Consider the following 220,385-nt stretch of genomic DNA (forward strand, 5'->3'; position numbering starts at 1 on the left):
CTTCCTGCCTACCCACTGCCCCTGTGCCTCACTCTGACCTGGTGAAGGAGGACTGGGTAGAGATTAGCACTTTTTTTTTTTTATTTGCTTGTTTTTTTTTTTTTTTTTTTTTTTTTTTTTTTTCTGTGGTGCTGAGAATTTAATATAAGACCTGGCACATGCAAGCATGCTATCACTGAACTGTACCCCCTACCAGCGTTTATATTTTATAGCTAAGGAAACTGAGACCAAGAAGGACAAAGCACATCAAGCACATTCTGCCCAGCTGGGATGGGATTGGTCTCTCCCAGCCATCTCCAGTTCAGCTGCCTATGGGGAGGGAAGCATGTGGTGTCAGGCAGGGGCTTCGGGAATAGAAGGAGGGGATGGGAGGAAGCCCTGGCTCTCTAGCCTTCCTCCAACCACCCCATCTCCTCCTCCCCTTCCCTCTGGTGCTCAGGACAAAGTCCGGCCCCCTTGCCTGGTCAAGACTCCCTGCCTCCTCTCTCACTGAACCCTGTGCTCTAAACCTCAGCCTCACCCAAATGCTCATAGATCCCTAAAGCGCTTACTATTTCAGGACTCTGAGCAGCTGAACAAGCTGTTCCCCGCTGCCTGGAATGACCCCTTCTGTAGCTGCCAAGGAAACTCCTATGCATCCTTCAAACTTCTGCTCTGAGCCATCACTGTTCCATCAGAGCGAGATGTGGTTGTGAATGTTATGTTCACCGCCTGTCTCTCTTCCTGTACCAACAAAGTTTTTAGGGTAGGAACTGTATTTTATTCATCCCTTCATGCCCAATGTCTAGCCAGTGACTGGATAAAGAAATTGAGTCTTGATTTTGTGCCTTCCTTACCATGGATTTTATCCAAGTCACATATCCTCTTCTGAATGGGGACAAGGGCCAGGCAATGTGGTGCACTCCTGTAATCCCAGTGGCTTGGGAGGCTGAGGCAGGAGAGAGTTCAAAGCCAGCCTCAACAATTTAGTGAGGGCCTAAGCAACTCAGCAAGAACCTGTCTTTAAATAAATTATTAACAAGGACTGGAGGAGTGGCTCAGTGGTTAAGCACCTGGGTTGTTCAATCCCAATACTAAATAAAAAAAAAAAAAATCAAAGAGAAAAAAATGCAAACAAATGGGACAAGGCCCACTTTGCAGGGCTGCTGGAGGAGGCTGCATATCCCTTAGTAGGCATTAAAGGGCTTTGCTGGTGGGGGAGGTGCTGTGAGGCCAAGATTGGGACATTCTCTGGCCAAGTCCCCTCATCTGTCCTCCTCTGCTCTGCTCTCACTCCTCCCTTCTACCCTAACTTTCCATCCTGCCCATGAAATCCAAAGCAGCCCTAGCCTCCCTCTAAGGGCCTCTATGCTCCCAAAACTTAAAATTTGAGGTTTTTTTTTTTGGCCCAGGTCAGCCTCCAACTTGAGAACTTTTTGCCTCAGCCTCCCAAGTAGCTGGAATTACAGGTGTAGGTCACCACTCGCATATCTGCACTCCCAAACATTAGAAACCACATGGAGCCAGTCCCTGCTGTGCACACCTGTAATCCCAGGGGCTCTGGAGGTTGAGGCAGGAGAATGGAGTTCAAAGCCAGTCTGGGCAATTTAGAGACCTTAAGCAACTCAGACCCTGTCTAAATAAAATTTTTAAAAAGAGCTGGGGAGGGCTGGGACTGTAGCTCAGTGGCAGAGCACCCGCCTCGCACGTGTGAGGCACTGGGTTCGATCCTCAGCACCACAGAATAATAAAGATATTGTCCACCTACAACTAAAAAATAATTTTAAAAAGAGCTGGGGGGTGTGGCTCAGTGGTTAAACACCCCTGGGCTCAATCCCCGGTACTACTGGTGGAGGAGCCTGGTGCGGAACTCTGGAACCGGTATTGTTAGGCAGCCTCCTTCCTTGTGGCCCGAGAGGCCGAGGACGATCCCTGCCCAGCGGCCCTGCCCAGCGGAAAGGGGAGGGTGGGCAGCGGTGGGTGTGCGGGGGACGGCTCGGTGGCAGCGGCTCCCCGCTCCTCTCCCGCCCCTCCTTTCCACCGGTGAGGCGCGCCAGGACACCCAGCTCCTACCCGGCCACTCGCCGGGGGAGCGGGCGCCTTCCAGCAGGACCTGTAGCTGCCGCCCAGCCCGGGGCGCAGGGCATCCGCTGCCTCCCTCCAGGGCCGTAGGCCGCGAGAGCAGCTATAAATAACGCGGAGGCGGGCGATGAAGTCAGCGCGCCCCGGGAGCCGAGACCGCCAAGGGGCAGCGGGGGCAGCGGGGGCAGCGGGGACGGCCTAGGTGCGCTCCGGGCGGGCAGGGCTCGCGGCCGGGTCCGGGCGTCGCTGCTGAGCTGGGGAGGGGGGGAAGGGGGAGGGGAGGGGGAGGGGGGAGGGGAGAAGGGGGAGGGGAGGGGAGGGAGAAGGGGGAGGGGAGGGGGAGGGGAGGGGAGGGGGAAGGGAGGGGGAAGGGAGGGGGAAGGGGAGGAAGGGGGAAATGTGGAGGGGAGGGGGAAGGGAGGGGGAAGGGGAGGGGAAGGGGAGGGGGAAGGGGAGGGGGAAGGGGAGGGGAAGGGAGGGGAAGGGAGGGGAAGGGAGGGGGAAGGGGGGGAAGGGGAGGGGGAAGGGGAGGGGAGGGGGAAGGGGAGGGGAGGGGGAAGGGGAGGGGGAAGGGGAGGGAGGGGGAAGGGCGGGGAGGGGGGGAGGGGGAGGGGGGGAGGGGGAAGGGCGGGGCGGGGGGCGGGCGGCGGGGGGCGGGGCGGGGGGCGGGCGGCGGGGGGCGGGCGGCGGGGGGCGGGGAGGGGGGCGGGGAGGGGGGCGGGCGAGAGGTGTGACAGCGCCTGGCCCTAGGGAAGAGCGAAAGGCGCCTCACAGCGGCCCCTGGAGCGATTGGGGGCCGGGAGATAGGGACTGACCCCTTATTTCGTAAGCCGTAGGCTGCAGCGAAACGGTCCCCAGCCCAGCTCCCCTCCTGGCCCCTCCTGGCCTTGGGGAGTGTGCAGAGCTGGCCAGGCGACCCCTGTCAGGCCGCGGACCCAGTCTGCGCCTCCGTCTCCCGGCGTCCTCCCCTCCCCCGCTCCGCGGCGGGCGCGCTGGCGGGGGTGGGGGGACGCTGTTCCGGTGTCACGTGGGCGGAAAACAGTGCTCTTCACAGGAGGGGCGCCCGCCGGCTCCCCCTCCCCTCCGCATCCGTGCGCCGACGCCCCACCCCCGCCCCGTGCGTTAAGTAACCGTCCCCTCCCTCTTCCCCCTCCCCACTGCACGCGCTTCCCAGGCTGCCTGCCTGCAGGCCCGAGAGGCCAGGCCCTTTTCCGCTGGAGTGGCCACGCCTGCCCCAACTTTCTCCCCTTCCTCTTAGCTCCCATAGGGACAATGAGGCCCCCTCCAGTGGGACACACTGGGGGTAAGGGGTAGCTCGCAGGCATAGGGATGACTATCCTTGCTAGGAATTTTGAGCCCCCAGAGAAGCCCAGACTGTGATGGGGGGGGGTACCCCTGCTAATGCACCACTGTGCCTGGCCCTTGTCCCCATTCGGAAGAGGGTATATGACCTGGTTCAAAGGGCTGTTTCCAGTGCACAATAGTTTACCCCTGACCCGGACTTTGGGGACTCTGTATGTCCCTGACCCCTCAGGAAGCCTTCCACAGCCTGGGCCACTATGTGTCTTAAATTGTAAAGCTGTGAAGCCCAATGGTAACTGATTCTTTGCCTACCTCTGGGTGACCTTGGGCAGACTTTGTCTCTCTGAGCCTCAGTATTCACATCTATAATGTCTCCTTGTAGTGTCATAGGGAAGAACAGAGCCATGTCAACACGGGTGAATAGCCCAGTAACTAGGAATTCTCCTTATCCTTCCCTAACTCCCTCCCAGGGACCTGGCCAGGTCCTGGGCTGGTAGGTGGTGTCTGCTGGACCAATCAGTTCCCTGTGGACCTTGGTCTTTGCCCCAGGGAGCTGGGCGTCCAGCCTGCCTTGTGGCATGGCTATAGCTGCAGGTGGAGCTAGTGCCCTGTGGGCTGGTGCAGTGGGGAAGTTTTCCTAGCCATCCCCTTCAAGACTCATAGAAGGCCTGATAGTCCCCTCCAGGTCTCACTTGCTGAGATAAGCCCATCATTACCTGTTTTGAGCACCTACTAAGAGGAGGTGCTGGGATGAGGGAGACATTTAATCAGTCCCTCTCTGACTTTGGGAGGTCCTTCTCATTTGCAAAGGGGGATAACCACACTAATCCTAACCATCCCCTCTTGCTTGGCTTTACTAGCAGGACATGAATGACACTATCCCTGCCTCCACTTGCTGGCCTGGACTATGAACCTAGGATTTTATGCTCCTGTTACCATCAAACAATGTGAAGGGAGAATTAGTGTCCTTTTACAATTGAGGAAATCAAGGGGTGGAGCAAACTACTCCAGCTAGGGTAACCAAGTGTCCTGGTTTGCAGGAGGTTCAGGTCTCAGTGTTAGAGCACTTGCCTGTGCCTAGGAGGTTCTGAGTTCCATCCCCAGCACTGATGGAAAAAAATAAGTCAGTGGGAAAAACTGGAAGTCACCCTACCTTCCAAACCATTACCTCCAACCCCTTTGATACTAGTGCCAGGGGCACTCTACCACTGAGCTATACCCTAGCCCTTTTAAAAATTTTATTTTGAGACAGGTCACTAAGTTGCCCAGGCTGGACTCAAATTTGTGATCCTTTTGCCTTAGCCTCTTGAGTTGCAGGGATTACAGGTGTGCACCAATGAGCCTAGCCTGAGCCAGACTTTGAATGTGAATACTGTCACTTGCAAAGTATGTGGTTTGAGTTGGATGTGATGGTGCATGCCTGTAATCCAGCAATTCGGGAGGCAGAGAAAGGAGGATCCTAAGTTTGAGGCCAGCAAACAAGTCTGACTTTAGGTCCACATAGAGTAGTACCCAACTCTAATGCCCTCAATAAATATTTGCCACATGAGCAAAGGAATGATTGCACATACACCTCTTGGGCCTTCTTGGGTGCTTAACTTTCATGCCTGGATCTGAGTTTGGATTCTGCCAGGAGTGTCCTATCTGAGGTTAGGAGACTGGATTCAGCTGATGTCCCAAGGAATCCTTCAGCCTCTTCATTCAGCTTCAGCCTTTGGGAACCTCCCAGGGTCACCCAACTGATCCTTACCCTTTTGCCCACAAGGGAAGCTGGGTTCCCATGTGGGAAGCCACTCAGCCCCCTAATATCAACTGTATGGCTTTAAGCTTGTCACTTTGATTCTTGGAGCTCAGTTTCCTCACCTATAAATGAGTGATGAGACCTACCTATAAGATTGCTGCCAGCATTTGGGACAATGCAGGTAAAGCTCTTGGCACACAAAAGCCTTTAAAAAATAAATGTTGTTATTAGTGTTTATTCATGTGGTGATAGCAAACTTTTTTTAAAAAATTATTTATTTTTGTTAATTTTTATGTGGTACCAAGGATCGAACCCAGAGCCTCACACATGCTAGGCAAGTGCTCTGCCACTGAGCTACAGCCCCAGCCCGGTGATAGCAAACTTTACTGCATTAAGCTAACTTTCTCTGTGATGGTCACTTTCTTAACTGATTTCCATGCATTCACACCCAAAGAGGTGGTAGATGCCTTTTTTTTTTTTTTGCATCAGGAATTGAACCCAGGGGCATTTAACCACTAAGCCACATCCCCAGCCCTTTTAAAATTTCCATATAAAGACAGAGTTTCACTGAGTTGCTCAGGGCCTCTCTAAATTGCCAAGGCTAACTTTGAACTCACCATCCTCCTGCCTCAGCCTCTCAAGCAGCTGGGATTATAGGCTTGTGCCTATGAAGAGCTGAGTTTTAGAAAGGTGGTGACCTACCCAAGGTCACACAGCTAGTAAGGGGACAGGCCAGCATTTTCAGAGTTCTGCAATGTTGTAGAACTCAGCTCATATCATGGCAGTAATTGATATTCTGGGGAAATACAGCCATGAGCTAGAGAAGAACTGTTGAGGTCCCTCCTGGGGCCAGGCCCCTGCCTCCAGAGAGCTGTCCCTCTCCTTGCCCAAGGTGGCAGGTGGCAGGACAGGTTGTAAGAACAAGCCCTTTGCTCAGGCTGACTGCCCCTCCACCCAGTCGGCCAGCTGCCCATACCCTCTGCCAGCCACTGTTCCTTGTTGGCCAGCCAAGCTATGGAGCAGTCCAGGACATTGTGTCCAGAGAGAGGTCCTGGCATTCCCCCCTCCCATGACACTAACCTGCCCCTCCCCTCCAGGCCTTGGGCCAACCTGGCCTGTCCCCAGCCCTAGCATGAACAGGAGACTAGAACTGCCTTCACAGAGGCCAGGACAGTGTCTGGCTAGGTCAGCCTTCCCTGCTTCCAGCCTAGCTTGAGAGGAATGCCCTGCACCAAAGCATGTGCTCTGTCTGGAAGACAACCCCAAGTCCTATGGGACAGGTTCCCAGGGTGCCCTTGCAGGACAAACTAGCTAGGCTCCTGAGAGGCCTCTTGCTGCTCTTGGCACATTTTCTCTGCCAGTTTAGTATGCAAGCTGATCCAAGGTGAGAGGCCTCCTTGAGCCAAGAACAGAAAGGGCTGGATTCATGCAAAGCAGTAAGTTAAGACTCCATGGTGTCAAGCAGAAAGGGGGCTGAGGAACAAGGACAGTTGAAGGGTGACAGTATAAAGGGAGGGAGCCAACAGGAAACAAGGTGAGCCCTTCTGGGCTCTTTTGTGTCTTTCTGCCTGGGCTTAACTGCCACCTATTCAGAGGTGCCTCTGACCCCCTCTTGGAGAGGAGGGCTCCCTGACTCAGCCCTCTGTCTTGTCACCCTGAGAATGAATCTCTACTTGGATTTCCTTGTTTCTTTATCATGTTTGTCATTTCTTTTGCCACTAGAATTTGTGAGTCTGGTAAGGGAGGAACTTTGCCTTGTTTTTTGCTGAGAACAGGTTCCGCACATAGCAGGGCTGGTAAGTATTTGTCGAATGAATGAGTATTTGAATGCTGCTGGGCCTTTAAATCCGTTGGCCCTCTGAGCTTCTGCTAGCTTATTCTTTTTTTTGTGGGGGAGGGTGTGCTGGAGACCAAACCTAGTGCCTTGCTCATGCTAACTAAGCATTTGCTGTATCACTGAGTGACACCCCCAGTCCTTCTTTGTTTTTTAACAGTGTTATTGAGGAATAACTGACATACAATGTACTTACTACACACAACTTTAAAATGATAATTTGATAAATTTGGCATATGCTTTTGAAGCTATCTCCACAAGCAAGATAATGAACCTGTACATTACTCCTCAAAGTTTCCTGATTCCTCTGAATCCCTCCCTCCTTGTCCCTCCCCCTTTTCTGTCCCCAGGCAACCACTAGTGTACTTTTTGTAAGCTTAGTTGACATTTTCTGTAATTTTCTTCCTTTTCTTTTTTTTTTTTAAGAGAGAGAGAGAGAGGGAGGGAGGGAGGGAGGGAGGGGAGAGAGAGAGAGAATTTTAATATTTATTTTTTGTTTTCTGCGGACACAACATCTTTGTTTGTATGTGGTGCTGAGGAAGGAACCTGGGCCGCATGCATGCCAGGCGAGCGAGCGCTCTACCGCTTGAGCCACATCCCCAGCCCCATGTAATTTTCTATAAATGTGTTCAAACAGTGTGTATTCTTTTCTTTCTCATCTGGCTTTCATTCAGCAGTATTATTTTTCTATAATAATACTCCATGTTGTGGCCTGTTATCGTTAGTTCTTTCCTTTTTTTAATATATATACTTTTTAGTTGTTGATGGACTTTATTGTCTTTATTTTTATGTGGTGCTGAGGATCGAACCCAGTGCCTCATGCATGCTAGGGAGCGCTCTACCACTGAGCCACAACCCCAGCCCCTCTTAGTTCTTTCATTTGAATTGCTGAGTAGTATCCCATGTGGGGTTCTTCAAAGTTTGTTCAACTACTCAAGGGCATTGGATGTTTCCACTTGAAGGCTATTAAAAATAACAATGTTATGAACATTTATGTGTAAGTATTTATATGGACATATATTTTCTTTTCATATGGGAAAAACTTAGGAATGGAATGGCTGGATCACAGGGTAGGTATATATTAGATTGAATCCAGGGCCTCACACATTATAGGCAAGAGTTCTACTTTTGAGCTACATCCCCAGCCTTTTCTTATATTTTATTAGAGACAGGGTTTCCCTGAGTTGCTTAAGGTCTTACTAAGTTGTTGAAGCTGGCTTTGAACTCACAAACCTCCTGCCTCAGCCTCCTGAGTTGCTGGGATATGTCGCCATGTCCAACTTGTAATTAATTTTTATATTTTTGATTAACATGTATTAATTGTACACAATGGGGTACAGCATGATATTTCAATGCATATATATAGCATGCACTGATCAAAGCCTTTCCATCTCATTATGTAATTGAGTTGTTTTTTTTTTTTTTTTTTTTTTTGCGTTGGGGGATTGAACCCATGGACACTTTACCACTAGTTATATTCCTAGCAGTTTTTAAGTGTTTTTATTTTGAGACAGGATGTCACTTAATTGCTGAGGACCTAAGTTTCCCAGACTGGCCGTGAACTTGTGATGCTCCTGATTCAGCCTCCCAGTCACTGGGATTACAGTCATGCACCACTGTGCCCACCCATACAATTGAGTTTTTTTTTTTTTTTTTTTTTTTTTGTGCTGAGGATGGAACCCAAGAGCACTTAACCACCCAGCCACATCCCTAGCCCTTTAAATTTTATTTTAATTTTTTTGGGGGTAAGGGGAGTGAACCCACTCAACCACTGAGCCACATCCCCAGCCTTATTTTGTAATTTATTTAGAGACAGGTTCTCACTGAGTTGCTTAGCATGTGGCTTTTGCTGAGGCTGGCTTTAAACTTGTGATCCTACTGCCTCAGCCTCCAGAGCTGCTGTACCACCACGCCTGGCTGTAATTGAGTTTTGAAAGTTCTTTTTATATTCTGGATACTAGCCCTTTATCAAATATATGATTTGCAAATATTTTTTTCAGTCTGTGGCTTATCTTTTTATTGTCTTAACAGTGTATTTTTGGAAGTTTTTTTTTTAAAATATTCATTTTTAGTTTTAGGTGGACACAATATCTTTTTTTTTTTTTTTTTAAATTTTTACATGGTGCTGAGAATCGAACCCAGTGCTTCACACATGCTAGGCAAGCACACTACCACTTGAGCCATATCCCCAGCCCAGAATTTCTTGATTTTGATAAAGTCAATGTGTTATCTCATGGATCTTGCCTTTGAAGGGTATCTTAGAAATCTGCCTAATTCAAGGTCACAAAGATTTCCTCTATTTTCTTTTAGAGGATTTATAGTTTTGGGTTTTTGCATTTCTGCCCTCTGAACAGTTCTTGTGGCTTCTTGAAGAAGCTCTCTACACTCCTCCAGCCCAGTCATGTTTCTCCTCCACATCCCTGGGGCTCCCTCAATATTGGGGTACCCTCAGTACCAAGTCTGGGTGACCTCCACTCGGTCAGCAGCACCTGGCATCTGTGTCTATGGGCTATTCCCTGATTCTTCAAACCCTTCTCTCATCTGCTTCTCTCAACCCTCTGAAAAGCCTTCTAGCATCAGATCAGAACCTGCTCTGGGTACTCCTAGCTCCTGGGCTTCCTTCTGGTATGGGCTCATTGGAGTGTTGAAGTCAGAATGACCTGGGTTTGTTTCCACCATTGGAACTCACCTGAGAGAAAGGCCTGGGTCTGCTCCTCCAGCCAGTGCATGTGCAGGGACCCAGCTCATGGCCTGGCACAAAGGAGGGATTCTAGAAAGGTTTGTGAGAGAAAGCTCCCCTGCTTCTTTTGTTGTTGTTTGGTACTGGGAATTGAATCACTGAGCTACATCCCCAACCCTTTTTATTATTTTGAGACAGGGTCTTGCTAAATTGCTGAGGCTGGCCTCAAACTCGAGATTGTCCCTCAGTTTCTGGAGTCACTGGGATTACATGTGTGCACCTTGCTATGATTTTTTTTTTTTTTTTTCGTGGCAGTGCTGAGAATCAGAGTCAGGACTTCAGGCACAGTGGCACACACCTATAATCTCATTGTTTGGTAGGCTGAGGCAGCCTCAGCAACTTGGCGAGGCTCTGAGCAACTCAGCAAGACCCTGTTTCTAAATAAAATACTAAAGAAAAGGGCTGAGGATGTGGCTCAGTGGTTAAGCACCCCTGGGTTCAATCCCAAACTTAAAAAAAAAAAAAAAATCCAGCCTTAATCACACTAGGTAAGTGCTCTACCATTGAAGTACATCCCCACCCTGCTATCCCACTACTTGGGGCAACTTGGGGGGCAGATAAAATCCCAACTTCCCATCCAGTTCACAAGGCCCTCCATGTTGCATGCATGACATGCTGTTGGCCTGTGCTAAGGTACACCAGTCTTGTTCTTGTCCCTCAAGTCTTGTGAAGCTTCTTATCCTTCTGCTGATCTTGGTTAAGCATGTGATGAGATTTTTTTTTTTTTTTTTTTTTTTTTTTTTTGGTGGTGCTGGGAATTGAACCCAGGGACTTGTGCATGCTAGGTAAGCACTCTACCAACTGAGCCATATTCCCAGCAGCCCAAAGAGATCTTTTAATTCAGATCACATGATGAAAGCCTTGCCTTGACCACCCAGTATAAGGATTCATTAGGTTATTAGTTACCATTATTGTGGTAATTACTTTTCCAGTACTGGGAATTGGACCCAGGGATGCATTACCACTGAGCTACATTCCCAGTCTTTTCCATTTTTTTTACTTTGAAACACAGTCTTGCTAAGTTGCCCAGTCTGGCCTTGAACTTGCAGTCCTCTTGTCTCAGTCTCCTAAGTAGCTGGAAGTACAGAAGTGTGCCATCATGCCTGGCTGTTGTGATTATCTTAATAGCACATCCTTACCCTGTGCCACTTTTCTCATTTGTGGTCAATCGAACCTTGCTTTAGGAGAGCAGGGACTTTGCTCTTCTCCCATGTTTTCCTTCTGCCTAGGACAATGTCAGCACTTATAGGGACTCCATGTGGCTTTATTTATTTTATTTACTTTTTAGTTCTGGGTATGGAACCCTGGACCTCATGCACATTAGGCAAGTACTCTAGCAACCCCAGGGGGTCATGTTGAATGCTGACTATTGAATACAGTAGATCAGGGTAGAGAAATAAGAATGCAGATATCCAGGTCACTAGGGCAGGCCTTTTCCCCTGCCCAGACTTACCTAGCTTTGCCACAGCTTAGCAGTAGTCAGATTAGGTTCTTATACTTTGGGGATATCCCAGCCATACCATGTGGCTGCCCAAGGCCTCGCTGGTCATTTTCTTCCCCTCTCCCTGGGAAATATACCACAGCACAGGGCCCTGAGAAGAGGTACAAGCCCAAGGAATATCCTGAATGGCCTAACTAGACAGGGGCCTGACTCCACTGTCCCTCATTGTGCAGTTGGGCCAGATGTCAAGAGACATTCAAGGTCACACTGAATTGGCAGCTTCAAGAACCTAGAACCCAATTCTTTCTGGCAGTGAAATTTTCCAAATCAAAGCCAGAGAATGAACAAGCTCATGTTGCCCAAGGCCTTGGAGACTTCCCCGGTGGGCCCAGCCTGTCCACAGGCTACTCAAGCAGGACTTGGCTGGCCAGGCCCCTGGAAAGGAGGAAGTGTGTCCTTTCCCTCACCCCACTCACAGGGAGGTGGCAGTGGTAGGGACCAGACAGTGGCATTCACTTGGCCTACAGGTGCTGACTGAGGCAGGCATCAAGGAGGGAGCAGAATTTGCTGTGTGAATCACTTCTACCCACCCACGTGACTCTTCAAGGAGAAACTCCCGGAAGGCTTTGGACATACAAGTCAGGGACCCTTCCTGTGCTGAGGAGCGAGACAGGCCCCTGGAGGAGAGGGGAGTAGAATGGGACATCCTCTTACTGGAGGGAGCTTGCCACCTACGAGCAGCCAGACTCTAAAATGAAACTTTTATTTTCCGTCCTAGCCTGGTCCTGTTGCTGGCAGGCCTGGGTTTCGGCCTGTTTGCCAGTGCAGAGCAATAGACTGGATGGGGCTGGCTGGTGGCCTTTGAGGATGGACAGTAATGGCCAAGTTGATGAAAATGATACTTATTTACTCCAGATCAGCCAGTGCCTCAACATTCTCTACCCATTATTCTGTTGTTCACAAGGAAGTACTAGTCACTGTTCTCATTGTAGAGGTTGGGCAACTGAGGTGAAGTAGGTGGGGTGGGGGCGCTGAGGTTGTGGCTCAGCGGTACAGCGCACACCTAGCACATGTGAGTCCCTGGGTTCGATCCTCAGCACCACATAAAAAATAAATAAATAAAAACAAAGGTATTGTATCCAACTACAACTAAAAAAAATAAACAAACAAAAAAGGAGGTGGGTGGGTAGCTGGCGGTCCCCCAGCTAGCGAGCAGCAGGGCTGGAATTGGTACCTGTGCTTCTTTTTTTAGTCCTGGGGATTGAACTCAGGGACACTCGACCACTGTGAGCCATATCCCCAGCCCTATTTTGTATTTTATTTAGAGACAGGGTCTCACTGAGCTGCTTAGTGCCTTGCTTTTGCTGAGACTGTCTTTGAACTTGTGATCCTCCTGCCTCAGCCTCCCTACCCACTGGGATTACAGGCATGTGCCACCGTATCTGGTGGTACCTGTGCTTCTAAGGAGCAGGGTCCAGGCTTTTCCCCTACCCCTGATGGGTGTGTTCCTGATGGGGCTCCCCTGGGAGGGCTGTAGCCTTGCCTTTTCTTTTGTGGCTGACTTCTACACTCTTCGCACCTCCAAGAAGCCTTCTTGGATCTGTGGGCTCCTAGGCCCCTTGTGTATAGTGTCCTGAAGGTGCCCCCCCCCACAACTGTTTCCAGAACAGAGTGGATGGATACTCAGGGATGGTTTTTAAAGTGCACAAATGATGCCCTTTTTTTGAGGAACTCTGAGTCTGCCAGAATGTTTTCTTCCCCTGCTGCAGGGCAGGGGTCCCAGGCAGCCCTTTACCTCTCCAGGTCTCCAGCTCACTTTTCATCAGAGCCAATGAACAATTGGTGAATAAAACACGGCATGAATGGAGTGAGTTACTTCTGTGTCCATTCCATGGAGGAGTTGGGGATTTGTTCAAATATGGTAGTGTCCACACTATGAGCTGGAGGGACTGGCTGTCCCAGAAGTTAGTCTTGGCATGTGGGTGGGAGCTTGCCCTGGCCCTTCAGATCTGAGTGTGACAGAGTGGGAACAGGTGATTCTGGCACCTGCTGAGTCAGGACCTATGTTTATAAATAGAAATGAGGTGAGGGGCCATCCCACCTCTGCTCTGGGGCCCATGACTGGTGGACAGCTTGTAAACAGGACAGGTTGGCTTTCTCTCTGTTGGGATAGAAGTATGAGACCCCTATTAAGTGGCTTTGTGTCTTGACCAGGGGCTTCCTCTGCTTGACACTCTGTGGGAAGCAGCCAGTGGAAGGAGGTAGACACCAGGGCTCCTGGGACGCTGTCTAGAGGCTGGACGTTTGGCCCCAGAGCTTCTAGGTACATGAAGTGCACATGCTTGTAGGGTCTGAGGGGAGGGCTGTATTGGCTTATTTGTAAAGTGAAGAGCCTGGGGACACCCCATCCTCCTGATGCACCATAATATCTGCTTGCCCTCTGTCCCAGTTTGAAAGTGTTAATGTTCCCCATCTCCATCATCATACCCCCAAAACAGTATTACAGCTTATCAAATATTTGTGAGATCAGCTCTGGAAAGACAGGCACTGGTTTGTTCTCTGACAAGGGCCTAACACTGCTCAAGACCACCGGATTGAATACGACACATCAAGTCAAAAAGCCTTACCACTTACTAGTTTTGTGAATGTAAGCAGGCAATCTAACTTGGCCTTCACCACTGGCTGCTATGAGGGCGAGATAAGATTCAACAAAAATAAGCCCCGCACGGTGGAACAGAGGAATACGCGGCTAGGGAGGATGAGGCAGGAGAATCATGAGTTTAAAGCTAGCCTCAGCAATAGCGAGGCTGTCTCTAAATAAAATGTGAAAAAAAGGGCTGGGTATGTATCAGTGGCTAAGTGCCCCTGAGTTCAAAACCTGGGATCCCTCCCTCCTCCCGCAAAAGGTTCAACAAGTACCTTCACAAATACTCTGGGCCCAGTTGGGCCCAAAGACCTTGGGCAGCATTAATGAGCCCTGACCTTGTGAAGAAAAACATGGCCCTGGGGTCCTGGGAGAAGGAGGAGGTGGCTGAGGTCTCAAAGAAATCAGTGGCAGAAAAGTGGGCTGCTTTCCAATCCTGGGCTCAGACAGGTTGTCACCTCTAAAGCAGCTAGGGAGGTGTCTGGCCCAAGAAAAGGATAGAGAACCCGAGTATCAGGTGTTTGGACAAAACCTGGCTTAGGTGGGCTCTCCTCATTCTGGCCATATCCAAAGAGCAAGTGGCTTGGATAGGCAAATACTATATCTAGAGTAGGCTGGAGGTGGACCTCTCCCCCTTTCTCCAAGGAACAGGCAGTTCCTAGCATAGCCACAAAGAGGAACCCCAATCTTAAAGCTCTGCTTCCAGTCCTGGCCCCAGCAACTACCAAACAAGAAAATGTCTATTAGCCTCAAGGAACCTGTCTGCAACATGGAAAAGGACAGTGGTAGTGGGCATACTAAGAAGTCAGTTATGTCCACCCAGGGGTAGGGGTTGGGCTACTGCCATTCTCTCCATCCCAAGAGACCCCATAAAACAGAACAAGTTAGGAGCAAGGAAAGGGCTATTATATATCATGCTTTTAATACAAACTTAAAAAAATCTGGAACAATATAAACTGTACAGATTTGATCAATCTTGTTTTTAAACTAAATCTCTAACACACCAATGTCCCATTCCAAAATATTGCACAACATTCTGAATACAAAACACTTGATTGTATTCCTCCTTCACTAAAGAAAAAAAAAGTCATTACCCTGCTCCCCTGGCTCCTCTCCACAGTTGCTTCAATGCCCCCTCCTACTCTTAGGGAGAATTAGAGAATCTATAGCTCCCTGCATTGAGAAAAAGACATCATTCTGGATTGACAGTTTACATTCTTCACAAGATAATCCATCTTTAGATTTGTTCCTGGGAAAGAGGGATAGACAGAGGATGGGGAAAGGGGAGAAAAAGGTTTATTCTCCTCTTTTTTTATTTTAAAGTTTGTTTTTCCTGAAAAAATATCAATTTCTCTCCTCTTTTTAAGAAAAAACCTTGAAAAGAAAAAATTACGTTTCTTACGTTAGAAATATACATATATTATATATACCTCTTACATTTTACAAATGTAGCAAATTATTCAATACAAACGGACACCAAAAAATGTAAAAAATAAAAAAAAATTTCCTACGAAACCAGGTAAATTAGTGCAGATTTTTGTTTGTTTTCTTAAAAAAAATAAAATTGAAGCAAAAATGCCTAGATTTGAGACGAGACAGACTAAACCAGGCCCAAAAGCCCAGTGTAGGAGCCATGCTCCTGAACACACATTATTCTTCGTATTTCAAGAGACAGGAAGGGATTGGTTTCCCCCTCTCCCTGCATGTGGTAAAAAATGAGCTGGCCTGGGTGCGGGTGGTACCAGTGTGTGTGCACAGGAGGGGCCAGAAGGGGGGATAAGGCAGCATCCAACCTTTCCCAGAGAGGAGCTATCTGCCTGGGCCTGTCACCTGCATGGGAGCTGAGGATGAGGGACAGGGTGACCCAGACTGGGCTGGCCCAAGAGGTCTAGAGGAACAGATGGTGCTGGGCTGAAAAGCCAGGGCCTTGCCCTGATGGGGAGGTAGAGCTGGTGCCCATTATAGGGAGGGGAGGCCAGCAGTATTTGTCTGGGCCAGACTCACTGCCACAGCAGTACCCACTTGGGGTCCCGGGAAGAATGGAATGGGGTGGGGTACCAGGACTTTGGTGCTTTCTGGTGATGGAGCCCTGATGCCAAGTGCCCCATTACCAAAGCACTGTGGCTCAGAAGCTATGCCATGGATTGGAAAAAACCCTTTCTTCTGCAGAGGAAGGGGAACCAGTGCCCTTCTGTATCACAAGTACAATGGCTGGGAGGACCACATGCCTGTCCAGCCTGGCCTACCCAGAAGACCATGCCTCACAGCATCAAGGTCCAGGGTAGGCAGGGTAAGGGCAGTGAGGGGGATGACAAGAGTGAAGCTATCAGGTAGGGACACAGATGGAGTGAAATAACACAACCAGAAGACCAAAAAGTCATAATGCAAGGCTCAGGACTGCCTGCAATAGGCACTGACTGACTCCAAATGAGGGTCCTATCTCCCCACCCCCAACTCCCCACCAATGGAACTCAGGTAAGCAGCTCCTATCCTGGGTAAGGTTGCACAACAGGGTCACTGAAGTCTAGGGACTTCTCTTAGGCAACAGAGGTTTGAATATTCCTTCTACCCTTCAGAGCTTATGTGTGTGTGTATATATATATATATATACACACATATATATATACACACACACACACATATGTATATTGTATGTGTATATATATATTTTTTTCCCTATATATATATATGTGTATGTATGTGTGTGTGTGTGTATAATTCTTTTTTTTTTTTTCCTTTCTTTTTTTTCTTTTTGGTCAAAAACAAACAAAAGTGCAGATCCCTCTGCAGTCTGGAAACCAGTTCCTTCTGCAGTGCTTTCCCCTGGGAGTGCCTTAGGCTCAGCCAATGTCACCCCCTCCATACTGCCTTACAAAAAACTGACAACCCACCCCCAGCCCATTCCCCAACCTCATACATAAATAAGCACTTGCTGCAACCCAGAATCACATCCAGAGGGAAGTTTCACATGGCTTGGAATCCTTTAGAACAGGACAACAAACCACATATACTCACAGGGGTGTACATGTACACACACGTATACATGTACACACACACACACACACACACACACACACACACACACACCTTATTCCCACCTCCTAGCCCGCAGCCTCAGGCCCAGGGAAGAAGGGCTGCATTACAGAAAGAGGCCATGCTCATGAAGGATGCTGGGTGTCCAGAGCCATGATAATCATCTAGGCCTGGTGGGGTCGGTGGGTGGATGGGGCCAAACATAGAGATGAAAGGATTTCAACAAGACAAAGTGCAAACCTCCCTGTAGTCACAGACATTAGCTCTTGGGGGAGGGTGTCAAGTGGCTAGCCAGAAACTCCCTGTGGCCCAGCCTGAGAGGGAGTGTGGGCTGGGGTCAGACCTATTTGGGTGGCAGGGCCCAAGAAGTCCTGCTGAGGTTGGATGGCTTTGAGTGAGAGGATAGCTGGAGGGCAGGCAGTGAAATGGACCAGCCTCTCCCTACTTGGGGGGGTTTGGCCCCAGCTGCAGCTCTTCCTTCCCTGTGAGCTTGGACACACCAATCATAAAGGAGTGTGAAGGAGGGAGGAGGGAACAGGGAGCAGCAATTCACATCTGGACCATTCTTAGCACAGGAAGCCACTAATTAAAGATGTTATATAGAAAACTACATGTAAAAAAAAAAAAAAAAAAAGAAAGAATAAAAGAAATACAAAACCCAAACCAACCAAATAAATCAGAAGCAGGCAGGAAAACGGTCGGGTGGGGGGGTTGAGTTAACCACCATTTGGTGCTTCAGGAGCCCCCTCCCACTCCATGCCTGGGCTGGATCTTTTTTCTAGAAGCGAGAGTGAGAAGATTGGAAATATTTTTGTACAGTTTTCTTTTCCTCTTTTTTTTGGCCTTTCCTCTCCTTTCCTTTTTCTTATCTGTGGTTGTGGGTGCTCTTGGCCCTCTGGGTGGAGGAGTGGTCAGTTGGCCAACACAACAGGCTGGAACGGCTGGCTGGGGTATTGCATGGTGTTCAGGTTGTAGCTCAGGCCTTCCACAAAGGGTGTCTTCTCCAGGAAAAGGCTGTTGGTGCCACCTCCAAATACCTGGGCCATATCGAAGCTGCTGCTGTTACAGGTGCTGGCCCCACCACCCGCAAAGGGTGCTGAGGTGCCACTGCCCTGGCCATCAGCCGCATCAAAAAAGAGGCTGGGCGAGCCACCACCATTGTACACGAACTCCTTGGCATTGGGTGAGAGCTGGGACTGAGGGGCCGAGGTGGCTGTGATGAAGTTCAGTGAATGCATAGACAAAGAGAGGCTCTTGTGCTTCAGCAGGTTGTTGGTGGGAGAGCGGACCATGCGAGGCTGTTGCTGTGGTGGCTGCTGGCCACTTGCCCCACTGCTGGCCACGCCCCCACCACTAGATGCCCCACCACCCTTCTTCATCTTGGTAGAGCCAAATTTGGTGGCAGCGAAAGAGGCGGTGGTGAAAGTGATGGGCTGGGCAGAGCGAGGGATGAAGGTGGGGCTGGGTGACTGGCCGAAGGACGGCGAGGGGGAATTGGACAGAGAGCTGTCCTGGCTGCCAATGGGCACAAATACCTGAGCATCAGGGTTGAAGCTGCTCTTGATCTCCTTGTCCAGCTCTGGGGCACCACTGCCCTCACTGTCATCCAGGTACAGCACTTTCACAGCCCCCTTCTCACCAATCTGGTAAGATACCTCAAAAGGGTCAATCCAGACACTCAGTTCCTCAGGCACGTTAGCCCGCACATCTTCCACTGCCAGCCCACTCCGCTTGGCAGCCAGCTCTACCACAGGGTCCACCATCTCCCCAATGTGGACGCAGCGGAAGCCAGAGCCCTTGAGTGGCTTATCAGGGTACCAGTGGCCTTCATATTTCTTTTTCAAAAGTCGCTCGAGCTCCTCTCCAAACAGGTCTGCCCGGCGCCGGGGCAGCTTGTTGTATAAATAGGAGATGATGAAGTTCAGGGCCACTTTAATCTCTAACTGCATGGTCCTTTCCTAGGCAGAGAATCAGTGCAAGGCACGTGCACAGACCAAGGGAAGTGGTTGCAGATGTAAGATGGGCAGACTTGGGCTCCAGATGGTTCTGGGAAATGAGAAAGAAGGAGAGGAGTACCATGAATATATATGCAGACAGGTGGAAGTGGCCAAAGATAGACAAAAAAACACCAACTCTGGATCAACTACCATTCTACCAGTGGCTGGGTTCAACTATACAATTGTAGACAAGTTACTTCCTTCTGAGCCTTAGATTTCTCACTGGGAAAATGTGTCTGACATGGAGTTGGAGGATATAAATTGCCTTATGCTACACTTGGCATTAGTAGACACTTGATAAAGTTAGCTATTTTTTTTTTTTAATAATAAACACAGATGGAATGCTGTTTTCCACCATTATGAGAATTTGGGTCCCTGTACGAATGATACACACTCCCCCCCCCCACACACAACCCAAGCAAAAATAAATAAATGAATAAACCCAGGCTCCTAATTCATCAGAAGAAGGGAAGGACTTTGCTGTCTCTGTAATATCTTGGTGAAGTCATGTCCCCAAACTATCACAGGCTAAGATGTAAGTTTAAAATTTTTAGTTGTCTTCCTTACATGGAAAGGGATACGGGTCACTGAACATGAAGGAACACTGCCAACTTTTCTCTGGGGCTTGGGCTTCAGTCATATCCATCTGTTACCTTGGGCCCCATGGGTGTGAGGCTTTCAGGCTCAGTCTGGGTTTGCAGAACTGATTTAAGAACTACAGTGTAGGGCTGGGGCTGTAGCTCAGTGGCAGAGCACTTGCCTAGCATGCGTTAGGCACTGGGTTCAATCCTTAGCACCACATAAAAATAAACAAGTAAAATAAAGGCACTGTGCCCACCTACAACAACAACAACAAAAAAAGGTTGGGAATGTACCCCTGGGTTCAATCCTAGTACACTGCTGCATGCGCGCTGGCGCGCGTGCGCACACACACACACACACACACAAGCAGCACTGGTGTGGCCTGAGGGAATCTCTGTAGTTTCTGTAGAAGGTGTAAGTGATGAGGATGATGGCAGAGGGAAGAAAATTTCCATCACCCTGTAGTCTCCAGCTGGGGACCCATCATCACTCTGTTTCCCAGGGACTGTCTGACCACCTGTTCTCTGCACTGGATCAGATTTATCAAGTGTTTGGAGATGCTGGAGGAGAAGGCAGCCCAAGATAAACACTCAGATTGTTATTTTGGGACTCTCTCACAGCCAATCCCACTGAGGTCAAAAAAGTTTTACCCCATAGGTCTGGGCCAGCCTCATGTTTCAGGAACATGATCCTTAAGTCCTAAGAGCTAGTGATTCTACTCTCACTTTCTCCAGAAGGGTGGCTCCTGAACTCATGCTCAGGGAGAAAATGAACTAAAAAAGGGCAATCTTTAAGGGAAGGCAGGGCCAAAACATCTCCCTAACCAGACCTCTGGGCAAGTCTAGGCTGCTGAGCTCAGCACAGAGATGAGACTGATCCATGACCTGTCAAGGTCCTGTGAAAGATTCAGTGTTGGATTGTGATTAAAGTTCCTTCTGGTTTCAGCATGAAGTTCCAGGTACCAGCTGTAGGCTTGGGGGGTCTTGAGTTTTCTGAACACCTGTCCCAACACACTTCCCTGTTCATTCTTAGACTTGGGCCCTTGGCTCCTAGGAACACTTTTAGGACTAAATCCTCAAGAAAAATATTCTGGGATGAAGGTAACTGAGAAGATGCACTGGATCAATCTAGAGCCCCATAGCTCAGTAGTTCCATCTGGACTCTCATTTCAGGTCTGAGGAAACAGAGAGGGTCACATGGGGAGTCAGTGACTGGTCCCTCTCCCAAGCCTGTCCACAGAATGCTCAGTACTCAGGAAACCCTGGTTTCCTCTTCATCCCAGCCTCCAAAAGACTTTGATCTTTGATCTGTAAGTTTCTTCAAATGTCTATTCATGATTTTTTTTTTTTAATTTTTTTTAAGAGAGTGAGAGAGGAGGAGGAGAGGGGGAGAGAGAGAGAGAGAGAGAGAGAGAGAGAGAGAGAGAGAGAGAATTTTTTAATATTTATTTTTTAGTTATCGGCGGACACAACATCTTTGTTTGTACATGGTGCTGAGAATCGAACCCAGGCCGCACCCATGCCAGGCGAGCGCGCTACCACTTGAGCCACATCCCCAGCCCCGTCTATTCATGATTAAGACAGATCATTTCCAGGGTTTTTCTTTTTTTTTTTTTTTTTTAAATGGTGCTGGGGATTGAACCCAGGACCTTGTGCATGTGAGGTAAGCACTCTACCAACTAAATGATATCCCCAGCCCCTTTAGATTTAAAGAGAAGAATGGTAAAAAGGGACTTTCTGTTTCTGAAGATTGGTTCATCACCAGATACAAAGCTAGCTATATGACCATGGGACTCCTCCCAAGAATGGTGGCTTAAAAAAAAAAATAGTGTCTTGCTATTTTGCCTAGGCTGACCTTTAACCTCCAGGGCTCAAGTGATCCTGAGTAGCTGGGACTATAGGTGTACAACATCATACCAGGCTTAAGAATGGAGGTTTGAGTCAGTAATGGTGGCACCCACCTCTATTCCCAGCAACTCGTGAGGCTGAGGCAGGAGGATCACAAGTTCAAGACCAGCTTTGGCAATTTGGCAAGACCATGTTCTCATAATAAAATGAAAAGGGGACTGGGATTATGGTTCAGCGGTAGAGTGCTTACCTAGCACACACGAGGCCCTGGGTTCAATCCTCGGCACCACATAAAAATAAATAAAAAATAAAGATATTGTGTCTAACTAAAAAATAAATATTTAAATAAAAATAAAAATAAATTAAAAATTAATAAAATAAAATGGAAAGGGCGAGATGTGGTGGTGTTCCACTGTAGTCCCAGTGACTGAGGATGCTTAAGGCAGGAGGAGTACAAGTTTAAGGTTAGCCTTAGCAACTTAAGTAAGATCCTGTCTCAAAATAAAAAATAAAATGGGCTTAGGGATGTGTGGTTCAGTGGTTAAGCACCTCTGGGTTCAATCCCTGGGACCAAAAATAAATGAAGGTAGAACAGCCCTGGGTTCAACCTCCAAGCATAACAAAACAAAACAAACAAAAAGGTCACCATGGTGAACTAGAGGTATTCAACATGGAGGAAACTAAAAAAAATGTGAAGAAAGTTGGCATCAGATCCCAAGAATGGGCTTGGAGTTAAAGCTAGTATTTTCAAAAAGTAAAACAGATTTGAAGTCAACATATGACACTTCTCCTAAGGCATACCATGGCCTTTTAAAATGTGCCTCTTGGTATTCCACCCAGACCAAAGAAAGGACTTCTATGCCTTTTTAGGCCTACTCAAACTTGACTGTATAATTGCCTTCCAAATAAACAGCCCCAAACAGTTCAGCCTCAAAATGGGAGCATTTTAAATGCAGGCCAAAGTCATTGGGAAATAAGCCTCCCACCTAATATACAATAGAACCACTGTCATCAGCCCTGCCTAGTGAACCATTTTCTGCAGCATAAGCAACTAAAGCTGCACACCAATTTATACCTCAGTGATGTTTCTGCACAAATAAGGAAGTGTATAATGCTACCTTTGCCTCTTTAATTGGAGAACAGGCCAGGCCAGATGGTTGTGGGGTGGAACCTTACAAAAATGCCGGATGACCAGAATGAGATTTCATGCTCTATCAGCTCAGGCTCTAATTTTGACTTCAAGAAGCTTATGGGACAGGATTAAAGCACTGGTGCTGTCTTGTCTTCAGCTAAAGATAAGTGTGATCACTGGATGAGTTCTTTAATTATTTTTACAAAGCTATGGACAATTTCTAGAGCTTCTATATAAAATATTTATGAAAGTGTGGTAAGATTAGAGTGCTTAGAAATACCTATCCTTCAATAAAAGGAACAGGTAGATTTGTTAAGCTGCAGAAAATTCTTGAAATCTTTTTCAACTAAAAGGCCAGAAAAGTGGCAAAAAAGCATATGTGTTTGTGTGTGTGGGAGGATAAATTTTTAATAGCAAAATCTCCACTTCTGTCAGTGTATTAAAGTTACAAATGCAATTTCTGTCTAGTTTCACCAAGAATTTTATCCTCCTTGTGGTGGAGCAAGCCTGTAATCCCAGGGACTCTGAAGGCTGAGGCAGGACTGCAAGTTGAAAGTCAGCCTCAGCAACTCAGTGAGACACTGTCTCAAAATAAAAATAAAACATTAAAAAGGGGTGGGGTATAGGGCTTAGTGGTTAAGGGTCCCTGTGTTCAATTGCTCCTACAAAACACACACACACACACACACACACACACAAAAAAAAAAAAAAAAAAAAAAAAAAAAGACAAAAACCCCCCAATCTCATCCTCCTGAATTTGCTTACCTTCAGCCACAAGGTTAAACCTGGATTCAGATCCTTTGTGCTGACTTGTGTTTTAAACAGTAAGTTTATAGGCAAAGATGTGGGGAGACGCTGAAGGAGGCCTTGGTCTATACAGACTCCAAAGAGGACTAGTGAACAGAAACCCCGATCCCCTTATTGTGGATGGAACCCAGGGCCTCGCACATGCTAGGCAAGCACTCTACCATTGAGATACACCCTAGGCCTTTTTAATTTTACTCTGCAACAGGGTCTTGCTAAATTGCCCAGGCTGGACTCGAATTTGCAGACCTTCCGGCTTCAGCAAGGATTACAGGCATCACCGAGCACTGCGAAGGCAAGCTCTTTTTGTTGTTGTTGTTCTTAGTTATACATGACAGTAGAATATTTTGAAATATCTATACAAACATGGATAATATCTTATTCTAATAAGAAAGAGAAGCAAGTTTTTAACAAAAAAGCAGTTGTGTTTTTAAAAAGGGTTGAAGGACAATGGTGAAAGAATCTACTGGGCCCCAAATCTATAAAAATATTCACACACCTGAAACCCTTAACACTGACATCACCCCACAATCAAGCACTATAGAATGCTCTGGATTTGAGTAAGGCCGGGAGAGGCGGCAGCCAGCCCTGGGGTCCCCGTCTGCAGAGCGCAGGTCACCGCGAGGCCCCGCCCCACCGGCGGTCCCTAAGCAGTGGCCCGACAGGCGGCGTGGGCTGAATGTTTCCAGGGCTGGTGCTGACCACGCCCTGCTGGGTCTCACTCCCACCCACCCCAAACGTGGCTCGGGCATCACTGGGCGCGACCCGCAGGGTTCTTCCAAGGAAGGGCGCGCCGGCCTCCCTGGCCTCCCTGACCGGCGCGCTCGGCACTCTGGGAGCCGCAGCGCCCAGGCTGCTCGGGCGCGCGCGGACGCGTGACCTACTTCTGCGCACACTACGGTTCCCTGCGCGCTCCGCGGAGGACGGTCGGCCGGCCCAACCACGCATGCCCGGCAGGGGACCTGGCCAAGGGTCGGAGCCGAGGAAAAGTTTCCGACGCACATGCGCACTGCGCGGCGGGCGCCCCCTCCCATCGCAAGACAGTTCTTCCAAATCTAACCACTAGGCCAGCTCGCGGTTCGTACCACCCACCGCGTCCGTACGAGGGGCAGAACTTTCCCCGCTCTCTCCAGTTCCTCCGACGACTGCTGAATTAGGGACCTGCTTCCAATGAGTTTTTCTGGGAGAAAGGGGTGGGCTGGGATAGACAAGGCCTCGCCCTCCCACCCCCACCCCTACCGCTGAATCTCAATTCCAAGGGTGGACAGCCACTGTCTGGGCTTGCTGTAGGGGCTGACGGTGGATTCAAAGAGAAAGGAGACTTTTCCACTCAATGCCCAGTAGGCTCGGCTCCAGCACCCCACAGTCAGGAAAGGAAAAGCAGGAACTGGACCCAGTTCTGTCGGCAATCAGAAGGCCCAACGTCATGGGGGCTCAAACCTTACCCAAGGTAATCCAAGTCTGAAAAAGGATTTCAGGGAAATGGGGAAGGCTCTCAGCTGGGAAGGAAAAACTGCACATCTGAAATCTGAACACCTTCTAATATTTAAAATTCTGTGTGAGTCTCCTCCCACTGCAAGGCCTACTCTACGACCAGACTTACCAGATCCTCTGCAAAGCTTCCCTACAGGGTGTTAAACCTCCCTAATCCGACCTCCCACACAAACTGCTTTTCTCAATGCTTAAGAGAGGGAAGGGGGCAAGAAAGAAAGAGGGATGGTTTTCTACTGAGAAACAAATGAGGGACCTACTCCCAGGTGGGGTGGGTAGGAAGGTAAAAAACAATAGGTTGGACAATGAGAAGGCACCCAAGACCCTGTCTGCTGGTCCTCAAGTTGAAGCCCCGCATGTGGGGTTCTCTTGCTCCAAGGGGAGGAGAGGGTCAGCCGGCTGTGCCTTTCATTTGCTCCCTCCCTCCTCCCCAGATACCTGGTCAAGGGCACAATCCATTCTCTGGACTGGAAAAGGAGTTTAGGAGTAGGGCCCTTCTTCCCAGGAACCCTATGTAGATCAAGTAGAATCCACTAGCTGGCATAGTCCTACTGGTACTTTTTTACGCGCAGTTTTCCCTTTAAGCCAAGAAGATAAAGATTTTAAGCTGAAATAAATTCTGGCTGAGTGGTTCAAGGACAGTTCCCTCTAATCGTTCTCATCCCCAAGAAGGGGTGTTCAACCTTCATCTTTCAGGATCCACAGAACCAGAAATAAACCATATTAATTAGCAACCCCATTCCATGCACACGGGAAAAGCAGAAAAAGGCCTGGATCCCCTTCCTTCCTCTCATTTATTTAACGGTGGCAGTGGGAGGTATGTTTCTTTGGGGAACAAGGAAAATCTAGCGAGTATCTGGGATATAAGAACTGGGGGAGGAGGAAGGGAAGAAATGCACTCCATCCAGGAGAGGCCACTCTTGCACCTGGGAGAGAAGGGGGCTCTTGGGTACCGCAGGATGAGAGACAGGGTAGAAGAGCTAGGGGAAAATATGGGCGGTTCTAAAAGGAAGATAGAAGGGGCGAGGAAAATGCTGGCCGGGCGGGGGAGGGGGTGACAGCGACGTGGAGTGTCCAGCAAAGCCAAGAGCCGGAGCAAGGGCGGGGTGGGGCAGGCTGTCCAGCCGGTGGGTGTCAAGGTGCCCCCCCCCCAACCTTCCGCATGCCCCTGCACTCACTCGGGTCTCCGCGGCGGCGGGATGGGCTGCCGGTCGCCGGGTGTCTTCTCCTGCCAGGGTGGTCCTGGGCCCGGGGCAGAGGTCGCTCTCCCTGCTTTCTCCGGCGCTGCGAGGCCGGGCGCCGATGTGTCCTTTTCGTCGTTGAGGGCTGGGAGCAAGGAGGAGGTTACGGGCTATAACTCCTAATATAATTCTTTCGGCTTTTTTTGGAGGTCGGACTCGGCGGCAGGGGACGGACGGACCGCGGGCAGGCCGGCCGGCGGCGACAACACTAGGATGGCGGCCCAGAGGGTGGCTCGCGTCGCGGGGCGGAGGACGGACTGCTGTAGTCGGCGGACGACCTGGCCCTCCTGGCCCCGCGTCGCCCGAGCCACTAGCTTTTCTCCGCCCACGACCCGCACCCTCCCGCGCCCCGGCCAGAAGTGAGCAAAGTCAATGAAAAGTTTCACCCTTAGCAACCCGGCGCACGGATCCGACTTCCCCACCCCTGCGTGATGCGTCCCTCCGCCGGCGGGGCGGGGCTGGGCGTCCGGCCGGGACTACTTCCCTGCCGGCCCGCGGCTTAACCCTTCCGGCCCCGTAGCCGGCTGGGCTTGGGACCAGGCAAAGGCTGCGGGAGTCTATCTTCTAGACCCTCTCGCGTCGCCACCTCCTTGGCCTGGCTGTCTGTCTTCCCTTCCCCATCACAACACTGCCGTGCCGTATTTTCTTGCGGCCCCAGGCCACTCTCTGAGTTCGTGCTTAGCGTGTAAGGAGCATCCCCAGGTAGACGGGGAGCTCCGTGAGGGCAGGCACCGGGTTGAGACACGCTGGGCGCTCACTCCGGCTGCTGGACGGTGGCTGTCGGGGGTGGGGCGGGCACAGCTTGCCCCAGGAAGCTCTCCCCTAACCTCCGACCCTGCACCTATCGGGGCGCCGGCGGTACGCAAGTTTACGTTTGTCCGGACTATTTCCCACCGAAGCTACTTTGGCGCGCCCCTCCAGCTCTAGGCGCCTGTCCCCCCACGCTCGCCCAGTTGCGACCTCTTTGGGTGAGAGATCTAGGGGCACCTCTTGAGCTCTGGAAAGGTTTCGGACCTGAACTCGCATTGGCCTGAGTTTTCCGAGCGCGGCTCGCCTCGTCGTCGGACGCGAAAAGTCGAGAGGAGGGCGAGGGGGAATGGGGCCTGGGGCACGCTGTGCGGAATGAAGAGGCCGATGGCCAGTAGCTGCGTGACCTCTTGACACCAGGTTCCCCGTGCAGGGAGAGGGCCTGCTCCACGCAGACGCGCAAGCGCCGCCCCCCAGCCGACGCTCCAGTTGGCTCTCCCCAGCCAGCGACCCCTACGAGGGCTAGGAGAGCCACGCTAATTCTAGGAATAGCCCCTTGGAGTGGTGTGGCGCCTGCCCACGATAGGCGCGACGGGCGCGCACACCCGACGGTCCCTCAGGCGGCGGAGCAAGAGTTTCCGAACCCGGGATGGGGGGCGTCCGGGCCCTCTGCCGGGATCTCGGCGGTGCAGACCACTCTGCGTCTTTGTGACAGTTTGAGGCAGAGTAGGGGGTAGGGAGGTCTGTGCCCGGTGAGGTCAGGCGGACAGGACTGGCGGACGGCGAGGTCCGGAGCCCTGGGTGGGGATGTTTGCGCAGGAGTCTACTCCCTCCTCTGCCCACTACCCAATCCTCCCCACCCCCGCGCCTTTATTCTCATTCCTGACCGTTCTGGACCAACGGCAGCCTCCTAACCCACGTGGGGTGGTGAGATCGGAAAGTTTCCAGTTACGGTTTGCATTTTATTTTCCTTGATCACTTTTTTTGGCAAGGACAGAACGCCAGCGTGGGGGTTTAAATGTAAACTCCTTGACAGCAGCAGAGAAACGTCGGGCTGGAGGGCAAACTCCACTGAGACGGGGAAGCGGGAGGGAGCCCGAGAGCGACAGCCACCATCCCCCACATTCAGAGCGCTCCACCCCGGGGCACCTCCAGGGACTACTTGCCTCGTGCGTCAGCGAGTGGCAGCGCGTCATACACACGACCCTCCGCCTTTCCACGCTTCACCCGCCCCTTCTTTCTCCTCCCCTCCCCAGTTCGCGCGTTCCACCTCCGCAGCGAGACTCAGCCCACCACTGGTACCCAAGCACTGAAAGCTAAAAATATAGCAGGCATGTTAGCAACAGCCTTTTCATTGGCTGGCGGGTGGGCAGAGGCGGCTTCGGGTTGGATTTTGGATATAACCGCTAGGACTGCGCTCTGGGGAGGGTGCCTTTTGAGCAGTGGGGCACGGCAAAGCTTGCTGGTATTTGTAGTCAGTAATTACTGCCTTGGAAATAGTTGGGTTTACGTCCCATTTCTGCTACCGTGAGATCTTGATTTAATGCAACAAGTTTTACTTCATCAAACCTTAAGTTTCCTCGGGTATAAAAGTGGAGATCATGTGGAGTATTATCCTGTATGTAAAGCCTGGATCAAATAGGGTTTTTCCCCCCATTTCTTTCCTATACAAGGGATTGAACCCAGGGGCACTAACTCCGAGCTACATCCTTTTTTTTTTTTTTTTGAGCGGCACGAGGCGGGGAGGGTCTCGTTAAATTGTTGAGACTGGCTTGAACTTGTGATCCTCCAGAGCCGCTGGGATTGCAGGCCTTCGCCACCGCACCCGACTCGAATAGTTTAACTTCAAACATTTTGACCAACTTGCATCCTTCCTGCCCTGCACTTACTTGGTGTGCATGCCCCAAGGGAAAACTTTTGAGGGCCTAAGGATGAAAAAGGTGAGGGTGAGTTGGAAAGAGTTGCCCCAGGGTATCTTAGGAAGCAGAACCGAGTCCTTAAAAATAGGAGATGCTGTGGCACACGCCTGTATCCCAGCAGCTCCGGAAGCTGAGGCAGGAGGATCCGGAATTCAAAGTCAGCCTCAGCAAAAGCGAGTTGCTGAGCAACTCAGTGAGACCCTGTCTCTAAAAAAAAAAAAAAAAAAAAAAAAAAAAAAAAATTACAAAATAGGGCTGGGGATGTGGCTCAGTGGTCCAGTGCCCCCGAGTTCAATCTCCAGTACTCAAAATAAATAAATAAACAGGAGACCTCATGCTGAGGGAGGGCAAACTAAGAGGGAAGGCCTTACAGTTTCTGCGTGTTAGTGCTTTTATATGAACCTGTCCTAATGTACTGGAACGCCAGCACTGAGCAACATCACTAAGACAAAACGGAGAAGAACTGGAACTCTGGGTAAAGTGTTAGCATATAAAGGAAAAGATAAAATAGAGAGGGAAAAAAGTTAATCACCCTTCTTAAGTGCTGATGTCTCCATCTAGCATGTGGTGAGGTGGAAGTTTTTCTCTTCCCATCATGTGACTTCACCTTGCTTACTTGTGAGCTGAATTCCTCAAGCATTCCAGATTCCCCTCCCATTTTGAATAATTATATATCTAAAGGTAAACACCATGCTTTCAAAAATGGTGAATTTTAGAAGCAAGTGTGTAGAGGGTGGGGATAACCCTCTTGAGAATAAAGCAAGTTATGCCAGATGTTTTGGTGTCAGTGACAAGTCAGGTTGGTCATAATTGGCCCCAATTAACTCTCAGGATGATTCACTCTCTCATCCACACATGCCAGGATGTGAAATTTTGCATTGTTTCTTTGAAGTTGTCCAAGAAACTCCATGTCTCTGTTTGATTCTTTGGATCCACTGCTGCAGCTGGGCAGGAGCACACAGCCACAACAGAAACTGACTTTGGGAAGAGTGATTGGCTGGTGAGGAAAATGGTTTGCCAGTTATCCACCAAGACTGTGAATTCTAGTAAACAAGGTGAGGGAACAAACTTGCCTTTGCTAAGACACTAAAATTCAGTGTTCAAATAAAGTAATATTTTAGCCTTGATGGAAGCTACTTGGGGATAGAGTTGATAAGGAACTGAACATCTAAGAAAAGATGGAAATAATTTCAGTTTTCAAGGCAGGAAATTTCCAACCAAGGCAAAGAGTTTTTCACTTTCAGTTTTGGCTTCAAACTATGTTTACAAAGGTGTAGGTTGGGCCAGGTGCAGTGGTACGCAGCTGGAATCCCAGAAGCTTGGGAGGCTGAGGCAGGAGGATCACAAATTCAAAGCTTCCCCAATAATTTAGCTAAGGCTCTAAGCATTTATGGAAACCCTGTCTCAAAATAAAAAAGAGCTGGTGATATGGCTCAGTGTTAAGTGCCCCTGGTTCAATCCTGTGGCTGAAAGGTTAAATGCCCCTGAGTTCAATCCCTGGTATATAAGAAAAATAAATAAAAAAGAAGGAAAAAATACAAAGATACATGTCTGGGCCATGTATAGAGGCACATGCTTGTAATCCTAGAGACTCTGGAGGTTGAGGCAGAATGATCCCAAGTTTGAAGCCAACCTGAGCAATTTAGGAAGAACCTATCTCAAAAGGATTGGAAATATGACTGAGTAGTTATATACCCCTGGGTTTAATCTCCAGCTAAATTTAGTCCCTGGGAAGTTAATTTCAGTAATTTAGAGGCTGCTAATTGGCAAACCAAGATACACATCTGGTGGATGCATTTCCTTGGCATATACTGATATCTGAGGGTTTACTTTTTTTATTTTTATTTTTTTAAAAAGAGAGAGAGAGAGAGAGAGAATTTTAATATTTATTTTTTAGTTCTCAGCGGACACACCATCTCTGTTTGTATGTGGTGCTGAGGATCAAACCCAGGCCGAACGCATGCCAGGCAAGCGCACTACCGCTTGAGCCACATCCCCAGCCCAATATCTGAGGGTTTAAAAGTGAGTTGCCGGGCTGGGGTTGTAGCTCAGTGGCACAGCGCTTGCCGTGAACTGGGTTTGATCCTCAGCACCATATAAAAATAAATAAAATAAAGATATTGTGTCTATCTACAACTGAGAAAAATTTTTAAAAAGTGAATTGCCAAAATTTTAAAATTGGGATATTGCACAAAAATACCTTGGTTGCCTCTTGTCCAAAATTCAAAGTGTCTGCCAATACTAGGCATTCAAGCTGGCAGCAATTATCTGCTGCTGAATAGCAGCTGTCTCCTTTAGTCTTGGTCAACTAATTCTCTGGCTCCCTAAGGTCCTCACCACTCCCTATTGTCTTCCAGAAGCTGAGGCTGAGAGTAATATACCATTTAAAAACACAGTTGGAGCTGGGTGTGATGGTGTGCACCTGTAATCCCAGCGACTCAGGAGGTTGAGGCAGAAGGATGACAAGTTCAAAGCCAGCCACAGCAATTTATCAAGGCCCTAAGCAACTTAGTGAGACACTGTCTCAAAAAATAAAAAACAAAAAGGGCTGGAGATGTGGCTCAGTGGTTAAGAATCACTGGGTTCAATCCCTGGTACCAGAAAACAAACAAAAACTAAAGATCGGGGCTGGGGATGTGGCTCAAGCAGTAGCAAACTCGCCTGGCATGCGTGCGGCCCGGGTTCGATCCTCAGCACCACATACCAACAAAGATGTTGTGTCCGCCGAGAACTAAAAAAGTAAATATTAAAAAAATTCTCTCTCTCTCTCTCTCTCTCTCTCTCTTTAAAAAATAAATAAATAAATAAATAAAATAAATTACTGAGGCTGGCCTTAACCTGCAATCCTCCTGCTTTCAGTCTCCTAAATTCCTGGGATTACATTTAAAAAAAAAAAAAAAAAAAGATCACAGTTGGATTATTTTCTTTCTTTTTTTGGAGTACTGGGGGTCAAACCTTTTGACCACCCTTTTTAAAATTTTGAGACAAGGTCTTACTAAATTGCTGAGTCTCACATAGAATTTGTGGATTTGCAGTCCTCCAGTTAGGGGGGTGGCACACTCCTATAATCCCAGCCTGTAACTCGAGCCACGTAGGAGACTGAGACAGAAGGATCACAAGTTCAAGGCCAGCCTCAGGAATTAGCAAAGCCCTACGGAACCTGGTGAGACCCTGTTTCAAAAATAAAAAAGGCTGAGCACCTCTGGGTTCAATCCCTGGTACCAAAAACAAACAAACAAAAAAATACGTGATTCCCCTGCCTCAGCCTCTCAAGTTGTTAAAATTAGAATTACTGGCATGTTTCACTGCTCTTGGTTTTAGGCTATTTTTCCAACATCCTTCCCTTTTTTGTGGTAATGGAGATTGAACCCAGGGTGTTGCACATGCTAGGCAAAGCACTCTACCACTAAGCTACATCTCCAGCTCCATGCCTTCTTTTTTAGTCAGTTCTATTATTCCCTTAAATTCTCAAGTTTGTGAGGTCTTCCCCCCCACCCTATGAGGGATTGACCCCACACATTCCTTACCACTGAGCTATAGTCCTATTCCTTTTTATTTTGAGAAGGAGTCCTGATAAATTGCTGAGGTTCTCACTAAATTGCCAGGCTAGCCTCAAACTGTGTTCCTCCTATCTCAGCCTCCTGAATCATAGGATTTTAGATGCTTTGTGTGTGTGTGTGTGTGTGTGTATATATATATATATATATATATATATATATATATATATATATATATATAAAACATATATTATTTTCTTGGTCTCTGATGATCAGAAAGAAAACCAAGAATGACATTATGAATTGGATGACAGAAGAGCAAGTTTCTGTGGAATTAACTGGGCTAGGATAAATGGCCCAGTGCCCATCAATCGGTACAGAAGGGGCATGCCCTTTGAGGTCCTCTTTGGTATTAAGCTTAAAACTCTCTTTAAGACATTGTAGAAGCATACTCACTGAATTACCATGCTAAAAGAGTACTTACACAGCATGTGCCTAGGCCCTGGGTTTGATTCCTGGTACAAGCAGGGGAAAAAAACAACAAAAAAAAACTGGTTTAGCATGGTGGTGCACACCTGTAATTCCAGCGACTCAAGAAGTTGAAGCATGGGGTTTAAAATTAGAGGCCAGCCTTTGAAATTTAGGAAGACCCTGTCTCAAAATTTAAAAATATAAAGGCCTGGAGGATGTGGCTTAGAGGTAAAGAGACCCTGGTTTCAACCTCCAGTACAAAATTAAAAAAACAAAAACAAGACTTTTGATTTATTATTACATACTAAAAACTATAGTTATTATAGAATCAATTACAAATTTTAATTATAATCTAAAGATGATCTGATCTTTGCCCCCCTTTTCACATACCGTAAGTCTGATACTTTGTTTTTTTGGTACTAGGGATTGAATCCAGGGATGCTTAACCCCTGAGCTACATCCCCAGCCATTTTTTTGAGATAGTCTTTGCTAAACTGCTGAGGCTGGCCTTGAACTTCCAGTCCTCTTGCCTTAGCCCCCAGAGGCACTGGGATTACAGGTGTGTCACTGCACCTGATATTTTAGGTGCAGGAACTGGATGGAGTTCCTGGAATACATAACCCTTTCAGGACTGCCTTTCCTGAAATTATTTTCCCCACACAAGTGCCCTCATTTGCCCACGCACCACCTTTGCTTGCAAGTTCCCATACTTCAAAGCTCAGTTAATTTTCTTGCCTCCGGAACTTCAGTTATTCATTCAACACTGTACACCCATCTGCTGGGCAGAACACAACCTAGTAGGTGACAGTCAATAATCATTAAATGCTTCCAAGAAACACACAGGGTACTATGGGGGAGAAGGGCAAGTTAAACTGGGGATTAGGCGATAACTGGGGAAATCTTTGGTCAGGTCTGAAGGATGAGGCAGTAGCTGAGCAAAACAAATGTGGGGGCAGAGGTGGGAGAGCATCACAGAAAAAACAACAGATTAAAAAAAGGAAAGGCGGGGGGAGGGGTGCCCGGGTTGTGTCTCAGAGGTAGAGTGCTCAACTGGCATGTGCGTGGTCTTGGGTTCCATCCTCAGCACCACATAAAAATGAATAAAAATAAAGGTATTGTGTCCAACTACAACTAAAAAATAAATATTAAAAAAAAAAAGTTAAATGGGGGCAGAGCTGGGCTCCGTGGCATAGGCCTGTAATCCTAGTGGCTCAGGAGGCTGAGGCAGGAGGATCCTGAGATCAAAGCCAGCCTCAGCAAAAGTAAGGTACTAAGCAACTCAGTGAGACCCTGTCTCTAAATAAAATACAAAATTGGGCTGGGGATGGGGGTCAGTGGTCAAGTGCCTGCCTCCGAGTTCAATCCTGGGTACCCCATGCCCCCTGTAAAAGAAAAAGAAAAGTAGGGACAGAAAGGAAAGCAGAAGCTGAAGAACTGAAAGGAGTCCCAGTGGCTGGAGTGTAAAGCATGGGAGTGGTAGAGAACACCTGGAAAAACCTTCAGAATTACTAACCACCCCCGCCCCCCAATGCCCCCAGTACTGGGGATGGAGCCCAGGGCCTTATGCATGTTAGGCAAAGACTACCACTAAGCTCTTCCCTAGGAGGATCTTCAGCCTTCCTGAGGTGCCTCAAGAAGCTGAAGCAGGCAGTTTGTAAATTAGAGGCCAGCCTTGGGAATTTGGGAAGAACTTGTCTCAAAATTTAAAAAAATATAAATTCCTGAGGTGCCCCCCAAGCTAGGCCAACCCTTCTTTAGTGCATCCTCTGGGTTGTACTGGTACTGTTTCTGTCACATTGTTCAACTCCCAAGGTAGAGACTAAATTTTGGACACTCAATACATCACAAATAATCAGTTTGGTTGACACAGACAAAAACCCGGGATCAGAAGTTTTTTTGGCTCTATTACTAAGTGGCACTGTAAACCTGGGCCAAGTTCCTGATGCCCTTTTCAAATCTATGATGTAAGAGACCTACTTGACTGCACATATCAAACTATCTCCTCAAATAACACACTCATCAACCTCGGCAGGCAACTCAGTGAGACCCCGTCTCTAAATAAAAATAAAAGGAAGGCCTGAAGATGTAGCTCAGTGGTTGAGTGCCCCCTAGTTCAATCCCTGGCACCAAAAACAAACAAACAAATAAATAAAGTAGGATAGGAAGGAAAAAATAATTTCTAAATATGACTTAGATGAAAGGCATGGGTGGTTCTGAATTCATCCCAGTAATAAAAAGAGGACAAAATGCATTATAAACCCCATTACCACTAGTTTGAGTCACCAGTTCATGGGGGACTACAATAAATTCCTAGAGTTAGGCAAAAGGGGGATAGTGACTGACTACCAGAAAATAAACACCGACTTTATTAACAACATCGACAGAAAGGGTCCAGTTACTCAGATGAAAACTAACATGAAACCAGCACCACCTGGTAAGCGTTACAAGATTAAATGCTCACATCACATTTATTGTTCTGATAGCTCACTGCCACACATTGAAGGGTCATCAGGACAACTGCCATCAGAGCTGCTGCAAGAACAAGCTTTTTACTGGGGGGTAGATTCATAGTCAGCTCCTCTGACAGCTGACTGCAAGGATATTCCTGTTCAGCACTTGGTGTAGAGAAGACAAATCAATTTAGAGAACAGAGTTTTGTTTCTCAAATTCAAGAAAAACCATTAAATAACCGATTAGTTTTTCTTGGACTGTATGTCAGTGCACTATGAAGAATCCTTTTCCACCCCTACCCTTGTCTGGGTGAGGGGAGGAAAGGGTGGCAAGGGGCCAACACACTAGCAGGTGGTTTTGGTGACATGCTGGGCTCTGCTCCCTTTCTGCTGGTGATAGTAGGCGTCTTTCTTGGCAGCTGCAGCAGCTTGATGGGGGAGGCAGGGGCCACCCACTGATCACCTCTTTTTAAAGCCATATTTCTTGCGTTCATAGAAGAGATCTGTCTTAGAGCTCCCCAAATTGACAATCTTTGGGCAACCATCTCTCTGGAAAACAGAATAGAGAAACTGATAAGTCAGAATTTGAATCAAGAGGAATTGAAGATATAATTCAGTACAGAGGAATAAAATTTAATCTTTTGCCCTAGTATTTGAAGACCATAACAGGTCTGGGGGTGTGCTCAGTAGTTAGAATGCTTGCTTAGCATCTGCAAGGCCCTGGGTTTGATTCTCATATCTCAGCCCCCCAAAAGAAGAAACAACAATGAAAGGATTTGCAAATGTGTACAAGCAAACCTAGCTCCTTAAATGGGAGGTTCAGATTAATTAGCACCAAAGGGAAGTGTTTCTTGTTTTCAATGATCATTTTATAACTTTTGGGTTAGTGGTTTAGTTATTCATCTTCCCAATTATCCTATTTAATTTTTTTTTTTTTAGTTGTTGATGGATCGAACCCAGCGCCTCACACATACTAGGCAAGTGCTCTACCAGGGAGCCACAATCCCAGCCCCCCCATCCATTACCCTATTTGATCTATTAAGAATTTAAAAGTTGATGCACCTATAATCCTTGTGACTTGGGAGGCTAAGGCTGAAGGATCCAAGCCAGCCTTAGCAATTTAGCGAGACCTTAAATAACTCAGTGAAACCCTGTCTCAGGGGGCTGGGGTTGTGGCTCAGTGGTAGAGCGTTCACCTCGCATGTGAGAGACCCTGGGTTCGATCCTCAGCACCACATAAAACATACAAATAAACAAAATAAAGATATTGTGTCCATGTATAACTGAAAAAAAAAAAAAAAAAAAAGAAAAAGAAAAAAGAAACTCTGTCACTAGGGATATAGTTCAGTGCCAGTTATATTTACTGAATATCTAGACATCCAGAAAGTCCCCTGGAGCCTGCCCACTCTCTATTCAGTGACTGCAATTATATTTAAGAATATTTGATTCAACAGGGTGTGGCAGCACATTCCAGTGACTCATAAGGCTGAGGCAGGAGGATCAAAACTTTTGAGGCCAACCTTGACAACTCATCTAGAACCTATCTCAAGGGATGTAGTTCAGTAGTACAGCATCCCTGGGTTCAACAGCTCAATTCTGTTGCTGGTATGACACAGGTAGAACCTGAAACTTTTTTTGGCGGGGGGGGGGGGGTGGGGGGTGGGGGGGGTGGGCGGGATGGGTGGGTGACTGGGGATTAAATGTAACAGTGCTTTACTACTACATCCGCAGCCCATTTTATTTTTATATTGAGACATGGTCTTGCTAAATTGCTTAGAACCTCGCTAAGTTGCTGAGACTTGTTCTTGACTTGCAATCCTCCTGAATTGCTGGGATTGCAGGCATATGCCACTGCTTCTGGCCTGAAAACATATTTTTGGCAATAGGAAACTGAACCCAGGGCCTTACACAAACTAAGCAAGTGCTTTATCACTGAGCTACGTTCCCAGTCCTTTTTTTTTTTCTTAATCTTTATTTGCCTCGTACATGCCAGGCGAGTGCTCTACCGCTGAGCCAAAGCACTGCAGTCCTTTCTTGTTATTAGTTTTTTGGGGTACTAAGGACTGAACTCAGGGGCACTAGACCACTGAGCTACGTTCCCAGCCCTATTTTGTATTTAGAGACAGAGTCTGAATGAATTGCTTAGAGCCTCACTTTTGCTGAGGCTGGCTTTGATCTTGTGACTGAGCCTCCTAGGCTACTGGGATTACAGGCATGTGCTACCACATCCAGTCCCCCCTTCTATTTTGTGCTCAGGTTGATCTCAAATTTGGAATCTTCCAGCCTCAGGCTATTGAGTAGCAAGGATTACGTGTATACCATGTGCCTAACCAGAATCTGAACTCATATGTCCAAAGAATTTTGTTCAACTGAGGGATTAAAAACAATCAGGGCTAGGGTTGTAGCTCAGAGGTATAGTGCTTGCCTAGCATGTGTGAGGCACTGGGTTTGATCTTTAACACCACATAAAAATATAAAGAAAGAAAGGCATAGTGTCCATCTACAACTTAAAAACAAAATTAACTTCAGGTCAAGTGCTCTAATTCTCCTGGATTATCCCAGAATGGAGAGGATACCACCAAAGGGAAAAACCTAAAGGCTTTAGGAGGATTTCACAAAGTGTCTTGTTAATTCACTTCATTTAATCCAAACACCGCTTCCCCGACCCCCAGCACATGCTCTACCACTGAGCTGCACTCAAAGCTAATGCACTTCATCTGAACAAATACACGGTTTTGCAGAGGGCCTGTGCTAAAGGTGGTGTTGAGTTTGTTCTGATTTGTAATGACATGCTGCCCCCTTGGCCATTCTGAGAGCTGAAGTGGTTTCAGTGAAGCTCCCAGGAAGCCCCGTGGGGCAGGAATGAGTCCATCACTTGATCTGGGATGCAGGGAAGACAGCTGGAGAAGCTGTAACTGGAAAAAACCTTAGAGGTCTGTTGATTTAAAATCAACACCCACATCAAAGGAGTTGGATTCCTGTCATATTAGACTATAGAGTGAATTAATCAGATCCTTAGTCCTCCAATTTCTAACTCAGTTTCTTTCTTCTGAGGGGCCTAATGTCAACACAGAAATTTTTGTCTGAGAACATTCAAAGCCAACATTGCATGATTTTCCAGAAAACATGTACTCTGTATTACATGGAGTGCTCCCACCTGTGGTGCCTGGTGTATGAGAGAACTAGCCCCACCAATGGCTCACCAGTTGAGCTATGTATTTAATCTGTTTTTTTTTTGTGTGTGTGTGGTGGGGGGGCGGTGGGGGGGAGGTACTGGGGATTGAACCCAGGGGATTTTAACCACCAAGCCATATCCCCAACTTTTTAAATTTTTATTTTTTGGTACCAGGGATTGCACTCAGAGGCACTCAACCCCTGAGCCAGAACTCCAGCCCTTTTATTAATCTTATTTAGAGACAGGGTCTGAGTTGTTTAGTGCCTCACTTTTGCTGAGGCTGGCTTTGAACTCGAAATCTTCCTGATTCAGCCTCCTGAGTTGCTGGGATTACAGGCATGTACCACCTTGCTTGGCGCCTTATGGAGTCTCACTAAGTTGCTTAGGCCCTTGTTAAATTACAAAGGCTGGCTCTGAACTTTCGATCCTCCCGCCTCTGCCTCCTGGGATTACAGGTGTGTGATATCGCACCTGGCTTTAATCTGTGTTTAAAATCCTTTTTTAACAAAGGATGAATCAAAACAGATGTTGTCCCAGGGCACTTGGGAGGCTGAGGCAGGAGGATTGTAAGTTCAAAGCCAGGATCACCATTTAGTGAGACCCTAAGCAACTCAGTGATGGAGCACTTGCCACCCATGTATGAGGCACTGGGTTGATCCTCAGCACCACATAAAAATAAATTAATAAAATAAAGGTATTATGTCCATCTAAGGAAAACAAAAATAGATGGCTGGGTCACATGCCTGTAATCCTAGCAGCATAAGAGTCTGAGGCAGGAAGATCACAAGTTCAAAGCCAGCTTCATCATCAACTTAGGTCCTAAGGAAATTAATAAGACCCCGTCTCAAAATAAAAAATAAAAAGGGTGAATGTTTGATATCAAATGGGGCAGTGCTCTACTTTCTTTTAAAGGTGCTGTGAAATTTTGTGGTATGAGGATAACCTAGATTTGTGCACTGTGGTAGTCCTTTCTTTTAGATTCACATTCCTCAAGTATAGAACTAGGACTAGACCAGGTCAATGTTAAGAAAATGAAGAGAGCCTTAGAGATTCCTGGGAGGGACCAGATGATGAGAGGATATATCCTCCAGTCTGCACAGCTGCATCCCACTTGGTGAAGGCAGCAGGCCCTGGAGCTAGAACACCTGACTTTTGAGTTTCAGTTTAGTCACACACGAGTATAATGGTAGAACCTACCTCAGAGAATTAAATGGATTCGATGGTTCAAAAAATGTTTACAACAATACCTGGCATACTTCATTCCTTAATAAGTTATAAGAAATTGCCAAAACAAAAATCAGCAATTTCATAATGGTTCAATCTAACCCTACTCTCCGACTAGTTTTGTATAAAAATCTTTTTTTGTTGTTGGTACTGTGATGGTACTGATTCTGAACCCAGGGATGCTTTACCACTGAGCTGAGTATCCAGCCATTTTTATTTTATTTTTGTAGTTTTGAGACAAGGTCTCACTAAATTGCTTAGGACCTCACTAAGTTGCTGGCATTATAGGTGTGTGTCTGCACCCTAGCAAAAATAACCCTGAAATAGCAATAAAAAACCCAGGACTTGACTGGGAACAGAGCTCAAGAGTACAGTGCTTCTGGGTTCAATCCAGAGCATCACCAAAATAAATAAATAAAAGCAAAAGTTAAGGGGATTAATTTGCTGAAATGTAATAAACTACAAATTAGTCCTTGGGTGACAACGTCCACAGATATCATCCCTGGACTCCTGGTTATTTTTGGGCATTGAAAAATTATAATGAGGACACCCAGCTTATCTTACCAGCCTTTATAAATTATGAAAGCTACAGGAAGCGGGTAACAATAGTGATGGTGGCTTTGGTTGTAGGAAGATTTCTGCATAGGAAAAAGTCTTGGGTACTTAATCTACATGATGATCTGTAAGAATGAGAGACTAGATCCTGTCACCGGGCTGCTTTGTGTTCCTTGGAAACTAGTGCTGAGTAAATGTGAGCTAAATGCCATCTCAAATATCCTCAGGTCATACCTGTATAATTGAAGTAGAGGAAGTGATGTCTAGAATAATTCTTAGAGACCAATGAGGCATAAGGATCCAAAGGTATCAGGTCACACATCACATGCAGAAGAGTCAGACAGCAATTAACATTTATTAAACATTCTCTGGTTGCAAACTTAAGCCAGATAAAAACTCTATCTATAACCACACAAGTTCAAGAAAGTGTCACTAATTGGAGTTTATGCTGGGTGTGGGAGCACACACCTGTATTCCCAGCAGCTCAGAAGGCTGAGGTGGAAGATGCCAAGAGGAAAGCCAGACTCAGCAACTTAGCAAGGACCTAAAGCAACTTAGTGAGACCCTGTTTCAAATTAAAAAAATAAAGCAAAATGGGCTGGGGATGTGGTTCAGTAGTTTTGTACCTTCTCTTCACCACTTATTGACTGTAAGTAATTACATCCGCTGTGTACCAAACAACCTGTAGGGGGACTAGGGGTAATTTATAGGGACAGCACCAAAAATGTGCACCATTTTTGCATTACAAGTCAGACCTGTACCAAGACCTGAAAAAAGGAGGCACACACAAGATCCAAGGTACTGCCCATAATGGAGTATAATCTAGTTGGTGGAACTGATCCACCATTGTTGGAAGCCAAGTATAATATGATAGTCAAAGGTAAATGTAAACCAATTTAGGAGAGGAAAATATTCAAATCACCAACTGAAATTACATTTTTGTTACTTAATCTATGACATTTTATATTTCCTAAATAATAGATTAAATGGTGTAAGAAATAGTTCTTTCTAGCCCAGTATCTTGCACTTCACAGCAGTAGGCAGGATTCAAACACATATACAACTAAGGTTGTTGGGTTGTTTCTCCTCAACATGGGCACAATACCTGAGTGGACAACATGGTATGATGGGAACACAAGGTTTTGTCACAGCCTAATTTTGTCATTTATTAGTAGGAGAGAGACGTAAAGATGGGATAATACTAACCATCCTTATTTAACAAAGTTATTTTGAGGAATATGGAGATAAAAGGTATAAACTACCTAATCTTTGCTCACAGAAATATGAAGAGTTAACATATTTTATCTTATCCTAGATTTAGTAGGTCCTAGATCAGTAACAGTGTACTATTAGCCTAGTAAGATTATATCATACTTCCTTACATTTTCTTATAAAAAGAAAGCAAGCTGGGGGCCTGCAACTGTGGCTCAGTGGTAGAGTGCTTCCTAGCATGTGTGAGGCACCGAGGATCAAAATCTGCAGCACCACATAAAAATAAATAAAGAAATAAAGACAGATTGTGTCTGTCTACAAATCACACACACACACACACACACGAAGAAGAAGGAAAAAGCAAGCTGATCTGTGGTTCCACCACTCCTCACCTAGAACCTGGCTGCCAGTACTAAAGAATAAGGGTAAAACTTGACTTTGGGCAGTGATCTACAGGTGCTGTTTTTTGGTCTCTGTCTCAGGGAGCTGAATGACAATAATTAAGAATTAGGCACTGGCACCATATAATATTAAGAGACAAAAATTTGCAAGACCAACAATCACTTCTGCAGTATTAAATAAAGGTGTTCTAGATTGGTGTGGTGGTACAGCAATACTCCCAGAGACTCAGGAGGCTCTCAAACACAAATTTGAGTCCAGCCTGGGCAACTTAATGAGACCCTGCCTCAAAAAAAAAGTAAAAAGGATTAGGGACGTAGCTCAGTGTTAGAATGTCCCTGGTGGATTCAAACCCCAGTACCACTTAAAAAAAAAAAAAAAATAAAAATAAAATAAAACAACAACAACAACAAAAAACCATGCACTACGTGTTAGAACTTAAAAATTCAGGATGTTGTTTCTGAATAAGAACAATCATAGAGAGACATCAAAGCAATAGAGAGGGCGCTCCAAACAGCTGGTGTTGACAAAGATTTACTTGTCTCGCATTTATGCCCTTGATACAAAATAACAGCCTTTTATCGACTGCACCCAGCTTGGTCCAAAGAACTTGAAGAAATTATAACTTAAGTGATTTGCTGAACACAGTAATTTCTACAGACAGGAGGAAATTGCCATGGATGGCAAAGTGTTACAAAATAATGGGAGGAAAGGTCAGATGGAAAGCTTTGTATTCACTCACATCCTTCTCCTGGATGGTGCATTCTTTACAATAATAGGCATCAGAGACTCCCGGGCCTCCACAGATCACACAGCGCCCCTGGTAAGAACCATAGTTACATTCATCACATATTCGCACCAGAGTGCAGGGTCGCACATAGGAGTCACAGATCACACATTTGCCGTCACCTGTAAGGAAAAAAGAATGTGTCATGTTCTTTAGTAAATATGGGTTGTGAACTCAGGGGCACTCTACCACTTAGGTACATCCCCAGTCCTAATTTTTTTTTTTTTTTTTTTTTTTTAGGGGGGGAACTGGGGATTGAACCTAGGGATATTTTACCACTAAACTATTATCTCTAGTCCTTTTTGAGACAAGGTTTCTCTAAGTCCAGGCTGGACTCAAACTTGCCATTCTCCTGCCTCAGCTTCCCAAGTAATTGAGATAACTGGTGTGTGCCACCACTGCCCAGGATACAGTCTCCTTTACAGTGACTTTAGGGCCTTCCTCTACTTCTGCATGGCAAAACTTGGCTTATCCAAGTTTTTTTCTATATCCCCTGGACACAAAGGAAAAAAATAACCAGTTAACATATATAAAGGTCTTGGAATTGCACTAAGGGGATTGTAAGCACTGATAATTGCTGGTAAAAACCTGTGTGTGCACATAGGCATGTGGGCTGGAAAGGATAATGGTAGTCTGCCCATTCTTCCTGATCAAACGCGAGACTTCCTTAAAGCTTAAATACAGTGTTTAAAATGTGCACGTCAGAGTGGGGCGATAGAAGGCGGCTTTAGTGCAACCCCACACACGTGTTTCCATCCTCCTCCCAGGCACATCTACTCCAAGCTTTCTTTGTGGCACCTCTGGAAATGCCCATATGTTGGCTCCACAGAAACTGAGTGGGAGGAATGGGGTGTTGAGGGTGTGTTCCACTCACATTTTTCACACAGTCTCCCGATGGCTGTAAGACCAAAAAATGGACAGGGTACAATTAGTATTTAAGTTTTGACAAAGCGGGGAAGCACATCCTAGGTCACGATAGGCGCAAAGGCGGCAGTGAGACTCATGGGAAGGGCATCTTATTCTCCTGAATCTCAATCTGAGCCAAACCCACGGCCAAAGCAACCTCCCGAAGCCCCTCCCAGGCCCCGGGCAATCTGCGGCAGTTTCTTCAGACTTGAGGCGGAGGCCCTGGCCGTCAGCCCCTTTTACCACAAACCCGCGCGCTCCTACAATACCCAGCGACCGAGAGGCGCGAAACGTGGCGACTCCAAGAAAAGACCCTAAAGAGGAATCAAGAATCCCTAGACTCGAAGCGCCTAATATCACCCCACCCACACAAGCAGTGGGCAAGGCCCGCCTCACCAACACCAGCTTGTTTGCGACAGAAGATCAAATCCGGATGATGTTTAGCCATAACTCCTTCCAAGCAAACTACCGGAAGCCTCGGGAACTTCCGTCCAACCTCTAACCCCCAGGGTTCCTGCCTCCACGTCGCGGTGATTGGTCTTCGAGGCTTCTATCAGCGTTTACGCTCTGAACCCAATCGCGCTAGCTGTCGCGCGGTTTTCCTTCATCTGAGGGTAGCTAGGTCTCCGCAGATGCGTAGAACTCTTAAAAAACAACAACAAAACACTCTCCCGGATTTGGAAGGTACAGATAACCGAAATTTACTTTCGGATAAGACATCTTTGCAGCATTGACATCTTTGCTTCTGTGTTTTTTTTTAAACCGGGCACTGAACCCAGGCCTTGGCGCATGCTTGGGCTAGTGTTTTTATTCAGCTTTTTTTTCCCCTCTCGCGCGTTGGTTCCTAACACGTGAGCTCCTCCTACTGCCTTCTCAGGGCAATGGAGCCGGTATGCAGGCCTCGCCTTCCCCGTGACGTAGCGCTCTCGAAGCCACGCCCCCACGACGGCTTTAAATAAGCTGTGTGGCACGTCACTTTTACGCGACCTCATCTTTGTCAGTGCACAAAATGGCGCCTTACAGCCTACTGGTGACCCGGCTGCAGGTGAGCGAGCTCGGGCTCTCTGGGTTCACGGGGGCGGGGTGCCTCCTCCTGTGCCTGTGGCGATGGGCGAGGCAAGGCAAGGCAGGCCGGACCTGGGGCCGACTTCCCGTGTACCCGTCGCTGTTGTGGGCCCAGAGCCGTGCCCGCTTCTCGTTGCCCTAGGTCAAGGCGTCCCCGGCACCGTCAGCTCCCTGACCATGTCCCCGCCCCGGGGAAAATGTTGCTATAAGCTGTGATGGCCTGATGAAGAGTGGAGGCACCTCTTTTTCCTTTCTGAGGACCTCACTTCCCTCTCCCTTAGGGTGTCTTTCTGTTCCTCAAGGTGAGGACAAGGTGACTGGGGGGCGCGGTGGTTGTTGAGCCCTGTAGGCCAAGTGCCTGAGGCCTTCATCTCTCAGCAACAGATGCTTGCAAGCCAGGGGCATCCACAATTGCCATCTGGCCTGGAGGCAGGAGAAGCTAGTTTTTTATACTGTCTTTTGAGGACCTTGCGGAACACGGAGTCAGGAATTGGAGAGTGTTCTTCAGGGACCTTGACGTAGTAAATAGTAATGTTTCTCACCGTTGTACCAGATTCCAAAACCGATTTTAATACCTACTAATATCAATTGATTCACATAATCGTCTGGTGAGATAGATGTGAGATGATTTTTCCCATTGATAGATGATGAAACTACCAGAAAGTAGGTGAAAGTTCTGGCTCTCAAAGACTGTCACCCTTATGTTGTGGCCTGAGCATTGACCCTCCTGCCCTTCTGTTCTCCTTCTTTGTGTCAGCCTGCCCTCTGAATTTTATGAGCCAGGGTGGGGTCATTTATATTTGTAAGAGTACAGAATGGACTATTTTGAGCTCACAATTAGTTGCTTTTCAGGTACTAGGTGGGAGAGTAAGGAGATTTAGCAGTTTGACCTTGACTCTCCTGTTATGAGCCAAATAGAAAGTTGACTGTAACTGTCAGATGGGTTTTTACTCCTAACTTGACAACTCCCGGAAGGTGTTATATTCAAAACTTCAATGTCAAATGTGTGTTTTCTTAATAAAAATAAAAAGTTACCTGTAGACATTCCTTGTCAACCTCTTAAGATTAATTTTGAATTTTCTTTGGATCAAGTGGCATAACTTTGATTATAGAATTAATAGTTATGTGCTATACCCTCAGAAAACATTGTTATTTGAAGTGATTTTTCATATTATTTAAATTTAAGCCAAAAAGTAAAATAATTTATCTGAAAATATTTCTGGTCCCAATTCTGAGCAAAGGTAAAAGATTTGCACTTAATTATCTCTTTAGGTTTTTTGATTCTGTAAGTTAATGATGAGAAAATATTTGTTTTTTCCTGATTCTGCTGTCATGTGATTTAATGAAATTAGGCAAAATTATGTGACAGGTAAATAACTTATTGAGCTTGAAAGAAAGACATAATGTCAACATTTTGAACTGAAAAGGATATTGGAAAGTATGAATATTAGGGTGGTACAGAAAGAGATCTGGACTGTACTTCATGCTTTTGATCCTTGACCTTCAGCATGTAACTTCCTGAGTCCATTATCAGCTGAGGATAATATTTATTTATTTATTTATTTATTTATTTATTTTAAAGAAAGAGAGAGAGAGAGAGAGAGAGGTTTTTTTTTTTTTAATATTTATTTTTTAGTTTTCGGTGGACACAACATCTTTGTTTGTATGTGATGTGAACCCGGGCCGCACACCTGCCAGGCGAGCGCACTACCGCTTGAGCCACATCCCCAGCCCCGGGGATAATATTTAAACAGATGATAACTGTGTACTTGCATTGCCACAAAATGATGAGTAAGTGGAATGTATTTACAATCATGTAGTTCATCCTGTTTTACAGATGGAGAATCCAAGACTTTGAGAGCCTGGGTGATTTCCAGTATCAGAGTCAGGATTAAAATCCAGGTCTCGGGCTTTGGTTGTGGCTCAGAGGTAGAGCACTTGTCTAGCATGTGTGAGGCACTGGGTTCGATTCGATCCTCAGCACCACATGAAAATAAAATATATTGTGTCCACCTACAACTGAAAAATAAATATTAAAAAAAATCCAGGTCTCCTTGTATGTTCATTCAGTGGAGATGGATGAACAGCATTATGCTCTTTGCATTATACCACACTGCGTCCCAGTAGAAACATAATGACAGCTAGCACTTGTCTATTGAGAACCTCTTACATTTACCTCTTTGCTTAGATACTCAGAAATATTTCAGATATTTGAGAAGTGGTAATTATCACCTTAGTAGTCTTTTCTGCAGAACTCAATGATGGAGTCATTTTATTCCCATTTTTCCACATATTTCCTGAGCACCCACTGCCTGCCCTGGAAACATTGGTAAGCAAAGACAATCCCTGATCTCATGCAAGTGTCTACTATATTCTAATGTATCATACTGCAGAGGGTTTCTGAAATCTTTCTTAGTCAAAATATTTTTCTTTTGCTTTTGACTGGACCAAAGGTGATGATAGATGATAGAATGATGGCTCTTACTACTACCACTATGAGTAGCTAACATCTACATTACTGAGTGCCAGTAATAGCGCATGACTCTGAGATAATGCATACTATTAGCTCTGCTTTATGGATGAAAAAGGATTAGTGAAGAAACAATAGAATGGTTAATGGCATGGATTCTGGCATCAGACCCGCCAAAGTTTGAATCCTGGCTTTAATACTGAGTAACTGTGACTTAGAGCCAGGTACTTAACCTCTCTGAGCCTGTTTGCTCATCTGTAAGATATCATAATAATAGTACCTCTGTTTTAGTCACGTAATAGTTGCAGAGTATTTAGAACCTTGCCTAGCACCTTTTAAGTGTGATATACTTATTAAATTAGATAAATTTTGCATAGGACCATATCACTGGTATTGGCAGATGTGATTTGGATCTGCCATTGCTGATTTGAAAGCCTGAGGGCCAGCAGCTGGAACTTCCTTTGGCATCAAGACTCAGCCTTGGACCAAGGCATTATTGATTATTATTATCATAAACTTGAGAACAGTGCTAAATTGTACATACACTGTTGTTTGACAGTACCTGTTACCAGGTAAAACGATTAGAAACTGGGGAAAATGCAAAGTGTGATTCTTTGAAAAGTCATGTTTATTCTCTGGTTTTCAGTATTTATTTTTTAATGCATATCGTATGGATAAGAGGGGTTGGGCACTTCAACTTTTTTTTTTTTTTTTTTTTGGTACCAGGGATTAAACCCAGGGGTGCTTCACCACTGAGCCACATTTCCAGACCTTTTTTATATTTTATGTAGAGGCAGGATCTTGCTGAGTTGCTGAGGCTTGCTTTGAATTCTAAGTCCTCTTGCTTCAGCCTCCCCAGCCACTGGGATTGCAGGTTTGGGCCACTGCTTGGTTGGGTTGGGTACTTCAGATAATTTCTCAGGTCTTTGGTTTTGCCTTGAGGTACTGGAGTTTGGGTTCTCATGACCTTGGGAAGGTCATGTAGCTTCTTGGATAAATAATTCATGACAAAGAAGTCTGACTTCTTTGGTAGAAGTTTTCTATGAAGAGCTGCGCTTCTTTTTTAGTGATCTTGCTTTGAATTTTAAACAGGTTATTCTGGTTGTATGTTCACTTGGATGCCTTCCTGGGACCAAATATTGATTTGAATTGAGTAAATGAATGAATGAATTAGTAAACAAACCTATAGTCTCAAACCTGGGTAAAAGGAATGACTACTTCCTGGGACTAGGGCAGCACACCATTGCCTTGGAACAAATTGCTCCTAAATGCCTAGAACTGCCCTATACCATTGGAGTGCAGGGACCAAAGAGGGGGAATAATTTGGGCAAGGTGACACATGCCTATAGCCCAAATTACTCCAGAGGTTGAGGGGAGACAGAAAATAACCAAGTAGAAAACAAGAAAATTGTAGCTACAGAGTGCTATAGGGAAGATAAAATAGAGCCTGGTGCTATGATGCACGCCTGAAATCCCAGTGACTCATGAGGCTCAGGCAGGAGGATTACAAGTTCCAGGCCAACCTGAACAACTTTGTGAGACTCTGTTTCAAATAGTAAGGACTGGGTTTACACCTCAGTACCAAATGGGGTGGGGGTTGGGGCATTAAGGAAGAGCCAGGCTCAGTGGTGCATTCCTATAATCCAGCTATTAGGGAGGCTGAGGCAGGAGAATTGCAAGTTTGTGGCCATCATGGAAAACTTAGTCTCTGTCTTGAAAATAAAAAGGTCAGGGATGTGGCCCAGTGGTAGAGCGTTAGCCTGGCATGCACTGAGACTGGGTTCAATCCCCAGTACTATATAAAAAGGAAAACAACAACTAGCCAGTTGGCCAGTTGTTAGAGTAGATGCCAGAGGAAACAAGGCAGTGCCAGTAAAGGTGACATTTGAACTGAGGTTTACATGGTAAGAAGGCAGCCATTCAGCATTTTGGGAGAAGAAGTTTCAATTAGAAGGAGCAGCATATACAAAGTACCTGAGATAGGTGAACACACAACCAGAATAACTCGGTGTGTTAAGAATAAGGCAAATCAGTGTGGTTGAGGTGTCTTTAGGAATGGAAGGATCTGAACAGGAAGTTAGGCTCATGCAGGTTTCCATATGGAAATTGGGTTTTGCTTCAAATGTAGTGAAAATCCACAGGAAAGTTTTAAGGTAGGGAGTAACATGATCTGATTTATGCTTGAGAAAAATCATTCAGGCTGCTATATGGATGATGGACCATAGAGGGTTAAGAGAGGAAGCAGACAAAGTGACATGCCTATAATCCCAGCAATTTGGAAGGTTGAGACAGGAGGATTACAAGTTTGAGGCCAACCTCAGTAATTTAGGGAGGACCTTTGCAACTTAATGAGACCCAGTCTCAAAAAGGACTACAGATAAGCTCAGTTGTAAAGCACCCCTGGGTTAAAATCAGTACCAAAAAAAAGGGCAGGGCTGTTGCACAACTGTATTCCTAGTGACTTGGGGGACTGAGGAAGGAGGATCATAAGTTAGTTCAAGGCTAGCCTGGGGAATTTAAGGAGACCCTGTCTCAAAAGAAAAAGTGTTGGGCGCGGTGGAGCATACCTTTAATCCCAGCAGCTCGGGAACCTGAAGCAGGAAGATATCAAGTTTGAGGCCAGCCTCAGCAGTTTAGCAAGGCCCTAAACAACTTAGTAAGATTCTGTCTCAAAATAAAAATAAATATAAAAGGCCTATGGATGTGGCTTAGCGATAAAGTGCCCCTGGGTTCAATCTCCAGTGTTCCCTCTCCTCCCCCAAAAAGGGCTAGGGATATAACTCAGTGGTAAAGTATTTCTTGGTTCAACAAACAAGTTGTTTAGGAAAAGCTTTTTGGTACTGTTCTAAGATAGAGTTGGGAAACAAAGTAGAAATGAATCTGCTGGGGTTTTTTGGGGTGGGGGTCGGGGGGGGGCATTCTGGAAATTTAACCCAGAGGCACTTTACCACTGAGCTGCATTCCCAGCCTTTTTTCACTTTTTTTTTTTTTTTTTTTCCTTAAATTTTGAGACAGGGCCTTGCTAAATTGCTGAGGCTGGCCTCAAACTTGCCATACTCCTGACAGCCTCCTAAGTCCCTGGGATTATAGGCGTGCACTTATTACCATTATTTACAAGCATTCATTGTTTTGTGACTACATTGACTGAGGGAGCTACAGAGCTGGCTTAGTCTCTCCCTGCATGTGAGACTCCTATGCCAGTGAAGGAGAATCATTTAAATAACTGAAGCCAGGAGGAGGTGGGTACATGTGCTGGGGGTGCCTGAATACAGACTCAGCTCTGTCTGGCACATGGATGGTGGTGGTTGATGTTTAGTCTGCCTGCTGCTGTGGTTGGTGTATGAATTGCTGTTCCAGGCCCTGGGAAAATGGGAACCACATTAGCTGCCCCATATTGAGTTCAGGCCCTTTTACTAGTCACAGAACTAGGTCTTGTTTTACAAATGTTGCATCCTTTATCCTTCACAACAACCTTATGAAAACAGACTTGTTTTCATAATGATGAAACCAAGGCCATAGAGGTTAAAGAGCTTATCTGAGGTCACAGTGTACAGCAGAGCCAGATTTTGAATGCAGATGTGCTGGGCTGCAAAGTCCAGACTTTTTACCACTCAGCCAAACTGTTTCCCCAGAGCATTCCCTTTGGGGGAAGGAGTAAAAGCCAGATCTCTGTAGAGCAGGCTCAGTATAAGGGACACAGTTCAGTTGGCCCTGGATCCATTTGGGTGTATATCTTTGGGGATGTGGTTGCCTTCTGCCCCAAATACCAGTGAGGCAGAGTTCAGGTCCCACAGAGGCAGCTTTATTCCTTGAGCAAACTCACAGAGGATGCCCTTCTCAAGGGTATTGGTACTGAGCTGCTGCCTGCCCTTTGTAGCATAGCATGGTTCAGGATTTGTATGCAGTTCACTCTGTGCTGGCTGTAGTCTCCGCTGCTGAAGCCAGCAGCAAAAGAGAATTAGGCAGATGAGTGAATCTATCATCCTGTTCCTTTAAGGAACCCCCTACCATCTTTGGCACCCATTTAGAGGGTATGACTTGGGGGGAGACATGGCTCTTTGTCCCCTTGCCAAACCTCTGAAGAGGACGGTACCACTTTTGTTCCTGCCAGTTACATAGCAACCAAGCTGGCTGATTGCCTGCTGGTAGGAGGGAATTGTTTAGCTTGGAATTCTTAGAAGAGGTGCCAGGCATTGCCTACTGGGGATGGGAGGAAATTGTGAGAAGCTTGCAGCCATGTGGGAAGATGCCACTCCTCAGAAGGGTGTTGATTGACATGCATTCTTGTGGAGCCCATCTGAGGCTACCCTGCCAAGAAAGACTGGGCAGTTAGGCTGCTGAGAGTCATAGTTAGAAGAATCAGGGGTCTGACATCTTTTGAGTCCCTGAAGTCATCTTGGTGAAGTGGGCTGCCTCATAGGGTAGAAAGTTCCCCACCATTAAAGATGGTGCAGAGGTTGGTACAGAAGGTTGGTATTAAATGGTGGACAGTTCCTTTTCAATTCCAAGATGTGCCATGTTGGCACTTGGTATCTGTTCTGGGGCTGTGATTTGGGGTGGGAAGGGAGAAGTGAAGGCATAGTGGGAAAAAAGCTTGTAAGCCTTTCTCCAATGCACAGGCAGGCAGTATGTTCATAAGCAGCAGCTCATTCTCCCAGGAGGACGGGTGGGTAACAGCAGCTCACATTTAGCCATGCCTGTCAGGAGCCCAGCTACCAAGCTCTATGCTTTTTGCATGTTTTTTCCTTACATACACAATGCAGTGTGTTCATAAATGTCCTCTTCCTTCTCTTCATCCCAGTTCCCAGAGGCAACCACTGATCATCCTAGACTTTTTTCTCTGCAGTTACAAGCCATATGTTTCTTTCTTTCTTTTCTTTTTTTTTTTTGAGAATTTTAATATTTATTTTTTAGTTTTCGGTGGACACAACATCTTTGTATGTGGTGCTGAGGATCGAACCCAGTGCTTCACCGTGTGAGGCAAGTGTGCTTTCAATGAATTACAGCTACAGCCCTCCTTTTTACTAAATGAGAAACTTAGTTAAAACCTGCTGGAGGTCACATAACTAGTTGTAGGTTTTGAAGCTAGATGGAAGCTCTGTCCTCTACGCTACATTGCCTCTTGTAAAGCCCAGGTTATAGTTGAGGATTTAGGATAGTAAGCTGCACCCTCCTGGGCCCTGTTGGGTTTCAGGCCTGACCTCCCACCATTTCCTACTTTTGTCTCTTACTTCCTACTATTTTGAATGGTTTGTAGCTTCTGCATCTAACTTGAAGATTCTGTGTCTTTTTTTTTTTTTTTTTTTTTGTGGTGCTGGGGATGGAACCCAGGGCCTTGCTCATGCTAGGCAAGGGCTCTACCCTGAGCTACATCCCTAGCCCTGTGTCTTTTAAGATACTGCCTGTCATCTTTGACTGCCTTGTAAATACCTGTTTATCCTCTGCACCCTGTGTGGGCAATCCCTACTCTGTGAAGGCATTGCCCCAGCATTGGGGCAGGGTTCCTTATTCCCTGTGCTTCACTCTTTCCTTGTGTGTATGTTTCCTTTGCAAAGGTTTCTGTGGGGTTTTGCATTTTACATGCTGCTCTTGGCCAGATTAAGGTAAGTTAAGATAGGCACTGTATCATTCTTATTATCTGTGTCACATTGCTTGGTAAATAATAGGGCTCTAATGTTAAAATACAGATGTTCTGCTAGGAAAAAGGTTACATGAGAGGCCACAATCAACCTCTTCTAATATTTTTGCTGTTCTGGAATGCATTATCTATAGAGCAGCAATAATGATTTTTTTTAAATGTTTAAAACATTTTTTAAAAATGTTTTCCTGAAGATGGATATAACATCTTTATTTTATTTATTTGTGTGGTGCTGAAGATCGAACCCAGTGCCCCATGTGTGCCAGGCAAGAGATCTACCACTGAGCCACAACCCCAGCCCCGTTTGTTTCTTTTTGCACTGCGGATTGCTTTATTATAGAGTTAATATTTCGATCTTTTTTTTTTTTTTTTGTACTAGAGATTGAACCCAAGGATGCTTAACCACTGAGTCATATTTCAGCTGTTTTTTGAGACAGGGTCTCCCTAAGGGACCTTAATTGCTAAGGCTGGCCTTGACCTTGTAATCCTCCTGCCTCAGCCTCCCGAGCTGCTGGGATTATAGATATGCACCATCACATTCAGCTGTTTGTGTTGGTATTGGGGATTGAACTTTACTACTAAGATGTACTCCCAGCCATTTTTTGTGTTTTTTATTTTGAGGCAGAGTACCTCTAAATTGCTGAGTCTGGCCTTTAACTTGTGATTCTCCTGTCTTCTGAGTAGCTGGGATTATAGGTGTGTGCCACCATACCTGGCTGATGATTTTTAAAATATTATTTCTTTCCTTTTTTTTTTTTAAAGAGAGAGAGAATTTTTTTTTTTTTAATATTTATTTGTTAGTTTTCGGTGGACACAATACCTCTATTTTATCTCTATGTGGTGCTGAGAATCGAACCCAGTGCCCCGCACATGCCAGGCCAGCGCGCTACGGCTTGAGCCACATCCTCAACCCTTTAAATATTCTTTCTAAGAATCCTTTTTAAAAAAATATTTTTTAGGGGGCTGGGGATGTGGCTCAAGCGGTAGCGCGCTCGCCTGGCATGTGTGCGGCCCAAGTTCGATCCTCAGCACCATGTACAAACAAAGATATTGTGTCCACCGAAAACTAAAAAATAAATATTAAAAAAATTCTCTCTCTCTCTCTGAAAAAAAATATACATATATATATATTTTTTTTTAGGGCTGGGGATGTGGCTCAAGCGGTAGCACGCTCGCCTGGCATGCGCAGGGTGCTGGCTTCGATCCTCAGCACCACATAAAATAAAATAAAGATGTTGTGTCCACCGAAAATGAAAAATAAATATTAAAAAATTATCTCTCTCTCCCCTCTCTCTCTCTTTAATAAAAAAAAAATATTTTTAGTTGTAGATGGACATAATACCTTTATTTTATTTATTTTTATGCGATGCTGAGAATCAAACCCAGTGCCTCCACACATGCTAGGCAAGCACTATACCACTGAGCTACACCACCAGCCCCTGATGATTTGTTTTAAAAACAAGTCTGGGGGCTGGGGATGTGGCTCAAGCGGTAGCGCACTCACCTGGCATGTGTGCGGCCCCGGGTTCGATCCTCAGCACCACATACAAACAAAGCTGTTGTGTCCGCTGAAAACTAAAAAATAAATATTAAAAAAAAATTCTCTCTCTCTCTCTCTCTCTCTTTAAAAAAAAAAAAAAAAAAAAAAAACAAGTCTGATCTTGCATGAGCCTGCTTAAACCTTTAGTCTTGCCATTGCTTTTATTTTTTTTTTTTAATTTTTATTTTTTTGGTACTGGGGATTGAACCCAAAGGCACTTAACCACTGAACCACATCCCTAGCCCTCTATATTTTATTTTATTTTAATTTTGGGGAGATTTGGGGGTTGAACTCAGTGGCACTCAACCACTGAGCCACATCCCCAGCCGTATTTTGTATTTTATTTAGAGACAGGGTCTCACTGAGTTGCTTAGTGCTTCACTTCTGCTGAAGCTGGCTCTGAACTCACCATCCTCCTGCCTCAGCCTCCCGAGCTGCTGGGATTACAGCATGCACCACTGCGCCTGGCTTCCCATTGCTTTTAGGATCAAATTAAAAATTTAACATGCCTTACTGTCAAACTCACAATTATAAGACAAAGCCATGGATTGACTGGATCAGTAAAGATACAGTGACCGTTTCCATGTTTAGTCTGTTAACTTACATAGTGAAAGGAAGAATAAGCACAGTTGCCTGCTCTTTTCCTGTACACCATAAAGGATGACACCAGGACAAAAGAAACTAATGAGGGCACTGTGGAGAGCCAGATCTGGACTGCAGCTCAGCATTCAGTAACTCTAGTCTAGGGCCAGAAAGCTCTGTGCTCAATTAGGACCTAGGAGCAAGGAGAAGCTGTTTTCCAACAGCCTTCTGGGAGAGATGGAGGCAGGTTGGAAAGGGCCTCCCAAGTTGTTAGGGTGCCATGGTGTAGCTTTTCTATACCTGAAAGGTCCTTCATGATACCAGGTTCCTTTTCATCTTTTTTAGCCTTATTTTATATTTCCCCTATATTGTGTTCACTCGCTATAGCCAAGCTGGTTTTCTCTTTTTGCAGGTACAGCTGCTTTCTTGTAAAGGCCACGGGGCCATTGCATATGCTGTTCTCTGTCTGCAAGGTTTCCTGGACTCCTTCTCTTAAGCCCCATTTTGTTAGCCTGGCTAACTCCTAGTTATGTTTCAGTTCTCAGTCACCCGCCTCCCCTCATTAAAGCCGAGGCCTCACACATGCTTAGGCAAGTGCTCTACTATAGCTACATCTGCAGCTCTTTTAATTTTATTTTGAAATAGGATTTCCCTATGTTGCCCAGGCTATCCTTGAACTTGGAATCCTCCTGCCTCAGCTTTCTGAGTAGCGCACCACTGCCTGCCTTTTAGATTCTCTAGTTTCATGTTGTCATAGCTGCTTAATTTGGCTTTTATTGCACTCCTTTTGCATAGTTGCTACATAAGCCCTTGAGTGATCACTCACTGGATGTCTATTTTCTCCCCCATACAGTAAGCTCTTCAAGGGCAGGGATTATTCCTGTCCTGTTTTATGTATTTTAGTACTTAGGATTGAACCAAAGGGTGTTTCACCACTGAGCTTCATCCCTAGCCCTGTTCATTTTTCATTTTGAGGTAGGTAGGGACTCATCAAGTTGGTGAGGCTGACCTCAAATTTATGAAAATAAAAAGGACTGAGGATATGACCCAGTGGTAGTGTCTCTGGGTCCAGTCTCAGTACTAAAAAAAAAAAAAAATTGGTAATACAGGGTCATGTTGGTTCTGATAATCTGATTCCTGATGAGCCATCTAAGGAGCAGAGCTCTAGAAGGATGGGACTAAGGGTGAGAATCCCAGCTGCCTGCTTGACATGTGCACATAGGTGTCAGGCCAGTGTCTATAATGGAATTCCTGGTCTTACCTTGTTCAAAAATTGCTCCTCCTGTACCATCCCCATTTCACTTTAAAGCAGCTCCATTCTTTCAGTTACTAAGGCCTCAAACCTCAGTGATATTCATTTTTCCTTTCCTTTTTTTAAATTAATTTTTACACATAAAGAAAAATTGAAAATGGTATAAACTTAGATACCTTCCATCTAAATTCAGGAGCTAACATTTTGCCTTATTTAACTTATGTATTTTTACTGTTATTTCTGAATCATTTCAAAAGAAGAGGTATTATAATACCTTGTCCCTGAAAACTTGAGCATTCATCTCTCTTTTGTTGTTTTGTAGTGCTGGGAATGGAACCCGGCCTTTGAGCTTGCTAGGCAAGTGCTCTGTCACTCAGCTATATCCCCAGTTCTTTTCTCAAAATTTTTCCAAACAACAACAACAAATTTCCCCCCATTAGAGATTGAACCCAGAGACACTGTACCACTGAGCTACATCCCAAGACCTTTTATTTATTTGTTTTGTTTGTTTTTTCCCCCAGGGCTGAGGACTGAACCCAGGGCCTTGTGCTTGCCCAAGGCAAGCGCTCTGCCACTGAGCTAAATCCCCAACCCCTTTTTGGTTTTTTTTAGACAATGTTTTATTAAGTTGTTGAGGGCCTTGCTAAGTTGCTGAGGCTGACTTCAAATTTGCGATCTTTCTCCTTCAGCCTTCCCAGTTCTTGGGATTATAGGTGTGTGCCACCATGCCCAGCTCCATCCTTAGCCCTTTATATTTATTGAGACAGGGTCTAAGTAGCTGAGGTTGGCCTCAAACTTGTAATCCTTCTGAACTAGCCTCTAGAATTGTTGACATTACAGATGTTTACTACTGTACTTGGCTTCAACATTCATCTCTCTCTCTCTCTCTCTTTTTTTTTAAATAAGTCATAGGTGGACACAATATCTTTATTTTATTTTTATGTGGTGCTGAGGATCGAATTGGATGCCTCATGCATTGTAGGCGAGCGCTCTACCTCTGAGCCACAACCTCAGCCCCTCAACATTCATCTCTTAAGAAATAAGTCAAGGCTGGGGATATAGCTCAGTTGGTAGAGTGCCTGCCTCACGTACACAAGTCCCTGAGTTCAATCTCTAGCACACACACACACACACAAAAAAAAAAAGAAGAAGGAGGAGCCAGGTGCCATGGCACACGCCTGAAATCCCAGGGCTCAGGAGGATCATGAGTTCAAAGCCAGACTCAGCAATTTAGTGAGGCCCTAAGCAACTCAATGAGATCCTATCTCTAAATAAAATACAAAAAAAGGGGGGGGGGCTGTAGATGTGGCTCAGTGGTCGAGTGCCCCTGGGTTCAATCCCTGGTACCAAAAACAGAAAAAGAATTAGTCAAACTTTGAGAGTATAACTCAGTGGTAGAGCACTTGACTAGCATGGCAAGGCATTGATTTTGATCCCCAGGACTGCAATAAACAAAAGAACACCAAAGTCAGTTATCTGTGTAACCACAATAGTATTACCTGACCTAGGAAAATAATAATTTTCTTTCTTTCTTTCTTTTTTTTTTTTTTTTTTGGTACTGGGGATTGAACCCAGGGGGTGAGGGGTCCTTTAACCACTGAGCCATATCCCAGCCTCCCCACACCCGCTTTTAAAATTTAGATAGAATCTGGCTGAATTACTTAGGGCCTTCCTAAATTGCTGAGGCTGGCTTTGAACTTGCAACCCTCTGCCTTAGCCTCCCAAGCTGATGGGATTACAGGTGTGTGCCACCACCTATGCAGACTGCATTCTCATTTTTTTTTTTTAATATGTTTTTTTAAAGGTGTGGGGGGCTGGGGATGTAGTGGAGCTGAGTTCAATCCCCAGTACTGGGTTTAGGGTGGGGTTACAGAAATGAATAGTATAGAAAGTGAAAGTACCAATAATTCTAATCCAGAGATAATTGCTGTGGACAGTTTAGGCATATTATTTCAGTATGTTTTTTCCTAAACATACTTATATTTGTTTAATATTATTACACTTAAATGGGCTTATGACTATAATATTGTTTTACTAATTATTTTTATTGGATGTGTCATGGAGGTTTCCTTGCCAGTAAAGATTGATTTATTATGTTGTATTTTTTTAAATAATGGAAAAAGAATAAAATTTGACATTTTAACCTTTTTTTAAATAGCTTCATTTTATTTTTATGTGGTGCTGAGGATTGAACCCAGTACCTCATGCACGCTAGGCAAGTGCTGTACCACTGAACCACAACCCCAGCCCTGACATTTTGACTGTTTATTTTTTAAACTATTCTTATTTATAGTTTGACACAATATCTTTATTTTGTTTATTTATTTTTATGTGATGCTGAGTATCAAACCCAGTGCCTCACACCTCACACCAAGCACTCCACTACTGACCTACAACCCCTGCCCACCTTTTATTTTATTTATTTGATTTTGGTACTAGGGATTGAACCCCGGGGCATTTTACCACTGAGCTACATTCCCAGCTCTTTTTTTTTTTTTAAAGAGAGAGAGAGAGAGAATTTTTAATATTTATTTTTTAGTTTTCGGCGGACACAATATCTTTGTTTTGTATTTGGTGCTGAGGATCGAACCCGGGCCGCACGCATGCCAGGCGAGCGCGCTATCGCATAAGCCATATCCCTAGCCCTCCCAGCTCTTTAAAAAAAAAAAATTTAAGCAGGGTCTTGCTACGTTTCTTAGGGCCTTGCTAAGTTTTTTTGTTTTTTTTTTAATATTATTTAGTCATTGATGGACCTTTATTTAATTTATTTATTTGTGTGTGGTGCTGAGAATTGAACCCAGGGCCTCACATGTGCCAGGCAAGCACTCTACCTCAGAGCTACCACTCCAGCCCCCCCTTTTTTTTAATATTTAAATTTTAATTATACTCGAACAAAATCTCTTTATTTTATTTATTTATTTTTATGTGGTGCTGAGGATTGAACCCAGGGCCTTGCACATGCTAGGTGAGCGCCCTACCGCTGAGCCACAATCCCAGCCGCCTTGATAAGTTTTTGATGCTGGCCTCAAACTTGCGATCCTCCTGCCTCAGTCTCCACACTGTGCCTGGTGATATTTTAACCATTTTTAAGTATTCCATTCAGTGATGTTAATTACGTTTGTATTGTTGTATAGCCATCACCACTATCTTTTTTCTTCTGTCGTCCCAGGTATGGAGCCCAGAGCCTCACTACACCCCCAGCCAATTATCTTCTTCTTAAATAATTGTTGGCTAGGGATGTTGCTCACTGGTTGAAAATTTGCCTAACGTGTGTGAGACCCTGGGTTCAATCCCTAGCACTATAAGAAAGCAAAACACAAACAGCTGTATAATGACATTCCATGGTGGATGAGCCAGAATTTATTTAATCAGTGTTCTACTTATGGGCAGTTGAGTTGTTCTCTTAAAAGCAATGCTATAGCTGGGCACAGTGGCATATGCATACAGCAGCTCGGAAGCTGAGGCAGGAGGATCATGAGTTCAGAGTAGCTTCAGCAAAAGCAAGGCACTACTCAGACTCTGTCTCTAAATAAAATACAAAATAGGGCTGAGGGTGTGGCTCAATGGCTGAGTGTCCCTGAGTTCAATCCCTGGTACCCCCCCAAAAAAAAAAATTCTGTAGGGGGCTAGAGCTATAGCTCAGTAGTAGAGCATGCTTGCCTAGCACGTGTGAGGCACTGAATTTGATCTCTACCACCACATAAAAACCAAATAAATAAAATAAAGGTATTGTATCCATCTACAACTAAAAATTTTTTTTTTTTTTTTTAAAGAGAGAGAGAGAGTTTTTTAAATATTTATTCTTTAGTTTTCGGTGAACACAACTGCCGCAGTCTGGCTGGGCACAATTCAGGAGCCACTTGTCAAAAGAAACTAACTTTATTTTTAGAACCACACAAGATAAACAAAACAGCTCCTCAGGAAAAAACCCTCAGAGCCCAACTGCCACCACCGGCTTCCCACACCACACACCCCAACCGGCTTCTTCCTCCTGAATTGTGCCCAGCCAGACTGCGGCATTGTAGACTGCAAATTGGTGTGATCAATATGGCAAGAAGTATGGAGATTCCTCAGAACACTTGGAAAAAATAAAGTTAGTTTCTTTTGACAAGTGGCTCCTGAATTGTGCCCAGCCAGACTGCGGCACACAACATCTTTATTTTACTTTTATGTGGTACTGAGGATCGAATCCAGTGCCCCGCGCATGCCAGGCGAGCACACTACCGCTTGAGCCACATCCTCAGCCCCACTAAAAATGTTTTTTGAAAAAATGCTGTAGATAATGTCCTTGCCTGTCTCTTGGCTCATTTATTTGAACATTTTAGTAAGATAACTTCTAGGAAAAGGGAAAGATAGTCAAAAGGCACAAACATTTTACATTTTAATAAGTATTGCCTAATTGTCTTTCACCAATGTTGAATCTCTGTACACTCTAACCTGTAACCCTGGTAAATTATTGATTTGTCTTGTTGACTGTTTGCTCACCTGAGGTTGGCTGGACCTCCTCTGTGTTTAACCCTGCACAGTAAACAAGGGCTGGGTGGCAAGTCAAAGCAGCATTCCTTGGTTAATGTGGCACCACCTGTGTATCAGACTTTGTGTTTAGGCATGGGGAATTGTGAATAAACATGATTCCTCCCCTGAGTGGGCCTTACAAACTAGTGGACACCGCCATAATCTCACTAATGAATATCAGAAAGAGATAAGTGGGCATATATGATGCGAACCTCTGATGGGGTTGGGAGTCAGGGAAGAAGAGTTTCCTGAGAATGTGAAGTGTGTTTGAAGTTTGAAGGATCAACTGAAGTTACCTAAACAAAGGGCAGACTGGGAATGGCAGTAGACAGAGAACATTCCAAACAGAAGAATTAGCTAGCATTTGCAAAGCCCCTGTGGCAGGTCCCTTTAGAATTTTTACTGGCCAAGGAAGTTCATCATGTTTGGTGCCCTGAGAAAGGCAGTTTCTGAATTATGTAGAGATCAAATAAATAAATGAGATCTCACTACAAGGACTCCATAAACAGAAGGGATTTCAGAGGGATGGGAAGTTTTCCCAAAGCAGTCTTTCACATTCTTACCTGTAAAAGTAGGATAATGAAAGTTTTTAGAATGACTTATTCAACATTAGAAGGAGGGCAGGTAACTGTGGAGCAGCTGTAATACATTAGAAGTGGGTAAGGAGCCGGGCTCAGTGGCGCATGCCTATAAATCCCAGTGACTGGGGAGGCTGAGGCAAGAGGATTACAAGTTTGAGGCCAGCTTCAGCAATTTAGCAAGACCCTCAGCAACTTAACAAGACCTTGTCTGAAAATTAAAAAATAAAAGAGCTGGGGATGTAGCTCAGTGGTAGATTGCCTCTGGGTTTAGCCCCTAGTACTTATCAAACAAAACAATGTGGATTAGTGGTAAAATACCTATGGGGTATGTTGACTCCCCAGTACCAAAGAAACCCTAAAAAGTGTGTGTGTAGGGGGGTGTTCTGGAATGCCAAAGATGCCAAAGGCTGGGCTGGAGCTGGGGCTCAGTGGCAGAGCACTTGCCTACCATGTGAGGTGCTAGGTTCGATCCTTAGCACCACATAAAAAAGTAAATAAATAAAATAAAAGCATGCTGACAATCTATAACTATCCAAAAAAAAAAAAAAAGATGCCAAAGGCCCAGGTGAGTTAGGCCTTAAGCTGTGTTTGTAATCAGAAAAATCTTGAGTCCTGCTTCTGGAAGTGTCCAGAGAAAAGGAACACTGAAATTGATATGTGTATTCACTGTAGTGAAACTAAGGCTTGGGAGATGAAATGACCTGCCCAGGGTCACAGTAGTAAGTGGTGGAGCTGGGTTGGGCAGTTGGACTGAACCATCACACTGTCCTGGGAAAAAGAGAACAGTGGGAGGGAAGAGGAACTGGCTCTGAATCTAGAGGTGGCAGAATCCAGTAGATATGGCCCATCCAGAAAGGGACAGACATGAGCTTGCTTTCAATTCATCACTAGTAGGTATATCACTTCTGACTTAACTCAGTGACCTTCATTTTCTACGTGTGTGCCTAAGACAGGAATAGCAATTACCTTACATGGTTGGGAATGGGAATTCAGAATGGACACAGAAAGTGCTTGGCACAGAGCAGATGCTTAATAAGTAATTGTGTTTGTTTTTATTCTGTGTGGAGGTATAGCACCCCATTTTTTTTTTTAAGAGAGAGAGAGAGAATTTTTTTTTTTTTTAGAGAGAGGAGAGAGAGAGAGAATTTTATTATTTATTTTTTAGTTATCGGCGGACACAACATCTTTGTTTGTATGTGGTGCTGAGTATCGAACCCGGGCCGCACGCATGCCAGGCGAGCGCGCTACCGCTTAAGCCACATCCCCAGCCCCAGAGAGAGAATTTTTTAATGTTTATTTTTTAGTTTTCGGCGGACACAACATCTTTGTTTGTATGTGGTGCTGAGGATCTAACCCGGCCGCACGCATGCCAGGCGAGCATGCTACCACTTGAGCCACATCCCCAGCCCACACCCCGTCTATTTTATATATATGAGAGAGGTGTGGTCTGTAAATGGATGTTACATTGTCTTTCAAGCCAATCTATGAGATAAGCATATTAATATGTGTAAATTCTTCCCAGCTTACACGTGACATTTCATGCACTTAAAACCTCTTTCAATGTTGCTCTGAAGCATGGAGCAAGGCTGAGATTTTACCTTGTATAGGGTGAAAAGCTGGGGTCCCGGAAGAGTTAATTGCCTGAATTTTCACAGCTTAGTTAACAACATCTTTTGATATATATATACATATACATATATATATATACATATATATATATATATATATATTTTTTTTTTTTTTTTTTTTTTTTTTTTGCTGGGATTAGTAGATTAGCCTGAGTGAGTATTGATTCTGCAGAACATTTGACAAAATCAGTCAGGTTGTCCCTAACAAAAGAGAGAAGCAAGGACAGAACAATAAATGGCTCAGTTGGGTGGCTATTGCAGTGCTTTGAACACCTGGCCCCAAGAAGTGTTGATATTGAATCAGCGTGGGCCTGACCAAACGTCTGCACTGGGAAGCCTAAGCAGGATGGGTCACATTTACGATAAGACCAGGACAGACAACACTTCATGTTTACTGTGTGTGCCTGACACACTGAGAGGACGTGGGGTGATTGCCAGGACTAATGCAGACACAGGGATGGATGAGGATGTTAAATCAGTATTAGGGTCAAGTTCTGCATCCAGGTTCAGAAAACCAAATCCACAAGTAAGATTGGCTCAGGAGCAGTTGATGAAGATGGCATGGAGGTATCAGGATATTGGAGGTCAGTGGGAGTGTAGTTGTAAGGTGAGCTATTCTAAGAAGGCTGATTAGAGCAGCAGAGAGCCTGCAGCATGGAATGGGATCAGGCTATTGCAGAATTTGAAAATATGTTACATAGAGACATAGTTGGAAAACCTCAGGGATGCCCTTGGCCTAGAGAAGAGATTTAGGGCTGGGCATGGTGGTGCAAGCCTATAATTCCAACAACTCCAGAGGTTGAGATAGGAGGATCACCCCTTAAAATTACCAGCTTCTGTAATTTTAGTGAATCTCTAAGCAACTTAATGAGAACCTATCCAAAAATAAAAAGGGCTAGGGATGTTCCTTACTGGTTAAGTTCCCTTGGATTCAATCTCTGGTACTATGAAAAAAAAAAAAATTAGGGAGAAAAACAGGGTAGATAGCTAGTAGGTCTCCAGATATCTGGAGGATGCCACCCCTGGAGAAAGTCATTGACCTTAGTGGGATCTCAGATTTTTTTTTTTTTTTTTTTTTTTTTAAAGTTATTGCAGGGCTGGGGATGTGGCTCAAGCGGTAGCACGCTCGCCTGGCATGCGTGCGGTCCGGGTTCGATCCTCAGCACCACATGCAAACAAAGATGTTGTGTCCGCCGAAAACTAAAAAATAAATATTAAAAATTCTCTCTCTCTCTCTTTAAAAAAAAAAAGAGTTATTGCAGCATTCTTTTTTTTTTTTAATTTTTTAATATCTTTATTTATTTATTTATTTATTTATTTATTTAAATATTTATTTTTCAGTTTTCGGCAGACTCAACATCTTTGTTTGTATGTGGTGCTGAGAATCGAACCCGGACCGCATGCTTTCCAGTCGAGCGCACTACCGCTTGAGCCACATCCCCAGCCCTATTTGTTTATTTTTTATGTGATGCTGAGGATTGAACTCAGGGCCTTGCACGTGCTAGGCAAGCACTCACTACTGCTGAGCCACAACCCCAGCCCTGGGATCTCAGATTTATATATATAATATATGTATTTATATACTTTTAATATATATATATATATATATAATATATATATATATATATATATATATATATATATATATGTTTTAAGTTGTAGATGGACACAATATTTTATTTATGTGGTGCTTTGGGTCAAACTCAGTGTCTCATGCATGTGAGGCAAACGCTCAACCACTGAGCTACAACCCCAATCCCAGATCATATATTTTTAACAGATTCCAGGGGTCCTGATGCATCTGAGGTCATGGAACCCTTCTGAGGAAGTTGCGATGACTGGTCCCAGAGACCTAAACTGAAGAGCTAGCTGTGCAGGGACTCAGAGTGGCTGAATGTGAAGGAGAATGCTCTGAAATCTTTCAGGAAATAGACTTTGCTATTGGTGTGGGATGAACTCCTGGCATAGGGGTGTCCAGACTTAAGAATAGATAGGAACTTTTACCAAGAAAATGATCTAACAAACATTCAACTTGTTCAGGCTTCCTAAAAACTCTTTTCATCCTTACTAATGTATAAGACTGAGTCCCATGTAATTTTAATTAAAATTAATTAAACTTAAATAACAGTAATAATCTTTTTCTTGGCGTCACTTACCACATTTCATACATTGCTAGTGGCTGCTCTGTCGGCCAGCACAAATCTGGAGCTTGGACAGTGCTAGCTGCTCTGAATGCATTTTTTACAGGGTGGGAAAACATAGCTTCATGGTTGAGGATTGGCATGTAGATGATTCCCTTTGTCATTAACACTATGAAGTTTAACTCCATTTTGGGGAGAGGTTAGGGAGTTAAGTGATGTGCTTGAGTCAACAGATAGTGAAGATGAGTTCTGTCCCACTTGCTCTGGGGTAGCCCTGGTGTCAAGCATCTTCCATGCAAGCCTCAGTTTCTTCCTTGGGAAAATGGAGTCATCACAGGAGTAACTACACTGGATGACTGTGAAGATTAGATAATGTGATTTGTGCCAGGTGCTTAGCACAGTGTTCTCATACATCATAGGCACTCACTACATGTTCTATCTTTACCCATAAGTTGTTTCTGTATCAGCATATTTTTTTTATGGTGTTGGGGATTGAACCCAGGGTTCCATACATGCTAGGCAAGCATTTTACCACTGAGCTACAATCCCAGTGTATTATTTTATCTTTCTTTCCAATCAGCATTAATTTTTTTTCTTTTGGTACTGAGGATTGAACCCAGGGGCACTTTACTACGGAGCTACATGCCCAGCTCTTTTTATTTTGAGATAGGCTTACACTAAATTACTGAGGGTCTCCCTAAATTGCTGAGACTGGCCTTAAATTTGTGATCCTCCTCTCAGCCTCCCCAGTTGCTGGGATTACAGGCGCATACCACCATGCCCAGCTCATTCTGCATTATCTCTTTTTATTTATCTATTTATTTATTTATTTATTACCTATCTTTCTATCTGTTGGTGCATTATAGTTGTATATAATGAAGGAATTTATTGTTATATATTTGTATGAATTTGTTGTTACCTTTTTAAAACTTCATTTATTTATTTATTTTTATGTGGTGCTGAGGATCAAACCCAGGGCCTCACGTGCTAAGTGAGCACTCTACCAGTGAGTCACAACCCCAGCCCCTAAGTGACATAATTTTATTTTTCTTTGTGACTGAATAAAATTCCATATTTTCTTTATCCATTCATCTATTGACGGATACCTAGGCTGGTTCCATAGTTTGAGCTACAACCCCAGCCCAATCAGCATTATTTCTTAAGCCTATTTTTTGGTATTAGGATGTAGTCCATACTGGTTCTTTGCTTTTGGGAATTGGGACTTTACCTTTTCCTAGTACTATAACTAGGATTGCAGTTTATGGTTTTACTTACCAGGCCAGACACTAGGTATTGTTGCACTCCTTTTTGTTTCTAAGGAAACTGATGGGGCAGTTAATTTGCAAAAAATTGATAGGTCTATATACAGACATTGAAAAGCTGTCTGAGTTAAATTAATAAATGTAAAGAGCAAGTTGTGGAACAGCTTGTTGTGTCTTGTTTGCATGCAGAACACTGAGGGAGCTGTGTGTGTGCTCATCAGTACACAAGGGTAATAAGAATAGAAACTGTACTCAGAGCTTCATGTAATCTCTCCTGATCCTCCTAGTTGCCAGGAAATGAGTGCTGAGGTTAAATTGTCCAAGATCACTCAGGCAGTGAGTAGCAGCTCAGGTCTGGCCAGTGCCCTCCCCTTGCAGTAGGCTTTTCCTGGGGTTGCGGGGGTGGTGATAGCTGCTGCTGATGTGCATTGCCTTTCCCTGTGCTTGGGCAGTGTTGAAGGTCCTCGATGTGTCATTGATGTGCCCTTCACACCTACCCTGTGAGGTAGATAGTGGGGCCCTGCAGATGGATCCAAGCTCTACCCTGGAGAGGTCATTCCTGCAGCTATTAAGTGAGGCTGGATGATGGGTGGTTGGGGTACAGTTTCATAGTGTGGCCTGTTCTCACCCCAGCATGACCTGCACAGGGGTGGCAACTATAGGCCTATGTTGGGTTCTGATGGTGAGGTTGGCAGGTTTGGATGTAAATATCCATGGCATAAAGAAGAAAGCCTGGGGCAGCACCTTCCACTTTGCACCTTCCCTTCCCCAGGGAATAGCCTAAAACTGGATCATTCTCCTTTCCCATTGTCATTCCTTTGGATTCATTTATTATTCTCTGGTCACAAGGTTGTTGCCCACTGCCGCAGTCTGGCTGGGCACAAAATCACGAGCCACCACACAGCTTGTGCCCAGCCAGACTGCGGCAGCCCACAATTTAAAAAATCAACTAGCACACATCTCATCCTAATAATCACTTACCTACTGCATAGCACATAAGCAGAAGCTATTCTTTTTGTGACCCTGTCACAAAGCCACACACCATGGTTGTCACATTGTGTTCCTTAGAAGTCAGTCAGGAAGCTGGGCATGGCACATACTTCAACCCCAGCGATTTCAACTGAGGCAGGAGGATTGTTATGTTCCAGGCCAATCTGGGCAACTTGGTGAGGCTCTATCTTAAAATGAAAACAAAAACACTAAATAACAAAAAGGGCTGGGATGTAGCTGAGTGGTAGAGCACCCCTGGGATCAATCCCTAACACTGCAAAAAAAAAAAAAAGGTCAGTGAGGAAGTCTGCTGACATTCAGGGGGAGGGCATTTGGTACCAGCTTTTGAAGGGATGAGAAAATGTCAAGGGCTCACACAAAGACCTTTCCTCATTTATTCTTTCATCAAGTCAGCAAATATGTGTGGTGTTTCTAGGTGGTAGTCAAGGTTGAGATGAATTATTAGATCAAGCTTGATTCCCGCCTCAAGGAACTCAAGGTGTAGGTAGAACGGCCGCTGTGGTTTGGACAGTGCTTCACATCTGAGTGACAGCTCCACACATGGTCTCCTCTAAACTCCCTGTGTGGTCACTAGAGCTGGTTGTATCCTGTTCTCTAGCACTGAGACCATGGAAGATTCCTTCATATGATTCAGTTTACATGGTAGAACCTGGCTTTGATCCCAGCCATTCGCTACAGATCTTTGCACTTTCTTTCTCTGCAGAGCAGACTGCTCTATTACTCTGCTTCAGGTGAAGAAGCCAAAGCTATGGTCATGGAAAACAAATCTTTTTTTTTTTTTTTTTGGTGCTAGTATTGAATCCAGAGGTGCTTTGCCACTGAGCTACATCTCTAGTTCTTTTTACTTTGAAACAGGGTCTCACTAAGTTGCTGAGGGTCTTGCTAAGTTGCTGAGGCTTTCCTTGAACTTGTTATCCTCCTGCCTCAGCCTCCGACATCACTGGGATTACAAGTAAACACCATCTTGCCTGGTTACAAAACAGCTCTTGACACTTTAATTCCCCAGCTTTTTCATTACATTAAGCTGTCCCTCACAGATGGACTCTCTTGAGAACTTCGTTGCTGATTGCTGTCATTTTTCTTTTGCAGAAAGCCCTGGGTGTGCGGCAATACCATGTGGCCTCAGTCCTGTGCCAACGGGCCAAGGTGGCCATGAGCCACTTTGAGCCCAACGAGTACGTTCGTTATGACCTGCTAGAGAAGAACATTAACATTGTTCGCAAACGGTAAGTCTGTAGATGGGAGCTCGCAGTGCTGTCTGCCCTGTTAGGCAAGTTAAGAAGATTGGTGAAAGATGGTTAGTGGCAGGATTAAGTATTTGGGATGTAAAGGTCCCTATAGAAGAGAGACATTTTGAAACATTGGTGGAACTTCTGCCCTCTCTGCCAAAGAGGAACCTGTGTTATCCAGAAGCTTGGTAATCTGGGCTCTTAGAGAAAGACTGAGGTCTGCTTTGGTGCTGTGGCCCAAGTCTCCCAGTTGTTGAGGGCAGGCTGCTGAGCCTGGACCACATCTGGGAGCCATCAGGCTGGAGGTTCACCTATATTTCCTGTTTGGTGCAGAGGCCCCAAGGAGAGTTCCAGCTTGAGACCCAGAAGAAAACTCAGATGGGATCCTATGCCTGTCTTTCTCCTGGGCCTCTGTTCCTCATTTGGTAGGAGGGCAGTCATCTTTGCCTGCTGTCCTGTGTGCCAGGTCCTGGGCTAGATGCTACCTCCAGAAGAGTGAATAAGGGACCCCAGGAGAATGAGTGGAAGCTGGCAATACACAGCACTGCCTTTGGAGATTGATCAACTACAGACAGGGCTGTGCCCTTGCCTGTCTGGTAGCCTCTGCAATATTGATCCTGGTGACCCTGGGAGAGGACAGATTTGAGTGTACTTATTGTACAGCTGAGAAGGCTCAAATGGAGCTGCAACTCACCCAAGGCTGAACGTACAGTTTCAGTCCCCACCCTATGCCAACTGAGCCAGAACCTGCCATTAACAAGATCCTTGGGGAACTTTGTGATATTAAAATATGAGAAGTGCTGGCCATTTTCCCAGCTGATTTTAAAATGCAGTCAGAACCAAGGACCACTGTCCCCATCAACACAGGACCTTGAACTGATCTCCAGGAAACAATATTTTATTTGTGAAGCTCGGAGGCCATAGCTTAGTAGGAAAGTGATGGATTTTCCTTTTATCTGCAGAACACTTCCACCTTGGTCTTCTCCATGTGTGGGAGGAGAGCTAGCCAAAAATGTGCTTTGAGATAACTTGACTACAGAATATTATTCGGCATTTAGTTTTTGCCTTAAACAATTAGCAACAACAAGTATACCCTTTAAGAAAAAAAAAGTGTGTGTGTGTGTGTGTATGGGACTTTTCCTCCACCCTGTGTCTGTGATGGTGGAGATATGATTCTTTAATATTTTTAAGTTATACTTCGACACAATATCTTTGGTTTTTTTTAAATTTATTTTTATGTGGTGTTGAGGATCGAACCCAGTGCCTCATATGTGTGAGGCAAGCTCTCTGCCACTGAGCCACAACCCCAGCCCCTAGAGATCTGATTCTTTTCTTGGGAACTAGGTCTATCACCAAGAGGGACAGAGGGACATAGAGGAACCATTTTGTTTACCTTGGAACTGTGACAGTGAACTGTCTTTAGGCTTTATCATTGACAAGATTTTTCGTCTGTGTGTGTGTGTGTGTGTGAGATCAAACCCAGGGTGCTCGACCACTGAGCTATATCCCATCCTTTTCAGTTTTTGAGACAAGATCTCAGTGAATTGTTGAGGATCTTGCTGAATTACCAAGGCAGCTGCACAAGGAACTTGATATCCTCCTGTCTCAGCCTCTGAGTCACTGAGATTAATATGCACCACTAAGCCCTATTATCACTTTTTCATACCACATCAGGCATTTGCTTTCATTGTGTTGGATTCTTAAACCCATCTGCTGTTTTTTCTCTCCCTGGGCCCAGAAGAGGGGTCTGTGTATGCAGTATTGCCACACCCAGCCTTGGAGATGCTTGCAGATGGGTCACTGTACAACAGGCTTGTGCTATTTTTATGCAAGGTTCCTGATGGCAGAACCCAGATTCTTAGCATCTTTGATTGATCTGTAGTTGCTGGAGAACCAGCACCTTGAGGAACTCTTAATTTCAAGGACTTAGGGGACTATGAGAATGTGAAGCTGGGAATTAGGCTGTCAGAAGGAAGAGTCTCTGTTCCCAGCAAGTCATATTGGCAGTGCTGGTATTAATGACTAAACACTGTGTGAGGGGCCTGCTCTGTTTCCAAACATTGAATCTCAGTAGAAGTTAATGTGAAGAGCACAGACAGTAGCGCCACTTTGCTGTGTTCTCTTAGTCTAAGTTTGCACTCATAGTTTTGAGACCCCACAGCAAGTCACTTCATCTCTCTGTCCCTCAGTTTCCCCATCTGTGTTCTGGGCCAGAGATGCAACTCAGTGTAGAGTGCTTACCTAGCCTGCATGACGCTCTGGATTTAATCTTCTGTGTTGCAAAAACAATACAAAACACTAGACCTCATCTGTGTCATGAGGATAAAATGAGTTATATATAAGAAAATGTCTGGGCCCCGTGCAGGGGCATTTGCCTGTAATCCCATTGGATCACGAGTTTGATGCAAGCCTCAGCAATTTAGCAAAATCCTCAGCAATTTAATGAGAACCTACCTTAAAATAAAAAAAATGAAAAGATCTGGGGGTATAGTTCAGTGATCAAGCACCCCTGAGTTAATCCCTAGTATCAAAAAAAAAAAAAAAAGATTAGAAAATGCAGAGCCAAAAGTAAGTGCTCTGATAACATTAATCTGTAGTGACAGAAAGCAGATGAGTGGTAAACTGAGAATGGGATGGGAGGGAATTTTTGTTTTTTTTATTTTATATTTATTTTTTAGCTTTAGGTGGACACAGTATCTTTATTTTTATGTGGTGTAGAGGATCAAACCCAGTGCCTCACGCATGCCAGGCGAGCTCGCTACTACTTGAGCCATATCCCCAGCCCCCAATTTTTGTTTTTTTAACATTTATTTTTTATTTGTAGGTTTACACAATACCTTTATTTTATGTGGTGCTGAGGATTGAACCCAGTGCCTCACACATGCTAGGCAAGTGCTGTACCTCTGAGCCACAACCTAGCCCAGATGGGAGGGATTATTATCATAGGTCAAGAGAAAACCTTTAAGGAGGAGGTGGAGATGGTCAATGACTTGATTGTGGCGATTGTTTCACAGGTGTAAATTGTCAAAACTGAATCAAATTGTATACTTTTAAAAACTATAAATATTGTATTTAGGGGCTGGGGATGTGGCTCAAGCGGTAGCGCACTCACCTGACATGCATGCGGCCTGGGTTCAATCCTCAGCACCACATACAAACAAAAGATGTTGTGTCCGCCGAAAACTAAAAATAAATAAATAAATATTAAAGATTCTCTCTCTCTCTCTCCCTCTCTCTCTCTCCCCCTCTCTCTCTCTCTCTCTCTCTCTTTAAAATATATATATATATTGTATTTAATTTTTTTGCAGGGCTAGGGATTAAAGCCAAGACCTTGACCATGCTAGTCAAGTGCTCTATCACTGAGCCACGACCCCAACCCCAAATCATTTACTTTAAAAAGATATATATATATATATCTTGTAGTTGTAAATGGACAGATTGCCTTTATTTTATTTGTTTATTTTATGTAGTGCTAAGAATCAAACCCAGTTCTTCCCACATGCTAGGCAAGCACTCTGCCATCGAACTACAGCCCAAGCCCTCCCCCCTTCTTTTTTTTTTTTTTTTTTTTTTAGCTGTTCTAGGGATTGAATTCAGGGCTGTTACATGATAGGCAAATACTCTACCTCTGAGCTACATCCCCAGCCCTTTTTATTTTAAGACAGGATCGTGCTAAATTGCCCAGCTTGCCTTGAACTTGGGATCCTCCTGCCTTAGCCTCCAAGTAGCTGGGATTACAGGTGTGTGCCATCACACCCATCTTCAAATTGTATACTATTAATGTACACAGTTCATTATATGTCAATTATTTCTAAATTAAACTGTTTAAAAACAAAGGAAGTGCTGTATTAAGTGCCATTCCTTCCAGTCAAGCCCTGCACTTTGGAGGCAGACTGGATGGACTGCTGGAGAAAGATAGTAATTTATTCACTTCAATGGTAGGTTTATTAACACGGTCACCTCTAAACCCAGAGCTTCTGACTCCCAGTGGACATTTTTTCCCTTGACCTCAAACAGTAGTGTGGCTTGTGGCTATGAGTAGAACTTAGCTGCTTCCTAAGAAGGCTCAAGTTTGGCCTAAGCTTCCAGAATGGTGGGAGGCAGAGTGTGAATCCACTGGGGTGACTGCCCTGTTGTGTGACAGCAGCAGGGCATTCTCAGGGAGTTTGAGGGTGGGCAGTGGAGCGCTGACCTGCACAGACCTGAGTCTAGTGGGGTGAGAGGCTGGCAATGAGGAGACAGTTGAGTCCTTGTAGATGCTGCACCCCACAAGGGGTGGGTTTGGACTGCCATTTTAATAAGGAAGGGAGGGTGGAATAGCCAGGGAAATGGGTGTTAACAAGAAAGGACCACCAAGAGGCTGGAGTAGTGACTGATTTCTGTAATGAGAGCTGAGAGCCGCAATCCACGCTTCTCAGTGGAGTGAGAGTGAGCGCAGCTAATGGGGGAAGCTTTGGCATATGAGGGAGGCAGTCATCCAGCATATGAATTGCAGCCTGGTAGCTGGCAGTTGTGGCAGATTCAGGGAGGAGGACTTTTGCATGATCCCATGTCTTACTGAGGGCAGGGGAGAGGGCAGAGAGGAAAATAGGGGACCCAATGTGAGACTTAGGCTATGAACTTGAGCTCTTAACATCTCTCTCCTGAGTCTGTTTCTTTTTGGTTGTTTTATTAAATAACAAGAATATCATGAACATTAAACAATTATATGTACTTGATAGTATTTATTAGGTAATAGTGATTAATATGGTAGGAAAAACAAATGTCCATTGAGAACAATCAACACTGTCATCCTTATGATGTCACTTACTCATCAAGTAATTTTGGAGCATGCAATGAGCGGCAGATGCTGTGCCATAGGGAACAGGACCAATTTGTCCCCATTGAGTGGAACTTCAGGTCCTGGGCACAGTCGCCCCTCTGCCTCTGTTAGGTTGCCACTTGCACTGAAAAGGAGAGGCTGTGGATGGGCAAGGGGTTGTACAGCTGATACCTACCACCCTTTCCCTTCTCCCCAGGTTGAACCGGCCCCTGACCCTCTCAGAGAAGATTGTATACGGACACCTAGATGACCCGGCCAACCAGGAGATTGAGCGAGGCAAGACATACCTGCGGTTACGGCCTGATCGTGTGGCTATGCAGGATGCCACAGCCCAGATGGCCATGCTGCAGTTCATCAGTAGTGGGCTTCCCAAGGTGGCTGTGCCATCCACAATCCACTGTGACCATCTGATCGAGGCCCAGGTTGGGGGTGAGAAAGACCTGCGCCGGGCTAAGGTGAGGCCCAAAGTAGCATGGGGGGCATATAAGGTGTGTAACATGGGGGTGAGAGGAAGAGCTCTCATCCTGGGGCAGTGGGGGCACTGTGTCTTAAGTTCTGTTTTTTTCCACAGTATTGGGGACCTACCACTGAGTCCCTTTAACATTTTTATTTATTTATTAGCTTTACCACTGAGCTACAACCTCATCCCTTTTTTATTTTTTGAGACAAACTCTCAATAGGTTGTTAAGGGTCTTACTAAGTTGCTGAGACTAGTCTTGAACTTGCAGTCCTCCTGCCTTATCATCTTAAATAGATGAGATGATAGGCATGTACCACCATGTCTGGCATTTTTTTGTTTTGTTTTTTGAGACAGTGCTAAGTTGCCCAAGTTGGACTTGAATTTGCTATCCTCCTGCTTCAGCCTCCCAAGTAGGTGGGATCATAGGTGTGTGCCACTGTGCCCTACTAACCACCTCCAAGTTCTAATGAACTCTTTGGTTTAGTCTGGTTTTGCGTTTTTTTTTTTTTTTTTTTTTCCCTAGTTCTGGAGATAGAACCCAGGGCCTTGGGCATGGTCAACAAGCAATGTACCACTTACACCCTAGATCTAAACTTTTTAAACTTTTTTTTTTCCTGCTGTTTCCTAATACTGGAAATACCATTTGGTCATTGAAAATGTTAGAAAATACAGAGAATGCCTAGAGAAAAGGAAGATCATCCTTGATCTTACCATATTAGTGGCCCTTTTGAATTAGAAAAGTGTTGCCAACTCCTCATGATATCTCATACTGGTGTATGGGCGGGGCAGTCACATTTCCCTTTCTGTTCAAGCAGTGAGGGGCTCATCTTGTCCACATCACACATGTGCTTTCTGCCCCCTCCTCTGGCCCTCTGAGGGCAGTGACCACTGGCTATCAGGGAGGTAGGCAATGGTCACTATTTGTAACATATAGTTGGATCCTATAACCACACGAGGGCGTGCTTGGGCTAAAACTGATCTCAACTCCAGCTCCAGTGCTGTCTCATGCAGATTAACCTCCTTAGGGCCCTTTCTTATTCTCTTGAGTTTTGCCTAACTAGACAAAAGTGGCCATGTGCCAAACAGAAGAGATTTTTCCCTGAACTCCCCACCTTGTGAAACCTAACCCTGCTCCTTCTCTGAGGAGCCTCTGGGGCCTGTGTGTGCACTACTGAGGCAGCATTGGGCCTTCTGCTGCTAGCTCTGGGCCTTCCCAGTCTCTGCTTCCTACAGTGGGAGTGGCGTCCCTCAGAGAGGCCATTGGCAGGAGCTGAATGCTGGCAGGACTCCAGCAGCTAGCAGAAAGTGGGGCATGTGATTGAAAGTGCTCTGGCTTCCAGAGTCAGCACAGCTCAGAGCCTCTCAGACCCATGGGAAACACTTGGGGCAGCCTTCCCATTTGAGTCCTTTCTCCCTACCCTTTCCTACCCACTTGTGTCCTGGTCACACTGTGCCTTTTTCCACTTGTCAGAAGAGGTGGTCACATTCCATGACTTTTTGCAGGATAAGAACTGCTCAAGGGCAGGGGCCTGGGACCTCTTCAGCCCAGAGGACACACTGTCCACAGCAAGGCCTTACTGTATGGAGATGCTCCTTCCCTTGCTTTATGAGTTCAGAATCTACTTGCTAGAGTTGAGACTCCCAGAGGGATAGGATGTCATAGCTCATTTCTTTGTTTATTCAACAAATATTTATTGAAGAATCAGCATGTCAGATGCTATGCTAGGTGCTGGGGTTCATTGTGAACATGACAGACAAGGCCCAGCCTACATGATCTTAGGTCAGTAGGGAGATGGGGAGTGCTGAACAATCACAGAAATCATAATTGCATGTTTGGATATGTGTTAGGAAGGGAAAATGCAGGACTCTGAGATTATTAAAAAGAAGCCCTAATTTGCCAGAAGTGGTGGCACATGCCTATAATCCCAATAGCTCTGGAGACTGAGGCAGGAGGATCTTAAGTTTGAAGCCAGCTTTAGCAACTTAGTGAGACCCTGTCTCAAAAAAAAAATAAAGAGAGCTAGGAATGTAGTTCAGTGGTTAAACACCCCTGGGTTCAATCCCTGTTACCAGCTAGGTGCTCTCAGATTGAGTCTCATGCCCTCCTCCTCAGAAAGGGCAGCTTTATTTTTTGATAGGATGTTGCTCTCAGGCTCTGTGCTTGGGTGGTCCTGTTTTTAAGCCCTGGCTCCTGTTTAACCCTATGGTCTCCCACAAGTTATTTCACCTATAAAGTGGACTTGATGACGATCTCTCCCTCCTTCAGATGGGTAGTGAGGATGTATATAGCATGATGCCATTTCTGTAGGAGGCATTCATTCAGTAAATGTCAGCTGGGGTTACAGATGAGGCATCCGAGACTCACATGGGGGAGCAACATCCACATGAGCCACAGTGGAACAGGGAGGTCCATGTGATCCCAGCACCTCTCTGCATCTTTAGCAGCCTGTCCTGTATGGTATATTCCTTCAGTGTTGGCCTTGGCTGGGGTCTTGAGTGCCAGAGGGACTGGTGGCAATTTTTTAGTCAGTTATTTTTACAAATGAGGAAACTGAGACCCAGGGCAGGTAGGGACTTGTTCCAGAGCCACAACCCCAGCCAGCTGTCACAGAACTGAAGCTATCTCTGCTCCCTTGCCTTTTTCCTGGGCCTGCCAGCTAAGACTGTGGGCCAACAGCCAAACCCTTCTGGAATTACTTTCAGAAGGTCTCCAAGAAAGGGCCTGTCTTCACAGTGCCAGCTTCTCAGTACCATGGGGAGGGGTGGAGTGAGGAGAGCATGGCAGAGGTCCTGCAGATGCAAACCATGTTACTAATCCTCTGGTTATTGATTTGTCTTAATAGGACATAAACCAGGAAGTGTATAATTTCCTGGCAACTGCTGGTGCCAAGTATGGTGTGGGCTTCTGGAAGCCTGGATCTGGAATCATTCACCAGGTAAAGCAGTGCCCAGCCTGTCTCTGCAAGGGGCCCAAGCCCAGGCTGCACAGAGGTAACCAGAGAACACCTTCCTGATCTCCAGAGGCTGGGGACTCAAGGCCCAAGAGAGCCAAGGGGGAGCAGGAGGATGTTTCACTCATCTCTCAGGTTCTTCTTCTTATTTGTAAATTGATTTTCGTGTCAACTTACACACTCTCCATGTGAAGTAGTCCCTTCTAACCTCCCAGATACCTCACTTATATTTTTTGGGGGTGGTACTGCCAGTAGCAGGGATTAAACTCCTGGCCTAAAGTATATTAGGCAAGTGTTCTACCATTTAGTGAGCTACAGCCTCACCCTGGTAACCCATGTTTTAAAGTTGACCTATTTCTTCTACCCAAGTGTTAAGCTTAGTGTTTTGAAGATACTAACTCAGTTTACTGCTCACCATGACCCTATGAAGTAGGGGGTATTACTGTCCACACCTTGCAGATGAGGAAAATATGTCAGAGAGGTTAATATACTTGCCCAGGGAACCTTTCTGGCTAATGATGGAACCTGGATTTGTAGCAAGTGGTCTGGCCCACAGCAAGGGCTCTGCACTACCATGCTGCTCTGCTGCCTCTGTCACCCAGGAGCCCTTCCCACCCCTGCAGACAGCTACTCTGATTCCATTTGGTCCCTTCATGGGATTCTTTACAACAGAGTTACCATCGGCCATTGGCCATGTTGACAAGGGACTCTTCTATGTCTGTGCATGTTCCCTGGTAATATGCTTCACTTCCTTCAGAAGTTATTGTTGAGGACACTGGCTTGATATGTGTGTGTCCGTTTATTATCATTTCATATGTATGAAACCTGCCCTATCCCTTTTCAAGGTGACCCTTCTCCCACCTCCATCCCAGGCCTTCCTACGAGGAGCTGTCAGGCTTTCATCTGACCCCTTCTGGGCCTCTGGCTCTGCTCCACTCTGAAACCAGAGCAAATAGCAGATCACTGCTCTGTACTTTCAGAACTTCGCCCTTGGTAGGACAGAGCTGTGAGATGACAGATATACCATCCTTCAGGGGCCAGAGAGCCTCTCTCTCTGCAGGAGGACAGGGAGGCAGATGGATTATGAAAAGCACCCCAATCTAAATATCCCTCATTTCACCTCTACAAAGATCCAGGCCTTATTGGCAGCTTCTAATCCAAATTTTGGGGCTGTCAGTGATAGTTGTTCACCCCTGCCTTGGCTACCTACTCAGTGTTCAGCCTAATGGATTTATTCCTTGATAAAGAATGTTCCCAAGTGTTCATCTAGCTGGGTGTGGTAGCATATACCTGTAATTCCAGTGATTTGGGAGGCTGAGGCAGAAGGATCACAAATTCAAGGCCAGCCTCAGCAATTTAGCAAGGTCCTGAGCAACTTAGTGAGATCCTGTCTCAAAAAATAAATAAATAAAAAGGACTGGGATATGGCTTAGTGGTAAAGTGCTCCTGGGTTCAAATCTCAGTACCAAAAAAAAAAAAAAAAGTGTTCATCCAAAGCAAGCCCCAACCCTTCCACCTCGATGCCCTGTCCTCTGTTGACCCAGCAGACCCTATTTCTCCACATTTTAGCTTTCTGGCTTCCTATTTGATTCCTTGGCTCTGTCTTTGCCCTGAATCAGGTCTCTTGTGTGATCCTCTATGGGCTCCTTTGCATTATGTTCCTAGTTGTGGGAATAGGGACTGTGGCTTATTTACTCCTCTGTAGCTTTGGGGACAGGTGGGTAGAGTTGGTCCTTGGTGTGTGTGTGTGTGTGTGTGTGTGTTTATGTGTTTGTGTGTTATGATGCTGAGGCTGCGGAAGCCCTTAGACTTCTTTCCAGTTGAGCAGTGCAGAAACTCATGGCTTTTGTATTCCCACTGGCTCCCTAGTTCTTTCTTAGGGTCCCTGTGGGGGCTGGAGCTAGTTCATAACAGAATTGCCCACCAGGGTAGGCACAGTGCCCACCCTGGACAGTACACTACATGAGACTGAGAGTATCATCAGCATCTTTCAGTTGTCACACTTATACCAGGCCCATCACAGGACACATTACAAGCCAGTTTATCTGGTTCTTGCCACATCCCAGGATTAAAGTGGTGTGGATATTTTTACTACTGTATTACAAATTAGGAAACTAAGGCACCGGGTGGCATTTATAGGCCCAGGCTACACAGCAGGAACTGCTTGTGTCCCAAGACCGGTTCTTCCTGTCTACACTGGAAATGGCTTGTACTAAATGAGGCCAGCCCCACAGGTCGCACCCTGGAGGAGCAGCTGGGCATGGCCAGGTGGCCTGGTGTCAGTGGGGGGGAATTTTGCAAATCCCTTCTGGGTCCTACATCCTTTCTCTGCTGAGGTATTATTGCATGCCAAGCAAGCACTTCACCACTGAGCTATCTCCCCAGCCTTCTGATGAGGTCTTCTAAGCTTAAGATCTTTAATTCTTTTTAGATCATTTTGGAAAACTATGCCTACCCAGGGGTTCTCCTGATTGGCACTGACTCCCACACCCCCAATGGTGGTGGCCTAGGGGGCATCTGTATTGGAGTTGGGGGTGCTGATGCAGTGGACGTCATGGCTGGCATTCCCTGGGAGCTGAAGTGCCCAAAGGTAAGTTGGTGGGCATGAATGGGGGACTGTTGGCCCAGAAGGCCTGAGGGAGTAGGTCAAGCTTAAGTTTCATTTGGAGGGAGACAGGGATGAATGAGCAGAGTGTTAGCAGCAGGATTCATTGACTTCTGGTTGGCATGTGGCCCATGGGGTTGGTAATTGCCATCTCACCCACCTCATCTTCAGGTGATTGGTGTGAAGCTGACAGGCTCCCTCTCTGGTTGGACCTCACCCAAAGATGTGATCCTGAAGGTAGCAGGCATCCTAACTGTGAAAGGTGGCACGGGTGCCATTGTGGAATACCATGGGCCTGGTGTGGACTCCATCTCCTGCACTGGTGAGGAAAGTTGCCACAGGATGTGGCCCTCATCCTGTATTGGGCTGGGTATGGCCTGCAGTTGAACAGCATAAGTATCGAATAACCTTCCAGAACATTGTTCAGGCAGTGTGGGGGTTGGGGTAGACAGGAAGTTGTGGAGTTGACCTCCCTTCTTATAGTTCCCTTCTCCAATCTTGGCTTTAACCCTGGGCCTCCAGGGATGAGTGCCTGCTGCCAATAGGTGGCCCTGAGAGTGAGGAAAGAAATGAAGCAGCTCCTTGGTGTGAAGAGGGGCATCCACCCCTAATAGGTGCACCATACCCAGCAGCTCAGCCAGCCCCACAAGCCCTGTTTCTCCACAGGCATGGCAACAATTTGCAACATGGGCGCAGAAATTGGGGCTACCACTTCAGTGTTCCCTTACAACCACAGGATGAAGAAATACCTGAATAAGACAGGCCGGACAGGTGAGCTGGCAAGGGCAGAGTGGTGTGGGCAGGATAGTTGTCCAGCATGTCCCTATGACTTCCCTTTAGGGTAAGGGGTCCTTAACCTGTTGCCTCTATGCTAACTTCAGAGGTTCTGAGAAGCCCCTGCAACTGTATGACAAGCTGGGTATGTATTAGTATTCCTGAATGGGGTGTCTGGTGCTCTCTTCAGCTTCTAGAAAAATCTGGCATCCAAGTTTGAGATCCCTGCCTAAGGGTTGGATTTCGTTTCACACAGAAGGGTGATTACAGATGGCATTCTTGGTCTGGTCCCTGGTGCCCTCTACAGGAAGCTCCAGAAATGACATAGACCTCCTTTGTGTAATTGCTGCCTTAGCAGGGGTAGGAGGGGAAATATATGGAACAAGAACCAGCTTCCCTGCCTCTCCCAGCAACTTCCCTGAGTTTTTGGCTTGGTTTCTTTGAAGTTCAGAGGAAGAAATAAGGTGCTGGGGTCTGGAAATGGAGGAGAACAAGAGCCCAGGGGGGAGAGTTCAGCCTCCAGAGTCCTGCTTAGAGGCCCTTTCCTCCTTTTTTTCATTGTGTGACTTCTCCAGAACTGTGCTCTCCATCTCTAGGAAGCCTTCCCTCACTAGTTAGTGCTTCTCCATTCCTGTGTCCCCACGTACCTCTCCTATCATACTGGCACGGTCCCTGCCCTTGAGGGGCTCACAGTCTAGGAGTTTGCTCCTAGACTGTGAGCCTCTCAAGGGCAGGGACCGGGCCCTGTGCTGTGTGCGTTGTTCCTTTGTGGGTTCAGTTAGTGCCTGGGGTCTGGTGTTGGGCAGGTGCCAGGTCACTGGCTCAGATGGGTGGATGGAATCTCAAGACCACATTCTGTTTCACGTGCTTCACTTTCCTCCCCTGCTCATTCCAGACATTGCCAATCTAGCTGAGGAATTCAAGGATCATTTGGTACCTGACCCTGGCTGCCAGTATGACCAACTCATTGAAATTAACCTCAATGAGGTAAGGAAGGAAACTGGGTTTGGGGGACTTCTGGGAGTGGGGCAAGTCCAGCCTGCACACTCAATAGTGCTCATGGCCCTTGGTTCTCTAGTCCCCTACAGACTGCTACCTGAACCAGGCAGAAATGGAGGGGAGGGAAGAGGGGTGTTTGTGACCAATCAGAAACCCAGAAACTGGAGTTGGTTTACCCTCACCCCAACTTTAGTAGAGGCTGAGATTTCACCCTGAAGCATTGAAATTTAGAGGGCCAGGCCCAGTAGGACTTGGTACCCTGAGACCTACAGACCAGAGTAGACATTCAGAGAGCCAGAGGAAAGGCAGACTGAAGCAACAGAAACCAGTCTTATGAGGTTGAATGCTGGCCCTGCCACTGAGGCTCTGCGGCCTTCAACAGGTTGCTTAATCTCTCTGTGCCACACTACATGTGTGAGAGCTAAGGCAGGTGTGAGTTCATTGGGTTTATCCGTGTAATTAACAGTCATTCATATTTATTGAGAGTTTACTGTGTGTGCCAGGCAGTTCACTGCGCACATCACTTTGTGTGTATGTGTGTGAATATGTGTGTGTGGTGTGCTGAGGATCCAACCCAGGACCCAGTGCATGCTAGGTAAGCATTCTACCCCTGAGCCACTGTGCTGCCATCCTTAGCCCTTCATGTTGATTAATGTTATCACATGGAAAACATCTGCCCTTAAGTCCTTGTTTGTCAGATGATTCCAAAAACAACGTAGTTTACAGTGAGGCACATACAACCAAGTGCTGTGGTGCGTAAACACCTGTAATCCCAGCTACAGGAGGCTGAGACAAGAAGGTTGCAAGTTCAAGGCCAATCTCAGCAATTTAATGAAATCCTGTCTCAAAATTTTTTTAAAAAGGACAAAAAAGGACTGAGGATGTAGCTCAGTGGTAGTGTGCTTGCCTAGCATATGTAAGGCCCTAAGTTCAACCCCAAGCACCACACCAAAAGCATTATAGTTGGGGAGATGATGGATTTACTAGATAGGCATTCATTCCATGCCTCTGCCATGCCCTAGCTACATGACCTTGTGTGAGGCTCCTTACTGCTGAATGTTAGCTCCTGTGTGTGCAGAGAGGAGATGAGGAGGACAGCCTGGTAGAGCTGGCGTATCCCAGGAGCTGATACGAGTTCAGATCTTCTGCCCACGTATTTCTCACAGTGAGGTTTATGCTATGATGACAGGAGTCTGACTCCCTCGAGGAATCTGGAAAGGCTGTGAACTGTCATTCTCACTCAAACGTATTCCTACCTTTCTCTTTCAATTCCTTATCTCCCCATCTTCTAGCTGAAGCCACACATCAATGGACCCTTCACCCCTGACCTGGCTCACCCTGTGGCAGAAGTTGGCACTGTGGCAGAGAAGGAAGGATGGCCTCTGGACATCCGAGTGGGTGAGCACCTTCCATCTGGTTGGGTTAGCAGGTCTCTGGAATAGCTGCTCTACCCAGGCACTCCCTGTGGTGCTTCCAAAAGGAGGTACTTTCTATAAAATTGCCTTTGCTTGGTATACAAGAATATTAACAAGAGGAATTTTAAAAACACCTCTAAATTCAACCCCCAAGCAGAAACAAACTTTTTGTTGTTGTTGTTGTTGTTACTGGGAATTAAACCCAAGGTATTCTACCATTGAGCCTCATTCCCAAGTGCCTCCCCACCCCCACATCGTCTTTGAGACAGGGTCTTACTAAGTTACCCGGGCTAGCCTTGAACTTGTAGTTCTCTTGCTTCAGCCTCCTGAGTCACTGGAATTACAGATGTCCACCATTGCATCTGACAAGATACAAGAAACAAGCTCTTTGAGTTACACTGTGTTTCTCTGTACATATTTCACATGCATGTATTTGTGTGTATTTCTTTTTTGTAAACACAAATCTTACCAGCCACACTTCTTTATTTTTTACATGGTTATGCATATGTGGACAGAGGTATTCAGTGTCCCTGGTTTCTGTTGCTGTGAGGTGGTATGCATGACTGTAAAGAGCCTGGACCCTGGTGCCACAAGGCCTGAGTTTGAATCCTGCCTCGGCCACTTGTTAACTGGGTACCTTGAGCAAACTGCTTTCCCCTCTGCCTGGTTCTCCATCTGTGAATCAGGAGTGATAGACTTTCCTTCAAAGTTGTCTGGAGGAGTGACAAGTTATTATGTGAAAAGTGTCTTGTATGGTATCTGGCATTAGTGTTGCATAAAGCACTCACCCCAATTAGTTGAAGTAAATTTTTAATATTTAGGAAATAAATTGCCAAATTGTTAAGAGAAACTATTTTCACATCTGTAGGTCATGCAGTATTGTTCAGTTTTTATTGAGTTTTATGAGTAACTGACAAACATTTTAAAGAGATTTCTTGTTACCTGGATTATAAAGCAGTAAAGAAAACAGAAAATAAGACAGGCCCCAAAGGTGTATACCTGTAATCCCATCTAAAGTTTGGGGCCAGTTTAGGCAACTTGGTGAGACCCTACTTAAAAACAAAAAGCACTGAGGATATAACTCAGTGATAGAGTACTTGCCTAGGGTGTGCAAGGCCCTGGGTTCCACCCCGGCACTGCAAAAACAAAACAAAAAACTGGAAATATAAAGGAAACAAATTAGACCCACTTATCAGCCCCCTACCCAGCAATGCTTACAGTTCATGTGTTTCTATTAGTATAAACCTTCTGGTGTATGTACACATGCACATGGTGTAAAATGAATTAACACTCCTCACATACGTTCAGTGTCATGGTCAGAGACTCCAGATTCTTCCCTGGAATGGCTGTTCACAGGAGCCTGCCCTTTACTGTTGGATATTTAAGTCGCTTCCTACTTGTCTCTGTTAAAAACAGTGTCTAACCAGCCCAGTTGGCAAACTCTTTGGATTAGGTCTGGATAGTTTAAGATTGGGTGGAGACCTCTGGTCACTGTCTTTTTCTGACTCTTGACCGTACCATCCACAATACACTAGGCCTGATCGGTAGCTGCACCAATTCAAGCTATGAGGACATGGGGCGCTCAGCAGCTGTGGCCAAGCAGGCATTGGCCCATGGACTCAAGTGCAAGTCCCAGTTCACCATCACACCAGGCTCTGAGCAGATCCGTGCCACCATTGAACGGGATGGCTATGTGAGTGCCCATCTACCCCTGCCTCTGACTCCCCTACCCCACTGCTGAGTAATGTGGCTGTAGAGTGGGACAAGCCACAGCCTATTGGGCCAGCGGGGGTGTAGGTCCCAGTGGCTGCCATAGGGTTCCAGTATAGTCTTCATCCTGTAAACTATTCACCTGCCCTTTTTCCCATCAGCCACTTGCCTGCTTCTGACAGTTCCCTGTCTTCTCTCTCTCCAGGCACAGATCCTGAGGGATGTGGGCGGTATTGTCCTTGCCAATGCATGTGGCCCTTGTATTGGCCAGTGGGACAGGTAAAAGGCACAACTTTGATAGGATAGCCCCTTGTATACTGGAGTGTTCATACCCACAAATTGAAGGGAGACATTGTTGGGGTGGAGAGAAGACTCAAGTCCAAAGCCTCTGGCTCCAGAGGCTGCTGTACATTAGAAGACCTAGCTAGACAAGGGGATGCAGAGCCTGCAGGGGCACCAAGTGACTGTGGCTAAAGCCTGAACTGGCAGGAAGAAGCCAGCAAGGCCACATTCTCTTGGACACAGCCAGGGACTTGGATATGAAAGGAGGCAGCTGCCCTTGTCAGGAAACTCGGGCTTGGATCTGGGCTCTTCCTCTGTCTTCTTTGTGGTCTCAGACAAGGCCCAGTGATCCAAATATCCTCCTGGGTCATGAACAAGGCATGAGCTATGGGAACCCTGCCCATCTCACCTCAGGACAGGATAAGTGACACCATATAGCCCTAATCTTGTCCCCTTTGACCTGGCAGGAAGGACATCAAGAAGGGAGAGAAGAACACAATTGTTACTTCCTACAACAGGAATTTCACAGGCCGCAATGATGCAAATCCTGAGACCCATGCTTTTGTCACGTCCCCAGAGGTAGGACTACCTGGCCAGGCTCTAGCCTGGTGAAAAAAGGGGTTTCAGGGCTGCTGAGGAGGGTGGCATTGAAGGGCAAAGGATTTTCTGAATAGAACCAAGGGCTCTGGTCTCCCAATCCCTCAAGCATTGTGTTTCCTGGGCACTTTCAGCCTGGGTCTCCCTCGAATCATAGGATTGTGAGATGTTGTTTACAACACAGCATTTATGAACATTGAATATGAAATCTCACTAGTTGAGATAAACCCTAGCCCTTTCTCTAGTCTATCAGGGTTACATGAGAACATATGTGGAGTTCTGGCTTGCAGTTCTTTTTTTTTCTCTCTTTTTTTTTGAGACAGGGGTCTTCTATTTTGCTTACTATGTTGCCCAGTCTGGCCTTGATTTCCTCAGCTCAAGTGATCCTTCTGCCTTACCCTCCCAAGTAGCTGGGACTAAAGGCACACACCACTCACTGCACCAGCTCTAATTTCTGGATACATTTCTAATTTTTCTAGTAAAAGTTAGGCCTTGCTATTATGGTGAGCACTGAGCGAGCTGATGTGCCCTAGGCAGTTGGTAGGTTTCCTGCCTTGCCATCACTGGCACATGGCTATTCTCCTTTTTGCGTGAATGTTCTAGAATGTTTGTACTTCTTTGCAAGGGAGATTGCGGCTTTTGTACTTTCCACGTGCTGTCCACCTAGGAGCATTTCATCACTGCAGAATTTCTGTGCTGGGGCTTCTCCTTGTCTGCCCAGGACACAGGGGACTGGAGAATGCCACAGTAGTGTTTGCCTAACCTGTGAAAGAATGCTAAGCTTGGGCCCCAACAGCAGTGGTAAGGCCAGATGGCCTTTGCATTCTTGAGTCCTCTGCAGCACAATGGCCCATGATCTCAAAGACAGTTCTGCAGTTCTGGCCTCTTAAGGGACTTGGGAAGAACATAGGCGTTTCCTGGTTTGTGTGTTTGTTAGTTTGTTTTGGTACCAGGGATTGAACTCATAGGCACTTGACCAATGAGCCACATCCCTAGCCCTATTTTGTATTTTTATTTAGATACAGATCTCACTCAGTTGCTTAGCGCCTCATTTTTTGCTGAGGCTGGCTTTGAACTCACGATTCTCCTACCTCAGCCTCCTGAGCTGCTGGGATTACATGCGTGTGCCACTGCCCCAGCCACTTCTTGGTTTTTGTTCTCAGTTTGGTCTAGGCTTCAGCTGGAATGGGGAGGGTAAATGTGATGGTTAGCCTCACCAGCAAACTGGCTTCTTCCATTTCAGATTGTCACAGCCTTGGCCATCGCAGGAACCCTCAAGTTCAACCCAGAAACTGACTTCCTGACAGGCAAGGATGGCAAGAAGTTCAAGCTGGAGGCTCCAGATGCAGATGAGCTGCCCCGAGAGGTGAGCAGGCACTGTCACTCTACTGAAGGCCTGCTTCAGCCTGGGTGCCTCAGAGCCATTTCTGGTTGCTGTGTGGCCAAGACATTTCCCAGCATCTGAACATCTGGGGCTGGCCCCTCTTGTGCAGGCAGGGGTGACAATGTTAGTGAAAATGAAGCAGCTACATTTTCTGGGAGAAAGTGGCTTGGGGCAGGGGAAAGCTTACTTGCTCTGAGAGCCATCTCTATGGGGAATGAAGATCCAGCACTCAGCATTCTCTGTCCCCTGCTACAGGAGTTTGACCCAGGACAGGACACCTACCAGCATCCCCCCAAGGATAGTAGTGGGCAGCGGGTAGATGTGAGCCCTACCAGCCAGCGCCTGCAGCTCCTGGAGCCTTTTGACAAGTGGGACGGCAAAGACCTAGAGGACCTTCAGATCCTTATCAAGGTCAGCAGCAAGAGGACTGGCAGAACTGCTGGGGCCCCAGTTCCCTGAGCATTAGGAAAGATTAGGAACCCATTGGGAGCAAGGTTGGATGGTCAAGATGAAGGTGGGACAGGGAGGGAGGTCACTGCAGAGGAGGGAAGGGCATTGTAGCCTGGGCTTCCCCTTCTCTATGGCCCAAGCCGAGTAGGGCTGGATCTGACTAGCTTCTGTCCAGGGCTCACTCATCGGACATGTATGACTATACAGTGGGTTTCCACATCTCTGGCTTCACTGACCAGGCTCCTGAAGCTGTGGATTCCTCCTGACCCCTGCTGAGCACTAGTGGTGTGGCGTATGTTTGGGAGCTGAGCTGAGCCTTTATGTGTGGCCAGGGACCTCAAACCCATGTCTGACATTAATTTATGGGTTTACTAAGGGGTCTTGTACCCCTGTGATACAGCCAGTATTAAGTCCATGTGACGTGAGACTGATCAGCCAATAACCAGGAATCCAGTGTCCCAGGCTCTCTGTGTCTAACGTGAAGTCTGTTTAATCTTCCACCCTGGACAGTTCTTAATTGAGGCCTAGGCCCTGGAGGGGAAGTGGGCAGATTCACCTATCTTCCCTTTAAGTGTCCTGTCCCATGAGGGAATATCCTGCCCTAGGGACAGAGAAGTTGTTGAGGGGTGGTTGTCTTGCCTGAGCCTGGCAGCACCAGGACTGCAGACTACATGTCCAGAAACTGCTTCCCTGGTCACTCCTCTTGGGTCCTGGGCCTGCCTGCTACCTGCCTCTGGAAGGCGGCTTCTTCCCTTTACCATTCACTGGCCCCATACTGACCTCTGTCGTCTCTGCTCACTCACCAAGGTCAAAGGGAAGTGTACCACAGACCACATCTCAGCTGCAGGCCCCTGGCTCAAGTTTCGTGGGCACCTGGACAACATCTCTAACAACTTGCTCATCGGTGCCATCAACATTGAAAATGGCAAAGCCAACTCCGTGCGCAACGCTGTCACCCAGGAGTTTGGCCCTGTCCCTGACACTGCCCGCTACTACAAGGTAGGGCAAAGTCAGTGAAGGGCAGGGTTGGGAACCACTCTCCTGAGGGCATGCAGGGCAGGCACAGGGAAGACATGGGGAATGGAAACAGGGAGGCGGGCAACCACTTTCTCAGAGGGAACTGTCATCTGGAAGGAAGGAAGGAAAGCCCTTCAGCCACTGCCCCTGCAGCTCAGGTGGGCAGAGCTAGGTGGGCAGAGCTGGGTGCACACACCCAGGAGCTGATAGTGAGAGGAGCACTGTTGGCAGATGTTTGACCCAGTTCTGAGAAGAGTATTGGAAGAAACTGTGGAGGAAAGAGGAACTGCCTTGGGAAATGAGAGAGGAACCTGAGGCTCAGAGAAGAAAAGAGCTGTGTAGGCCTTAAGGGAATGGGCAATGAGGGTCCACAGTCAGCCTGGCCCGGCCAGAATCCAGGGAGCAAGGAGCTTGGGGACAAGGTTAGAGGAACCAAGGGGCTGCCAAGGTTAGAGGCAGAGCCAGAGGCCAAAGCTTTTTGGCTCTTTCTACTTTGAGAAATGAACAGAACCAAGGCTAATCCCAAGTCCTGGCCCATCAGTATCTCCAGGCACCCCTTGGTGGCTGGGCAGGGCACAGTGGGTGCTCACTCCACCCCAGAGCCCACACAAGCTGTACAAGAGCCTCGTCTCCCCTGCCTACTGCAACCACAGCTCTGCCCCACTCTGACCTCCATTTTTCTGACTCTGCACTGAGCCCCAGTGTCTTGACTTCTGTATCCACTGCAGACAGGCAGGCAGGGCCCATGTCCACCTGCTGCTGCCCCTCAGGGTCTAGTTGGACTCAGTCCACTCTGACTTCAGCTGCCCTTCAGAGCAGAAGAGGAAAGCCCCTCCAGCCCTTCCCTTGTGGGCCTCAGTATGCCCAGGGGCTACTGGGAGGTGCATGCCTTCCTCTGCCTCACAAGGAGCTCCCCTTGCCCCGCAGAAACACGGCATCAGGTGGGTGGTGATTGGAGATGAGAATTATGGTGAGGGCTCCAGCCGGGAGCATGCAGCGCTGGAGCCTCGCCACCTTGGTGGCCGGGCCATCATCACCAAGAGCTTCGCCAGGATCCATGGTGAGTGGGAGTCCACACGCAGCCATACCTGCTGCCCTTCACTCAGAGTCCAAGGTCACCCATGCTGCCAGCAGCCTACTTGGTCCTGGAGCCAAGTGCCTAGCTCCCAGTCTACGTCTAACCATCAGCCCCTTCTCAGGTTTACATTGCCCAAATCCAATGTCCACAGCTTCCCATCAGCGCTGGTCTTGCTTCCAAACTTGAAGACCAGAGCAGTTGAAATCCAGGACACTTGATGAGAGTCTGTTCTCACTGTGAACATGTCTACCAGGAAGGCCTCACAGAGACATCTGCACCAAGGCATACCCCTTCAGGTGCCCCTAGTGAAAGGGAGCATGTCACTGGGACTTTAGTAGACCTGAGCCCTCTAGTCATTGTGTTTGTTCCCAGTAGCAGGACCAGAGGTGTCTGCCAAGGTCCCAACCAGATTTAGAAAATGATATATTCCTTGGACTTGAAGGGGAAGAGGAAGGTAAGGCTGGGGACCAGGCAGACACTACCCTATTAACTGAGTGTGCCTCTGTCTTCCAGAAACCAACCTGAAGAAGCAGGGCCTGTTGCCTCTCACCTTTGCTGACCCTGCTGACTACAACAAGATACACCCTGTGGACAAGCTGACCATTCAGGGCTTGAAGGACTTTGCCCCCGGCAAGGTCAGGGGGCAGGGAAGGAGCATAGACAGGCTAGGGTCCTCCTGGGTGGAAGGGTGGGGGCAGCCACTTTCCCTTCCTACTGTCCCTGAAGCTCCTCCAAGTGAGCTGGAAGGGCCCTTAAGTTCTCTAGGCAAATCCCAGTTAGGAAGAGAAGTGCCTTTCCAGAACCAAGGGTAGAGCCAGCCCAGGCTTCCCCAGTGTGATCCACTGGCCCCAGGACCCCCCTGTGGGTGGCACTGAGGCCCAGATCTGCCTAGGACTTACTTTGCCTATTGGCCTCCAAATCCCTTGGCAACTTCAGGGCCCAAAGCAGCTACCCCAGGCTGGCTTCTCCCCTACCTTCCCATTCCTGCCCCAACTCAACCCTGCCAGTGGTCATGCTGCTAGGAACATGTATGGCTCTTTACCCACACCTGCCTCCCCCATTGCAGCCCCTGAAATGCATCATCAAGCACCCCAACGGGACCCAGGAGACCATCCTCCTGAACCATACCTTCAATGAGACGCAGATCGAGTGGTTCCGTGCAGGCAGTGCTCTGAACAGGATGAAGGAGCTGCAGCAGTAAGGAAGGGCCCTGCTCTGCCCACACCTCTGCCCAAGTTGGTGTCATTACAAGTGCAGTTCCACATGCATCGTCAGGGCCACTGGTCCATCCAATCATGGCTTCCTACTCTGGGATGGTGTGACCAGACGTGCTTCCTGCTCTTTCCCACCTCAGCCCACTCAGTGACCCATGGTGGGGGGCTTCTTAAAATCAATTTCTAGCCCCTGCCTTCCCATTTTTAGTTTGGTTCAAATCTTGAGCAGCGCCACATGACTGTATTTATTTTTATGACAACACTCCCCCCTAAAGAAGTTTTTATTCTGCCTGATCATTTGGTGGCTGAAGGATTTTAGAGAACATTTTTTTCTTGCAAGAAAAATAAGAATCCAAATTCATTGACTGTTCCTGCGTGAGTGGTGGTCTCTGCTGTTTGTACCAATTCTAGGGTTCAGGGAGGGCCTTTTTAGCCAATGTCAGTGGACACCCCACAGTCACACTTGGAGCCCAGTTGCTGCTGTGAAGGAGATGTGAGCTGTGGCAGAAAGACCGTCCCCATCACCACCTGCCCTCCTGCACTTGCACCAGCTAGACAGGCATGGCCCTAGATCCCATGGTTTTCCTGGTGGGAAAGAGCCTCCTGGAGAGAGAACCCACCTTCTTCCCTTGGGCACTGATGGTATGACTGGCATCGTCTTGTTAATCCCTCTAATCACTCTGAGGGATGGCCTGTGTATCTTACAGATAAGGTCATGACTGGAATATGCTATATACTGTTCTGTCCCTTTAGCATGGTGAAAAATAGGGTCCCCCTGAGGTTGCATAGGCTGACACTGCCCAGGACCTCCACTGGTAACCTGAAGTAAAAAGTCTCCATGGAGGCCCAACACCAGGACAAGACTTAGGCACAAGTGTCCTGGTGTCCACAGCAGTGAGAAAAAGGGGCAGGAGAACCTGTCAGAGCCATTCTCCTGCTCAGATCTGGGGCATCACTGCACTATATAGCTACACCTGCGGTCTGAGTGACAGGCACCAGGATTCCTGTTCTATGGGGGATGATACCTGGGGTCAAGAAAGCCCACAACCTTCACTTCCTCAACTCAGAGCTGGTTTGGCCAATTTCAGGGGCTTCCTTCTATCTTCCAAATGCAGAGCGGGTGTACTGCCTCTAACTCAAATCAACAACTGGTAGCTTCAGGACCAAAGCAGCTAGCCTAGACTGGCCTCTCTCTACTATGGAGCTAAGCTCAGCCAGCCCAAGGCCCCACCTGGGGTGGCAGAAATTCCACAATCTGAAAACCCCACTTCTTGCATTTGGGGGGAGTTCTTCAAAAGGGATATGGGGTGAGTTAAGGACATGTCCCAGCTTGTCAACTCAGTAGATCATGACATTGGCCACTGAAACAAATCCAGGGAAGAATCTTGATGATCCTTCCCTGCAGATGCTGCCATTACTTTATTAAAATGTTGTTATCACTGAAAACCACAGGATGGGACTGGATAGGGCTAGGGGTATGGCTCAGTGGTCTCAGTCTTTGCCTAGCACGTGGCAGGCCCTATGTTCCATCATCCCCCAGCACCGCCAAAAAAAAATCACAGGGATGGCAGGACTTCAGGGGTAGCGCTCTGTGGGGAAGACCAGGGCTAGGTCACTGGGGAGGGAGGACATGGTGGCAGCAGTGTTGACCCCTGTCCCTTCTGGTCCTGGGTGACATGGATTCCTCAGCATCTGCTCAGGACCAGCTGCACCACCAGGGCTGAGGTAGGGTCTACTGGATGGGCAAATTCCCTGTCGAACCCCAGATCTAGTTGCTGGTCCACCACGAGAGAAGGCCCAGGCCAGGCTCACTGATGGATCCCTGCCAGAGAGAGAACAGGTATTTTTCACCACCATTTAGGGCTTAACTACCCTGGAGAGGAGATAACAGGGACCCACCCTTGATTCACAGTAGAACCAGCATAGGCAAAGGAGAGGTGAGGCACACAACAGCCATGAAGCTGTAGGGAAATGGGGACCCACATCCGTGATGGCACAGACCCCTCTCCTGCCCCTCCCCTCCTGAGGTCTGTAAGGAGAGTGCTGGTTTGCTGGCCCCAAGGCCTCAGTGGGATCAAGCACTGGTCCTCACCCCCAGGCCCACCCTTCTAAGCCATCTGTGGTCTAGTCCTGCCAGAAAAGCTGACAGTCCATGAGGACTGGCCTCCAAATATGTACAGAGGGAGCAACCCCTGGGCCACTCCTCCCTCCTCAGCTTGTTTCTTCCCTGCAGCCCCGGTGGCTTGTGCAGCATGGACCCTTGTAGGCAAGGCACTCCCGCCCACCCTCTCCAATATTCATGGCAACTTTGGCTCCGCTGCCCTAGCCTTGAGAAACAGGGATTTCGATTTTGGGGAGAAGTGACAGGCCAAGACCACACAAGAGGGGCCTGGTCCCTGACTTGCTGGAGAGCAGGTCCTACAGCAGAACTTCCAGGGAGCCTCCCATCACTGCACACTGGGCTCTCCTGCCTCCCAGTGATTCCTGCTGCACCATCAAAACCTCTCACCACAAGTGTATATGGAGCCTCCTTCTTTGGCAGCTCCTCACTGGAAGAGGTGGCCTCCGCAGAGCTGGGCCCTGTAGGAGATGTGTCCACAAAGCTCTCATCCACCACTCGGAAGCGGATCTCCTCACCAGTGTCCATGTACAGGTCGTGTGCTCCCTCCTCCGTCTCATACTCCCACACCCACACCTGTTCTGCTTCATCACTGGGGACTCAGGGTCAAGGCCACAACCAAGCCGTGAGGAACACAGAGTTGTAGAGTCCTCCTAAGCACCCACCCCAAGAAAAAACAACCCCAAAGATGACATCACTTTGGCTGAGAAGTCACAGGAAAAGCAGGTACGACTGGCTGCAGTGTCTGTTTCCAACAGTGAGAAGCAGGAGTTGCTGCTGCCAGGGAAACGCTGGGACCACAGCCAGCCCACCTCTCAAAGAGTGACTGAGACACCTCACGCCACTTCTCATCCAAGCCTTGTGAAAACCCAAGGGGCAGGTAGCTTAAGGGCTTGTCCAGTTCTCAGGAGGATGAGGTGGTTGGGAGGTTACCTGCCTAAAGCCCTACCATTGATGAGAGTAGCAGCCAGGCTGGGTCAGGTGTGATGTCACACCAGGCAGGGCAGCACCCCCACCCCCACCACCCCCTCCTCTCCTACCCTAGAGCCCACAATGAATCACACTGCCCTCTAGTGGCAGTCCCACCACTGGGCACTGCCTCCTCTACCAGGCCCCTTCTGGCCCCTGGCTACAGTTCCTCCAGTGAGGAGTCTCGGATTAGTGACAGCTCCACAGAAACAGACAAGTGCAGCCAGTTGCAGCACTGGGATTGGGACAATAGTGGGCCTGGAGAGAAAGACTCGCACCTAAGTAAAGTGAATCAGAAGAAGAGGGTCCCACAGCCCTATTCTACCATCAGCCTGCTACCTGCAGACAAGGGCACATGGAACTGAGGTCAGGTGGAAAGCAGAGGTGGGTCAGCATACCCAGAGCACAAGGGCTGCAGGGGGACAGCAGTGTCAGGTCACAGGATATGAAGGCCACCACAGGAGCAGGTACCTTCTATTGAAGAGGCCTAACTCCTCTGTGACCCACTTTTACCTTGGAAGGATACAACTTGGCAGGCTGCTGCAGTGACTCTGGGGGGATGAGAATGTCATCAAAGAACCCTAGAGAGACTGGAAGAAACGGAGATGACTGCATGAGACAGGGCCCAAGAAGCCAGCCAGACAATAAGGGGTCTGCATGCTCAACAGGCACATCCCTATCCAGTGTGCCCATGGGACTGATGTCACCTGGGATTTAGCCCTTCTCACCTCAGATCCCCACACCTCTGCCTACGTCACACACCAGCCTGAGCAGCTCTGGGCAAAGCTCTAAGCACCTGGTACCCCAAACCTGAGGTCTGAGTTATGGCCTCATAGTGAAAGCCGATGGCCAACTGAGGTCCTTGCTCAATACCTGAAAGTGGGAGGGAGCTGAGTACCTGTGCTTGGCCCTGAAAGCTGAGCAGTCTCCTCCAACAGCACAGGAAGATCTGCTTCCATATCTGAGCACCCCACCCCCCAACCACATGCACAGCACAGGCTACCTGCCCCCAGCCAGACTGCCCGAGATACTCAGGGTCACCTCACCATGCACTCCCTCTGGGCTGCAGCCCTTGATCTTCCCAATCAAAATCTCATCCAGGAATGGGTGGAACACCACGTAGCGAAAATGTACTGAAATGAAGGCAGCAGCAGTTATTGACCAGCAGGCACAGGAGGATGACCTTGGAGACTGGGGTTGCCCATGCTCTCCACAATCCCTCCTCACCACCAGCACACTGACCCAGTGGTCAATGTCAAGTCCTCCTGCAAATCCACACCCTTCGGCTGAGCCCAAGAGACCCTCCCTCACCCCCAACAAGGTCATAGCTTGACCCTTTGAAGGACCAGCAGCAGCAGCTGCTCTGGGTCTGTGGGCTGGCTCCCAAATCCATATGATAAGCCACACCTGAGCCCACACTCTGGGCCATGGATGACTCCAAGTCAATTCCAACCTTCCTCCAGGCTCTGCTTTAAATTCTAAAAAGGGCAACTGGCAAAGGAAATCAGGTTTGGAAACAAGTTCTTATCTCCTGATGACTGTTGAAGTTTGCCCCAGGCACAGCACTGACCTGGAACAGGATGCTAAAAATGCCCTGAACTTAGGGGGTAGAGTGGGTGTGGTGTGACAGCTCAGCAAACATACCTCTGTTGGTTGTCAAGACTACCTCAGGTGTCCCCACTCTCCTCATCTCAAGAAAAAATACCAGCTATGGTCCATGCCCACATCACTCTGACCCCAGGACCTAGCAGGACCGTCCCCCACATGACCAACACTCAGCTTGGTTTAATGAATCCTCAGATTCTCTACCAGGTGTGTGCCAGCTTGGGCATCAGGCTTGTGAAGGCAGACAGCACATTAATGGGGTGCCCAGGAAGCTCCAACTTTTTTTTTTTTTTTGGTACTGGGGATTGAACTCAGGGAAACTCAAACACTGAACCACAACCCCAGCCCTATTTTGTATTTTATTTAGACACAAGATCTCACCGAGTTGCTTGGTACCTCACTGTGGCTGAGGCTGGCTTTGAACTCACAATCCTCCTGTCTCAGCCTCCCAAGTTGCTGGGATTACAGGCGTGTGGCATTGCACCCGACTCTAGCCTTTTCTTGTATTTTATTAGAGACAGGATCTCACTGAATTGCTCAGGGCATCCCTACGTTGCTGAGACTGGTTTTGAGCTCGAAATCCTCCTGCCTCAGCCACTGGGATTACAGGTGTATGCCACTGCGCTCAGCAAGGGAGTACCATCTTAAACCACATCCAAAAGTCAGAAGCATACAATGGACAGCCCAAGTGTCCATCTATGGATGAATTGTACACAAATGTGGTGCCCATACACATGGGATTATAAACCCTAAGGAAGAGGGCTGGGGGTGCAGCTCAGTGATAACGCCCCTGCCTTACTTGTGTGATGCCCTGAGTCCATCCCCAGCATCCCTCCCTCACCAAAAAAAGGAGAGTTTGGCCTGCACAGTGGCACGTACCTGTAATCCCAGCAGCTCAGGAGGCTGAGGCAGGAAAATTGTGAGTTCATAGTCAGCCTCAGCACTTTAGCAAGGCTCTAAGCAACTTAGCAACACCCTGTCCCTAAATAAAACATAAAAAGGGCTGGGGATGTGGCTCAGTGGTTGAGTACCCCTGGGTTCAACCCCCAGTCTCCAATTAAAAAAATAAAAAAGAAGAAGAGTTTGTTCTTAGTTGTGGGCTTAAGCAAAATTTGTGCAAGAATAAGTAAGGTTGCCTTGGGGTGTAGTAAATTTCTGCAAAAAGGATATTATGATTCTTACTCACGTCATGGTCAAGTTCACAGGGCCAGAAAGCAGAATGGGGGTTTCGAGGAACTACAGAATAAGAAGACAGTATTTAATAGAAAGGGAATTTCAGCATAGGAAGATGAGAAAGTCTTGGAGGTAGATAGTGGTAACGATAATAATAGCCAGGTATCATGGCACACACTTATAACCCCAGCAGCTCAGGAGGCTAAGGCAGGAGGATCACAACTTCAAAGTCAGCTCAGCAACTTAGCAAGACCCTGTCCCAAAATAAAAAATAAAAAGGGGTAGGGATGTAGCTCTGCGGTTAATCCCCCCTGGGTTAAACCCCTGGTTCCAAATTTTTTTTTTTTTAATTAAAGGGATGGTTCAATTGCCAGTACTTTGGGGTGGCAAGGGGGGAGTCACAATGGGAATACATTTAATATCACTGAACTGTATACACAAAAAAGTTAAATCGTTAAATTTTGTTACACACTTTTCATCAAAACAGGGAATAAAAAAGAAAAAAGAAAAAGAAAAACCACCAACAGCAGGCTGCTCGGGGCTAAGTGGACAGAACAGAGCATTAGAGGGGGAGGCCAGGATCCAGGCTTGGCGGGCACCAGGTAGAAGTGCTCTAAGTGATTGTGGGTAAGCCTGGCAAGTCAAGGTCAGTGTCTCAAATCATGAAAGCTGAAGTCTTCTGAGTACACAGGAAGTTTTGCAGAAGAGTCTACTCGTGTACATTTAATGAGGTATGCACTGTTATACTATTGGAATAGATGGGGAAATGGAGTTTCAGAGAGCTAAAGCAACCTGTCCTAGGTGACAAAATGCAGAAGCACCCAGCAAATTAATATTCCTCAAAGCAGAGGTAAAGGCAGGACCTATCCTGGTGCTGTGGCCCCCTGCGGCACTTGCTCTACCAGACCAGAGCCTTGTGGGAGGCAGAAAGGGGACAGCAGAACTGTGCCTGGGGACAAAAGCCAGCATCAGAATCAAACAGCAACTGACCTCACTACAAAATAGCAACTCCACCTGCATGGTGCTCAGTGGCCCATGAGGACCTATATTATCAGAGTTACCCTACTGCACTCATGGAGAAACCAAAACCAGGAAGCGGAATGACCTGCCAATGCCCCCATCCAGGACCAGACCCAGAATTCACATCTAGTCCCTGTGATGCGCCTACCCAGCACTCAGTGCCGCATATTTGTTCCCGGGTGGAGAATGATGAAGATCAATGGACAGTCGTATACAGAAATAACCAACCGACCATGCAGAACTTCCCCAAACCAGACTTACATCTGGAAGCTCAGGTACCTAGGGCCACCTGCTTTCTGGACAACCAGAGGTCACTCAGAGCCAGGGCTCAGCTCAGCTCCTTCTCCTGGAAGCAGCCCTGCTGGTGGTTTTCACATCACAGTCTTTGTTTTCTGCTCATGAAAATGCCCCTAGTCCACTCAAAAACAGCCTATTTCTTAGGGCTCCCTATGGAGCACAGTAACATCCACATGAATGAGTTAAGCCCTGGATGCCTGCAAAGGCCCAGGTAGTCCCAGCACATTCTGGAATGCCTGCGCATCCCCGTGCTGAGAGGCTGACAAGCAAAGTCTAGGACAGGGCTCCTTGGCCACCAGCTGTGAGAGCATTACAGGGCCCTTAAAACTGCCTCACTTCTGCTCTCAACTCTGATCCATCCTCTGGGCAGGCTGAGAATCTGCATTTCCATCACATGCCCAGGTGACAGCAAGGCTACAGACCCACACTCCAACAAGCTCCACATATCTCCATCAGGACCACGCCCCAGGCCCCTCTCCTCCTCTAACCCTGCACTCCCAGATGCACACCCCTTCAATGTGACAGCATTTTCTCCCATCAAGAGGTGGAGTTTCTGGGGCTGGGGTTGTGGCTCAGTGGTAGAGCGCTTGCCTAGCATGCGTGAGGCGCTGCGTTCGACCCCCACATAAAAATAAACAAATAAATAAAGATATTGTGTCCATCTACAACTAAAAAATATATAAAAAAAAAAAAGAGGTGGAGTCTCTCCATCTCTTGCCCAGGGCCTTGGCCACATGACCCTCTGGCCACTGGGATTTAAACAGAGGCTGCAGAAGCGCTTCCTCAGGGAGCTTTGCAACCTTGAAACTGCCAAGCCCAGAGTGGCCTACTGAAAGATGAGACCACAGGAGGACCCAGACCAGTCAGGCTGCCACTAACCAGAACACACAGCCATCCTACATGGCCCAGACCTGGCCAAGACACCCCAGAAGAACACCACCTAAATGACCCAGAGCATGGAGAAAAGCAATCCAACTGGAGGAGTACATGCTAGGTGCTATGGTCCTGTCCTAGGAGCTCTACCATGTATGAACCCCATCCTCACAGCAGTCCTGGAATATAAAATCTCTCTTTTTTTTTTTTTTTTTTTAAGGGGAGGGAGGGAGAGAGAGAGAGAGAGAGAGAAAATGAATATCTTTTTTGTAGATGGACACAACACAATGCCTTTATTTTTATGTGGTGCTGAGAATGGAACCCAAGTCCCGCCCATGCTAGGCGAGCTCTCTACCGCTGAGCCACAATCCCAGCCCATAAAAATCTCTTAACTACATTTGGTAGATGAAGAACAAGAAGGACAGAGGTTACATATTCTACTCAGGACACACAGCCAAAAAGCAGAGTAGCGATCTGAATCCACAGACCACACTCTTTCTTTCTTTCTTTCTTTCTTTCAATATTTATTTATTTACTTATTTTTAGTTGTAGACAGACATGATACCTTTATTTTATTTTATTTACTTAGTCATTTTTACGTGGTGCTGAGGATCGAACCCAGGCCTTGCACGTGCTAGGCGAGTGCTCTACCATTGAGCCACAACTCTCCCGCCCCCACACACTTTTTCTTTTCTTTTTTTCTTTTTTTTGGGGGGGCCATGCTGGTTACTAAACTCAGAGCCCATAGCATGCCAGACACTCGACCATGGAGCCACACTCCCAGCCCTTTTTTGATTTTATTTTGAGACAGAGTCTTACTAAGTTAAGTTGCCCAGACTGGCCTGGAACTCATGTTGCTCCTGTCTCATTTTCATGAGTGGCCAGAATTACAGGCCTGTGCCACCATACCCAGCACAGGCCACATTTTCAACAGCTATGTCCTCCTGCTTCTCAAGGTCACCTGCTTTCCCCCATCCTATAACCCAGCAATGGCCTGGCCTGTCTCCTGTACAGGGTGATGAGCAGCCCCAAGGATGGGCAAAGAGCAGGGTTGGGGAGTAGAAAAGACCCAAAGGGGCACAGATGTGGAGACCCAATCACAGAGCTGGAGAGGTCTTGAAAATCACTTAGTTTACCTCCAATTTCTTTTTCTGGTACCAGGGATTGAACTCAGGGGCACTTGACCACAGAGGCACATCCCCAGCCCTGTTTTTGAATTTAGAGACAGGGTCCGAGTTGCTTAGCACCTCACTTTTGCTGAGGCTGGCTTTGAATTTGCGATCCTCCTGTCTCAGCCTCCCAAGCCACTGGGATTACAGGAGTGCACCACAGTGCTGGCGTTACATCCTATTTCTTACAGATGAGAAAACTGAGGCCCAGAGAGGGCATGAATCTGCCCACTCTTATGGCATCAACTCTTGACACAGTCAGGAATGGGCCCAGGTCTCCCACCACCTGCAGTTTCTCTACAGCTTGACCTCTTGCTACAGAATTGAGACCAGGAAATGCAATGCCCTAGGAGGAGAAGGTACCCACCTTTGGTATGTGAAGCTCCATCCCCTGGGAATACATAGGCATCCTCCAGCTTGGTGATGTCAAACAGACAGATGCAGAGTCCCACGTTGTACACAACCTGTGTGCATGTGTACACATACATGTGACTATGAAGTCCAGTTCCCCAGGAGTACCTCTGGAGACCCTCATAACCACAAGCAAGGTGAGTATCCTCTTTTAAATGGAAATGAGTTGGGGCTCTGCAGGAGGTAACCATGGTAGGGAAGCTCAGAAGGACACAGGGCTCTGGAAAGAGCAGGCCCATAGTGACAAGACAGATCCAGCCTCCAATGCCAGCTCTATCGTTCACTGTGTGACCCCTAATGCCATCATATTGCCTCTTGGAGCCTGTTTCCCCATCTGCAAAAATGAAATACCAGCTACAGTATTGTTAAATTAATACAGAGATTGGAGTGAAGCCCTATCTTAGTGTCTGGCTCAGCCACTGCAAAAACAACCAAGTGAGGATCCCTGGTATTACCAGTGAGGACTGGGGCAGGAATCCTGGCTACACCCACATGTTCCAACATCCCAAAGTCCACGCTGCAGCTTGCAGCCATTGAGTGGTAGAACCACAGCTAACTCCACTGTGCTCACAATGTATCAGACACAGGCGGTTGTAGGGAATGTGCTGGCACAGTGACCAAGGGCCAAGACCCTAAGACAGGACAGAACATCCCATGGCCCCAGTCCCACACCACAGTGCTCCAAACAACTTGTCTACTATGTCCAGTATCCACCAACAACACTATAATATCACCTCCTAGTAACAGACCTTGCAGGAGCTGTTCAGGGATTAGCAAGATACTCAGAGAACTGAGCTGTGGGCAGATCTCACTGCCACAAGATTGTGAAAGCCAGTTGGCTCAGGAGGCAGGTAAGATGCCCTTCAAGGACACTAGGCCTTTTCTGTGTGGCCTCCTCTCAGACTCCCTAGTTCAAATATAGAAAGATTTGTTTCAAAAGGACTACACCCCAGGGGACCATATTCCCTTCCTATATTTTCACACCTTCTCTCTACCATGTTCACACCTCATTCCTCCACAAATCTTCACCTTCTACCTCACAAGGTAACAGAAACATCCACTAAGGGTTCTGTGAGTTCCCTCCACCACCTAAACACTCCCAGATCTGTACACTGCCATCCTTTGATCTCAACCTATTTTGAAGGAATCTTCCTCCTGTCTAAAGTCAACCAATCTTCCTCTGGCTCTTTCCCAGCCCATCACCTCCTGCTGCTCTACCCATGAAGACTGAAACTCTGACTGTGAAATCGTATGGGGATGCAGGCCTATCCATCTTCCAGCCCACGCTCCTCTCACCCTTCCCAAACCTACTAGCTTCCTCCATGTCCTTCCACAGGGCCTTTGCACCTGCTGATTCCTCTGCCTGCACAGCTCTTCTCTCTGCCTGGCCTACTCCCAACTCAAAAACAAATCCTCCAGTTGTCTCCTTTTCACCATCACATCTCCTCACAATCAGATGGCTCAAGTGCCACCTCCTCAACAAAGCCACCTAGCCCTCTCATTCCAGGTGAAGTTCCTTTGTTCCACAAGTGTGTGAATACCTGTTCTTCATGATATTTATATCAACTCGTCCTCATATACTGAACTGCGGGGGTCCTCCTTAGTCATTTCTGCTTTTCTCACCATAATCAATAATTATGGAGCATTTACTCTGCCAAGCTCTGGCTAAGTGTGGAGATACTGCAAGGAAAAAAACAGACAGGTCCCTGTCCTCATGGAGAGGAAAAACAAAATGCACTCAACAAATAAACAAAAAACAAGAATGTAACAGGGGAAAGAAAAAAGCAAGGTGTGGTGGCATGCCTGGAATCCCAGCAGCTCAGCAGACAAGTTCAAAGTTAGCTTCAACAACTAGCAAGGCTTTAAGCAACTCAAGGAGACCTTCTCTAAATAGAATATAAAAAAATACTGGGGGGCTGGGGATGTGGCTCAAGCCTTAGTGCGATCGCCTGGCATGCGTGCGGCCCAGGTTCGATCCTCAGCACCACATACAAAGATGTTGTGTCCGCCAAAAACTAAAAAATAAATATTAAAAATTCTCTCTCTCTCTCTCTCTTTAAAAAAAAAAAAAAGATACTGGGGATGTGGCTCAGTGGTTAAGCATCCCAGGGTTCAATCCCTGGTACCAAAAAAAAAAAAGAATTAAAAGGAAAGATAATGATGACACTGGACCACTGGGCAGAGGGCAAGCACAGAAGGGTAGGAAGGCCCCTCAGGAGCTAGCACTGAGGCAAACAGGCATGGCACATGGAAGATGTGCAAACATATCACAGGAATAAATGGATAAATCTCCTGACAGTGAATTCCATGCCACTAGAACTCTCCATCTTCACAAAAAATAACAAATGGTAGGTAGAAGAGCATTGTCCTCATTTTGTAATAGAAACTGAGGCCCAGAGGGAGTGACTTGCCCAAGATCGCAAAGTGATTTGGAAGTATGGAACCCTGCACGTATCTGTTACAAAACCCTTTAAAAGTCCATTTTCTCTTCTGATCCCCTCCTCAATCCTTGTGAGATTCGGAATACCCCCATCCCGTTTCCAAGCGGCGGCAAGGAGGTCCTGAGACTTTCAGCTACTTGTCCAGGGACAAGGCTGGGCATGACCGTGACCAGGTCTGCAGCGGGCGGGGCCGGGCGGTACCTTGTTGGCCAATTTCTTGTTCAGCTCCTCGGCAATAGAGTCGTTGAGCTTCCTCTCAAACTGCCACGGGGGGATTCGCACGGTGTCCACCATCTCCACCAGGACGAACATCCCGGCCTGCGCCTGGAGCTCTGGGAACCGGAGAGCAGGTCACGCACCAGGGCCAGGGGTGTGGGGACCCTCAGCCCAACGGTCCCGTCTCAGTTGCTGAGACCCCCCCGCCACCGCCGCCCTGCCACAAGTCCGCGCCACGCGCCGCCACCACGCACAGCGCACCCGCACCCACCCGCCCCGTTGTTGCCAGACTGTGCGCGAGATTCCGAATTCCGTCACTTCCGACGAGAGGACCAATAAGAAGGCTCCGCCCGCCCCCTGATGCGGGGCGGGGCTACTACAGACTCTTGAGAGGGCGGGGCTTCTACAGGCTCTTGAGGGGGCGGGGCATGGAGATGAACGAGGCGGGGCCTTCCTCAGCTGCGGAGCGGTCACCCCTGGGCGGAGCGCTTTCCGGTTGCTAGGCGACCTGCAAGCTCTCCCGGCCCGTGAGTGGCGCTCTTGGACTGTACTGCAGTACCTTCCTTCCAGGTCTCTAGCGGTTCTCTGCTCCGCATCCGGTGCGATCCTTTCAGATCACAAACATCATGCTGAAAACCCTTTGGTACTCTTGAGTTGTACTCGGGGAGTTGCCGAGAAAGGGGCACTAGGAACTTTACTGGAACGATAGAAATGTTCTGGGTCTTCTTTTAGGTGGTGGTAACCATGATGAATACAATTGCCAAAACTCAGCGAACCCAGCACTTAAGATCTTTGCATTTAGGGCTGGGGTTGTGGCTCAGTGGCAGAGCCCTTGCCTTGCACATGTGAGGCATTGGGTTTGATTCTCAGCACCACATAAAAATAAACAAAGTAAAGATATTGTGTACATGTATAACAAAAAAGTTTTTTAAAGTCTCCTAATATTAATAATAAGATCTTCTCATTTAGCCTGGCAAGGTGGCGCACACCTGTGATATCCCAGCAGCTCGGGAGGCTGAGGCAGGAGGATCACGAGTTCAGTGGTCTAAAGCTCCTGAGTTCAATCCCCGGTAGTCACCCCCCCCCCGGAAAAAAAAAAAAAAAAAACTTTGCATTTAATGGGAGATAGACTATACCTAAATTTAAAACTAATAGGAGTGGGGGCTGGGATTGTGGCTCAGCGGTAGAGCGCTTGCCTAGCATGGGCGGTCACGGGTTCGATTCTCAGCACCACATAAAAACAAAGGCATTGTGTTGTGTCCATCTACAGAAATAAATAAATAAATAAATAAATAAATAAATAAATAAATATAAATAAATAAATAAATAGAAAGATTCTCTCTCTCTTAAAAAAAAAAAAAAAAAAACTAATAGGGGCAGGGCTGGGGATGTGGCTCAAGGGGTAGCGTGGTCGCCTGGCATGCGTGCGGCCCGGGTTGGATCCTCAGCACCACGTACAGAGTACTTGTGTCTGCCGAAAACTTAAAAAAATAAATAAATATTAAAATTTAAAAAAAAAAAAAAAAACAAATAGGGGCAGAGGATGTAGCTCGGTAATAAAGTGCTTGCCTAGCATGTTTAAGTCCCTAGGTTCTATCCTCATTACTGCGTAAATAAATAAATGCTAATAAATGGGGACAAAATAAAACCCACAAGACTTATCAGGACCCTGTCTCAAAAATAAAAAGGTGGGGCTGGGGATGTGGCTCAAGCAGTAGCGCATTCGCCTGGCATGCGTGCCGCCCGGGTTTGATCCTCAGCACCACATACAAAACAAAGATATGTCCACCGATAACTAAAAAATAAATATTAAAATTCTTTCTCTCTCTCTCCCTCTCTCACTCTCTCTTTAAAAAAAATAAAAATAAATAAAATAAAAAGGTCTGAGGATGGAGGTCAGTGTAGAGGGTCAAAAACAAAAACAAACAAACACACACACTCACACACACACAAAAAAAAAAAAAAAACCCACCTCAGTAGCATTCCATTGAATTAAGAATAAGTCCAGGGCTGAGGATATAGCTCATGGAAAGAGTGCTTGCCTCACACGCACAAGGCCCTGGGTTCAATCTCCAGCACCACAACTCAGGAAGCTGAGGTGGGAGATGGTGAGTTTGAGGGCAGCTTGGGCAACTTAGCAAAACTCTCTTTCAATATAAAAACTAAAAAGGGCTGGGGATATACCTCAATGGCAGAGTTTCCCTGGGCTCAAACCTGAGTACAAAAATGGTCTTTGGAGGGCTGGGGTTGGGGTTGTGGCTCGAGGTAGAGCGCTGTATGTGTGAGGCTCTGGGTTCGATCCTTAGTACCACATAAAAATAAAATAAAGATATTGTGTCCACCCATAACTAAAAAATAAATGTTAAAAAATATATCTTTGGGAATACTTGAAAAGGCAATTTCCATCAATGAATTTGCTGATTTCCCAAGCATAGAGATCTCTCAATGAGACTGGCTGCAGTGCTACTGAATGTGGTTTTCACTACATCTATATTTTGTTTGTAGGTTGGTCTGCTTCTACTAGGATTTGAGCTACTTGAAGACAAGAATAAATGCTATTTCGGTTCTTTTTATTTCCACAATCCCTTAACATAATTCCTAGGAGGCGTTCAATAAAGTACGTAGATTAATATTAATTCTTTCTCTCAGATATCTCATATGCTGCTTCTTTATTTCTTTCTCACTGCCACTGCTTTGGTTCAGGCCCTCTCATTGCTGGAACTTAGAACACACCCCACTCTGACCTCAGTATTTTCTGCAAATAATTGCCACACTATCACAAAAGCCTTCCCACCAGGAATCTCTTTTTCCCACACAGGTATGGAACTAGCAGGTGGGTGGTACATGCCTGTAATTGCAGTGATTCAGGAGGCTGAAACAGGAGGATCTCAAGTCCAAAACCAGCCTCAGCAACTTATTGAGGACCTAAAGCAACTTAGCAGGGCCCTGTCTCAAAATAAAAAATAAAAAGAGCTGGGGAATTAGCTCAGTGGTAATGTGCCCCTAGGTTCAATCCCCAGTACATCCCCAAAAAAAGCACTCTAATGAACCCAGCATTCCTCCTTAGCATTATCTCCCTCTGAACTCAAGGAATAGGGAACCTCCATTGCCATTGATGAAGCAACCCATCTCCAGCCTCAATCACTACTTTTTTTTTTTTTTTTTTTTTTGAACTAGAGATTGGAGCCTGGACCTTAATCATACTATGTAAATGCTCTGCCACTGAGCTACATCCCCATCCCTCAATTACCTCTTCTTTACCTGGAAAGCTCCTAGTCTCCCATCAGAACCCAAATGTAATGCCTCTCTCATTTATTCATTCACTTATTCATCCTACCATCCTGCCCAGCTGATGGAAGTCCAAACAGGAGGAAAAGCAGGGGCCTGGGCCCAGCTTCAGCTCAGAGTGGTTGGGTTTGGGGGCAGGGTTTGTTATCCCAGGTAATCAAAAGTATTTTAGAACTAGGGATGTAGTTCAGTGGTAGAGTGCATGCTTAGCATTTGTAAGACCCTGGTTCAATGCCTAGCACCAAAATAAGAAGAAGAATCAGGATGTGGTGGTGCATGCCTGTAATCCCAGTGGCTAGGGAGGCTGTGGCAGGAGGATGAAAAGTTTAAAACCAGCCTTCCTCAGCAAGGATAAGGTGCTAAGCAATTCAGTGAGACCCTGTCTCTAAATAAAATACAAAATAGGGCTGGGGATGTGACTCAGTGGTTGAGTGCCCCTGAGTTCAATCCTTGGTAACTCTCCCCCCACCCCGAAAAAAAAGTTCAAAGGCAGCCTCAGCAATTTAGTGAGGTCCTGAGGAACCTAGCAAGACCCTGTCTCAAAAATAAGAAGGGTGGGGATGTCCTCAGTGGTTAAGCACTCTGGATTCAATTCCCAGTATAAAAAAAAAAAATAGGGGCTGGGGGTATATCTTAGTTGGTAGAGCACTTGCCTCACATGCACAAAGGCCCTGGGTTCAATCCCCAGCACCACCAAATAAATAAATAAAAATAAATTAAAAATTAAAAGACGAAGAGGAGAAGAAAGAGGTGCTCTATCACTGAGCTACATTCCTGGCACTTTCTTATTTTGAGGATCATGCTGGTCTAGATCTTGTGATCCTCCTGCCTTACCCTAGAGTTGCTGGGATTATAGGCATATGCTGCCACACCTGGCTGTCAGGCACTGCTTAAAAGCTGTACATGTACAGATGCTCCTTGACTTACCCTGGGGGTACATCCTGATAAACTCAATGTAAGTTGAAAATATAATAAATCAAAATTCATGTAAAGGCCTGGGATTGTGGCTCAGTGGTAGAGCGCCCACCTAGCACATGCGAGGCCCTGGGTTTGATCCTCAGCCCCACATAAAAATAAATAAATAAATAAAGGTATTGTGTTCAACTACAACTAAAAAATAAATATTAAAAAAAAAAGAGCTGGGATTGTGGCTCAGTGGCAGAACACTTGCCTAGCATGTGTCAGGCACTGGGTTCGATTCTCAGCACCACATTTATTTTTTTATTTTATTTTATTTTTTTTTAAGAAAGAGGAGAGAGAGAGAGAGAATTTTTTAACATTTATTTTTTAGTTTTTTGGCGGACACAACATCTTTGTTTGTATGTGGTGCTGAGGATTGAACCCAGGCTGCACGCATGCTAGGCGAGCGCGCTACCGCCTGAGCCACATCCCCAGCCCCTCAGCACCACATTTAAATAAACAAAATAAAGGTCCATTGACAACTAAAAAATATTTTTTAAAAAAATGCATGTAATACATCTGGCCTGCTGAACATCCATCATAGCTTAGATAGCCTAGCCTACTTTTTTTTTTTTTTTTTTTTTTTTTTTTTGTACCAGGGCTTGAATCCAGGGATGCTTAACCACTGAGCCCCATCACATCCCCAGCCCTTTTTATGTTTTGTTTTGAGACAGAGTCTCATTAAGTTCCTAAGTGATGAAGCTGGCTTTGAATTTACGATCCTCCTGCCTCAGCCTCTGCAGCTGCTGGGATTATAGGTGTACACCACCATGCCCAGCCACCTCACCTACCTTAAATGTTCTCAGAACACTTATGTTAGCCCACGGTTGGGCAAATTATCTAATATAAAGCCTGTTTCATAATAAAGTACTGAATGTGTCATTTTATTTATTTATTCATTTTTAATTTTTGCAGTCCTGGGGATAGAACCCAAGGCCCTGCATATGCTAGGCAAATGCTCTACCACTGAGTCATACTCCTTATTTATTTATTTATTATTTTCTTCCCTTTTTCTGTGTGTATGGTATGAGGAATCATCCCAGGGCCTTGTGTATGGAAAGTAAGCACCCTAACCCTGAGTTACATCCCCAGCCCTATTTATTTATTATTTATTTATTTATTGGTACTGAGGATTGAACTCAGGGACACTTAACCACTCAGGCACATCCCCAGCCCTTTTTTGTATTTCATTTAGAGACAGGGTCTCACTGAGTTGCTTAGGCTCTTGCTAAGTTGCTAAGGCTGGCCTTGACCTCACAATCCTCTTGCCTCAGCCTCTGGAGCTGCTGGGATTACAGGCTTGCGCCACCACACCTGGCTATTTTTGAGACAGAGTCTCACTATGTTACCTAAGCTAATCTCTAATTCCTAGGCTCAAAGTGATCCTCCTGCTTCAACCTCCCGAGTAGCTGGGATTACAGCAAGCTTCACCATGCCCAGCTGTCAGGTGGTTTATTGAATACTGTACTGGAAGTGAAAAACAGAATGTTGCATCAGTACACTTTTGCATCATCTTAAATTGGAAAATCATAAATCTAACCATTGTAAGTCAGGGACTGTCTATACTGTTATTTTCTTAGCAGCTGAATAAGGTAGGAGCTGCTATATCAGTAGAAGTGCATCTTAATAGTAGAATTGAGTCAGGGGTCTCAGAGACCCAGAGAACTATGGAAACCCTTTGGCTTGGAAAAACCCTTAATGGTTCTGAGGAAGACAATGTAGAACTAGGTGGAGAAGAGGAAGAGAAGCACCTGAGGTGCTGGAGCCAGGAATGGACAATGAAGCATGGACTCCTGACCAACAAGCCAATCCTGAGCAACAGAAGTCCAGTAACTGCAGCTCCATGAACAAAGAACAATCTGATTCTAATTCTGCACCCCAAAATATATAACTCAGGAAATGTCACCCGTCTCCCAACCATGTAAGCGTTGCAACCATCACCTTTTATGCTTCATCTCAACATTTAGCACTGTCCAGCAGTTATATGTGTTTAATTCCCAACAAATATTTTTGTAGCTTTTATGCATTCGTTATGATCGATAGCTTTTAATTAGCACCAAAGTGTCTTTCTAAGGACTGTGCAGAAAATTCAAATCTGTTTCACCTTATTTTATAAAGAAAATAATTTTTAAAAGAGAAGACCAAGTTTTAAAGAAAATAAATTTAAAATGCCTATTTAAGTTCATTTTGAAAGCTTAAGATCAAGGTTCTAAGGAGAAAAGCAGCTGTCAGTGTTTGTTTCATGACTACAACTCCTTCACTCTTCATATGTCTGATTAAAAAGTTGTTTTTCTTTTTTTTAAGGTAGGAGCTATCATCATCATCTCGTTTATACCATTCTCACTTATGATCTCCTTTTGCTTATCTAAGGCAAAGAGAGGTTCAGTAGGTCATTCAAGGTAGCACAGCTAATGAGAGGCAGAGCTGGGACTTAGACTCCAGAGTCCACGAAGGATCCTAACTTGCAGCTGTGTTGCCAAGAAGCAGCACCTGAGGAAGGCAGAGAAGCCTTAGCAGGTTCAAACAGCGACACTTCAGCTGGGTGGACAGTGGATGGGAAAGCGCTGGAGGCGGGGAGAGCAGGGAGAAGAGAGAATGTGGCCCCAGCTAGAGAAGACGCAGCAAGGCTGGCAGCCAGGGAGAGCTCGGTTGGGCAGAGTCCAGAGGTCTTCAGCGGTGGGATGGATGGAGGACTTGGGAGACAGAGGGGAGGAAACAAGGCCTGAGGACTTTAGCCAGCGGCTGGATGGGAAACTGGAGGAGGGCCAGGCTGGGGGTGGAGGCCACACTGAGCTTTGGATTCCCGTCGTCTTTTGTGGCATTCAGCTCACAGGATCGCCACAATGATTTGTTGGCACGATGGTTTACTCATTAGTAAGAACGAGGTTCCGGGCCTCTTTATTAATTCTCCACGTCGCTCCGTGGAAGATTCGAGGTAGCTTTCAAAACACACCAACGCCTCGGTCTGCAAGCTCCATGGCAGCAAAAGGCTTCTCTATCCTGTCCCTCCCTGTCCTCTGGGCCTGGCCCATGGCCAGGGCTTGTAAATCCGTGCTATTTGAATGGACAAAAGAAAAACCAAATAATTGCTATGGGTAAAGGAGTGAGGGAGAAACTGGGTTCGGAACTAATCAAGGCGGAGGGCCAGTCAGTCGGGTGCAGCGGCAAAGGGCAGGGCGCTCCCACGCCACCGCGCACGAGCTGAGCACCGCGGGAGCCGAGGGACCTCTCAGGGCCCTGTCGCCTCTCTGAAGAAAGGGGATGCTATCAGAACGAGTCTCAAAGGACTGACCTTCCGTGGAGGGCTGCTAAGAGAAGCGTCCTATGTGTCAAATGACAGAAAACCACGAAGCCGTGGAAAAGGGCGAGATGCCCTTTGAGTCCTGATACAGAAGGACCTTTGGGATGTTGCGAAAGCCAAACAGCGAGGTACGGAGCAGCTGGTGGGCCGCCACCCGGGGATGGAGCCCAGGGCCGGGCACACGCTAGGCCCGAGCTCTACCACGAGCCACACCCCTGTTTGTGTCAAAAAGGGAGGAAGATAATATTTATGTTGGTTTATGCACAAAATAGCTCTGAAAGGGTGTGAAAGAAACTGGTGACATTGGTGTCTCTGGTGGCTAAGGGGTGGGAATGAGGGTGGGGTAGGAGGGACAATTTTCTACCAAATGCCCTTTGGAAGCTTTGGTGTTTGGGCTCCTGGGAATGAGGTAGGAACAAAGAAATAAGGACAGCTAGAAGGAAGGTTCACAGGGAAGGGAAAAGAAACTAGAGCTTTATCATTTTTATTTATTTATTTGTATGTGGGGGCGAGCACCAGGGATGGAAGCCAGGGCTTTACACACTGAGCCACATCCAGCCCCCACTTTTTTTTTTTTTTTTTTGAGACAGGCTCTCAGTGAATCACCCAGGCTGGCCTTGAATTTGCAATTCTACTGCCTCAGCCTCCTAAGTCCTTGAGATGACAGGACGCAGACTAAAAACTTTTATTATTATTATTGTTTTTTGTAATGGGGATTGAACCCAGAGCACTTTGTCACTGAGACATAGCTCCATCCCTTTTTTATATTTTATTTTTTTGTGTGTGTTTGTTTGTTTTCCTCCTCCTCCTCCTCCTCCTTCTTCTTTTTGGTACTAGGGATTGAACTCAGGGGCACTCAGCCACTGAGCCACACCCCCCCAGCCTCTTCTGTGTTTAGAGACAGGGGCTCACTGAGTTGCTTAGCACCTTGCTTTTGCTGAGGCTGGCTTTGAACCCAGGATCCTCCTGCCTCAGCCTCCCAAGCCATTGGGTTTACAGGCGTGTGCCATCAGGCCCAGCTTGGAAACTTGTAACTTTAAGCCTAAGAAGCTCCGTGAACATCTTCACCTTTATTTCCCATGCCTGTTTTCCTGTAGACATAAATTCCTAAAAGGCCTATAAATCTTAAGAGTATTATGAGCCCAGATGATTCATTGCTACTTTACAGAACATATTTTTTTTTCAGACTTAATAACCCCAAGGAGGGGCTGGGGTTGTGGCCTAGTGGCAGAGCACTTGCCTAGCATGTGTGAAGTACTGGATTTGATTCTCAGCATGGCTTATGAATAAATGAATACAATAAAGGTCCACCAATGATTAAGAACATATTTAATAAATAAATAAATAAACCCAAGGGGAAATATTGTTGGAGAATAATGATATGAGTATATTCCATGTTACCTATGGACTGGATGATGTCAACCTAGACATCCTGGAAGTCCAGATCACATGACGGGCCTTGTGCCCCATCCTTAAGAAATCTGAGCTGACAAGACTAAGGTTACCTCCATGGACTTCTCCTATTCACTTTTTTTTTTGTACCAGGAATTAAACCCAGGGACTTGAACCCAGGGGCTTTTAACCACTGAGCCACATCCCCAGCCCTTTTTTTTTTTCTTAAAGAGAGAGGTGAGAGAGAGAGAGAGAGAGAGAGAGAGAGAGAGAGAGAGAGAGAGAGAGAGGTGAGAGAGAGAGAACTTCTTCAAACACCTTTTCTAAACTGAGAATGCAGCTGAGTGGCAGGCGCTTGCCTAATGCGCAAGGCCTGGTTCCATCTCCAGCAGTGCAAAACACAAAGCAAAAGCAAAGCCCCTCTTGTGTGGGGTTCACCTGGGTCCCCCTTCCCTCATTAGCTCCTCGCCCTACCTAATGTTGGCACCCCATGCCAGGGGGCCTGGCGGCTTTTCGTAGCATCCCTGGCTGGTGGCTTCCTGTGGCCCCTACAGCCCAGAGTCTCCGGAGCACCAGACTCATGCACCACCGCCAGCTACGCAGCCTGCCTGGGAGCCCAAGCTTAACCTGGCCCAAAGGGGACTCCTGGTTGTCACTCCAACAAACGTGCTCCCGTCAGCCTTCCCCATTTTGGAGGATGATTTCTCCATTCTTCCAGCTGCTCAGGTGAGAACCTGTCCCACACCCCACAGGAACCCCTGAGCAAATCCTGTAGCTGCTTCCTCCCCATAGACTCCAACCCCCCACACCTCCGCTGCCACTCTGGGGTCCCAGCTGCCCTCAGTCCTCACCTCGGACACCAAAGCTGCCCTTGAGTGGTCCTCCTTGCTCCAGCCCATACCCAACACAGAAGGCAGAGCAGATGCTGTGGACGGGAGTCCAGAATCCTCACTCCCGGGCTGGGAGGAAGCTCAGTGGTAGAACATGGCTTAGCACACACAAGGTCTGGGGTCCAGTCTGCAGCACTGTTGGAGAGAAAAGGAAAGATCTCTCTGTTTCTCTCCAGCCCCTGCAGGGCCCCATCTTACTGAGGTGAAGAGCCAGGGCCTTAGAGTAGCTCTGAGGGTGCCCCTGCCCATTACCCCTCCAGCCACATGCCCCAGTCTGGCTAGTGCTGGCCCCTGCCCTGCCTCTGGTCCACTCCCACCCTCATGCTTTCCTTGCTTACCTCTTCCAGCTCCCGGCTGTAATGTCACCTTGCTGAGGCTTCCTCTGGCACCTGGGTACCAGACTCACCAGCCTCCCACCCCTGCACCTCCCACCCCCATCCCCACCCCTGCCCTCCTTCCAAAGCGTTTATTGCCTCTGGTGTGACACAGGGTAATTGTTAGGCTGTGTTCTGGCCTCCCTCCCCCTGCTTGACTGTCAGCTCCACAGGGATTGTATCTGTTCTCTTCACTGTTCATTTTCTAGCACCTAGAAAAGTACCAGGCACACATCAAATCCGGGCAAAGATTTTCCGGATGATCAAATGGATGAGGGAGGAAAAGAGCAGAGTAGCCAGGCCTAGCCCTGCAGACCTGCCAGGGGTAGGAGCCTTTTAGCAGACAAGGCAAAGAGAAAATAGTCTTTTTTTTGTTTTTTTTTTTTTTAGTACTGGGAGTTGAACCCAGAGGGGTTTAACCACTGAGCCACATCCCCATCCCTTTATAGACAGAGTTGTTTAAGTGCCTTGCTAAGTTGCTGAAGGTGGCTTTGAACTCATGGATCTTCTTGCTTCAGCCCCCAATTCCACTGGGATTACAGGTGTGTGCCACTGCACCTGGAGAGAAAAACATTCTTGCTGACCATGTGGAAACTCACTAGGCGTGGGCCCAGATGTTCTCAAAAAATTTCCAGGCAAAGCCAGGAGTGTGGCACATGCCTGTAATCACTGTGGCTCTGGAGGCTGAGGCAGGAGGATCACAGTTCAAAGCTAGCCTCAGCAACTTCATGAGAGCCTATTTCAAAATAAAAAATAAAAAGGGCTGGGGACATGGCTCAATGATAAAGCAACCCTGGATTGAATTCAGATAAAACAAAACTTTCCAGGTGAGCAGGAATGGAGGCTCTGCAGAGCTGGGCTGAGCTCTGGACAGTCTGTCTGAAAACACTTGGGAACTCTTCTCATTTGGACCCTTTTTTTTTTTTTTGTACCAGGTACAAAAAAAAAAAAAAAAAAAAAAAAGTGGGCACTCAACCACTGAGCCACATCCCAAGCCCTATTTCATATTTTATTTAGAGACAGGGTCTCACTGAGTTGTTTAGCTCCTCGCCATTGCTGAGGCTGGCTTTGAACTTTTGATCCTCCTGTCTCAGCCTCCAGAGCCACTGGGATTACAGGTGTGGGCCACTGCGCCTGGATGGGCCCTGTTTTTTTTTTTTTTTATTATTATTTTTTTAAAAATTTGTTATGGGGTCCCACTATGTTACCCAGGCTGGTCTCACCACAGCCTCCCAAGTGGCTGGTACCACAGGCAAGTGCCACTGCACCCAGCTTCTTTGGGCATTTTCAAAATGTCCCTCCACGGAGGCAAAGGTGCAGCTTCAGTGCCACCTGGAGAGATCAAGGAAGGGCCCAAGCAGAGTGTGCCCAGGACATGGTTCTCTGCTCTGGAATGAGCTGGAAGTAAAGTTCAAGGTCCCCCAGCGTTAGGCGGGGGCCACTGGGTATGAGCCCTGTTCTAGGCATGGCTATAGTGCGGGGACAGACGAGAGGCACAAACATACAAGAGCCTCCCTCACACCACTCCTGAGAAAGGTCCTGAAGGTAACGTGATGGCGACCAGGGCTGCTGCCCTGGCCAGAGCATCCTGGAAGGCCTTGTCCATAAGGCGAGGCTGGAGGTGAGCCCTTGTCCTTGTGAAGGCCGGAGGCCGGAGGCCGCCGCCCAGAGTGCACGTAGGGACAGACGCTTGCTTTAGGTTTGGTTCACAGCCAGCCTGGCTCTGGGGTCAGACTGGCTGCCAGCCCAGGAGCTTAGGGCAGGGAGCTGTGAGGCCAGCTAAGGGTCAGGGTCCCCCCTGCTGCATCCCAGAGAGCTCCTCCTTGACCCCGAAGGAGTCCTAGCACCAGCTGCCAAAGGAGGGTCTCCCACCAGCCAGACTCCCCAACCCTCCTGCCTACGTTGATCAGTACCCTAGACATGAGCACCCCAGTCATTTAGAGGGGCCCTGTCGGGTGCCAGTTGTGTTGTCCGGAGGCAGGAACAAGGCGTACCTTCCCCTCCGTTCAGATGAGAAGTAGCCCTCTCGCCAAGCCCCGAGTCCCCCAGAGGGTGGCCCTGCCCCGCTGCTACTCCAGGCTCTGACCACGTCTGCAGCCTTAAGTTACTTGAGTGTGCAGATGCTCCCTGCCTGGGCACTGCCTGTCCGCCCCCTCTTCAGGAGACACTCTGCCCCTGGTTCACACAAGGCTGCTTCCATCACCCTTTGGGCTCAGTTATAGGGCCCCTTAGAGAGGTCCCCAGCCCACATCTCAGCAGGCGGACTCAGCTCCACGGATTCTGCCGTCTCTCCCAGTTGGTTTTGATCATTTGTGATCAGACATTTCTCTCTAGAGGAGATGTGACCCTCGTGAACTCAAGGAGCTCAACTTCTTGGTCCATTGATGGATTCCCAGAGCCTAGACCAACTGGCACAGAGCAGGTGATTAACAGAAATTTGCTGAACGTATGTGTGCACGAACAAATGAGCTCTCTGAAAGAAAGAGACCTGGTAGTAGTGGTTGGACTGGAGAAGACACTGGTGGAGGAGGAAGAAAGGGCCACCTAATTTGCTGGGCAAAAATGTAGTACAGGCTGGAGACAAGTTCTAGGGTCAAGAAGGCAAATGTCCAGGGATGAGAAAACACTTCAAAGGCACTGTGGCATAGCCGAAAGAGCAAGGGTGTAATGAAACCAGAACCTTTGCATTTCCATATGAGCTGTGTGATGCTGAGCAAGTGTCTTAACCTCTCTGTGTCTGAGCTTCCTCGTCATCTGTCAAGTGACAGCAGTGTTTTAGGAGTCTGTGTACTATAAAGAACTACGTGGCCTCAAGGCTGTGTTGGTTCAGGCCTGGCCCCTGTGAGTGGGCTGAAGGTAGGTAACAAGAGGGGCAATTTCAACTCCCATAGAGTCAACAGGACTCAGGGGCTGTTCGGCTCTAGCCACCTCTCAGAATCTCCATGGGGAGGGAGGCTTTTGAGGAGATGAGTTTTTGAATTCTCAGCTTTTCACAAAAATAGCCTCCACGCGGAGCCCCTGGTTTCAAGCAGACGATTTCTTTGTTACTCAGCGACTGGTGGGTGGGTGGGTGGTGCCGGCTGCTCATTTCCTGAATGAACAGCTGTGCCCTCGGCTGCGGGGGATAATCATCACACCACTTCACTGAGGCCCAGCCTCCTCCATTCACTGCACTGGCTGCTGGCGGTCCTGCGCCCATGTTGGCAGCCAGGAGGGGCCTGGGTGAAAGAAACTGGATGCCAAGGGAGGGGCTGAGGTCCTCAGCCCTGGCCCTGGCCTCCTCTGCAGTGAGCCAGGCCTCAGCCTCCTCAGAAATGGACTTCACGGCCTCCTGGCCTCCGAGCCTGTGTCATTCCTCTCCCTCCCCTCCCCTGTCCTGCCACGCCAGCCTCCTCCTCTGCAGTGCCAACATGCACACCCCCCAGGCCTCTCCCCACTGTAATATGTCTCTGGTTTCTGTCAAGGGTGGCTCCTTCTTGTCACTTGGAGCTTAGAGAAGTCCTCCTTGGCACCCCTGGCTGCTGGCCCCTGGCTCAGCCATCAAAAGGTCAAGGTGACTGGGAGGAGGGCCTGCCTGGGCACTGACATTCCCGCCCAGGTCCTGACACTGGTTCCGATAGGCCAGGCATGGACCGGGGTCCTGCCGATGGAGAGGGGAATGATTCCCCAGGTGCCAGCAGGGAGGCAGTTCCAGCAGATAGGACAGGTGTCCACTGTGGCCCCAGCCCTTCTTCACAAGGGCAGGCTGGTGTGTTGGGAAGTCACAGGTCCAGAGGACAGGACCAGGCTCCTGTCGGCACCGAGGAGCCCTGTGACCCCAAGAGGGCTCCAAGCCTGTTTCCTCATCCAGGTGAGCCTCATGGAGCTGTTACCAGAAGCAGGCGAGGGGTGCCTGGGAGGGCATTTTGAGAACTGAAGAAGACAAAGAGGCCAGCAGAGAATCTGAGGTGAGGAGGGAGCTTCCTCCGTGGAGATCTTAGGTCAGGGCCAGGATGAAGTCAGAAGGCTGGGCCTGCCTCTTGTCCCATCAGGAACTGAGTCTCATTGTTCTGGGAGGTTCTGGAAGGGCAGGGAAGTGTGGCTGGTGCTTTATGCCCCTGGGTCCAAATACCTTTCTAACCAGCTGAATGACACAGGCAAGACCTTCCTCCTCACTGACCCCCTTTCTTCCTGTAAAATAAGGATGACAAAAATAAATCATTGGGGAGCTGGGGATATAGCTCAGTGGGTAGAGTGCTTGCCTTGCATGCACAAGGCCCTGGGTTCGATCTGCAGCATCACAAAACAAAACAGACAAAATAAATCATTGAGTCGAGTCTGATGGCACACACCTGTAATTCCAGCTACTCAGGAGGCTGAGGCAGGAGGATCTCAAGTTAGAGGTCAGCCTGTGCAACTTGGTGAGACCCTCAGCAATTTTTGAAGATCCTGTATCAAAATCAAATAAAAAAGGCTGGGGGTGTTGCTCAGTGGTAGAGCACCCCTTGGTTCAATCTTCAGTACCAAAAAAAAGAAAAAAGAAAAAAGAGACAAGAATAAAATTATTGGGTGATTGTGAGGGTGAAACACATTACCTCACAGGTAGGACAACTTTAGTGCTTCTTACACAGCTATTTTATTAATCACTTTTAATTTTCATAGTTGTTTCTCTTTCCACTCCCACCTCCTTCTTATTTATTATTATTTATTTATTTATTTTTGCAGAGCTGGGGATTGAACTCGGGGGAGCTTTACCACTGAGCTACATTCCCAGCCCTTTTTATTTGATTTTGAGACAAATTACTGCTAATTGCCCAGGCTGCCTCAAATTTACAATCCTCCTGCCTCAGCCTCCAGAGTAGCTGGGATTACAGGTGTGTGCAACCACACCTGGCTTCCTTCTTAATTAATTAATTTTTGCAGACCCTGTCTTAGAATAAAAAATGGGGGCAAAAGGGCTGGGGATATAGCTTAGTGGTTGAGCACCCCAGCGTTCAATCCTCAGTACAGAGAGAAAAAAAGAAAATGTCGCCTGCCCAGTGGTACTAAGGCACCAGCAGGGAAGGACTTCTTTCCAAGCCAAGGCTGAGGGGAAAGGATGGGAGGAGGCAGAGGCCCCATTGTGGAGGCCTCCTCCACCCAGGCCCTGGGCTCACAGATGTTGTTGCATTTTGGCCCCAACAATCCTCAGGGGAGACTCAGAATGATAAGGGGTTTGGCCAGGGACACACTGTGGGGCTGAAATTCAAAACTGGCTCTTGTCTGATGTGAACCCTGGGCTTCCTTTAGGAGCAGGCAGCTGTCCAGCAGGGTGCTGTGCCTGGACTGGATCAGTCCCCTCTGCCAGTGTGTGTGTGTGTGTGGGGGGGGAAGAAGCTAGTTCTTCACTCCTTAGGGTCCTCTTCAGTTCAATTCCATAGACCATCTCAAGGGCCTGCTGTGTGCCAAAAAGACGCCTTCCCGTGACTTGCCCACATTCTTCACTCCAGGGCAGGGCATCTCACGGTCAAGCCAGGGGACAAGCGGAGGGCCATGTGGGTGCAGATGGAGGGCAGGAGCGTCCAGACAGAGGAACGTCTGGGAGTCCCTGGGAACTTGGCTTGCCCCCAGAGGGCCTCCCCTCGGCCGGGCCTCCCTTCTCCCGGACGCGGCCCCGCGCGCACCCCACCCCTTGCTCTAATTGCCAGGAATGCGTCGGCAGCGCGGTCCCCAGCTCTTCCTCGCCGGCATTCCTCAGCGGCTGCCCTGACAGGGCCGGGCAAATTACACGGTGGCCCAGCCATAAAAGCCACTTCCCAAACAAGAAGCTTTAGGCTGAGACGCAGCTAAGTCACTCCCCGGCGGTGCCTGGCTCGGGAGGTGGTGTCTGGGTCGGAGGCGACAAAGCCCGGTGTCCCTTTAAGCAGGGATACAAATTCCCACCGGCCCCTCCCGCCGCTCCCCTGACGTCAGCGGGAGGCGTGCGGGAGTGAGTGGGGGGCCGCGGCGCGCTCCGCGGCGCCTCGCACTCGACACAGCCGCGGGACCGTCCCCCGCCAGCTCCGCCCCGAGGCCGAGCGCCCGGACCCCGCGCTGGGAGAGGTAAGGGCGGGACGGCGAGGGCACCTGCGCTGGGAACGGCGGCTCCGGCGGGGACCGGGCGGGGGGCGCGGGGACCGGCGGGAGGGGGCTGCGCCCGCCCGGCTCGGCGGCGGGAGGAGGCCGGGGGCCGCGGCGACAGCGCCCCTCCCGCCCCCCCTCCGCTGGACCCCCAGGGGAGCCGAGGCGGAGCGGCTCCCCAGCCGGCGTGCGCCTGTCGGGGCTCGGTGTGGCCCCCGAGGCAGAGGCGGCCGATCCCCCCCAGCCGCGGCCTCGGTCTGGGGACCCGGGAGGGAGCCGGTGGCGGGGAAACCACAGGGCGCCGTGCGGATGCCAAAGGCGAGTGCTGCTGGGAGCATCCCCGGTCTCTGCCCCTGGAATCTGGGCTGGGACTGGGAGGGACCGTCGGGGACTAGCAGACTGTGGCGCCCGGAGCAGCTGTTTCCTCGGGACTCTATTTTCCCCCATGTGGATGGGGATAGCGGTGTTAATTGGCTTCGAGAGGTGGCTCCTTGTCATTTTCACCTTGGAGCCACCCCACCGAGCGTCCCTGCCTCTCCCCTGCCTGCTGGGCTCCCTCTGGCCTCCCCCTTGCTGGGCACAGCCCTACTCCCCCAGGGCAGGGTGATAAGCCAGGACCTGCAGGGACACTGCTGCTGTGGGATGCTGGGAGTCAGGGTGGCCTTGGCTGGCAGCTGACCCCTGAGTGGCCTGGCCCTGACATGAGGAGGCCGGGTGGAGACAGGGGCCATGCTGGCTGGCACCCACGGGGTGGGGTGGGGGGGGGCAGCAGGACCTGCCAGGCTGCCAGCCTGCGGGTTCTTCCTGGGGAGAGGAGGGAGACCAGAGAGAACAATAATAAATACAGAGGGTGAACTGCTGTGTGGCCGCCTGGGGGAGGGGAGGAGGAAGTGTACATGGCGGGGGGTGGGCAACCTCTCTGAGAGCCTGGCACCACTCGCCTGATGTCCTCCAGGAGGGGGCTTTCTGCCCTGGGGATGGGGGAGCGTTTTTCCCAAACCTGACTCCATCACAGATGCCTCTGGGCCTCCAAATTCTGAACGCTTCCTCTTCCCAGCCTTGCCCCCCACCATCTCCCTGAAGTCCTTTCATTATTTGCCTATTCTGATTTGTATGCCCCTACCTCCAAAAAATTAAAAATAATAATAAGTAAAAGGTGCAAGGTGCAAATAGGAACTGGAAGCTCAGGGGGCTGGGAGGGCCACAGGACAGTCTTGGCTACAGACATTTACATCAGGCCTGGAAGAGATGGCTGGACAATGTTCATGGATGCTTGCTGGTCAGGGGGCCTCTAGGGACCCTGGAGAAACCACACAGATGGGTAGTGGAGAGGGGACATCCATCAGTCCAGGACACCCCCAGGGCGGCACCCGGCAGAGGGCGCTCTGAGCTTGACTGAGCCGGTCACGTCCACTAGTCACAACCTTGGTGGCCAAGACCCAGAGCCTTGTGGAGGGGTGCTTGGGCAGTTCAGATATCAATGTCCATGCTGCTCAGCAATGTGGGGGGCTCTTCCTCTGCCTCAAAGCCAGTGTAATGATAGGCCTGGAGTGTGGGGGACAGAGCACACTGGACATCTCCAGGTTCTGGGGTCTCACTGATTTTCATTCAAGCTCAGCCACTCTGTGTGACTTTGATTAGTCTGTTCCTCTTTCTAGGGGGCTCAGAATGGGAAAGTGACTTGCCTAGGACCACACAGCCAGGCGGAGGTGGAGCTGGGATGTGAAGTGCTCTCCTGGTGTGGTCCTAAAGGTTCCCAACACTGTCCCTGCCAAAGAAGCCCAAAGGCCTTAAACACAGTGGCCCAAGACAGCCAGGGCTCAGACAGGGGCAGGGCAAGTGGACACTCAAGTCATTAAGCACTAGCATTGGCTGAGGCAGCCCTCTGTGCATACCAGGCACAAGCACCCTCGTGTGTACACACACACACACACACACACACACACACACGCACACACGCTGTGAGGGGAGGAACCAGGTTTAATTAGGTCAACTCCATCTGCAGGAGCAGCTTTGACACTGGTATTTTAAGGAGTGTCTGGGAGGCTGGGGGAGGGGAGCAGCCAGACAAGTTTCAGCTTCTGTTTGGTGGTCCCAAGGTTATGTTGTCACCTTACAGGGTGACAGAGCCCCCAGTACTCAGCAAGCCCTTCCATTGCCATCCTCATGTTCCCCGTCCTTTCTATTTTTAAGCAGCTGTACCCATTCCTCTCCATCTGCTCCCCCATGATGGGGGCTTGGGGCGGGGATGTTTTTATTGGGGGAATTGTTTTTAAGTGTGGCAGAGTTGGTGAGTGACTCACCCAAGGTCAAGGTCTGAGTCAGCGCAATGCCAGAAATAGAACCCCAGTCCTGGCTCCCCAGCTTTTCCACGCCCCTGCTCCCCCTCCGGGGGCAGTTGGTCCCCAGCCCCTCCGGCCCAGGGCCTTTCTGTACTTTGCCCCCAGACATCTCCAGGGTGCAGAAAGGGTACACTTGACCAGCCGTGGGACCTCAGGGAGCCTCTTTCATTCCTCTGGATCCCGAGTGTGCTGACGGCAGTCTTTGCGTAGGTTGGGGTGCAGGGCTTGGCAGGTGGCTATAGCCGTTAGGTGGTAGCAGGACTTCCTATGCCAAACTCGAATCATGTGCCCATTTTCCACACTGAACTGGGGCTCTCCAAGGGCAGAACTATCTTCCACGTGTTTGTCCTGGTGCCTGGTACTTCGTTTTATTTCAGTTACAGGTGTATGTGTAAATATTTTTTTTTTATTGGAATATAGGACACTGGTTAGGAAATGTCACCTTGGGGTCTGCCCCTTGTGTGTGTGTGTGTGTGTGTGTGTGTGTGTGTGTGCATGTGTGTATTTATTTATTTATTTATTTTACACAATACCTTTGTTTCACTCATTTTTTTTTTTACGTGGTGCTGAGGATCAAACCCAGGGTCCTGCACATGTGAGATGAGCGCTCTACCGCTGAGCCACAACCCCAGCCCCTTTATGTATATTTTTGACAACCTCAGAGGAGAGGTGGACTGACCTTCTTCAATCATCTGGAACAGCCATGATTCATGTAGCTTGATATAAAGCTGAAGCCCAGAGAGGGACATGTGCTAGTCCCACATGTGCTAGTCTACACAGCATTGGTTTTGCCCTCCCCCAGCTCCCCTGGTGGGGAAGGACCATAGCAACCATTTCTGCTCCATTCTTTTGGAGGGGAGTTGAGAACTAGAGCAGAGCCCCAGCTGGCTATGGTCACCTGCTGCCAGGGCTGAGTCACCATTCAGAGTGCCATGGCTCTATGACACTGCATCACACCTGGGTCATCTCCAAATAGGCCTGACGTTTTGTTTTTGTATCCCTGGACCCCCCATTGGTAGATCAGGGTCCCTTGGAGTTTGGCTTTCATGCAGGGCAGTGAAGACCAACTTGACTGGAGGGTCAGAACCAAAGCCTGTGGCCTGGGAGATACCCTCCCACGGGGACATGGCCCCGCCTCTGCCCTGAGCAGGTGTCCTGATGAGGACACTGAGACCAGGAAGGGAGGGTCACTGAGCAAGTGCTGCAGAGGCGGATCCAGCCTGGGCAGCCCCCCTGTTGCCAGGAGCTGGTTCTGAAGGGAATTATTCCAGACACCAAAGCCCCCAGACAGACACCAGATCCCTCTAGGGATGGCCTTTCCTGGAGTTGAAGCAAGTCTCTGTCTCTCTGCTCTTAGGGGAGTTTATTTTTGCCTTTAGTTTCTCAGGGAAAGTTCTTTTTGGGAAAATTCCAGTCTCAACCTAGCTGAACCAGGAACAGAACTGATCCTCATAGGTAGAACACTGGCTCTCCATCTGACAATTCTGGGCTCTGTCACCGGCCTGCTTACCTGTGTGACCGTGGGTGAGTCATTTAACCTCTTGGAGCCTCAGCTGCCTCATGTATAAAATGGAAACAATTGTAATTTAGCCTTTCAGGGCGAGTGGAAGGTTACAGAATAGAAATCAGTCCCTTACAGCCCTGTACAGTGGGAGGCATTTGGACAGCAAACCCTTCAGCATTTCCCCTGCCCTCTTTGATGGTGACACTCTGGAGACAGGGTCTGAATGGAGGCTTGCTCTGTGTCCCCACCCCGTCTCCCTCACCTCTCAGGCTGCTGGGTGTTGAGCAGCTCCTCCCAGTCCAGAGCCCTCTCCAAGGTCACACAGCAGGTCCACAGCATCATGGGGCCTCTCACAGGGCTCCTGACTCCACATTGTAAGGCCCTCCGGTCAGCTTGTCCTGGCCTAAGTCCAGGCTCAGACATGGTGGCCCTGACTGAGTGACTGAATCTCTCTGAGCCTCGGTTTCCTTGTCTGCAAAATGGGGTCAGAGGCCTGCAGCAGGAATTGAATAAAAAGAAACGTGAGGCTGGGCTGTAGCCCAGTTGGTAGAGCGCTGGCCTACTATGCACAGGCCTGGGTTCAATCCCCAGAGCCCCCCAAAAAAGAGAGAAAGAAACTGAAGGTATGAGGGGCAGGGACCCAGCAGTGGGCAAGTCCCAAGGAGGGTAAGAGTGGAAGGCCAGCTGGGCCTATGTGCCCCCACAGCACCTCCAAACCTAAAACAGCCCGCCTGGGAGGAGCGAACCCCGTCCATCCCGTCCATTCTCAAGACACAGTTCCATTTCTTGGACGGAGAGAGGAGGCTGGTGGGAGGGGCAGGCTGTAGGGCCTTGGCTCTCTGCATGGTGGAAGCTGCCCGCAGCTATGCCATGCCGTGACGTGACGTGCCTCCTGCCTTCTCCTGGGAAAGGGCTTCTGTGGCTCTTCTATCCCCGCCCCCACTGGTCTCAGCTGCTTCTAGCCCCTATCCTGGGAGAGGAGGCAGGGAGGCTGTCCTTGCTTTACCCTTCCCACTGCCTGCTTAATGTGGAGTCTGGAGTGGTGGTCACTTGGCTGACCTGGGAGCAATGGGCATCTGGTTGGCTCAGCAGTACCCTGCTCAGTGCCTGCATCTCCCTGGTAACCGCTGGACTCTGTCCCCCTCCCCCATTCCCCCCAGGACTTCCCATCACCGGCTGTCACTGCCAAGCACAACTCCAGGCCTGGGAAAACTGCAGTGGGGAGGCCAGGACGCCCTGCTTCCCAGAGAGCCCGAGGCAGGGCTTCTGTCCTCACCACCTGCCAGCCTTCGCCCAGGTGGGGTAGGCTGTCCAAGGAAGGCCTGACACCTAGTGCCTCCCCAGATGGGGCATTTTGGGGAAGTTTGCTGCCTTTTTTTTTTTTTTTTGGTACAGTTTTGTTGAGATATTATTTATAGGCCTTACAATCCACCTGCTTAAAGTGTGAGATTCTGGGGCCGGGGTGTGGCTCCGAGGTTGAGGGCCTGCCTGGTGTTCACGAAGCCTTGGGCTCCATCTACAGCACCACAAAACAAACACACAAAAAATCTCTGCCCTGTCCCTTCCCACAGCCCCTCTTCTGGTCATTGCATGTAAATGGAATCATGCAATGTGTGGGCTTTGTAAAGGCTTCTTCCGCCTGTTGACCCGTGTTCAGGGTTCACCTGTGTTGTGGTATGGTTTGAATTGCTACTTCGGGTCTTTTCATGGCCCAGCAATGTCCTTCTATAAGGCTGTACCTCAGTTTGTTCATCTGTTGGTGGACATTTGGGTTGTTTCTATTTTTTGACTTTTTTTTTTCATTTTCTTTTTCTTTCTTTTTTTATTGGTTGTTCAAAACATTACAAAGCTCTTGACATATCATATTTCATACATTAGATTCAAGTGGGTTATGAACTCCCATTTTTACCCCAAATACAGATTGCAGAATCACATCGGTTACACATCCACAATTTTACATAATGCCCTATTAGTAACTGTTGTATTCTGCTACCTTTCCTATCCTCTACTATCCCCCCTTCCCTCCCCTCCCATCTTCTCTCTCTACTCCATCTACTGTAATTCATTTCTCTCCTTGTTTATTTTCCCATTTCCCTCACAACCTCTTATATGTAATTTTGTATAGCAATGAGGGTCTCCCTCCATTTCCATGCAATTTCCCTTTTCTCTCCCTTTCCCTCCCACCTCATGTCTCTGTTTAATGTTAATCTTTTCTTCCTGCTCTTCCTCCCTGCTCTGTTCTTAGTTTCTCTCATTATATCAAAGAAGACATCTGGTATTTGTTTTTTTAGGGATTGGCCAGCTTCACTAAGCATAATCTGCTCTAGTGCCATCCATTTCCCTGCAAATTCCATGATTTTGTCATTTTTTAGTGCTGCGTAATACTCCATGGTGTATAAATGCCACATTTTTTTTTATCCATTCATCTATTGAAGGGCATCTGGGTTGGTTCCACAATCTAGCTATTGTGAATTGTGTTGCTATGAACATCGATGTGGCAGTATCCCTGTAGTACGCTCGAATAGAGTTGCTATGAAATGAATTTGTTTTTTAAGTTGTAGGTGGACACGATATCTTTATGTTATTTATTTTTGTTTACGTGGTTCTGAGGATTGAACCCAGTGCCTCACATGCGCTGGGCAAGTGCTCTACCCCTGAGCCACCATCACAGCCCCATTGGCTGAAAGTTTTTGTGTGGTTGCTTCTCTCTCTCTTTTTTCACTTTTCTCCTTACTTTTTTTTTTTTTTTTTTTTTTTTTTTTTTGCGGTGTTGGGGATGTCACCCAGAGCCTCATGCATGCCAGGCACCAGGCAGGCACCCTACCCCTAGGTGTCATCCCTAGCCCTTTTTTCTTCTAAGGGGCACATGGCTGGGGTGTGACTCAGTGGTAAAGTGCTTGCCTAGCATTTGTGAGGCCCTGGGTTTGATCCTCAGCACTTCAAAAAGTGGGGGAAAAGTATATTTTACCCAGACAGGAGGACTGCTTGAGCCTAGGCATTTTAGGCCAGCCTGGGCACATATGTAGTGAGATCCTGTCTCAAAAAATAACAATAACATGGGGTTGGGGATATAGCTCAGTTGGTAGAGTGCTTGCTTCGCATACAGAAGGCCATGGGTTCAATCCTCAGCACCACCAAAAAAAAAAAAAAAAAGATGAGGAGCTGGGGCATAGCTTGGTGGTTGAGTGCATGCTTAGCATGCATTTGCAGCAGCAATCAATCAATTTGAAAAAATAAAAATAAAATGCGGATGAAAATGCCAAGCCCGGCCCCCTAACTCCTGGAGTGAGCTCCGAGCTGAGTGCCCCACAGCCCTCCCCAGCTGCATGGGGAGAGCATGGGAGGCGGGAGGGTTCTTCCCCACCTCCACCTCCAGGGATGCAGAGCCAGCTCACCACGTTGGCCCAGAAAATTCTCACTTGCTGTGTGATTTGGGGCAGAAGCCAGGGGAGATGCTGCAGTGACAGGGTGGACCAGTGGCTCCTAGGCTCTGGAGCCCTGCTAGGTGGTGTCTTCCTGCCCTTGGACTCTGAACTCCTGAGAAGCCATAGCCAAGACCCACCACAGCCTCAGAGGGGGTGAGGAGGCGTTATCAGCCCTGCTGGACCATGAGGAAACAGAGGCCAATGGAAGTGCCACCCAGGATCAATAGCTGATAAGGAGCCTCCGAGAGCTCCCCTGGGCCGGGCCGCCCGGCTCTACTGGGCAAGTGCTTCTCCCTCCCCGGGTTCCTCAGCAGCTTTAGTTGGGTTCCAGGACTTCTTGACCCTTTTCCTCAGTAGAGGAACACATAGGGAGGGTTTTCTCAAGGTCATCTAGGCACCAGCTGTTGACTGGGGACTTCTATTAATTTGCATTGACAATATGGGTGCACTGGGTCTCTCTCAGGATGCCAGGCACTGGCCCACACTCATCACTTCATCCTCCAAATCCTCACATGACATTATTGACCTCGTTTTGCTTCTTCCTCTTCTTTGCTGCCGTACTAGAGATGGAGCTTAGGGCTTCACATGCTGGGCAAGCGCTCTTCCACTAAGCTACACCCCCAGCTCTTCAGCCTCATTTTGAGAAGCTGAAACTGGGCTAAGGAAAAATAGCCCACATTCCCAAGAGCTCATGGTGCACTGGTCTTGTTCTCTCTCTCCCCCTCTCCCCCTCTCCCCCTCTCCCCTCTCCCCCTCTCCCTCTCTCCCTCTCTCCCTCTCCCCCTCTCCCCCTCTCCCCCTCTCCCCGCCCACTCCCACTGCTAGGCAAGTGTGGTCTGGTTTTAGGCATGTATTTAACCCTCAGAGTAACCTTTTTATGAAGTAAGAAGCAACCTATACCCCAATTTTAGAGCAAATGATGCAAAAGGTCAAGAGTGTTGATCAAGGCCCCAGAGCAGGTAGGTGGATTCAAACCCGTGCTGTCAGTTCTGGAGCCCGCACCCCTGGCCACCATGTGGGTCTGCAGAGGTCATGCTTAAGATCACCGAGTTGTAGGTGACCGAGTTGGGGTTTGAACCTAGAGCTGTGAACTTGAAACACAATTCAAATCTTGGCCACCCTGCATTCCACCTCCCCAGCCCCTGGGGTTAGAAACCTGGACTGCAAGTTGAAGGACTTGGGGCTTACATGGCATTTGTTTGTTTTTGTTTTGGTGCTGAGGTGGAACCCAGGGCCCCACACAGGCTGAGCGTGTGGTTTACCCCTGAGCTGCACCCAACTCTAACATGACCGCTGTGTCCTCCTGGTGGACAGAGAGGCTGAGAGGCCTGAGAGGCTGAGGCCATGCTGCAGGAGCGGCAGGCAGGAACCGCCCTCCCTCCTCGTGCCCAGCAGAGCTGTCCCCAGGATGCAGAGCTGTACCCCGCAGTACTCACCCATGCCTCCCTCTCTCCCTTGCAGACGGAGCCTGTGGCTGGCAAGGCCACCGAGCAGGGCCAGGCCGGGCCCTGCCCGCAAGGACGCCCAAACCCTTCATCGGCCCCCGAGCCACAGAGCCCACCAGGCTCTCCTGCTGGCCCCACCATGACATCGGAGCCCACGTCGCCTCCTGTGGTGCCCCCACTCCACTCCCCCAAGTCCCCTGTCTGGCCTACCTTCCCTTTCCACAGGGAGGGCAGCAGGGTCTGGGAACGGGGCGGAGTCCCTTCTCGGGACCTGCCCAGCCCTCTGCCGACGAAACGGACGAGGACATATTCAGCGTGAGTAGTGGCTCCTGGCTCAGTCTCTGGTCTTCCCTCAGGACGGGGCTGACCCCACCCATTCCCATCCTCTATCACCCACTGTCCTCACCTGAGGACGGAGAAGCTGTGTTTGGAGCTTCCAGTAACTTCCATGTTTATTCCTTCATCCCATAAAAATGTACTGAGCTCCTGACCAGGGACCCAGAGATGAGACAAGAGCCCCATTCGCAGTTGCTCACAGTCTAGGGACCCTGTCCCTCACCATCGACGCCTGGCAGGGATGGGCAAGGCCATCGACCCAGGCCCAGGGACGAGGGTGTGCTCGCAGGGTTGGGAAGGTGTACCTGGTGAAGAAGGGCTCGGGTGGTCCAGGAAGGCGGAGCTGCACGGGGCTTGCCTTTCGGGAGGGGTGGGCAGGCTGGCCCTGTGGAGCAGATCACTGGATGAGGCCATGAGGGTCGCAGTGGGGGGTTATGAGACCCACAGGGACACAGACTTGGCTTGGCCGAAGGGTGTTTTCCATTTGTTTGTTTTCTGTGGCAATGTTGACTGTCCTGTGTCAGACCCAAGTCCGGGCACAGAGCCGGTGCTTAGCAAATGGCAAGTGAAAATGAGTGAGGAATGCGTGGGTGACAGTAGCTTCAGAAGCCCGAGTTCCCTCGTGGGGAGGTACTCAAGCCCGGGCTGGACGTTCTTCATCAGGATTCTTACAACAGGAACCCATTTAAGCCAAACAAGGAGGGGAGGGTGCTATGTAGACAGGGGGCACTGGTAAGGAGTCAGGAGACCCTCTTGCTGTGCTACCCTGGGAGAGTCAGTTTCCCTCTCTGGGTCTCAGTCAAATGGGGGAGTATCAAATGGGAATGATGTGAAGTTGAGTGAGCAGCATTCTGTATTCCCACAGCCTTGAGGCCAGCTTCACAGGCAGGGCCCAGGGAGGGCTGGGTCCAGAGGGGTCTCCCCAGGCCGCAGCTCCAATCCCCCTACCCTATCCCCAGGACAGCCCGGGCCTCGGCCGGCCCTGTGTTCAAGGGCGTCTGTAAGCAGTTCTCACGCTCGCAGGGCCATGGCTTCATCACCCCTGAGAACGGATCGGAGGACATCTTCGTGCATGTATCTGAGTGAGTTCCCTTCACCTCCTTGTTCCTGGCTCAGAGGGGCCTCTCCAGCTTCCTCCTAGGCTGGCGAGGTCTGTGTCCCTCTTGGGTGGGGCTGGGGGTGTGTGGAAGGAGGCAGCTGGGGCTGGGGGGGAGGGGGCATGCAGACCTCAGAGCCCTGGGAGCCCTGGGAGCCTGTTGCAGCCTTGTGGGGACCTGAGGGGCTGGACCAGCTCCCGGGCCTCAGCCAGGAAGGGGCCTTTGGTAGGTAATGATGGGGAGAGGTGGGTCTCGGCCTGTCCGCACCCACCCCTAATGCCAGGCATGATGGAGGATCTCGGAGACCCCCCCTGTGATCTTTCACCCTCAACTCCCAGAGAAGGAACTATGTCTGATTCCTGTTTCACAGAGAGAGAGACGAGGCTTTGCTAGGCGATTGGCCCAGGCTCCCTGGCCTCTCTAGGCTGAGGTCAGGCCACCTTGCACCCAGGTCACAGTGGCGTCCGGAGAGGGGCCTGCTCTTGGGCTGACGCCCCTCTCCTATTCACCAGCATTGAGGGAGAGTATGTGCCCGTGGAAGGCGACGAGGTGACCTACAAGATGTGCCCCATCCCACCCAAGAACCAGAAGTTCCAGGCCGTGGAGGTGGTGCTCACCCAGCTGGCCCCCCACACCCCCCATGAGACGTGGTCTGGCCAGGTTGTGGGCTCCTAGGCAGGGGCAGCCACACCGGGAAGGCGGGCAGCAGCGGGCCCTGTGCCCCCACAGTGCTGCTGACCAGCCCCGGGCGGCCTCAGTGTGCACGTCCATCTGTCTGTCTGTGCTCGTGGCCGTGAGTGTGTGCCTCTACCCACCCGTGACCCGTGACTGTTGTGTGAGCCAGCCAGGAGCCGGACGGAGGGGAGGCTGCCAGCCCTGCCTTGGCCTGCCCCTCCCCCCTCCTCCCTGCAGCACACACCCCACCCTCTTGCCCCCCTGTCCGCTGTTCACATGTTGACTGAGCTTCTGTGAGCCTGCGTCAGGCTCACAGGGACTCAGGGGACCCCTCTCTTAAGAGCTTGCTCCCCTCACTGCTGCCCGCAGCCCTGCTGGGCCCCAGCCCTGGTCCTGGGCAGACCCTGCTTGTGCTCCTGCCTCCTGCCCTGGGCTGGGTCTCTGCCATGGCCTGGCCCCTCTCCCTCAGAAGCCAGGCAGGTGAGTGCTTTCAGGGAGCCTCTAGCTCCAGCAGGGGAAGGGGAGCTCCAGAAAGGGGTTCTTGTTTCACTGGCCAGGCCCCCCTCGGCCTGGCAGTGGCTCTGAGCCCACTGAGGCTGTGTTCCTTCCCTCAAGGCAAGGAGTGGGGACACAGCTCCTCAGCTTGGATGGAGCCATCCCCTCTACCCTGACTCCCAAACTCTGTAGACGCTCAGTCCTGGGCCTAGCCATGACAGCTGCTGAGGACGTGCAGATGGACTGAAGTTCCCCTCAGGCCAGGCCTGGCCAGGCCCCCGAAAGATGGCCCTCAGCCTGGGAGACCATGGGCCTTGCAAACCCAGACCAGACGCCCTTCCCACAGGTCCCTGTCAGGCCCCTAGCCAAGGTGGTCCTCATCCTGTCCAGGCTTGGAGTCCCTATGGGACTAGGATGTGTCTGTCAGAGGTGGCCTGGCCTAAGGTACCAGGCAGGGCCCTGCCCACCACACCTCCTTCTAGAGAGCGCATACATAAAGTGGTATAAAAGGGGTCCCAGGCTCAAGGGAGGGCCCGCCAGGACAGTGGCCATTATGAGACCCACTCTGCAAATAAAACTGGGGGCTCGAATACCCAGATGAGGGGATCAGTAACTGGCTGAGTGGCCGTGTAGGTGCCTAAAACCCAGGCGAGAGATCAATGGGACATCTGCTTCTCACCCCTGCCCAGTGCCCACTCCACAGAGGCAGGGAGCCCAGAGCTGCTGGGGGCGCTGGCCAGCCCCAACAGTGGGCAGGGCCAGCCTGACACCCGCTCTGAGCTAGGCTTCTCCGGCAAGGCCTGTCCCTGAGGGATAAGGACCTGTGGCCCTCCTGGCTGAGGGCCTGTTGGTACAGGACTCCTTGCCTGCCAGCTTCCCTCCTGTAAGCAGACCCCCTTTCTAGGTGCCCTGGGGCTGCCTGGGGGGCAGTGGGCAGCAGCTCTCCTCCCCATTCTTGGGTCCTCCAGGCCCCAGTCAGAAGTCCTCCCAAGACCCCAGCCACGGACTCCCCATCCTTCCTAACACTGGCAATAAACTCTCGACTGTGACCTACACTGGCCCAGAGCTGCCTTTGTCCTGCAGGTTCCCTGGGGAAGGACACACCAAACTAGCCCTTTTGGGGCTTCAGTGTATCACACTTCCTGGGTGACCTGTGCAGGTCCCAGTCCCTGTTTCCGCATCTGCAATGTGGTGGCTATAAAGCATTGACTGGAGCCAGACATCCCCTCACATGCGTCCGACACCACACCTCATCCTGGGAATTTTAATGTATGTATCAAAGTTCTCTGAGATGTGCCCTCGTCTGGTCAGGGCAGGACAGGGTGGATCCTTATCCTCCTCTAGCACGCGCCTCCTCCTGGGTGGAGGGAGACCTGCTTGGTTCAGAAGTACGAGCAGCAGCTGTGGCCAGAGTCACCAAAGTGGAAGATGGGGATGCTCTGGGCACAAGGAGGACAGGAGCCAGTCTCTCCAGGAACTGACTGGCTGGGGATCGTGGGCCTCGCAGGAGGTCCTGGGCCAGACAAGGAAGGGCCCTGGCCTCGTCAAGGCCAGGCTCAGTGGACGCCGAGATGCACAGGTGTGGGCTAGTCAGGCCTCGTGGGCTGTCTCTGGGAAGAAGATCTCTCTGCATCTCCGCACTGTGTCCTGAGGGGAGACCACGCTGTGGCCAACGGTCCGGGGATCAGCATAGATCTCAAAGTCGTTCCCGCCCTGCACACAGGGAAGGGCAAAGGAGACCCTGAGGTGGTGCCTGGAGGAGGAGCTTCCCTCACCACAGGAGCTGCCCCTCCCCTCACAATCCCAGGCCAGACCCCAGGAGGAGCCACCAGGAAGTCCATGTTCACAGCCCCGTCAGTCCTGCCCTGACTTGTGACGTGGAGCAAGTGTCCAGCCCTCTTTGGGTCCTAAGCGCCCAATCTGCCTAATGGGGTTAGTGAGCATGGGCGGTCCTCCAGGAGCCCCCGCAAGAGGTCTGCTCTGTTGCCCTGAGTCCTGGCCTGGACCTCCAGTGTTTGGGTTGTGGGGAACCTGAGTGGGCTGCACTCACAGGGCTAGTCTCGTTCCCAAAGAAATGAATGGTGTCAAAGCTGTCCTGGTCCAGGCTGTCCAGACAGTAGCGCTTGTCCCAGCCCTCAGGGAAGACATCAAAGCTGATCATGCCTCCTGTGGGGCAGACAAGGGGGCATGCTTAGTGACTCAGGATCTTCAAGGACAGTCTGATTCAGGTGCAAACGGATGAGGCCCTTAGAGGATGAGGCCCTCAGAGTGCTGGGGGAGCCTCACCCAGCCAGCATGGCCCGGTGGGATGAGCGCAGTGCCCAAGGCAGGGAGAGGCGAGGAGTGGCCCAGAAACACTCAGGCTCAGAGAGCAGGAACAAGTTGTGGCCTGGGCTCCAGGTGAGGCCCTGGGTTGTGTATGGAGGAAGGAGGAGCCCGGGGACCCTGTGATCAGCACAGGCTTTAACTGAGCCTGGCAGCTGGTCTCGCCCTTGGCCACTGGGTGAGGGGGAGTTTGTGGTCAGGGATCAGTTGTGTCAGCCATGTGGCCGTCTGGATACGCTGCCAGTGGTGGAGGGGAGCGGGTGGGTCCAGAGGCCTCTGCCTTGGCCCTGGGACGTGCAAGCAGACTGAGCCCAGGAGGCATGAGGAAGAAAGCTCAGCTCCCGGCGTGGGGCATTTGCCTGGGCAGGGGGTGCTGGGCCCTGGCAAATACTAAACCCCTGCCTGCTTGGAGCTCAGTGTGCCTTGTTGTGCCCTGAGGGGTGGGCTCCTGGGCCAGGCCTCTCAGGTCCACTGTGGGATGGACATACCTCGGGAGAACCTCAATCCCTTGCCGGCAAACTCTGTCTTCAGGGCTTCCACAAACTTCTCCCGGATCTTCTCCTTCTGCAGAGGGAAGGGTGCAGACAGAAGCTCAGGAGGCCCAGCCCTATGCTAGGCCCTGTCCACACAGGCTCACTGGTCCTCTAGGTGGGTCTGACCCTCACATTACAAATGAGGAAACAGAGGTTCAGAGAGGGACTCTGCCTTTTCAATCAAGGTGCCCAGCCATAGTGGTAGAGCCAGGGCCTGATCTGGAAGGTCCTCGAAATGAACCTGGCCAGACACCTGTCCATGGGTGTGGATGGGGTATTTTGAAAGAGGCCTGCAAGCAGAGGTGGGAGGAGGAAGGCCCCAGGGACAGGCAGCCCAAGTCCTCGTCACATGTCCACCTTAGGGCACAGTTCAGACCCATCAGCTCTGCCCAAGATAACAGCAAACTGTGGCTCAGGCACCAGAAATGAGTGAGAGGCCAAGGGCAGAAGACCATGACCAAGCAGCATCAGGTCCCAGCACTGGTGTGGCGTAGGACGCTGATGTGGCCTCAGCAGTGGACCCATTCACTGGGCATGTTCTGTGGGCTGGGCTGGGCGATTCAGCAGGACCCAGGAGAGCCCCCGCCCCTGCCCCTCTGAGCAGCACCTTGATACGTGGAGCAGGGAACTGTCGCTCTGGGCCTGACCCTGCTGAGACTATGGCAGGCATGGCAGGCCAGGCCTGGGGGGGCCACGGAACACTAAGCCTGGCCACACATCTTGGCTTCTGGGCTGGGTGGGGCACGGGAACAAATGGAAAGGAAGCAGCACTGAGCTCTATGGGACATTCAGTCGCAGAGGACTGGCTTGAGAGGTTTGGAATCATTCTGGGAGGCCAGGGGCCACTGAGGATTTCAGGGCAAGGGAGCAGAGTGACTAGCACCACCTTGAACAGACTGGGCAGGGCTGGAACACAGAGGCAGGTGGTGTGGTACCTGGAGAGGTAGCCCTGGATGCCACAAGGGCTTATAGGACCCCACCCGAGATCTAAGGACAGGCTGCCAGGGCTCCAGGCTTGCCTGCTGTGCTGTGTGGCCGTGGGCAGGTATCGAAGTCTCTGAGCCTATTTTCTTGGTTAAGCATGGGGAAATGATTAATGAAGAGGGTGCTTCCCTCTTCTGGGAAAACAGATATGAGGGATGGGACACCTGCTGGCTCTGGCTCTGCCTTCCCAGTGGTTGTGTGGGCCCCAGGGAGGCCAGAGGCCCTCCAGAGGCCCTTAACTACTCCAACCAGAAAGATCCCTGTGGCTGTGGCCATGCCTACAGAAAGCCTCCAACACAGGGTAGGAGTCCTGTCGCTGAGCCCCTCCCCTCTCAGGGAAGCACCAGTGGGCAGTGGGCTGCACCAGTCTTCACTCTGCAGCCCACGGCCTAAGTGGCCCTGGGTATGTCATTTCCCCTCTGGCCTTCATTTAATGCCACTTGTTTCATAGATTCAATCAAAGGCAATCCCTAGGCTGGGTATGGCTCAGCGTCGAGTGCTGGCCTGGCATGCACGAGGCCTGCGCTCAACCCCAGCACCGCAAAAAGACAAAAAGTACTTCTGGGCACTTGCTGTGTATGAGGCACACAGGACCCATCAGCCAACAAGTCACACAAGTCTGTGGAGATGACAGTTTTGGCGAGAGCTGATGGAGGAACTGAGATCTTAAAAGTAGACAGTGTGGATGCTGGGGAAGCTAAGTCAGGGCAGCGGTGCAGGACTGACAGAGGTGCGGTGTGAACGTGAAGCTTGGGAGGGCCACCAGAAGGTGACATGTGAGCAGAGCTAAGGAGGTGAGCAGATGAGCTGGTGGGGGCTGAGTCTGCACCCTGGGAAACTGTCTGCTAAAGCAAGGAGGCCATGGCTGCAGCAGAGGGCAGAGGGAAGGGCAGCCAGCTGGTGAGAGAGGGCACGCACGGACGATGGGAACACATCAAGGAAGATGCCCACCATCCTGAGAGGGCATGGCGGACGGGGCAGATGCACACCCAATGCCGAGAGGAGGCTGAAGAGGAATAGGAGCCGGCAGAGCCCTCAGGGCTGGAGAGGGGCTGGGGAGCCTGGGAAGGACTGCCAGCAGGGGTGGGGGGTGACGACATGTGTAACAGATTGTCAAGGGCACTGCTGGAGAGCAGACCGGGCTGAGGGGGCAGGATTGGGGGCAGCCTGGGGAACAAGACAGTAGTCTTGGGAGTAGGGTGTTGGCCTGCAGCTGAGCAGACTTGAGGCTGGTTCCGGAGGCTGAAGGAACAGGAGTTGTTGGATCCTGGACCCTATGGGATGGGAAGGTGGCAACGACACACCCTAGGTGTTGGCTTGGGGAAGGAGGTAGCTGGGGTGCAGGTCATGAAGAAGGGAAACCAGCAAAAGAAGGGGCCCATAGCAGTGATACATGGCTACCAAAAGATGCTGGTTCAGCCGGGGCCACCCCCGACCCCACAGTTCACATTAATGAGAGAAAATAAAGGCTCAGAGAGGTTGAAAGACCCCAGTCCTACAGGCCTGCACTGGCATAGTGGGTGGCACCTTGTCCAGTTCAGAGAACTCGATCCTCTCCTCCAGGGTGCAGCTGCGACCAATGGGCGAGATGTTCAGCATGCCATTCCGGAACTCGATGAAGGTTCCGCTGGTGGTGAGGAAGGCCCGGGAAAGGAGGGCGGGAGCCAGGGAGAATGAGAGCCAGGGAGAATGAGTACAGTCTCCCTGACTTCACAGGGGACAAGAATCACCCACTGCTAAGTCAGGAGCTCAGGGCTGGGGTGCAGCTCTGTGGTAGGGTGCTTGCTAGCATGCTCCAGCCCTGGGTCCATGCCAGCATCACCACGGAGGGTGGGAAGCCAGGGAACTGAGTCCAGGTTCCATCTGGGAGACCCACACTTTTCCTCCCTTAAGTCCCAAGTTCTGGAGCCAGGCCAGATGGGACCTCACCGCTTCTTGGGCAGTCTGAGCAGGGCCATGTAGCTGAGGCAGAAGTTGATCAAGTCCTGTAGGAGTTCTTCTCCTAGGTGGTTCTGGATGGTCTGGACAAGGAACACAGGCTCTCAGATGTGGCAGAGATCTCTCCCCAGCCCAGAAGGTACCTGTGCAACGTCCCAGTGGGGAAAAGTGGGGTACTGATGGCTAGGTCCTGGGGGGTGCTGACCTGCTTGGAGAGCAGCCGTCCATGCTTATACTGCACCGTCCCGTTCTCAGCAAACACATAATCAAACTTCTCAATGACTTCAGGGCCACACAGAAGCCAGAGGGAGAAAGAGACAGCATGAGATCAGCGCCCCGCTTTACCCCGAGCAAGCAGAGCAGAGGAAGCCTGCACTCCTTGGTTTGGCCTTCAGAGCCCATGGGTTCCATCCTGAACCTGCTTCTCCAGCCCTCCTCTCCTTCCACAGCTTTTCCTTTCCCATGAGCCAATCACTCCTCCAGCTCTTTATATGTTCCCCCTAAGGTCCTCTGCTTATCCTTCAAGATCCAGCTCTTTCCTCTGGAAGCCTTCCAGGACTCCCAGCAGGGGGCGCCATTTCCACTCTGTGCTCCCACAGCCCCACAGTAGAGGAGACTCCCCTTCTGGGCTTCCCTGTTCCCTGGGCTGACTGCCTTGGGGAGTTTTCAGCTCTCGCTGCCCACAGAAGCTGCTGGGGTGGGTGAGCTGGGCTGCAGAAGGAGCAGGGCCAGGATGCTGCAGCAGGGTTTGGAGGGTGGGGGCGGTGATCACCTGGACTATGGTGGGGTGCTGGAAATGGAGAGGTGGACAGGAGAGGGAGATCATTTTGGACACACTGGTGGAAAAAAAAGGGGATGTGGGGAAAAGGAAAATTCAAGGAAGTTTCTGGTTTAAGGAACTAGAGGTTATCAGCTGCCACTTAGCTGAAGTAAAGGCTCTGGGATCCAAATCACTTCCTGGGAGACTTAGTCCACTGTTAGAAATGGGATGATCTCTCTCTACTCTGGCCAGGATTACCTGAGAGCTTTAACACCTGGTCATCTATCTTGCTTTGCTTTGCTTCCCTTCCCCACTTACTTCCTTCCTCCCCCCCCCCCCCCCCCCGTATTTAGTCCAGTGGTCTTTACCATTGACCTACAGCCCTAGCTCCTTTTATTTATTTTGAGACAGGGTCTTATTAAGTTGCTTAGGTCCTCACTAACTTTCTGAGGCTAGCCTGGAACTTGAGATCCTCCTGCCTCAGCCTCTCATGGCTGGGATTACAGGTCTAAACTACTGTGCTCTGCAACACCTGGTAATTTTCAACAAAATCATAGCCACTATTGATTATGTCCATTTTTTTAAAAGCCCAGGACCAGATGAATTCTCATCTGAATTCTACCACACTTTTTTTTTTTAATATTTATTTTTTAGTTGTAGATGGACACAACACAATGCCTTTATTTCTAGGTGGTGCTAAGGATCCAATGAGTCCCGCCCATGCTAGGCAAGCACGCTACCGCTGAGCCACAATCTCAGCCCCATAATGCCCATTTTAAAGAGGAGGAAATCTAGATTCAACAGGGAGTCATGAGGGAGTCATGAGAATGTAAACTGCAGAAGGTCAGGATTTGGTCAGCCTTGTTCCCAGCCCCTGCCTGGCCACTGGCTCACTCAGTGCTTGTTGACTCAGTAAGGGGGCATCTGGCTGCTGCTTCTCTACCTCTTTTGCCCCACAGAAGCAGTACAAGGTCTTTGGGGTGCCCAGGAATATCCTGACTCCCCAGCTCCCTGTTCCCTCTACCCTCACCACTGGAACAGGCTCCAGCCCACTCCTACCTTCATCCCCATCTCCCAGCTGCTCAGCAATCTTGGAGTAATCGGAGCCGCCCACCACTCCAATCTGCACCCGACTGCGCAGCTTCTGCAGGAAAGCTGATACCTCAGGGTCAATTTTCTGCAGTGGGGAAGGAGGAAGAGAAGGATTTTGACTCAGTAGACAGGGACCTCCACTTAACCCCCGCTTAGTGCTCAGAATCAGGGAGCTCACTTTCTACCTGATGTCAGTCACTAGGCACTGAGCACCATAATCTGAAAATCAGAAATGATCCAAAACTCAAAACTTTTTGCTCACTGACATAATACCACAAGTGGAAAATTTTATTCTTCACTTAATCTGATGGGTCACGGAAGCACACTAAAAATATTATATGTTGACCCAGTTATCCCGCTGCTCAGTATATACCCTAGCACTTAGAATCAGCATACTACAGTGATAGACCCACATCAATGTTTATAGCAGCTCAATTCATAATAGCTAAGCTATGGAACCAACCTGGGTGCCCTTCAACAGATGAATGGATTAATTAAATGTGGTACATATACACAATAGAATATTACTCAGCCACAAAAAAGAATGACTTTATGACTTTTTCTGGTAAGTGGATGGATCTGGAGACTATCATATTAAGTGAAATAAGCCAATCCCCAAAAACCAAAGGCCCAGGGCTGGGGATACAGCTTAGCTGGTAGAGTACTTGCCTTGCATGCACTAGGCCCTGGGTTTTATCCTCAGCACCACAAAAAACAAAAACAAAAAAACAACAACAAAGGCCCAGTGTTCTCTCTGATACTCTGATACATCTCTGATGCTAATTCACAACAAGGGGGAAGGGAGGGAATAGAAGTTCACTGGATTGGACCAAGGGAAATGAAAGGGAGGGAGGATGGGAATAGGAAAAACAGTATAATGGGGGCTGGGGATGTGGCTCAAGCTGTAGCGGTAATGCGCTCGCCTGGCATGCCTGTGGCCCGGGTTCGATCCTCAGCACCACATACAAACAAAGATGTTGTGTCTGCCGAAAACTAAAAAAAAAAATTAAATATTAAAATTCTCTCTCTCTCTAAAAAAAAAAAAAACAAAACAAAAAAAACAGTATAATGAATCAGACATAACTTTTCTGTTTTCATATATGACTATACCACTGGTGAAACTCCACATCATGTACAACCACAAGAATGGGATCCTAATTAGAATAAGTTATACTCCATGTATGTATAACATGTAAAAATACACTCTACTGTCATGTACATATCTAAAAAAGAAAAAAAAATTGTATAAAATAGGGCCAGGGTATAGCTCAGTGGCACAGCACTTGTCTACCATTCATGAGGCCCTGGGTTTGATGCCCAGCACCAAAAAATAAAAAAAATAAAAAGGAAAAATATAACATTGCCTTCAGGCTATGTGGCAATGTGTATAAGGTGTGTGTGTACTGTTTCCAGTAGTGGGGATTTGACCCAGGGGCACTCTACCACTAAGCTACAATTAAACCCCATTTTTAAACATTTTGAGGCAGGGTATTGCTAAGTTGCCCAGGCTGGCCATGAACTTGTGATCCTCTTGCTTTGGTCTCCTGAGTATCTGGGATCATGGGTGAGCGACATCCCACTCAGCTGTATAAGGTATATGTGAAACATGAATGAATTTTGTGTTTAGCCCTATGTCCTAGCCCCAAAATATCTTGTTATCTCATTATGTATGTGCAAATATTAAAAAATATGAAAAAATCCAAAATATCTCTAGTCCCAAGTATTTTGGATAAGGGATATTCACTTGTCCCTCACTTGTTTTGATGTCTAAAACTAAATGTACCTTAATTCAAACTCTGACTCAAGTCTCTAACAACAGGATGACCTTGAGCAAATGGCTTTGTCTTTCTTTCCCTCAATGTCTCTTCTGTTAGATGGGTACATAGTAGTAACCATATACAGGGGCAGCTGTTAGAATTAAATGGGATAATGTATCCAAAGGACTTGGAAATGAAAAACAATGAACTGGTGACTGATGATGTGAAAAGATTCTCCTAATGAAATGTTAGTGAGTTATAAACTGAATTTTCATCCATTTAAATATACAAAAATGACAACATCTAAAGTGGGTGACAATGCAGGGAAATAGGCACTCTTGGATATTGTTGGGGGGAATGCAAACTGGTATAGCTATTTTGGAAGGTAATTTAGCAGGATCTATTAAACTTAAAATGCATATACCCCATCACCTGGAATTTCCACTTCTCTTGCCCAGGTATATATGGAGATTCATAAGGGGTATATTTAAAATAGTGAAAAAACTGCAAGCAACTTACATGCTTGTCAACAGGAGAATGACACATACCTACTCTACTGCAGGTACTCAGGTAAGGCAGGCCTGTGCTTCAATATAATAGGAAACCAAGACACAATGTTAACTACCAAAAGCAAGTCACAGGAAGGCACATATAGTATAATGCCACTTAATTAAAAATAGCCTTACAAAACAATGCCTAATATTTTCACTGGGCAAATAGTTCCAGATAAAGGTCTGGAAAGAAGCCACCCAAGCAACTTTGGGGAGGGAACTGAGCCCCTTCCTTGTGGGTTCGGAGGGGACTTTAGCCTTCCCTATTATATTATTTTTCATTCTTTACAAAAATGAATGTGTCCTGTGAACACACATATAATTGAAAATTTACTTTTGAAAAACGCAAAGCACAGGGCCTGCAGTGGACAATAAACAGGCAGTCCTTGTTCAGGCTGTTGTGATACAGCAAAGGGTGGGGGGAGGTGTGCCTAGGCCCCACCACCCTCCCTCCAGGCTGCCTCTGGCTCCAGGATCCACACCCAGCAAGGGGGCTGATCCCTTTCCAAATCCCCATCCCCAGCCAAGGCAACTTGGCTAAAGGGGAGGGGAGGGGCCTTGGGAGGCTAAGACCTGGGTTCCTATCAGCCTCTGTCCAGAAACACATCCCCACTACTCCTGCTACGGGAGGAACCTCCGGTGGCTCTTGGGGCCCTCCTGCTGGAGGGTGGAATACCCACAGGGTAGGCACGAGTGAAGCCTGCTTATTCATGCATCCAGCTGGTGAGGGTGGGTCTGAGGACTCGCCCACGATGAGAGCAAAGGGAGAAAACTGGGTGCGGTGCAGAGGTCGGAGGATGGCCCCACGGGTTGATTCGGAAGGAGAACTTCACTTCCATTCTCACTGTGCCTCAGTATCTCCATTGTAACCAACTCCAGGTTTATGGAGCTCCCGAAAAAGGAAAGTAGCCCTCTCCGCTCCATGACACGAGTGGAAAGTGGGCGGGTGGGGGCTTGAGAAACGAAACGCAGCCTCAGACCTGCAAACTCAGGGGCGGGAGGGCTCCGAGAGCCTCTTGCCCCCACCAGAGGGCGACGCTGACATTTCGGCGCGCGCCAGGCCTTGCTGGGACCGTGGCTTCAGATGCCAGCTTCGACTACTGGTGCATCCTAGGGCTGAGACGGGGTGGGAGCCCCGGAGCCAGACCTCGCCTTACGGAACCCTCCCGGGGAAAGAGCCGGGCCCCCACCCACAGCCCCCTCCCTCCAGGACTGGAACTACCCCAGCGCTCCCGAGAAGGTCAGGGCGCGCGCGCCCGGAAGGCTGGGGCACGGGGTACCAAGGTCCCCTTCACCAGGGGAGCTCGGCCCCAGGAAGGCAAGGGCGGGAACCGCTGCATCCCACACCAGGATCGGGAGTGTCCGCGGTCACGCCGCCGAAGGCCCCATGCTTGCCCTCGCGGGTCCGCGTAACTCTCCGGGCCGGGGATTCGGAACGTCGGGGCGCTACCTGGCGAGCCGGCGTGAGGGTCCCGTCCACGTCAAACAAGCAGAGGACGCGCTCCTTCCTTCGGGCGCCCTCGGCGGTGACAGCCATGGCTGCAGCTCCGCGCGCCGGGCGGAGTCACTGGATGCGGCCGCCCAGGTCACGCCGGGCGGAGACTGGACGGGGCGGGGCCGGGAGCCCGGGAGGCGGCGCCGCGCGGAGGGGGCGTGGCCAGGGCGGGCCGGACGGGGGCGGGGTCTGGGCCCGCCGAAAGGAGGCTGGAGCGCTCTGGCGGGGGCGTGGCACAGCGTCCCGCGGGCCGGAGGCGGGGCCTGAGCCTGCGCACCGAAACGGGTCTGCGACTACGGCTGCGGAAGGACCGGGAAGGGCGGAGCAAGGCCCCGCTGGGCAGGTCGGACTCGCCCTCGCCGCTGCCAAGATTTTCAGGACAGTCCCTTTGTCCTACAAGGCTTGAACTGTAAATTTCCTCATGGCTCAGGCTTTGGACTTTGTCTGACAGCCTTCCTGATGTCATTCGGTGCACTCCTAAGGCCCAGCTCTTCGTCCTCCTCCGTGAAGTACCGCGTCCAAACTGGGCGCGGTGGCGCTCGCCTGCAATCCCAGCTGCTTAGCAGGTGGAGGCAGGAGGAACGCAAGTTCAAAGCCAGTCACAGCAATTTAGCGAGGCCCTGTCTCAAAATAAAAAAGGACTCTGGGTGTGGCTTATATCTTAAAGGCCCCTGGGTTCAATACCTGGTCCACCCCCCCCCCAAAAAAAAAGCCTGCCCAGTTCCCACTTTTTTCGGGGGGAGACTAGGGATTGAATCCAAGGGTGCTTTACCACTGAACTACATCATCAACCCTTTATATTTTTTATTTTGAGACAGGGTATCTCTGAGTTGCTTAGAGCCTTGCTAAACTGATGAGGCTGGCCTCGAATTTGTGATCTTCTGCCAGTCTCCCTAGTCGCTGGAATTACAGGCAAGCACTATTGATCCTTGCTTTGCTGTTTTATATGTTTCTATCTCCCTATTTTTACCTGAGAAGGAAAGTAACTTTGAAGTGACTAACCTGTTTTTTTGTTTCTGCTTTCTTGGGCTCTTCCCTGTCTGTAAAACCAACCTACTGCCAAGCATGGTGCCCATGCCAGTAATCCTAGGGACACATATTTTACTTGCTCTGGGAGCAAGTCTAGGAGGTGCTAATTCCTCCACCTGCTGAAGAGAAAGGGGTGTGCCTGACACTTCACAGAGCACCTAGCAGCAGCAGTTCAGCCAGGTGGAGTCAGAAAAGGTAAGGGAAGCACTTACTGCAGGTGCTATTTTAAAAAAAAAAATTTTATTTTTTAGTTGTAGTTGGATACAATACCTTTATTTATTTATTTATTTTTATGTGGTGCTGAGGATCGAACCCAGGGCCTTGCATGTGCTAGGTGAGTGTTCCACCACTGAGCCACAACCCCAACCCTGCAGGTGCTAATTTTAAGAGGCATCAAAAGTTCTGTAATCAAGCTGGGCTCAGTGGTACAGGCCTGTAATCCCAGCTACTCAGGAAGCTGAGGCAGAAGGACCTCAAGGTCAGGCCAATGTCAATAACTTAGCAAGATCCTGTCTCAAATTTAAACAACAATTTTAAAAATCACAGAGGATGTAAAACACTTGCTTAGCATGTGTAAGGCTGTGGGTTCTATCCCTGGAACTAAAAAAAAAAAAAAAAAAAAAAAAACAGTAGTCACTGGGATTACAGGTGTGCACCACTTGCCTGGGTGTCAAGATAATATTTTAATGTAATATATATTTTTTTCATCTGTAAACAAAGTATGAAAAAAAATTAAAAACAGGATCAGTGATGGAATATGCTGAGAGGCCATGTTGGAGTCAGAGGTCAAAGGAAAAGTCAGTCTTTTTCCAGACCCTGGTGGCAGAGTTTGATTCTTCAACAATATGATATGCCTGACACTCCTCTGGGTCCTAGGAACACTGCCGGGAACAAATTAAGGGTCTCACCTCCCAGGGGCTTTTGTATGTGCTGTTAATGTGGACAGCTAACTGTTTTGTTTTTGTGGTGCTGAAAAGCATGTGGTCTATCCCTCAGCTATACACCCAGCCCTGCTCTGTCCTGACCTGCTCTGAGTTGGTTCTGGCAGGGCCTGTCTAGTGCCTGTGGATGGGACTGGAATTACCCAGATTTAGTCTATGATACCTCACAGGTGATCCCTGTTTCACTGGTTGAATGCAGTTTCCTGGAACCGGCCCTTGGCATGGGTATCAGGTAGTTCTGGGATGCTGTCCACCGCGTAGGATGAGGTTTTGTCTTCCTAGAACTGGATCCACCTTTCCAAAGACAAAGATAAGTTCCCTTGTCCCCACACCCATGCCTTAGACTGCGGAGAACTAGTCTTCTTACAACACAGTTTCTATAGCTTCTCATCTGAATTTTCAACCACAGGCATTTCACCTGAAACCCAGGTGACTGGCTCTGAAGCACAGACCCAGGGATACCAGATGGGGGAAATCCCTGCGGCCTCCAGTATGTCCCTTTAACTCATCCTTGGCAACTGGTGCTCAGATGGGGCCCTGGGGAAAGGAAGGAGCAAGCCAGGGAGGGAGGACTGGCCAGAAGGGTGGCTTTGAGAGTACCAGAGGAAGCCAGGACTGAACCAGAGGGCCTGAGACCCTAACCTGGCAGGGTTCTTTTCAGGAAAGAAGACCCTGGGCTCTTCTGAGCCAAACACGAGCCTGAGGTTTGAAGGTTAGTGATATTCATGTTTGGTGGGCACGGTGTAGCTCCCGCTTTGGGATTTTTCTTGTGTTTCCCAATCTGTCTCTGAAGTACCCAACTTCAAGAGGTGGGTGCTAACACCAGAGAAATGCAGTGATTTTCCTAGGGTCACACGTACAGTCAGGATTCCCGTCTCAGTTCTGTACCCCCAAATCCTATGCTTTCTCCTGGCTCCTCCCTGGTGGTGCAGGCAGTGTTGAAATCAACACACTGAAAGAATATAGAGGCTGTTGACTTTCTTTTTCTCTACCTGGAACGTGATCTTTTGAGGGGTGGGCAGCCTCTTCTGTGTTGTTGGGTTTGGAGGTGGGCAACCTCCGTGCCTTCCACTCTCAGCCATTCCTCTTCTAGGGATGGGGCCAGTAATGCTGCCAGGAAGATGAGGGAAGTAGGGAAGGAGGTGTTTTTAAAGAGGCATTGCAAAGGGATGTCACAGTTTGTTTTCCTTTTCAAAATACCTACGGGGTTTACATTGTTTTCACAATAGATAATTGAATTTGAACACTTGAAGGGCAAAGGACGCATGCTCAGAGATGGTGTTTGTTGGAGAGAGTGGAAGCTGTTGCTGGGTTGGTTCAGGTCCCATGAGGCTCTTAGCCAGTGGGGACAGATCAGTGGTTTCAGTGGATGAGAGCCCAGCCACAATTATTGGAAGAACTTGGTTAAGTTCTTTCCTGATTGTTCAAGCCAGGGGTGGGGAGAGGAGTCACACTAGGAGGGATCTTTGGAACCATCTGATACACGGTTTCCTACAGATCAAGAAAAAAGCCCAGGGAGGGGAAGGACTTGATCAAGGTCTCAAGGTGTCAATCCAGGTGGGCTGGAATTGAGGACCAGTTTCTTTTTTGATGACCTACCCCCTCCAGCCGATGTCTGTTCAATGCTGGGTTGGTGGGAGTGTGCGGGAGGCAACCCGGGGGTCAGGCGGACAGCTCTCGTGGGAAGAGGACACCGCTGGTCCCAAAGCGCTGAAAAAGGGATCCAGGTAGAGCAAATGTGGACTGAGCCATGGAGGTTGTGAAACCACCTGCGTGACAAAGGACTGGCAACTGAGGCAGGACGTGGGGTTGGATCATGAGAAGGGCCTTGATAACGTGAGGGCAAGGCGTTTGGCTATCACCCCGTGGACTCTTACTAGACCAAACAGTGACCCAGGTATGTGCGGAACTCCGCAAGCCCGGAGTTGGGCGGTGGGCCGGGCCGGGTATGCTGGTCCACAGCGCCCCCTGGTGTTCACCTCCCTTATGGCCTCGTGACCGTGCGCGGCTCTCTCCAGCTGATCCTGCACACCAGATCAGTTCCAGCCGCTTTCCATCTTTTCAAAGCCTCCAGCGCCTTGGTCAAGGAATCACGTTCAGTTGTGTGTCAGACCCTTGCTGGGCTCTTTGCCTGCCCTCTTGTTATCGGCAGCCAAACCAGGAAACCTGCCTGGATTGTGGCTGGCCATGGACTCGCATAAGAAATGAGGATGTAAAAAGGAAAAACGATTTTCCGCAGTTTAACTTTCTGGAGGAGCAGAGGCTGAGGCAGGAGGACTGCAAGTTCGAGGCTAGCTTTGGCAACTTAGTGAGACCCTGTCATAAAATAAAAATAGAGAACTGGGAGCCGGGCGGTGGCGCAGGCAGGTAATCCCACTGGCTCAGGAGGATTAAAAGTTCAAAGCCAGCCTCAGCAATTCAGTGAGGCCCTAAGCAACTTATTGAGACCCTGTCTCAAAAAAATAGAACGGGGGATGTTACTCAGTGGTAAAGTGCCCCTGGGTTCAATCCCAGTACCTGGGATTGAACTGGGGAGAAACAGACCGATCCCGGGTGTTACAGAAGATTTTAGAATTTATAGAAACAAAAATCAGGAGAGATACAAATGCAGATTCAGCAAGGCTGTGCTAGCCTGAGAACATGTCCCATTTAAGCTTCCCTGACAACACACCTGGCCATTCTCATTAGAGGAAGTTCAGGAGCTGAAAACCCTTTGGAACTTTTAATTTTAAAGGGGCTGTATGTCACTCTTTGAGGCCAGAGCCACTGTCTAGGCATGAGGACAGTGAGTCTCAGTCTGGTTCCCAACCAGCCTGGGCAGGTATTCCCCTAAACTACCATCTCACTCCCAAGCAGGTCCCTGCCCCCACCACTGTCACCTGACAGAGTTCCCTCAGGCACTGGGGAACTTTGCTGGAAGGTTCTCTTCTTAGAATTCCCTCTACCCCACCCCCACCCCCACCTGTGCCTCCTCACTGCATGTAACAACAAAGTGAGATACCAGAGAGCATGGTTAGCGTGGGCACCTTCAGATGTCCCGAAACATCTGCAAGGTTGGTAGTTTCTCAGGATGACGGAATTTCGGGTGATTTTTTTTTTTTTTCATCTTTGTGCTTTGTTTACTTTGATTTTCTAAATACATTCTTTTTTTTTTTTTTTTTCTTCTTCAGTGCTGGGGATCAAACTCAGGGCCTTACACACGATAGACAAGCACTCCATCAACTAAGCTACACCCCCAGCTCTGAAACACATTCCTTACAGTCTAATCACAGAAATCAAGGCACATTCAAAGTTCAAAGCTGGGGTAGCCTACAGGAGGCCATATGGCAGGGCGGTGGTTCTGTCTAAGCTCCAAAGTCTTGTCCAGGGCTTCTCCACAGCACCAGGCACACCTCCGTGCACCACTGCTCTCATCCTAGGCTACCTGCTGCAGTCTCTCACCATATGCGCCCCTCCCACCATGAATTAACACATGGGAACCACCCACTCTCCTGCTTGTTCACCCCCAAGTCCCTGCCCTGCACCTCCTGCTGCTCTCTGCCTACCTACTCTGTTGTCCTGGACCTTACAGCGTTCTCACTAGCTATACCCTTTGCTAGGAATCCAACCCCCAAGACCTGTGGTCTTCATCATTCTGGTAACAGATTAAATATTATGTGCTCAGAGAAGCCTCCCCAACCTAACCTATCCCTCCTTCCACACAATGCTGCCACCTGGCTTTATTACTTCTCTGGCACCATCACCATTTAGGATCCCCTAACTTGTCACTCTTGTCTCCCAGCCTCACCTGCCTAGGCAGGGCCTTGCCAACAGTGCTTACCACCACAGTGCGGTGGCTGCACATATTGCTCCCAGGGAAATGGCTGTGGGGTTGAATGAACCACCTCAGACTGGCTGTGAGTTGCAAAGTCTGGGGAAAACACCTGTTTTTTTTTTTTTTTTTTGAATTTTTTAATATTTATTTTTTAGTTATTGGCGGACACAACATCTTTGTTTATACGTGGTGCTGAGAATCAAACCCGGGACGCACGCACGCCAGGCGAGCGCGCTACCACTTGAGCCACATCCCCAGCCCCGAAAACACCTGTTTTCTGCCCTTCCCTCCAGAGGTAGATGGAAACACAACTGCAGGAGTTTGTAAGGTGAGGTGGGAGCCATTTCCATCTTACAGGGTCACTGAACTGGACAGGCCCCCCCAGTGGCAAAGCTGGGACTTATCTTCCAGTGTGTGACCTGGGTAAGAGTCTCAGGGACTCCTTCCTCTGAACAGGTTGTCCTCAGGAAGCGGGAATGTCAGTAAAGCCAACTGCACTCCGCACCCTCTGGAAGGAGCCAGAATCTTGTGTCATTACTAAACTAGCACACTAGGAAAACAGTGCCTCAGTGGGGACGCCGCAGCAGCGGGTGTTGAGAAAACATGGTCTGGATGAAAGGGCAGGCTCAGCCACCAGCCAACTGGACAACTTTGGTTCTCTGTCCTATCAAATGGGACACCTCAAAGCCTGTCATGTGTGAAAGCACCCAGCACAGGTCAGGCCCATGGAAATGGCTCACATGAAGTGGGTCACCTGGGTTCACTCTGAGAGCCAACATCAGCCCCAACACTTGTTCAGTGAGATCACTGTAGCAAGGTGGGGAAAGACCCCGGGAACCAGAGACCCAGCCGTCAGCCAAGATGAAAGAAGTAAACACTTCTGGTAAGTGAGGCCACACACCCTCCTGATGGCCAAGTTTTTTTCTGGGGAAGACCTTAGAATTTGAAACCACTCCACCACTAGCTGCAAGGTGACCTGTGGCAAGAATTCCCTCTGAGCCTTTAGCCATCTTTTTTATTGGTGTGTGTGTGTGGGGGGGTACTGGAGATTGAACCTAAGGGTGCTTTTACCACTGAGCGATATCACCAGTCTTTTTTTTTCATCTTGACATATTTTTTAATGTTTGGCTAAATATTTTTTTCCCAAGTCTTTTTTTAAATTAAATTTTAAGTCAGGATCTTGCTAAGTTGCTGAGACTGTCCTCAAACTTGCAATCCTCCTGCCTCAGCCTCCTAATCATTGGGATTATAGGTGTGCACCACCACACCCAACTCCCTATCTTCCATCAATCAAGAGTGAAAGCCATACTGTCTGCCTTGCTATCACTGCTCATCTTCAAGGTTTACACCAAGCAAAGGCAGCAGCTCCAGGCTCAGCAAGGTTAAGTTCAGAGAAAAACAGAAAAGCCTAGGGTTGCTTCAGGCTGGACACACACCCAGATGGGACCCAAGCACCACACAAACAGCAGGCAGAAATGTTTATTGCATTAGAAAAAACACCAATGTCAACCAGCAGACACCTCCATACTAGACACAATTTTTAGTTTGACTTCAAGGGCATAAAGGAATCTTGAAAGTACAAGCTTTATTTCTGGGAGAGGGGAATGGTCTCAACCCTCTTCCTTCTCTGTCCCTTTAAACCAATGGACACCTACAGAGGTGTCCACTGTGTAACATAAAGACATGACTCATTTCCCGTTCTGTTTGCCTGTACATGCCCACATGGAGTTAGCTGGTCACAAGTATGCCCCTGAGGTTCTGGGATAGACAGAGAGAGGGGAGGATGGTGCTAGGGTCCTAGCCTGGGCTACCACAGAGAGTGACAGTGGGGCTTGCAGAGGGGGATGGGAGTCTGCCTCCTGCAGAGCTCTGGGAAGCTGCTCACCCCTCCATCTCCCAGCATTGGCACGAATGGCTACTGGGCATGAAGGGGGGACTTTTTGAGGAATCAAATGACTCAAAGTCCCTCAGGGGAGCCATCAGAATAACTCAGAATAGTTATGGGCCTGAAGGTGACTTGCTGCAAGGAGCAAAACCAGTTGAGCCTGGACATGGCAGAAAACAGCCCACTGCCCTCCAGATAGAGAAGACAGCTCTGGAGCAGGAACTGGGAAGAGGGAGTTCTGGGCCAGGCAAGCTGAAGAGCAAACTGGTGGGAGGCAGGGTGATGGCCGAGACCAACCTGCCACCTGCCCAGAAGAAACCCAACTTCGGACAACTGTTCTTCCTGGGCCAATTCCACAAGTGAATCAATATTAAAGAATCCCTGTTGGTTTCCACTGCAATTTATCTACATCCACCAGCAGTTCAGTGGGTTTTGAGAAGAATGAGACTGCTCATTCATTTGGCCTCTAATCTTAAAGTTCCAAATGTCACTTGGTATCCCAGCTGGACTTGGCCCTGGTCAGATCACAGCAAATACTAAGGCAGAATGACATCTTTTCCTCTAGCTGAGACCCTGATGATGCCAACTGCTATGGCTAATGGCAGAGACGGTGGGGATGGGGCCAGGGATGAGCAGCAGCTTTTCAGGGAGGAAAGGCGCCTGCCCCGGAAGGAGCAACTGAACTCAAGTTTAGAAGTGGCAGGGACCCAAGGGGGAGAGCCACGACTTAGGCACCTGGCAGCTGAGTCCTTTCTCCTCACTCACTGGTTTGTGTAAAGGAAGTAAGTCTGAGAGCCTCTCCAGATCCAGGATTCCAGACTGTTCCCTGCCCATGAGTTTCTAGCAGCAAGTCTTTAGGAAAATGCCCTCTCACACTCCAACCAGGCCTCCTTAAAGCCAGAATGACAATGGAAATGACATGTGCCTTCAAAACATATTTAGGATAATGTAAAAGTTCCTATTGGAAACAATTCTAAATTTTCTTGCCACCGTGATTCTGCATCATTATTCTTTCTACATCAGGGGTATCTTCCTAGAACAGGGAATCATATCCCCTTGGTCCCTAGCTGAATACTGCATATCGGTCTGGGTGGGTGGTTCTAAGTGACTGCAAATTACCTTCATCATTGTTTGCAGACAGAAGGCTTGAGTCTCTGTTGCGCAAGCCTGGACCTTCAGCTATGACCGTCGGTCAGCTATGCTGAGGGAGAGAGCCCTGTGGTGGACAGCAAGCAGGTTTTCCAAAACTGATGGCAGAAAATTTTGCGATCAGTCCAGGTGGAAGGGGGAATGGCTTTATCCTGTTTTCTTGCTGTCACTCTCCTGTGATCCTGAGGCTCTAGCTGCTCCAGCCCTGGCCCCATGGGCTGGGACAGGGGAGGGAAGGTCGGGGAGCTTCAGCTAAAGAGTTCACTTAGGCTGGGTTAGTCACCCTGCAACTGGTCCCAAGTGTACCAAATCCTTTGGTGCATGAACCACTAGAGAATAACTGCTTCTGGTCACGATGTTGTAAAACTCACCTGGGTCCCACAGGTGTGGCAACCTGGGTGGAGTGTGGGTATTCTCTGGAAGGAGGTTCTAGGTTGGGGCTCCTCCAAACTGTGCCTCTTGCTTTCTGCTTAAACAAATCCCCTCCGTTTCTCCAGTGTGGAGGACGCTTAGGAAACAGCGTCAAAAGTGAACTCACAGACAAGACAGCCTTAATAAATTAGTATAATACTATTAGAAGGGGTGGCATTTTGTTCTGTTTCTTAGCAGCATTGTCCTACATGCGGCCTGACGATCTCCTTCCCTGGGATTTTAAAAAGCCGTCCCCTGGTTGTTAGCTCTGATGTAAAATTATAAAATAGAAATCTGGTAGGGTTTGTTTTGTTTAAAAAGGAAAAGCCCTGGAGAGGCGGGCGGTCCCGTGCAGTCCTGTTAGCTCTGGCCATTGGGTCTGCCCACAGCGTTCCCTCCAGGAGGCTGGATCTGGATGGAGTCCAGGAGCGGTCGGAGTGCCTGTCCGAAGGGCCTGTGGGGAAACAGACAAGAGCTGGGTGGGCTCTGGGTGTGGTCTGCCCACAGACAGACAGTGGAAGGTGGGTGCTGGCAAGGGCAGGGCTATGGTTTGGATACAGAGGGCCCATGTTCTCCTCCTCCTCTCTCTGCTTCCTGCCATGGTGCCTCACTGCAAGCCCAACGGCAATTGGGCAAAGCGACTCTGGACTGAAACTGGGCCCAAATAAACTTTTGCTCAATATAAGCTGCTTAACTCAGGTATTTGTTACAGTATGGAAAGCTGACTAATACAAAGGGCATCTCTCAAGGAGCCTGCTCTGTGCTTTCACTAGCGGGGGCCCCTCCTTAGTGGGTACTACAGTTTTGCTATCCATGGCTCTAAGGTCTGGTGAGCTATGGTTTGAACAGGCTGCCTACCCACAGGGAACTACAGCTTTTCTGTACTTGATGTACGTGTGTCTTTAATTTTTGTGAAGAAGAAAGTAAAAATTAAGTTGAACCAGGGAAACTGAGGCAAAAGAAAAAAATATAAAGAGTTATGCATAACTAAAAAAAAATAAACAAACAAAAAAGATCTGAATAAGATAAAGTCAGGAGTGAGAATGGCAACAACTAGATTCTTCTAGGAACTGAAGTCTTCCAGGGAATATTCAGAAAAAAAGTGGCCAAGTTGCCAGAAGATATTGATGTCATTTTCTAAAGGACACTAAGCTTTCTCTCCTAGTAACTTAGCTGGAAAAGTCACTGCAAATACTGGAGTTTGGAGGCTTTTCATGGTAACTACACCCTTAAATAAGGTGGTCCACAACACACCTCAAGCACAGGCTTTTTCTCCAGTGGTGCTGCCGTTTTGAAAATCATCCCCAAGTTCAAGGGAATAAGTACTCCAAAGTGTAAACAGATGAAACCTAGAAACATCAACCCTAATTCAGACAAGTCCAGGAACTCCACCCATCAAATAATAACAGCAAGAACATTCTGGCTATGCAAGTTTGCTCAGGGCCCCATAACCTAGATCCATCAGCAGGGCTGTGGGATTGCACATACCCACCAAGGAACAGGAGGTCAGGGCCAAGGCTGGGAGGCTGGGGCTCTTCAGCAGTCTTGTTTCCTAGGTAAGTGTTTCGTGAGAGGTTTCTACCCAGGTGTGAAAAACAGCTCACCTTGTGGAGCTGGCTAAACCTGCTGGCTAAACATCCTGTTGGGCAGGACCCTACTTCAGGAGAAACTAAGTCTATAAATAAACATGGTCCTGGAGCAGGCAGGGGCTGCCTGAACCAGTAAACAGCAAAGGGAGGGAGAAGGTGGGATGGCTTTGGAGGTGTGTGCCCTTTTAGGGGATGACACTCCATGGATGGTGGCCCACAAGCCTTCCAGGGCTGGGACAACATCAAGGCAGAGGAGCTACCAAGTGTCCTTGAAGAAAACAACTAGTAAAGCTGGGTGTGGTGGCACACACAGCAACCCAGGAGGCTCAGGCAGAAAGGTTGCAAATTTGAGGCCAGCTTGGGCAACTCAGTGAGACCCTATCTCAAAATAAAAAATGAAAAGAGCTGGGGATGTGGTTCGGTGGTAAAGCAACTCTGAGGTCAATCCCCAGTACTGAATAGGACAAAAAAACTACTGAGGACTGTTCATGGGCAAGCAGAACTAGGTCTTTTTGTTTTTGCAGTGCTGGAGATTGAACTCAGGTCCTTGTGCTTTCGAGGCAAGTGCTGTACTTCCTGAACCCCCAGCCCAGAACCTGGTTTTAAGGGAGTCAAAGTGGTCAGGGGGCAATGGAAGAAAGCAACAACAGTTGTGAAATAAGCCACCTTGCTCTTCCTCAGACCTCCTCTCCACATCTACCCAACACTGCACTTAAGTTGGCACTGCAGGGGAGGGCACACTTTGTGCATGATGGGAAAGATAGGTGCCAGGATTTTGTCCAAATATTGAAGTAGGTTTCTAAATTGTGCAGTTGTATCAGGCCCATGGTCTAACTTCAAGCAGGGTGAACATGATACAGGTGTGCATTAGCAGGTGGGGAGAGTGGTGGCCTTTGGTGGTAGAACCTGCTGTCAGGACAGGTCTGCCTGGTTGGAAGGATTCTGCTGCCAGTAGGGAAGGCAGATGTGGGCAGGGGAGGGGCACTGAGTGGGGATTTTCAAGGTTGGCCAAGGCAGGGCAGAGACAGAGCTCAACTTACGTGGAGAGAACTTCAGAGGGCAGGTCAGTGATGTAAGAAGGGATTTTCCGCCCAGTCAGGAACTGTGCCACTTCGTTGCTGAAGGTGTTACAGTTGTGTTCAAAGAGGTTATAGGCTTCACCTCTGGCATTGTAAGAAAGATTTGGAAACGGATGAGAAAGCCAGGAAGCATCGATGTGAAACTACTCAAACCAGGAAGTGGAAAGGTGAGCACAGCTGAGGGTGAGGACTGCAAGGGTCCCTCATGCCAAGGATAGTGCCTTCTGCCCCACTGGACCTTGACAACCAAGTTAAAAGGATGAACTAAAAAATGTGGCTCCTGCAGTTTTGCAGTCTGCATTCACATGAGCAGAGCAGTAGCATTTAACTCTTATTAAACTGACTAAAGCTTCTTAAGAGAAAATCTGCTTATGTTTGCATTTCATCCCAATCCAGCTACAAACCCTGCTTTTGATGTTCAGGACAAAGCACTTGGCCAGTAGAGGCTGAGAACAGCATTTACTGATTTTTCACCAGCAGGAACGAACAGCCCATCTTTCCTCTAAAAGTTTCAGCAGAAAGTATGCTGGGGTAGAGTGTCTGTCGCCAACAACCTTGGGCTCTTTTTATGCCTTCTCTTCATATTTGTTTAGTAACAACTGGACCAGGCTTTGTGTTGAGTGCTCCAGGACAGACACAGTGGCTGCCCCCCAGGGGCTGACTATCTAGTCAGGGAGACAGACACCACTCCCACCCCACCTTCACTCACCGGAACAGAGACTCCCCCAGGGAGGACAGGTACTCCAGAAAGATTTCTTCTGTAACTTCTGTGCTCCCCACATCAACCACAGAATCTGGGGGCCCAAGCAATGTCCCTCCCTAAAAGAGCCAATTCAAAAAAAGCCATTAAATCACAATCTTTGTTTTGTTTTTTGTTTTATAGTGCTGGAGAACAAGCCCAGAGTCTTGCACATGCTGGGCAAGTGTTCTGCCACTGAGCTACCCTCCATGCTGTCCCCCGTCCAGTCCTCGGTTTTGTTTTTGCCCCCTGGGGTTCTGGGATTGAATCCAGGGGCATACACTTGCCTCGTCACCACTGAGCTACATCCCTGGTCATTTTTTAATTTTTACCTTTTTTTAGTACTGGGCACTGAACCCAGAGATGCTCTACTACTAACTTATATTTCTAGTCCTTATTAGCCCATGATGGCCTCAAACTTTCTGCCTCAGCCTCCCAAGTCACTGGAATTATAGGCATGCACCACCATGCCCTGCTTGAATTTTTTTAATGGGGTCCCTTGCAGAAAACCACAAGCACTCTGCTCCAATTTCTTATTTGACTTTCAGAGCCCTCTGGGTAGATGAAGAGGGTTATTTCCTGTTTGTATCAAGATTACAGTGGCTTAGAGCTTCCTATTGGACCTTGAACTGTCACATGCTAGCAGCACAGCTAAGACGTTGGGCTTCCTGCTGCTGTTGGAACTGGGAAGCTGGTCCTCTTGCAGGTCCGACTTTATGCAATCCACTCATCCAGTTGATAAAGACAGAGAAACCCAGTATTTGTAGTCTCATTTTGTCCTCAACATGCCTGATCACGAGGACAGAATAGAATACTAGAAATGGCTCACACCTAAAAGGCCAGCTTTCCATGCCTTGGTTTCAGCAAAATACAGCCAGTTTCTCCTGTGACATATACTGGATGCTCTTTGTAACAATGTGAAAATGTGAAGGACTGTGAGAAATCTGGTAGGTTAGCAAGTATTGCCACCACTTAGTTCAGTTTTGAACTATGAGGCTAATATTCAGATGGTCATAGGACAGGAGAGCTGCTGGCCTGAGACACCTACAGAAAACCCTCAGTCAGTGCCACAGGATGCTGACAGACTGATGCCAGTCAAAGGGGAAGTAACAGGAAATGGATGAGGACAGATCTGGGAAGGGAGAACACCCCAGAACAGAGCTGCCTGAAAAGGTCATGATTTATAGCCACCGAGAACCTTCTACGTAGTGGACATTGCTCTAGGGGAAGGCATAGTGAACAGGACAGGTAGTCAGAGGATAATTTCTCAGAGTGGTAAGAGATTAAGGGGTCACCATGACCTCCTATGATTCACACCTGTGAAGAATTTTCGATGTACTGTGCCTTAAGATAGGCACTGGGGATATGAGATTCTTGCCCTCATGGGACTTATGGTCCAGCAGGAAGGCAGATAAAAACATAAACCAGTGTATAATTATAAACTGCAATAATGGTCTTGCTTGGAAAGTACAAAATGCCATTAGAATGTATGACGGACCTTCCCCTTCTGAGGGGTCAGGCAAGACTTGCCTGAAAAAGGGACACTGAGCTCAGATTTGAAGGATGGAAGAGCAACATGCAGGTAAAGGTTGGAGTACAGGTTTAAATGTCCAATGGGTGCCTCAGGAATGAGAAGTGGGCAGAGGTGGGGAGAGTGCAACCCAAAAAGAGGCTGGCCGAGAGGGAGACAAGCTAGAGCACAGGGGGCCTTGGAGCCATGCTGAGCCTTCTGAGTTTTATTCCAAGAGCAAGTGGGAGAATTCTGGTTAATGCAAGGGAATATCAGGATTCAATGCTCACTCTGAGAACATCACTTTGCCTCCCAGGTGGAGGACAGTGAGGGAGAAAGAGCGGACGCAAGGAGCTCAGGAGGCTATTGCCACAATACAGGTTAGACATGAGGCTGGCTTTCTCCTGAAAGCTCTGGAGAGATGAGATCAAGAAGCGTTTCCCGGGCTGTGGATGTGGCTCAAGCGGTAGCACGCTCGCCTGGCATGCGTGCGGCCCGGGTTCGATCCTCAGCACCACATACAAAACAAAGATGTTGTGTCCGCCGAGAACTAAAATTAATAAATATTAAAATTCTCTCTCTCTCATCTCTCTCTTTAAAAAAAAAAAGCATTTTCCTTGTACAACCAGAGATATGAAAAACTGTGCTCTATATGTGTAATATGAATTGAAATGCATTCTACTGGGCTGGGGATGTGGCTCAAGCGGTAGCACGCTCGCCTGGCATACGCAGGGCGCTGGGTTCGATCCTCAGCACCACATAAAAATAAAGATGTTGTGTCCACCGAAAACTAAAAAAAGTATTAAAAAATTCTCTCTCTTAAAAAAAAAAAAAAGGAATGTATTCTACCGTCATATATAACAAATTGGGATTAAAAAAAAATGGCTTTCCACTTATGAGACTCAGAATGATGGGTGCTGCCTTTGCTTGAGCACCTCCTGTGATCACCTTCAGATATCTCTTAAAATAATGTTCTGGAAAAGGGCTTGGGGTATGAATAAGAGAGACTTGAGCTCTAGGACTGCTGTTGCTTACTGGCTGTGTAACTTTGAGCAAGTCACTTTACCTCTCTGTTCAGCTCAACATGGATGGGATTCCTACTGTGAGCCAGGTTCTATGTTGTGATGGGATATAAGGGTAAAATCCAATCTCAGCTCATGAGGAGCTTACATAGTTCCCTGTGGAGACACAGAAGCAGCTCCAGAAGGAAGGACCCACAGGTGAGATGCGAGCAAAGAGAAGGGCAAGGTTTTCTTGAATAATTCCCAACCACCATGGCCTTTTTTTTTTTTTTGGTGGTGGTGCTAGAGAGCAAACCCAGGGTCTTGGATGCTAGGCAAGTGCTCTACCACTGAGCTACATCCCCAGGCCCTGAATGAGTCTTAAGGTCTTTATGAGGCTACACCACAGGCCTCTATACACTAGGCCAGAGGCCAAGTACATAGTAAAAGCAAAATTCTTGGTCCTCACAGGAACCCAAGACTGCAGGTCAGGGTGTGGGGGAAGACACTCACCGGGGGACAGCTGGAGATACCGCCACTGCCAAAGAAGAACTCATCCTTGTGCACAACTATGGAGGTGTGCCTGCCACACAGAGAGACACAGTGAGCCAGAAAAGGGAAACTTATCCAAGAAAAAGCAAGACCATACTGCTATGAGAACAATTTCTGCCCAAGGATGTGACTGTGGTGACTAGTCTTATGAAACTAACCAAATAATGGTATAAGTAAGATAAATATGGTTGCCCCTCCGTGTCCATGAGCACTGGTTCCAGAACACCCCCTCCCCCCACAGATACCAAAATCCACACATGCTCAAGCCTATTATATAAAACAGAATAATTTTTGCAAAGAATCTATGCACACCCTCAAGTATAATTTAAGTCATTTCAAGATTACTTATAATATCCAATACAATGTGAATTCTATGAAAATAGTTGTTATACTCTATTGCTTAGGGAATAAGAAAAAAGCCTGCAAGTATTCAATACAGATTCAATATTTTCAATCCACAGTTGGTTGCACTTGTGGGTGTGGAGAGCTGTTGGGGCTACAGGTCAGGGTTTCTCCACCTCGGCACTACTGACATTTAGGGGTGGATAAACCTGGTCGTGGGTGGATAAACCTGTCCTGTGCATTATAGGATGCTGAGAGGCATTGAGGCCTCCAGCTACTAGCTGCTGGTAGCATCCTCCCCCTAGCTGCGACAAAAATGTCTCTGGACACAGCCAAACATCCATTGGTGGGGCTGGAGGGGCAAAAAACCCTGATGGAGAACGGCTGCTTTAGGAGATATAGGAGGCAGAGGGCTGGGTTTCAAGCTGGAAGCCACAGGCGGGGCCTGAAGCTGAGAGTGCTGAGCAGTTTCCTAAAGTAGTCCACTGAGCGGCCCCACCCGACTCACCAGATGCCTTCCAGTTGTTTCCCTGTGGAGAAAAGGAGAGATTTAGCCACTTGGGATTGGATTAAATGGCTCCTCAGTCTGAGTAAATTTAGAAGGGCACTCAAACCCAGAGGAACCTATTAGAAGTCTCCTGGGAGAAATTTCTAGGAATTCAGCTCTCCTCCATTGCCGTCCTCAGGTCATGATAGGGTGCACTGTTTAGTAAGTTGAAAAGTAACCAGAATCCTTTACCAGAAAGCAAGATTAAAACCAACCAACCAACCAACCCACCCCACTGGTATAAGGGCTGGGGGCCTGGGAGTGTAGCTCAGTGATATAGAGCCTTGCCTAGCATGGATGAGGTTCAGGGTTTGATCCCCAGTACCAAGAGAAAAAAAAATTCTGCTGGTACACTTGAGTGTATCCCAGTTTTATGCCTGTTCTTCTTTTGCCTTTGGGGTTAAGTCAGCTTTGCCTTTTTCTCCTTTTCTTCCAGTACTGGGGATTTAACACAGAGCTACATCCCAGCCCTCTTAATTTTTTAATTTTGAGACAGGGTCTTACCAAGTTGCCCAGTCTGGCCTCAAACTCCTGCCTCAGCCTCCTGAATTGCTGGGTACCCAGCTCAACTTTGCCTTTTTAATTTCTGTCTCTGCTACAATAAGACTAGAGTAAAACAATAAAAGCTGATAGTATTTCTTCACTGAGGTAAAATCCTTCAGAAAATAATGGAACCAAATTTGGCAAATATATGCATCTTAATAGTCAATGTGCATTTATTCTTTTGGTACTGGGGATTGAACTCAGGGGCCTCATATATGCTAAGCACGTGCTCCCAGCCCAATGCACATTTATTCTATACCTCTGTATGCCAGTAAGCTAAGTGTGGAAATACAAACACAGATTACTGTCCTGCCTTTAAGGAGCTCAAAGTCAAGTGGAAGGAGACACGTAAATCATTAACTAAGACACAATGTTGATAAGCTCTATAATAGTGGTAAAATTAGGAGCTATGTGTAATAAAGATAAAGATAAACTACCTTTGTGAGCTTCAGTTCAACCCATGAGCGAGCAGGGGCAGGGCTGGACGTTTCTGCCAGAGAGAAGAGTACAAGCAAAGGTACAGCTGTGAAGACTGAGGCCCTGGAGGGCAGGACGCAGTGATAGTGACAAGAGGAAGAGTGGCCAGCAGGGCTGCGGCAAGGCAGGGTGGCCTGGATGGAGGTGCTGTTGGCAGGGGAGCGCTGTGACCGCACCCACACTTTTAAAAGATTAACTGTAGCTGCAGCCGAGAAGATGAACGGGAGGGAAGAAGGGAGAGAGCAGGCTAGAGTCGGGAGGTCAGTGTACCACAGTGACAGGAGGGAGGGGAAGGTGCGAAGGACATGGGGACATGAGCAAACCTCACCCACTTACCTGGGGCTACCAGCTCATACAGTCACTTACTGATTGCTAAGTGCCACCTTTGCTGTGTGCCCTGTGGCTCTCTAGAGGATCAAAGCACTGTGTGAAAGGAAAGCCCTATGCTTGGGCTTCTTTCTTGGTGTTTTACATTGTTGTTCCCTTTCTTAGGTAAATTATGAGATTTCAAATAAATATCTAGCTCTTTAAGGTATTATTTTGATTGAATAACTAATGCTGGGTTAGGGTTAGGGTTAGGGATGGAACCCAGGGCCTTGCATATGCTAAGCCAATGCTCTACCACTGAACCACACCCACAGTCCCTAGGAAACTTTTAAATAATTCGACTTTAACCTAATTTCTTCTCTGTATGAGAAAGGAGGAGCCACAGCCTCTCCATGAGGACCTGCTGATGGTGGCTCACACTCTGTCCTCAGAGGTGGCTAAGAAAACCCAATAAGTTCAGACACTGGCTTTTCTACATGTTAAGTCGGCCCACCGACTTTGGGCCACCTTCCTAAGCCTCGGCTTCTCCAATATAGAGTTGTGACCGATAATAATGTATGTGAAGTATCAGTAGGTGGTATATAGAAAACTGATAAATAGAGGATATCATAGATCTAATGACCTTGGGAAAGGAGTTAAGACTTCCAAAAGAGCTATCGTGCATAACTAATTAGAACAAACAAACAAACAAACAAAAAAAGACTTCCAATAGATAAAATGAGTTCTCCTGGGCCACCCATATTGGGTCCCCTCTTGCCCCTACAATAATTCTATTTCTAGTCTTTTGTTTGTTTCTGTGCATTTAAAAAAAAATTTTTTTTTAGTTGTCAATGAACCTTTACTTAACTTGTTTATTTATATGCAGTGCTGAGAATCACACATGCCAGGCAACTGCTTTACCCCTGAGCCACAACCCCAGCCCTGTGTTTCTATTCTTCACACTTGAGTAAATCCTACTCCTTTCATTCTTAGAAAAAAAATGAGTTCTTCAGGATGGGTGGGCAAGCTCTAACGATTTCAGCATCCAGGGAATTACTATGAAATGCTCTATTTTATGTATAAACATTTCATTCTTGGCTGTTAAAGTCTTGGCAGACTAAATGGAATAACAAAGAAAAATGAAATATGCCAGAGTTCTTTCTTCTTTCTTTTGGTCTTCCAATCCCAGAGGCAGATTCTTTTTCACTAAGAAATCTGCTGCTCTGGCCCACGAGACCACAAATGGATGGAGGGATCCTGGCGTGGGTTTCTGAGGTGGGGTTTTTATAGGGCAGTCTGCCCTTATCTAAACTGAGCTGAAATTCCAGAAGTTGATCAGAACCAGACTGGATGCCGAGGAGGGTGGTATCCATCTCTCCATTGCTGGGCTCCTCTGGACTCTACTAGCCGTGAAGTTGGAACCACTCTTTTCTCGATTCTTGAAGTCTCCTCTTCCTGTTTACTATAAGTAAAGAGGGAGGACTAACACTACATTTTAAACAGAGCTGATACAGTCTTCTGGTCTGCCATTTATAAAACAGCTGTTGTCTAAGTTGTGGTTTGTTTATTTCCTTCCAAGACATGTATGATTCAGTGGTACTGGGCAGATGAGGGACACTTGTTTTTCTCTTGTGTTTCTTTCAAATGAAGCTTCTCTCATACACTTTGAGAAAATACTGCACTCACCAAGAGGAAAAAACATGCAGTGATTGAGAACATAGGTCTGGGTAGGCAGGCCAGGTGTGATTCCTATGAGTGAGCCAATCTTTATTAAGTGAGTATTATGTTTCAGGCACTATTAATTGCACTGGGAATACATCAGCAAATAAGGAGATAAAAAACTCTTTCATGACACTTAACAGGTGAGGGGAGGGAGGGTCAATAATACTACTAATAATGTCATAACATGTTAGCAATAGTGAGTGTATAGGGAAAAAAGACAAGAGCAGGGTAGAGGATATAGGGAGTTGAGGGATGGTCAGGGTGGGCCTCTTTGCAAAGATGACATTTGAGCCAAGATTTGAAGTGGGTAAGGAGAGAAGCCATTCAGAGGCTGGACAGACCAGGTATATCTGAAGGACTGAAAGGAAGCCAGAGGGGCTAGACTAGGGTGTGAAGAGAGGAAAAGCAGAGATAAGACAGGTAGTGGAGGCTGGATCACGCGAGGTCTTGAAGAAGCTGGGGACTCTAAGCTCAAGCTAAGAGTAGCCACTGACCGACCACACGTCACTATTAACATTAAAATTAAATAAAAGCACAAACTGAGCACCTCTGTTGCACTAACCATGTTTCAAGTACTCAAGAGCCACATGTGGTTATAATGCAGGTCTAGAACATTTCCATCACTGCAGGAAGTTCTATCCCACAGTGCTATTTAGTTTTTTGCAGTACTAGGGATACACTGGGAAGTCCCAAGGTTTCACACATGCCCCGCAAGCACCCTGCACTGAGCTAAATCCTCAGCCCTGGACAGGCATAACAATTACAGTCTGCTTCATAACATTTCTAGGGTTAAAAGAGATGACGAATGGCAAAGTAAGAATGAGGCAAAGCCTGAGGGCACAGAGCAGCCAGGGGACTTTGGACCAGCACCCATGAGAAGTTTTGAAATGTTTCAGAGGCCTTCAGTGCTGAGACCTGCTGGCATTCTCCACAAACACAGTCTTGTTTTAGCTTTTGTTTTTGGTACTAGGGACTGAATTCAGGGGTGCTTTATCACTGAGCCATATTGCCAACCCTTTCTATTTTTTTATTTTGAGACAGGGTCTCACTAAGTTGCTTAGGGTCTAAGTTGCTCAGGCTGGCCTTGAATTTATGATAACTCCTGCTTCAGCTTCTTGAGTTGCTGGGATTACAGATGTGCATGACCATGGCTAGCTATAATTCAAAAGTTTTATAGCTGTTCTCCTATTTGTGTCCTTCTCCCCAGTTGGACTACAACTGCCTCAAAGACAAGGACAGTTCCTTACACATCACTGTACCTCCATCACCTAAAGTACCTGGACTAGAGATGCTACATGGACATCTGCTGAGATGACCTATTCTATTGTGCTCCAGTTGGGCCAGCTACTGCCCCTCAGGTAACCACACTCAGTGACAGATGCATCAACTCAGATAGATCTTGCTACAATAATTTGAAGAGGGGCCTTAGAGATCATCCTGTCAGGTATTTTATACCTGAAAAACAAGTCCTTACTTTATTCTCCTTTATATTCTCTGTATCCATCACTAAATTTTCCTATAAGCTAGACATTATACTTTCTTGTTATTTGACTGCATCAAGGTTCACTTTTCCTCATCCACTCTGCCAGACATGATGAAGTGACCTGTAGTTCCAGCTACTTGGAAGGCTGAGGCAGGAGATGATCCCTAGAGCCCTGGAGTTTGAGGTCATCCTGGGCAAAATGGCAAGACCTCATCTCAAAGTAAAAAACAACAACAACAAAACACCCCTCTATCCCCCCTGCAAACACAAAAACAAAAAATCCTCATCATAGAATTGTGATAGGAGCTACAGAAAAAAATTCTCTCATTTATGCATTCTTTCTTTTATTAATTCATCAAGACCTTCATGGTTATCCTTATTCTCACAACATTTTAAGTGGTAGGTAGGGCTAAGATTTATTAACATCATTTTACAAACAGGTGAGTAAAGATGCATGGTTTGTCCAGTATGAAAATGAGACAAAGCCACATGTGAGGATGAACTTTTGGAGGAGCATGGGAAGAAGGCTTGCTGCATGTCAGCCTACTCTTGGGAGGAAAAGAATGAGGGCCATGGCTTTGACAGGATGACAGGCATTGGAAAGTGGGACTGAACTGACTTTTAAAATTTTTTGGCCAGACTAGAGTAGGTGAAGAGGGGTTGGTATTTTCAGACTGAAGTAGAGCCCAAGGCCATTTGGGACCTGAACTAGGTTCTATGGATATTGGCACAGTATAGAAGCAGATGACTTCCCACTTGCAGAGTAGGTGGTCAGATGGCTGCATCTCCAGGCCTACTGGCACATACAATGCACTCATTTTGAAGTCTCTTAAGTATGAACACAGAAACCCAGTGGAAGACATGGACATCAGCCCTGTTTTTCATCATGAATAAGAGAATGTAGAATGAAGTCTGCACTAGTCAGCCTCCTACTTATTATAAAAATGGCTGCATCAAAGCCAAGGAGAGGGGCTGGAGTTGTGGTGCAGAGGTAGAGCACTTGCTTAGCATGTGGGAGGAACTGGGATTGATCCTTAGCACCACATAAAAATAAATAAATAATAATTTTAAAAAAGGTATTGTGTCCATCTACAAATAAAAAAAATATTAAATTTAAAAAAAGTCAAGGAGAGAACACTAACCCACCTCACTGACTGAGATGGATGTACCTTGTGCATATAGATACAAGTGTTGGTTTTGGGCCAGCACCTGGTGCTGGTGTTAAAGAAATGCCTACTTCTCTTCCTCTTCTTTCTCTCTCTGCTCTCTTTCTCTCTCTCTTTCTGCCCTCCTCTTCTCCTCTCTCTGCCTCTCTTCAGGCAGCCCCCCCAATAAAATCTCTTGGTTGAATCTCAAAGAAAAAAAAAATGCCTACTAAGAAGTGCAAAGTATGGGTGACAGTGATGCGTCTCCCAGGGCAGGGGCCTCTCATTGATAACTTTTCATTGTCATTGTAGCCCTCTGCAGCCAATATTATATATAAAAAAATGACTATTAGCAGAAGGCTTTGCCCCTCCTTTGGGCAGAGAAAGGAATCTAGAAAATCATCAAGAAATCAACATGAGCCAGAAGTGGTGGCACATGACTATAATCCCAGCAGCCTGGGAGGCTGAGGCAGGAGGATTGTGAAAGCCAGCAAATTAGCAAGGCCCTAAGCAACTCAGGGAGGACCTGTCTCTAAATAAAATATGAAAAGGGGCTGGGGATGTGGATCAGTGGTTAAGCACCCCTGGGTTCAATCTCTGGTACAAGGAAAAAAAAAAAAAAAAAGAAATCACATTTTCACCTCTGGACTTTTCCTAGGCTGTTCTCCTTACCAGGGATACTTCATCTCCCTATTTCTTGTTTGACTGACTTCTGCTTATCCTTGAGGTCTTAGCTACAGTGTTGCTTCCTCCAGGAACCTTTCCTGGAGGCACATGCCTATAATTCCAGATATCAAGGAGGCTGAGACAGGAGGATTGCAAGTTCAAGCCCAGCCTTCATAAATTATTTTGAGACCCTGTCTCAAAATAAAAAATAGAAAGAACTGGGAATGTAGCTCAGTGGTAAAACATCCCTGAGTTCAATCCCCAATACCAAACAAACATTAAAAACTAATGACTATTTTAATCTTCGAAAAGGTAAGTTAGGGGCTGAGGCTGTGGCTCAGCGATAGCGCGCATGTCTGGAATGTGTGAGGCACTGAGTTCGATCCTTAGCACCACATATAAATAAATAAATAAAGGTCCATTGACAACTAAAAAATAAAATATGTGTGTGTGTGTGTGTGTGTGTGTATATACTAAAAAAAAAGGTAAGTTTAAAACTATTTAATATACTAGTATTGACATTCTTTTTTTTTTAAAAAAAAAGAGAGGGAGAGAGAGAGAGAATTTTAATATTTATTTTTTAGTATTTGGCGGACACAACATCTTTGTTTGTATGTGGTGCTGAGGATCGAACCTGGGCCACACGCATGCCAGCGAGCGCACTACCGCTTGAGCCACATCCCCAGACCAACATTCTTTGTCAATACAGGATTCTTTCCTAGGATAAAAATAACTTGCAAGTTCTTTTCCTCAGTACTGAAGGGTCCCCTCAATTACTGCCTGCCTTGCAGCGATGTTTTGGGGTAGGCCTGCAGCATTCGCACCATTTGCCCAGGTAATGTTCACTGAATTCCAAGCACTGTGCCAGACTCTAGGGATACAACTGAGGGCTCTTGTCCCCATAGAACTTCCTGTCCAGTGGGAGGAGGTCAGAAAACAAGCAATTATAAAACAGCATGATGAATGCTTCTAAAGGAATATATAGGATGTTATCAGAAACACATGAGCAAGATCTGGAGGGTCAGGGAAAGGTTCCTGGAGGAAGCAACACTGGAGCTAAGACCTCAAGGATAAGCAGAAGTCAGTCAAACAAGAAATAGGGAGATGAAGTACCCCTGGTAAGGAGAACAGCCTAGGAAAAGTCCAGAGGTGAAAATGAGACCCTGAGGCCTTCTGTCTAGTTAGGTATGTGGCAGCCCTTCTCTGATATGGTTCTGCAAGGGTGAAGCCCTGGTGCTCCAAGATACTTATGGGAGAATTGAAGAAACACTCACTCAAGTCAGTTTCTTCCAGTGCTCAATTCCCTTGCAGAGCCCAGCTGAGGAAGGCTAGTGTTGAGTGTTAAGCAGGAGGTGGTATCAGATAAGGCTACAGAAAATAAGCAGGAGCAGGAACAAGCAGGGTCCTGTAAGCCACATTTGTTTCCATTTTGCCATAAAGAAATTGCAGGATTACTAAATTCATTCATTCAGTGGCTATCAAACAGTTCACACAATGAACAATAAAAATCTAAAACAAAGCACAATAGATGGCATTAAACCATTAAAAAACCTCCCTCAGATTTCAATACATTCTACTTAATTTTTCTTTTCTTTTTTTTTTCAGCACTGGGGATTGAACCCAGGAGAGCTGTACCACTGAGCCACATCTCCAGCCCTTTTTTGAGACAGGGTCTTGCTAAATTGCCAAGTCTGGCCTCAAACTTGTTATCCTTCTGCCTTAGCTTCCCAAGTATCTACTTAATTTTCAAACCTTAATCATTCCCTTAATAAATATTTACTTGGGCTGGGGATGGAGCTCAGTGGTAGAGTGTATACCTAGTGCATGTGCACACCCACAAAACAACAATGAAGCCTCACTGGGCACCTGCTCCAATCTCTGTGAGATAGATTCCCTGCCCTTCAAGGGCTTGAGACTCTTTGCTGAAACATCTGAAATAGCTGCACCACTCATTTTGGCATCAATCATAATCTACTTTATACTGTTATCTAACTGTATGTACACATACATTATTTTTAGAGAAATTAACTCCCAAAGGACAGAGTTCCTATTACTATTCGTACTGCAGAGTTAAGCAAGGAAGTGAGCATAGAATAAAATCTAAAATATTTATTAGATTACTTTCTGCCAAGACATATATATATATTTTCTATGGCCCCAGGTCTTTAAACCTGGGAATAGTTTTGAGTTGAGCTTGTAATGTAAAATAAATGTGATGTATGGTGCACAAGACTTCAGATCAGAATATAACAAAGTACCTCTTAGCACAATTAAAAAACAAACCTCTGCATTTCTCTCTATGTACTTCAGCACAAAAAGAGGTCATAAAAATTTAAAGATCTGCTAAAATTATTAAGAGGAAGAACTGAAGTACAATTAAAATAGCTAATTATATCAGGCAAATGGTGATATGGGGGAAAAGTTGCAATCAGGCTGTCTGCTCAATAAGAAAACTAAGGATAAGTGTGAGATCATTTTCATGGAGAGTGAGGAACAGTGGAACAGGAATACCTTCCTGGGAGGCAACTCCAGGAGACTAAAAACAGGACAGGGTAAATCTGTGGAGTCCACATGATTTCAGGGAATCTCACTGAGTGTTATCTAGTCTGATCATGAACTGTAATAGAGCTGGAGGAGGTCTCACATAATGGGGAACTAACGTAACTGAAGCATGACAGGGCTCTGCTGTTAAGGTCACATGAATTTAATTCGCAAAAAGGTAGGTCAGGAAGGACGATCACAACTTTAGAAGATTACAAATGGTACATACACATTGAACCTAGATTCTTTTTTCCTCTTTGAACTTTAACATTTGGCTGTCTTTAGATACTTTAACAAGGTACCCACTTTATACTAATCATATGGGAACACATTACACAGTAGAGATGGTAGAGCAAAGTGACATGAGTTTTGGAACCTCAGACTGCCTGTGTTCAAAACCTAGATCTGCCACATACCAGCTGTGTGACTTGGAGCAAATTTCTTAACTCCCTTTGTCTGAGGCTTCTAAATTGAAAAATAAAGGTAAGAGCAGGAACTCTCTCACAAAGATATGGTAAAGATTCTAATGCATGCAAAGTACTCAGAAACAAAGGGTCTGGCCCACTGTAAATTCTCATGGCTATTAATATACTTTTATAATTCTTACAAAAATCAGGAAACAAATTGATTTTTTAAAGTTTCAATATATTTAGGAATGGGAAATCGATATATGGAAGCTAATAAAACTGGGATATATCCAGGTTATATATATATATAAGGTTAGTGGTATCTTAATGGGATAAACCAGCAAAGCAATGATCACTGTGTAACTTTTCAACTCTAGAAAGTATAGCTATTAGTTTTGCTGACTGTTATTTTTTCCAAAAGGTTTAAAAGAAACATGAAAAAAGAGCAAAGAGAAAGAAGAGTTAGATGTGATGTGAGTTAGGTGATATCCTCAGAAACATTATTGTAACAGGATGTGCCAAAGTAGTAAAGTTGCCCTGGTTGGCTGAGTCTTCCTAGGATTTCACATCTATTTAAAAGGGTTTATTACTTCACCTTCACTTATGGCCCTTTTCCCTTCACCCAGTGTACTCTACAAAGGCCTGCTTTCAGTTCCAGTACCAGGAGGACTCTGGACTTTCTCCTGCCTCCAGGCTTTGGCAGGTTGCTTCCTCTTCTACCTGCACTACTGTGACTCTCTGATTGACCTCTAGAGGCTACCTCTTCCTCATCCTCCCTTATTTAAAATACCTTATTTAAAATACCTCTGGTTATTTTCAATTTCATTACCCAGATAGCTTCCTGCACAGCACATATCACAATTTTTATTTATTTTATGCTTGTACATGTGCTTATTTTTAATGTCTCTCACACAAACTATCTCTATGGCGGTGAACAACATCATTGTTCATTCTATCATATTCAATTAACACACAGGACATAGTAGACACTCAAATATCTGTTGAATGAATGAAACAATGATCCTTAAGGTCCCTTTAAACTAAAAAGTAACAGATCAAAAACATATAGTGTAAAGGGAGAGACTTTTTATTTACAGATCTAGGCAGTATCTAAGTGTTGCCTCACTATGAGCAAACTAAACAAATGGCTTCATTCCAAGGAGTTTAGTTAGAACTTAATTTATATAATCTAGCACCTTCCTCAAACTGTGCCTTTGTTAGTTTTACTTTAGAATTTGCCTTATTATTTTTTTCAGTGCTGGGGATTGAATTTAGGGCCTCAAGCACTCTACTACTGAGCTATACTCCTAGCCCTATCTTACTCGATTCAACAATTTCAGTCCAATAATGGGTTGGCTACCTAAAAATTATATGTAATATATATATAACAGCATCCAATCTCTCCCCAGTACAAATAATAACAATTATATAAAAATACAGATTTATGCTCCAAAACTCCAGGAAATTCTGATTTAGTACTTGAAGTATGGCTCTAGAATCCATATATTTAAAACTTTCCTTAATTTAAATAGATAATATGTATACATAGTACAGGATTCAAACAGTAAGAAAAAGCACTTGCGGTTCCCCCCACCCTCTTCCATCAAGTTCCTCTTTCCATAAGCGCCACTATTACCAACTTCTCCTGTATACTTCCAGATAATTATTTTCCTAAGCAAGCACATATATATCCTTTGCTTTAAACACACACATGCACATTTAAAGAACTGTTTTAATCTTAATTTTTTTCTTATCTCATTTAACAACGTATATTGAAAATGAAGGGGTTTTGGGGCTGTGGCTGTGGCTCAGAGGTAGCACACTTGCTTGGCATGTGTGAAGCACTGGGTTCGATTCTCAGCATCATGTAAAATAAATAAAGGTCTATCAACAACTAAAACAAAATTAAAAAAAAAAAAAAAAAAAAGAAAATGAAAGGGTTTGTTTGTTTGTTTTTGTTTTATTTTGTAGTGTTGGGATTGAACCCAGGGCCTTGTACATGCTAAGTGTTCTGCCACTGAGCTACATCCCAGACTGGTAATTATATTTTTTACAAGCACTGTAGATGATTCTGATGTGAAGCCAAATATAGAAACCACTCACTAGCCTAGAGTTGAGGGATTAAGTTCAACTCACTATGACACATTAGAAACTCAAGGACATTGAAAAGATGCAAGTAGTCATACTTTCCTGACCTCTGCCCCCTTGCCTCCCAGAGATAAACCAAATCTTTCTCCTTCATAGAAGAATGTCTTCATAGAAGCCAGGAAACACAAGCCATTTAAATGAATGTTGCCCAAACTGTTCAATTTTCAATTCCTGAATTCCTTTCCTGCCCATTATTACCTGAAATTACAAGCCTGACAATTTCTATGTGACACAAGACATTTTGGTATTTGGATAGAAATGAGGTTTGATCTACACGGCAACAAGCGCTGACTTTTTCTCCGACCATTAACGTAGTTTAACGGGGCACAATTGCAATACTTTCCTTACTAATCCTTACTCATACAACAGCATCCAATCCCTCCCCAGTACAAAAGCAATTAACTTTGAAAATGCTGAGAGAAGACTGCATTGTCAGGCCGAACTTTGTGAATTCTGAAGTTCGGGCTCTTGTTAACCTGACTTGACCTCTACCTTGGGGGAGATGGTTGGGCCCTTCTGAGCAGCTCTTGTTCTTCCTTCTCATCTACCTCAGGGATGCAGAGGGAGTTTACTTTTGACACGGAGGGAAGGTTCTCCGAGGGCCACCCGAGAATCTCCTCCGCAGTGTCCCTTTCACCACGAGGGGCACCACGCGGGAGGCATCCTCACCTTCCCTACACCGCGCCAAGGAAAGAGGAGTGTACAGGGCTTCCAGGAGAGGAACCTGCCAGGATCTAGCTGGCTTACCTCACCCCTAATCGAAGGGCCCCTGGTGGACTGGGTTTCTTTCCAAGCCCCCAGGAATGGGTAGGGCATGACTCCCATCCCTTCTCCCTGGATCATACGCGAAGATGGGAAAATGGAGCTCTGCGAGCCCAAACCCGAGACCCATCCCTCTCCACCCCGCCTTTCCTTCAAACCTCTAGGCCCTGCGTCTCCCCCTGAGTAATGCCCACCTCTCCCCCACCATGGCCGGCCGGCGTCCTCTTGCCTGGCTCCTGCCTTCCTTCCCACCTGACCCCGGCCCCCTCACCCAGCATGATGGGGCTGAGCCGCCGGGCCAAGCCCTTGGACAGGTCGTACACGTAGAGCTTCACCGGATAGAGATTCGGCGGCTCCATTGGGACCCGTGGCGGCGGCCACGATGGCCCTCGGGCACCCGGCAGCGGCTTGGACCTTCCCGTACCCGACGGGGATGGGGAGAGGAGGGAGCCGGGGGACCGAGCCCGGGCCCGGCCTGAGGGGCGGGGGAGAGGCCGCCCTGCGCTGCTCGCGCCCCCACACCCGCTACTGGCAACGACTACTGTGAGGTGACAGAGGGGGGACTGGGAGGATCCGTACCGAAGAGGGGGCGGGGGCGGGACACGCACTTTCGCGCATGTGCGTACCGTCTTGACGGGGCCGGGGGCGGGGCTTAAAGGGGCGGGGCTTCCGCGCAGCATTGGCTTTAGGTAGAGACCTTCGGGGAAGCGGGGTTGTGGAAGTGGGCGTGTCAACATGACGGGAAGAAGGGCGCGCTGTGCGTGATGATGTATAAGGCGTTGATTGGGGGAGCGAACGGAAGTTAGAGCGTACGTGCTGCCCGCCTTCTGTAAAAGTTTCTCTCTTCTTTGCTGCAAAGGTAGGCTGGAGGCGCTCTGAGTACGTTGCCCGCCGGCCTGGGCTGTCCTCGCCCAGTTTCATCCAGTCTCGAGCGCCCCGCTAGCCTTGCGGTGGGGCAGCGCCCACCACCAGTGTGCAAACCTGAGGGTAGAGACAGCTTCTGGACTCCCCTTCTCCGCGGGAGGCGGCATCCGGCCTCGGAGGCCTGCCGGCGTTGGAAATCTCATTAGGCGTGTCTGGCAGAGGGGTTGGGGAAGATTTAGGGGCGGAACGGGGACGTGTGGATCTGCTAGGTAACCGAGTAACCACCGCAGTCCAAATGTGGAGCAGGAGGCGGGACCTCAAGGGTGTGCCCCACGCACGGATCTGAGCTGTTGCCACTGGCCCCAAAGCGTCCGTAAGGGATAGCTAAGGTGAAGCTGCTGGTGGAAAGCCCTCCTTGTCCATTTGCCTCTGTATCCCAACGAATGAGAGCTCTCGAGCCAGGGATCCATCCTCCACATTATTAACTAGTAACTCCGAGCTTTTAAAACAGCTCTCAAAAGAGCCTAACACTCGATATTTTTTCTTTAAATTTTCTTGTTACTGATCTGAACTCATTTCACTTAGCAGAAACAATTATGTCAGGGTGGGAGTCTTACTACAAAACCGAGGGCGATGAAGAGGAGGAAGAACAAGAGGAAAGCCCGGAAGCAGGTGGTAAGTGACTTTACCATGTAATACCGTTCTGCATGTTGCCAGCTGATGGCCCACCGTTTTATCCCCAAATAATCCGAAATAACTTTTTTCCCTTTGAGCTTTGCAGAGCTACCGTAGGCTCTCCTTTATTCTGGTTCTACTCTATGAGACATCTCTAGTTTTAAATTTTTGCTGGGCACTGGTAAATTGATACCTTTTGAGCTCCAGTAAATGACCCTATTCATGGGATCTTTTGTTATCTTACATGACTCAGGTAAGACCCTTTTTCGCCTGAGAAAGGAGTTTTATTTATCTCAGAACCTCAGTGTAAAAATACCTTCACCCTACAGTAACTTACACTAATGGAAGAGTAAACATTAGCAATGCAGGTTTCAAAAGAGTGATTCCTTCATGGTAGCTCCCAGGTTTGGGAGTATCTGTGTGTGTTCAAGCAACACAATATTATTCAAGTAGCGTATACAAGCAAAACAGTAACACATAGGGCCAAGGAAGATAAATAAAGGGTACATGTAATCCACTAGTTAATTTAATTCCTGGATAGAAAATTTTAGTGTTTTATTAAAAAAAAAAAAAACCCGTAATCTGTGTACCCATCATCATACCACAACCAACCACTACCATAGTTTTGACTTTTTGTTTGTGTGTGTGTTTTTTAGACAAGGTCTTGCTTTGTTGCCTAGGCTGGCCTTGAATTATTAGACTCAAGCCATTTTCCTTCTCAGCCTCCTTAGTAGCTGGGTCCATAGGCCTACTTCACCATGCTCGATCTCTTTGGCAATTTGAATATCTCCTTTATGCATCTTTCAATCTATTTATTCTAAATATACATATATGCAAATTTTTATTTATTATTTTTTTTTTAAAGAGAGAGAATTTTTTAATATTTATTTTTTAGTTTGTTTTCGGCGGACACAACATCTTTGTTTGTATGTGGTGCTGAGGATCGAACCCGGGCTGCACGCATGCCAGGCTAGCGCGCTACCACTTGAGCCACATCCCCAGCCCCTGATTTTTATATTATTGTAATCATAGTATACATACATTTTCTCACTTCTTCCAAAAAAAATTTTAAGTGTAAAATTTTTTGTTCTGCCTTTTTACTTGTTGTATTATAGCTATATCTTTCCATGTTTTAACGCATGTACTTAGTTGTTATAACCTACTTGTTTAGTAGTAGTTTAGAAGTAGTTGAACCTTTAGGTGCTTTACTACTGAGTTATATCCCAAGTGCTTTTTATTTTTATTTAGGGTACCAAGAATTGAACTCAGGGGCACTCGGCCACTGAGCCATATCCCCAGCACTATTTTGTAATTTATTTAGAGGCAGCTGTTGGCTGAGGCTGGCTTTGAACTTGAGATCCTCCCATCTCAGTCTCTTCAGCCGCTGGGATTACAGGTGTGTGCCACTGCAGCTGGCTTATTTTTTTTATTTCTTATTTTGAGACCAGGTCTCACTGAGTTGCTGAGGGTTTTGCTCAGTTGTTTGCAATCCTCTTGCCTCATAACTCACTTAAAATATATTAGAATTTATTAATTGATTCAATTTCCTGTTGGACATTTTAGTTATTTTTCAATTTCTTTAATAAACAACATCATAGAATGGGCTGGGGAGGTGGCAAAGATGTTGTATCCACCGAGAACTAAAAAATTTAAAAAAAAATCACAGTAAATTCATTTTTTTTTTTTTTTTAGAGAGAGAGGTAGAGAGAGAGAGAGAATTTTAATATTTATTTTTTAGTTATCCGCGGGCACAACATCTTTGTGGTGCTGAGGATCGAACCTGGGCTGCACGCATTCCAGGCGAGCACACTACCGCCTGGGCCACATCCCCAGCCCCAGTAAATTCATTTTTTAAATTTTTTTTTCATTTTTTAAAATTTTTTTTTTGTTTTTTTTCCCCAAGGATGGGGATTGAACCCAGGGCCTCAGGCATGCCAGACAGGATTCTACCACTGAGCCACATCCCCAGCCCAATGTTATAGTAAATTTTGTATATGAGTTTTTCCTTTTTTTTTTCTCAATATTTTTTTAGTTGTTGACAGACCTTTATTTTATTTATTTATCTAGTGTTGAGAATCAAACCCAGTGCCTCACACATGCTAGACAAGCCCTCTACCACTGAGCTATAAACCCAGCTCCTGTTTTTCTTTATTTTAATAAGATAGATTGCTTAAAAGGTAGAATTTATCAGATCAAGGTAGAACTTTTGTTTAAGGCTTTTGACACACATTTTGTTCTCCAAAAGTGGCTAATTAAATTTATTGTATTAAGCAGCAGCAATGTCAAAAGGGAAGATAATTAGACAAATATCTTTTTATGCAAAAAAAAAAAAAAAGAAAGAAAGAAAGAAAGAAAGAAAGAAAACATCACTGTTGGGCATGGTGGCACACACCTGTAATCCCAGTAACTTGGGAGGCTGAGGCAGGAAGATTGAAAGTTTAAGACCAGCCTCAGCAATGTAGCAAGACTCTAATTAACTTAGGGAGAACCTATCTCAAAAAAAAAAAAAAAAAAAGGAGTCACGCACAGTGACACTTGTAATCCTAGTGATTTGGGAGTCTGAGGCAGGAGTATTGCAAGTTCAAAGCCAGCCTCAGTAACTTTGTGAGTCCCTGTCTCAGAATAAGAAAAAGGACTAGAGATGTTGCTCAGTGGTTAAGCACCTCTGGGTTCAATATTCAGTATCAAAAAACAAGCACCTCTACTGTTATATATATAAAAAAAGAACCACTTAAAAAAAATAAGCACATCACTTATGATATAGTCATGCTGAAAAAAGAAACTTGAATCTGATTAAACCACTCTAGGTCCCTAGTAAGGACAACAGAGTACACCCAAAGTTGTAGATGTTACTCTAGACCAAAAGAATGCAATCAGCAAAATCCAGAATATGGAATAGTATATGTGACAAAGCATTCTGGTTATTTAGCAAATAAATTATAAGGAAAAATAGACTGTTTCAATTTTATTTATTTATTTGTTTATTTTTTTATAGAAAGTCAAACTAACGTTTAGGGATGCACACTTAGATGATAAAACTATAATGAAAAATTAAGGAAGTAATTACCAACAGTAAGGATCATGGTTACTTTGTAGGGAGGTGGGCATTGTAATTAGGAGGGAATATATGAAGGACTTCTGGGGTGACCAATAGGACTGATTTTCCTGACATTGATGATTTTTAAAATTTTATTTATTCATTTTAGTTTTTTTATGAATCTTTATTTTTTATTTATATATGGTGCTGAGAATTGAACCCAGTGCCTCACACATTGGAGGCAAGCACTTTACCACTGAGCCACAACCCCAGCCCTTGATGGTTATTTTAAAGATGTTCATCTTATAATAATTCATTAGGTTATACTTTTGCTTTAAGGATTTCTCTGTATTTGTTTCATATTAATGATAAACTTAAATATGAGTACAAGGGTAAATGTTCCTTCCATTTATTTTCCCCATAGGAGAACATAAATATTCAGGAAGAGATAGTTTGATTTTTTTGGTTGATGCCTCCAGGGCCATGTTTGAATCTCAGGGTGAAGATGAATTGACTCCTTTTGATATGAGCATCCAGGTAAGTCTTCCTTTTTCTTCCTTATTTTTTTAGTTGTAGGTAGACACAATGCCTTATGATTTATTTATTTTTTTACGTGGTGCTGAGTATCGGACCCAGTGCCTCACTCATGCTAGGTGAGTACCCTACTACTGAGCCACAACCCCAGCCCCATATCTTCCTGTTTTGTTTTGTTTTGATATTGGTGATTGAACCCAGGGGCACTTTACCACTGAGCTACATCCCCAGGCCTTTTTAATTTTTTTTATTTTGAGACAGGATCTTGCTAAGTTGCTTAGGGCATTGCTAAGTTGCTGAAGCTGGCCTGGAACTTGCCGTCCTCCTGCCTTGGTCTCCCAAGTTATTGGGATTACAGGTGTGTGCTATCATGCCTGGCAAGACTACCTTTTTTTTTTTTTTTTTTTTTTTTAGAAAGAGTGAGAGAGAGTGAAAAAGAGGGAGAGAGAGAGAGAGAATTTTAATATTTATTTTTTTTAGTATTTGGCGGACACAACATCTTTGTCTGTATGTGGTGCTGAGGATTGAACCCGGGCCGCACGCATGCCAGGCGAGTGTGCTACCGCTTGAGCCACATCCCCAGCCCAAGACTACCTTTTATTTGATCCAAAAAAAAAAAAAAAAGTATGATATCACTTGCAAAAACATGAACTCTTTGAAAAGTTTGTGAATGTTAAATAGCAATTAGCCTATATTTGCAGCCAAAAAAAAGGTAGCAGTGTTGGAGATGAGTCTCATTCTATTCTAGGTTTGAACTTGGGACTCTAGGAATACATTGTTCCCACCTTTTGTATTAGCCCTGATAGTAGAAGTGGGCTTCTTCAAATATAGGATTATAAAGTGCCCCAGTCTGGCTGGGCAAAATAACCGGGGTGGGGGGGGTGGGGGGGTGACAAGCAACTTGTGAAGATTGAAACAGCGGGAGCCCTTTTATTGCAAGACAGTAGAGGTATATATACCCAACTGATTACACACAGCTTAACTTAATTAACATCTTCTAGATACAGCAGTCAGTCATTAAGGAATCCTCATCATCTTAATGGTTCGCTGGCGTTATTTCACAAACCACTCCTCCTGGCAAAGTGCCAGGCGCCATCTTGACTTGATTGGTCCTCAACAATAAAGGAAGAAGGAAAGTACTGGCAATTATGGTGTGAAGAAGAGTCCTTTTGGGCTGTAGATGTAGTTCAGTGGTAGAGTATGCACAAGGCCATGGGTTGGATCCTTAGTACTACCAAACAAACAAACTAACCTGTCAAGTGATGTTTGGTAGTTGAATACTACTTGCTGAAAACTGTTACTATAGCAACAAGACAACCCCAATTTTAACATGGGATAAGGACTTGAATAGCCATTTCTCCAGAGATATACAGGTGGCTAATAAGCACAAGAAAAATGTTTGACAGCTTTAGTCATTAGGGAATGCAAATCCAAACCACAGTGAGATACCTCTTTATACCCACTAGTATGGCTGTAATTATAGAAAGAAAAGAAATAAGAGTAGCCAGGTTTATAATCCCAGCTTCTTGGGAGGCTGAGGCAGGAGAATCATGAGTTCAGGGACAGCCTGGGCAACTTAGGGAAAATCTTTTTTTTTTTTTTAATTTTATAAAAGGACTGGGGATGGGCTGTGGCTGTGGCTCAATGGTATTCTCAACTGGCACACTAAGGCACTGGGTTTGATTCTCAGTACTACATAAAAATAAATGTACTGTGTCCATCTACAACTAAAGAAAAAAAAAAAGGTGAGGACTGGGGATGTAGCTCAGTGGTAGAGCCCTCCTGGGTTCAACTGCAGTACCATACCAAAAAAAAAAAAGAATTTTGCAATTTTGAGGATGTAGCTCAGTGATAGAGCACTTGCCTAGCATGTGCAAGGCCCAAACCAAACCTCAGAATTGGGGGGGGGGGGGGGAACAAAAAAGAATTTGCATTTCCAGGAACTTGTTGATGTTACTGAATTGGAGGCCACAGTTTGAGGAGAGATGCTTAAATGTTTTTTGGGATTACAGATCTCTTTGAGGATATTCTGAAAGCTATGTACCGTCTCTCCCAGAAAGATAGCACTCATCATTCTACATGTAATTACAAAGGGTTTATGGAACACTTTAGGCCCAAAGACCACAAAAGAAAAGGTAGTGTTAGGTTCCAAATAGATGAGAGATTCACCAATAAGCACTATATATATATATATATATATATATATATATATATATATATATATATAATTTATTTATTTATTTTTTAAAATTTTGAGAGAGAGAATTTTTTAATATTTATTTTTCAGTTTTTGGCAGACACAACACATATTTTTATGTGGTGCTGATGATCGAACCCAGCGCCCCGCGCATGCCAGGCAAGCGCGTTACCGCTTGAGCCACATCCTCAGCCCAATGTATATATTTAAAAATATTTTTTTTTAATTGTCATTGGACTTTATTTATTTATATGTGGTGCTGAGAATCGAACCCAGTGTCTCACACATCCTAGGCAAGTGCTCTACTACTGAGCCACAACCCCAGTCTAAGCATAATATATATTTGTTAACAAGCAATGAAAGAACATTTTCTAAGATTCTGTTTTCTCATTTTATCCTTGTGCAAGGGCCATGCTAATCTCTGTATTATTTTAATTTAGTATATGTGTTGAAAAAGCAGAGTTTTTTTTTTTTTTTTTTTAATTTTTTTAGGTTTTGCTGTACAGGGAATTGAACCCAGGGCCTCGTGGCGCTCCACCCCAGCTCACCCCTCCCTTCAACCCCTCACTTTTTTTTTTTTTTAGATAGGGTCTATGTCCAGGCTGGCCTCTAACTTGCAATCCTCCTGCCTCAAGTCTCTTGGTAGCTGAGATTATAGGCATGTGCTACCATGCCCAGCTTATTTTGTGTTTTTAATTATTAGAATCTAAAAGGAGTTTTTACCAAATTCTTCTAAAAATTGTAGACTACTGAACAAATAGATTAAAATATTTATAGAAGTAACTACTTGCCATGCAGGTTATTGTCAGTGACTAGCCATAATGTAAATTTTGCATGTAAGCATAGTCTTGCTTTAGAGGAAGGCCATTTAGAGGCTCAGGCAGGACATGGAGGGGGTCACCATGGTTGGTTTATTCAGCTTTTCAGATTCAGAAACAATTTTATCAATGCCTCAGAATTAAACAGGCCCAAGGTGGACCAACTCTTCTAGGACCTTATTTACCAGATGCTGATGTTAGTTCATATGGGGGACAGACTTTTCCTGTGACTGAAACACTGATGACTGTAATTGTGTAATTTTATTTCAAAGTGTACTTTTTGTAGTTACTGACTTGTTTTGGGGTCAGATACATTTATTATTAATTTAAGCTTTGTAATTACATATGTAAACTGTTTCTTGGTGTCAGAATACTTTAGAAAAGATCAGGTGACCTGTCAGACTCAATGAGTGACATCAGTGGGATGCACCTCTGATCTTCTGAATCCATTATTGGGCTTTTAAGATTTTATTTTTTAGTTGTAGTTGGACACAACACTTTTATTTATTTATTTATTTATTTATTATTTATTTTTTAGTTTTCTGCGGACACAACATCTTTGTTTGTATGTGGTGCTGAGGATTGAACCCGGGCCGCACGCATGCCAGGCGAGCGCGCTACCGCTTGAGCCACATCCCCAGCCCTTTATTTATTTTTTTATGTGGTACTGAGGATCGAACCCAGGGTGCGCACATGCTAGGCGAGTGCTCTACCACTGAGCCACAACCCCAGCCCAATACCTTTATTTATTTGTTTATTTTTATGTGGTGCTGAGGATCGAACCCAGGGCCTCACACGTGCTAGGCAGGTGCTCTGCTGCTGAGCCACATCGCCAGCCCCATAATTCTCTGTTTTTTTTATAGTAGGGACTGCTTTGTGGGTTTTTTTTTTTTTAATACCTTTATTTTACTTTATTTTTTTAGTTGTAGTAGGACACAGTACCTTTATTTTATTTATTTATTTTTATGTGGTGCTGAGGATCAAACCCAGTGCATCACACATGCTAGGTGAGTGCTCTACTGCTGAGCCCCAACTCTAGACCCCTTGTTTTATTTGTTTTTATGTGGTGCTGAGGATTTAACACAGTGCCTCACATGTGTGAGGTAAACACTATTTGAGTGTACTCTATGAGCCAGAATTCCCCCACCCAACCCCTCCACACCCCCTCCCCCTGCTTTTTTATTTTATTTTATTTTTTTGCATTGATGGGATTTGAACCTGGGCCTCATGCATGCCAAGCAATTACTCTGCTGAGCCCACTGAGCTATACCCCATACCTAGGGACTACTTATAAGTCTGTTATATCCATACGGCACTTTGTGTTTGTTATAAATTGATGTATATGCCCATCACTCTCTGGTTCAGGAACTTCCTGAAAGTAAGGGTTATGTCTTATAGTGCTATGTATAAAATTCAGCTAGGACATGTTAAGTATCTACTATATGCCAGGAACTTATAGAACTTAAATTTAATGGTAAGTAAATATTCATTGAATTTTAATTTTTTCAGTGTGTCCAGAGTGTATATGCCAGTAAGATCATAAGCAGTGATCGAGATCTCTTGGCAGTGGTCTTCTATGGTACCAAGAAAGACAAAAATTCAGTGAATTTCAAAAATATTTACGTCTTACAAGAGTTGGATAATCCAGGTCAGTAATGTTCTAAGCTCAGTGTTTCTCTTACGTGAGAATGTCACTACCCTGAACAAAGAGGGGTATGAAGGAGGAAGCAGGTTCCATCTTGTTAAGGAGTCTGCTTTCCTACAAGCGGTCTTTGCTGGTTAACAGCTGTGGAGTGAGAAAGGAACCCTGGCCCTTCTGTTACCCTGTGGTGAAGGTGGCCACTGACTCTTCTCATTTTTCTGTCCATTTGATTCTTTGATTTAATCAGGTGCAAAACGAATGCTGGAGCTTGACCAGTTTAAGGGGCAGCAGGGAAAAAAACATTTTCAAGATCTAATTGGCCATGGATCTGACTGCTCATTGAGTGAAGTGCTGTGGGTCTGTGCCAACCTCTTTAGCAATGTCCAGTTCAAGATGAGTCATAAGAGGATCATGCTGTTCACCAATGAAGACAACCCCCATGGCAATGACAGTGCCAAAGCCAGCCGGGCCAGGACCAAAGCTGGCGATCTCCGTGACACAGGTGGGCATTTTTCTTATTCTTTTAAATTGGCACTTAATTTTATTGCTTTCTTTATAGCTGATCTCAAGCATTTGCTTTTCACCATCCAAAGTCAAATGAAAGAATAATATGAAGCCAGGGGAAGACACCTGTGTAACATTAACACTGAAAATGGCCACGCCAGAGAGATGTGGTGGCACATGTCCTCAATCCCAGCTGTTCTAGTTCTACAGGCTGAGGTGGGAGGATCACTTGAGCACATGAGTATGAGGCCAGTCTGAGCAACATAGTGGACCCAGTCTCAAAAAAAGAATAAAGAAAATGACCTTACTACACTGTCTGAAGGACTTTAGAGCCCTTGAGCTTGCCACCAAGCAAGCTTGACTTTTTTTTTTTTTTTTAACTGAGGTTTGAACCCAGGTGTGTTCTACCACTGAGCTACATCTCCAGCTCTTAATTTTTATTTCTTTTGAGGCAGAGTCTTGCTAGGTTGCCATGGACGTCTTCAAACTTGAAATTCTCCTGGCTCAGCCTCCTGAGTGGCTGGGATTACAGGCTTGGGCCACCATATCCTGCACTTGTCTTGATTTTAACACTACCTTGAATGAGGTTATTTGAATAAGTTGTCTCATGTAAATTTATTTAACTACTTTCTCTCTAATTCCTGAAATTGTTAAAATCAATCTAATTTGGTGGGGGCACTTTTAAAAGTGTTTGAATTTAACTGAAAAGAATCTTCAAGTTGGACATGGTGGTGCATGCCTGTAGTCCCAGCTACTCAAAAGGGTGAGGCAGAAGATTGCTTGAGTCCAGGAATCTGGGGCCAACTTGGGCAACATAGTGAGATCCCCATCTCTTTAAAAAAAAAAAAAAAATTCCCATTTTGCTAAAAATTCTTTTTTCTTCCTTATTTTTGTCTGTGTACCAGGAATCTTCCTTGACTTGATGCACCTGAAGAAACGTGGGGGCTTTGATATATCCTTGTTCTACAGAGATATCATCAGCATAGCAGAGGATGAGGATCTCGGGGTTCACTTTGAGGAATCAAGCAAGTTGGAAGACCTATTGAGGAAGGTTCGTGCCAAGGAGACCAGGAAGCGAGTGCTGTCCAGGTGAGCACTAAGCCAGGGTGTTGCTGCCCCCAGGTCCCCAAGGAAATCACCAGTAATGTGTTGCTTTGACATCCCTGTGCTGTGCTGTTGTCTTGCCGTGTTTCTTCAGAATATCAGCTTCATGAGGATAGCACTGTCTGGTTGCTTCTCCAGAAGAGCACAGTCCTCCATTTCCTTGTGACCTAAGTAAATCCTCAGCTGTACTCACTAATACACTCTTTGCTTTCTTCTGTGTTAGTGATGATAGTAACACCCAACTCATTAGATTATTTTGAGGAATAAATGGAAAACAAAATGTATCAAACAGGTTATATGGAGCAAAACCTCAATAAATGTTTGTTATCATCATTGTTAAAAGGCTGAGGCAGGAGTATCCCAAGTTTGAGGCCAGCCTCAGCAATGTAGCAAGACCTTATCTTAAAACAAAAAATAAAAAATAAAAAAGAGGCTAGAGTTGTGGCTGAGCGGTAGAGCACTCACCTAGCACATGCAAGGCACTGGGTTCGATCCTTAGCACCACATAAAAATAAATAAAAGATATGGTGTCCAACTACAACTTAAAAAAAAATCATTAAAAAAATAAAAAGGACTGAGGATGTAGCTCAGTGGTAAAGCATCCCTTGGTTCAAACCTCAGTACCACAGAAACAAACAAAAAAAATTGTCTTAATTTACTCGGTCATGGTGGCCCATGCCTATAATCCTAACTGCTCATAGGCTGGGGCAGGAGGATCTCAAGTTTGAGGCTAGCTGAGTAACTTAGCAAAACTCTGTCTCAAAGGAAAACATAAAAAGGGCTAGGAATGTAGCTCAGTGGTTGAGTGCTTGTCTAGCATGCACAAGGCCCTGGGTTGAATCCTCAGTACCAAAAGACAACAAAAATATATTATTCTGATTTCTTGTAAACTTGAGTCCAATAGGAACCAGGCTGTTAGATTGTCTTCTTTCGAAGAGTCTTGATATTAATGCTAAGGGCTTCTCAGTGTTTCTTCCCAAGGAGAATGCCTCTTTTGTTTGCTTTTTTTTTTTTTTTTTGCAGTGCTGGAAATGGAACCCAGGGTCATGTGTATGTTAGGCAGGTGTTCTTCCACTGACCTACCTGCTGCTGCCCCAGGCTTCCTTTCAGACTGGCTTCTCAATATAGGACATAACACTTGGTAATTTTTGAGAATTTACTGACTTTTTTTTTTTTTTTTTGAGTGTTGGGGATCAAACTCAGGGTCCTGTGCATGCTAGGGACATATTCTATTACTGAGTTACTTACATCCCTGTTTCCAATAGTACATTCTTTATCATTTTTCTAAGTAGTTAATATACTTTGAAACTAATTTTTGTGGTGGACATTGAGATGATATTATAGCAAATTCCATTGTAATATTTTTTTTTTTTTTTTAAGAGAGAGAGAATTTTTTAATATTTATTTTTTAGTTTTCGGTGGACACAACATCTTTGTTTGTATGGGTGCTGAGGATATCGAACCTGGGCCGCATGCATGCCAGGCAAGCATGCTACCGCTTGAGCCACATCTCCAGCCCTCCATTGTATTATTAAGATGCACTTAGAACTTGCTTAGGGTTACTGTGGTGAATAAAGCAAATTGAAATTTAAATGTCTTGAAGGAATTGCAGATGGGAAAATATATCTTTTTTTTTTTTTTTTGATATTGGGTATTGAACCCAGGGGTGTTTTACCACTTTACCCCTGAGCTACATCCTAACCTGTTTTTTAAAATTTTTTATTTGGAAAAGAGTCTTTCGAAGTTGGTTAGGGTCTCATTAAGTTTCTGAGGCTGAACCAGATGTGGTGGCTCATGCCTGTAATTCCAGTGGCTCGGGAGGCTGAGGCAGGAGGAGGATCCATGTTTGAAGTCAGCCTCAGAAACATCAAAGAGGCTGTAAGCAACCCAGTGAGACCCTGTCCCAAAATAAAAAATAAATCGAGTTGGGGATGTGACCCAGTGTGACACAGTGGTTAAGCCCTGTAGAGTTCAATCCCTGGAACAAAAAAAAAAAAGAAAGAAGTTGCTAAGTCTGGCCTTGAAATTGCAATCCTCCTGCCCCTGCCTCCTAAACTGCCAGGATTATAGGCATGGGCTACCATACCTGGTTTTATACAGTCTTTGAGTCCATGCTTTCATTTTTCTCTCAGGTTAAAGTTTAAGCTCAACAAGGATATAGCACTCACTGTAGGCATTTATAACTTGGTCCAGAAGGCTAACAAGCCTTTTCCAATAAGGCTCTATCGGGAAACAAATGAACCAGTGAAAACCAAGACCCGGACATTTAATGTAAATACAGGCAGTTTGCTCCTGCCTAGTGATACCAAGAGATCTCAGGTACGTAGATGTGCTTTCTTACCAAATTTTCTCCTGTTGAAGAGTTAACAGGGAGGGAAGACAGTAATTAGCCTAACCAGTTAAATTACTTCCATGTGTGTGTCTTTCTATTTAAGATATTGGGGCTGGGGTTGTAACTCAGTGATAGAGCGCTTGTCTCACAGGTGTGAGGCCCTGGGTTCGATCCTCAGCATCACACAAAAATAAATAAGCAAAATAAAGGTATTGTGTACAACTAAAAAATATTTTTTAAAAAGATATTGTGTTCATCTACAACTAAAAAAATATTTTAAAAAAAGATATTAAGAATCAGGGCTGGGGGCTGGGGTTGTGGCTCAGCGGTAGAATACTCACCTAGAATATGTGGGGCCCTGGGTTTGATCCTCAGCACCACATAAAAATAAAATAAAGGTATTGTGTCCAACTACAACTAAAATAAAATATTAAAAAAAAAAAAAAGGAAAAAAGGAATCAGGGCTGAGGATGTAGTTCGGTGTTAGAGCTTTTGCCTAAAATGTGCCAGGCCCTGAGTTCAATCCCTAACACTGTAAAAAAGAAAAGAAAAAGACAAGAGTTATTACACTTTGGAACTATGGCATATGAATCAGTGAGATCCTGAGAGCTAGGGAGTTAAACAGCCCCAGTATTGGTAAGAAGTGGCAGTGGAAGCTGCGGTTCTTGACCACTGAGCACATGCTGCACTAACAGTCTAATTCCCTGATAAAGTACAATGGCAGAAAGTATTTCCTAGTTAACTAGGGAGATGAGAAATTAGTGACATGTTACATATGAGGTGGACTTTTTTAAAGAGAATTTCTTTTTACTAGACTATTAAAACATTTCCCTTACTTTGAAATGACACACATCTGCCTTTCTGAACCTGAACTAGAGTACAAAATATTGTTCTTCCTCATCTTCTCACCTATATTTAATCTATAGAAGGATTTGACATTGAAAATTAAAATTGAATGAGTCATCTTTTTTTTTTTTTTTTTAAATCACGCTAAATGTGTGTTTGCGTGCGCTCGCTCATATGTCTGCCTTCCATATTGAGACCTAACCTGGTACCTTTATATGTCAGGGTTGGGGCTGGGAGCTCAGTACATGTTAAGTAAGGGAAGGAATAAATACCTGAAGAATATGGCCTTTGGCATTGGAAAGATCTGGGTTTAAAGCCCAATGCAGTTGTATAACCTGGAATGTTACCCAACCATTGGACTTTAGTTTACTCATTGGTTGAACAATTTGCAGTGCTGGGGTAGAACCTAAGGTTTCTTAAATGCTAGGCAAGTGCTATTCCACTGAGCTAAATCCATAGCCCTTGCTCAGTTGTTTTAATTTTGGGGGGGGGGGTACTGGGGATTGAATTCAGGGGCACTCAACCATCGAGTCACATCCCCAGCCGTATTTTGTATTTTATTTAGAGAAAGGGTCTCACTGAGTTGCTTAGTGCCTCACATTTGCTGAGGCTGGCTTTGAAATCATGATCCTCCTGCCCTTAGCCTCCCAAGCCACTGGGATTACAGATGTGTGCCATTGTGTCCGGCCCTTGCTTAGTTTTTAACATTTACTTCCTGGGATTGTTCCAGAACATAAATTAGATGACAAACCAAAGTACCTGGCAGTCACTCAGTAAATACTAATTCCTTGTTGTAAGAAGAGATGCACTGGTAAGCCATCTTCTTGCTTAAAGAGAGCTGACTTTAACTTGTTAGTGTCCTGTGCGCCAGTTTGCATTTTCATGTAGCCTCTATGCTTCTTTCCTGTAGACCTATGGGAGTCGTCAGATTGTACTAGAGAAAGAGGAAACGGAAGAGCTGAAGCGGTTTGATGAGCCAGGTTTGATTCTTCTTGGCTTTAAGCCCTTGCTAATGCTGAAGAAGCACCATTACCTGCGGCCCTCCCTGTTCGTTTACCCTGAAGAGTCCCTGGTAAACGGTAAGTAGCATAGGCCAAGAATAAATGAAGGACTCTAACACAGGACACAGTTTATTGAGCCCCATTTCCTGAACGGGTCCTGCTTGGACACTGTATAGGAGATGTTAATGGGATATTTTGGAAGTATTTTATGTTCAAATTTTGGATATCTGGGACTAAACAAAGTTAAAGAGATTTTTTTTCAGGACCCTTAGTATATTGACATGTATTGTGAAAATCCAGGAAGGGCTATGAAATTGAAGATTTTTAAAACATTTTCCTGTGGAATTATTTGAGGCATCAGACAAGAGAGCAAAAAAACTCAAAAGCTCCCACAGCCTTTTCTCTGTTAGTGGCCATTAAAGATGATGTGGCTGGGCATGGTGATGCACTCCTGTAATCCCAGCAACTTGGGAGGCTGAGGCAGGAGGATCATGAGTTCAAGGCCAGTCTCAGCAAAAGGAAGACGCTAAGGAACTCAGGGAGTCCCTGTCTCTAAGAAAATACAAAATAGGGCTGGGGATGTGGCTTAGTGGTTGAGTGCCCCTGAGTTCAATCCTTGGTACCCCACTCCCTCAAAAAAAAGGGAAAAAAAAAAAAGATGTGAACTCTGCCATTATGTGTACTGGTTCTTTCCAGACCTCTGTTCCTTTGTTCAGTAGGAACCCCCCAACCCTCCCACCCCCAGTTTGGACCTGATTAAGTTTTCCTTAGTGTTTGGAGCTCATGTTGTTAGCCTAATGTCAGTAAAGTGAACTGACCTTAATAATTCACACTCCTAAAGAGCGTGTTTGAGGATTCCAATCCTGATTCTTTTTCTTTCTGTGCCTCTGTTGCCCTCACATTTCCTTCATCTCTTGCTCCCACACCCTTTACCTATGGAAATGTCTTTAAAGAAAATGGAAGAGAGGGGCTGGGGATGTGGCTCAAGCGGTAGCGCGCTCGCCTGGCATGCGTGCGGCCCGGGTTCGATCCTCAGCACCACATACAAACAAAGATGTTGTGTCCGCCGAGAACTGAAAAATAAATATTAAAATTCTCTCTCTCTCTCCCTCTCTCACTCCCTCTTTAAAAAAAAAAAAAAATGGAAGAGAAATCGTGAGACATTTGTTTTCTAGGAAGCTCAACCCTGTTTAGTGCTCTGCTTACCAAGTGTCTGGAGAAGGCGGTCTTAGCAGTGTGCAGATACACACCCCGCAAGAACACCCCCCCTTATTTTGTGGCTTTGGTGCCACAGGAAGAAGAGCTAGATGACCAGAAAATTCAGGTGACTCCTCCAGGTACGTAACAGATTTCCAGGGCTCCTGAACTTTGCCCATGCTTTTGAATCCCTCCTGAGGTCCTGATTCAGGCCTGCTGAATCACAGTTCCCAGGAAAAAGGCCTGGGAAACGGGTATTTTTAAGTTTCTTAGGTGAACGATGTGCAACCAGGTGAGGCCACCACATACAGTTTGGTTGAACAGTGCACAGTATGTCCGGCCATAGCTAGGGTTGAGAATTGTCTACATTTGGACTATTTGCGGGTTACTGACAGAAGTTCAAGGCCTCACTGCTGACACCTTTTCTTTATTGAAAGCCATGTTTGTTACCCCTTGTAATGCTTAATGTTTGATTTATCTCCTATATATTCACCGTGGTGGTGGAAAGAACATGGATTTTGAAGTCAGGCTTGACTCTGTCCTTTGCTTGAGTGTCTGAAAGTTTGCTTTCCTTTATTTCAGATCCATGTCTGCCACTTGTTAGCTAGCTAACATGGCAGATAGCTTAAGCTTTCTATTTATATTCTTTATCTTATAGATGGGAATTCTGGAACATCTTTCCCTCAAGATCGTTTTACATCTGAGATAAGTTACTATGCAAGTTCCAGGGCTGAGAGATGTAGTTCCATGTAGAGTTACTGGCTAGTGTGCATGAGGCCCTGCACCATGATGGTGCTGGTGATGATGGTGGTGATGGTGGTGATGATGGTGATGATGATGTGAAGTGCCTAGCACAAAGTAGTTGGCCCATGGTAGTCTACCTTCTCTAGCCATGTGGATAAAATTAACTTTATAAAGTAATTATTAGATATATTTTTAATCCTGGTCATCAGAATACTCAGTTTTAAGCTATTATCTCTCAACTCCAAATTCACCCTGTTAGGATTTGTACTCCTAAGGCTGAGATTGTTCAAACCCAGGTAGCTCTCAGGCTGTGTCAATAGTAGCTGCTAGAGGGAGGCCAGAGGGCAAATGAAGGAAAGAGACTTATTTCTTCTTGTGGGCTCAATGCTGTCAGCATTGCCAGCAAGGATCCTTCATCTGGGGGCAATTCATTATAGTGTCTAGATTTTTCAATCCTTCTAGAACCAGTCAGTAACTCTACCAAGATCGCCCTAATAATCTTTATCCCTCACTTTTTTATTTTTAACCAGATGTTGGAGGGTAGAGAGAAAAAAGGAAAGACATTGAAGCTCAGAGGAGCTGGAAGTTAACCCTCAGTGGGGAGGCACTCTAGCTGGTTCTAGATATATCAGAAAAACTGGAGAGGGACTGAGGATGTAGCCTAGAGATAGATGCATGTTCAGCATTCTTGGGTTCTGTTGCTAGCACCAAGAAAAAAAAGATGGGGACTGGTGCCAGGTACCTCTGCTGCCAGGTACAGAATTTTTCCTTGCTGGGTCAATATAGACAGGAGCAGTGAATATATAGGAAGGGATATCTCTCTTGCCTTCTGTTCTTCCTCTGGAGTCAGGGCATCCTAGGCAACCAGGTGTCAGCTGGTAAAGGAGAAATGAGATTTGCAGGGCCCTAGTTACAGTATTGCAGGACATAGAGGTTGAATTTGGAACTGAGACAGACAGCTACAAAACAAATGTCAGAAAACCTACCTCCTTTTTTTAGGCTTTCAGCTTGTCTTCCTACCTTATGCTGATGATAAACGGAAAGTGCCTTTTACTGAAAAAGTCATGGCCAACCCTGAACAGATAGACAAGATGAAAGCCATTGTTCAGAAGCTGCGCTTCAAATACAGGTGAGCACTCAGCAGTCTTGACCTTCTTCTGGAGGACCTTCTGAGTTGAGTCAACAGAAATTCAAGGTAGCCAGGCATGGCAGCACCTGCCTATAGTCTAACCACTCACCAGACTGAGTCAGGAAGAACATAAGTTTGAGACCAGCCTGGGCAACTTAGTGAAAGCCCCCATTTCAAAATAAAATTTTTAAAAGGTTGGGGCTGGGCGCATAGCTCAGTGGTAGAGCACTTACCTAGCATTCTCAAGTCCCTGGGTTCTATCTCTAGTACCAAGAGACCAGAAAAAAAAAGAAAGAAAGAAAGAAAAAAGTTCAAGTTAGGCATAGGCCATGAGAATATGATTTTATCCTTTTTAGTTAACTGGTAAATTGTGACTTCTTGTTGAGAACTTGTAAAAAGCTACATCAAAAATGGAAGTTCTAATCATACTGAAGACACTGGGAGTGTGCTTATAGACTTAGAAAGTCAGATTAGTTGGTTGAACAAGTTCAAAAACTAGCAGTAGGGGAAGATTCTTAGTTGGTTTTCTCCTCGATTATGTTTGTTGTCACCCAGTGAGAAATTGTTACAGGCTTTAAAGAATAATTATGTAATTTAAATAATTTTCTTTTACGCACATGATAGACCATCTTTTAAAAGCTTGCATGTTGTAACACCACACATAATATTTTTCACATTTTTGTTTTTTGGTTTTTTTAATATTTATTATTTTTTAGTTTAGTTAGACACATTATCTTTATTTCATTCTTATGTGATGCTGAGGATCGAACCCAGGACCTCACATGTGCTAGACGAGCACTCTACCGCTGAGCCACAATCCCAGCCCCTCACATCTTTGTTTTTTATTATTTTTTTGTGGCGGGTACTGGAGATTGAACCTAGGGGCACTTAACCATTGAGCCATATCCCTAGCCCTATTTTGTATTTCATTTACACAGGGTCTCACTGAGTTGCTTAACACCCCACTTTTGCTGAGCCATTGGGATTACAGGCATGTACTACTGCACCTGGCACATCTTTTTTTTTTTTTTTATTTTTTTTTTTTTTTTAGTTTTTTTTAGGCGGACACAACATCTTTGTTTGTATGTGGTGCTGAGAATCGAACCTGGGCCACACGCATGCCAGGCGAGCGCGCTACCGCTTGAGCCACATCCCCAGCCCCATATATTTTTTTTAATATTTATTTTTTTATGGTAAGAACACTTAACATGAGAGTACCTTCTTAACAGATTTCCATTTGGCATTATTAACTATAGGTACAATGTTGTTCAGATCTGCATTGTTATTCTAGCAGATCTTTAGTACTTATTTTTCTTGCATAATGGAAACTTATACATGTTAAATAGAAATTCTCAACTTTCCCTGCCTTTATCCCTAGCAAATGCCATTCAGCTCTCTGCTTCTATGAGTTTGACTATTTTAGATACTTCTTTTAAGTAGGCAATATTTGTTCTTCTGTGACACTGGGTTACTTCCCTTAGCACTATATCCTCAAGATTCTTGGATGCATTGCTGGGGATTGAACCCATGGTCTTGTGCATACTTGACAAATAGTCTACCACTGAGTCCCAGCCACAGCTGTAATCTTTCTTTTGTTACTCATATGAACCTTGAAAGCTTGGATTTGTTTTCATTTTATAGATGAAGAAACAGGGTTACACCAGGCATGATGGTACATACCTGTAGTGCTAGCACTCAGGAGACTAAGGCAGGAGGACTGTTTGAGCCCAGGAGTTGAAGATAATGAGACCCTGTCTGGAGGAGGTGAGAGAGGAGAAAGGAAACAAAAAGATAAAGAAACTGAGACTTATAAGAGCAAAACATCTTGCTAGGACTCACCCAACTAGAAAGAGATGGAGCCCATTCAGCTTTACAACTGTCTAGATTCACACCCTCTTTTTTAATTTTTTATATTTTTTGAACTGGGGATTGCAAGCACTTTACCAACTGAGCTATATCTCCTGAGCTATATTTTTGTGTATGTGTGGTGCTGATGATCGAACCCAGTGCCTCATGCATGCTAGGCAAGTACTCTACCACTGAGCCACAATCCCAGCCCTAGATTCATGTCCTCTTTACCCCCATTCCACTGCTACTGCATACAGGAAGAAAGTACACTCAGGATTCTGAATCTCCCTCTCCCCACCATCCCTCCTTTATCTTTCCTCTGTATTTACACAGCCCTACCTCTTCTTGTTCTGGTTCTGGCCATGGCCATGGTGTCCAGTGACAGGGAGCAGGTTTGATTTGAAGTTAACTTTTGGATCTCTAGCATTAGATAAAATCAGCGAGAGAAGTTGATTTGTGACAGGATTCCCAAATATTTTACTTGGAGTGTTTTTTCAGCTGGATTTCTTTAATTTTATTATTTGTTTTCATTTTTAAAATGTTTAACTTGTTATGTTTTGATTTGTTAATATTATTCTCATTGTTTTAACAGAAGTGACAGCTTTGAGAACCCAGTGCTGCAGCAGCACTTCAGGAATCTGGAGGCCTTAGCTTTGGATTTGATGGAGCCTGAACAGGCAGTAGATCTGACATGTAAGAATGTTGGACTGACTCAAGAAGTCGTTTTTACTGGAGGCCTTCTTTTTAATTTCTCTCTGATCTAGTAATGTGGATGCATTGCCTAACTCTCTAGAGACTGAACACCATCATCTAGGCTATCTGCTTGAGAGATTTTTCTAGACCTGATTAGAATGCCTGGGAATGATTCTGCAGTGAGACGAGGAGAGAGTGCCAGGCTCCTGAAACCTGCTTCTGAACTAGGCCACCTCATGCCTGCATGATGGTGGAAATTAAATAACATAATATTTATCAAGTGCCTACCATGTCCCTGAACTGTTGTCCTACGTGTTGACTCATTTAATATTTGTAAGTATGAGGTAGGGGCTTCAGTTGTTCTGATTTTACAGAGAAGGGAGTGATTTGCCCCATGTGCAGGTACTAAATTGTGCAGACTCAGAATCCAGTGACTCCTGCCTGAGCCTGTACACTGCCCTCTGTGCTACTGCGTCTCCATCAGACTGTGCATGCTCTGCCATGAGAAAAGCCAACTTATTACCAGCTTTGCCTTGGCTTTCCAAGTGGGGCTTCTCTGACCTTGCTATAGTCCCCTTCTGATTGTGATTCTCTTACCTATCTGTTAAGAGGACCCAGGAAGTTTAGGGGCACAAGTAAATAACCACAGGAAGCAGATTGGATTTAATGAAGATTCGTACAAGGGTTAGAAAGATGAGAACAACTGACTGGGCCACTCAGCTTCCATGTTCATGGTCTTCTATACCAGGCACAAGTTTGTCATGACTGTGTAGCCACATCTGACAGAAAAGAAACACTTGAGTTAAGTAGCCCTTCTTTTCCTGTAAGGCCTTAGGCAATAAGAAGTATAGTCATCTTTCCATATCCTTGGGTTTCTCATACATTGATTCAGCCAACCATGAATCAGAAATATTTGCAAAAAATTGCTTCTGTGTTGAACATGGATGTGTCATTTTCCCTTAAATAACACAGTAAAACAACAATGTATTTATGTAGCATTTCCATTGTATCAGTTATTATAAGTAATCTGGGGATGTTTCAAAGTATACGTGAAGATGTGTGTAGGTTATATGCACATACTACAGCATTTTAAATAAGGGATGTGAGCATCTGAGGGTTTTGGTTATCTGCATGGGTCCTGAACCATCTCCAGTGGATACCACAGGACACTGAACTTGGAAAATGCTGGCAGGACTTTATTGAGTGTTTTCGTGGCCAGGTCACTGCTTTGAAGCAGGCCCTTCTTCCTCACCCTTCATCCCAGCAGTTAGGTGCTCTCTCCTCTCTTCTCCTAGAGTTGGAACTGGACAGGACACTGGGGTACAATACTCAGCTGGCCACTCTTCTGTATTTTCATTTTTCTAGTGCCCAAGGTTGAAGCAATGAATAAAAGACTGGGCTCCCTGGTAGATGAGTTTAAGGAACTCGTCTACCCACCAGATTACAATCCTGAGGATAAAGTTAGCAAGCGAAAACAAGGTAAGGAACTGGCTGTGGACATGCAGTGGGTTCTTTTGAAAAGTTATCTTCATGGTCTTATCACAGAGGGAGGGTAATGGCCTTTCAGAAATTTTTAAACCAGCTGGGCATCATGGCACATGCTTATAATGCCAGCTACATGGAAGGCTGGGGCAGGAGGATTGCAAGTTCAAGGCCAGTCTCAGCAACTTAGTGAGACCCTATCTCTAGATAGATGGGGCTGGGGATGTAGCTCGGTGGTAGAGTGCTTGCCTAATGTGTGAGGTCCTGGGTTCCATCCCTAATACTGCAGAAATTTGTCCCCTGCCGGGTGCGGTGACACACACCTGTAATCCCAGCTGCTCAGGAGGCTGAGATAGGAGGATCATGAGTTCAAAGCCAGCCTCAGCAAAAGTGAGATGCTAAGCAACTCAAACCCTGTCTCTGAATAAAATAAAAAATAGGGCTGGGGATGTGGCCCAGTGGCTGAGTGCTCCTGAGTTTTATCCCTGATACCCACCCCCCCTGCAAAAAAATTATCTCCTGAAAAAGTGATACATTGATACCAAACCCAAGAAGGGATCATGTTTTTGTATAATCTCACCAATTCTGGACTTTATAACTATTTTAAGATATTTATACAAAAATTGGTAAAGATACAATCAGAGATATGAAAAATCGTGCTCTAAATGCATAGTAAGAATTGTAATGCATTCCATGTCTCATATAAATTTAAAAAATTAACTATAAAAAAATGGTAAAGAGAAAATTATGTCCTGATTGTTTTGTAATTCTGCAAATATGAGTGAGATGTAGCTTTTTTTTTTTGGTTGTAGGGTTGTAGATGGACACAATACCTTTATTTCATTTACTTACTTTTATGTGGTGCTGAGGATAGAACCCAGTGCCTCACATGTGCTAGGCAAGCGCTCTACCACTGAGCTATAACCCCTGCCCGAGATATAATTTCATTGGACTGTTTTTTTTAAATATGTACTTCCTGTTCTTGGCATTTACCATTTTTTCTATTGGACTCTCCTTTTTATTACCTGGGAATCCAACATTTTCCTACTATGAGGCTCATGTTTATGGAGCCGGCACCTGGTGCACAGTCACCATTTTGGAATAATTGTCTTAGATTGTAATCTTTTGGGCTCTCTTGGTCAACTAAAGCCAGACTTGGGCATTGTTTACCTGACAAATGAGGAAAGGGCACCACAAGAGGGTAGGTGATTGCCATGGTGCTTTCTCCCTTTTGCATTAGGAGTGACTCCTGTAGTGCCCTGGGAACCCACTGGCAGAGCTCCTCACATGCTGACCGTGGGTTAGTGACAATGTACTTGTCTGCATGTTTGTCTCGCTCAGCCTGCATGTTCTTATCACCTGGTGCCTTGAAACTTAGTGTTTATAAATGCTTCCCCATTTACAAACACTTTTTCTTTTCTTTTTTTGTGATGCTGGAGGCTCAGAGCCTTGAGCATGCTGAGAAAGCACCCTACCACTGAGCTATGTCCCTAGCTGCTGTAAATGCTTTTTGAAGGAAAAATGGGAAGCAATTATTTGCTCACCCAGAGTGAGTAATTGTTTTGAGTAAACTCGTGATATTCATACTGCTGGAAACTCCCTTCTAGGTATGAGTTACATTTTTTTATTATATCAATAAATAAAGGTGTCTTGTCAAGATACCTGTCTTCCCCCATATATGTAGGTAGGCATCATAGCTTTATGAAAAATGGTTCACTGTAGCCTAAATCCTAAGGGTCCCCATTATGTGCAGTTGGGATGCCATTGGTAGCACGTTTAGTTCTTCTCTCCTGACCCTTTTCCCCAGATGATGGAGTTTCTGGAAGTAAAAAGCCCAAAATGGAGGTATCTGAAGAGGAGCTGAAGGCCCACATTGCCAAGGGCACGCTGGGCAAGCTCACGGTGCCCATGCTGAAGGAGGCCTGCAGGGTGCATGGGCTGAAGGGTGGGCTGAAGAAGCAGGAGCTGCTGGCTGCTCTCACTGAGCACTTCCAAGACTGATGCTGACCACACACCCTCCCTGTGGCGAAGTTGCCTGCTTTTGTTCTCACCAAGTTAAAGGTGTTTTTCCTGAGCTGGGAAGAGTTGCCTTGCAGAAGCTGAGGACTTTACATTTGAAACTTGTTGGCACAGAGACCGCATGGCTCTCTCACTTGGCTTATGCCTTACTCTATGTGAATAAAGAACCTTGACTTTGTACTGTGTACTGCTCTTTAGAGTGAAGGAGAAAGGTATGTCTGCCTTGCATCCAGAGAGCACTGGCCATCAGCTCTGAGCTTAATTTTCTCTCCTACTAAAAACACACATCATGATGGAAACAGAAACCAAAAACAGAAGGGATGGGGAAGGATGTCACAGTCAAGGTCATATAAGCATACAGGTGCTTCAGGAATGACAAGCCTTAGCAAGATTCACTCTCCCCATCCCTGTCCTCCCACTTGTTTTCCTTCAAACATGCTGTATACTAAGGTCTAAAAATCAGATTTCAGAAGCAATAAGAGTAACATTTTAAATTTTGGTATCATTTGCTTCATGAGTAAATAGCAACTTCCTCAGATTGTGTTCCTCTGAATATGCTATTAAAGTTTGAAGACATAAATTTTCTGTTTTCCTCAGAATTAGTTCCAGTATATGAGAAATTTTTTTTTCAATATTTATTTTTTAGTTTTTGGCGGACACAACATCTTTGTTTGTATATGGTGCTGAGGATCGAACCCGGGCCATACGCATGCCAGGCGAGCGCGCTACCACTTGAGCCACATCCCCAGCCCAGTATATGAGAAATTAAGAGTTATTTTTCAGAGGAGCATGGGAAGTTCAAGTTGAGAAGTCTAGTGTTAGGAGAACAGGAAGAAGAGGAAAATGTCTCTTCCTTTCTATTCTTCCTCCCCATCCCTCTAACTTCCTGGTGACTTTTCTGCTCTCTGATGCTCCTGCTTTTGAAAAATTAGCCTGAGGTGCCATCCCAGTTGGTGGCCATACCTGCAATCCCAGCTACTCAAGGAGGGAAAGCAATGTAAGGGTTTGTATCCTCTGAAGAGGGCTTGAGATTCAGGGTTTGTAGCTTCTGTGCTGGAGCTACAGACCTAGAAAGGGGGAGTATGTCGGAGGGCTAATTTCCTGCTATAAAATCTACAGCCTTGGATTATCTGCTCTGAGGTTTGTACATTTTTAAACCTATATTTGGTTTTTGTGTTTGAAAAGAGGTGTTATGGATTGGGGTTGTAGCTCAGCTTGCCTAGCACATGTGAGGCACTGGGTTTGATCCTCAGCACCACATACAAATAAATAAAATAAAGGTATGGTGTCCATTTACAACTAAAAATATTTTTTAAAAAGAGATATTACATTCTTTTGGCATTTATTTCCTTGGCAAGTCAGCAAGTCATTGGAGACGAAAGATTTTTCCAATTAGAAAGTGCTTAGTACCTGCTGATTCTTATTGTTGAGAAATTGGGCCATTCTTGTAAAATGAAGCTTGCTTGGAAGCTCTGGATTCCGGAGAGGGTCAGTCTACAAAGACAGTCATCTGCAAGTGAGAGGGTAAGAAAGTGCCATCATTGCACCCTTGTTTTTCAGCCCTGGGTGTCCTAGGTAGTGAGGACAAACCCTCCAATGCATTCCTGGTTGGCTTTTCTGGGTGCTCCTGAGTGACCTTTCTCAAATGTAGCCTCCTTCAAAGAATTCAAGGGACAAAGAACAAACACCAGAGCCCTCCTATGTGAATAATGTTAGAAAAAGCAGCACTCAAGGTCTGTAATAAATAGTAGTTGTAGCCAAGTGTTGTGGTGCACATCTGTAATCCCAGTGGCTTGTGAGACTGAGGCAGGAGGATCTCAAATTCAAAGGCAGTCTCAGAACTTAGCGAAGCCCTAAGCAACTCAGCAAGACCCTGTATCTAAATGAAATTTAAAAAAGGGATTGGGGATGTGGCTCAGTGGTTAAGTGCCCTGGGTTCAATCCCTGGTACCAATAAGATAGATAGATAGATAGATAGATAGATAGATAGATAGATAGATAGATAATGAAAGAACGAACAAGGCTCGTTGTTGGAGCAAATGCCCTTTTATTGAGGAACAGCTCTGCAAATTTATAGAGCCAGGGGTGGTTTGACAGGTTGGCATGGGGTGCTTTCTGATTGGTGGGTAGGATCAGGTGAGCCAGTAGGGCTAGTCTGATTGGTAGGTAGGGATCGTGTGAGCCAGCAGGGTTCACCATTGGATGGCAGGATCATGTGAGCCAGCAGGGCTCACTATTGGACAGCTCTTGGGGGATGGGGAAGTTAGTCTTTGGAGTCGGGTGACTCCCAACATTCCCCCCTCTTTGTTATTAATGAGAGTGGATGTTGATTCATTCTGGCTGCTTCCTGCTGAAATGGGGAGATGTGGGAGAAAGAGAGGAGGGAAGTAAGGAGCCCCCACAGGAGGACAGAGAAGACCAGTATCAATGAAGGTTCCTTGTCACCACAGATCCATGATGACGTCAGTCCATTTGGCATAGGTCTCAACTGGAGGTACCATCAGTAGCCAGGAGTTGGTAATTCCTGAGGAGAAGCTGGTTAAAAGCTTGATTAGAAACTTTACCCACCTGAGTCTGAATGAACTTTATGATAGAGGGAAGGAACAGGCACAGGGAGTTTTTATAGCCCAAATCTAATGGGATCTCTGGGTCTGCAAGCTGCCTTGTTGGCCCCGGGGCGGGGGGGAGGCTGTTAAGTGTTCAACCCTGAGAGGGGGGGGTGGTGGTGGTTGAGTGTTCAGCCTTGAGCCGGTGGCTTGGGCGTTTGAACTTGAAGCACACAGGGGATATAGAACCAGACAGAGGGTTTGAGAAGCCAGGTCATTCTGCAACTAACTTTGTTTGGCATGACCTGCAGGCTCTGCAGACCAGCCTGTCCTGCACCTAACACCCTCAATTCTACTGTTCATTCCTACAATCTAGCTCCCTCCCCTCTCTGTTAAGGCTGCTCTTCAAACTTTCTCCTACCTGGGTGTACCAGGTTGGTTCTCTCTTTGCCTTTCTCGAAGGTGGGCAAGGGAGGACAGTGGCCCATTGTTACCATATTTCCCTTTGAGAGCAGTCAGATCTCTCCAGGTTTTATAGATAGATAGATAGATTGCTTAGTAAGATAGATGGGTAGATCGTAGTTGCAACCTGTTTCTCTGATGATGTCTTCTCCGCCTATTGAGCTCCTCAGGAAGGAGGAAAGTCCACATTCAGATGTAATTGGACTTTTGAAAGCTCACAAGTCAGTAAATCTGTATCTTGACTCCATTGCATATATTCAAATGACCTTGGGCAATTGATCTAGCACGTCTGAGCCTTCGTTTCTTCCATTTCTTCGTTTGTATATCCCATTGAAAATCAGAAAATGTAAATGCACAGGGTGCTCACCAAGTACTTCTAGCTTCCACTGCCACAGACATGCTTTGATCCACCAGGTGGCGCTGTGAAGACTCCAGGAGCTGCCAGTAGACCTTGCACACTCCAAAGGTGCAGCCACACCAAGCCACCAGCAGTGATGGCAGCAGCTGGAAAGTAGACTCTGACTCTGTGGGGAGGAAACTCTATCAATCACGCCCACATCTCATATATGTGTGTTTACTCTAGGCCAGATGCAGAGGGAACATTCAGAATGGCACTCACTGAGATGTTAACTGTGGTAAAGGGACGATTTCACTTTTCAGTGTGTAACCTTCTGTGATACCTTTTTGTCACAGTAAAAGCTAGAAGAGGGCTGGGGTTGTTGCTCAGTGGTAGAATACTTGCCTAGCACGTGTGAAGCACTGGGTTCCATCCTCAGCACCACGTAAAATAAAGTTATTGTGTCCAATTACAGCTATTTTTTTTTTTAATAAAATATAAAAGCTAGAAGAAAAGCAAGGCAGGACTATGAGCTCTGGAAGAGATTAGTCATCCACTGCCTCTCCTGTCATCCCGAAATCCTCAAATCCATATGGAGGGAAATGTGCACACCTATACTACACTCGGCATGTTTGAGCCTAAACTGCCACCAGAATGCACTAATCCTCCTTGTAACCTTGACTGCATCATATGAAAACAGATCCTAAAGGTATTTATTTCTGGGCACTCTGAGGCACCCTGTAATATCTCATAACCATTGAGGGGTGCTGCCAGCACTTCAGTGTTCATTGTCCTGCCAAATCCCACTCCCTACTACCCCACCCCCCAACTACTAGGGATTGAACCCAGGGACACCTTATCACTGAGTTACACACCCAACTCATCTTATTTGAGATAGGATCTTGCTAAGTTCTGGAGGCTGGCTTCAAACTTGCCATCCTCTTGCCTCAGCCTCCTGAGTAGTTTGAATTATAGGCCAGTGCCACCATGCCTGGCTGCCCTGCCATTTTGACCTAACCATGTTTATTGCCATTTTGACAAGACATCTTCATCCTTTCATCCTCCTCCCCCACTTTATCTATTGCTTTGTAACAAATTACCTCAAAACTTTCAGTTTAAAGCAGCCATAAACATTCTCTTTCACCATTTCTGTGGATGAGGAATGTGGGAGATGATTGGCTGGGTAGTCTTGACTTAAAGTGAGTCATGAGGTGCATTCAAGATATTGACTAAGGCTGCAGTCATCTGAAAGCCTGATAGAGGCTGGAAGATCCACTTATAGGGAGGCTGTATTAATCATGTTTATTTTCTGTATTTTTTATGTTTTAAGGTCTTGGGTGGGCAAGCTTACAAGCCTAGAGAGAGTGCCCCTCCTAGATTCCTAAAGATGGTTAAAAAGTTACTTGAGAGAATGCCTTTCTTGCAAGCCAACCCCCTCCTTTATCTAGCTTTCACAATCTAGCCATTATATCTCCTGTCCTAAGTCATCCCAGTGAGACAGGGAACAACATGGGGACAGGATGTAGATGATTTTTGGGTCTTGGCTCATGGCCTAACAGTCGACCTTGGAAAGTTTGATGTGTGCCACTCTCAGTCAAGGTCAGCTTTGCAGCATTTGAGGTCAGGGTACCCTGTATGTATTCTTTTACATTTTTATTTGCAGTACTGGGAATTGAACCCAGGAACATTCCACCACAGAGCCTATCCCCAGCCCTTGCCAATTAATATTCCCACCCCTGCAAGTAACCACTAAAACCCTTTTGTTCAGGGTTTTGTTCAAGTAACCACTAAAACCCTTTCCTAAATAGAAGCCCCAGTAAAAGCTTTCCCTGTAGGGCTGGGGATGTGGCTCAAGCGGTAGCGTGCTCGCCTGGCATGCGTGCAACCCAGGTTCGATCCTCATCACCACATACAAACAAAGATGTTGTATCCGCCAAAAACTAAAAAAAAAAAAAAAAAAAAAAAAAAAAAATTAAAATTCTCTCCTCTTTCTCTCTCTCTCTCTTAAAAAAAAAAAAAAGCTTTCCCTGTGTGTTTGCTAATCTGACTCAATTTCATTTCCATTGTCACAATACTTTTATTTTATTTATTTTTAAGTGGTGCTGAGGATCAAACCCAGGGCCTTGCATATGCTAGGCGAGCATTCTACCACTGAGCCACAGCCCCTTCATTTCCATTGTCATTGAGTCAAAAGATGCCTGTTTGCAGCATCACCAAGACCCAGGAGGGAACCAGGTAACTGGAGACCACACCTATTGCCCAAAGCCCACTTGAATTATTCAGACTAGATAGTCCTAAGCCATTTACTCTGCCTTCCCCAAGGAAATACCAATTCAGGCTGTAGCCTAGGCCACATTCTTGCTTCTCCTGACCAAACTGAGGCTTCCTCTGAGGCTCTGAGGTATGTCATGCCCTCTTGGTTAATGTAAATAAATTCTTTTTTTGTGGTACTGGGAATTGAAATAAATTATTCTTTCAATGGCATTGACCTCTCAGTGTTATCATTCAGTCACCTCTGTTCATTAAAATCCCATGGGTACCTGGGCACCATGGTGCATGCTTGTAATTCCAGTGACTAGGGAGGCTGAGACAGGAGGATCACAAGTTTGAAGCCAGCCTCAGCAAAGTGAAGGCCTAAGCAACTTGGCAAGATCCTGTCTTAAAATAAAAAGGATTGGAGATGTGACTCAGTGGTTAAGGATCCCTGGTTCAATTCCCCAGTACCCAATAAATAAAAAATCCCACAGGTACAAATGAGACAGAGGTTGATTCCCATGGCTGGCAAAGTTGGCACTCGCTGTTGACTATAGCATTTCAGACCTCTCCACAGCTGCTTTAAAGTCTTCACAACAAAGCTCATTCCCCTCAGAGCTGATGATCTAAAGAGAAGACAGAAGCTACAGTGTTTTCTATTCTTTTTTTCACAGGTCTGTAGCCCCTGGAACTCCAGAGATTGAGGCAGAATTGTCTGAGACCCATACTGCCGCAGTCTGGCTGGGCACAATTCAGGAGCCACTTGTCAAAAGAAACTAACTTTATTTTTAGAACCACACAAGATAAACAAAACAGCTCCTCAGGAAAAAACCCTCAGAGCCCAACTGCCACCACCGGCTTCCCACAAGCCACACACCCCAACAACCTCTTCTTCCCACAATCCTCCTGCTCTTGAGGCCGATTGGCTGGGTCGCATGGGTGGAGCCAAAAAAGTCCCCCAATGAGTAGCTCCGTGGTCTGAAAGGGCAGGGAAACAGCCCAATGAGCATCACCGCAGAGGAGCCAATCAGCTAGATGTTGCTGGGGCCGCTGTGAGCCAATCATCAGCTGGTAGTCTGAAAGGGCAGGGAAACAGCTCAATGAGCATCTCCACAGAGGAGCCAATCAGCTAGGTGTTGCTGGGGCCGCTGTGAGCCAATCATCAGCTGGTAGTCTGAAAGGGCAGGGAAACAGCTCAATGAGCATCTCCACAGAGGAGCCAATCAGCTAGGTGTTGCTGGGGCCGCTGTGAGCCAATCATCAGCTGGCAGTCTGAAAGTTTGCTGGAGCCCCTTCGGCTGTGGCTCTCAACATCTCCCCCTCTCTGTTTAAACAAGAAGCATGTGGCTTAGGGACTGTGTCTGCCTTAGGTTGTCCAATAGTACATATGGTTCTTACCCGTTATTGGATGAGCTGACCTCAAGGCGTCAGCCTCCTGTCTTAGGTTGGTACCATAGTAATTGGATCTTACCCGTCATTGACTACCAGTCCAGTATACAGCCACACCTGTGTAGAGGTCTTCGTACCAGCGGGGGGGTGAGGTTCTTTGCCTCACCTCTGTTGGCCCCCAAATTTTAGCTGAACGATCATGACAAACAGAAGGGAGGAAGATACACCAAGCCAGCTGACGGCTCCTTTTGGAAAAATTGTACCACCGATGACACCATCAGCATAAATACCCCAACACTACCAGAAGTTGCTGTACCAACAGATAGTTCACAATGCATACAAGTGAGTTCACAATGCATATAAGTGATACATAGTCCAGGCAAGTTCTGCAAGCAGTTCAGTGATGGCTATTGCAGAAGCTGTAGATTGGTTTTATCTTTGTCTTCATGCACTGGGATGAAGATAGGAATTCTGACAATAATGGCTAAAGAAAAAATTATGTAACATTCCAGAAAGCACTAAAAGAAAACAATTTTCTTAACAATTTACATTGTCTTCACCGGCACTAGGATGAAGATAGGAATTTTGGCAATAATGGCTGAAGAAAAAATTATGTAACGTTCCAGAAGGCATTAAAAGAAAACAATTTTCTTAACAATTTACATTATCTTTAAGAGAATTATTAAATATAATGAAAAGGAAAGGTGAAAGTAAACAAACAGATCTGTTAACCTCCTTTTTTGTTCACATTTTAAAACAATCTTCAACAGCTGTTTACCCAATTTAAATTAAATCATTTAAATCACGTGAATAAAAAAAAATTATTTGGATCCATTTTTTCATGAGCGCTCATCATATATGACATATGGACATACGTGCATTCAAACACAAAACACAAGTGTGCACACATAATACATATGACACATAACATAATAGTAAAGGCCTTATAACTTTTTACAGGTGAAATCTCCATTGCAATGTTTAAAAACTCTATAGTCAAAAAATAGAACTGATCAGCAAAACATTAACCTAGGTCTGTATGAGCTCAAAAAAAAAAAAATATGGGAAAGGGCAATAATAAAATAGATATTGAAAAAAGCATTCTGGTTCTGTCGCAGATGTAAGAATAACCAAACTGGAGTTCTGGATATCACATCTTCTTTTTGGTCTGTAGAAATCGCTTTAGTTAATCTGTCTGGAATCCAAATCAGCTGCTGTTCTCCCTGTGGAAACACATAAACAGACCCCCGACTCCAGGCAATCACTGGGTCAGGACCTTAGTTAATCTCTCTGGAATCCAAATCGGCTGCTGTTCTCCCTGTGGAAACACACAAACAGACCCCCGACTCCAGACAATTACTGGGTCAGGACCTTTCCATTGTCCTGTTAGAATATCCTTCCAAAGTACCTTGGGCTTATATACATTTTTTGGACACATATGCCTTTCTGCAGCACTAAGCCCTGATGAATCCAAATTTAAAAAGTTTAGAGTAAAAAGGGTTATTTTAAGTTTATCTTTGGGGAATATATACCCCTTCCCAATTCCTTCTTTTTGCTTTAATAAGTACATTTTAATAGTTTGATGAGCTCTTTCAACTATGCCTTGTCCCTGTGGATTGTATGGGATTCCTGTTATATGAGTAATGCCAAATGATGAGCAAAATTGTTTAAAAGAGGTAGAAGTATAACCAGGGGCATTATCTGTTTTTAACTGTTTTGGAACGCCCACAGTGGCAAAATTTTGTAAGCAATGAGCTATAACATCTTTAGTTTTTTCTCCGGCATGAAGGGAGCCCATCAAAAATCCAGAAGAAGTATCAACTGTAACATGCAAATATTTTAATTTTCCAAATTCTGGCAAGTGTGTGACATCCATCTGCCAAATATGGTTAGGTATCAATCCTCTAGGATTGACTCCAAGATTAACTTGTGGTAAAAAGGTCACACAATTTTGACATTGTTTTATTATTTGTCTAGCTTGTTCCTTAGTTATTTTAAAACGCTTTTGTAAAGTATTAGCATTGACATGGAACCTTTTATGAAAATTTATAGCTTCTTCTAGTGTAGAGAAAATATGTATGTCATGTGTAGTTTTATCTGCTAAATCATTGCCCAAACTAAGGGCTCCAGGCAATCCTGTATGTGCCCTGATATGTCCTATAAAGAATGGATCTTTTCTGTCCCAGATTAGACTTTGTATAGTGGAAAACAAAGAGAAAATAGTGGAGGAAGGGGAAATCCTACCAGCATCTTCAAGGGATACTATAGCATTAACTATATACTGACTATCGGAAAATAAATTAAATACAGAATTTTTAAACATCACAAAAGCCTGTAATACTGCCTTAAGCTCTACCTTTTGAGCTGATTGTTTGGGTACTAAAAATGTAAAAGTTTGATCAGGTGTAACTATTGCTGCTGTACCATTATTTGATCCATCAGTGAATATATTTGGAGCATTCCCGATAGGTGTTTTTCTTGTCATTTTTGGAAAAATTACAGGATGCAATGACCAAAAAGACAATAAAGGATTAGATGGTAAGTGGTTATCAAATGAAACATTAGATTTGCACATGATTATTGCCCAAGTATTTAACTCATTCGCTAACTCATCAATTTGATTCATAGTATATGGAGTAATAATTTTATTGGGAGAAATTCCAAACACTCCCTTTGCTGCTTTTATTCCTTTGAGTATTAATTGTCCTACAGCCTCAGGATACCTAGTAAGAATAGTGTTAGGAGAATAAGATAAATGTATCCATAATAATGGGCCTTCTTGCCAAAATACTCCTGTAGGAATATTTTTTGTTGGTAGTACAATAAATAATAAAGGCAAACTTATATCAATTCTATCCAAATGCATATTTTCCATATATGTTTCAATGATTTTTAATGCCTTTCTTGCTTCAGGCGTTAACATTCGGGGTGAATTTGGATCTGATGGACCTTTTAGGATATCAAATAAAGGTCCCAACTCTCCTGTTGGTATACCTAGATAAGGCCTTATCCAATTTATGTCTCCTAATAACTTTTGAAAGTCATTAAGTGATTTGAGTTGATCTACTCGTATTTGAATTTTTGGTGGGCGGACCATGGTTGAGGATAATAGAACTCCTAAATAATTAATTGGAAAATTTAATTGTACTTTATCTATTGCTATCTCTAGATTATAATTTTTTAATAAGTTTGTAAGTGTGGCATAACAGTCTAGCAATGTGTTTTTAGCTTTGTGTGCTAATAATACATCATCCATATAGTGAAATATTTGTAGTTCAGGATTTTGATTTCTAAGTGGCTGGATTGCTTTGTTAACATAAATTTGACACATAGTTGGGCTGTTAGCCATCCCTTGAGGGAGTACTTTCCATTCATATCTCTGATCAGGACCTTCATGATTCAGTGCAGGGATAGTAAATGCAAAACGTGGACTATCCTCAGGATGAATTGGAATTGAAAAAAAAACAATCTTTAATATCTATAACTAAAACATACCAAGTTTTTGGCAAAGCAGACAATTGAGGAATCCCCGATTGAGCAGGTCCCATAATAACCATCTCATTATTAATGGCTCTTAAATCTTGCAATAATCTCCATTTACCAGATTTCTTTTTGATGACAAAAATGGGAGTATTATGGGGAGATACAGAAGGTTGTATATGTCCTTCTGCTAATTGTTGTTTGACCAGATCATGGGCTGCTAGTATCTTTTCTTTAGTCAGGGGCCACTGAGGAACCCATACTGGTCTTTCTGATTTCCAAGTAATTTTTATTGTCTCAGTGGCCCTTTCTGAAAATCCAACCCATGTCTGTCTGTTCCTTGATCTATTTGTATTGGTGCTGCTATACCTTGTTCTTGTTTTCCTAATCTTTTTCCTTTCCTAAAACCTTGTCTAGTCATAATAGTGGATGCATTTTGGTTGATGTTATTTGTTAATGTCAAACCTAATTGATCTAGGACATCTCGTCCCCATAAATTTATAGGAAGATAATCCAATACATATGGCTGTATAGTTCCTTCACATCCTTCAGGATCCTTCCAATCTAATACCATTGCACTTCTATGGGGATTAGTCGCCACTCCTAGGCCTCGAAGCGTTTGAGTGGCTTGTTGTAATGGCCAATGTTTTGGCCATTCTTGACGAGAGATGATGCTAAGGTCTGCACCTGTATCCAGTAGCCCATTAAATTCATGTCCTTGAATATTTAGTTTTAGCATGGGGCGAGAATCTAAATTTAAAGACAGCATAGCCCAATCTACACCTGTGGAGCCTAATCCCTTGGAACCTCTTTCTATAGCACGACTGGAAAATTTATCATGTAGGCTTGGTATTATTAGTAACTGTGCTATTCTATCTCCTGGTGAAATTACTGATATACCATTTGGAGAACTGGCTAAAATTTTTATTTCACCTTCATAATCGGGATCAATTACCCCAGGACTTATCATAAGTCCTTTTAGAGTAGAAGAGCTGCGTCCCAATAATAAGCCTACTGTTCCTTTGGGAAGAGGTCCTTTCACCCCTGTGGGAATGATTTGAACTCCCATCTCTGGAGTTAGTACTGATCTGGCGGAGGCGCAGATGTCCAACCCTGCGCTCCCTCTGGTTTGTCTGATGAGGGATCTGATGGACAATGTGTCCTGGGCACTACCCTGATGGGGTTGCTGGGTTCCTCCAGTGCTCCGTATATTTGTGGTTTTGGGCCCCGGAGCATTGGGCCCCCCTGTCCATTTTTTTGGCAATGGAGCCCAGTACCTTTCTCCACGATATCGTGGATAAACACTTGGTCCTTGTTCGTTTTTTGATAATGGAGTACCCTCTATGGTGGTTTGAGAACGGCATTCATTAGCCCAATGTCTCCCTCTACGGCATCGTGGGCAAATACCCGGTATTCTACTCCTTTGATACCTAGTTTTGTTAAACCCTCCTCCTATGGGGCAATTCCTTTTAAAATGTCCTGTTTGTTCACAATTGTAGCATGTTCTTGGCCTGGAATCTAAAGCCTGTTTTACTGCAGCTGCCACAATTTGCCCTTGTTCATTAATGTCTCTGGCATCTAAAGCCTGTTTTACTGCAGCTGCCACAATTTTCCCTTGTTCATTAATGTCTCTGGCATCTAAAGCCTGTTTTACTGCAGCTGCCATGACTTGCTCTTGTTCATTAATGTCTCTACATAATTTAATATATGTGTTTAAATCTTCATGTTTCCATGGTCTAATGATATCTCTGCACCAACGATTCGCTTGGTCATAAGCCAGTTGTTTTATTAATGGCATTGCTTGTTCTGTATTCCCAAAAACTCTGGTAGCTGTTTGAATAAGCCTATCTACAAATTCAGCATAAGATTCATTAGTTCCTTGTATTATCTTAGATAATTGACCTTGTAAACCTCCAGGTCCTTGTAAAGTCTTCCATGCCTTAACTGCATCTACAGCAATTTGTAAATATACACCAGGATCATATGCAATTTGTTGCTGCTGATCCTCATAAGGTCCCTTTCCTAACAACATATCTAGATTTCTCTGAGGATAACCAGCTGCTGCATTTCGCCTAGCCGTCTCCTTGCAAAATTCCTCATTGGCAACCTTCCATAACAGGTATTGTCCTCCATTTAACACAGCTTTACACATATTAGCCCAATCTGCTGGCGTCATGTTCAAGTTGGTAATGGATTCGACCAAGCTTACAGTGAAGGGTGCTTGAGGACCATAGGTTGTTACAGCCTCTTTTAGCTGCTTCACTGTTTTGAAATTTAAAGTATGGTAAACTCGCTGCCCTCCTACCTCAAATACAGGGCATGTTAATACTTGAGATCCTGTCTCAGGATCTGAACTATCCACTGCGGGGGTTGGGGGCCTCTCAGCATATGGACGTGGCCTTGTCAGTTGGACACTTACGCCCTCTGGTGATAGAAAGGTGTTAGTAGCAGTCTCCTGTAGAGGTGGTGCTGTTGGTTGGACACTTAAGCCCTCTGGTGATAGAAAGGTTTTAGTAGCAGTCTCCTTTTGTAACTTTCCCCCTGATGGCTTTTTCTGCTCTAAACTTTCTTTCTCTATCTGATTAGCTCGAAAGACCTTCTCTTTTACTTGAATCTTTTCCTTTTTCTGACTAACTTGAGAGACCTCCTCATTTACTTGAATCAATATGTCTTCTCCTTCCTCTACCTTTGTCTGAATTGAAGGCTTTGGACTAAGCAAACCAGATACCAACGCCCACAATGCCAATGTGCCAGCTGGCAGAGTTCCTGGGCTGTTCTTTTCTATTCTTTTTAAATCTTCACCATGATGGTTCCATTGTGATATATTTAACAACTCCTCCTTAAAAAGCCATGGGCTACATTTTTGCATTGTATCAACGTATGCCCTGACTGCTCTTGATTTTACTGGGATGCCTCCTTCCTCTAACAATTTACTTAACACTCTTTCGGTTTGTTTTTTACTAATTTCTGATCCCATATTTCTACTATAATACAACCCAACAAGATGACGCCAAACAAAACCGAGACAGAATGAAATAAAAATGGAACCACACAAAATCATTATAACCTTTCTATCCTCCTTACATGTGCATCCGTCCTTTCTCCCTATCTGTTCCTCAGACGTAAATAGTTTTTCCTCAGAAGTGAGCGGTTTTTCTTCCGTCTCACTCATCTCCAGGGACAGGCAACTTAAAACAAAAATGAAGCAAAACAAAAGAGGAATCTTAAAATGGCTCCCCATCCTCTCACCCTGCCCTCAGGGGCGAGCGGTTTATTTACCCTCAGTCGCTCCCCGTGCGGGCCACCAAATGCCGCAGTCTGGCTGGGCACAATTCAGGAGCCACTTGTCAAAAGAAACTAACTTTATTTTTAGAACCACACAAGATAAACAAAACAGCTCCTCAGGAAAAAACCCTCAGAGCCCAACTGCCACCACCGGCTTCCCACAAGCCACACACCCCAACAACCTCTTCTTCCCACAATCCTCCTGCTCTTGAGGCCGATTGGCTGGGTCGCATGGGTGGAGCCAAAAAAGTCCCCCAATGAGTAGCTCCGTGGTCTGAAAGGGCAGGGAAACAGCCCAATGAGCATCACCGCAGAGGAGCCAATCAGCTAGATGTTGCTGGGGCCGCTGTGAGCCAATCATCAGCTGGTAGTCTGAAAGGTCAGGGAAACAGCTCAATGAGCATCTCCACAGAGGAGCCAATCAGCTAGGTGTTGCTGGGGCCGCTGTGAGCCAATCATCAGCTGGCAGTCTGAAAGTTTGCTGGAGCCCCTTCGGCTGTGGCTCTCAACACCATACCTTTTTTTTTTCTTTTCCATTTTGAGACACTATCTAAGTTGCCCAGACTGGTCTTGAACTTGCAGTGGTCCTCTGCTGAGAGCCACAGCCAAGTAGGAATGACACATGGCATTTTGGGTTTGAAAGGTGACCCTGCTCAGGGATTAGGGTGACTCCGGGTTTAGGGTGGATCCTGCTGGGAATAGGGTGGCTCCGGGTTTAGGGTGGATCCTGCTGGGAATAGGGCGACTTCAGGATTAGGGGGTATCCTCCTGCCTCAGGCGCCCGCTCTTTGAAGTTCCCGTTGAGTTCTCGCGGGGTTCTGAGAGAATTGGTACGCAGAGCCCGGTGGATGGAGTGTATTTCCCAGGTAGTGTGTGGAGAGTGTCAGTGAGAGTTCGGAAATAAAGAGTTGCTGTTTGAATCTACAAGGTTTTTGCGGTGGCTCGGTTATTTTGTGCCCAGCAAGACTGTGGCATTTGGCGACCTGTGCGGGAAACGTCTGAAGCTTGGAGGTAAGTGAAATTGCTCGCTCCTGAGGGAAGGCGAGAGAATGGGTGACCATTTCAAAAAATGATGTGTTCTTGTTTTGATTTATTTTGTTTTTGTTTCAAGCTGCCTATCCCTAGAACTTTCTCAGGCAAACAGGGAAAAATGGTTGACTCAAGGTTTGAAGTTTTTCGGCCCTAAGGAAGAGAAAATTGATACAACAATTTTTTATTCCGTTTTTGTTTCATTCAGTTTTGGTTTTGTTTTGTGTTATCTTATTGGGTTGCGTTATCTTTATAGTAGATTAGAAATTAGTAAAAAACAAACTGAAAGAGTGTTAAGTGAATTGTTAGAGGTCCAGACTATGGTAGAAAACATGTTAGATCAAGCAAAAGAGAAGGTCTCTCCAGCTAGTCAGATAGAGGAAGAAAATTTAAAGGAAAAAAGCTTAGAGGAGAAACAGCTATCAGGGGGGAAATTACAACAGGAGGCTGCTACTAATTCCGTTCTATCACCAGAGGGCGAAATTCAATCAACAGGTCCACCTATGGAGACAGCTGAGTGGCCCTCAACCCCTGTAGTTGATAGATGGAATCCTGAGGCAGGACCTCAAAGATTAGCATGCCCTGTACTTGAGCAGGCAGGAGGGCAACAAATTCACCGTGCTTTAGATTTCAAAACAGTGAAGAAATTAAAGGAGGCTGTAACAACCTATGGTCCACAAGTACCCTTCACTGTAAGCATGGTCGAATCCATTACCAACTTGGACATGACACTGGCAGATTGGGCTAACATGTGTAAATCTGTGCTAAATGGAGGACAATATTTGTTATGGAAGGTTGCCAATGAGGAATTTTGCATGGAGACAGCTAGGCGAAATGCAGCAGCCGGTTACCCTCAAAGAAATCTAGATATGTTGTTAGGAAAAGGACCTTATGAGGGTCAATGGCAACAAATTGAATATGATCCTGCTATATATGCACAAATTGCTGCAGACGCAGTTAGGGCATGGAAGACTTTACAAGGACATGGAGATTTACAAGGCCAGTTATCTAAGGTGATACAGAGAGCTAATGAACCTTACGCTGAATTTGTAGATAGGCTTATTCAAACAGCTGCTAGAATTTTGGGGGATACAGAACAAGCAATGCCATTAATAAAACAACTGGCTTATGACCAAGCAAATTGTTACTACAGAGAGGTCATTAGACCATGGAGACATGAAGATTTAAACACATATATTAAATTATGTAGAGACATTAATGAACAAGGGCAAGTCTTGCCAGCTGCAGTACAATAGGCTTTAGATGCCAGGCCAAAAACATGCTACAATTGTGAACAAACAAGACATTTTATAAGAAATTGCTCCCTAGGAAAAGGGTTTAACAAAACTAGGTATCAAAGGAGTAAAATACCGGGTATTTGCCCACGATGCCGTAGAGGGAGACATTGGGCTAATGAATGCCGTTCTCAAACCACCATAGAGGGTACTCCCTTATCAAAAAACGGACAAGGACCAGGTATTTACCCATGATATCATGGAGAAAGGCATCAGGCTCCATTGCCAAAAACGGACTGGGGGGCCCAATGCTCTGGGGCCCACAACCACAAATATACGGGGCAGTGGAGGAACCCAGCAACACCATCAGGGTAGTGCCCAGGACACATTGTCCATTAAATCCCTCATCAGACAAACCAGAGGGAGTGCAGGGTTGGACATCTGTGCCTCTGCCAAAGCAGTGCTAACTCCAGAGATGGGAGTTCAAATCATTCCCACAGGAGTAAAAGGACCTCTTCCCCAAGCAACAGTAGGCTTATTATTGGGACGCAGTTCTTCTACACTAAAAGGACTTATGGTAAGTCCTGGGATAATTGATCCCAATTATGTAGGTGAAATAAAAATTATAGCTAGTTCTCCAAGAGGTATATCAGTAATTTCACCAGGAGATAGAATAGCACAGTTGTTAATAATACCCAGCCTGCATGATAAATTTTCCAGTTGTAGTGTAGAAAGAGGTTCCAGGGGATTAGGCTCCACAGGTGTAGATTGAGCTATGCTGTCTTTAAATTTAGATGCTTACCCAATGCTAAAACTAAATATTCAAGGACATGAATTTAATGGACTACTGGACACAGGTGCTGACCTTAGCATCATATCTCATCAAGAATGGCCAAAACAAACAAATGGGCCAAGGACCTGAACAGAAATTTCTCAGAGGAGGACATACAATCAATTAACAAGTATATGAAAAAATGCTCACCATCTCTAGCAGTCAGAGAAATGCAAATCAAAACCACCCTAAGATACCATCTCACTCCAGTAAGATTGGCAGCCATTAGGAAGTCAAACAGCAACAAGTGCTGGCGAGGATGTGGGGAAAAGGGTACTCTTGTACATTGCTGGTGGGACTGCAAATTGGTGCGGCCAATTTGGAAAGCAGTATGGAGATTTCTTGGAAAGCTCGGAATGGAACCACCATTTGATCCAGCTATTCCACTACTCGGTCTATTCCCTAAAGACCTAAAAAGAGCACACTATAGGGACACTGCTACATCCATGTTCATACCAGCACAATTCACAATAGCTAGACTGTGGAACCAACCTAGATGCCCTTCAATAGACGAATGGATAAAAAAAATGTGGCATTTATACACAATGGAGTATTATGCTGCATTAAGAAATGACAAAATCATAGAATTTGGAGGGAAATGGATGGCATTAGAGCAGATTATGCTAAGTGAAGCTAGCCAATCCCTTAAAAACAAATGCCAAATGTCTTCTTTGATATAAGGAGAGTAACTAAGAACAGAGTAGGGACGAAGAGCATGAGAAGAAGATTAACATTAAACAGGGATGAGAGGTGGGAGGGAAAGGGAGAGAGAAGGGAAATTGCATGTAAATGGAAGGAGACCCTCAGGGGTATACAAAATTACATACAAGAGGAAGTGAGGGGAAAGGAGGAAAAATATAAGGGGGAGAAATGAATTACAGTAGAGGGGGTAGAGAGAGAAGAGGGGAGGGGAGGGGGGAGGGGGGATAGTAGAGGATAGGAAAGGCAGTAGAATACAACAGACACTAGAATGGCAATATGTAAATCAATGGTTGTGCAACTGATGTGATTCTGCAATCTGTATAAGGGGTAAAAATGGGAGCTCATATCCCACTTGAATCAAAGTGTGAAATATGATATATCAAGAACTATGTAATGTTTTGAACAACCTACAATAAAAATTAATTAAAAAAAATAAAGTGATATTGATATGGTAAAAAAAAAAAAAAAAGAATGGCCAAAACATTGGCCATTACAACAAGCCACTCAAATGCTTTGAGGCCTAGGAGTGGCGACTAATCCCCATAGAAGTGCAATGGTATTAGATTGGAAGGATCCTGAAGGATGTGAAGGAACTATACAGCCATATGTATTGGATCATCTTCCTATAAATTTATGGGAATGAGATGTCCTAGATCAATTAGATTTGACATTAACAAATAACATCAATTCTAATGCGCCCACTACTAGGGCTAGACAAGGTTTTAGGAAAGAAAAAAGATTAGGAGAACAAGAACAAGGTATAGCAGCACCAATTCAAATAGATCAAGGAACAGACAGACATGGATTGGGTTTTCAGAAGGGGCCGCTGAGACAATCAAAATTGGAAATCAGAAAGACCAGTATGGGTTCCTCAGTGGCCCCTGACTAAAGAAAAGATACAAGTAGCTCATGACCTGGTCAAACAACAATTAGCGGAAGGACATATACAACCTTCCTTTTCTCCCCATAATACTCCCATTTTTGTCATCAAAAAGAAATCTGGTAAATGGAGATTATTGCAACATTTAAGAGCCATTAATAATGAGATGGTTATTATGGGACCTGCTCAATCAGGGATTCCGTAATTGTCTGCTTTGCCAAAACCCTGGTATGTTTTAGCTATAGATATTAAAGATTGTTTTTTTTTTTCAATTCCAATTCATCCTGAGGATAGTCCACGATTTACATTTACTATCCCTGCACTGAATCATGAAGGTGCTGATCAGAGATATGAATGGAAAGTACTCCCTCAAGGGATGGCTAACAGCCCAACTATGTGTCAAATTTATGTTAACAAAGCAATCCAGCCACTTAGAAATCAAAATCCTGAACTACAAATACTTCACTATATGGATGATGTATTATTAGCACATAAAGATAAAAACACATTGCTGGAATGTTATGCCACACTTACAAACTTATTAAAAATTATAATTTAGAGACAGCAATAGATAAAGTACAATTAAATTTTCCAATTAATTATTTAGGAGTTCTATTATCTTCAATCATGGTCCGTCCACCAAAAATTCAAATATGAGTACATCAACTCAAATCACTTAACGACTTTCAAAAGTTATTGGGAGACATAAATTGGATAAGTCCTTATCTAGGCATACCAACAGGAGAGTTGGGACCTTTATTTGATATCCTAAAAGGTCCATCAGATCCAAATTCACCCGCATGTTAACTCCTGAAGCAAGAAAGGCATTAAAAATTATTGAAACGTATATGGAAAATATGCATTTGGATAGAATTGATATAAGTTTGCCTTTATTATTTATTGTACTACCAACAAAAAATATTCCTGCAGGAGTATTTTGGCAGGAAGGTCCATTATTGTGGATACATTTATCTTATTCTCCTAACACTATTCTTACTAGGTATCCTGAGGCTGTAGGACAATTAATACTCAAAGGAATAAAAGCAGCAAAGGGAGTGTTTGGAATTTCTCCCAATAAAATTATTACTCCATATACTATGGATCAAATTGATGAGTTAGCTAATGAGTTAAATACTTGGGCAATAATCATGTGCAAATCTATTGTTTCATTTGATAACCACTTACCATCTAATCCTTTATTGTCTTTTTGGTCTTTGCATCCTGTAGTTTTTCCAAAAATGACAAGAAAAACACCTATTATGAATGCTCCAAATATATTCACTGATGGGTCAAATAATAGTACAGCAGCAGTAGTTACCCCTGATCAAACTTTTACATTTTTAGAACCCAAACAATCAGCTCAAAAGGTAGAGCTTAATGCAGTTACACAAGCTTTTGTGATGTTTAAAGATTCTGTATTTAATTTGTTTTCTGATAGTCAGTATAAAGTTAATGCTATAGTATCCCTTGAAGATGCTGGTAGGATTTCTCCTTCCTCTACTGTTTTCTCTTTGTTTTCCACTATACAAAGTCTAATCTGGGACAGAAAAGATCCATTCTTTTTAGGACATATCAGGGCACATACAGGATTGCCTGGAGCCCTTAGTTTGGGCAATGATTTAGCAGATAAAACTACACATGACATACATATTTTTTCTACACTAGAAAAAGCTACAAATTTTCATAAAAGGTTCCATGTCAATGCTAATACTTTACAAAAGTGCTTTAAAATAACTAAGGAACAAGCCAGACATATTATAAAACAATGTCAAAATTGTGTGACCTTTTTACTACAAGTTAATCTTGGAGTCAATCCTAGAGGATTGATACCTAACCATATTTGGCAGATGGATGTCACACACTTGCCAGAATTTGGAAAATTAAAATTTTTGCATGTTACAGTTGATACTTATTCTGGATTTTTGATGGGCTACCTTCATGCCGGAGAAAAAACTAAAGATGTTATAGATCATTGCTTACAAGATTTTGCCACTGTGGGCATTCCAAAACAGTTAAAAACAGATAATGGTCCTGGTTATACTTCTACCTCTTTTAAACAATTTTGCTCATCATTTGGCATTACTTACATAACAGGAATTCCATACAATCCTCAGGGACAAGGCATAGTTGAAAGAGCTCATCAAACTACTAAAACGTACTTATTAAAGCAAAAAGAGGGAATTGGAAAGGGGTATATATATCCCCCAAAGAAAAACTTAAAATAACGCTTTTCACTCTAAACTTTTAAAATTTGGATTCATCTGGACTTAGTGCTGTGGAAAGGCATATGTATCCAAAAAATGTACATAAGCCTAAGGTACTTTGGAAGGATATTCTAACAGGACAATGGAAAGGTCCTGACCCAGTGATTGTCTGGAGTCGGGGTTCTGTTTGTGTGTTTGCACAGGGAGAACAGCAGCCGATTTGGATTCCAGAGAGACTAATCAAAGCAATTTCTACAGACCAAAAAGAAGATGATTTGACTCAAATCCGTAACAGCTGATATCCAGAGCTCCAGCTTGGCTATTCTTACATCTGTGACAGTGATTAACCAGAATGCTTTTTTCAATATCTATTTTATTATTGCCTTTTCCCACATCATGAAGTTCTATTTTATTTTTTGAGCTCATACAGACCTAGGTTAATGTTTTTCTGATCAGTTTTATTTTATTTTATTTTATTTTTTTAAGTGAGAGAAAGGAGAGAGGGAGAGAGAATTTTAACATTTATTTTTTTGTATTTGGCAGACACAACATCTTTGTCTGTATGTGGTGCTGAGGATTGAACCCGGGCCGCACTCATGCCAGGCGAGTGTGCTACCACTTGAGCCACATCTCCAGCCCCAGTTTTATTTTTTGACTGTGGAGTTTTTAAACATTGCAATGGAGATTTCACCTGTGTAAGGCTACAAGGCCTTTACTATTGTCTTATGTGTTGTACGTTTGTGTGCACCCTTCTGTTTTGTGTTGTATGTCTATATGTGCGTATGTCCATAGATCATATATGAGAAGCACTCATGAAAAACTGGATCCAAATATTTTTTATTATTCACGTGATTTAAATGGCTTAATTTTATTTGGGTAAATAGCTGTTGAGGATTGTTTTAATATGTGTACAAATAAGGAGGTTAACAGATCTGTTTGTTTACTTTCACCGTTCCTTTTCATTATATTTAATAATTCTGTTCAGGATAATGTCAATTGTTCAGGAAATTGTTTTCTTAGTGCCTGTTGGAATGTTACATTTTTTTTTTTTTTTTTTTTTAGCATCATTGCCAGATTTCCTATCTTCATCCAAGTGCCGGTGAAGACTAAGATAAAACCAAACTACAGCTTCTTTGATAGCTATCACAGTAAACTGTATAAACTGATGCATCAATGAATAATAACTCAACAAGTAATGCTCAATCAAGGAGTCGATTTTCTTTGCGAGGAAATGGACATATTGATAGATTCCTCTGCTTTGAACTGCTTGCAGAACTTGCCTGGACTATGTATCACTTGTATACATTGTGAACTATCGTTTGGTGCAGTGAATTGTGGTAATGCTGGAGTATCTTTGCTGATGGTGTCACCGGTGATACAATTTTTCCAAAGGAGCTGTCAATTGGCTTGGTGTCATGGCATTTCTGTATCCTCCTCCCTTCTGCTAGTGATGGTCTAAAATTTGGGGGCCAACAGAGGTGAGGCAAAGAACCTCACCCCCCCACTGGTGCATAGGCCTATCCACAAGTATGGCTATATGCTGGACCGGTAGTCAGTGACGGGTATGATCCAATTGCAGTGGTACCAACCTAAGACAGGAGGCTGACGCCTAGAGGTCAGCTCATCCGATGACGGGTAAGGACCATATGTTGAATTGGACAACCTAACAGGCATGGTCCCTAAGCCACATTGCTTGTTGTTTATTTAAACAGAAGGGGGGAGATGCTGAGAGCCACAGCCAAGTAGGAATGACGCATGGCATTTTTGGGTTGAAAGGTGACCCTGCTCAGGGATTAGGGTGGCTCCGGGTTTAGGGTGGATCCTGCTTGGAATAGGGCGGCTCCAGGATTAGGGCGTATCCTGCTGCCTTAGGCGCTCGCTCTTTGAAGTTCCCGTTGAGTTCTCGCGGGGTTCTGAGAGAATTGGTACGCAGAGCCCGGTGGATGGAGTGTATTTCCCAGGTAGTGTGTGGAGAGTGTCAGTGAGAGTTCAGAAATAAAGAGTTGCTGTTTGAATCTACAAGGTTTTTGTGGTGGCTCGGTTATTTTGTGCCCAGTAAGACTGCGGCAGTCCTCCTTTACCAGTTGAATAGCTGGAACTATAGGAATATAGCTCTACACTCAGTTTCAGTGTCTCTTGTGAAGCCTAGAAGTCCATGTCACTTCTGTCATACTCTGTTATTCAGACCAGCTCTGAGTTAGTGCAGGAAACTATACAGGAGCATAAATCCCACCCACCACCACCCCCACGGGGAGCCATCGGAAGCTGGCAATGATTCCTGACAATAATGTCTGAAAATGTTTTTTGGTTGGGGACAGTGGTGGGTTGCTACTGCCCCCTAAATGGGTAGGGGCTGGGGATGCTGCTAAATATCTCAGAACAACTGAGTATTCCTTCATTCACAAGAGAATATGCTATTAACTCCCCTTCTCCCCACTACCCACCTTCCACCCAGAAGTTTTTAAAAATGTAACCCACTTGGCACTGCGAAGAGGGTCAGGGTATACAAAGTCCTCAGAGCAAACTTCTCTCTCTCCCTCTCCCATCCATGTTTAAGACCAAAGATAATGACAATGCATTCTTCAGTACTTAATGCTATAAATGAAAAATCTCTTTAGGTCACTATTGTAAATGTAAAAATATTGCTTAATTGCGGGTCCTCAGGAAGCTTTTCAATTACAAGTTTCTAACCAGCAATATTTTGAGTCAGAGGATCCTTAGAGATTTGATGGGAGCCAAGGATTCTCTCTCCAGAAGAAAATGCTTATTCAGGGCTGGGGATGTGGCTCAAGCGGTAGCCTTGCCTGGCATGTGTGGGACACTGGGCTTGATCCTCAGCACCACATAAAAATAAAAAGAGAAAATGTTTATACACAAAAATTTGCAACCACCTTCATAGATGGTTAATTAGGAATGGATAGATTTCCTCCCTGTCGACATTAGTACCTCACATGTGCTAGGCAAGCACTCTGCCACTGAGCTACAGCCCCAGCCCAAATTCAAGTTTTAAAGTTTAAAAAGTTTAAAAGTTTAAAAGTTCAGGTTTTAAAAATGTTACAGAGCTGGGAGAAAAGGAAACAAATTTAGAATGAGAGAGCCAGTATAGTAAAGGGATATCAAGAGTGGGGGCTGGGGATGTGGCTCAAGCGTGTGGCCCTGGTTCTTTCCTCAGCACCACATACAAAGATGTTGTGCCTGCCGAAAACTAAAAAATAAATATTAAAAAATTCTTTCTCTCTCACTCTCTCTTTAAAAAAAAAAAAAGTGCAAAAGAGTGGCAAACAGATTCAGAATATTCAGTAAACAAAATATAGAACACTGAACAAAGTTGGAACTTCTGGGAGAGGCAGACACAGTGGAGGCCTGCAGAAGCAGGGGAGAACCCTGGGAGGATTTCTGGAGACTTCTGGGAGAGGCAGACACAGGACAGGCAGTGGAGGCCTGCAGAAGCAGGGGAGAAACCCTGGGAGGATTTTTCTGGAGGCAATCAGATTGGTACCCTGCCCTGTAAAGGCATGCAGTGCAGCAGTGGGGACTGAGCCAAAACTGTCAAATAGACTGAACAAAAGGGCTGAGGATCTCAGGAGCCCCTGCCTGCCCCTTCCTTAGGGTTCTTATGAATAGGCCCTAATTTTCATTTAGATGGAGTTTGGTTTTTCTTTTCTGGTTCTGGGTTTTGAACCCAGGGCTCAAGCACATGCTTAAGCAAGGGCTCAAGCACATGCTTAAGCAAGGGCTCTACCATGGAGCCACATCTCAGCCCCTAAGTGCATTTCTTGAGCTCCTCTCTCCAAATTCTTTGGATTATGCTAAACATACATAACAAAAGCAAATACAAAAGTAAACACTACCTGAAACTTCATCCACAAATGAATGTAAAACTTCATCAGGAGTGGTGATGATGCAAATGAGGAGAGAAATGATTACTCCAGTAGGCACAGAATAGGTCCCCTTACCTCAATGGGCTTCCTGCTAAAGTGGGAACATTGGCCCAACACAGCCAAGAGAAAACTATCATGGGTCCATTAATTTGACACTGTGGTATCCAGTTGTTCGAATATGGGAAGAAAATTTCTTTATTCTGAGTTATTTGTATTTACACTCAGATAAAAAGTACTAGAAAGGTGAGGTGGCAGTAGCTTCAGTCACCAATAACAATGCTGCCATGTGCCTAACTCTGCAATAATGATTCCTGACAATAATGTCTGAAAATGTTTTTTGGTTGGGGACAGTGGTGGGTTGCTACTGCCCCCTAAATGGGTAGGGGCTGGGGATGCTGCTAAATATCTCAGAACAACTGAGTATTCCTTGCAAATTAACCAGGCTAAATGTCATGAGGATGAGTGTTTTCTACAGTGATAGCAACTCAGATGACTTGAGTCTCTATGAGAAGACATTTTGAACTGCTAAATCAGAAACTATCTTGCAAGAAGTGATGGTCAAAAAGTCAAAGCTATAACTTGCTGGGGTAAAGCATGTTTAGCATGCACAAAGCTCAGGGTTTAATCTTAGCACTGAGGAAAGTGGTGGGGGGTGAGGGGAAGCAGCAGCTATAACCACTCTAGTAATGCTAAGCATTTCTTCATTCAAATACTAGCTGGATAATACCTAATAATCAGGCACTGTCACACTTTCTTTAAAATGGAATATGAATATATATATTTTTTATTAGTATGCTCAAGAATGAACACTCTCCTGGTACAAAGAATATCTGACCATGTTGTGGCAGAAAATGGGTGAGGGCTCCAGAGCTGGTGCTAAGTGGCCACTGAAGAAATTCCATTCAAAGAGGATGCTTCCTGGATCCCATCATCTCTCTGTAGCTTCCAGCCAGGTCTCCATGATTTCCCCAGAATCCCTCATTCCAGCACCAGATGATACTTTTTCCCTTGCCACTCCTGACTCTTTGGAGATCCAGGTCGATTGTCCCCCATGCCCGCTCACCCATGTTGTCTTTGGAATCCTGCAGCTATGCTGCTGCTCTGTCACCCTCAGGGTGTAACTGGGGCAAGAATTTAATATCCCATTACCAAAAGCATATGGGACATAAGCCCAACAACTTC

The 220,385-nt window shown here is 46.4% G+C and overlaps 8 protein-coding genes and 1 pseudogene across 19 annotated transcripts; 3 read left to right on the forward strand and 6 right to left on the reverse strand.

Annotated features, from left to right (window-relative positions):
• Positions 1-14,666: 14,666 nt before the first annotated feature.
• Positions 14,667-27,100, reverse strand: Tob2 (transducer of ERBB2, 2). Its single transcript, XM_076855227.2, has 3 exons — positions 26,905-27,100; positions 25,828-25,975; positions 14,667-18,842 (listed from the first exon to the last, which is right to left on the reverse strand). The coding sequence occupies exon 3, from the start codon at positions 18,743-18,745 to the stop codon at positions 17,708-17,710; it is 1,038 nt and encodes a 345-aa protein (XP_076711342.1). The 5' UTR covers positions 18,746-18,842; positions 25,828-25,975; positions 26,905-27,100; the 3' UTR covers positions 14,667-17,707.
• Positions 27,101-34,867: 7,767 nt separating this feature from the next.
• Positions 34,868-44,014, reverse strand: Phf5a (PHD finger protein 5A). Its single transcript, XM_076855231.2, has 4 exons — positions 43,629-44,014; positions 43,201-43,224; positions 42,282-42,448; positions 34,868-35,523 (listed from the first exon to the last, which is right to left on the reverse strand). Exons 1-4 carry the CDS (start codon positions 43,678-43,680, stop codon positions 35,434-35,436), a joined length of 333 nt encoding a protein of 110 aa, XP_076711346.1. The 5' UTR covers positions 43,681-44,014; the 3' UTR covers positions 34,868-35,433.
• Positions 44,015-44,172: 158 nt separating this feature from the next.
• Positions 44,173-90,274, forward strand: Aco2 (aconitase 2). The gene is made up of 18 exons (XM_076855228.2): positions 44,173-44,277; positions 68,007-68,143; positions 73,165-73,423; positions 76,272-76,364; positions 78,811-78,969; positions 79,156-79,306; positions 79,651-79,755; positions 80,654-80,745; positions 82,050-82,155; positions 83,708-83,865; positions 84,088-84,161; positions 84,632-84,743; positions 86,005-86,127; positions 86,401-86,556; positions 87,403-87,594; positions 88,540-88,672; positions 89,204-89,325; positions 89,757-90,274. The coding sequence occupies exons 1-18, from the start codon at positions 44,242-44,244 to the stop codon at positions 89,889-89,891; spliced, it is 2,343 nt and encodes a 780-aa protein (XP_076711343.1). The 5' UTR covers positions 44,173-44,241; the 3' UTR covers positions 89,892-90,274.
• Polr3h (RNA polymerase III subunit H) lies at positions 90,081-102,488 on the reverse strand. Of its 2 annotated transcripts, XM_077109331.1 has the most exons (7): positions 102,469-102,488; positions 102,183-102,313; positions 99,497-99,593; positions 94,039-94,125; positions 93,519-93,582; positions 92,414-92,615; positions 90,081-91,726 (listed from the first exon to the last, which is right to left on the reverse strand). In XM_077109331.1, the coding sequence occupies exons 2-7, from the start codon at positions 102,291-102,293 to the stop codon at positions 91,673-91,675; spliced, it is 615 nt and encodes a 204-aa protein (XP_076965446.1). In that variant the 5' UTR covers positions 102,294-102,313; positions 102,469-102,488; the 3' UTR covers positions 90,081-91,672. The 2 variants fall into 2 exon arrangements, with proteins under 2 accessions (XP_076965446.1, XP_076711345.1); XM_076855230.2 differs by lacking the exons at positions 94,039-94,125; positions 102,469-102,488 and having other exon boundaries at positions 102,183-102,459.
• Positions 102,489-118,338: 15,850 nt separating this feature from the next.
• Csdc2 (cold shock domain containing C2) lies at positions 118,339-130,843 on the forward strand. Its single transcript, XM_076853337.2, has 4 exons — positions 118,339-118,462; positions 127,213-127,511; positions 128,492-128,614; positions 129,142-130,843. Exons 2-4 carry the CDS (start codon positions 127,336-127,338, stop codon positions 129,302-129,304), a joined length of 462 nt encoding a protein of 153 aa, XP_076709452.1. The 5' UTR covers positions 118,339-118,462; positions 127,213-127,335; the 3' UTR covers positions 129,305-130,843.
• A 188-nt stretch (positions 130,844-131,031) lies between these two features.
• Positions 131,032-141,327, reverse strand: Pmm1 (phosphomannomutase 1). Its single transcript, XM_076855232.2, has 8 exons — positions 141,190-141,327; positions 137,399-137,516; positions 135,785-135,861; positions 135,571-135,662; positions 135,169-135,268; positions 132,613-132,688; positions 131,850-131,965; positions 131,032-131,512 (listed from the first exon to the last, which is right to left on the reverse strand). The coding sequence occupies exons 1-8, from the start codon at positions 141,274-141,276 to the stop codon at positions 131,390-131,392; spliced, it is 789 nt and encodes a 262-aa protein (XP_076711347.1). The 5' UTR covers positions 141,277-141,327; the 3' UTR covers positions 131,032-131,389.
• Positions 141,328-143,823: 2,496 nt separating this feature from the next.
• On the forward strand, positions 143,824-194,873 carry Xrcc6 (X-ray repair cross complementing 6). Of its 10 annotated transcripts, none has more exons than XM_077109332.1 (15): positions 143,840-143,916; positions 162,078-162,228; positions 171,472-171,561; positions 175,023-175,135; positions 179,657-179,795; positions 180,037-180,291; positions 181,199-181,382; positions 183,530-183,716; positions 185,486-185,654; positions 186,752-186,913; positions 188,517-188,646; positions 191,087-191,187; positions 192,553-192,666; positions 193,910-193,969; positions 194,477-194,873. In XM_077109332.1, exons 3-15 carry the CDS (start codon positions 171,483-171,485, stop codon positions 194,668-194,670), a joined length of 1,887 nt encoding a protein of 628 aa, XP_076965447.1. In that variant the 5' UTR covers positions 143,840-143,916; positions 162,078-162,228; positions 171,472-171,482; the 3' UTR covers positions 194,671-194,873. The 10 variants fall into 10 exon arrangements, with proteins under 10 accessions (XP_076965448.1, XP_076711348.2, XP_076965447.1 ...); XM_076855239.2 differs by having other exon boundaries at positions 171,475-171,561; XM_077109333.1 differs by lacking the exon at positions 162,078-162,228 and having other exon boundaries at positions 143,824-143,916; positions 171,475-171,561.
• On the reverse strand, positions 148,484-170,607 carry Desi1 (desumoylating isopeptidase 1). 2 transcript variants are annotated; one of them, XM_076855243.2, is made up of 6 exons: positions 170,294-170,607; positions 157,784-157,805; positions 153,841-153,950; positions 153,764-153,774; positions 153,093-153,274; positions 148,484-150,917 (listed from the first exon to the last, which is right to left on the reverse strand). In XM_076855243.2, exons 1-6 carry the CDS (start codon positions 170,379-170,381, stop codon positions 150,824-150,826), a joined length of 507 nt encoding a protein of 168 aa, XP_076711358.1. In that variant the 5' UTR covers positions 170,382-170,607; the 3' UTR covers positions 148,484-150,823. The 2 variants fall into 2 exon arrangements, with proteins under 2 accessions (XP_076711358.1, XP_076711357.1); XM_076855242.2 differs by lacking the exon at positions 153,764-153,774 and adding an exon at positions 156,895-156,964 and having other exon boundaries at positions 153,093-153,215.
• LOC143398691 (U6 spliceosomal RNA) lies at positions 177,692-177,789 on the reverse strand (annotated as a pseudogene).
• Positions 194,874-220,385: the final 25,512 nt, after the last annotated feature.

This window comes from Callospermophilus lateralis, chromosome 4 (genome assembly GCF_048772815.1).
Source record: "Callospermophilus lateralis isolate mCalLat2 chromosome 4, mCalLat2.hap1, whole genome shotgun sequence".
Taxonomy (NCBI): Eukaryota; Metazoa; Chordata; class Mammalia; order Rodentia; family Sciuridae; genus Callospermophilus; species Callospermophilus lateralis.

What these genes read in the sequence shown, in the direction of transcription:
- Xrcc6 (XM_077109333.1), top strand. Translation starts at nt 171,483, where the DNA reads ATGTCAGGGTGGGAGTCTTACTACAAAACCGAGGGCGATGAAGAGGAG. An exon ending in TGGCGATCTCCGTGACACAG is followed by an intron (nt 180,292 to 181,198) that starts GTGGGCATTTTT and finishes TCTGTGTACCAG; the next exon opens with GAATCTTCCTTGACTTGATG. An exon ending in AAGCTGCGCTTCAAATACAG is followed by an intron (nt 188,647 to 191,086) that starts GTGAGCACTCAG and finishes TTGTTTTAACAG; the next exon opens with AAGTGACAGCTTTGAGAACC.
- Csdc2 (XM_076853337.2), top strand. Translation starts at nt 127,336, where the DNA reads ATGACATCGGAGCCCACGTCGCCTCCTGTGGTGCCCCCACTCCACTCC. An exon ending in CGGACGAGGACATATTCAGC is followed by an intron (nt 127,512 to 128,491) that starts GTGAGTAGTGGC and finishes CCCTATCCCCAG; the next exon opens with GACAGCCCGGGCCTCGGCCG. An exon ending in ATCTTCGTGCATGTATCTGA is followed by an intron (nt 128,615 to 129,141) that starts GTGAGTTCCCTT and finishes CCTATTCACCAG; the next exon opens with CATTGAGGGAGAGTATGTGC.
- Polr3h (XM_077109331.1), bottom strand. Translation starts at nt 102,293, where the DNA reads ATGTTCGTCCTGGTGGAGATGGTGGACACCGTGCGAATCCCCCCGTGG. An exon ending in CTGCAGCAGCCTGCCAAGTT is followed by an intron (nt 92,616 to 93,518) that starts GTATCCTTCCAA and finishes CTGAGTCCCCAG; the next exon opens with TGATGAAGCAGAACAGGTGT. An exon ending in AGGCTCCATATACACTTGTG is followed by an intron (nt 91,727 to 92,413) that starts GTGAGAGGTTTT and finishes TCTCTCTGGCAG; the next exon opens with GGATCCATCAGTGAGCCTGG.
- Aco2 (XM_076855228.2), top strand. Translation starts at nt 44,242, where the DNA reads ATGGCGCCTTACAGCCTACTGGTGACCCGGCTGCAG. An exon ending in CCATTGAACGGGATGGCTAT is followed by an intron (nt 83,866 to 84,087) that starts GTGAGTGCCCAT and finishes CTCTCTCTCCAG; the next exon opens with GCACAGATCCTGAGGGATGT. An exon ending in ACCTTCAGATCCTTATCAAG is followed by an intron (nt 86,557 to 87,402) that starts GTCAGCAGCAAG and finishes TCACTCACCAAG; the next exon opens with GTCAAAGGGAAGTGTACCAC.
- Pmm1 (XM_076855232.2), bottom strand. Translation starts at nt 141,276, where the DNA reads ATGGCTGTCACCGCCGAGGGCGCCCGAAGGAAGGAGCGCGTCCTCTGC. An exon ending in CCCTCACGCCGGCTCGCCAG is followed by an intron (nt 137,517 to 141,189) that starts GTAGCGCCCCGA and finishes TCCCCACTGCAG; the next exon opens with AAAATTGACCCTGAGGTATC. An exon ending in AGTTCTCTGAACTGGACAAG is followed by an intron (nt 132,689 to 135,168) that starts GTGCCACCCACT and finishes TTCCCTCTGCAG; the next exon opens with AAGGAGAAGATCCGGGAGAA.
- Desi1 (XM_076855243.2), bottom strand. Translation starts at nt 170,381, where the DNA reads ATGGAGCCGCCGAATCTCTATCCGGTGAAGCTCTACGTGTACGACCTG. An exon ending in AAACAACTGGAAGGCATCTG is followed by an intron (nt 153,951 to 157,783) that starts GTGAGTCGGGTG and finishes TGGCTCTTTTAG; the next exon opens with GGAGGGACATTGCTTGGGCC. An exon ending in CCCTCTGAAGTTCTCTCCAC is followed by an intron (nt 150,918 to 153,092) that starts GTAAGTTGAGCT and finishes GTTTCCCCACAG; the next exon opens with GCCCTTCGGACAGGCACTCC.
- Tob2 (XM_076855227.2), bottom strand. Translation starts at nt 18,745, where the DNA reads ATGCAGTTAGAGATTAAAGTGGCCCTGAACTTCATCATCTCCTATTTA.
- Phf5a (XM_076855231.2), bottom strand. Translation starts at nt 43,680, where the DNA reads ATGGCTAAACATCATCCGGATTTGATCTTCTGTCGCAAACAAGCTGGT. An exon ending in TCGCAAACAAGCTGGTGTTG is followed by an intron (nt 43,225 to 43,628) that starts GTGAGGCGGGCC and finishes TTGGTCTTACAG; the next exon opens with CCATCGGGAGACTGTGTGAA. An exon ending in CGGGAGACTGTGTGAAAAAT is followed by an intron (nt 42,449 to 43,200) that starts GTGAGTGGAACA and finishes TTTTCCTTACAG; the next exon opens with GTGACGGCAAATGTGTGATC.